The sequence below is a fragment of the Ciconia boyciana genome, chromosome 8, assembly GCF_034638445.1.
Source record: "Ciconia boyciana chromosome 8, ASM3463844v1, whole genome shotgun sequence".
NCBI lineage: Eukaryota > Metazoa > Chordata > Aves > Ciconiiformes > Ciconiidae > Ciconia > Ciconia boyciana.
The window spans coordinates 14,756,986-15,005,676 of NC_132941.1; the positions used below are offsets into that span (position 1 = coordinate 14,756,986).

A 248,691-nucleotide genomic window follows, 5' to 3' on the forward strand; every position below is an offset into this window, starting at 1 on the left:
TTCACAAAACATCTAAACACAGTAGCCAAGATGAAGGGATAATGTTTTATTAGCAGTTTCCCCCTTTTAACTGTTGAGACAATCCTGAGATAAAAAGGAAAGGTTATTACACTTGGACAACCTTAATTCTTCAGGGAAAGATGCACAGTTTAATAACAGTAGCCAGCCATCTGCTCTTCCTGAGGTTTGCATGCAGATGGAGCAGCCTTGCAATTGTATCACCCTCTGTGCCAGCTCAGAGGCAGAAGATATCCTTTCTAGGGCTGTGAAAAAACCCCGCCAGGACATAATCCCTTCTCACCAGCAGCACAGGCTCAAGAAGCAGTAGGACTCTGGGTACCACTGCTGTGAACCCCTAGTGTTCACTTCACTAGTGTGACTGCATCCAGGCTGTAATCTCACATTTTAAAAGACAGAATAAGTTGGATTTTCTTTTTGATGCCATGAGTTTAAAGATAAATTAACAGATTAAAGGTTCTTATTACATCCTTAAGTTTAGCAGGTAAGCGTCCATGTGGCATAGCACCTAGCATGACAGCTGAGAATGGAATGTTACAGGAGACACATGTACCTGTTTTCCTACAGTTTTATGGGTCGCTACAAGGAAAGGAGGTGGCAGGCTGGAAGCCCAAACATGCTGTACAGGCACTGGATCTTGGCCAAGGGTCCAGGAATCAACAAGTTAACACTGTGGAGAAACATGGACGTATTGGAGATAGTCCAACAAAGGGCCACAAAGATGACTGAGGGATTAGAGCATCTCTCCTATGAGGAAAGGCTGAGAGAGCTGGGATTGTTTAGCCTGGAGAAGAGAAGGCTTGGGGGGATCTTATCAATACCTGAAAGGATGGTAAAAACAGGAGTGAGCCAGGCTCTTTCCAGAGGTGCCCAGTGACAGGACAAGAGGCAGTGGGCACAAATGGAAACACAGGAGGTTCTGTCTGAACATCAGGAAACACTTTTTTACTGTGAGGGTGACTGAGCACTGGCACAGATTGCACAGGGAGGTTATGGAGTCTTCATTCTTGGACATATTCAAAAGCCGTCTGGACATTGTCCTGGGCAAGTGGCTCTAGGTGGCCCTGCTTGAGCAAGTAGGTTGGACCAGATGACCTCCAGCGGTCCCTTCCAACCTCAACCATTCTGTGATTCTAAGAGTAATATATCAAATTGTTAAGCAAGTTGAAGTTTATATTCATTAGGAATTCAGTTCTCAGGAACTGAATCTTACACACTGGATGCCAGATTCAGAAATTGTTTATCCAATGAGGCATTGAAAGTTTATGCATACAACCTCCTAGAGCTTTTTGATACCAACATTTCCAACCTGAGTAAACACAGCAAACAGATCACACACACTCTATAGGCTATAAGTAGAAAAAAGGTTTAATTGTGGTTTTCCTGAAAGCTCTCAGCTGGAGTCAGTATGTATTTCTAAGAACATAAGAGCTAACGGTCGCAGCCTTGCCCTATTTCCCCTTCCCATAGATTTCCCCCAGACATGCTGGAAACATTTTTTCGCCTGGTTTATATATAGTGTGAACTTTGCCAGTGCATCAGCTGAACTGACCAGTGCAGTGTGGGAAAGTAGAGCTAAGTCTACCACTTTGCTTATGGAGCTGTCACAGCAGCTGTTTTTTTCAACAGCAGCAACACTGTTGAGGATGGTAAGGGAGTAAGAAGAAATTTTCTGTTTTCTTACACTTTTACATCAGTATGTATTACCCTGTGTACTGTACCACTCAAAGGCTAAGAAACTCAGGAATGTCAAACTTCTGCAGACAACTCAAAGGAAAGGGGAGAATGTAAGTTATTCTCATCCTTAAGTTTTTTTGCTAGCTAACATCACAAAGATTACCATAACAATGCCAAATTTGGATCCTAATTGAGTGAGGTAATGATAAGAACCTGTGATACTTAAACTTGGGTTTTCCTGAGGTTTACTCTAACCCTTTCAGGTGTTTTGCAAAGAGAAGTTGGAACGTGCTACTGTATTCTCATTTGCCATTTGAAACAAAAAGGCATAAGTGAACCTCCCCTTTCAAAGTATGGATGCCAACATGAAATGTCACATTGCAACAGATTAAAAACCAACTGCTGCATACAACACCAAACAGACAGATTTATCTGTGAACATCGGGTCAGAAATTGTGAGCCTAACCACTTACAGAATAGCAAGCACAGGGGTCCACGGAGTAACAGAGGCTAGTGAAAAGTTGCAATTAAGTGCTTCCCTAAACCCATGACAAAGCACTGGAACAGCATCTTCCTGTAGATTTGGGAAAGCACTAAATAAAACCTCTCTTCATTTTGTGCTGCTATAAAGTGCTGCTGCCTCCTGTAGACTGGAGTGATATGAACTTCATCTGACATTCTGAGCTAGTTTTCTAACTCAATATTATCATTGAATGGGACCCATTGATCAACCAAGTGAAGCAGTAAAAAAATGGATTCCAGCTTGAGGAAAAATTCACTTGGGAAGCTGCAAGCCTGGCTTGACCTGGCTTGGCAAAGCTGAATTCTTTGGACTTTGACTGGGTTATAACTGCAGCCTGCACAGGCAAATAAACTCCAGGCAATTACAGCCTAGATTTAGCAGCGTGCTGCAGTTAAAATGCTCCCAGACCAAGATTTCACTTAGTGAGGTCAGTACATGAAGCTTGACCTGGCTTGAGTAGACTGAGCCAATGACATGGTTTGATATAGTTATGTGGTCAAACAAAACCCTACTTAATTACAGCCTTGCTAGGAGCTTGACTTTCTAATGAGAGGTTGGTTGTAGCATTACTGTTTCCCTAACCTCTCTTGCCTTTTGGTTTATCACACTTTAATGGAGAAGAGTAATAGATGAGAAGGAAGGAGGGGAAAGGGTGAGAAGCAAAGGATGGGACTACATCCCAGCTGGTCCAGCAGAGCTCACAGTGGTAGAAGTACCTTCTAAAACAAGAGCTGCTCTTTGTAATAACTGTCTAGATCTGCCTCGCAGACAACACTGTAAAGCTTTTTATCATGCCTTTATGGTACACAGATGGCTTGTTCCTTCAAGCAGCAGGGAAAAAGGTCTATAATAAATCATCACACAGGGCTCCTTTAAGGTGAGTATGTGATAAGTATGGTGAACTAAGGCTGAATTCTGGATAACGGTAGCAAGCCGGGCAACAGAAATAATAGTTACGTAGCTCAAATTATTGCATCCCTTTCTGTAACCGAAAGTGCACTATAATAATTCATTAGGAACATGGATATTTCTTTTTATTGTCTTCCTGCTGCAACTAACTTCGAAGATGACTACTAATAACCAAGAGCTGTTCTCAGGTGAAGCTGTTTATCCTTATCCCACTGAAAAGCATTGCAGGCCATTTATTATCAGTCAATCAAAGGAGCTTTTCTAAATCTCCTGTAATTTTATCCCTAACTAAAAAAAAACAAACCCAAAAGTGTTCTATTTTCAGCTTTCATTTGACTTCTCTATACAGCAGAGGGAGATTTCAAGCATTATGAATACTGTAGAGCCCTAGCTATAACAGATAACTACCACCAAACCCCTATTTTTATACAACAGACACTGGACTAGAGATGTTTTTTCCATTTTGTATAGGTTACTATATTGCCTTCATTACCATAGCATCTAGGCAGTCTTAATTAATATGTTAAGTGATACTACTGACTTGCCACACACAGTTGGCTCCTCTGAGCATCTCCTAGAAGAAAATTGTATATTCAACATGTGTATGCAATATGATTTTTTCTTTGTTCATTATTGTCTCTCTTTTCAAAGAGGGTAACAATTTTCTATTAGCCTGCAGTCTAAAATATTCATAATGAAGTGTTTTATCAAGATTACATCACATTAAAATCTTAGCTTTAGAAACACACAGAAAATTCAACCACATTTTCCAACCGTGCCCACTGTTTTAAAGAAATTCCCCAAAAATTTAACTGGCTCCTCAGAGTCAGCTGAGGTGTCCTAGATTCATCATTAGATGTTTCTTGTACTGCAATAATTGCATTAACAGAGAGGAGAGTCCGTTATTCACATCTACAGGCTATTTAAACATTGCCAACATTAGATAAATGACAGTGTGTGCTTGCTGCTGTACAAGAGCCCCAACCCTACATAAGGGGCCCAAGTCCCACTGTCTGATTCAGCTTTAAGTCAAAGCACTGCTGCACTGACTTCATCCAGAAAAATATTTAAAACACACATTTCAATTTTGGACACTTTATTTAAATCTGAAGGCAACTAGTGACAGAAACACCCTAGAAGATTGATACGGTTTGAAGCATGTTATGTATGGCTTTGCTGTTCAACTTGCAAGTAATTTGTAAAGCGGGTCTGTCCTGACTATGAAGCATTGTATCAGTGTGATTGGAATCAATAGTTCCTGCACTGTCATTTGTCACATATTTACAAGCCTGAAAAATAGTTCATTTTGTCCTGATCCTATAACTCAAAAGATTGAATCAGAACCCTGGAGGGATCTTCGAGTCCGACACATTCATTACTGGTCACTAGTCTTTGGTGACGCTACGATCACCGCTGCACCAAGAAGGGAACGCGACTTCAAGTTAAAACAGGGGTGCTTCCATATGTGTTTTCTGCTCAAATTTATTTAAACGTGTTGGTAAGTTGTATCTGTACTGATTTATTGTAGTTAACTTAAAAGAAAAAAACTTAGTTGTATTGTAATTTGCTTTTCAGTTTTAATTGCCCTTTTTAGAGGAGCTTTCAGAATTTTTGCTTCAGCTTTTTAACACATTCCAACTACCGCAACAGTTTTAAGGAACAAACCTGAGCCATGGAATAGTCAAACTCATTTACATTTTCTCTTTAAACCTCTCTTCCCCCCCTTCAAATCAACTTTTGTGGAAACAATGTCATTTAAAACCTTCTTTCTTGAAAGATTTTTACTGCAAACTCTATGTCTCCTCCTAATGCTGTACTCTGAAAGCATGGCCCAGCAGCTGAACTTTCCGTTACCTCTCCAAGACCGAAAATCATTTATAGCCTTAAAGCAGACTGTAGTCCAAGTTAGCAATTCATTGACATGAATTGAAGTAACACTCACTTTCTCACAGGAACAACCTTAGATTCACTTTCACAGACCATCTCCATGCTCTATGAACTGCCAGGATCTCTACATCATAACTCTGAACAGCAGGCAGAGAGATTCTGTACCAACCCTAGGTTAAAAAGTGAAGCCCAATACCCTCTGGGATATCTTGTCCTCTTCCTGCTGTTCAGCCTGGAAGCCACCCTCTGCCTTCCTCTAGCCTCCAGAACAGGAGGGATAGGTAAGTGGTGCCCCTTACAGGTGGGGACACAGCTTCCCACAAGCTCCCACATGTATCCAGCTAAACCAGCATCCAGCAAAGACAAAGCAGGACTCCATTTCCCCCAGTCCTCTCTCACACTGCATATTTGGCAAAAAAGCCCTTAGCATGGTCAATAATGCGAATACCAAGGTTATCAAAGCATGAAAGGCAATACTGAGATCCTGTGCTCCATCACTGGATACACATATGGTCTGCATATGCACATATGGCCTAGGGTGAAAACCCTTCACTGTTATGTAGTTTTCTGGTAAACCACAGTTTCTGATAAAGTGGTAGTTACTAAATCTCATTGAATGTTTTAAAAGTAACTTGAGTATAATGCAGCAAGCTAAAGTGTCACCTATACCTAGGCAAAATGCAGAGTATTAGCTCTCAGATCAGATCTAGAATAAGAGTCCAACTCTTTATATCAACAAAGAATTCAGTCACCATTTCAGCAAAAATCTCCCTTGAAACTATTATCCCTGCAAATTAACAAAAGCATCAGAGTCACTTTTCAGGATATGTAGCTTAAGACTGTATAAGAACCTCAGTAACAACAATTCTGTTCCTCAGCTAATGTGTCACACAGGCATGAGAAGAGGCAATACCTGAAGAGGCTGGATTAACAGAACCAAACCCACAATTTCAGTAGAAAAAGGAAAGATTTACCAAAAATATAATTTAAGGAGAAAAAAGGAAAGTGTTACTTCACTTCTGACTCATGACTGACAGTCTACAAAAATGAAGCAACATTTCCAATGGTGTCGCAGGAGAAAAAACCCTCTGATCAGCACTGTGAGCCAGGACTCCCTGACAGTCACTGCAGGGGCCCTGCTCAAGTTAGATTACACCAGGAGAGAAACCAGCCCTTTATTTTTCTGGCTATAACTGTTAGAATACATTGGTAACTGTAGTACTCTTTAAACATTGCCTTAAAAAGGCTTGTGAATTCAGTTGTAATAATCACCCTGGTTTTCAATTTTTATTTGTTGTAATCAAGGGGTATATAAGGCTGTATAACATTTTTACAGTATGCTATATCCCATAGTAGTATTTTGAGTGCAAAAAGGAAAAAGCAAGCAGAAGTTTCCACATGAGAGCTACAAGAGGACAACACCCTTGACTGCTCACACAAATTTCATTCACTTTGCATTTTCACAGAGACAAAAGGACTCTTCAGGGACTGGGGGTGGGGAGGGGGGGGAGCACTGAGCAAAAGTAAAGGAGTCAGAAGAAACAGGCTTATGACTAGAGAAAGGATGGAAAGAAGTCAGTGCAACCCTTGGGCCCTTATCAAGTAGGGCAGGCTATCCAGCCTTGGAAAGAACAAGAGGAAGAGAAAGCACCAGGAAAACCGGGTTTGCCATTTTACACTCCTTTCCCTCTCATGAGGATAGGGGAGGGTGACACCCCCGCCCCCCCCTTTCCTCCTGCTTCAGCATTTCACCCTGCCTTGGCATTGTTTATTCTCTCACCAAAATATCCCTCTCCATCATATCTCAATATGTTTCATACAATAGCCCAGAATTTACTGCAACCCCAGCCCTGCCATGGGGCTTCCCCCTTTCCCTCTTCTCAGCATCATTGCCAGACCAGTGCCAGTACTACACTGGCACCAACTCCTTCCCACTTTCCTCACAGTAGTTACCAGCTCACTACTTGCAGGTGCCTTCTTCTCTTACCTTCAGTCTTCATCTCAAGGCTTGGTGGGTAGTAGATGAAATACATCTTGCCACACACCTTATATCTTTCTCCTTTATTTCAGGCTTTTTATCTCCAAGCACATGTGTGTGCTGTTTTTGGCTGGGCTAGAGTTAATTTTCTTTATAGTAGCTAGTACGGGGCTACATTTTGGATTTGTGCTGAAGGCAGTGTTGATAATACAGACATGTTTTAGTTGTTGCTAAGTAGTGCTTTTACTAAATCAAGGACTTTTCAGCTTCAAGGACTGCTCTGCCAGGTGCACAAGAAGTTGGGGGCGACACAGCTGGGACAGCTGACCCCAACTGACCAAAGGGCTATTCCATACCATATGACATCATGCTTAGTATATAAAGCTGGGGAAGAAGAAGGAAAGGGGGGGACATTCAGAGTTATGGCATTTGTCTTACCAAGTAACCGTTACGTGTGATGGTGCCCTTTTTTCCTGGAGATGGCTGAACACCTGCCTGCCGATGGGAAGGACTGAAGGAATTCCTTGCTTTGCTTGCGTGGCTTTTGCTTTCCTTATTAAACTGTCTTTATCTCAACCCACGAGTTTTTTCACTTTTAACTCTTCCGATTCCCTCCCCCATCCCGGTGGGGTGGGTGGGGGGTGTGAGTGAGTGGCTGTGTGAGGCTTAGTTGCCAGCTGGGGTTAAACCACAACAATGTGCTTGCCCATCTCCCTCCCCAAAAACTTCAGAAACTCTTTTTTCTTACAGCCCCTATTTTTTGTCAAATTTCAAACAAGCTCCTCTTAGCATTCCCCCCACCTCCTGAGACCATCTGTGTGGTGAGCATTCTCCTTTTGCTTTCTCCAGAAGTGATAGAGCAGGTCCCAGAAAAAAGATGGGATAACTGTTACCAAATATTAGTTGTAAGAGTTCTCAGATGCTAAGATGCTTCTAGCTTAATAGGTAAAAGTGCCATTTTCAAACATAGAAATCCTTATGTTTCTGTTAGTTCCGTAAAAATTCTGCCATACTTTTGTATTTTACACTGACAGCAATGATTTATTCAAAAATCACATTATGTCCACATTATAAGTCCTTTTTATTGCAGCTGAAATAAGAATGGAGTGCCAGGACAGGGTCTATTTGTTATTTAGAAACCAGATGACCCAGGTTTCCCTTTCAAGTCTGACTTTATGCAGTCTTAGGCAACCAGGTAATACCCTGCAGGCCACAGAGTACTTCTCAATACTGTGCAACCAGCAGTAGACATATAATAAACAAATTCAGAGCTAATAGGTCACGGGAAGAGAAGAGGATAGATGAAGGGCATCTAGAGAGCTGGGAGTTTGTTAACTTTATCCTTGCAATGATGTTCAGGGCTCAAAATCAAACCAAGCAGTCCTTGCTCTGCCTGTTTCCATGCCCCTTCAAACCATATTTGTGCATATCTTTCTTGTATCACTTGTTATTTGTCAGAAACATTAATAGGGTTTAGAGCCTGTAAGCCTTCCTTAATCAACACTCATGTTAATCTGCACACTTACTAATTCTTCATCTGTTATCCTTAAACATCTGATGCAGTTTAAGTAAATCTCCACCATCTTCATTTGTAAAACCAGATGCAAAACAGTTAATATCTCTGCTGTTTAATATCTTAACTCTTAATCTGTACTATAGCATCAACCCCTAAGAAGATCAGGTTTTTTTAATATTTTTGTCTCCTGACTTTACAGCAAACAAGAACTCTAGCAACAGGTGAAATGCCTTACTTTAATTATACCCCACTGCTTCTGAATTTCCTAGCCTTTGCTTTTCATAAACAAACATCCAAGAAAGCAAAATGAAGAAACCAAAGCACAAGAATGGTACTGGAGCTAGAGATGTGGTAACAAAGTTCTGCTCCCTATATTTCCACTACATTCCCTGTTATCTTAAATATTTTCTGTCATCGGTTGCCTTGCTGCTTATAGCTTTTCATCACAGAGTTGCACACTCCTTCATTCCAGGTGGATTCGATTATATGAAGTGAAGCAGAGGCGAGCGCCCACAGCACCCAACAGGTCTCTTACCTGTGTCTCAACCGCTTTCCTCAGACAGCCCAGCAGGTACCGCACACCACTCCAGCTTTCAAGTGTCCTTATGCATTCTGCCATGGAAAGGCATATGATGCCTTTTATCTGTCCTCTTTTGTCAGTGCAGCTCCTTGAAGTATTCCTTTTTCTGTCCCAGAGTCATTATGGCCACTATTGCAAGCTCATAAGTTACATAGAGAGAGCTCTGTCTGTAGGACAGAGGAGACAAGAGGCTGCTGCTCACTTCAGTCACGATGGCCTCGCAGGGAGATGAATAGCCTGGGCCATCGTGGGGCCCCGCTGCCTGGCAGGAGCAAGCGGGAAAAGCTGGGTTTGCACAGCCCTCCAGAGCAAGCCCTTTAGCTTATTCACATAAGGGCACAACAGCCACCCCTTGCTCTGGGAAACCACCGAGGCAGGATCCATGCAGTTGCAGCAGCAGCCCTGCAGCACAAGACTGCTGCATGCTGTGGACACAAGTCATTTTTCCATGGCACAAACCAGCTCCCTGAGGCCACTGTCAGCCATCCTCTGACAGCACAGCAGCACCTCCACCCTCACAGGTTTTAGCAACCTCAGGGGCATACAGCTCTCCTCACCCCACTACCAGACCTATGCCTCAGCCTCCTGACAGGGCTCCTCCTTGTAGCCTCCCCCAGGAGCTCGGGGTGAGGGGGAGGCCTGACGAGGCCTATTAGCTTGTTTGCACTTCCTAGCAACTTTTGCAGAAGCAGGATATTACCCCAGTGCTACCTGAGGGAAAGAAGAGGTTCTGCCTCTGAGAATGTTTGGGGTTTTCTGTTGCAGTTCAGACAGGATTTGATGCTGTGCTTACATAATCTTTCTTAACATCAGCAGCTGGAGCAAGCCTGCCTGGCCCTGGCGTTTGGATTTTGAATACCTTTTCTTCCCCCCTCCACATCTGAGGTGGTTTGTGGCCTGCACAACACAGATGCCAGGCAGGCTCCAGATCTACACACTTTACTGCAGTGGGTTGAAAATGTTGTCCCCCTCAGGCAAGGTTGTGGTGACAAGGCGGCCTGAGGCTGAGGTGGGCAGGCAAGCCCGGGGTTGGCGGGCTGGGGCTGGGCAGGTGTCCCGCACGGCTGAGGCAGGGCCAGGCTCATGTGGAGCTGCAGGACCACCCTGCTCAGGGTGTGGGGAGGCCCTGGCTGGGGCTAGTTGGTGCCACTGAGGCCTGATAGTGCCCTGACCCTGCTGTGCCCAAACCCCAGTCCCTAGGTGTCCCGCAGGACCTCATGTCACGTTCTGGGGTGGACCTGGGCCTCGGGGTGAGCACCGGGTCTTGGTTGTGTCCCCCAGTAAGCTGTTGTAGCAGCATGTTTGTATCATGTACCGTATAACACATAAGCTCTGTCTTAGATGAAGTGGAGATTTCATCAAATTAACACAGTTCATTCATCAGGGAAACATTTTCATATTTGTAATAGTGACAACATATTTAGCTAACTTTAATAATTACCTTTTTTTTTTTTAATTTTGCTTTTAAGAAATGAGTCTGTGCAAAATATTTGACATGTAGAAGTGTGTTAATGGGGGGAGGTCTAGCTGCACCTACAGGTGACGCCGATCAGCATTTAGCAAGTGTGGGCTGCCTCGGCAAGGCATACTTTATCCCGTACATAGCTTTCATGATATAAAATTTTCTGTCCCACCTTCCTTGAGAGTGTGAATCTTTTTAAGGCAGCATTTGTCATCGTTATAGGACAATATGAGCAGCTGTTGCAAAACCATTATAAAAATTGCTGAAGATGGCTGCTAATATTCTCTTTGCACATTCAGAAATAATTTTGTTTTCCCTAGCCTCCTGTCTCTTATTTGGGATCACTCAATAGTAAACTAAGCAACTAGAAAAGAACATTAGATTTGTTAGAAATTGCCAAGAAACATGGAGGTTCTTGACGTTAGAAGTAGTCTAATAGAGATGCACACATACACATGGTCACACACATACACGCACACTCCCCATAGAAAAATGTTATCAATTCTTGACACAGGAAAGGAAATATTAACACTGTTGATTACAAATAGCTTCTCAGACTTATTACAGACATAGAAATCACCTACTACATTTTTTTTCCAATTGAAATGTGTTTTCACTAACGTCTGATCTGTTGTTTTGGACAGGAGATGCTTGCACTGGAGGAACAGCCTTGCAATGATCTCCCATGGCACTGATGTATCTGCATAAAACTTCATTTTATGGAGAAGTAGAGCACTCACATAATTCATCAAATCACAAATAGTTGACAGGTCTTAACAATGGCAATCATATAGCCAGACAGCCAGAAAGTTGACACCCCCAAGCAAGCTAACACCAACCTGTGAGTAAGATGTATTACTTATATCAGCGCTTTCTCTCAGTGTGAACCATTTTCTTTTACTAGCTCTAACCATGGCTTCCTGTTCTTCACATCTGTGGAAGATTTTACAGAATATTAAATGATATCAGCAGCAGTGGCATTGCTGTCCCCTCCCCACGTTCAGTCTGGGAGGAGAGGGAGGTTTTGACTAGGCTGGGATGATGGGTGGAGGTTGTGACCACTCCTTCATCAGTCCACTGCAGTCTTTCCTGACTTTAGATTCTGGTCACAAGCAGCCCCTCAAGGGTGCCAGCAAGGGGTATTTTGTTTGCACTTACTGAACCTCCATTATTTTCTTGTGACCACAGTGATAAAGCCATGATCACTGTCATCATGGTGTAATTACAAATGGCATGATACATGCTATGGGATGTCTAGTATTTGCAGAGGTAAAGAAAGGGTTTTCTTGAGATGACCAGATAGGCTAAAACCAGTCAGGTATTTTTTCTTTCTTTGCAACATCAATAAAACCAGAGCCAATACGCTAAATTTTGTAATGTCACCCAATTGAATGACATGTTTTAATGAGTAAAGGTCATTTTCAGTAACAAAGGCCAATGTGATTGAGTGGCCTGTGGCCACCTGGGTAGATAAGAAGCTGTGGCCAAGGGCCATTGCCACAGTGCTAAATGTTAAGGTAAACCTTGAGGTTTGGGAAAAGGAATGGGCAGCTTTAAGGCTGCATCCACCTAAGATCAGAATATGCTGTAAAGCTCTCCATTCAACCACTCTACAGGGGAGCAGTACCTGCTGAACTATGACAAGCATTTTTGACATTTATCTGCCTTCCAGAGAAGGCCAAGCATCATGGCAGAGCCTCACACTATATATTGCATTAGCATTTAACAAATTCCCAACCACTGCTTCCAAACTGTGGGTTTAGTTAAGAGAATACAAGAAGTCCAATGAAGGGGGCATTCTCTCTTGGGTTTTGGTAGCAGGAGAAGAGGTGACAGGGAGTATGAATTCCAGGACTCAGAAAGCAATTTTTCTTCATATGCAGTAAACCAGAGGGGAGAAAAAAAAGCAGAGAGCAAAGCAAGCAGCAGTGTACTCCACAGCAAGAACATATTTTATGAGGAGGAGCCCATAACACCTTGGAAAGCAAAACAAGTATGCCACCTCCTGATCATCACTCAGTCACACAAATACAATGTGTAGGACAGGTGACTTGAGCCAACAGGACGCTGACCACTGATAGAGAAAGGGAAAGATGAGCCTACCACAGAGAGGGCACAACAAAGAATTTCACAGGTTGTTTTTGAGACTGGCATGTATATAATCCCATTCAGCTTCCATTTACCTATTAGTAAAACAGAGGTTTCCAGAGCTTAAACAGCTAGTTCTCAGAAAGGTTTTTGATATGAAAAGCTCTCCAAAGGAAGTGAGCAGAAAATAGAAGATATGAAGAAAAAGGGTTTCATGCCAAGCTCCATTACAGGAGCTGAATGAAAGCTGGACAAAGCTTTGTCAGCTATAAGAATCATTCCTACTCTTGTGGCCATCTAAGCATTGCTACATTGCAACATGAAGCAGGAAAAAGTAACTCCCTGTGGTAGGTAGGTTTATTAACTCCAAGACCTCAGGAGTAAGTTGTGACAGAGCCAGTATTTGCATCAAGGCTTGCTTAGCTCCCAGGCAATGGCTTTTTCTTAAGATTATGTTTCTAATGCCAGTGAAGGAAGCAAACCTGATACTTATCTTCCTGTTTCCCTCTGCTTTGCAGCCTTCTTTGGGAGTTTGCATTCCCTTGCATATCACTTGCACAGTAGCTTGCATTTTGTACAGTGGGAAGAGATTCAAACTCTTTTTACAGTGCTGGCAGTCTGTTAGTCAAACTGCCTCTTTGAGTCAGAACTTTGGAAATGGTACGTCTGTTGCTGATGAGACACTCTACTCCTCACGACTAGGTCAATGATGAAGGTGAGAGAGATCCTTGGATTGTAAAGTTAGTAATGTGAAAGAAGCCTTAGATACAGGAGTTCATGGATTACTTTTCCTGTAGAGCTCATGCATCTGCAATACTGGGTTGTTCATTAATAACAAACATAAAGTTTCCCCTGAGTAAATAACATAGGGGAGAGGTGAGGTATATCTTCCCCTCCATGAGGTATATCTTCCCCCTACACTGCATTTAACATTCTCCAAACACATTCAAAGGGGCCTAGCACTCCTGTTTATACACAGTTACCCACTTTAATATTTGTCACTTGACTATTCACAGTGGGGATTTTGATACAAATAGTGATGCTAAACAACACACGTTTTAAATAGAGACATGTGCTCCCAACAGAGTTGCAGCTAGGAAACTGCAGAGAGCATGTTAACTGAATTTTTATAAGCACATATCTCAGCTGAACAAAAAATACAAGGTCAGTTATCTACTGTTTCTGAATGTCCTCAGTCTTCAAGTTAACCACTTACTGTTCGGATCACAAATGCAGTTTCAGCATCTGTATGCACCATAGCTATCTCTCTCGTCATGTGTATTGCTTCAGCACACTGATACTCAGCCAGCTACATCTTTCCACATGAAAGTGGACTAAACATTCTAATAAAAACATTCTTTCCCCCCAAAATGTGTGAAGCATTTCATGAATTTATAACAATTTTACCAAATTAGTTGGAAAGAAAAAAAATAGTTTTTGTAAAAATGAAAATGTTAAAAAACCTGAAAGCCAAATACTTCAGTTTAGATTAAAAAAGAAATCTTCAACATGCAGAAAAGTGGCAAAAGCCTGCAAATATCTTTAAAAAAGTGCTTCCACATTTTCACTGAAAAAAAATGTCTGAACCAGTATATCTTTTTCATCCCAATTCTTGTTTTGTTGTCTCCAATCTGAAATGATGTAACGCTTCAGTGTGCTAGCTCAGTCCCAGGCCTCTCCTAATAGGAACTGCCAAATATGCCAAATAGTGGCAATTACATGATGGCTTTGTGATGTGGACCATTGCCCATTAGGGACTCATCCTTGACAACCAAACTGATTTAACTTAGGACCTGAGGATGGATTATACAGAGCTTCCAAATACAAAGGCCTCTGCTGTTAACACAGTTTAATTGCTACTATAAACATAAATACAGGCTCAAAATTGGTTATATCTTCTTAGGGTTGATATATAGGATGCAAAATATCTTGAATATCATGACTACTGGCTTAAACTTGCAAAAAAACTTTTAATGTTAAAATTTTGTTTATATTTAGTACCAAATGGAAAATCAATTAAAAAATTATTAAATGGGCAAGATATTTACTACTTGCCCTCTTTACTCAACCTGTTATTAAAACTATAGACTTATATTTTCTTCTCACTTGCAAAACTCCTGGACATCCCAGAACTCAACCATGGACTGCTAGACCAATGTTCCTCACAGAATTCACCCTGGGTTTTCTAGTTGTCGCATATGTTTAATTTAATTACAATTAATGAGTTACAATTTACCCTAAGGGAAAACTAGCTTTTGTTGACAAAGAGGTATTTAGTGAATGGCATTCAAATTCATGACCTAGACCTCAAATTAACGGGCTGTCCATTAAGAATGCATGAGTAGCTTTAAAGACTGCATTTATCTGTCATGGTCCTTTAAGTCCTCTGTGATGTCTTAAAAAAGACAATCAAAACTGTGCAATACTATAAAAAAAGATTCAAACATTACTTTTGATGGTATTTTCTTCACTGCAAAATATTATTGAGTTCTATTGGATTATAGTCCAGAAAGAGACCACAATGAATTAAGGTCTTACTTTTAAACCCTGTTCTGCTTCTAATGCAGCACACCTAAATACTGGTGCCACTTTCCTTCATGCAAGAAATAAAATACTAGGACTCCAATGAAGTAAATTATCAGATACTCTCTTCCCTGTTACTTAAGCAGTAGGGAACTGCACTGATGTATTTGGAAGAGGAAGTGTGGGCTCAAGTGTGATAAAAAGGCGAGTCAAATTTCGCAGCGAAGTTAAGCAAACAATTAAAATAACATGTCCTTGGAAACTTTCATTCTAACTACTGTGCCACAAAACTATTTTCAGATCTATTTTTTTAAATGTTAACAGGGTATAAAAGTTAGGAATACCAATTCCAAATGAAATGGGAAAATGTTTTTTACGGTATTTCAGAAATCTATATGATCAATTAACAATGTCCAAGAGTCTTTATATGATGCAGTAAAAGATAAAGTCTAGTTTTGAGAGTTCAGCTTACATTTAGCTAACCAATGCTTGTGTCATTCGTGCATTGTTTTCTTATTTCAGGACTGGGTAAAACAACCTGTAGGATCACATTCAGCCTACGGAAAGCAAGCACAGCTGCAGGTACCCTAAGACTGTGTAGATAACTTCCCAAAAACTTTTGGATTAAACTGTTATAAACACTACATTAAGGTTATTAAAATGTAGATTTATATGGTTTAACAGTAACCGCAAAATCAGTGCAAAATGGCCAGCCATGTGCCATTGGTGTTTTTATTCCTCTAACCGATGTCTAGGGCTGGCATATACCATCAAGTTTCTCAGAAAGAGTTATGTGTTTCCAATTTTTTTTTTTAAATATTAGTTTATTAGCTTGTGCTATTCAGTGGTTTCTCAGAGCCACAATTTCTGAAAGATTTCTGCTTCATTCTGCATCTTATTTCTTAAATACAGTAGTAATATATAAAAATAAAAATAATCATTAACACAACCCAAACACCTACGTAGATTCAAGCTGCTAATGTACCATGGCAAATTAGTATTTCAAAGGGTTGTTGAATTTGTCCAAATTTGCCTGAATTTCCCTGAGAGAATATCCCAGACCCTGCTGGTAGGGTTCTCTGTTATTTGATCATTAGAAAACTAGAAAGTTAAATACTGTCGTGAGTAAAGGCTTGCAAGGAACAGCCATAGAGCATTATTACCACAAGTAGGAAGCACCCCTTTCCCATTGCATGCTTCAAAACCACCACAAAACCAGATCCTACCTGGCTGAACTGAGAATGGCTTTGCTTTTTGTTTTTACTCTTTCAAAGGACTCAAGTTTATCTGATGCTGAGTACTTGTGTGTGCATGCTGGCTAGGACAGGTGTGAGCAGAGGTGAGGGCAGTAGGCATTGCAAGGAGGTGGCATGCTGACATCTCTTCTCTCAGAGTGGTGTTCTGGATGGGCACTGCCCTTGCTACAGTTTATCATCTGGACAGAGATTATCACAGAGTCTTGTCATGCAAGTTATTTATTCAGTCTGGATCGGGGGTATTTCTGGAATTCAGTGACAGTAGTTATACAAGTGACACAACATGCTTGATTGTGCCAGGTATGAAGTTGATCCTATATTTTCAGAAAAGAAAAAACCACTTTGGGAAGCAGATGGATCTTTTCACTACTATTGAATTTCCTTTCAACTTGACTACTTTCAAACGGTTTTACAATTTAAAAAGTTAATCATGAAACTCGGATATATTCGAGTCACACTTTCAAAATAAGGAAATCTGAGATGCTTCTATATCAAGTGCTCAACATAAGGTATTTTTGCCCTGATATTTATCCATAAGTATCCATAATTTTCCTTTACTTTGAAATTACTGTAAGTTAACAGCATTAACTGCAAGTTAGTTTTTGGTGGTAAAAATCAGGTTAATGATGGATGAAAGTAAGAACCCAAAAAATGAGACACTTTTGAAAAATATGGGAAAGCATAAACCCTTAACAGTAGAATACAGATCTGTCAATATGTAGACTGACAAGTACTTTGTTAAGCCTCTGTGAATGGCAAGTAATAATAATTCAGGAAAATGGAATTATAATCACCCTGGCCTAACTGGAAAGAGCCAGGCAAGAAAACAGAGCAAATTGTGATGCACAGCATCCAGGAATTTATGTTCAGCAAACTCCTATACCTAAGATATGTCAAATCTTTCCCACTTTTGTTAACTGGAATTTACCTCAGTTTTAATTGGCTTGTTAAAATACATTATTTGATTTGGATATTGCAGAGTATTTGGTAAAACAGGTCTAGTAAAACAGGTGAGTTCACTCATGTTTCCTACATAATCTTGCTTAGAGTACTACAAATTAAAAAGGCAGTTCAGAAATTGTTCAGTATGAATTTAACAATCTGTAAGAGTGCATTTTGTTTTAAGCTTGCACACGTACAAAGCTGCTGTCTATACTGGGGAACCATTCCAAGAAAGCTCAGGTTAACTGTTCTCTCAAGATATCCACTAAGAATCTGTAAGTGTCTGAATGGGAGCCCTTTGCTATTTAGATAGCGAGAGATAAGATTTCTTCTTTAAATATTAGCTGTCAAACTGTGTTATGTCTTATTATGTTTCATCAGATTGGCATTCAGCATGATGAGGTTTAACAGCACATGCTGATAACGCACAAATAGTGTAACATAACTTAGGAATAAAATTAAAGGACAGTAGACTATTTTCAGCTCAGATACCCGCTTATCAATGTTTTGAGAGAGAACACAATTCAACCACAACAGGAAAGGTAATTCATGTTCACAAAACTGGCAAGTTCTTCTTTTTACCAGCTAGCTAAATTAGAACAGCAGCTGTGCGGACTGCAGTGGGGTTTGTGACTATTTTCAATCACCATAATATTTGCACAGTACTTTCAAGGTATGCATGTTTTGTAGTTCCCAGAAGAAAAAACTGCCATTTGAGAAGTATTCTTTAGGTTACATGTTTTGGATGAGTATATAAGGGACATGTGTTCTGTGTCCAGTACAAATAACATCAGCTTGAGAAGCAGCAAAGGGCAGTTTTACAGTTCAAGCAGCCTACAGAATCTCTCTCTTATTAAACATGCTGAGTTCATTCTATGCATCACAGATTATATACCTTTAAACCCCTTTCATCAAGAAGAAAGGTTAGCAGTCCACTGAGATAACTTTTGCAAGTGAGAAAGAGACTGACTGCTGATTTTAATAGGTTACTCAAGTCTGTAGTCAAATTCTCTCACCTAAACTTGGGTTCCAGAGTTGTAAGACCTAAGTTGGACTCAATTTTTAGTACACTTCTTCCATGCAAAGTTTTATTTTCTCCTAATTTTGACTGCTAATGTATTAATGTCAGATAATTTTTTACCTCCCTCCCTTTCTCCCCTAAAACTCAATTACAGGTTGCATTCCAAAAGATGAATATTTGTGCATGGTTGGGAATTAAAACACTGACCTTCGGTAGACTTTTTTTTCCTCAGTGTTTTTCCGACTATCTGCTCTGTACCTGACAAATGAGGCAGTGAGGTCCCTCCATATTCTGTTTGGGGTCTATTGGCTGAGGAACTCTTGGTCATCCTACCTGCCTGACGTCTAGGATCATGATGAATTGTCTCCAACTCTAGCCTCAGATTGTTTTTTAACATTTAATTTAGTTTCTTCCTGTGCTTGGATGAACATGGCCATGTTATGGATTTCTGCTCTAATGTACACCAGCAGGTTGGAAGAACAAGCCTCAGCAAGCTGTGGAAATAAGAGAGGCTGGATCAATAGTCAAGGTCACGACCCTGACTCTGATTTTGTACACTGTCCTGAGATTTTCTCCCCTTAAAAGCCTCCGACTGCTTCTAATGTGGATCCAAGTGCATATTGAGAGAGAAATTCTTAACAATCAACCCCCCAAAAGGGTAGGTGTAGCTGGATCCTCTTACCTTTTGCATCTTACATACAGAGCTGACAAGGAATGTGCCTCTCTGCATTTGGTCTAAAAAAATAACTTATTTTAAACATTGTCCAGGGCAACCTTTTTGATAAAAAGATAGGACACGGTAAATTTTGTCATCTGATGCTGTAAAAACATTCATTCATTCATTCAGAGAGTAATTCAGACACTACTAGGAACAATTTCAGATAGATATTAACCACAATATCCCATTTTAATGAAGATGCGTAATTGTTATATAAGCTAAAGAGCAAAAAATATTCATTTCACAAGTATACCTTGATTATAACAAGTAGAAAATGCTGCCATAAAGTGTTGTGATAAAGGAACAAAGATGCTAAGTCATTTGTTGAGCCTGCCTTTGTGCTGCAGATAGAGCTTTGAGTCTTCAAATATACGACTGTAATGCAACAAGGCACATTTCTGAATGGGTAGTAATTTTCCACTGCAGGATACAGTCATGCTGAGATTTACTGCTTAAAAAAAAGAAAGAAAGAAAAAAAATGATTGCAAAGGTATTTAATGTATCAAAACAGCCCCCCCAATCCTTGTTACAGATATCTGTTAAAACCCAGCCCACAATGATGTGCAGTCAATACAATAAACAATTCAGTCTCCAGTAGAGATGAGCAAAAGAATTTCTCACATAAAGAAGCAACCAGTTTGTTGTTTCTGCAAAAGAGTGAAAAAAATCACTTTTCACTTGGCCCCTGTTTCTGACTTTCACTTAGCAGAACAGAAAGCTGTATATCGCAACGGAGGGAGAGAGCTGAAGGTCAGTCAAGAAATTCAGCTTGTTGCATCACACTGTCTTGATCTGAATCTGATCCGCATGCTCAGCAGCGGGATGGCTGCAGAGAACTGCAACAAATATTAAAAGAAAAAGAAAGCATTGCTTCCAAAGGTTTCCCATCATAGCTGAAAGTTGTTTACATGTAAAATTGGCCTCCTAATCAAGGGAACAGGAATTTTTAGTGTTTCACATGGTAAAAATCAGGAGTGTGCACAATGTGAGAAAGAGGAAGATAACTGAGCTTTATAAATTGACACAGTAAGGTTGTCCAGAGGTATTTAGGTGTCTCATGGGATCTTCAGTCAATGTAAATTAGATGTGTAGTGGTTTTGAAAAATCTCACTCTATGCCTATTGCATGTTGAGGTACCAAATCACTTCTAATAATAGTCACTGAGCCCTGTTATCCATTAAAAAGGAAAGGTAGAGGACTTTGCTTTAGCTTTGGAGTTGTCCTTTTGGTTCCAACCTCCAGCTTTGAATTTAGGTATTTCTCTTCTATATGGCGACAACCAAGCCATCAGACTCCTCTCTTCTGTAAAAATTTGTACCTGCATACCTGATGGTAGGACCACCACTCTAAGCTCCCTAAGCAATAATTTCACATTTTACTTGCACCAAATACACTGTGTCTATCTGCAATCTGTAGGAAAAATATGCAATAATAGTTCACCAAATCTAATGCTACAGAATTATGAGATACGGCTGGATGAGATGACTGAGGAGAAACAGAGAGGAATCAGTTAAAAATAATGAAAGAAACAAAGCCTTATTCTTAAAAAAGGTACCAAATTCTGCACTGTTTAAAACAGATAAACAAGAAACAGTATGCAGTCTGTAGTACTATAGCAGGATATAAAGGCATAGGTATAACATTATTACTGCTATGGGGTTAAATTTTCTCTTCCATTATGTCCCATTTACACTGCTCCATCAGCAGAAAGGGCTTAGTAACCTAATAGATACGATTAGCTGAGATACAAAGGAAATCATTTATGTGGATGTGCAACGCAGTCTACTGCATTGGTCCACACTTACTATATAGCCCCATGATGTTCCACGACTTCCAACAGAAGGATGAGAGGGAGGGGACCTGTGTCACAGATGGAGTACTCTACTGCAGTAAAGTACATCCCTGCAAGAGATCTGGAAAAAGCTTTGCCCTAGTCTTTCGAATATTTGCTGATGCTTTTTGTTGATTCTTACCTTGGCTGTGCCAACCACTTCCCCACCGTTGTTCAGGGTAGCTGTTGTGTTGCCTGATGGTTTGTTTCTCATTTCCCAATGTATTTTGTTTCAGTGATTCACTTGGCTACTAAGAGAAATAATATTTTCTGGTAACATTATCCCATGCTGGCAAACTGCCCACCAAGAAATATATCTGGAAGAACTGAACATAAAACAGGGAACTAGGAAATTCTGTTCCTTGATTCTGGCTTGGATGATCTATGTTTTAGTCAGACCCAAACTTTCAGAAGGAACCCTGTTGGGTGGGACTTATTTTTGCATATGCTATGTTTGATTTTCAGGACTTAATTTCCAAAAGGAGAGAGTGCCTTGGCAACAGCCACAGTTACATGTCTGGAAATGATATACTGCTCTCTTTTTTCTAAATATATTATTTATCATTATATAAGTTTCATTTAGGGAAGTAAGTCTTGCAAATAAAAAGACTTTGGGAAAAAATTGTATCATACTAGCTGAAATTTTTATTGTAAATGTGTCCCTGAAAATCTGTGCTATTTGCAAAACAATGATCTAATACACAAAACTTTCATGTTATCAAATTTATATGATAAACGGGTGGTTTTTACTAATCTCTTTGTTTATGATTAACCCTCACTTATCATAACTTTCTGGGTAAAATCCACCTCTGTATGAACAACTGCAAGGGCCTAAGAATTACTTGCATCCCAAATAGAATTGTTTCTATTTGGGGTGCTGTCTAGCTAGGTTTTTAGTGAAAAGCAGTTAAGATCTGCCATTTTCTGCCATTCTTGAAAACTTGAAAATCTCTGCAGACATTAGTAAGGCAGTATCCACTGTGCCTGCTCATGGGATTCTCAAACTATCACCATGTAGGTGTGGATTTGATCCTTAATAAATAGCATTTTTTATTTTGATGATCGAAAAATGTCTGAGAGAGAAAGTGGGATCTACCAAATTCTAAATCTGTAGAGATCCAGGGATATATCTGTTAAAATGATCTGTTAAAGAGCCAGAGTCCAACTGGATCACAAACATGTTTATCGATTTCCATACACGAGCTGGTCCAGGTTCCATTACATGTGTGTGAGCTCACTGAAGTGAACAGAATTGCTCAGATGCAACTGATAGTAGAACCTGGCCTTCTCAGTACTGATAAGCATTTCACAATGCTATACACTATCGCAAAATGGTTTTGCATTTACACAACAAGAAAAGATGCTGCAGGAGTCTCCCTTAAAAAGTTTGGGCAATAGGAGGATAGGGAGTGCAGACTATGCATAACCATGTAACCCTAAGATTTCCAAGCATCCCTGGCTCCTGTGTACTCTTTTTTTCTGGCTGATTTCAGCATCCTAGCAAACACTGTCTGCTCCCTTTTGCCATCTCATTTTCCATCATCCACTCTCAGCTGTAATGGGTGATTTCTCCCAGTGTACCATAAACTCCAATTCACATTTCCAAACAGTTAACAACAGTGGCAAAATACAGTCCACGTAAAACACGTTTGTCAGTTCAAGATCAAATTAGGCTGCTGTTGGCTATCCAGGAACATTTCAGCGTGTTTGAGTCCTTCCTTTCTCTGAGGGAGGACAGCAAAATTCACCAATATTGTCACTGCTGGTATCAATGTCACCTCAGAGCCAAACTTTTTCCTTCTTGTACTATTTTCTGAAGTAATAGTTAAGAGGAGAGCTCAAGAGTGTTTCTATTCTAGGAAGAAAAGGAAAACCCTCATTCTAGCATCTGTTTCTGCCTCTCAAGTACCTTTTTTTATGCTACAGAGCTTGCTCTATCTGATGAGACATAATGTCATATTAAACCCATCTACCTCTCTTTCGCTCACTCCACCAGAAAGTGGTTCTTGCTTTTGATTGCACATACTCTTTCCATTTTTATTGGTCACTCTCTCCCAACACTTCTAAACACAGTACAGAATTCCTTTTGTCCTTAAGATGTACTTCCCTTGACTCTGTATATTCTCCACTAGTTCAGCATGTGAAAATCATGCACAGGGGAACCTGTGTGTTGTACCTCAATAAAGAAGCAAAAATCAGCAGCAACTCAGACAATTGGTCTCATCTATTCTCTCATATACCATGCAGTGAATACAAAATGCAAAAGTCCTCTTATAACTAAGCCCTCCCAACACTAGCTATGTAAAAGATATGGCCTTCTTTTTCAGTGCTTGCTGCAATCTAATCCACTGATGTTAAAGAAAATTATGAGAACTATGATTTTATTAACATGATATTAATCAAAAAGTACCTTCCAAGTCAAAAAGAAAGAATTACTTTTCTTGGCTCTGTGAAAATTACTGTCTCAAAAAAAGCTATTGTGAAATTTTTTTCAACATTACTTTTGTTTCATGACTTACTGCCTCCTGTTTATGGCTGTGGTGAAACAATCACAACCTACCCATCTGAACTGACGTCCATCTCTCTTCCCTCTGAGTACCTATGAAATAAGCAAAGAGATCACAAGACTAATTCTTCTGTCAAATACACATCTTCTGGATGTTGCGAATAATACATATATAACCTGCAAGGTCGGGCTAGACTTTCAAACTGCTATTCTCTTTAGACGTTAGCAGCACCTCAGCATCTTAATTAACCTTTGCACTCATGTGTTCCTTATATGCTGGATTCTTTGCATATATTGTCCCTATCTATAAGCAGAGGAAAGTCTGAAAAAAGTCTGATTTAAAGGATATCAACCACTTCACTTTCCACCAGCTTTTGAAAACATGGAGTATCATAAATTTATGAAGAAATGCAGCCAAGTAAAAACCATCAAGCCATCAAACTGAGGAAACTCTGTCTCACTTATATGAAAGCAAGAGAAAACTTCATATTTACTTGATACTGTGTTTCAGTCAAAATAATGGCTATTCTTTCTATCTGGCTCTAGGAACTAGACCTAGATCAGACTCATAGGGAAAGGATTGTTCACGCTTTGTCTCTTGTTCAAACACTCCTTCACTGTAAATTCTGGAAACACAACTTTGATTGGGCACAATTCCCTTGCCACTCCACAAACCAAACTGAGATGAGGCCAATTATGGGAATCTTTCATCTCGTAGAAGTGAGGTATCAAAGAGTGTAGTTTTATAGAGGCAAAAACTTCTAGTGAGACATTATCACATGCATTACACTCACACATGGGACTATGGACATAAAAGATCAATGTAGAAGAGTACCAAAAGGTCAGTTTTCAGGATTTCCTGAATATTCAAGGATTCAGCATATATTTTGTTCAGACTGCTGAACAAATCCAATTTAAATGAAAAAAACCCTGCCTTCGGACTGCCTGGTCAACTTCCCAGACCTTCTGTACTTGCCAATGTAGAGAGTCAAAGAAGAAACAAACATTTTTTAAGAATAATAATTAAAAAAATTAAAATTTATTAAAATTTATTAAATTAATAATAATTATTAATTATTATTAATCTAGTAAATTTATTAAATTAAATTAAATATTTAATATTATTTAAAAATAATACAAAAATAAAGAATTTTTTAAGAGAAAAATCAGCCTTAAGTAGCTTTTAGTCTCATCAGCCAATAGCTCCTGCATTTTCCCAGAAATTGTAATTTAATAAATATAGCTACAGGATTGTTTAAGGATAGAAGAGATCCTCCTTCAGGGAAAAAGAAAAAAAGTTTATTTAATTTTCTTTTTTATTGGTGTACTGTGATTACAGTCTCTTAAGAAATATATTCTTTTACAATTTTATTTATATAAAAAAATTCCAAAACTATTGTTTAAAACCATACCAGAAAGTTAGGCAGTCATATCTAAAAATAGGTGATTGAGAAGTATCTCTTTAACTAGAGTCACTTTTGAAGAGGAGAAGCTTGACTGAAAGCTACCAATGGAGTCCTAAATTTTCCCTGAGAAAACAAATGTTTGTGTCCAGGAAGAATTTGTAGATTTGCAGAACTTCGTAAAGCAACTTCAGTCTTTCCAAGAATGGTTTTTTGCTTCTTTTCTCTCCTTTTCTCACCCTCACGTACTCCCCAGAAACACACATACACAGAGAACAGACAGGAGAGATGTTTGTGAAAACTGCAGTTTCCGCAATCAAAAGTACAACATTTACTATGGCTTTTATCAAAGATTTCAATTCCCTCATCTTAAGGAAAATGACCCTTTTATTTTGTTGTGGACATAAAATTATGGCCCAGGGAAAATTGGAAGCATTTCTGTTGAGGGAAATCAATTTTCTCACTGCCATTTATGATCAACATGTCACAGCCATCACCTAGATAATAATAGTAAAGTACAAGTAAAATGGCTGGTAATACTGGCTTCAGGAAAAAAAAAAAAAAGAGCAAGATAACACCTTTTTTTTCCCAAACATGTTTGCAATAAAAAAAGAAAGAATGCAAAGGTTTCTCCTGTGATCATAGCCTTTCAGAACAAGAGTGTTTTATTTTGTATATTGATGGTCTGAAGTGTTGATGAAGCTGATGAGAAATTTGGTCTTCCTGGAAAATAGTCAGCGCTTTGTGTAAGCTGTGCTGGGTCCTTTTCAATCAGCTTGTTAATGGGTGGCTAATAATAAGGAGATGTGACCAGCCTGAGATTACCCAGGAGTATGTTTATGTAGAGGCAACACTCAGAACACAGAAGCATCTTCTTAATTTGGATACTATAAACAAAGGAAACATCAAATCTGACCTTGCTGGGGAAATGTTAATGGATTCTACTCATCCTCCTTCTGCCACTTAGCATCTCTTGTGCCCCACCTTGGGAAGCTTCCCGGCAGAAGTGTGCATTAGCAGAACTCTACCCTTACAAAACCCTGGCCCAGACAAGGAGAAAACATTACAAGTGATTAAATGGTCTTTTGATGTTCACTTCAACAGACATAATACGTCACCACAGTTAAGCACATCTCCAGTGATGCCATAGTAGTATATACAAGGTAAATCAGAACTCTGTTAAACAAAAGGAAACCTTTTAGTTTTTCAGGTTAAAATTTAAATGGTGCCAAGTAAAAATCAAGAAACTACAGTTGAAAAGGCTAAGGACTGCAACACTGGAAATGAGAACAGATACCAATGCCAATTTTAATTAATTAAAGAAACCTAAATGGGATAGAACCCTTCAAGCCCTGGTGGTAACTGATCGTAAATAGTTTCTAGGAAATAAAACTCATCTTCTCCAGCTCTTCTATCTCTGTTGTACTTTGAACTTTACAAAAATTTAAAGAGGAGATGGTGTCATTCATATCATGCTGCAAGAATGGCATGGGCTTACAGAACAAGCTGAGAAATTATTATAAGGTTTGTCTTAAGACAGAGAGGGGACAAAAAAGAAAATTAGGGCTGCTCAATCTCCCATAGTTTTTGCTGATGCTTTTGGACTTTGCTACTGTTCCTAACTCCTAAATCCTGACAGATCATTCTTATTAACCAGTTGCCATTACAGCCACACCTGGAAATAACTGGTTTTACCCTTGCAAATCTAGTAGGTTGTGCATTCCTACAAGAGCAAGATCCAAGAGCAAAATCAGTGGTATCAGATCATCAAATGAATTAGACTGTTTGAAGGAAGATGTCATCAAACTGGCCCCAGATTTTCAGGGCTAGGTTTTCAGAACCAGTTAGGCACTGTTTGGTATAGTACATGGATGAATAATAAGGAGATATTTTCCTTGGCTGTGCTTGACCCATACCCTCAAACTACCCCTTCCAAATATGTCCCAAGTGACATGATTATGTAAGGTGATGTAAACTGGCATGATTGTATAACAGGATATGAAAAAGAAATGGCAGCACCAGACTGTGGTCACTTAAAAGTATAGCTTTGCCTGACATGTCTGTGTCTATAATTTCTTTTGGAGAAGCCTCCATTGTTTCTGCAAATGGAATACTACTTTGGATCACTGTCGAAAACCAGTGATCTGCAGGCCTGGGGAATAATGCCATCAGTGTAACTCCAAGTACTACATTACCAAACAGCCATTCTTTTATATGCTTTATAATTTAAAAAAAACCCGCAACAAACCAAAAAACTTCCATAAAACTAACTCTATGAGGTGACAGGCATTTTATGTCTTTGAGCTTCTGTAATACAAGAGTATACTGGAGATTCCCTGAGGATCTGTAGTACAATTACCATAAATACAATTCAAACAGACATGGTGATTCTTGGCAAGTAAATTATAAATTCTACATTATGTTGTTAAAGGAAATAACCTTTTCTGAAAGTAAGGTTTCTGAATCAGCACATTTTTGGGACCAGAGCCCTAGTGTTATTGGATTGACATGCATTATAACAAATCATATCAAATATATCTTGGTCAAATCTAAAGGTAAGAACACTTATTTGAATATTAGTAGTTTAGAAAAACATAGGAGCTGAGCTCAGCCACCAATTATAGACACTGTGACTCTAATATTTGCTTGAAAAATAGGATGGAAGTTTATCAGTTCTTCAAAATACAGCTTGAGCAACAATGGTCAAGCATATTTCTCATCATATATTTAATTATGGAAATCAGCTAATCATGCCTGGAAATAAAATGCTTCCTTGGTAAGTTAAGCCATTTTCAGACAGCAGGATAAAATGGTAACAATTTGGTAGGACAATTAGCAATTACTGACATTTTTAATCATTGCTATTGCAGTATGAGGACTTTGAGCAAGAAGTCAGTACATTGCTGATGAGGATGACAGAAGACAGCCAGTATTAACAAATTCAATTAACAACAGAACTGTCACTTCCTTCTTGCTGTACTACTGAGGTTTCCCATAGTATAAGAAGTAGAAGCAGATAAACACTGCAAAACCTCATTATTTTTTTTTTAGCTGAAGAGTGATTATTTTTTTTAAAGCCTCAGAACTAGCCTCCCCCTGTATAAAACAACCCCATGTTCCATGTGCAGAGCACTTCATAGTAACAAGGCCCCATTCACAAACACTCAACACAAGTGAAACTTGTGCTTTGACTGTCAGATTCCCATGAGAATTCCTGTGAGAGATAGTGAGAGAAAGGATCTCATTTGTGTTCTTAGTAATGACGAAAGTGAGGAAGAGACTTTCTACTTAGGTTGTCAGGCAGCAAAAGCATCTAATTTAAACATTCATTACTAATCTGGTAGTCACATTCATTACTAATCTGCATAAACCAAAGAATATGTTTATATTTTTTGCAAGATTTATTGTGAATTTCATGGAAGTCCACTATGTCCTCATTTTGGCACAGTGTTTAAGAATAAAACTAGCGTGGCTACTGACATGCTTAAAAGCAAGCATCTGCTTTATTAGATGAGGAACTCTGTGTAATAATTGATGAAGGTTAAACATTAAATTTTCTAAGCCTATCTGATCATTCTAAGAATATGCAATGCCATGACATGCTTCAAATTTAAATACAGTCTGGAAGTGTGCTTCTAAGGAGTAAAAAGTATAACTGAAATGTGCAAAAAATACAGCGAAGACCTTTCAAATCCTTTTTTTAGCCTTTAATCCATTATTTAGCACTTCATTCTTTAAAAGAAACCTGCAGAGCTATATCCTCAGAAGCACAACCTTGAAACAAAGTGTTTTTAGACATGCACAGAAAGCATTAGCAGCTTTCATTGCAAAATGACACCTGTGCACCCATATGTCCTGATCCCTGAAGTCATACTTCAGAGTATAGACTTACTCATTCAAAAACACTTCATTTGATTTATATCAAAGTACCTGCTCCTGGCTACACAGACTAAGTAAATGTCCAGCTCAGACAGCAAACACTGTTGTCTTGAAATCTTTCATTCTGGTATATTATCATGCATTTATCATTATGGTGTTTCATACCCACATACCCATAAATATTTGGTTTTGGTTGTAGACAGACCTGAGTGTCAAGGAAAGCTGACCTGCAAGTAAGTAAGAGGAAAATCTTATCTGTGGCCTTGGAGAAAAGGAGATAAAAATGAAGGGAAAGTTTGAGTAGTGTGAGCAAAACTTTTTTTAAAGCTAAATTAAGTAAATGTCCTGTAGTCAGTTATTAACTTCACATGGTTAATGAGGCTGTTTGGTCTGGAAAGGTTATCTGCTGTAACATTTCTTAACATTTTCATAATGTTATCAAGAATTAAAAAGGTAACATTTATCAAACATTCACAGTGTCTGTGAGTCAGAACAAAGAGCAGCCACACAGTTGTGATAACGTCCAAGCTGTCAGTTAGAAGCAAGTCCAAATACCTTGGAGATATTTGCTTTTGGATGATGCATTCTTTGTCATGTAAAAATGTAACTTTTCAAAGTACACATGTTACTGATTAAGTTAACATCAGAAAATTTTATTTCCTTCTAATTATTCCTAAAGCCCTATGCAAAAGATGGAGAAGGATAATCAATGGGATGATCCAGATAAAAGAGAGCCTTAGCATGAAGAGAAATCAAAGGGCCCAATCCTCCAAATCCTTCTATGATTAGTCTTTAATCTGCAGTGAGATTGCTCATGTGAAACAGAATTTACAGGATCAGATCTTAAATCTCCCAACTGCATTTTTCCTAAGAAAAGAGGTGGATTAAAATCCAGACCTAATGTCTCATTGTGTCTGGCAATGTCAGAGAAACAATGGCAGCAACCACTGAGTCTAAAAGACTCATACCGTTCCAGTAGGATCCAATTTGATCAGCTAGGACTAATCCTCAGTGCAGTGAGTGGAAAATTTTTGATTTTTGGTTGTAGCACTTGATGTTAGATCCCTTGCTCATGAAGCAAGTGAATCCACACAAGTGACCATGCTAAAGGCAGCCAAGAAGCTAGGATTCCCAAACCTTTCCTCTACACCAAACAGCATAACCTCTGATTGAAAAGCTTACTATCATTTCAAAATAAGTACTCTTTCTAACATTTCCAGCAACGGCTATCATTACTGCCAGGGCCTGGGGCTAAGACATTGTCTTCTGATTTACATTTGAGCAATTATACTTATGTGGAGACTATTCCAAGAAACTGCAACGTGCAAGTTAGAAAATGGAGAGGCTTGGAAAACATGGAACTAATCAACCTCAACTACAACCCAGATCTGTTTTAGGTTCACCTCCAAACATTCCTTCCCCCATTCAGATCTAGGCAGTATCTGGCACATCTGTATTAACAGCTCTCATCCGGACCTCTTTCTGGTCAATAATAAATACCTTGGGAAGAGTAAATAGGTGAATAGAATTGCTAGTTACAATCTCTAACAAATTAAAAGGCATCAAATCAATATTATGTTTCAGTGGGACTCCACACTTTCCAATTCACTCAGTACTTCCTAAAATTATCATTTCACTAGTTAATCAGGGATTATTTAAATTATGTGTTAGCTATGGCTTTGCTGTCATTGTGTCTTCCATTAAGTCCAGTAAATCCTGCATCAGGAAGTGGGACTGGAAGGATGAGAGACACCTGCTCGCATTCCTCTGTGTTGTAGGTACATACAAAGGCCACAGACTGGATTCTGCACCTCTCTCCTTGGCTTGCAGCTCCACTTATGGGAGGAGTGGGCAGACAGGCTGGCTTTGCTTCTGCGTCAATGGGACAGGAGGCATGGACAAAGGGAGCAGCATAGGAGAGCTCCTCTTACTTCTAGCTGTGGAGCTCCCTAGGACTCACAAATGCCCCCATTTCTCAGGAAGGAGAATGTACTTGTGTTCTACATTTTTCTTCTTTCCCAGACTTGCTAATCTCTTAATGTAAAATAGATCAAAATGATAGATGGCTCATTGTCTTCATTCTGCTTTGGAGATCACGTTACTTTGCTTTCTGATGTCCTGACTCCTCTGTAGAATATAACAGGTCTTAGAATAAACCTGCTAATCAGATCTGTACCCATTACTGATTCTGCTTCCCTTCCTGATAAGCACTACACAAATCCCTTCTCAAAATATGTTGTGGGTTTTGTAGCAAAATGCAAAAGTAGCGAAACAGCATTGTTAACTCATTGGGGTTTTTTAATTATGCACTTGAAAATATTTGCTATTTTATGTAATATTTGATATTAATTACAACTATTGATGTTCTCCTTAGAGAGCTGTGATTAGAATTACCAAGGCTAGTCCAAGATGAATAACGAATTCCAGGCCACATTCTGATCCAGGTTATAACCAACAAGTATAGAACGATCTTTTGATTTCAGTGCCATTGCTCTAGATTTACTCTAGTCTAACCAAGATCATTATCAGGCTTTCTTCAGAGACATTGTTCTCACAGATGCCTTTCCAGATTAATTGGCACAATTACATCCTTCTTTCCCTCTTCCCCCTCAGGTCGATCTATATGTCAGAAGCTTACAAGCTCTGTTGATTCAGAGCTGAATGAGTGCTGTAGGGAAACGAGTTACAATGGTCCTCCTTTTCTCTAAAGGTCCAAACTCTTTTGGTTTTGATGTAGAAGTCACAAAAATACACTAACCTCTCATTCATTCAGACTTCCTCTTCTTCATTTGAAGAGTAAGAGACACTTCCAGAATGCAATGGGCTGTCTCCCTTCACCTGTGAAGCACTTCATGAAACACTTATATGCACTTATTACTTCTTCAGCTACCAGAGTAAAAAGACTATTGGCATTCACAGTCAGAAAGTAATCTTTCAACTGGAGAATTGCTAAGCCAGAGGGGATAGCTTAGTGATCTAAACATCTAGGATCAAATTAAGCCTTGGTGCAAAAGAAGGCAACTTGGCTGACTTCAATGGAACTGTGCTCATTTACATCAGAGGTGAATCTGTCCCACAAGACTGCATGGAAACACAGGTTCAAATCCAGCAGCCAGGGACGAGTTAAGAGTGGTTTGTCAACTCAGCACTATAAGACAAGGTTTCTTACGCATGCTAAGTTAGGAAGAGCTATTGTGAAGAAAAGTGGAATCCTTATTTTCCTGAAAGATACGGCACACCCAGAAATGAAGACGGCTTGGCTCAGAAATGTGTTTGCAAATATATGGCATTTCATACAGAAAAAAAAAAATCCCTCCCCCTTTCCTTTCAAAAATTCTCATTTCTCTGCTTATTTCCTCCAAATATTATTTGAAGACATCACTGGTTTTCAAAAATGCTCATCAGACATCTTACCGAAATATGCTCAAACAGTTGTTTTCTTTAACTAAAAAGTTATTTCATCTAGTAAAAAACCCGAACAACTAAACAACATGAAATAGAAAGAGAAGTTTACAGTTTGCCATGTGGTTACCTAAGATCTAAATAGTAGCAGCCAGCAAGATGCTTCTGTTAACTTTTTCCGGAATCTGTAATAATGTGCTGGTGATAATAGTGTTTTGTCCTGTTCTATTTTATCGTTCAAAATCATTTGCTCAAGTAGCTGACAAATTTTCATCAGAACAGAAAATGCTGCTAGATGCATTTCAGTTGGCTATCCCATATGCAGTATGAATAATTGTCACTTAAAAATCCATTAAATAAGAATTTGCAAATTTTCCCCACTTTTCTGCACTATTTCTATGTTCTTGTTTCCATTGTGTTAAAAAAAAAATCCTTCTTCTTTTAGACCATGGGGAAGCAATTAATACTGCATTTTCTTTTTTCCACTGCATTTTCACTATATATTTTCATTATTTCATCAAGCTAAGTAATCAATATTTTCATTTAAAAATAAAGACAAAAATATTATTATTAACAACAAAAAAAAGTCATTTGCAGACCTGCTGTATCGCACTTTCACAGGGGAAGTGGAAGGGGAAATCAACAGCAGCTCCTATTCTCTCCTCTCCTGTTTAGACTTCTAGGGAAAAAGGCTGTGGGTTAGTAGCGTGCAAAGACAATGTTCCAATATTAGAAATCTCCCAAGCAGAAAGTTGTATTTTGGGCTTGTGTTTCCCAGACCTTTGCAATAGCAAAGTCCCTAAGTGTTGTTAGATGGCAATTACACCTTAAGCAAAAAGATATTGCAGATCATTGATTCCTGCAAATCTCCTCTCCTTTGAAGTAGCAGCACTTGCTTATGAATGAAGATACACACACTTTCACCTTGAAATCACATGGACCTATTTTCTCTATTTAGTCCTGGAAGCACATGAATTAGATATTCCAAATTGGATACATCTCATCTTAAGAAAAGAGGTTTGATCCTGAGAGCTTCACTTTCAGCAGGCAACATACTTGTGTGAGTAGTCTCAGCAATATGACTGAGACTATTTGTGGGAGTGAGAATTAGGAATATGAAGTTTACAGAATGCAGTTTATGTTTGTCTTGGACCTCAACACTCGTAGCTCCACTCAGGTGAGTAAGATCCAAGTCATGCCGCTGCCTCCCGTCTGAATGGTTGTGCGCGCAAGGATTCCTTCAGGGAGGAAGGCTCGCAGAACTGCGCTGTGTGAAACTACACAGTTGATTGGCAGAGAAAAAAATAGTAGAATTAAGCTCTTCTTTGATTTTACGGAACATTGACTTCTGCAAATGTGACCTTAAATTCAAATTGATTTGATCTTAAATGCAGGAGATTTCATCTACCTTCCAGGCAAATATGCTCCATATGTTAAATACCAGTAAATATAGTTAGTTCTCCATTGTCTATGAATGGAATACAGAACAGCTTTTCTGTAAAGACCAGGTTCTCCCTTAGCAGCAGAGGATTTAAAAGGTCAGAACTAGTAATGATCAGCTGAAAACAAGGGCTTGCCTGAAAGCTGTTAGAGGGTTTGCATTTCTAGTAGGTCCTAAAGCCCATTGCTTGACAGTCATTACAGAAAAAATCAGGTGAAACAGCTCCTTGTGTTTTTTTCTGCTGGTGATGCTTCTTTCTTTCTTTACCTTCTGATGATGAACAATAAAACTGGAATGTTATTTTTAGAAAATATAATCACAAGTCAGATAATTCCTCAGAGTTATCCTAGGAAAACTGCCCCAGGTTCAGGATTTAAACTGACCAGTACTGGGTGGGGTAAGGAAATAACTTTTTCTTTTTATTAGTTATAATTGCTCATTGTAAGGTTTTGTATTTTTTCATAAGTATATTGTACTGCTCACCACCTAAAGAAGATTTCTTCAACAATTCTGGCTACTTATTTGTTACGCAGCCCTCTGATACTGTTCTGGATAGCCTCTGTTTTTAGTTCTTGCATTGTACATCCTGGGGAAAAAGAGCGATACTATTCTCTCTCCCAAAGATAGATTGCCCCTGAGTGCCAAAAGCTGGCAAAGGAAAAAACCAAAAACAACAGCAAAGTGCTCATGGCAGAAGGCTTGATGGAAGCTTTAGGGGACTAATTCTGATATGTTTACTTTATTTTCTTTTTAATGGGTTGTCAGCTGAGGAGAACAAACAGCTCTTCCTGCATCCAGAAGCATAAGCATTTATTGGTCCAGATAAAGCACAGAGAAGAAATATTATTCAGGGTATACTATAAGTCATCACCATGTCTCTTCAGGTAAAATGCCAAAGTATTTCTGTTGTACAGTTTTCACTGTGCTGCTCTGTGCAACACAGATTGGTAGCGGGATGTACTCATGGCCATTGGAACAGTGCAGAGTTTAATACTGAACGTATCCTCTTAATGTTACCCTGTAATAGCCTCTCAGGTAAAAGTATTTCTGATATCATTAACAGAAAAAGCAGTTCCCTTGGGAATGATATGTATGTACTTTTAGTAGAAGGGTACACACTCATATGCATGTTCTGAACCCTCCAGAAGCTAGGAAGGGTTTGGGAAGGTTTGAAGAGTCAAGGATTGCAGTATCCCAACTCTGATAAACATACACTGGGAATCCCTACTGTCTCTATGCTGCTTAACTAGTCCTCCTTCCTGGGCAAAAGGAGCTTGCTATATTTTCCTCTTCTCAATCCGTATCACAAGAAAAGCCTTATTTTTTTACATTGGCATTGGATTAAGCAAATGGTACACACAGAAATCACTTTCCTAGCTTTTCAGGATATGGACCTTAGCACAAACATGTGGGATTATTTTCAAAGTGTCTGGGAAAGGAAAACACACTGATACTGTTTAGATATGTTTCAGAATGTTGTCAGCGTAAAGTGCAAAAGTACATCTCCCCGTGCTCACACTGAAGTTGGCTGGTAAATGCACTACTGAGCTGACATTCAGTGTCCTTGTAATGAATCAAGTCTATGTCTTTACAGAAATTGGGGTTTACGGTGGTGTGCTCTGGGTTTATAGCAGAGAGTAGTCTCACAGATCCATGTTTCCTTTATGTATTTCAAATTGCTTTAAACCATAAGCCTTTCTTTGCAAAGAATTCTTTAGAAAGTAAACTTCCTAATTGCCTTGTGTGTTCTCGATCAGCTCCTCAGCTCTCACACTAGGTTTCATTATGACTGCATCTGTGTTGCTGTGTAAAACTGCCCAGAGGGAGACCAGAATGGCCAATAAATCTTATTTCCCAAAATGAATATCCTTCTGGCCAGCTTTGGTGTGACTCAGTTGAAGTGGCAAGGGAGAAAACTTGTGGGCACTGGTCCTTTTTATGACCTCCAGTATCTATCTCCTTGGCATGTCAATGAGTCAAACACTCTGAGCAGCCTTTGGCTATCTGATATGCCTTTGTGGTGACAATGACATTACCCCCAAAGGCAACCCTAGGACATTCCTAGATTGTCACTAGTTGAGCAAATAGGTTTTGATGGTAGCCTTAAACACATGCTGGTGCCAGGCTCTCAGAAGGAACAACAGAGATGCCAGGTGTCAGCTCTAGGAGGTGCTCTGGAATACAGGGAATTGCTGGAGCCCTGTCAGACACAGTGGGAATACAGCCAACAGGGATCAGCGAAACCAAAAACCAGCTGGGTAACTCTTGCATTCCACTGTTTTGTGGAAAACTTTCTCACTGTGATGTGAGAAAGCTAAAGTTGCCATTTTATCAACAGTGTCTTATTTATAAACTGGCAATTTACTCACTTTAAGCCAATTATTAATGACATCATTTATACTTTTGAAGAATCTGTGCTGGTACTGTACAAATAATTCCAATCCTAGATTCTGCTCAGGCATAATCATTCATATACATCAGTTAACGACAATTTAATTGCATATCCTTATAATCATAAATACTGAACTATTTGTATATAATAATATGTGCTAAAGAACACATTGAATTTCAGTTTGCCATTAATTTCAGTTTGCTATTTATATACAGCATATGGATTTCAACTTTTCCCTTGACACTGGCATTGTTGAAACAACCACTTGATCTATTAAATTTTTTGAGTAGCTCTTTAAATTATAAATAGTGCCCAGTTGTTTATTTCAAGTGCTTTCAGTACTCCAAATGTGGTTTAATTGTATTTGAAAACTGCCAAATATCAATGGAGATCAATCCTGTCCCATTGATCTGTTTATGCAGTTAAACATGTAGAATATCAGATTCAGGCTCTAACATATTTAAATACTCCTCTATTGATCAGCCGCTGCCATGATCCGGCACAGATGATGGCATAGATGATTACAGGAAACTGCCTGCTCTGGTCTGCTCAACTGATACCTCCATCTTTCAAAAGGCATCATGGAAAAACTGATCCACAGCTCAAAACCAGAGGGTGAGTCAGACGGGCACACAACCTTGCCATACAAAAATTTCAATCCATGGAAAGATTTTAGCATCTGATGTAGGAAACCACAAACACACATACTGAAAAGTATGGGTAAGTACATTAAAATCCTGCACCTTACTGCCTGAATGTGACAAGAGGTGAGTTAGGGAGCTCAGACAATCTTTGTTCCTTCACAAAAGCAACCAACTGCTCTCCAGGGCTGTTTGTCCAGCTAAAGGATAAAGGTCTAAACTTATGACACAGAACTGTTTTCTGTAGAAGATTATGGGACAAAAATGCAGAAATGCCAGATCTTGCAATGATGTTACTTCAGTATTTTGGATTAGTATGTGGTCCTGGTTAGAGCACTCTACAACCAAGTAGAAAATACTTTGCTTCAACCCCAAACACCTACGAACAGATTTTCTAGAGCTAAATAAATGTCCCTTTTATTTGTTAGATATTTTGACTATCCATGAAAAAGCTGACCAGGAAACATCAATCTTTTGTATTTGTAGTTCAGAACTAATTTGGCACAGAGAGAGTGCGTGGGGAAGGATGAAGTGTTTGTTCCCAATACCGTATACAGATCAGGGCCAGATATCAGAAGAAAATCACTCTCTTGCCAGCGATGAGGTTCTAAGGGAGCAATTCTGTGTTGGTACCTCTCAGAGAGCAGAAGGTAAAGCACGTCTCATATCCCTCGGACATCTGCAGCTAAGTGAATGCAGCAAAAGGCAGAAGGAGATGAGGGTTTAGATCTTGGGAAAAGAGGAGGAGTGGGATGGATTAAAGAGCAAAACCGCTCTAGAGGATTGGCTAAGCCTTTCCAGGTAGGGAGAAAAAAGAAATCCATGTATAGTTCCAGAAAGTGCCTGATGCATGTGACAATATTGCAGAGAGAGGAGTGATGCAAGAAGTGCCAGGAGTGTGTCTTCCCACTCCGAAGCACAGGGTCTCAGAAAAACTGAGCATTACTGTGGATGAGTAAGTATAGCTTCATGCAGTTCAGTAACTCCTTCTGAGAGCTGAATGCTTTATTTCTTGGGCTTCTTTGGAAATCCCACCTAGCTTTGTAATACCATGGTGAAAGCAAAGAACAAATACATATAAATTGCTCCGTGGTGTTTCAAGTGAGTGAAAGCTTGGAATGCAACCACCCATCATTATTATTATTGTGCTTTGTCAGCTAGTAAAGGTAAGTAAGAAATTGTCCTTGTCAAGCTTTCTTCAAAATTGAACCTTGCTTCAGGCCTTAAGTAAACAGCCTTCTCTGGGAACAGGTGCATGTGGTACTGTCATTATGTTATCAGATATGTACATTTTCCTGAACTGTACACAAGACAGTGTTTGAACAAAGTCTAAATGTTTTTAAACTTTTATTCATATGCTAAAGTAAAACTAAATGTATAGTTTAGGATAACCTACATACATGTTATGAGGTGATATTAACTGCTTCAGAAATTAGTTCATATGATACTAGATTAAAAGAAAAAGACTTTTTCAATATTAGTGATAATTATTGTAACTATTTTTACTTACAATAATTTTTGAGGAGAATACTGCATCTGCTTTAGACTCAGGACTCACTTTATAGTTGATGACTCTCTTTGGCAGGACTTGAAGATTTCAGCAGCTGCTGAAAATTAATTTTGACAGAGATATAATAACAACAATAGTATTTTGCACATTAAGAAATATGAAATAAGGAAAAGTAAGACTGTGTTGAGTGTAGACTTCCTTCTTAGCAGGAGTCAAGCATTGCAGGTAATACTCTGCTGGTAACAGCAACTTGAACTAGCACTCATCAATATTTCTAAATTACCAAGAAGAATCTAGCTAATCATTAGTTGCTTTACACCTTCTGGCAACCTTGTAAAGACTGCTATGAGTTAATATAAATCCCATAAAGTTAACAAAATGTCCTATGACTACTGGAACTTTGTGGGAAACACTAATTTAATAACCAACCAAGAAGTTACAATACAAAACGTTTGTTGAAGGTACCTTGGTATCTGATTGTGATTGACAGTGTGATGAATGATGATTGCCGGGCTAGCTTTGAACAAGTGTTCTTCCTCCAGCGAAGTCAAACAGACCACAGACCTTGCAGAGGAAGTTATGGAATTTGCTTTTTGTTAAGGCAACTCAGAGATCAAAATCCATATGCCAAATCTTTACAACTCTGAATCCAACCTCAGGAGCGGATGATTCTTCTCAAAAGAATCTCTCTGGAGCTCTCATGTCATTGCTACATATTGGCTAAAGACTCTGATACCCCTGTGCTCACAACAGCAGAGACTTCGCCAGCAAAGCCCAGTGTAGCATTCAGAGGATAGCATGCCACCCTGTCCTGTCTGCCAGGCAAAATATCTGTCCAGGATTGGTATAAAGAATATTTTATTGTGTGTACTCAGCAGATTCTTTGCAGAGTGCTTCAAAGCAGGCAGAGAGAGCAGTAAATGTTGTCTTTGTATGTGTGAATTTGAAAGTCTCTGTTAAACTTCACCATCTACGTTTAAAGGCTTAACATTCACATGATCCCTCTTCTTATCACAGACAATACACACCATAGCATTCATTCACAAATGCAAACCAGTCTCTCATATAAAGTGGTAAAAATAAGGATGGAAGGGAGTAAAATATGCGGGAAGCTATTCTATCCCCATATGGCCTGAAATTTGCTCAGGGTATTATACATGTGATTAGCAACTGTCTGTCAACTAAAGGGAAAAAAACTTGGAAAATTTAAGGAGGATATGGCTTTTACTGAAGATGCAGTAGTCAAACAATAATTAAATATAAAAAGCAGAACTATAAATTTCTGCCTCAAAGATGAAGTCTTTGAAGACGAGGAAAATAAGTGGTAAGATTCTCCTACTTTTTGTTTGTTGGCATGTTTGCTAAGACCTGCCTTGTAACGGGTTAACATTTCAAATGTGGAGCCAAATCTATCAATTTTATTGTTCTGGTCTGATTGTCAGGACCAAAATTAGACCTGTTTATCTTTAAAATATCTTTAAGAGTACTAAACATATGTGGATATAAAAGTATAGAAGAGTTTGATAAGGCAGTATTATTGATTATGAATGGACATGGGCATGGGCAATGGAATACACATAAAGATTGGTGTGTAATACATACGTGTAGTGGGAAGAGTTAAGCGTTGCCACATCCATTCTTTCTGCAGTCCTATAGCTGACATTTCATAATGTAACTGCAATCTTCACATTCACTTTTAAAATAGGGCTCAATATGGAATATCCAATAGCGGATATAAATAAATACATATACATACACATAAATATACACATACATACAAGACGACTCAAAATACTTTAGAATCAGTGAGCCTGTTTCAGTGGGGTCACAGCAAATAAATGTGATGTTTTCAATATAAATTTACAACCTTAAATTTTAATGCATTTTAAAACATATTAAACATTTTAATTTAGCATCTCTGTTAGGAGATATTTTACGTCCTAACATATATGTTTCAGAAACCAAACATTCATCATAAGCATATATAATTTTGTCTCTCTGGCAGTAGAATTTTTTGGATTTATGTGCAAGATAAATTCTGATAGTGTATTCACACTGTGCTTTCTTAAGACACCACTCAGAATATCTCATGGTGGATTCAGAGTTATTGCTGTTACTTTAGGCTTCGCTCTACAGTTCGTCTCTATTTTAAAAGTACAATGAAGCTTCTTGAGAGAAGAAAAATTACATTTAAGCACTTGATATGTTTCTCTTACTTTTACAGTAATAAGTGGTTGATAGCATCTAACTCCGATATTTTATTTATCTACATACTTACCTAGCCGCCCCCCTCCCCCCCCAGTATCTAACTGATTCACAAACCTTAATGAACTTACACTCACAAAACTCCCATGAAGCTAGAAATTATTCCTCAATTTATGTGGGAACAGAGACTTAAAGAGATTCACATGGCTTGCCCAAGAGCAGATGAGAAGTTTGAACTTAAATCAAACTCAAGTCTTCTAAATTTCAGTTCAGAAGAGCAGCATGTCTTTATAAACTGTTCTTATGGTCGGGTTACATTTAAAGTGACTTGCTACAGTATATTACATTCACTTCAGTTTTGTCCCTTTTATTGCTATATAGTACCAAGTAAAAGCTGTAATGAAACACAAATAACTTTCTCATCTGTTATTTACATAACAATATCAAGAATAAAAGCTACCTTTATCAAGTTATGCAGTGTGTCCTATCAAATACAGTACTTATATTTTGTCTACATTTATGTACAGAATGAGAACTTATATGAATTGGTTTATCTGCATTTGTTCTATTAAAGAAATATAACAGCTTGATTTAGAAAGGTCAGTAACTTCTGAAACAACACTTTTGATTCTCTTCCTCGTCTGTAGCTGTGGAAGAGCCGAGACCACCATACTCTCAGTGGTGAAATGGTTCTCTCTACTTAGCTAATTTCCCCCCACACTGTGTAGCTCAGTGGTGACATATGTCCAATGTTTCCCCAGGCTTAAAAGAAGGAACTCACATTCTGCCAAAGAACAGCCAAGACCATAGAGGAGATGAAATATAAGATAAAGTAGTAACACTGCAGTGGAATGAACCCATATGGGACCTTGATTTTTTAAAGTGACAGATTACAGACATAAACCTGAGTTGGAGGGATCAAATCTGTATCAGCAGCAAGAGCTAAGCTCTCCAAAATTCAGCAGGGTTCAGATCTCCTGCCTGGGCTTGCTCCCATCCTTCTACGAGATGAAAATGTAATAGGAAACTCTAGTAAGAACATGTATTTTCAGCTCCATGATTTGATTAATATTGGTAGAACACTTTCAAGATGACTCATACAGCATACCATGTGTTTCTCTTGAAAAGGATTCAATCCACTTTTATACTAACTTTTGTCACATCCAGGAATGCACAAATATTACACTTAACATACACTCTATTATTGTGTACATACCCTTTGTATATATATCTGTAAGAGCAAATTAAATGTGCCTAGCACTATTTTATGGCAATAAAGCCAACTGCTAGAGGAAGATGTGAAAGAAAGGTTGAGTGAAAAACTCTTTTACTCTACAGAAGAGCGTGGACATGTTCAAACACTTCCTAGCAGGTATGATCATCAGGAGTGTATTAGTTGTTGTAGATCAAGAACATGGAAATTGTTCCATCATTTTATCAATACATATGAGTACCCATACCCGAGAATGTTCCCTTACTCTAATTTACCAGTACAGATACAGCATCTGTTTCTACAGTCACCTTACAGTGAGGGCTCTGGCATACCTGCTCATCTAAATACACAGATATAGTACTAAGACTGTGAAAAAGAATATAAATACCTCATAAGCAAAAACAGATTAGTACTTAATTTCACAGAGTTGGGCTCAAACAGACCAAAGTTGTCAGAGAAGCATAATCGTGGATTAGTTATGCCCATTTTTTTCCTATAAACTTTTAAGCATTCTATTTTCATTATTACTTACTTTCTAAGGATAACTCCAGGCACCCAGGCTTACTAGTGTGATTTCATTAGTAGAACTTCATCCATTAGTAGTATTTCAACTGGTAAAAGGTAAGATAAGCAAAGTCAAACCCAGGCACTGTCAGTGTATTTGCAGCTGCTCTTCTCACCGTGAGCACAGTGCTCTGAGAAGAACAGAAAGAGAATAGGAGTGTGTTTGCTAAGAAAGAAGTGTATGAGGGCAGAGGAGAATGAAGTATCTGCTGGTTTTTGTTCTAGATGCCAAACCAAAGCTCTAACCACTGGCTGTCACTGAGGATCCTGTGATAGCTTTCACAAGAACAGTTCAATGCATTTCATTTAGTTGTCACTTTTTTCAAAAACACTGTTGTGCAATGGCATTGGTGTGGAATAGAAGTTGAATTTCACCATAGAGATAGCTACATTTCAGTGGTGGGAGAAGTGATCCCAGCAGACTTTGTAAAGCACTTTGGGATTCTTACAGATGAAAGGTGCTATATAAATGTCAGGTATTGTTATACACCACTTAGGAGAAATGTTTCCATTTATTCCTCTGGATTTACTGTTGAACATTTAGAGATAATGGTCATTGCTGATAATAACAGTAAGAATAGCAGCTTGAACACTGCACACTGTGTAGATTGTTCTGTATTCTGCTTGTCTGTAACAGGAGGTCGCATACTGATAAGTAGGAGGAATTTTTTGACAATGCAATTATGGAGAACTAGCTATTTTTCATATTATATGGTCAAAGGGCAACTGCCAGAGTTATTTACATGGCTGCATCATTTACAGCCAGGATTATTGAAAAGATTCAGCAAAAAGGTAAGCTGCTTTCATGATGATATTCAAAACAGCATAATACAACAGCTTCCTGTAATAGGGCCACTTGTTTTACTGTATTACCTCTCCGTATTTGTCTAAGTTCTACTCATTCATCTTACTAATAGATTTTGTTCAAATGCATGACGGATATTTCTAACAATGCTTACCCAAGCACTAGTTAGAATTTGTTAGATTCCACTGTTTATCCTAACATGAGTGCCTTTGGATTTTGGTGTTTTGTTTCGGGTTCGCAGAGGGGGGGGCACTTTTTTTTAGCGTAACAAAGTTCCAAATGTAGTCCAGCATTGATTTTAATAGGAGTGTAAAAGGCAGACTATTGTTGCCAGGTAGGTGAGTAATTTCAGCTATGCTCTAACAAATCAAATGGTCTTTATAATACTGGAAAACAATCCTGCCCCAGCAATTCTCTCAACTGAGTAACACCTGACTGTAAAGACCCTCATATTCCCCCTTCCTCTTCTGCTTCCCAAGTCTCTCCTCTCAGATTTCTGCCTTCCAGTTGGGGTATCTCATTAACCTGCAGGCTCTATCCCTGCCTCATTATCTTCTCCTGAACATCTGAGAGAGGCAGAAGCCAGGCTGTATTAACCCACTGATTGCTGCTGACCAAGTGGTGCCCCTGAGCCCTTCTGGAAGCAGCTTTGGCTGAATAAAAGCTGCTGGAAGATGTGGTCCAGGACTGAATACTGGATAAGAAAATAGGAGTAATCTACTGTGGGGATTCATTTGGCAAAACCTTGGCAAAACCTTTGTGTGCAAGGGAGCTGAATCTATCTCTAAGGAAGCCATGCAAGCTTCCCTCTTATTCCCAGTGTCTTTTAGTACAGAAGCTGTAAAAGCATTAAAATATACAGAACTACCTCCTCCCCTCCCTGCTAGCCAACAAGGGCACTTTCCTGGCTAATCCAGAAAGATTACCCCCAGGAAAAAGGGCTAAATGCTTAAGAAAATTTAATGTTGCTGACGTTCATTTTATAGTCCCATCCCCCTTTCAAGAATGCCACATGTGAGCTCAGTGCACTGGGTACTGTACTTAACACCTGCAGGATTGTGGCTATGGCTATATGTATCCTATGCAAATTCCCAGAAATTCCCAGTCTTCCTAGAGTATTGACATTTACATCTACCTTCAGCAGCTCTGTTCAGAATTACCACAAAAGATCAGAGTGCAGCTTGGAGGTCAGTGTGATCATAATTTGGCCATGCTAGTATATTTACTCTTGCTAATAGGGTTTACTTCTTTTTATTTTTCCTTATTGCTGCTTTTCCCTTGCTCTCTCCCTGTGGAATTTTAACCACTGCCTATCATGGGAGGAAGAAAAAACTCAAAATTCTGGGAAGAGTGTGATAGATATGTCCCACACACGAGGAAGAAAAGAAACAGCCAAATAGCAGAAACACAGACGAGCATCTATAGATTTAGGCATTGTAAAAAAGTGGAGTAACACAGGGTGCTACATATTTCGTGGGCTAAGCAAAAAGTTAACACCAATAATATCTGCTTAAAGGACTTAAGTAACAGAGAAGGCAACTTTTAATAAAAAATCTAGAATGAAACCGGTGAAGTACTCATGCAGTTAGTCAGAGATGTGACTTAAGACATGAGGAAAGACATTTCTGAAATCTACCAAAAAAAAAAAAAATTAAAGCTAAAGGTTTATCCCAACAGTATCATAAATTCTCCTCACGCACAGGGTTAGCACAGCAGAAACCAAAAGCATGAAATGTCTTTCAAATATCAGCTCTTCTCAAGTGATGTAATATTCTTAAGTATTTAGTTGAATAAACATGTAAACGTAACAAGACACGTGTTCATCATATGATAGATGGTGGATCCACCTAACTCTTCCCAGAGACTTTATGGAAACCACCAAAGAACCTCTAATTTAATCACTAGCCACTGCAACTGGCTGCCTGTCTGTTAATTGCTCGGACAATACCCAAATTGTCAGACCAAAAGACCACCCAGTGATTCATTGGGCTGTCACTCCATATAACTAAAGCAACAAATAAAAGATACAGTGCCTGGAATGAGTCTTTGCTTGTGATGTCTTCTCTGATGTTTTTCTCAGTATCCAATCCATTAAAATTGTTCATCAACTTCTTTAAAAGCTTGAAATCTTATTGCTGCAAATCTCAAGTTCCTAAGGAGCAGTTATAATCCAAGGTGATTCTGCAAAAATACCTCTAAGGAAAGCTGTGTTTGGTAGTTCTCAGAGTTTCTATATCATATTGCTCAGGTAGTTTTGTTGATTCAGCCTAACAAGTTTGGGCAGGGATAACAAAAATCTATCAAGCTTTTTATTACGTAATTTTGGTTGTGCATTTTACTTACAAAATGCTGTGACCACCCACACAGCCCTTACTATATCCTTACAAATCTTCTCCGAGGTAGGGCCTTGCAAGTATTTCCATTCCACAGACGAAATACTAACACACAGAAAGTTGTTTTAAGTTTCCAAGAGCTTTTTAAATATGTATTCTTTATAGGCCATGAACGATCAGCACTAATATGAACTCTGTTTGAATTTAAATGCATTTTTGGTTGCAAGGCACAGAACTCTCCCGTAACTACATTAAGTGTACTACCAGTGTGATAGAGGAAAGGTGAAAAGGTATTTTTATTACTTAAGCAGTAGCATCATTTTGAAAATATCAGAAAAAACCCCTTGTGGATTTGGGAGACCTTGAAGCAGCTTTCTGACAAATATCTGCTCACTGGAATAGAATCTAAGATTGATTTAATGGATGTTATGAAGTGGAGAGTAAAAGCCACCAAATCTCCAAAACATACCCTATAAGCAGTTAAAATATATTTGCTCTAGGCATGTATTTATCTGGAAGAGATTTAAGAAGGGAACTGCTCTTCCCATTAGCACTGTCCGATGTAGCAGCTGTAGCATCGTACTCAACGGTATGCAGGAGAGACAAAAGCTGGCTATCCCAGTGTTTTGATGGGATGCGTATCCTGTTGCCGCTATTTTCTCACCATTGTTAATTCTACTTTTACTGTTGTCACAAATTTTATCAGCCACAAATTCATACCTTCCCTTTGTTAGTCCTTTACCTGAAGCACTAGTTAAGCAGGAGGAATGCTATCACTCCAGGACATGTATCGCGACATCTGTAACAGCTTTTTGGTCACAGTCCCGTTAGGCATGAGGAGCCTGTTTGGTCACAGATCATCCACTGAGTGCAGCCTGAAGCTGTAATGGACCGTCCAGTGAGAAATTCTGTCCTCTGAAGACTGTCTGCCTGACTACAAATGGCTGGATGATATACTGGGCCAAGGGTTTCTACTTCATACCACATAACAAGGGCATCAGAGGGATCTTGGTTCCTGTTTCTCTCCCAGCTTCCGCACAAGGCTAGAACAGACCTGTCCAAATCTGCAGCTGTGGCAGTTGGGTGAGGATGGTTAAGTGCCACAGTCTGCCCACTTTCCCAGTTACCTTAGCTGATTCCATGCTCAGTGTGGATTAAACCTCCACCAAATGCATCCCCAGGCAGGATCCTATGGAATGAGAAATGCTGTCCATTGGATATTTAATCTCCCTGTTACTTCAGCTGCTACTGGTTAACAAGCATTGAGGGAGTTAGTGCTGATCTGCTTCGTACGACAGCTTACTAAAACACTACCATTTGCCTCCAGCATTTAAACAGTGTTTCCTACTTCAAGGAACTACCATCATTATGCTCTTTTGTGCTAGTTTTTTCCTCTGTGCACAGTCACGTGTGTAACACCTGCTTTTATCTCCCAGGGCCTGGAGATGATCCCACAAAGCCTCCCTGAGGTTTCAGCTGATGCTGCAGACACTGAGGCTGCCAGACAGCTTTGATTCTGGGTCTCAGTTTTGTGGCTTCTCTTTCAAAACCTCTCTCTATTTCTTAGCCAAAGTAAATGTCAGAGTGCCAACAATTCCATTCTATGCCAAGCTAAAGATATTAGGACCTTTAAAATGTTTTTTTTCCAGGATAATTCACGGTATTTTTTATAAAGCACTATGATTAGTAGAGCCCATAGCACAAAATCCTACACTGTGTATCCCACTACCTTTCTCTGTCCTTCCTCTTTGTATCGTCGACAAGGATGCCCACAGCCAAGAGCTTTCCTGCCCAAGCACCTGCTAGCTGCTTCTCATTCTGCAAGGAAATAAATGTGGGGATTATCCTAGTAAATGTTAACATTTTTTAACTTTCAGAAACACCCTCTGTGTCCTGAAACCTAGTGAAGTAGAAAAAATACTAGCAATTTAATTTACAGATAGAAAATATGTCATAATGTAAAAAAAAAAACCAAATAGTGGCATCTATATTCATACAGATATGACACATTGCCTTTTAAACACTGATATTACAAAGTTACAGGCTTCTTTAAAGGTATATATAACTAAGCTGAGATTCATCTTTAAAGTAATCATGCTTTCAGTTCATTCTCGACAATAATATTCTTAAACATGGTGTTTCGGAATAAACTCAAGAAAAAGCTGGAGTGAATTTCAAGGCTTGAGTGCTGCTGCCATCTACATGGCAGGAAGACTATAAACCAAAACAAACAACAAAAATATGTATGTTGCATTTACTGGGCAGAGCTGTAAGTCTGTGCCAGTGTGGTTATAGAAAATAAAGTTCTGAAACTGAACAGAATCTTGTATTCCCCTGAGTTTCTGTGTGGAAAATTCAAAATGGTTTGAAGTACAATTTCCCCAGGCCCTTATTATCAAGATGTTTACATGTTATTTAGCTAAAATTTGAGAATAAATAAGGAAAATATTATTATTTTTCTAGTGCTGGATATTGTTAATATTTTTCTGCTGAGTATTAAGCTTTCACATACTTTAAAAAAAAAAAAAAAAGAAAATCTCCCACATGCTGTAAAAACGGAGAGAGTAATGTACTTAATGAAACGACATATACTACTTACTCCAGCGATGCTATTTTTCACAGCTATCTTATTGAGAGTGTTGCCAGAGGACGAAAAACAGTCTTTATCCCTATGTTTGCAAGACACAATGTAAATTCAGGCTGCAAAACTCTGTCTTCTGAAGCTAAGGTTTCTAGAAATACATGAAAGAAAAAGATAAGTGCAATTCAATTGGTACTGTGTAACAATTTTATCAAATGCACAGTCCACTCTAAAAACCTCTGCAGATGTTTGTTAAGTTTCATAATGTTTAATATTGTTTAGCAACTTGCACTGCTTCACCTCGACAGCTACACTTGTACTTACCCATCACACTGTATCCAGGACACTCAGATTCACTGGAAGACGGGGAAGGTAGTCTTCATGTGACAGGCCTCTGTCCTGCAGCACAGCTCTCGGACACGCTTTAGACTTTCCAGCAGGTGTCATTCAAGAAACAAACTTCCCATGGTCCCCAATAAGACAATCCTGTGTTATTGTGCGAATTTTATGTTGCATCCAAGTTCAGTATTACTTCTTCAAATATAAGACTGCTGAATTTTCACTTTGGGGATCTATGAATTCAAAATTGTTACCCAACTCAAGCTCTAGCAATAATTCTAAGAGCTTTGCCTAGCAGTTCAGACTGCATATCCTATGAGGAAGGAAAAAGGGGAAAACCAGCTCTTGAAATTCCTCTGCATCCTTTTCTCATGCAAGAAGAATGGCCTGCAAAATTCAGCAGAAATATCCATTGCGAGAAGCAGGACTTTGTCTTCGCAGATCCCCCATCAAGAATGTGCATGCTTGCTAGCTAGTCAGCATTGGCACAACAACTCTGAGATTTGTGCTCCAGCTCACTGCCCTAGTCTGCCTTCAGAGAACATGCTCTTTCAAAAGGAGTAAAAATCTGGAGAGAGGTAATGCTGCTTATTGCACCTGTCCCATTCTTTTCCAAATCTTCAACACTTCAGCTCAGTCAGACTTGCAAAATCGTTTCCTTTGCTAGATTTCTGGTGTTGTCTGGAGCTTGTAGCCCTGTTATATAGTGGTTTTGTTAAAATGTCTCTTTTTTTAAAGAAACACCGAATCTCATATCTATGTTTCAAGTTCTATGCCAATTTGCTTTCAGAACATCTTTCACTGGATTGGGGAAGAGCATCGCTCAACAAAATACAACCCAGAAATGGAAGCAGTTGTTTTCAATGATCAAATTTAAAATATGTAAATAGCACAAGAGATTTCAAAATAGAATGTTTGGATTTGGAGCCATAAATGAACAGTTCAAAGTTCAGGGATGTTTCCAGGCAGGAATCTAGGTCAGTGACCATTTAGCAAGTATGAATCATTTGGAAAACTCAAAATCCCACAAATCAAAGAGACGTCAATGAGTTTTGGTCTGGGCTTACACTAAAGGACCAGTAACTTACTTTTAATTTTTTTTAATAATATAATGAATTATGCACATAATGTAAAAAAAATGCCTATAGGATTTGAAAGCTGCAAATCTATTTGCAGGAAAGACCCCTGCATATAGCACCCTAAACCTCCAGTTTCGTGTGGAGATAATGCTGATGTATGTGTGGGTTGTCCCACACTTACATGATATCTCTGCCTTCCTCCAGCCCTGGCTTGCTTGTTCCTCCTCTGCTCTTTGCACCGAGGCCAGTGCTTGACTTGACACGGCCTGGTCATACAAGCACTAGTGCAAACGTAAGTGAGGAGACATAGACGCACAGGGCTCGAGTGGGGAGAAATCGCCCTGTTTAGCAGCAGGCTGTCCCAATACTGCTTAAAACTGACTATGAAACCACAACTTGAGCCATACAGTTTATTGGCCCCTGTGACTTCTGGATTAAAAAGAAAAAAAAAGACCTTGCTCCTTAAGCAGTTTAAGTATTCACGAATTTTTTACCCCATATCTAAAATTTAGACAACTACTCTAAAATATTAGCATATTACTCCTTTTGACAGGATTCCTTAGTGTAACAGAAAAGAAAAATATATTCTTAATTACCTTGCAACTTCATTGTAAAATCAGTCTCCATAAGCATGAATACAGTGCTACATCAGACTGCATTAGTATAGAAATGTTTCTTCAGTTATGGCTTACAAGAAACAATTGCAGGAGGTTAATATGTATTTTTGTATATAGCTCTAAAATTGTCACTTTGATGCAAAAAGATTGTTCTAAGCAAGAGTTCATCTTGAGCATATACTGTAAAGTTGGTTGTTTGAAAGACATCCAGACCACATGGAAAATACATTTGCTTTACTGGGAAATAAATGTACCTAATAAAAAAAGTTCCTGCCTTACCTTACTGATACTGTAATTATAATTAGCACAAAGCACGCATAAGCATGTGCCAAACACCAATCATCACTGCACAAACCATTCCAAAGGGCTGTCTGTATTGGCAGTGTGCTGATGTGCACTGCTTTGCAGAATTAAAGACAAGCAATCAAATATTGTGTTGCACAAATGTAATTGCTACTACAGCAGTACTGGGTGTTACAGACAATGCCAATTCCTTGAGCTATGACACCTCTTTGAACACATCAGTTTTTAAAATATCTAGAAGAAATAGTTTTATGGAGATTTGTTACCCTGGCACGAAGAACAGAGCTGGCCCAAGTGAGCAGGTGCTGATGCAAAGCAGTAATGTTTGTTGTGAAGGGAAATGGACCTTTCAATGCCAATGGAAGACTACTGCAGCAAACTAGAGGTGACTGTTGACAAGGATGTGTGGCAAAGGAGATAGCAAGGTCCATCCTTTATTTTCCATTTGTTTTACTGTCTGCAAGGTTCCTGTAGTGTTACTAAGTTCCTGTAGCTATATCTGCAATTTTATTTTTACCTTCTTGATGTTTGCAACTCTGATTTAACCATAAAAGAGGATATATTTCAGCTGAAGACATGTTCTGCTCTCAGTTGTGTTGTACAAGTATAAATAAGTCAATGAAAATATTCCAGACATCCAGCACAATAAGTGAAAGAATGAAGCCATAACACTCAACATCCAGATTGTTTAGTCACCATAATTCAAATACAAGCTTATATAAACAAAAGATATGTTTTACATAGGAAAATGCCTTCTAAGAATATGGAAAGTTGTTTCTGAAAAATACCAAATGTGTAAAAACCGGTGACTTTTCTGTTAAAAGATGTCATTTTTTTTCTGCATGGTATGTACAGTTACAGAAAAACATTAAATACCTTTATCTTCTCTAGATTGCAGCCTGTTTTAATGACATGTTCTGTAGCTGCATAAAGACTGAAATACTGCTTCTCAGAAGGCACTTCCACTCAGTGTTTCTGAAGACCTCGCTGCCATACACTGCACTTAGAGATATGGACTCATGGGATATAAAAAAGCAGAAGAAAGGTTTCATGTCTGTTTCATGTTTAACCACATTCAAGCCATAGTATGGCAACAGAAACCTGGCTTTGTTACTCCTGCACCCACGACATTTCCCCACAAGTAAGAATCTCTTATTCATTGCCAGCAAATCTTTCCACACTGAAGAAATCTTCACTCTCCTAGTTAAGGCAGCTTACAGCTCATGTGACGATTAGGAAGGGTGACATCAGACCATGATTTCCGCCTTAAGATACAGATCCAGAAAAGCACATCCTCAGGTCCCTGTGACTTCATTAGCACTCCGACTATTGGCAATACATAAGGTGAGCTTCTGCTCTGAGTGGCCATTCTTTGTCAAACCAGCATAAATCCCCCAGAACGTTAGGTGATCAATGAGTCTAATAAGCTGCAAATATTCCCCAAACATAATGATATATTTTTCAAAAGACAAAATTGTATAGTTGCTTTTTCCAATGAGCACAAACAGAAATTCAATGAAGTGTATCATTTCAGAAGAGGACTCCAATGGACTTCTCCCACTTCATATTGGTACGACATTTCCACAGATGATGGTGATGGCAGTATTTATAGAAAAGGAAAATTTACATCCTAGACATGACCAGATTTATAATCAATTTCCCATGCTGTCCTGTGCACACAACATTATTTATATTTTAGTTGTTTCTAAATATTCTATGTTTAATTCAAGTGGTGCATTTTCCTTTAAATGCAAACAGATTTTCTAATTATTTCAAATGCATTTAGTTTTGCTCAGAGTTAAAATGTTATTGGTAATAAAAGTCAGAAGCAAGGAGAGAGAAAAATTTAAATCTGGTGTATGTAAAAGAATATTAAAATTGATGCAAATGTTTTATGGTCAATCAAAGTTGTAAGGTTTGGGATCACTACTTAAACTAGTGAAGAACATCTAAAAATAAAGAGTTGATATTTTCTATGTTAGAACTATCTAAATTTAATTGAATAAATGTAAATCTATTAGTGATGGAAGTGTGAATCAAAGTCAGTAAATCAGCAAAAAGAAGCTGATCTGATGGAAGGTATTTCTTCTGCAAATGTTAAGGGTATACAATAATAAAGACAACAAGCCATTTCATGCCCATGCCACATATGTCCTAGTTCTTGGCCGTTCTTGTGCATCTTCTAATTCTTTCTGCTAAGCAGGGTTTATTAACACACCTTACAGGAGCACACTTTAGATATCCAGGGATGTGGCTTCATGTCATCTGGAAAAGAAATGTATTCATCTGGCTTAGTGGTTTTACAGTTTGAGGTAATAGGCAAGATTTTGTTTTTAAAAAATAAGTTATTTTACAATCTTTTTATAGAGTAATAAACTCTGTAATTTTTGTAATGGAATGAAAACTTTCAGCACCAACATGCTAGTGTTAAAAAATAGCACAAATCTACCTCCAGAAGACTTTTTATGTTGTAATTGCTACACTACAAGAAGCAATATGGAACCCAAAACAGCTCAAGAGAAGGTATGGCATTCCTCAAAACTTTTCTCCTGAACAGCCTTCTCCTTCTTCTTCTTTCTTTGTTTTAAAGCAAAACATTCCAGTGGATCAGCAGAAAGATAATTTCTGTTTTAAATTAATCAATTGTTCATGTTTCCTCTGCAAATACAATTTTCAAATTATATATATTTCCTTTCAGCAGAACTAATCCTACAATAGCTGTAAACAGAAGTAATAGGAAGTTACACGAATAAGGCATTATATTTTAATTCTGTCATGGCTTATTAGAATTCCACAGAAAAGCACTCTCAATCATCAGTTTTTAGGTTCACGATTTCTTCTTATTTGATGGATGGTAATATTTGCAACCTGAATTTTAAATATTACTTGTATTAGAAACACTGCTTAAACAGATACAACACCTTTCGTGAGTACATGAACATCAAGAAAGAAGCACACACTATTTTTTCCCAGTCTAATGGATATCTTGTATATTTATCACATTATCTATCATCTTTCTGGGTCTATGACACAGACAGACAGAGAGATACACATTTTCTTGATGTCCACTATGTAGTCTTCTGGTTTTTATAGTTTGATTTACTATTTAAAAAAAAACCAAACCAAAACCTATGAGTCATGATACTAGTAACCCAGAATGCTGATAGGATGTGACACTACCTCTATGGCAGTGAAATTCTTATGGATTCATCTGTGCCTAATTGGAAATTCCAGAAAATCTTTCTGGAATAATTCCTAGGCACTACCACCTTACACACAGTCGCTGAGCAGTATGGGCTATCAGTGCCTGTGATCAGTGGGCTGCCCCTACATTGCATCCTCTTCCTGCTTCATGCATCATCACCATCAACAACCTACAGCACTCCATTCCTGAATCAGTCCTCATTTACTGCTACCTACTTTTCATGACGATGAGAATACAGAAAAAGAAAATCGTGCTTTTGTATGGTGCTTCATACTTGGAAATTTACTGAATATTTACTTCTACATTCTGCCTGCGTACTGATCAACAGCCATATAGGTGGCAATAGTCTATTGCCTAGTCCACTACAATATTTCTGTTGGGGGAAATAAGAGGCAAGGGGCATGCATGCCTACGTTGTTTCTCGTGACTTCAGCCCAAATCCATTCCTTTTTCTCATAAGAGAGCCTTTTTCTCATATACTTGCAGAACTCTCCTTAGTGGCATTGCACCACATATGAAAGCTAAGACACCTCAAGCTGTGCCAGGTCCTGCTACGTTCCTCTTAGATTTTGACTGACAAAATTCAGAGCATTTTCAATCCCCTTAAAACCCATCTCAAGGAACTCCCTTTGGACAAGATGATATGCCCTCTGGAGGTGTGAATTTTCCACCATTGTTTGTACAAGAAAACTTGGGTGAATAGCTCAGACCTAGAAGTCTAACTTATACATCCATGTTCACTCAGTTTCAGCCTTTTTCTCAGTTTCTCTAAATGTGGAAAATTTGTCTGATAAAATGGAAAACACGGCTGGGAATATTCATTTATATTAAAGAAGCTCTCTAAGGGAAGGTGAATTCTTTACAGGGGGTTGATATGACTAAAAGTCAAGTTCTACAAAAAGCTGTTGTAATTCTTATCTGATTATTATGTTCAAGGCCAGAGCAGAGACAAGTTTGAAAAGCCAAGGCTTTGCATGTCAAACAGAAGTAGTCCTCAGCATGTGGGGAAAAATGGCAGTGATAAACCTACTATTAGGCATCTGGGAGAGGAGCCCAGCATCTCCTCTGTGTGTGGGCTAAAACAGACATGAGCCACTATCACAGATAATGGCAGCTTGCAGGCACATGAAGGGAGCAACTAAAATCCATTTCACTTAGACAAGAAACTGTAGTCTGATATTTACCTGTGTCCATCACATGTGGAAAGTGTTTGCTGTGAATTATCCAAGAGAAAAGTGCAGGTTGAGGGGTTTCATTACCTATCTGAGAGTAGTTCAGATCACACACTGAACACAAGAAATCACAGGTAAATCTCAGATTGGTGTCTTGGGTAGTCAAATGGATTCCTGCTATTCATCTGAGTATATGCCTTTTTCTACAACTGCTGGAAGCCCACAAACAGGGCAGTGAGAACATGTGCAGACACACAGAAAATGTGGAAGTAAAATAAGCAGAATAAGATCTATGTGATTTTGGAAAATTAAGATCACTTTGAAAATAACTCTCAGTCTAATGTCAAGGTTAGAGACTGCACCTTTCACCATTAGAAAACACCATGCACAGGTATGTCTGTTAACGGCTGCTCTGTAGCCTTCCTGATTCTGGTAGAAGTTGTCATAAAGAACCCTTTCTAGGAATAGTTGGAATTCCTTGCAGGTATATTGTCATATTTTCACCTTCTCCTCATCAGAAGAGATAATACAATCAATATATTTCTCAACATCATTTTTGCACATATGACAACATATTGTAAGTGAAGCGCAAAAGACTCTGCAAAACACATACATAGACTTCTTAATAAAAACTTATAAATGAAGTTTGGAAGTTTGCCCAGACTTTGCATATGTGTGAGAGAGATTCTAAAGTCACAGGTTTCACCAAACCAAATGCTGACCTCCCAGGCACTCTCAAATTCCAAGATATGATTCAAAGTTAAAGCACCTGAGAAATACTAGAGAAAATCATAGCCAACTGAATGTCATATCATTGTTTCGATGTTTGCTACTAAAAGTAAGTGGTAAGTTTTAAGTAAATGTATTGTGTTACCAAATCTTTCCTTTCAAACAAGCACTTCTGTCAGAAGTGTCTTAATTTCTTATCACAGAATTTCATCCGCACAAGGAGCAATAAATAATTCATGTTCCTAGCTCTTTGTTGTGTGTCCCTGAACTGCACAGAGCTGGAAGGCTGACAGCTGTGTCAGGACAAGCACCAAAGATCTGACATGACAAGTAACTAACAAGTTTCTTTCAGTCTATAGTAAAAGAAGACAATGGCATAAAGTGCAAAAACGAAATCCTGAAACAAAATGAAACTGTTTCTTTCTCTTTACCTAAGTGTTTGCTATGAGCTTATTTCCGACCCATAACCTCTGGTCATTTTATAGTACTGCCCAACCCCCTTTACTCCTCACATTCGCCTGGCCATTTACGCCTGTCCACGGATCAATATGAGCAATTCTTGGAGAAATACGATGTCTCCATGACAACCAAGCCACAAATTCTCAGTGGAAAGCAGTGAGACCAGTAGTGAAATCTCCTGAGGTTTTCAGACCTATAAGACAAGATGTCTTAAAATGCAGGAATGGCCAGAAACAAAAGCCAGAGTAATTCATTGTTTATTACTAGTTTAATGATGTCAGATGGACCGAATGGAACTCAGTTTTTAAGTTTAGATGCTTTATCAACATGTATTTTTGCCGGTCAATATTCACCTCCTGACAGGCTTTTATTCTTTCCATTACTTCATATAGATATGCAGAGCACAGAATTGGATATTCAAGTTCCCATCCAAACATGTACTCTCTGCCGCACGGAATTAATTTAAGGTTAAAATTAACGTTACCTTTAAGGTACATTAATTCTCACCTGAACACTTTAGTGCCACCTTGTTTTAATTCCTTCTCACTTCAGAACAGATCAGAACTTGGACAATCTACATTTTTGCCCATAATCATTGTTGAAGGGACTATAGACAGTTTCTGAAGGAGGTGTCATGCACCGCAGATTGTAGGTGCAGTAAGGAATTAAACTTGGCTCCTTCCTGAGTAGATTATTTCTTTCTACATCTCATGCTGGTTTCTGCCATACAGCATTGAGTCCAAGCCTATGTGGCTTTAAAATGAATATGGATTTACAATTCATTGGTTTCAATTATTCTAACATATACTGGTGTTCATTTCTGTGGAAAAGATGAAAAGGGAATGTAGTTCAAATCAGGTATATGACAGCGGTTGAACTCCCAAGGAATCTTGGAGGAGTGGAGTGTGCTGAAATATAATCCCCCAGACATGGGTCCTATCTGGGTTCTGAGATGACTTAGGGGACCTGACATGGATTTCAGACTGCACCCTTTGACTGAAAATTAAATCTCAGCAGTGTTCCTTGGGGAAGGATCAGGGGACTGTTGGCAGCTGCCCCCTGTCAGCACAGGCTGCAAGATTTGGAAATCTCTTAACTAAGCTGACAGGCCGCAGAGACGATGAATCAAAAATATGATACACGGATCAGCACACAAAGATGCAAGAGGGTACACAGAAACCAGATAAAGCAGGGAAGGAAAATATCGAGTGAAGAAAGACATTTAACTCTTTCACTAATAAGGACTACGTGCAGGTTACGTATATGGTGTATGTGGGTCAAGCTCACAGTTTGCCTAAAAGATCTTAGTATTTAGTCACACAGAATGTTTTTAATCAGCTGTGACTCGATACACTTTATATTTAATTGTTTCCCTTTGGGATTCATTTAATAAATTTTGTAGATGTTCCATAACGAGAAAGATAATGAAACTACCTGAAGATAAATCTTTTAGTCACCAAAAAGAATGCACTTTATGGATGTTCCTGTATTTAGCTGAATCAATGTTAAGAGCCATTAAAATGAAATAATGATTGTGACCTGATTTAAAGAAAAGAATCAAGCTATTTAACACTACCAATTTGCTTTCCTCCAGAGATACCATGTTTGCATGTCCGCCACTACATTCAACCGCAGTATATACAGTCCTTCTAATTTTTCATAATCTCATGCTACCTTCAAAGGGTCAGACATTGTACATATATTAAGTAAGCAGTGTAGTCCAAAACTAATTATAATGAACTAGTAGTGTCAGCTTTCTTTTTGGTCATAAAGCCTTTATCCTTTCTAAGACCTGAATTCTTGATGAAAGAGGAAAGGATAACAGCTCCACACTGTGACCCCTGGAGGTGACCATTAATTTGACATTGCAGCTGCTAAAAAGGAAACAGCATTACAATGTGCTTTTTTTACAGACCCAAAAGCTGTGTCAGATTTATCACTTGATACTTGGTGGCTGTCTTTAAATGCCTCTCACCTGGACTCTCAGACTCTTCCAAGACACATCTGTCAGGCGTATCCTCCACATCTTGGAAGTTTGCCGAGTTTGAGCTCTTGTCATGCTTCAGTGGACTGACTGGAGCAAGAAAGAATAAAAACAGGGGGGGGAGAAATGTAATGTATTCAGAAACAAACACTTCCTGATTTTCTGCAGAGCTTTCAATGCTGAAGACATAATTTGTAAACACGAATAACAGACTGAAATAAAACAGAAACTCAAAGTACTTATATGCAACCATAGCACAGTTGAAAAATCTATAGACAGGAATTCATTCAGGGAGAAGTTTCAGGCATTGGCTTAAATGTGATCCCTTTGAAGTAAAAAAATAGTTTTTTTTATAGAATCCTAAAATAACAAAATAATTTAGAAGCCATAAAAGTGCTTGTCTGTTTCACCAAAGAAGCCAGTAAACAATAGAAAAGATCAATTAGGTGGTTTTGTAATTACTGGAGTCATTCACCAGGGAGAGAAATGGTGTTTGTTTTAAGATGAAAATATGTTGTATACAACAAGCTAGAATTTGTAATAAAATTAGTGATAATTCCAAAGCACAGTAAAAACCAGACTGAGTTGCAGTTTAGAGATTACCAAATTTCATTTCTTCTTTTACTTAATTGCTAAAAACATTTTCATTTCAGAGCAGGAAAATATTTTCATGGAAACAATTATTTGTCTGTATCTGACTTTTTAATTCACTTGGCTTTTGAACAAATCCCACATAAGTTTTCCTGAACAGAAGAGAGCTATTTCCCTTGTTAATGTCCATTTCCCTCTCTTCTGCTCCATGTGGAGCCACAAATATAGCTTGAAGATAAAGTACAATTATTAAACAATATACTATAGAGTAGCACAGTAAAGACTAGATCTCAATTTTTCAGTCCCATTACAACTGATCCCCTTAGCTGATCCCATTTCTTAGGAAAATAGTGGTGACTAGAAAATACTAATTTTTTTCTAATATCTAGAAAACTAAGCAAGGTTCCAAACTTCCATGTGGAATGGGGATACCATTGGCTATACACAATCTCAGTGTAGTTTTGTGCTGTTTTAAAAACAAGAAATTTGTTCCCTTATAACTTTTGATGGATTTTTTTTTTTTTTACGAAATGAATATTTGCTGAAGGATTCCTTAATTTAAACACTCATTTAAATTTTCCAAAATTATGAGTAACTCAACAAGGCCTCAGGGCATTATTCAGACAGGAAGAGCTCAAAAGACAAGTATTCCACTTCAATGCTGTGTGCTTTCCATCGGTTTGCAGATATTGATCCCACGTCGCCAACAGGTTCCATCATTCTCAACTCCTGCTTCTACACAGAGTCCATTTGAAGCAATCAGGGCTTCAATACAATTGTGGAATTAGATCCTTGAAAATTCAATATTAAAACATAATAAATAATGAAACCTATGATAGTGACACTGTGCATTTCACCTGAAAAAAAAAAAGCCAGTAAATTTGCTTAAAAAATCTGCCTTGGATGGCAGCTAACCAGTATATAAAACCCTGCCCAGGCAGAACAGGAACACTGGTTACATTTCTAAGCTTACAAAAAGCCAGTAGACTTGTATCAATGGTCAATTTATCCACATGAAGAGGAATTTTAGTTCTTGTCTCTGCCATGGAAGTGTTGACATGATAATCCACATGAGGTGCGTTGACACTGAAGAACAACTTACAATAAATAACAAATGTTCTTGTTCACACATGAGAATGCTATGATATGTGCAGGAAGAAATGTCTTCAAAGATATCTGTACTTTTCTCTGATTTTTACAACATTTAAATAATTTTCAAGTACACTAACTGAAGGCCAGGATTCCCACTTCAAAAAAGAAAAATTGGAAAATAAAAGTGTGCATATTATGTTTTCAAAAGCATTGTTCTGTGCCAAATTTATTAGAACATTCTTTCTAAAACAGTTCTTCCCATTAAGCAGTCAGCTCCACTGTGCTGAGTGATAGATTGGGTCATTACAGCTGCATGAATTTAAAAGTCAGAACTACTCTGAAGTAGAGCAATAGGAAAATTTCCAGCAGAGTATACTGTGATAAAAGGGAGAAAACAAAAAGTATGGCTATGCCTCTGCAGAGAAAGAGAAAAATCACAAGAGCTGTCCTCTCTAAAAGACACAGCAGTGACCAAAAATTCAGAATCAGCCTTTCAAAATGAATGGTGTATTTTCACCCAGTGAAGAACTCCCACCGTGAACCACGGAGGGGAGATGCATTCACAGCACCAAGCCTCAGTCCCAGTTAGGAGATGGCAGGTACTCCCCTTGCGGGAAGTCTGTGCTGGAATTGCTCTTGAATGGGACTAGGACAAGCCTGTTCAAGTGCTCTCCCTCTGTCCCAGACCGTGCCAGCATAAGTCGTATCATTTAAACTAACCTGCTCGATTTTACAACAAAGCAGAGCTGAGCACTGTTTCTAGGGAAGGTACCAGATTCAGCTGAGAACTGAATTAACTCAGAACATAATGAATAAAGGACAGCTAGAAGCAGGTCCATACATAGATGAGATACATCAGAAGGAAGGTGTGAAGAGAATAAGAAAGAAACCAAGACAGGCCGGCAAGATCCTTGGACAAAGCAGGAGGATCTCCAGCTGATATGCTTGAGTAGAGATTGCAGAGATTTGGGGAGATTCAGGAGAGGATGAATCATTGAAAGCCAAGAAAGACAAAAGTGAGAAAAAAGGGATCACAGGCAGAGCTGATATGGCTGACAAATGACAACAAACAATGATGAAACGCTCGCACTAATAGTTGGTGGCAAGGAGTCATTAGGAACAGTTTAAAGGGAGTGCAAAGCACAGATGGAAAGGGTTTTCACAGGGACAGAGCAGCAGACCTCTAGACAACTTGTGTAAAAAGAGCTGTCAGAGAATGAGGTTCAGCAGGAAAGAGTGAAGGGTTTCAGAAAACCAGGAGACAGGCTGGGACATGCTAGGATCGGGTCACTGGTGCGAGTGAGGGATGTGTATCTTAGCCTTGTCACTTAATCGGAAGTACGCATACCTCCCTAGACAAAAGTCAGGCCAATAAACCTCACAACACCCTAGGTTAAGAAGTTACATAATGTGTGTATGCAGTGAGCAAGAAAGGGACCTAGGCAGAGACCTTCAGATCTTTCTTTTTTAAAACATTACGTGTTATATGCTCAATTTGACGAGGAAGGTTCCTTAAAAATATCATAAAAGAACAAAGGGAATTGAAAAGTTAAAAATAAGGAAAGAACAGCCTGGCCCAAATAAAGAGTGAAAGTAAAAACTGGCATTATGTAATCTTGGAAAAAATATATAAAAAAAATCTTAACACTGACACTTACTTTACTGTATTTTCCCTTAGGGGAATAGGATCTTACGTTCAAATGTCAATATGGGAAATACTGTTCTGAATTGCTTATACCTAGGATGCTGATGGAATTTAAGTTAGTTAAACATAAACAGTGTGATCTTTATTCATTCTGAGGATACTCTGTCCTACTTTGGGTTTAAATGGACCTTAAAATTACTTTTGCTTCCGTTTGAAAGCTAACTTGTGTAGCCAAAGTGATGTAAATGTCTGGAGTATAAATGAGCCCCAAATCTACAAGTCAGAGAAAAAGTTAAGAAAAAAAAAATTCTGATATAACAACTCTAATGATATTTTCTCTCTATTCAGTGCAATGTAATTTCAGTTATTACATGAACAGTAGAAATTACCTTTGTTAGCATGGTAAAAGGACAGATTTCATTGAGGCAAATGACCTTGAACTTAGCATATAAAACCGACATAAATCTTCATTGTACAGGATCAATCATGAGAATTGTGGTAATTTTTTCTGATATATCTTAATAAGCTCTTAAGAGTTGTATACTGAACTTGATACCCATTCTTTTACATTATTGAAACAGAAAAAGACATTAAAAATAATAGGTATGGAATTTAGAATAGCAAAAGAATATCATAAGATCATAGTATTCAATGAAACATTTTTGTAAATAGGTTCAAAATATTTCAAATTCCATAAAATAAAAACAAATTATTTCCAAAAAGAGATCACAGACTGATCTGTGATCAGTCTATGAAAGAACAGTCTTTGTGTGAACGACCTGTTAAATGATAAGGTGTTCTTTGTGAATATATACTAATCACTAATTACAGCAACAACTCATCACTATCATTTATTTCTACACATTCTATTTAAACTCTGAAAAGCCTTGTTCCACTCTGGAAATACCACATACTAAAGTCTAAATAACCTGCTCTGCATACCAATTTTCAGAGGGCAGACGCACTGGAGAAAGGAGTTTGCATAACACAGGTGAATAAACCAGTTAGCATTTTCTGGTAAGATGCCTTTGTTATTGGTAAGGTAGATTAGTAACTTAAAGACAGTCTGTCTGTAGAGAAAACAAGAACTTATTTGTCATTCAAAACAAGCAGATAGGGCAACAAAAATGATTTTTCAATCAAAAATATTAGGCAAGATAGGCTACAGGTGATAAATATATTTAAGGTCCAATACAGAACACAAAGCAACCTGAATCTAAATAAAAAGCTGTATGAAAAAGCTGTAAAGGAAAACAAAATGCTGGTATGTTTTTATTTTTGTAAATGGATAAAACAATCATGCTGCAATGCCGCTTCTGGGATGTATGGGATCTACAGGCACTTACCGTATTATACCTAAGAAGCTTGATGGAGAGCTAGGCAATAAATGCTTTCTTTGAGTACTATTTTAAAAAGCATATTTCATAGATATCATAAACAGCATAAGAACAGCTGTACTTGCTGAGACCAGATATCATCAGTGTAAGAGTCCAACAACCGTACAGCAATACTCTACCAGAAATTTCTCCTAAACTCCAATTTGAAACTTGGAGAATTCCAAAACTTTTTTTTTTTTACATTTAATAACACACAGTAGATTTCTGTTCCACAAACTTCTCCAGTTTTCCCTTAAACATGTAGGATTTTTGCATCCTTAACATCCTACACCCCAACTTGCCTTAATATGGCAAGCTCCACAGTTTTACCACATAGGTAGACATCTCCTTTTGTTTGTTTGCACATGTCCCTATTAGCTTAATGTGAAACTTATTCTTGTATGAGAAAAGGCATGTGTACGAGCCCTGCACGCTCTCTCCTTGACGCTCGTGACTGAACGGTCCTTTGTTTTATCCTCTTTCAACCATCTCTTTGAGGATTGCTATCCTACTTAGCTGTTTCCACATATTTTGATGCTAACCTAAAAGGATACGATTAGTTCACTCATATTATGAGAAATGCAGAAAACATTCATGAAATAGCAAGTGAAATATTAGCAGCGCTCACCACAATCATCCAGAAACTGAAAAAGCAGCTAGCGAAGTTACAGCAGCCAGTATGAGCACCCACGCTGCCACGACGGTGACGGCACTCTCTGCTGAGCAGTGTGCCAGCAGGCAGGGCCTCAGAGAGGCTGGCGATGTGCCCTTGGTGGCACCAGTGCTGAGGACAGCACAAGGAGTACTTCACAGGGTTTACAGGTGATACTCCCATTTCCAGAGCCTGGGATGGTGTTTGCCTTTGTTGCCACCGCATGAACACTGTTGACTCACGCTCAGCTTGTGATCCAGATTCTTTCCTGAGAAACTGTTACCTTGCTATTTCTTCCCCATCCTGTCTCTTTGCAGAAGATTAATCCTACCTCAGTCTAGATCCTTGCTCTCGTCCTTATTGAATTCAACCCTATTTTTTTTCCAGACCATTTCTCAGGCCATATAAACCACTAATTCATCTCACTGACAGAAGACATCAGTTGCTAGTCATTTCATAATTTTTAGTGTCATTTAAAAAAACCTGCACTGATGTATGTAGTTGTCATTTAATTGAGAATGGCTGGTTGTTATCTTCCCATGATTAAATATCACACTGGCCCAGTTTTCATTACATTTTAATTTTAAAAAGAAGATTAAGAAACTAACCTGAAGAAAAACATTATTATTCTAAAGTGAATGCTGCAGCATATGGAAGTTGGAACTGTGCTTGAAATAAGCCAGTATGGAACAAGTCAAACTGGAAGCTACAGTAATTTAAATCCATTCCATTGAATACAGAAGTAGGACCTAATATTACATTGCAGAGCTCAGTTTGCAGCAATACTAACCCATACACCTGGGGAAGCCTGAGCTTGCTCTTGCACTCTGTGAAGTCACATGCAAACGAAGCTCATTCCACTTGCTAAGTGAATTGCAACTAAAGAACATTCTTCCTTCTGCAAGCGTGAAATTTCTTTTAAGGTTCTTATATATTTTAAATTAGAAACCTTCTGAAACTCCATTTTCCTACCTCCCCATATCTACGAGGACAGCATTACTCCAGACAGGAAAACTGAAATTTTCAGTGATTCTTTTCCCAATATACCTTGAAGTTTTATTCACCCAGAGGGACTTCCCTACTTCTCTCAACTAAAATATAATGGCATGTAACAAATTATGCTCTCAAAGGACATCCCATTTTTGTTTCATTAGTGCAATGAAACATTCACTCAATTTTAAAGCAGTTGTCTTGATCTTAGTTGTGATTTATACCAGAATCTGTCCATGTATTCTGTGTAGTATATATAATAAAACACCTAACTAGTTACATTTGTCTCAGTAGGTTCTGCCGCAAGAAATAAAATACTTTCCCATAACATCCCACACAATGGTTACTGCACAGCTCTGAAGCATATGCTTCTGTAAAACTTCGGCGGATTTTAAAAAGGAAAATGTAACCCCAAACTGTCTTTAATTAATTCTTCTATCATTACACACTGCTTTTTCTTCTCAATGTCCTTTCTGGCTAGAAAGCCCAAACTCCTTTTTTCCAATTTCCCTAAATGTGTGGTACTGCATATTTTAACCAAACATGGTGTAAGACTGAATTATTTGATCATATTTGATCAACATTATTTATCCCTATCTCATTTTTTTTTCAACGACTAACTGGGAGGCAACAGAAAAACAATTTTTACAGGAATTAGTAAAGAAGGCCAAATTTCAGTTCTGGTAGTTATTAGATAATTAGTTTCTTTTTTTAATTAAAGTATATAGCATCTCCTCGCCTGTTCAATTTTCTAAAAATATACAGCAAAATTCCCCCTGTTTCTGCACGTTAGATCAATGCTGTTGGGGAGTACATACTGCAGATATGACTGGCTATCAGTGTATCAGTAGCTTCTATAAAAACAACAAACAAATAAATACTTCTTATTTTTAATATTGCATTGTTGACAGTATTGACATTATTATTTTCATGACAGTAGATGGATTTGGCATTCAAATCTAAAATCATTAATCAGGGAATTTTCAGAGGATTCAGGTTCAGTCCTTTTCTACAGAGGAATTCCAGCTGTAGATTGCCTCAATTTGCTTTTAAAGCCAAAATGAAACAAAAGTGTGCAGCACAGTTATGACACTGACATATCCCTGTGCATAATGTCAATGTTATAGCTTGCATACTCTTCCCTTCTCTCGATCAAAGCTGTCCAAATAGCTTAATCCATGGGAAAAAAATATACACAGAGCCTCTTTATTAACCTTTTCTGGCCAGATTATTGTTATTATTTTGCATTACGGCCTTGAAGATGTATTACTGATAGGGAGGTAAAGCCAACTGCAGCACAGCATGACTCTGCTGAATGGCTGCTGTATGAAAGTGGCAGTACTTATTTCCAAGACATTTCTGTGATGCTCCCTACTGTTAAAATGTTATCTGACTTTAAAAGATTTTCAGTTCAATTTAAGCAATAAGTAAACTCAGGCAGTACAGTACTGTACACTGAAGAGCTTCACTAGCTGGTCAAACAGGCATTATTCCAAGAAACTAATGTTGTATAGGACTGCTTCCTGGTGGCTGAGACCTCTGATTGGCAAAAGACAGTGGACTTTTCAGTCAGCAAGCTAGTTACCCATGGATGTGGCTCAAGGCTGACACACAGATTGACTGGTTCACACTAATTTACTTCACACAGATTCCATTTATCTCCTAGAAGATCCCCTGGCAGCAGCTTATAATGGCATATCCTAGGATGCCTGCCTGCATGAGTTTTTAAAGCGGCAGAGCTTGATGAATCTAAGTCCAGAAAACAGTTCGCAGATTGAGGACTAGGTGCAATCAAAAAACATCAAGTAGCACAGCTGGGACTTGCTAGCTTGCTTGACTGGTTTGAGCAGCTGAGCATTAACTACGCTTGCTTTCCTGCTGGCAGCCCTGTGTCACTAGGACAAATCGGAGCACTACCCGACAGAGGAAAAGAGAAAAAAAAGAAAAGAAAAGAAAAGAAAAGAAAAGAAAAGAAAAGAAAAGAAAAGAAAAGAAAAGAAAAGAAAAGAAAAGAAAAGAAAAGAAAAGAAAAGAAAAGAAAAGAAAAGAAAAGAAAAGAAAAGAAAAGAAAAGAAAAGAAAAGAAAAGAAAAGAAAAGAAAAGAAAAGAAAAGAAAAGGAAAGGAAAGGAAAAGAAAAGAAAAGAGAAAAGAGGCTGAGGAGAGGAGGCTGAGGAATTATTGCATTGCATGGATACTATTAACAGACGCAGGAAAAACTCATTAGAACATTTAATCTTTATGCAACTCCAGGATTATCGAACTAAAAAATGCTCTGGTTAGCAAGTTTTGAGGCTAGGAATCTGGAAAATTTCTTTTGGTCATGCTAACAGTTCCTAGGAAAAAGACCTGAATAAATCTAAAGCTGTTGCTGTTTCTTTCCCATTGAAAATAAAACTATATTCAATCTAGTAATACATGTACAATGAAAAATAGTTACCAATATACTGGGTTTTACGTTATAACAAGGTGAGGTCAATGCAATTCCTCTCCTCCATAGAGAACAACAGACTTCAATAGGTGCAAGCTTATAAATTGTATTTTTAAAAGGATTGAAAATACAGGCTTACACCATAGCTCTCCAAATTCTGATAGACAGAGGCTATTCTTTAAAGTCCTTCTCAGAAAGAAAGCAAAAATTAATATTATTAGACAATAACATTTGACAGCAAATGTATCGTGAGAGATCCAAAGCACATTTAGTACTTAGGAGGTTAAAGACTCAGCTGTAGTGCTAGTTGATGAAAAAGTAGGATTAAGGCTTTAGTATGAGTCTTGACATGATCATGTTGTCTGCCTGCTGTCTTAAGCTTCGAAAAACAGCTGGGATCATCTTCTTATAAGCTCCAACTCAAAGATGTTTAAGCAGTTCCCAATCCAATTAAACAGAGGTAAATATAAGGAAGGGCCCTACTGAGCCCAATCATCTTATTTTTTTAATGAAAAACAGCATAATTGCAGGTTACACAACTCCTTAATCTCACTTTAAACCTAACAGACTGCTGCCTTATAGTGCACATGGCAGGCCCAGTTAACCCAAGCATTTTGTATTGGTGTGCTTAATTTTTGATCATTATCCTTTATTATGTTACTTGTAATCCTAAAAGCCCATGATTGTGTCCAGATATTTGGCAAGGATTGTACCTGGATATACAGGGATTCCTCTTCTAAGAGTAATGGATTAATTGGATAGTACTGTATGACTAGTAGATGGTTTGCAGTGAAACTGCTGTGCAGTTTTGAATTTGTGAAGTCCACTTACTTCTTCTTCTGTCCCTGTCCTTTAAACAAATTGCCTTTTTGAACATTAGCAGTGCTGATCTGGTAACCTATCTATTCTCACCGCTAACACAACAGCACTATAGAAACAACACTGCCCTACAGAGTGGGCTGCTTACTAAAATCCTCTTCATAAAAATTAATAGAAGATATGGAAATCCTATTTTTCAGATGAAATTTAAATTTAAATTTCAAAGTGGCTATCTCACGCACATGGCCCAATCATAGTATTATTACTTAAAGGCTTAGAGCATTAGGGCACTTATTTTCCATACAGTCAAAAGATTTTTGAGGTGTGCATATGTGATCACATTGTGCCAAGGTATGTATTTTTTAAATGATTACAGTTAATACCATAAAAGCAAAAATCCACGTATGTAATCCTTCTACTTTGTCCTATAAATATGCACAAGGACATTCTCCAAGGATGTAAAAGCAAAATCTCATCAGGGACTACTTCAAATACAGGCTCCTCATGTCTGTAAGAGCAAGAAGGAAATTTAAATGATTAGGAGTGAACTGTTTGCAGTAGCTGTGTTACATTATGCATGATTCTTGACTGCACAGGATTTAATTAATGATTTTCAGTTACATGGTTAAGATTTGTAGTGAACTGGTGTTTAGGGCAGCAAACTAGCATCTGACAAATTTATATAATTTTGTATTTTTTCCCAAACGCTAGCTACTAGGAGATGCTTTCCCTTTTTTGTGTAGCTGGAAATCTATGGACAATGATTCTGGGCTGTTACAGAAGCATAAATCTAGGTTAATTTTAAGGTAGCTACGCTCCTGATGTAATTGAGAACAAAAGCTGGACTTTGCTATTCTGTGAATTAATAAGCAATATTTGTTGATATGTGTAAGTATCAGAAAGGTGCACTGTGGAACTGATGGATGATACATAATTATATTGTAATGAATGTGGACCATCTGCTTCAGTTACCACGAAACAGACACAGGTTTGGGAAAGAGACCCTCCCCTTTAAGCACCACAGGATATATCTCCAGAAAACGAATGTGGCACTCCCTCAAATGAGTAGATAAGCAAGGAGCTGTGAATTACTTAATGGGTAAAAGATGACCCCTGTCTAATACTGCACCTTTGCTCCATTCACCTGTGCTCAACTTTATTCTTCAGGCCATCAGCAAGATGCATCTGTAAGTGGACAAAAGAGCCTGGATCCTCCACTTTGAGATAGGTAATAAACAGGTAAGAGAGACACTACAGGGACTTCCAAGAAGATGGGCATCTAAGGAGCTATCTGACAAGTATCTCTGTGGTTCAGAGGCTGTGTGAAACCACAGCCACACGTGTGAGGAACTAAAAAGCATGGTTCCAATAAATGCAGATGATCTGCTGTTGATAAGTGAAACACGGTACAAGACCATGGTACAAGAGTTAAGCACCACAGGGGGATGAAGAGCCAAGGAGTAACACAAATGTGAGCTCTTCCATGCTCTCTTTGGTGCATTCAAGTGCTACATAAGAGTGTGAGGCAGAAACAATCTGGATGAAGAAGTGGCAGGACTTTTTAAAATGTCAAATTCGTTGCATTTCGTTTAAATAACGTTGGTCAAATATAACAGGAGCATGCTGATCAATGAAGCCAAACTTAAAAAGTTTGCAATCAGTTTTGGTACTGCCCACTTTCAGCATAAGACTCAAGTCTTCAGAGGTATGAGGTTTAAAAAAAAAAGTTTTATTTAGGTTCTTTTTCACTTGTTTTTTTAGGTGTTGAGCCTTTATTCCTCAGGAAGATGTCATTTTCTCTGGGTTTCTTTTGCTTTTAGTAAAAGTTAATACTTTCAATATTATCACTTTGCTATAAGAACTGGGACTTTCAAAAAAGAAACACACAAGGTACCATAAGATTTGCCATAAAATTATGAAGGTTGGTGAAACAACATTACATTCACTGGCTGTATTATCGTGGTAGCCAAGTCACTGGTTAGAATTTGATTTTCCTTGATGTTTGATCATGGGTTTCTTGTTAATTCTGAAAGAAAAGATTTCTATTGCTTTTTGCAATATACCTAGTCAAAAGTATCTCGAATATCTTTATTTAGGTATTCTAAAATCTATCTGTTCCAGGGTGTTTATTTGTGCACATCTATATTCCAATTCACACGTAGAAAAGGTAGGCATACACTGACTATTTGGAAATGATCCAGTCCTCAACAAGGAATTCCATATGGAAGTGTCCTACCTGTCTCCTGCAGGTACTTCAAATTGTATTACTGGTATTCTTCTCTTTTACTGGTTGATTTGTTTCTGTTCCTATATGCTTTCAACTACCAGCTTGTCTGCACGATCAGAGGTGAATCTAGGGACAGTCATATATATCCCTCTACATATGGAAGGATAAGAACAAATTTAGTGTTTCAGGAAACAAAACTGCCAGTTCAAGAGATCACTAAAGGTTGCACTCCAGCTTGTAAGGTGAGTGAAGTGGAAATGCCAAAAGGGCTCCTGCACAAAAAAGGTACAAATGTGCAGCAGGACCTTGACTGCAGTTTCAAAAGCACAATGCAATGGCTGTAGCATAATTAACAGAGAACACAGCATTCTTGTAAAATAAATCACAGAATGCTCACTCCCTGCTCAGGGCGCTGAGTTCATCTCTGTGTTAACTAGGTGCACTTCTATAAAAAGAAATAGAGCTGCTCTTGATTTACCACAACCCGAGTTTGGCCAAGGTGGCTGAAGATGAAGCAAGCAATATAGAAATTCTAATGGGTATGTAAAAAAGATTAGAACAGATATTGCAGAAGTAAGACTACTTTCCATAACTACGTTCAAAAGAGCAGAAGACAAGTTCACTTTCACCACAATATAACTGGCACTCTGGAATCTGCCTAATCTTTTCCAAAATAACCCAAATAAGCTCTCAGCTTCAAAATAAAGCCTCAGCCTTCTTAGTCCAATGATTTGAGACTACACAGGTGTAGCACAGCAGTATACCCGATTTCAATGATTAATTAAATACACAAAGCCCACGGAAGCTCATAGGCACTCCAGTCTTTGCACATCCTTTACCACAGCCAAATGACAAATGCAGGTGAGCTTCTAGCTATAAACTGCTCGCATAGCCCAATGCTTTTTCCAGAGGGGAATAGCCTACCTGCACCAAGAGAGCTCCACTTGACATTTTTACATTGCTACAGAATTGCAGGAATTCTTGTGGCAGTGTATGAAAGAATATCTACAGTGCATGCGTTACTGGACTTGAAGAGTATGCAAACAGATTTGCTGTTTGTGTAAGGTGTTTAGTACCTAGGTTTGCTAATTCACTTAGAGACACTCCTTGTGCCTAGGAAAAATTGAAAGGCTGATGAACAGATTAAAATAATTCTATCAACGTGAAAAGTTAAATTCAGATTTAGAAAACTGGGATCACAGAAGCATTACTATATTGTATTATTATAAAACACATTATCTGTATCTATCTGACACTTTTATAGTTGCATTCACAGCTGCCACTTCAGGCTCCATTCCAAGGGAATCACTCAGTCATTCGGAGCTAAAGGAAAGTGAAAATGTGGTTTAGAAGAACCAACCACTTGGTTTGGTTTAGTTCATGAAGACAGCTATTGAACGCAAATGAATAGTCAGGGCTTACTTTCCTTGTTGTCTTATTTTTTATTCTTACATTGCCACCCACTAAAAAGCAGATTTTTATTTTTTTTTTATTAGTTTCTTTGGGACTGCACGCTCTTTGGGATGTATATTAATTTTCTTTCCTTTACTTTTCACTTCTTAAGAAGTTTCACTTAACACTCAATGTAAAGACAATAGAGGGATTGTCCTTTCTCTTTGTTCATTTAGTTCTAGCCCTTAACCCTACTTAACGACAGGACTAATGACGGATACATACAAAAACGTGGCAATCTCTGAGCAGTTAAATATTTGTTAAAAGAGAAAGATGAAACTTTTTTCACTAATCTACTCGCTACTGTTTTCTATACATTTTTCTTCTCATTTAAAATTTCTGCAGTATTATTGTACAATTGCTTTTAACTTCTAATTAACAGTCTTGGTTTCTTTCATCTACAGCAATAGCATGCCATTCTCCACATTTGTCCAATCTAAATTTTAGAACCTTTGAAACATATTTATGATACTATGAAATGTATCCTTGAAATCTTCTGTACACACACCTCCTACAAAGTATCTTTCATGGACATGGGACATTCATAATGTGCTGAAGAAGGAATGACGAATGCCTTTTTTCACTTCATGAAGTACACTGGGATATGTGCTACGGTGTTTTGCAAGTGTTAAGATAGAAGGTGTTTCTCAAACTGTCACATACGGTGAAATATTTATTGTACCACGATTATAACAGAGTTTGCGTAGTAATAATAAAGGCTAGAGTAGGACCTGGGGTTAACTCACATGTAACAGTACATGGAGATGTCTCTAAAAGATTCAGAAAGAATACCGAGAAATCTCAACACAGCTCGTCTATACTACAAATAGATTACTTGTTTGGGAACATGGTGCATAGTTAAAAGCAAACAAAAATTATGTATGAAATTACAGAATACCTGCAAGATACAGATATTACTTATGAACAAGAGAAACGCTGTACTTCAAATTCTGCACAGGGCTAAGTACTATCCTATAATGTTAGCCTGCATTTCATTACTATCCAATAGCTTTGTTTAATTTTCAGTTAAAAAAAACAAAACACAAAAAACCTTAATGTGCCATCAAGACAGCTATAAAGAGTACAAGACTGTTTGTTCTTAAAGCTAAGGAATTTATTAAAAGGACTCAGTAAGTTTGCAGATGACGACTTACCCTCAGTAAGTTTGCAGACGACACCAAGTTGTGTGGGAGCACTGATCTGCTTGAGGGTAGGAAGGCTCTACAGAGGGACCTGGACAGGCTGGACCAATGGGCCGAGGTCAATTGTATGAGGTTCAACAAGGCTGAGTGCAAGGTCCTGCACTTGGGCCACAGCAACCCCATGCAACGCTACAGGCTTGGGGAAGAGTGGCTGGAAAGCTGCCTGGCAGAAAAGGACCTGGGGGTGTTGGTTGACAGCCAGCTGAACATGAGCCAGCAGTGTGCCCAGGTGGCCAAGAAAGCCAATGGCATCCTGGCTTGTATCAAAAATAGTGTGGCCAGCAGGACTAGGGAAGTGATTGTGCCCCTGGACTCGGCACTGGTGAGGTCGCACCTCGAATACTGTGCTCAGTTTTGGGGCCCCCGCTACAAGAGAGACATTGAGGGGCTGGAGCGTGTCCAGAGAAGGGCAATGAAGCTGGTGAAGGGTCTGGAGCACAAGTCTGATGAGGAGCAGCTGAGGGAACTGGGGTTGTTTAGCCTGGAGAAAAGGAGGCTGAGGGGAGACCTTCTTGCTCTCTACAGCTACCTGAAAGGAGGTTGTAGAGAGGTGGGGGTCGGTCTCTTCTCCCAAGTAACAAGTGATAGGACGAGAGGAAATGGCCTCAAGTTGCGCCAGGGGAGGTTTAGGCTGGATATTAGGAAATGTTACTTCACTGAAAGGATTGTCAAGCATTGGAACAGGCTGCCCAGGGAAGTGGTTGAGTTGCCATCCCTGGGGGTATTTAAAAGCCGTTTGGATGAGGTGCTTCGGGACATGGTATAGTGGTGGTCTTGGTAGCGTTAGGTTTACGGTTGGACTTGATGATATTAAAGGTCTTTTCCAACCTATACGATTCTGTGACTACTACACCATGTTATAACTCTCCTCACAACAACTGGACTCCCAGCTTCCCATACTCATTCCAACCAAATGTTATGTAAACCTTAACATCTTACCAGTACACAATTATTTTTCTCTTCTACTGGGAATACCAAAAGAGAAGAGCAGATAACCTTACTGAATACTTATTTATGATAGAGCTGCACTTACAAAGACAATTGACTACAGGTATTTGAAACACTAAAAATCAACTATTCCCAACAATTTGAGTATCTCAGTGAATACAGATGTTCACATTTTTTGCATAATTTTAATTCAGTGCCTGCTTGTTTAAAGTACTTCTCTTAGTTTATATATATATATGGTTGGCCATATTTCAGATATGTATACATTCAGTAACTTAAAGAATATGTATTTTACAGCAATATTTAACAAACCATAAATTTACTACAGTATTATTAGAGGAAATCCATTTCTATGAAAACTGTATATTCACAATACGCTGTTGAAGTATATATTGCATTAATACTTCACTGTGCTTATAAACATTAATATAGGTTATTTGTTTATTACTATGTCAAGGTTATTCATCATATGCAGTGTCAGAAAGCACAAGCTGACATCTCATATTGTCTGCTTCAAGGGCAAGACCAATGTGACCTTTGGCTCCTTCTTTTAGAAAGGATGAAATCATTCCAGAGGAATAATGCTGGACTGCACAGCTCCCTTTAAGAATTAATCTGCCATTTATGGTTTCCAATTTTCCATACTGTAGTATGGCTTGTTAAGATCTGGTGGCTAATTTTGTCTTCAAAGTTTAGTGTGTTAAAATTCCAAAAACATTTTTCTTATTATAATACCATTTATGCTTCCTATTTGTTCACCATAGAATGAAAATTTCAAATCATCAGTTCTTCGTTAATTTTGCCACGGTCCTTCTTGATTCTGTTTGGGACTCAAATCATGCTGGCCAGTGATATCCTAGAACTAGAACGCATCTGTAATGAGAAAATATTTTAAAAATATTTTGAACTCTCAGTGGTCTTTCTTTCCAGAATCTGTTATAATCTCAAAGAAAACTGTCGTCATATTTATTGGCTTTTCTTGCTTTACAGTTCTTCTAAGTTCTCCTATATTCAACTGATACATGCGTGCAGCTGAAGGGGGAGGTATAGTTACTACTGAAAATATATTGAATATGTATATTGAATACATAAATAGTGAGAGGGAATCTATTCAAAAGAATAGGAGCAGTAAAAATAAGTCTCAGTAGCACAACAGTGGAAAGTAGATGCACAATTTGAAGCGTGAATTAGGTGTGAAGCTACATGTGTTATTTCACAAGGATGACAAGGTATACACGTGGTCTTGAAGCATATGTGCATTTGTATAGGCAACTCTTTGAACTTCATCAACCTCAAAGTGAGTACATTTTTGGAGAGAGAGGGATGAGATTCACATGAATTGGTAATTATATTATCTGTGCATGATACTGATTTCAGTATAAAATTCGACCAAGGAGAATGCAGCATTCTTTGACCTAGCTGATAAAAGGTCAGAAAGCAATTTTGAATAATAAATGAGACCTGCTGACCTCATGACCCAAGTCTGGCAGGGTCAGCAGCAGCCCTCTCACCAGATGCTGATGGCAGATATACAGACGCAGACAGCTCAACTAATGAGCTTCCTGGATGAGGATTTTAGATCCAGTGACATTTAAGTGCTATGCAGTATATAAAACAAACTTACGAATAATCTGTGCCATAAAAAATTAAAGTGATATTTACAGGGAGATGTAATATGACAAACTTTGTAATCCTCACTACAGCAATTATTTTACTGTTTCTCCTAGATGGCCTTTAACCACAAAATATAATACCTGACTAATATTTCCTTTAAGGTCTTTTCTCTTCATGTTTATATGGTTCCCATTCAGTGGATGTACTTTGAAGAGACATACTTTGATAGTACATTTGTTTGGCACCTCATTTAATACAAGTCAACAAAAACTACTTTTAAGATAAGTTTAAATTTATTTTACTTAAATTCAAGCTAATGTATTTGTTCCTCAGTGAGTAAAAGACAAGCCTAGAGCATGCAAGGCCAAGAATGATTTTCTCCTGATCACTTCATCAACAGTTCTGCTCAGAAAGAGTTTACAAAGTAGATGGTTCATGAAGAAGAGAGGGCAGTATACTAGAATTCATTCTCTCACCCACTGTTAGATTTCACTGTGCAAATGGTCTAGGGTCACTACTCCATTCCAGACCTTGGAAACCCTGAGTTTTTACTTCACCCTGGGTGCTGGGTCTGAGCTCCACAAACTGCCATCTCATTCCTCAGGTATGTTACAGCTGCTTGTATGAATTTGCAGGAATACATCTACATGTTTGCTTATGTTCTGCATGAATTAGCAATACGTTAGGCCAAATTTCTAAATACCATTGTTGGAGGTTTTTTGAGATCTGATTTGTAAGAAAGATAACTGCTTGGGTTCTCCTGGTGTCTAAATACTTCACCATGAATACAATTAGCTACAGGAACTACAAAAGCTATAGGAGCTTTCCTATGTCTTTTTAAAGTCAACCATAATTACTTTTATGGAGGATGTCCTTTAGACACTGAAGTCTAGAGACTACATTAAAAACTCCACAGAAAAGATATTGTGCTCTATTCAATTCTGTATTACTTTGCATAAGCTAATTTTAACTTACATAGCAACTGGTGTTTAAGAACTCTGAGACTTTCAACATTTGGTGGAGATGGAGAAAAAATGCTGCCCCATTTCACAGAAGGGTGGTAGGTATCATGAAGAAACATTTTCTTTTAAGCTTTTTAAAGCTTCAACCTTTCAGTTTGACTGCATGTCTGCATGTTCTTGAATTATGAGAAAGGATAAAGAAGAACAAGTAGTTGATTTACTTTTGCCACACAATTTGTAATTTTGTATACTTATACAACATTCTTTCCTATTTATCACCTCTTTAAACTAATCAGCTTTTAAAATTACACTTATGCAGAAGCCTGTTAATTTTTCTTGCCTATCTTTAAGCTCACCTCTACTTACGCCATATCTTTTCAGAGAGTCAACAGAAGAGAACATGACCTCCCCAAAAGGCCCCACAATCAATGTACATAATAACTTTCTAATATTTGCAGTGTTATTTACATTCTTCTTATACCGTCACAGTGTATCAGCTCTTCTGAGTGCCACTGTACAACTTTTGACTGAAATGTTACCCCTGACATTTATAGATGGAATTTACCTTCACAGTGGTGACTGGCATACCACTAGGGAGAGAGCATCTGTATCCTTCTGATCCAGAGGCTGCCAGGAGCCATTTAGATCTTTTTAATCAGTACTGATTAAGGCAAGTCAGATGACTACCCTCAAATTTATCACTGCCTCTAAAGACCTTGTAGCAGCCAATAGCTAGGGTAGCTAGCGCAAGGGATTGTCTTGACCACATGTCCTCCCTCTGCACTTGTGAGGACTTTGCGAGGGGAATTACACACTGTCTCTACATAATCTATCCCAATTTTTCACTGAGTCAAGTGTGTGCCCAGAATACAATTTTGGGACTTCAGTACTGTGTGTAGATACCAATTAAACTCATTGTTAGTGAACCCAGCTTCTAAATCTTAGTGCATTCATTTAGGGAACCAGTAACAGTAACCAGGTCCTCTGCTCCCAGCCTGCATGCAATTGAAATAAAATTTGATTAGAAATAGATTAGATTATAAAAGTTGCTCAAAAATCTGCCTGTAGCTTTGCTTCATTTATTTAAGATAGCAGTAGCCTCCACAAGGGAAAGAATTTCTTATTGCATCCAGTGCATCAGTAAAATGTACTTAGTCTTGCTTTGATTTCTTTCCTGCCACTAGATAATATGTGTATTTTTGTGAGTCTGCTAGATTTCCTTAAAAACATTACATTCGCTCTGGTTTACGATCGGCATGAGCTCTATAGTGGGCAACCAGTGTCTAATATACAGTTGTGCTCCTAATTTAACCCCTTCCCTGCTCCCCCCTCCTGAACAGTGCCTTGGTATTCCAAAGGCACATCTCTCTCTAGAAAGGAATATATCTGGGAACTTTGGAAAATATAAAAGGAAAAAAAAACCAGCCAGATCATTTTATGGCTGCTCTATTTTATAGCTACGAGAGTACAAGTAATTTTGTAAGTCAACAAAGAGTTGTTCACAATAGCTTCATACCCGTTTTCCCCGACAATACCCTACAAGGCTGTGCACCAGCAGAAGCTTCTGCCTAGCAGAGTAAATCTTCCATTACATAAATCAGCTGGGCTTATGTTAATTGTTTACTGGTAAAACAGTGTGAAGCAGAACAGTGCAGTCTGGAATTAGATTCACAGTTTTGAGATACACCTCTTAACCAACATCTGAAAATGCTTTAATCAGAGAGAGAGGAGGAGCTCAAGAGATTCACCTAGTGGGATCACCTATAAGCAGGAATTCTATTTGGCTTTGCTCAGCAGGAGCAAAAAAATGCATACTACAGAGTGGATCTCACTATGGGCTTGCAAGGATATGGAAGTACGCGAAGAAGTAGTCAGAAAGGTTACTGCACCCAATTGGCACTGCAATAACAGGAAACAATTCTCTTATAGAAAATCATTCTGGATATGTCCTACACACTAAATTTGTTAAACAAATCCCCTAGCTGTGCTCTGATGTACCCTCTGCCCCTGTGCCACTGTAGTGACGGCTAATGCATAGTGGGCTGCTGCTTTCCACCATTTGTCCTGCTTTTCATGCAGTACAACAATGCCATTCCATTTTATTTTTTATTCTGCACATTTATGCAGTGACATGGACAATGAGAATTGTCCCACTATATGTATTTTTTTACTACACCCACCAAAGGATCCATTTTTAGTATTACCTCTGTGCTCTAAATGAGGAATGTGTAAATTAGTACTGTCCACTAAAAATCAACATGCTTTCCAGAGTGTACAATATTTATTCTTCTTAACCTGGAATAGTGTATTCCCAAAAGCAATTAACATGCCTTATGCTCTTTCTTCTTCTTCTCCTAAAACCTCTACAGAGAAAAGTAGAAAACTAGTTCTTCATTTTGGTATGTTTTATCTAACTTTGGGCCAAATTGAAGTCCTAGTTGCCAGTTTTTAGTGCAATTATGCTTGATAGGAGCCACATTCACATCTCCCAGAAGAGACCCTGCCATCTGTGGCTTTTATTTTCTATTAAGAAGTTATTTCATATGCCATTTTTCCCCTGAAAAGATTATGTTTTACTTTGATGCTGAATGTGTACTACAGTTTTGCAAGTTGTATGAACTAATCAGCTGAGCATTTTCTAAGTAGAACTTGCACATTATCACAGTGATAAACTTTTTTTTTAATTTCAAAGGAACAGTTTCTCTGCACATAAGCTCCAAGATGTCTAACAACCCAAAACATAAGGTGTTTACTTGCATTCCTTATTAGGACCCTAATTTACTACAACACATGCTTTACTACAACACATTTTACATGCTTTTTTGTCAAAAATCATCATACTTTCTCAACCATTAAACTGCACTTAATTTCACTCTTTCAGATTTTTTAAGACCGTAAGTTATAAGTGCTAAAAATGTATGAGCTATGCAATTGCCTGTGGAGTTTGTGTCCAACTATGAAAACTCTTCTGCCTCCCTATATTTTACATATTTGTCCCGCTATCCAATTTTTAACCTTTACCAACCTTGAAGTCCTTTTTATATTGTATCAGGAATGAAGCTCATTTGCAGACAGCTGCAATATGAGTTTCCTCACCCTGCCCTGCCATTGACCTACAACCTGATCTAAAAGAACCACCTTCTTCCAGAGTGAGAAGTTATTCATTTGCTGTAATAGCTCTATTTTGGATCTCCTCAGCAAAAACAGACAATTGTGCCCAAATAGCATGAGGTTTTGTGATACTAGCCCTATTTTATATATACTGAAAAAACCCCACAAGAATGTTTCACTTAGGACTAGCTCACAAATCAGAAGCAAGAAAATTTAGATTTAAAAATGGGCTTAATATGTACTTTGCTAAAAACAGTATTAGAAATTTATACTTCTTGTTCATACAGGTTCACTTTAATTTTATTCTTTTTACTATGCAGCTTATCCGCTGAGTAAAATCTAGTTTTCTAGCAGTTCATTGTATGCAGGGCAGCCTTCAAATGTTAGCACTGCCAGAGAATAAATGAAAAAAAGATAATCAGGGAGTATGGAATAAGAATTGGAAATAAAGAAAATGTTTGATAAAAACAATTAGTCACAAGCATTACAAGTGGAAATTCAGTTCAGTGTTAAAGAGACAGTTTAGAAGCACATGGTACATTTATCACAGCTCCACAGACAAGTTATTGAGCTGTCTGTGAAGAACAGAGCCAAACAGGAAAGCTTTCAGCAGAAAGCAGTGTTTGAGGTCCTTGATTGATAGAGTTAGATGATGCAAAGCTGTCTGATGGCCTTTCTGCAAAATAAAGTGAAGGAACTCAAGGTCTTTCATGACGATCTCTGACCACAGATGAACAGCTACTTTATTACAGCACAGATTGAGGTTGCACCTTAGTCCATATTCTGCCACTTTTGGATGCACACGGTTAACTTTACCAACAGTCCACTGTGTTTAACATAAGTGTCTGCCATCTTTACAGGATTTTAAAAGGGACAGCAGATTGCAGTAGTTAAAAGCTTCGCCTCCTTCCTTTCTGTTTAACTGCAGTGACTGCAAAAAATATGATCAGTTTTATCACAGGCTTCTTATTGCAATGATAGGGCTGATTGTTCAGGGAGAAGTGCTTCATTTAAGAGATACAGAAAAAACCCATTGTGCTTAACAGCCAAAATCTACCTGCTGTGCTGCTTCCCTCAGAAATGAAGTTATTTACTTTTCCCAAAATGTAATCTCTATCTCCCTAATGACTTAGGTGTGGTTCCATTCTTCACTAGCATGGTGCTACTGATTTCATAGAATACATACTTGCAAAACCTGAGGATTACTACACACCATTTGCTTTTAGCAGAAATTGAATGCTTATCTCCATGCTTGTGATGTCTAGGAAACATTCCTTTCAAGCAGAAGAGCCAACACTGCCTGACCAATATAAAGCATTTACAGTCATCTAAACTCTCCTGACTTGTGGGGCACTATTAAATTCAGGTGAGAGTAGTGACTTCTCTTTACATTAGGAATTGAAGATATTTTGTTCAGATTTTAAAAGGTATTTAGCTGCCTGTGATTCACACTGGCAGAGGCTGTACTGCCTTTTTAGTTTGAAAGTCTCAACTTAGAGCCAAATGCTATGACCAGACTTCGTACGTGCAGGGCATGGGTTCTCCCGCTCCAGCTCATCCTTGTCACTATGTGAAGCAAGCATAGACCACAACGTTTAAGATCAAAGCATGGGCTTGAGCCCCATGTTATTCTCCGATATTAACACAAGTATAGGAGGCTAATGAGATTTTCTTCACTGCTTAAATACCTAAACCCTGTTTGCAGGATTCTGGCCCTCTCTCTCCACAAACTTCACTCTGGATACCTCAATGCAGTTTTAGGTGCTGATTTTAACTTCTACAGGGCACTTCCAAATGAAGATGACCAGTATGTTTTCACTGTTATCCAAGTCAGAATAGTTGGAAAGAAGAAAAGATGCTGGGGGGACAACTGTTTATCCTGTAGACATTTTCACATTGACTGACACTTCTGATTTTAGAAACACACAGAATTCCACAAAGAATTTTTCAGTTTGACTCTGATGGTGCCCTATTTTAGTTAAAGTTCCTATTGCATACCTGGCTCATGGGGTTGCTAGTCACTCTCATTAACTCTCCTTTGAAGAAAAACGTGTTTTCAGACAATTAAAGTTCTTTTTCTTTAACTACAGGTTGGTCTCTCATTGACAAGGCCAAAGTAGTGGCCTGGACTAGACAATCGTTGTAGGTCCCTTCCAACTGAGCTATTCTAGTCTAGTGCATTTTATATTTGAAATGCTTTAATTCATCCTTGCATTTGTATACTTTAATTTGTGTTACTCTCTCAGCTCTAGTGCTCTAGTGTGAGTGCAAGGGTTTAAGTGGTAGCATCCTCATATCGGAACAAGTTACAGTAAAGCCCAGTAAACTTATCTCTCCCCAGGAGGTATCTCAGTAAGCAAAGTGTCAGAGACTGCAAAAAGCACAGTTCTAACATGGACAGGTTAATGTATTCAGGCAACGTCTAAAGGAATTATTCTTACTCAGCTTTCTAACAATTCCTCTCTGCAGTTAAGTGATGAGCCTTACTAATATCAACACATTTCCTCTCCACCACTTCGATGGCATTGGTTTTAAAGTCAGTGTTAATCACTGCTCCCAAAACTCTCTTCCTCAGAATAGCTTTTTCTTTCCATTACCTTAGTTTAATATTTACTTTAGAGGTTGCTGCCTAAATTGTCTCTGGTTATGGAATTCAGTGTCTCAGCTATCAAAGGACTGACAAGAAGCAGCCTGCCTTGAAATTCTGACTTTGGAGTGGCTAGTTTTCAAATGCTTTTTAAACTATTTTTACTAGCACTTCTCACTAACTGCGCACTTCAAATATGAAAAATGTATTTATTTTGGTGTTAGGCCACAGTCACCTAACCAGGTCAATATAATAACTGTGAAACTGGTAACTGGTCAAGGCAAAGAAGTTGAGACAAAATTTAAAAATAACAGCAGAATAACTGCCAGAATTTAGTGTTCACAATAAACAGTGTATGTTACATCAGGAAAACATTCTGTAATTCTATGAGCCATTTAATCAAAGTATGATTGATTAAATATGTTCATTAATGACAAGCTATATGAGCATTTTACAGAGTTTGAATTCACAGAACTGCCTAGCTCCTTTTTCATGGTTGATGATATAGATACTTTGGCCTATGCACTCAGCTTTCAACTCATTTGTTTTACAACAACAAAAAAATACTCATTTATACAATAACATACACCAGTAGCAGTTTTAAATTATAACATTTTAAACACCTCACTTATTATTTAGTTGGATCTATTCTGACTGATGGCATACACACTTGCAGAGTTTTTATGCAAAATGAGATTTAGAGTATCATGTAGGATTTTCCACCTGTATCATATAAGAGACTCCTCACTACAGTACAACCTGACAGAAAGGAAGATGCTCTCGATTGCCTGGGTTAGATACTGGTCCAATGGAGTTGGGGAAAATGAAAATAACATTGACTGCCATTAGTAGAGACAGGCATTAGGAAATAAAGATTTCTGTCTTAAACCTTAAACTGATGTTGTGTGTTTCTAACCACAAAATTTTTAACAAACTTCTATAGCATTTAAAATTATTTCAAAGTAGCATTTCTCTCTGATTAATATTGGAAACACTATGTTTTGACATCCTAAAGGCTGAACTATGAGAAGGATTGCATTATTACATCTTTCTGTTGCATAGGTTAAATCTTGGAATAAAAACCCTTTAAAAACAAAACACTATGTCTGGTTCATATAAACAAAGGTGTTTTAAAAACCTGTATTGACTTTTCCATGTTATTAAGCTTTTTAGATGAATCCAGTTGTTAAATGGTTGTTCTAGTAACTGGCCTGTCATCTGGAAATGTTCTTAGATTGTTTTTTTGACACAATGTCCCTGCAGAAAGTTGGGCAGTGTGACATAAAGAGCACAGGTTTGCCTATCACGCTGATTACTTGATGTAATAGTAAGCAAGCTTAAGTGAACTGTGTGTCTTCAATCTTTCCAATCACTTAGGGATGGGCACCAGAGGATACCATCCATCATCCATGGCCTGAAACATATGGTGCATCAGCAATCTTAGGCTGACCTAAATGATAGTAAAAGCTGCTACGCTGTTCACAATAAGAAATTGTTGTCCACTGAATTACAGGTTTGTGATTAGATTGCTAACATGGCCAACTTGATGTATAAGTGAAGTGTCCAGGAAAGATATTCCCTAGGATCCTTTGAAGATTAATTTATACCCTTGAAATGTGCACCAATCACAAAATGAAAAAATATGTCAAGATATTTTTCTTGTGAACAAAAAAAGCACTGCAGTGGTAACAGCTATTAATTTATTTTTGGCAGTTTTAGCCAACAGAATTCAATAAACAAGGTTTTTAAAGGTTTTTGTTTTGTTGCAAGGCTTTTACTGCTTGACTCCTAAAAGCACTGAGCACTACAACAATATCTTTTTATAAGAGGGACAGCTCCCCCTCACATTCTACTCTAAAATATCATATATAATTGCAAATATCACACCAAGACAGCTGGAAAAGTACTGAAAATTCTTCATTTTGTATTATTATATTCCTATCTAATCATCTATACATATAATACAATATTAAGTATCTATTTTTAAGATAGAAAATATACTGTCATATGTCTGACCACTGACCCCAAAATTATCAATCTTGCTTCTCCATAAAGCAGATTATGCTCATCATGTTATTCATTCATCAATTCAGGAAAAATGCATCCACATCACACAGTTAAGGTTCAAACTGCAGTATCAACTTCGGTGGGACTTGGCGGGGGGGAGGGCAGTGAGGGAAGCAGGGGGTTATCATTCCAGAGTAGCCCTACCCCTTAAATCCTTTTTAGGTAGTAGAACACAAATGGTGAAAGGCACATTTTAAGAGGCACAGTCAAAGAGTGAAAAAGAACACTGACTTATAATATCTATGTGCTATATTAGAGCATAACTAAAAACCAGCATACACTTGTGCTGACCATTCAAGACCCTTCACAAAAAACAGCTTACTCCAGGCTGAGGGAAATTACTCCCTTATAAGGTATAGAACATTAGAGAAATTGTTTTGCAAGTATGGCTGCTACATACAATTATCATGAGAAGATTGGAAGCAACGGTTCTCTGCCCTATCTGTCAGTCTATCCGTTTTTGTGACATGCCTTGCTGTCCCCGTACACGTGAGGTAGATCTGCTTGCTATGCCTGTTAGATTAGACCTTCTACTGATGCTTTAGCTTTATTTCTAGTGTGCTTGTCACTGATGTAAGTCCTTAACCACATACAAGTCATATTTTAAAACATTCCTAACCATGCAACTAAAGCATTAAATTTCATTACAGAAAAGCACAGGTTTACACTCACAATCTTTTTTTACTATTCCTTAACATAGTCTATTGCCAGCAGTGTAATTCATATAATATACCATATATATCATACCTTGGCATGATGACATGGTGACATGGATAACAATGGTCACTAGTGAAGGCTCACTCCTTTTGAACCTTCCAAGAGGCACATGCTAATTAAATAACAAATTCTTTCCTGTGGGTTGAGGATGGCCTTAATCTGCTAAGATTATCTGGGGCACACCTATTTGAAAGATCTTCCTAATTTACACGAAAATGCTACTCTCTCCTGAAAACACAAATTAAAACCAGTGCCTGCTTAACTTACAGAATAAAAAAAAATAGATTGTCTTTTCAGTCAAGACAAAGATTTATGTTCATTATCAGCATTAAACTCTCCAGTGTGGTGAGATGCAAAACCTTGACAGCACTCTGCTTCCAAGGGAAACAGAGAATTTAGCAAGAGAACGTGATCAGTACATAAAACTGAGCAAGCGTGCTTTACTTATGTCAGATACATTGTTTCTTTCTTTTTAAATTTACTTCTGGACCTTAAGGAAAAAAGGAAAGGAAAAAGGAAATCCAAAACCTATCCTGCTATAAGGGTGGTACAGAAGAAAAGAATACACAGACCAGCTATTAATTATTCTACAGAAAATACCTCCTAGCTTCAGGTTCCTACTTCACCCTCTTCACTAGGCTATCTGAGCATCTTCTAGTAGTGCAGCAGGTGATGTGACTAACATCCATCATATGAGAACAATACAGGCTCCTGGTCTTTAGGGAATTAGTGATAGTGTGATACAAGCTGAATTTTTCCAAGAGTAGGGGAGGGGGGGGGAATCTTCTGTTGATACACTTTGAATTTGAGAAAAAAATTTCATCAGATGTACTGGAAAGGTTTCTGTATTCATTAACATTTGAATTGCTATCTTTATTAGTAAGTACAACTGAAGAACTAAAATATAGTGCTGAAGCAAGAGATACTTGGTGGATCTAACTTTGGGCCTTAAAATAAAGCATATGCTGAAACACTAAATATGAACCAGGCATGGGAGTAGAAAATACTGAACAGTATACTTATGAAATTTCAGAATTTGGAAGTCATCTTGTGCTGATTAGTTCTATGTACCATCCAAACATGAAATATTATTTCTATTAATAATGTTTATCTGCTTTGAAATAACAGTGAGCTCATCTTTATATAAAAAGTGAAATAAATTCTGGATTACATAAGAGACATGAAATACAAATGGATATACTAAGACTTCTAAAAATGTGTGAAGGTGCAGAAGTGCACACAGATGAACACATTCTCCAACCTGAAATTTAACAGTTCTGTTGATATATGTTCTACACAGTGATGGATATATACATACCTCCCCAACTGGTTCAATATTTTCTTGATAAGCTTGATAAAAGAAGCCTTTCTTGCCTGAGTTATTTCCATTTTTTGTTTGCTGAGGCGGATGTCGTGCTCTTATTAGGGACAAGCACTGTTCAGTTGTGTGCTCTGCTGGGTGAGTGTTAGCTAGACTCTCAACTTCCATACTAGTAATGAAGACTTGTATAAAGTAGTTCCACCTTTCAGTGTATTTTTCACAAAAAGCATAATGGAAAATTTCCATCTTACTGAAAACTATTAGCAGTAGTTTGAAGTAATTTCTCTCTTTCTGCAAGGATTTGTTTTTAAACAAACAATACTATTAAGCATTTAACTTGTCTTACTGCCAGATAATTATTGTACAACCATTTAGTTCAATATTTGAGCTGATTTAATTTTATAATTTCCTTTCATATAAGTTAGGAGAGTCAGATATTCTGAAATTCAAGGACAGGAACATTTAAAATACAGTTATACACTAGGCTCAGGAACCAATTTTGTATCTTCTAAAAGATTCAAAAATACAAGATTCAAAATTGGGAAGTATGTAGTCACTTGCTTCACATATCATAAAGAAGTTTTAAATAAATGCTATTCCAATCACATAAGAGAAGACTAACCAAAGCATGGGAAAAATTGTTAACTGCACACTGCAGATTGGTCTGGCTTTCCAACAACCCAAGACAGTACAAGCCATAGCTAACTGCAAGCAAAACCTCTCAGCAAGATTTTATTACCCACAATAAGCAAAAGCCAGGCAACAGAGCCCAAAGGAAAAAAAAATACCGCCAAGTTCTTGCAAACCTTTTTCAAGCAGGGCAGCAGCGTAATCACATAATATGGAGATCAACACTCTTCCACCTGGGGATCTTATCCATCCTTTTCTGAACCACTCCTTTCTCAGTAAGGCATCCAGCTCTCCAATCCTTCTAGGGTAGGACCTATTTAAGTCTTTCCTGACCTTTATGTACCTGTAACACTGTACATGAACGTCAAACAGCAAAGCAATTTTACAGGAAGAAATTAATAAAAATAGTATCATGAGGCTGGAGATTACAGAACATCAATACAGCCCAGAAAAATTCTAGATGGAGTGTTATAAATACAAACAAGGTGTTCTGATATCGTGTTGTTCTGCTCTATGGCTATTAGCACAGGGCTAAGTTTCAGTACTAATAATGGACTATAACATAGAAGTACTTTCCCCCTGCCCGCTCGTAACAGACCCATAGTAGAAAATCTCCAGCTTTGCAAGAATTATTAGCACAACAAATTCTACAGGAAGCGTTATGCTTAGAACTAAAGTATTCTTTTTTTGCTGTTTTATTCACGAGCTTTTACAGAAGCTTGGTGAGTGGAAGAAGGACAAATAAAGAGTGAAGCAGGGAAACACCATTAGGGCCTGTGAGTTACTTAACAGCATGGACAACGGACAGGAGAAAATCTGAGCAGTTAAAGATTCTGAGTATTGCCAACTTAAAATAGTAGGACAAACTTCAAAACATAACCTAACCAGGGTGAAAAACAATAGGTTTTGTTCTCTCTGCCTTCTTGGATGAAATTAAGACTCATGTTATACAGACACAGCTTGATGAAAAGAAAGTATAACACAAGAAATTAAAACAGTACATTGTAACTTACACACTTATTTTCCATGGTATGTTTACATCTCTTCCAGCTCTAAGGGAAGATCAGAAGGCTTATTTGACCCCTGGTTCTGTATAGTAAATTAGTCATTAAAAAGCAGGGTTCCAACTAAACTATAAGGATTAGAAGTTATATGCTATTAGCAAGTCTGGACACTGATTGACTAAGAACAACAATAATGGCAAGGAGACGTTCAGAATAAGCAAGCAAGATGTGACAAGGAGTGGCTCTTCAAAAAAACAGTAGAAGACAGAGGAGACGAGGCTTGCTCCGAAAAAGCTGGGGACACTGCTTTAAACGTGGAGTACTTGCAGTTCCTTCACTTGTTATTTTGAAGCCCCAACTCAGAACCAGCTTTCAAATCTTTGAAAGACTTCTGTTGTACTTTGCCTGTACCAAATGAACTTCTAAAAAAAGAGCAGGGACTAAAAATGAACCAATGATAATTTTACATGTCTGTATTAACAGCCCAAAAAAAGTGTTTGCTTTTAAAGATCTAAATAGAAAGTATATTAGAGATTCTTCCCATTCAGTAAACACTGAAAAAAGCACATAGAAAACAAAATTGTCCAAGCTATATTGTGCATTTGAATTTAGAATACATGTCATCCTTACTGCCTCCTTGACCAGTGAATCCTATCCTTCCTAATGTTTTGGAGGAGTCTGAGATGGCGCCTGTACAATTTGATTTTGTGTAAAAATACACACCAAATCTGATTTCTGGTACATTAAGGAGTTCTCTGGTAAAATATGACGCATGGAATGAAATAACCTGTAGTTCTAGAACGAGTCTTTAAGCTTACTTCCTTTAGTACTTGACCACTAATATTAAAGACTACTGGATCAAAATACAGTTTTAATTGGATATATAGGACATGATACAGTGGTATAGTTAAACCGCAGGTTAGATGCTAAAATATAACATTGATTTGTATTCTTTTACTGGAAATATTTGTAATATGAAACTAGGATATAATACACTCATTTTTAATGCATATTCAGTACAGAGGAAAGCTACTGCTGTCACCAGCTTATACTCGAAGTCCATTCATCAAACAAATGCTAGATTAACTGGTTAGCTGTTTCACAGACTAAAAGGAGATTACAGGTGAATCTAATTCTCATTAATAGTGATTAAATGTTGATTATACAATCATTTCTTACACTGCTTATTGCTAATGCATGCACATACACAAAATTGGCCTGCCAGAGAATTTTTTAAAACAGCCTGCAGTAAGTCTAATAGTTTAATGACTTGTTATGTGCATGAACTTGTCCAAGAGCACAAAACTTCAGTTCCATCTAAAAAACTTTGTTCTTATTGGCTGAAATGTTTGCACTAATAAGAACGGAGTGGACAGTGAAAGGAAATTTCACTTTGCAGATAATTTTTAACATTCTTGTTCCTCAGGAAAAAGAGGAAGTGGAAGACGGGAATGTAAAGGAGTAAGACAGCCTGGAAGAATCCAGGTGGAAGATGTAACATGCAACAGGAGAAGAGGGTTAAACTGGAAAAATCTGAAGCCAAGTCAAACCAGTTGAAAAGTAACAGCTGCAAAAAAATACAATCATAGTGTTTTGTTCAGGTGCTGCTCTAAAACTAAAGCTTGGAAATACTTCAAAGCACAAAGAGACTACATAGGAAGAGGAACAGTTTTGATCAATTTAATTTGAAAAACTACATGTTTTAATTACAGATACTGTGAGGCTCAGAAAGACATTTCAGTTTATGCATTTTGGAGGATCCATGTATGAAAAGAATTCCTGAAGTGTAAAGATTTCTTCATGACAACATTCTCACTCATTTTTACCAAAACCTATGCTTACCTCATGACAACAGTGGCCTGATTCAGATTTCAACTTGTATGAACAGGACTCTACTTTGACCTAACCAGATCAGCTCTCACTATATTTTGTAAACAGAATTTTGATATAATGTAGAAATGTTGTTCTTGAAAAGAATTTAGGGTGATTTCATGCAAATGTAATTTCATCACTACTAAGTGCAATCTATTAGTCCTGTTGCACTTACTTTTTTGCCAGTGGAAACATAAGCTTCGGAGACATATTCTAGATCTTCATATGCCAAACTGAAGATACTTAATCTCAATACCCTTGAAAAATTGAACTAGTCTGAGAAAGCAGCAGGAAGTACTATTGGTTCCTCTAAAGCAATAAAATCTTTAAACAGCCTAAATAGGGTAAATCACCTTAGGTTCCTTCAAATATCTGCATATATAAAAAAAAATCAGTAAAATTCGTGAGTTTAACAAATAGGTTGTAAGAACTAACACAAACCCTTCACTTGCTTTCCTTTAGGATATCTGTGATAATGAAAGATGCTTCTTATTGTCTTTGGTTTTCTTCCAAACAACTAATTGTTTTTTTTCTTTCATGTGATTTGAATGTGCTAGAAAATGAGCATTTTCTCTTATGCTCTTCAAAACTCATGCTGCTGGGATACATGGATTCTTAACTGCTTGTGCATTTAATGATCTCTTTTCTCAATTTCTTTCAATCCAAAATCATGCACACTGTCAAGATTTCCTCATTTCCTAGTTCCAACTTTATCAAAACGTTTATCATACCAGAAATGGGATCAAATTCTATTCTTGAATTTTTTTAAATCAGCAATCAGTTTCCTGGTTGTAATTTCCATTGGAAAACTGGTAACCTTTTGTACATGTTCACATTGCCATGCTTCTATTATAATTTTTTTCTTCTCCATTTTCCTGGACTTTTTTCTTGTTACCTCCAGGTCCTTTGTATCCCATTCTCCCTTTTTGCTTTAGCCTTTTGTTTATCAGAAATCCTCCCATCAGTTCCACATCCCTGCCCTCCCCCCCCGACTTAATCCCTGATTGTACAAGTAGTCAATCCACAAGAGAAGAGAGATTTCCCAAGAGCTGCACCGATAGCTTTCATTTTCTGGTTATGTGCATTTCTAGGACTCCACCACACCTTTGTCTGGACACCTTTTTCCAGATTTTGCTTGATTACTTGATTCACGTTGGATATGGAACCCAGCCACAGCAAGGCAAGCAGTTTCAAAGACTGAATACATTACAGACCTCACAAGCCCAAATCCAAACTTGAAACTAACACAGTAAGGGATATGTAAGGATATGAGGACAGATGTATGTTTATCTGAATGTAAAACATTAAGCCAGAAATTGATTCTTCAGATGTCGTTCAAGTTTTCTGGGCACGTACTATTTCACCAGAACACAAACAATACAAATTACATTAACATGGTTACAGTAAATAAGAGTTATCAATGCATTTTGCACCCCTAAAAGTTATTTCCCCAGCAATCAGCCAAAGACAAGTTTTCATTGAAATCCTGTGTAATCTTTGTGATATCAATGGTCCAAAGACTAACACTCAGATTCAGTGTTGTCTTTTGGGTCTTTTTTGTTTGTTTAAATACAGAGTCAGAAAATATATTTGGACTAATATGAAAAGGCAGTAGGTTGTAACAAGATGACAATAAGAAAGAAAATATCAGAGACAGAACAACCCTTCTCCTTATCTGCACTTCCTTGACAAAACCTTAAGACCTTGCAGGCAGGCAAGGAGATTCATTTGCTATACAGAAAGACACAGTCACAGAATGACTTCCTAAGAGTTGACATAAAAAAGTTGTCTGCAACTGTACAGATTTCTGAAAGCCAGACAATAGAAGTGCTTGAAACCCTCTGCTGCAGGTCACTACACTTTTCTAGAGAACAAAATCTGTTCTATCCCTCCTTTCATTGATTTACCATTACTGAATGGATTCCTCATTTTAACAAAACATATTGTTATATTCCAGATAAGTCTTTGACAATTCTTTACACTAACCCATGGAATTCAATTGCCACCATTAATTTCACTCTGGTATTTATCAGCAGAAGCTTTTTTCCTGCAATAACCAATTTATTTAATTGAATAGTTTAAAGAGCTCCAAAACCACATACAAAAGATGAGGTTATAGCTAATAGCTTTCAAATATACTTAAAAGCTTGAATCATTAGCAGTTTCTTAAACTAGGAATTTGTAAGTGCAAACTAGAATTTATTGCAAGCTAGTCTTAGTGGTGTGATTTTTCACATTTAAGTTTTTCACAAATCTAAGAGGTAGTTAAAAGAATATTCTGTATTTAGGAATAAAGCCTGTACTTTATGCTTTCCTTTCACTTTTACAGTTTTTGGCATTCCTGGAATATCACAGACATCAGTTCCTCAATTTGATATCTGGGCATGAACATCTTAAAACACATTTATCCTCACAATTTTCTTAAAAGGTAAATAAATCTAGTTCTTCACATTTTAAAAAAAATTGAGGCACACAATTCCAGAAGAACTTTTATGCTATAACGCTGTTTCAGGTAAGATAGTTTTGGCTCCCTATGCATTAGAAGAAATAGGCATCCAAGGATGGCATATAGGAAATTGCTTCAGTGCAGTAGCTAAAAGGAGATCCCAGTCCGACACACAGCACACACCTGGAGGTGAGGGAATCTCATTTCTAACTCTTACCCTTGCAAAGATTTTGAGATTTCCATGAAATCTGCAGAATGCCTTGAGGATAAGCTCTGAATTACTGTTGAGAAAGACATGGGTTCAAATCAACTAGAGGAGGGACTATCCAATTTCTTTGTATCCAATCACTGGGCTATTGAATTGGAACAGTAGTATTTACCACCATTTTTCCTCCGATCAAAGAAGTTTTGCACATGGCTGGGTATGGACTAGGTATGTATGTCATAAGATCAAATACTACAAATGAAAAATGAATGAAGAATGCCAGCAAACTTAGTTCCTCTTAGTTTATGCAAATAAAAGTGGATAAATAGATTCTTAAGATTTTAAAATCACTGGCTCTGACTTCACGTGGCAGTGGAAAACAATACCACACTGACAACCTGTTATATAGTACCATTAAGCTGAGATTATCAGTGTTTAGGAAAAAGGCAAGAAGGGATAAAGTGCAATGTACTTTTTCAGAATTATGACAAGTGTCAAAAAAATTAGGGAAAACCTCAGCTTCTTTGAAGAACTGCAGCAAAGCTTGCAGAAATCAATGGTAAGATTGCTATCAATATGTTTGGAACAGGTCCAAAATTATCATCTCTGACATTAACATAAAGAAATTGCAGCTATTTGCATTTATATTTCCTTTTAGCAACAATGGGAGAATGTACTAGGACAGAACACAGTTAACCATTTGTCTGGCATGCTTTACATGAATAGCTTTTTTAATTCCTCATCTTTGTTTCTGGAAAAATATATTATGGTTTTGTTTTGTTTGGTTTTGTTGTTTGTTTGGGGGTTGTTTTTTCTTTTTTTATTATTCAATTAACAAACAATTCTGTCTGTATGGAACCACAGAAAAAAATATGGCATTTTAAATTATTCAGCAAGTGAAGCTGTTGTCTAAATGCTATCACCCTTAACCATGAAGTAAGGATGCAGGAGCTTCCTAAGGAGTAAGGAGCTTTCTGAAACAACAACTATATAATACATTATAAACTTTAAAGATAATAAAAACTGAAGGTCAAATCCTGAAAGGTCTGTTTGTCTTTTAAAAGAAAACTTCTATTGGCTTCAGTGGAAATTTGTTGAGTTAAACAAGGTTAAACATCTCCAGATCAAATCTATTAATTCCAATTAAACAAAAATGCAATACACTACAATGATGATGGCAGCCAAGATTCAGATACTTTCACTTTGGGTCAGAGTGCATGATCCCAGTCTTGAATTATGACTTAAAAACCTGAAACAATATTTAACCTTTACCTTGATATTGCACAAGATGGCAGCTAGTATACAACCCATAAATACAGAGTATTTAATAAGATATAAGACGACATACCTATCAGATGAATAACTAAAACCAGACATAATTACTTGTCTTAGTAATTACACTGGTTGTGGACTTACTCCTGGATGAGATTTTAATAATTTCTGCATATCATTACATGGCACAAATAGTTTTACTCTTTAACATATTAGAAATACGCCCCCAAAAATTTGTTCAATTCTGAATAAACCCATAAAGTTTTGCAGTGCCTATTAGAAAACCATACAAACCAAACCAAGAATATTTGCACTATTTACATACTGTGATAAATAATGCAACAAGCTAAAACATGAATGGAAATGAGAATAAAAAGTAAGCTAATATGATATTAAATACTCATAGTGTAACATCTCTTTCCCAGTCTTCTGTATGTTTTCTGTCTATTCCAGAATACATTAAATCGTTGAACAATGATATATCAAAAAAATCCACTCTGCTTTACAGGGTATATTTATGTAGTTCAGACATGAAGTATGAAAAAAAAAAAAGTCCTAGCCAGTATAAATGCGTATGAATACTCCACTCATTCTAGCAAAGCAATTTTCTAGTTGTTTGTTGAATAACCTTCAAATAATGGGGTTAAGAACTAAATTACAGTAAAAATCTTTTACCAGACATACAAACAACCAAATCCCCCTTTCAGAGAGTGGAAAGCTGAAGTAACTCCTCTGAATTCATAACTTGTGTGAGCCTTAATACTTAATTGGAATTAAACAACAATTGATTACAAGACTCTTGTAATCATTCCAGCACTCTTTACATAACAGAAATGGTTTTTTAGCTAGTATAGAAGGTTTTGAAACAAACCCAAAGATCTAAACACATCTGGATTTTGCAGATATCTGCATATGCAACTTTCAGTTAGTCCCATTTTTGCTGTAACCCATGTCAAAACACCACATTGAAATACACCCAGAAAATTCAGGAAATGTGAAATCAAATCCATATATGAACTTTACAGCTGGGGATGTTTTAGTTACAATGCATCTTGTCCCAAACCACATAAAAATAAAATGATTCAAAGCAATCTTCAGTGTAAGCGAAGTATGAACTCATATATGACAATTATTCAGAGTGTTTTGAGGTTCACTATATTCCAACAGTCCAAATTATAGAGACACCGTTTTGTTTCATGGCCTGAAGCAAGTATCACTGATCATTTTTAGTATCCTGGAACAAGCAGATTGGTAACAAATTTTCATGACAGACACACACACTCAATGAGATTATAAATTAGTTTCCCCAAGAGAAGGCTCACTAATAAGATTGGATCTAAAATTTAGGTCACTTAATTTTAAGACTCAGCTAATGGGCTAAAAAAAAAAAATGATATAACTTCATAACATAAATTCAGGTTCAATCTTTTTTACCATAAACATTAGCACCATTGTAAAGTTGCAAAGAGTAAGCTTCCTGTAAAATGAAATGATCTAATTGTAAAATGCATTTGATATCTCCTTGCATGGAGGTTACTTCTAAAAGAAAAATAAAATATTCTGTATTACATTATGAAGTTATAAAATTTAAGCAATTAATTTTTAGTGCCATATAAGTTCTGATGTCATTGAAAAGATAAATTTGTAGAACTTCTTTTCAATATGATTTACTGATTCTATTTCAAACACATTGCTTCCTTTTTTTGCAAAGGTATTTACAATACCAGAACTATAATACAATCAGAGAAACTTTACCTTTTCTTCTTTAATGTTCAGAGATGATGAGAGAGTGTGAAAGTCCTTTAACTCCTTGACAATCACATGAGAAAACTCATAGCCTGATAAGGTCAGAAATAGGCCATTTGGCTTGTCTTACACAGAAATAATGTATTATGAACTCATACTCCTAACTTGTTCTAAGCACTAGAGAAAGTTCTTCTAAAAGAATATACCAATAAATTTTCCACCTGCATGGCAAAGAAACATTTTTAATATATTGAAAATCCCTCTCCTCAGTCTTTGGCAGTGTCTGCAACTTACCATTTCCATTCTCTACTATGGCCAATGGCTCTCTGCATATTGCCGTCTTTCTCAAGGTATTTGTAGTCCTTTGAACTTCTGCCAGCAGCACCGCCTGCATTGCCTCAGTAATCTGCCATAAATGCAAATTATTATTGGATTATATCAGTACTTCAATTATTTATCTAAGCATTTGACAATTTTAAATAACTACTACAAAATTTTAAAACTGTTCCAGTGAATGTCATTAGAAAGTCACTTATCAGTCTTTCAGACAGTAATAATCATGTGTCTCTACATACATATTGAAAAAATAAATGTTAACTGGATAGCAATAAAATGGTGCAAGTTGTTAATCATGACTGCTTCCCACTAATTAAACATTCATTTTCTTTAATCTCAAAACTAGAATCAGTCGTCTACTGCCTCCTTGATTTTAAGGGGTCACGACAATATATGTTAAAGCACATGGTAATAACAGCTAATAAGAAATATCTTCTTTTTTTTTCTATGATGTGTGCAAAAATGCTTCATAGACTGAATAAAGACCTTGTATTTTGACTTTTTTAGAATTTTTGGTTTCTAGTGTCTCTCTGAAAAGCTTAAAGAATGTTTTGTTATTAGTGGTGATCCTCTATTCCTCTAGCTCAAACATGATAATATTGTATTTTTTGTCTAACACAAAGAGAAATACCATTCCTCAAACTCCTTTTATTCAAATGGAACTGGAATTATGGAAGCTGGAATTATGAACAGCCTATAAATGGCACTTGCAATAGCTGATGCACCACACATGGGTGTTAAGACAATGCAGTGTGGAGACTGTATGATAGAGTTATTACTTTCCTTCTCTTTACTTTAGCAGAGAAGCCCCAGGAGAACCGAGAAAGTTTAAAGACCTAAGACATTTATAAAGCACATGGAGACCTCGCACAATGGACTCAAATTTTTACAATCCTTACTCAGTCTAAATTTCAGCATGGTGCAGAATGGCAGCATGCGTACCTTCTCTTGTTATTTCCTTCAGAAAAGAAATACAATTTTTCCCCCTCAGGAAGGTATTCATTCTCAAGTACAAGAAATTTCCTGAAAGACAGAGAGAATCTAAAGTTTCCAGGACAGTGTACTCCACCTCCACTTAAATATGAATTTAAACTGACTATGAAAATTTTAAGTTAAATTTTTATATTATAAACATTTTATGTTTATATGATATTTATATTATAAACAATCTATTAAAAATTATTTAAGTTTAATATGAATTGAAGTTGATATGCAGGCTCCCTTAAACTGTCTGGAAGAGAGAGAGTTTCATCTCACTAATCAAGTACAGTGAATTTGTGGGCTGTCCTCAATCACATTTCTAGCTGCCCTTGTAGATTCAAATCATTAAGCAGAACAAAGGCTGTAGGTGTCCTTTGTGACAAAATCCTTTATTGTAGCCAAGTATACCATAGTCAGGTCCACAGCATGAAAGTTCACAGCAAGTGAACCCAGCCTTGTGTGTTTTAACATAGCACAAACCTTCATCTTGTTATAATAGCACTTTATTTTACAGGGGAAACTAAAGGCAGTTTCCAATTGCTCACATCCATACAACCGTGAGCTTTGGGGATTAGAGATCCTGACTTTACAGCAGACTCTTACAATATATCTACAATAATTAAGAAAGAGAAGGAAATACAGACATGTTGTTGTTGTCCTGGGAAAATTTTTTACAAAAAAAAATTCTTAGAGGTAGACAGAAGAATTGCACACCTTACGTTTTTCATGGTGTTCTGATCTGCTAAGAACCTGTCACTAATCTGGATCAGATATTCATGACCTGTACCATTGCTGTGTATGCCAGCCAGGCAGCATTTGTAACTCGTAATTTCCTCTAACATCTTAAAGTGAAATAAAAAACTGTAGCAAATGGCACAACATGATATTGTAGAGGCACACATATCTCTGCACGCTACTGGTCTATCACTTTGTTGAATCTGCATTTCCACAGTGCTCAGTGTGGTTTCACATGCTTAGTTTTGTCCTCTCGCTGCATCTTCCCCAAGAATTCACATACCTCATCTATCATTACCACCAAATTTAAAAATCTCCAGAAGCCTTGCCCATTTAACTAAAAACAAATCTACATGAGCACCTTTCATTTTCTCTGATAGTTTCCACTTTATCTTTAGCGTCCTTCTGGATTACATATACATTGTCTATCTTGTTGGCCGCTAATATATGTGTTCATTTTTTTTTCCCCATAATTGTAACCACTCTTGTAAATACTAGCTGCTTTTTACTTGGGGTTGTGAAATATGACAGAACTTATGCTTCTTCTATGCCTGAGAAAGTATAAACAGTGTATGTCCAGCTATAAATACAGATATTAAGGAGTGAAAGGTAATTGTTTGACTCTGCAGCAGCAATACTAGAGAACAATTCAAGACGACAAGTAAACAAAAGTTGAGGCAAGCTGCAGTATTACATCCATACTAAGTTATACTGGCTTTCCTTTCTACACTTTATCAATTACTTCCAAGGATTACTATTCTCTTTATAATGAGTGGGTCTAAGGAGAGAAGTCAATAGACATCACTCCTGGTTATTGCTCAGGCCATAACCTCTACAGGGCTGAGCCTTGCAGAAAGTGCCTCCCAGATGCCTCCATAACACAGTCACATCAGGGAACAAAAATACAGATCAAAACATCAGACTTGTATTATCCAGTCTACTTTCCTCTAATTCTGGATAGTAACTGTCAGGAGAGTTGTCTAGACACTTAGACTGAAATCAGTTGGCTTCAGGTAGAGTCAAACACTGTAAAAAAATGCATTCAGAGCATGTTAGAGAAGTTACTGTAAACTTGGGCACTGGTAAAGAATGTACTAGCTTATCAGTACTACTCTCTGCAATGGCCTTAACATGAAATGGTTTATTCTTTGAAAGTAAAGTCCTTTGTAATATATATCAGATTCATTCCACCTTACTTTAGATATTAATGGAAATGAAGTAACTGAAGTGAAAAAAAATACAGGTGCACTGCAGGAATCAATAGAAAGAGATGATAAAGTCCTGAGATGTTTCATTCTTCCTAAAATCTCAGCAGTCCCTCTCCACAGTGTCTACCTTTTTCCACTGGTGAAAGAGGGAGGCTAAAGCAACTACATTCCTCATGCAGGTGATTATGTCAGAGATCTAAATATGGCATGTACAGTTTCCCTAAGGGGAGACTGTGCTAAGTAGCTAGCTGATAATAGAGGATACAAATTTTCTTGTACAGAAAAGGAATACTGCAACATCAGGATGGCAGTAGAGGACTTCTAAACCAGGACATAAACGTTGTACGCTGAAGCTGTATAAACTGTATTTCTCATGATGCTCCTGAATTAATACATCCAAGTTCTAACAAGGTCTTATTACTTGGGCCTATACAACAGGACCATTTCAAGGTTAGAGCTGACTCATGTCCAGGTAGCTCAGAACTAGGAGAAACAGATGTATGACTCCTACTGATCACAAAGGCATTAGTAATGAGTATGATAAAGCTCAGTTATTTCTATACAGGTATGTCACACCACAGAGCCCTGATACTGCTGTACGTAACAAAGGCAAACTGCTGAAGCCCCATAAACTGATGAGTCTGTATGACACACTGCCCACATGTTGTCACGTAACTAAAATCCTTGGCCATAGATGTGAAGACTGTACACTTAACATTTTGTTAGTGGAACTATGACCTATTAAAGTTTCATGCAAAACTCACTGCCATGTTCAGTATTGAATTTCTTTGCTGAGATTAGCACTGAAAAGGGGAGGGTGGCTATGGAGACAGGGTCGTTTACTCTGTTTTACAAATGGTTGTCCAGCTCAGGGAGTAAGACATATCGTAGAAGGAAGCTTACTTGCTCTATAATCATTTTGTGAAGAGATAAAGACTTCAGTCTTCAGAAAAGTCAACCTAACAAGAACTAACTTCACTCAACGAGACTTAAAGAGATCTTAGAGCAGGAAAAAAGGAAGTAAATTTCCTACTGTATTCTTCCTCTTGATATGCCTGAATAAAGGTACAGGGAGAAGGCATTTCAGCATCTTACCATTTGAAGACTAAGGAGCTAGGAAGAGGAAGGATATTAAAGAAATCCTTCTGGTGGAAAAAAATATCCTTATATCTCCTAGAGTCAACAACAGGCAAAATGTTTTGACTGCACTGCAGTTTGACTATTCTGATAACTTTTATTTTTAAGTTTTATTTTAATGTTCACCTTTTCAGCCAAAAAGGTTCCATAAAGCTGCAGTAACATAGTAGTAGTATTAAAAAAAATTAAAATATAACCAAATACCTATCACAAATATAACTGAAGAACAGGCTATTTTAAATACAGAGTAAGGACAATTAAGGGCAGAAATGCAACCACTGTTTCCTCATATTAAATGTTTCAGGGCAAGCTTTTTTTTTAATCTGTCTGAAAAGACGAGCACACTTAAGTAATTTCTGGGCAAGATGGGAGTGTGGCAACAAGCTATATTTTATCTGAAAGAACAGCAAAATGCATGAAAATGACCTTTCCTTTAAAATCGCCTGGGGAAAAAAATCCTAGAAAAATATTTTTTAAATATACACATTTTTAAAATTTAAGATAGAAAAAGACCTCCCTCAGCCCTTCAACTTCAACAAGTCAGCAGACCCCTGATCAATCATTTGCAGCAGGTTTTTTTCAGTTTCGTTGTTTGCACAGAATCTGTTACAGTACTGTAAGGAGATGAGGAATCAATAAATGGCAAGTCCTTTGGGTCATGTCTGAGAGTCAGTATCCTCCACTGAAGATAACAATAAAAAAAGTTTTTAAAAGCAGGGTAACTAGTGATGTTTTGGGTAAGTGTACATGAGCACTTAATCAGGCTGCTCAGGATTAATAAGTTGGCCATAAATCTGTGTCTGTATAAAGAAAGGTTTAACAGAGCCACCCTACTATCCACAAAACCTGTAATTTTGTATAAATCATTAGTTGCTGAATACCCACACCTATTGCCAACATCACAAATTATTTTGAATGTTAAAACGTTTATGGAAGTTTGGCTGCAAACAACACAAAATCTGCACTACAAAGCAGGTTAACAAAGCTTATTGCAACTACAAAGCTGTGTCTGAATAATGTTAAAATTTGAGAAGCATTGATAGCATCGTAGTTGCAGTATTTGACAATTTCAGTGTCTTAAATTTAGTCTTTTCAGATGAAAAAAGTGTGAGGCAGCTTATTCCATGCCTTATCTTCCTCCACACTAACCTGCTGTGGTAGATAAGACCATTATCATTGTATAAACTGATCATTCACTAAATTAATTGAAAATATAAATACATAGATCTCACATAATCAGCTATGCTACAAATACAAGTTTCATGGCTATAAAACTCTACTCTTTATAGAGTTTCAGTGGCTGACCAGGTCAGCAAGAGATTATATGGATTTCACATGACAATTACAGCTGTTGAAACTGAGGTCCTGTATTCAATTTTTTTATTAAAAGGATTCAAAAAAGAAAAAATCTTATTGTAAGAGAAAGGGGGAAAGTTTGTGAGGGAAGAATAATGCTGAAATAATATGGAAGATGTGCAGACAGTGAGGATATAACAACTGATAAGCTCAAAATAAAATGTTAAATTCAATTGAATGTGAGTATTTGCAGAAATCATTACAGTCTGTCTAATAGAACATGGGACTATCACTGCAGTACCCCTGCACACCTCAGCTCTAGAAGATATTCTTTGCACTTGAAACAGCACAGAGTTCTATTGAATTTTAAAAGGAACATCATAAAATAAACTTGTAACAGGTATTTCCCTTTTCTGGAGTAAAACCCCTTGTGGTCATAGTATACTGTCTTGAGTTTTGTACTCCTGAACATTAACTCACTCAAGTAACCACACAACTTTATTTAAATATACATATTTCCAATATAAAAAATGGTCTCTAGATTTCACTGTTCAGATTATTTCAGTTACCTGTCATCTCTCAAGAAACAGCAATTTATCTCTCAAAACATCAGATTCTTCACTAACAATAGGCATGAGCTTCCTCTGACCTGGAAACCCATAATTTACTTTTCTAAGTCATTCTTGAAGAGTGTTCTAATAAGTAAGGACCTAGGATTAATTATTTATCCCTTTAAGGCGGCATTTTATGTTTCTTCTATAATAATAGATTGGTATATGTCACTGCCCTTGTTTTGGCCTTTATTTTCCTGGAGCATAAAATGGCATTTGTAATGTAAGTTACATCTGGTTGTTAGAGAACAGATAACTCATTTTTTGAACACATGCTATGAATAAGACCACCTAGATTAAAGATTAGCAGGACAGTTACTTTCCCATATCTAAACACGTACTTTAAGGCAAAATAGTTTCATGAGTAGCATACTTCATACTGAAATAATAATCTGCTTTCCATAGATCCAAATGGCATGATTTATGTAATAATTTCCACCATAAATTGATAACTACTACGTCACATTACAGATTCCAAATACTAAATTACAGCCAATGTTACTTAAGGATTATTACTTAAGGATTACATTGCAGCAGCTGACACGGGCTATCTCCTACCTTTACAGATTGGTCCCTCCAACAACAAATGAGTTTCAGCAATGAAACACTCCCAAAGTCCGGGGAATGATATCTACTTTTACCTGAAAAAACAGGTACATAACTTATGAACTGACAACATAGATAGAACAACACAAATAGGAAGATTTAACATTTTTATTTTTTCTCTTCAGCAACATACCTGAAAAGATGTGAAAAAGCATTATTTCTTAGAATATGCTTTCATCTGATGCAATAAGCAGAAAGTGTTCAGACAAGATATTGTTTGAACATTTTTTCTTATCCTAAATCAGATTAGGTTTGGGTTTGTGTTGTTGTGGTTTGGTTTGTTTTTTTTTTTTTAAAATGGAGGTCTGATACCCCACAGAGTATGTTTTCATCAATTTTCTAAAGATATTGAGAATACTTTCCAATTTGGACTACATAACTATGGATTTTACTATGTAAATTCTAAGACTACTTGAATATGTGTTTCTTTACCTTTAAAACAGTAGTACAGTTTATGCAAAAATACATTCAACAACATTTTGTATAGTTACAGTTCTGCCTGATTTACTTTTCTGCTACAGGGCAAGGATACTGGTGTGTGGTCAAGATGTCACATAGCCAGTGGCTCACCAGTTATGCTTGCAGTTAAGAAAGATGTTATGTTTACGGATTTGCATGTGAGTTTTATTACTACCCATCCCGATTTTTCAGATTATTTTCAAAGCAAGCCACAGTTTGAACTGGCAGCTGTGCTGGTTTAGTCCACTTCTTTCTCATTTGGACTTCAATAGACAAATGTGACATCTCAGTATTTTGCTACAATGTTTGTTGCCAGACATGTAAGTTGGGTAAATTGGTTGTACAATCCTTTGAATCTGCACAAGAATCTCCAATTGCCAGTACCATATAATGTCTTGAGAAGAGGAAACTGAACTGTAAGTAGCAACTGTGTTGCAGTAACACCAAAGTTCACAAGTATCCTGATCACACAATGCATAGTCATTCACCTAAATGCTGGATTCCTGCAGCAAAGACCGAAGTTTGAAAAAATCATTTAAGTACCTGCATATTGCAATGTGAATAGGGTACACTAGTGTAGTCTCAATGCAAGCAGTATGCTATTCAGTACATGACCATATAATGTAAATATGTCAATATCTAATATAATATATAAACATATGTACAAACATACATGCAGGTACGATCAAAAGAAAAATGAAAAAGGAAAGATGAAAAAAGAAAACTAGTGCATTTAATATAATTTTACAGAAAGACGGGGTAAGAGCAAATATTTTATCCTCTATCTGATAGCTGACATGGCATGTACCATAATACAAAATGTAAAGGCTAACATGAAAACATAAAAAAGTATGACAAAATGAGAGGCAGAGCCGATCATACAAAGGTAAACCTCTCCTCCTCATGTTTTAATTTGAATTTTATGTGATTTCTTTTTATATCAGGATGAATTTTGAATTTTTCTTTTTTTTTTCTGCCATTTTGGAAACGTTGCTGTGTCAAAGCTCAATGTTATTATTTCAAGCCCTTCCCCCCAGTTTACAACTAACTTCTTTAGTACGAACCTAATGAGTCTGCAGTTGAGTTCCCCCTGTGGGGAAATCCTGTGGGATAGAACCCAGCTCTCCAGAATCTTGGATGTGAGGAAAGACTCAAGCAATGCCGATTTGAGTTAATAGCTTTTATAGTTCTTACTGACTCAAGAGCTAACCTGAGGCTACTCTGGTCTAAACACAAAACAGTCTTTCAGCAAGTGTCCCCACTGATCAAGAATAGTACAGCCAACATGGTACCTATCATCCAGCCTTGTTCTATGTTGCAGTACTTCAGTTTCATATCCATTTATGCAAAGAAGCATTAAAGACTCCTGCTTTAATTTGGTTTTGTTCCTATCTGTTTGCACACATGTAAATGTATACAGAAAGTCCAGAAATGTCAGCAGAATCAAGACTTAACATTGCCCATTCTGCTGTCCAGTGTGTCCTTGATGCTAAAGAACTGGTCATTCCTAAAATGTCTGAGATCTGCAAGTCTCAGATAAGATTTTAATTTGCAAATCCAAACAATTGTGTGAACTAGGAGAGATGGGATACGAGTTAGATTACCTTTGAAGTTTTAGGTCACTCTGTAAAACTATTTTTATGTCCATGAACATTTTACTCATTTCTACACCATTTCCATGCCTTTCATCTACTTATTTACTATTGTCACTTCATTTTATGTTCTGTCTCTTTCTTCCAACAGGCATTTCTGCTGTCATCACAAGTTCTACAGTTATGACACATATAAGAGTCAGAGAAGGGAAGGTACACTAAAAACTGATTTTAGGTGGGGATATTAAGGCTTATTTACATAGCAGAGGGTCAAGATTTGACTTGAAAGCATTTGTGTTATCAGTCTAGACAGGACTTAGTCTCTAACAGGAACGCTATATTTGTTAGGTAGTGTATACTGGCAAATATCCAGATTCTGTTTAGAGTTTTATTTAAACATTCTTTGGTTAGTTGCATACTGTAAAAATAAACTTAGACTGGCTTGCAAAGCCAAGATTAGTGAACAACTGCCTGTGGGACATTAACATGAAGAGATTACTTTATTCCGCCCTAAGCCAAAAGTCTAAGGGCATTATCGAACAGTCAAGATGACTCTTGTATTACTAAGGCAACAGTTTGCTTGAAGGGCTGTATATATTATCGGGCACGTAATGGTGATGAGGGAGATGGGGGAGGGGGGAGACGACAGTGTTTGTCTTATTACATTTCTGTTTTTCAGATTGCTAGAAAATGTCTTTAGAAACTCAGCTGAATGTTTTGCCATCACAAAAAATATCCTTGATTCCAGTATTACTTAACAGTCAACATTTTGTTTACATGCTTTTGTGATATTCACAGAAGAAAACAACAGAATAATCCCATTTCTGTATTTGCAAACTGGACCTGCTTGAAGCTAAACAATATAATTTTTTTTCATTATTGAAGTTAAATGATGTATTTTAGCAACAAAAAGTATGCAAAAAATAACACTTAGAAGCTAATATTGCCACCCCTCCGTATACTTACTACTTGGTAACTCTCCATAAGAACCGGGGAATGAAGGTGTTACTGCTTCTATATTTCGCCATTTGTCATGTACAGATTCTGATTTCTGTGGACTAAAAGAATATGAAACTATTAAACAAAACCTGAACACACTTACAAAAATCTTATGTCTTAAGGTAGCTTTTTTTTTTTAAGGTAGGTGCTCTGCTATCAGTTACTATCAACCACAATTTAGTTTCTCCTCAGAAGTCACTTGCATTCTTTTGCCCACAACTTGGTATTGAAACATTCACATGTACACAAATACTAAAGAGTACCATCCATATGCAGGAACTTTACATTTGGCTCAAAACTTATTATAGGTAACTTTTATGTTGTATTAAAGAAACAAAGTCATATGTGAAGAACTGAATCAAAATATCATTTTCACAAAGGATTTGTGCTGTTTTTTCTATTATATAGGAAAAAAGTTCAAGGGAAACTAGCAGCTTTATTTTCTAGGTTTCCATTTTTTCACTGTGTTAAATAATTTAGAATATTATTGCAATACTTGGGATTTCAGTAGATGGCTAAATTTTGGAGACTAGTGTGTATACCTAACTGCTCTTCAGTACTTTATCACTGACTAACTCAGCAACTTAACCCTCGAAAACAAAGGACGAAGGGGAAAGGAAGTGAAAAACCTCTCCAAACCCTTGCACTATTTTAAACTATTTCTTTTAAGTATGTTGCTGTAGTGACCCTGCACAAACTATATTTAGGCGTTGTTTAAAAATAATATATTTCACCTTCAAATTCACTACAATCAACAGTAAGTCATAGTATTTCAAAAGCTTTGCAATACTAAACAACTCTGAAAGCTTCCACCTTGAGAGCTTTGTTACAGATACAAATCTCAAAAGGCAGGAGAAAAATTCTTTGAAGATCTTTTCTTACTAGCTTCTTCCTCTCTCTGTCCCACTTTTATAATCTGACACATTTTACTGCAGGTTCCTTTATTTTCACAGGCTGGGTCAAGTTGCAAAAAACTAAACACATTTATGAACAACAGTTTATAGACTCAGGTCCAAGTTTTTCCAAAGCCACATTTTTCATACTTCATTCTTTCTTGTATCATGAACTTTTTTTTGTGAAACATTCAAGTTATGGTAAAAAAATACTGATTTTTTTTCTTTTCTTTTTTTTTTTTTTAAAAAAAAGAACCAAACAGATTAGTACTGGTCTGATAACACGTGCTTAAAGCATGTCATTCACTGTTCACTATTTTCACATTCCACAAATTTCATTTATCCAATCAAACAGCTAATAGTTCACAGAAATACTATAACCTGAAACTGACTGATCCAAAGCACAAGCTGAAAACTTATGATAGCAACTAGTCAAGAGTTTTTCAACCAAATGTTTTTCATTGGGGAATGATGATCTGTCAAGCCCAGGGTTTAAGCAGAAACATATATATACACACACATGATAGCAAAGACAGAATTTCTACTCAAAATGAGAATACCAGACTCATCCAAGAATACCCAATAGTCTATGAATTGACCAAATGCGTTTTTCCAGTACTGACTCTACAGATTAAATGTATATATGTGTGTGTATTTTATTTAACAAAAAAGAAATTCCTTTCACTCTCCCATAACAGCAAAATCAGATATGCCAAAGAACAGGGATTTAAACTCTATTATCGCATTCCCCAGATCAAGACCATAGTTGACTGACACTAAAATAATTCTCTTTACAGCCCAATGAATTTTTCATTGCTATATGCAAAGTGGGCCAGCATTAGCAGAAGAAAGCTGGAATCCCAAAATTATTACTAAACCAGTAGTTAGACACTGTGCTGCATTGCAAGGAATGGACTGCATACAAGTCCATTCTTCAGCATCAAAGTAGGCAGAACTAAGAATATCAGCTGAATACACATTAAGCAAGTGTCCTACTCACTGGATAATCTGTTCAGATATTCTTTCTCTTGTTTTTAATTTAAAGTTTAAAAGCTTTGGAGTTTGTACAAGTGTGCTAATAGAAAGGAAACTTTCACAGGATGGAGAAACATTCATGGCTCTGCTGACAGATAAGCCACTGAAAGGAGATCAGAGTGCATTTTCTCTTTCATATTAGTAACTGAATTAGAGTTGTTTGTACTGCAGTAATACTTAGGAGACCAGGACCCTTACAAGCTGTGAAAGCTGTCCTACTAACTCCTTCTGCAAATAGTGTGGTGAAGTAGATTTCAATACATAGTTTTTTCCCTTGAGCATGCCGTAGTTTTAGCTAAACCAACTGCCCAAACAGGTGTGGCTACATACTGTACTTTTAGAAGGCAAACTGGACAAAATAGCATTTGCTTGGTTTCTTTCAAACTTTTAATTACGCAAAAGTACATTATTTTAACAGCTCATCATAACAAACAAAACTCATTCCAACCCTGAATACAGAGTAAATGATGAATAAGGATAAATCATATAAGAAGATTTATTGAATGAATAAACACAGATTATAATAGTTCATTCAGACCCCAATTATTTGCAAGAGGAAGAGGTGAAATGAAGGCTGAATCCTAAGATGATGGCAAATAGTCCAAGTCCTACTCATGCTATGCTTATTACTGGGGAGGGGGGAGGAGGGAAGAGGGAATGGGAACTTCACAAGAAAGGGGCTTTTTCCCTAGGTGGAGAGAGGGAGATAACTTTGCATACATGTAACTGGTTTTGAAGCAATACAGAAAGTATAGATACATTCAGATAGCAGTTTCAGATAGCAAAACTATGCCTTTAATACTCAGACACAAAGATAACTATCTCATGGAAGTACATAATGTATGGAATAAGGTTGGTTTGTTTGTCTGTTTTTTAAAAGAAGTGCCTGAAGTATGAGGTTCTTTCCCATGGCTTTAATCCACTTCTCCCACTAATGCTGACGCAGTAACAATCGCATTGGTTCTACTCACACAACTTTGATTCTATGTGAAAATGATGGGTTTTGACTGCAGTGGGACATCATTTGCAGTTTTATGGAGAGTAGGAAACAGTACAAAATCCTTTACATATGTCAACTGTTCTTATCTTTATTTATTGGGGGAAAAAATAAAAGTGAATTATGACTGACATGTCTAAATTTCTGAAACAGTTCTTGGAAGGTAGGGGAAAAGATAAACTCTGTGCTCTTATGGGACAGAGCCATGATGAGAAAAAAAATTTCCTGTCACCAGCAGTAAAGAGGAAAATGTCCGGGTGACTAAAACCTCTGAGGTCTGTGTTGATAAAAATGCAGCAAATACAGTCTAGTTCAGATCAAGCTCCCTAAGAGAGAACAGTTTATCCTTTGATAACACAGAAAAATTGTGGCTACCTGTCTGTTTATTTTCTGAATGTGTAAGAGATGAAGAACAAAGAAAGCACAGCCTCAAAAGTAGGCAAGAGTGTGCAAGTGCAGCCAGGAAAAAGAATTGTGTGTTGTCTCTGTACAGACCCATAGCACTTGCAGTTGCTACTTAGGAACTCAAGAGGAAAACATGGAGCTCAGGGGGAAAAAAAAAACAACAACCACCAACACACAAAAACAACACCCCCCCAAAAAAACCCCACCAAAACCCACAATCCCCCCCCCCCCAATCCAAGAAAAGAATTGCATATATACAATTCAAGTGCTCATATCCAGATGAGGCCATTGGGAGGCAACAGCCCATGTTAGAGCATCACAAATGGCACCAAACTAAAACTTAGCTACAAGACAGCTATAAATAGATACACTATTCAGCTCTGGAAAAAGAGGTAATACAAACCAAACCATGTTGAAATCCCAAATAAAACATTTCAGAGTCTGAATAAAATTCATAACTTTTGTAACCAAAATTTATGGCAATTTTTTCTTCCTCTGTTTTGCACAAAAATTCACCTATTTCTGCAAGAGATGCTAGCTTTTACGGCTTTACATTTCCCAGAGAAAACTTTAAATTATACAGTACAGTTTTCACTAAAAAAATAATTGTGCATTTTTTCTTGCAATTTTATGGGAGATATATTCCAAAGCCAGGATGTGTACGTCTCAGAAAAACATCTGATCCTGGTATGATGACTAACTTCAATTACACAACGTCTTTCCAACAGAGTACTGTAAGACACAATGCAAGCATAAAGTCCTTTCTTGCATGGAAAGGAATTCATCTTCAAGCTGAAATCCTGGAAACAACCTTTCATATAAGAGCTCGTGTTGAATACGGGCCAGTAGGCAATGTGATGAGCAGTAAAAGTAACTGAGAACTGTATGTTTGTCCTGCAGGGCGGTGCATATCTCTTGAGATATGCTGAATGCCTAGAGCTTTGTGGAAGATGCACAGATATTTGCAGCATCAGGATCAATAATTTTTGTCCTCCTTCTTGCCTCTGGGCCGTAGCATCACCAACACTGAAGTTAATTGTCCCTAAAACACTTAATACAGACCAACCTAGGTTTGCTGAACAACAAAAGTCTGTGGACAATATCCATTGCCTGATTAGTATGCTCTATTTGGCTTAGTCAAATAATGTTGAGCATGCTATTTTTCCTTTAATGCTGAAAAAGCATTTAGTCAATACATTTGTTTTGAGTAACATAAATGTTATTTGGGATGGTTCTCACAACATAAGGGCTGATGAGGCATTCATTCCCAGTAGCTGCCATTATTACTGGGGGGGTTGTATTTCAGATAGTGTAACTAGGACAGACTGTTCTTGTCTCTCATGTTTTATTTATCTGTGGAGCCAAGGGTTTCACAGTAAAGGAAGTATATTGCTCACAGAGAGTGGAAGTTAAAGCAGCACAAATGTGCTAATGCACATCTCAAAGTGTGCCTGAAGAGACCTCATTATTCTACTTAGTTTAAACTGCGAGGAAGAGAGACATCTCTAGAAAAACAGGGTGTGAAGCTGGATAATTCAAGTTCTTGTTCTGTTGAAAAAAGTTTCTTGCATCAGTTTTCTCATCTGCTAAATAGAATATAAAGATACTTAACTTTAATCCAATGTCCTTTTGTTTAAAGAATGTCCTATAAAAAAGCTCTAGAGAAAGAATGTAAACGTTATTGCAAAAGTCCTTATTTAAGTGTTTCATATTTTTCACTTTTTAACTGCTATAAAGGAAGAATAGACTCATAATAAAAAGGTTCTTACCTTTCAATTTCACCTGTAACTGCTGAAGGGATGTTAATTATCCTGTTGATTAAAGCTATTCTGCTAAATAAGAAGAATACTGTTTCCAATCCCTTTGTTCCATAAACATTATTCTCAGGTCCATCCTTCTTTCCAGTTTGTCCTTCAGTTGCAGCAAGGTACTTGTTTGATAAATCAAGCACTCTTTCTGAAAAGAAGTTGACTACTGCATGTTCTTCTAGCACACCACAATCAGTACATTTCCTTCCTGGCAACATTAGTGATAGGTGGTTTTCATTTGACAGAAGTCCAAAAGAAACAGGACACTGAAGCCTCAAGATATCTAACTGTCTAACACAAAGATTGTCTACTTCTTTATCTACGCCCCACGGTAAGAGACATGACAAAAGCAGTTTAGCTGCATCAGTGGTGACATTCACATCAACGTTTCCTGATGGCTGCATTCTGATCTTTCGTGAACTCTTCATTTTTTTCTGTCTTTTCATGCCACCACTTTCTTCTAAAGGCCTAGCTGCATTGTTATCCCTACAGACCTGGTTTGAACAAACAGTATCTACTTGCCCATCCACTGGAGATACAGACCCAGCAGTTTTATTTCTTTTTAATGTCAGTGGCCTTTTCTCAGTAGTACTTTTGGCTCTTTCTAGAGTGTCACAGGCATGAAATGAATTCGATGACTTTAATCCATTGAGTTGAGAGGACAGCAGAAGTTCTTCAAGTTTTTCCAGATCAAATAAGAGAATATGAAAGTTTGCATTGTTCCATTTTGTCTTAACTGGTAACATAGTAAATGGCTGTTGGATGCAGCTGGTATCAGTTAACTGAAAGAAAAATATTGAGTGTCCAAACACAAATCCATAGTATTTTGCAATTTTCAAGATATCATCATAGAATTACATATGGAATAGAACAAATCTATTAACTCCATTAAGCTCAACTTAATTATATTTATTCATTTCTTACTAAGCAAAAAGGATTTTCTTCTAAATAGCTTAAGGTACACAGAGACATATGCATGTAAATACTATAATACAGGCTCCCTAACATCTTCAATTACACAGCCATGCTGTAGATTGCATACGCCTTTGCCAAAACTCTAGGCTGGTGTTTCTTCTACTAGGTCCCATTTCAAGCTGAAAAGCCTTTAGGAAAGTGTTAAATACAGGCAGTTTTCTGTTTTTTGTGTGGTGGGTTGTTTTTTTTTTTTTCCAAAAAATTAAGCCAGGGAAACACAAATCATAGAATCATGGAATCATTAAGGTTGGAAAAGACCTCTAAGATCATCTAGTCTAACCGTCAACCCAACACCTCCATGCCTACTAAACCATGTCCTGAAGTGCCACGTCTACATGTTTTTTGAACTCCTCCAGGGATGGTGACTCCACCACCTCTCTGGGCAGCCTGTTCCAATGCTTGACCACCCTTTCAGTAAAGAAATTTCTCCTAATATCCAATCTAAACCTCTCCTGACTCAACTTGAGGCCATTTCCTCTTGTTCTATCACTAGTTACTTGGGAGAAGAGCCTGACACCCATCTCCCAGTGACAGTTAATGACAAATATTCACATTTTAAAAGGATGCTCTTAATGTTTCAATAAAACCTATTTTCCTCCTTAATTTTAGTTTTTCGCTGCATTTAAAAAACATAAAGTCTGAAACAATAATTCCTTTTAAGCAAAAAAATGAAATAATTTTTAAATATTGACTCTGGGTATCATTAATTTTTCAAAATATATTTTTTCATAGGAAATACAATATTACATAGAATCACAGAACTCACAGAAATGTTTAATGGAAGGAATGTCTGTAGGTCATCTCAACCCTCCTGCTCTACAGACTTTCATGTCACTGATTTTTACGAAACTGCTGGTATTTCAGAATTCATTTTCTGAGGAAAAAACCCATGACAAATATCCAATTGTAATTTGCAACAAAAATCCTATTAGTTCTGCATGCAACTAAAAACCATCAGAAACTGAACTAAATGATAGAGTTGAATCTTTAAGAATACTCCAATAAATTTCCATTAGAAAGACAAAACTCTAAACTTTTGTCTGAGATACTTCAGATGAGTTTGTAGAAGAGCAACTACTTTCTTTGGCAGGAATCATTATGCTGCACTACCAACCAGCATTCCAAGAACATACTGGAAGGATCATCCAATGGTAAAGTTAAGTTATGAGATTGTGACACATCATCTCAAATCAGAATCCTGCTGTATCTATTCAAGAGATATCTTTTACCTTTGGAGGAACAGCAGACATGAGGGAGTATAAATTCCTCATTGATGCTTTTCCACTTTTCTTTAAGCTCTTTGACTTGTATGCTTTTATTGTCCTGCCCAAGACTATGCTCTCAGCACTGTGTTCAGTCTATTTCACTACAAGCAAGCACGTGCAAGCAGAAAGATAGCATCAAGAAGCAACTTTTCAGCCCAGTGATACTTTTGCAAACAATCATGCCAGCTTCCGTATCACAAGTGATATAGACTTTTGTAGATCACTGTTAGTTTTAATTTTCTTGTGATAATTAGAAATATCCCAGTAATGCAGAGAACAGTTTCTGTTGAAAATAGCTGAATCTTAAAAGAAACCATCAAGTGTTAGTAAACAGGGCAACAGCTGGCCTTATCTTGAATGCAGTGTTGACTAACTCATCTTTCTCAAGACCACTCCTTACCTAATTCCTTTTACATTACAAACTATGATTTTATAGGATTAGCTATTTTTAAACTGTTAATATTGTTCTTACAAATAAGACAAGGAAAAAATTTGACTCTATAACCTATAAGTTATTTGACTATTTAGTTTTGGGTAACAATATAATTTGGCTTTCTGTTATTTAGAGAATGATGCTCCCACCAGATGAGGATGCACTCTAAATACATAATCTTATTTAAAGATCTCCATAGGGAGTCATAAGTAAGAGATTATAACTGCTTGTTCAGGTTTTCTTCTTATCCCTTTCCTTTTTCCTTTTTAAAAAATAATACATTGCAGTTAAGCACTAGGATTATTTTAATCTTTAATTATGCTGTTTCCTAACACATAGAGAGAACTGTTTCCTAACACATAGAGAGAACTGTTTCCTAACACATAGTAGAGAGAACCCCATGGAATGCAAACACTGGAATTCACAAGCTAGCTTGGACATTTATAGAAGCTATTATTTGGCCCATCATTTTCATTTTCTCTGTTCTACACATTCATATTTGGTTGATTAACATTTAGAAACCTTTAGGAAGATCACCATCCAAAGGAAAATACTGTGACCACGTCTATCTATTGAGGCATCTGGTGATGCTACTGTGTGTGAAGTCACAATAAATGTTTATTGGCAATATGAAAGCTTATTGATATTGATCCTAAAAGCATCTACCAAGTCATGTTAGCTCTCTGCCATAGGCATTTCATTCCAATGAAAGGAGGTGGACATTTAAAGCTTTATACATAAAACACTATTTAGGAAATATGGACAAGCTATTCTCTGTACCAGAAGATGACAGAAAATGGAAGGAAACCCATAAAACTAACTATGAACTAGAAAGCTGGGAATAGCATTTGATGATGGATATTGAAAATCAGATTAACATATATTTACATTTTGTACTGCGCCTTTCCTGAAGTTCCAAAAGTATTTCGCAAAAATAAATCCTACTACATTCAGATAAATATTGCCATTATCTTTAATTTTTTTTTTTAAATGTACACATTAAGAGTTTAGTAACTTTGTGTCAAAAAATAGGCTAACAACAAAGCATGACTTGTCTCTGAACCATACAGTCCAACTTTGAGGCCTCCCTGTTGCCAACACACAGGCTTCAGTAAAGAAAAGATCCCTTTTTCTTTCCTTTCTGACTACTTTTGCTCAACTCAGACTCAATTATCACAGGACCGTCTTTCAAACCCAAACTGCTTAAGCAGATAGTATTGCATATATCCAAATATCAAGCTATTCAAGTCTTACTATTCTCCCAGTGAATTTCAAATGATCATGTCAAGAAAGAGTTAATTTAGTAATACAGAGGCTTCCTTCAATTCTGCAAGTTAAATGACCACCACACTATGATGTACTGAACAGAACCTACAGATTTTGATAATCATAATTTTGAAAGACAGTACAGAGGCATCTTTTCTAGTCTACCATTGCTAGTTTTAAATTTTATTTTTGACATGGCCAACTTTCTGATTCCCTATTTACAGGTCTCTCATGACCATCAATGGTCCATCTACTTTTATTATTTAGCTGAAAAATTGGGAAGATTTTTTCTAATTATTTATTTTAAAAATCTTCTGGAAGCTATTACAGAGAGGGCAAACTGTATGACTTTTCATAGCTTCAGTAATTTTATCCAGATTTTGAAAGCTGATCTTTGTCCTCTTTGTTGTTGTCCAAGTGTATGAATCTAAAATAACTATAAATGTTAAGGTCCTCTGCTGTAGTTCAGTTGTGGAAATCAGCAGAATGTGCTACTTCTTTTTTGTGCATCACTAGCGGTAAGTCTAACAAGGAGTTACTCCAAAGGAGGTGTATGTTAGTCAAAGAAAACTTCAGTAATAAGAAAAGTCATGTTTTCATAAAGTGTAAAAATTGTCATGCTCAGGGCTAAAACCAGGTGTTTATCATCATGATACAGCTTTACCACTTATTTTTGTTGGAAACTGAGAAGTAGGAAGCACTTTATTTTATTTTGTGTGTGCATGCATTATCTCAAAATTAATCTAATAGTACCATCAGCCATTTAACTTAAAATGTTGGCTAGTCCCTAACAAAAACTGGTGAATAAGTAGCTCATGAAGCTTCTATAATTAACTATTAGATCTTAATTTAAACATTTCCAAATCCCAAACTAAAATAGCCTACTTTTTTTTTTTTAGAATTAACAAGTCACTGAACCTGAATACTTTAGTAATAAGGCTAGGCCTCCTTTGTTGAAAATAAAGCCATTTATGTGCTGATAACATTCCTGCTTAACAACTGGAACTTGGAACATTTTTACTGCTTGAAGAGATCTGCATTGCTTGATAAGGCTCCCTATGAGGCCTTCACCTGTAAGCTTTAAAGAAGCAAGAAGCCTGGCTACAGATCAAAACTATATCCTGAGACTCATGAACCTCTTCTGCATCATCTCTGACTGACCCACAGCAGAACAAGGTTTCAACATCCAGGAAAGAGACAGATTCAGGGAGGCTCTGAAATGGCAAGCTATATTCCACACATGGCAACTATCACCTCTGTAATAGCTTCCTAGTTTGCCACTGAAGATGTCTGAGCCAGGACAAGGGAGCGAATAAACTATTTCAGTTGGAAGGGACCTACAACCATCATCTAGCCCAACTGGCTGACCAATTCAGGACTGACCAAAAGTTAAAGCACGTTGTTAAGGCCATTGTCCAAATGCCTCATAAACACTGACAGGCTTGGGGCATTGACCACCTCTCTAGGAAGCCCGTTCCACTGTTTGACACCCTCTCGGTAAAGAAGTGCTTCCTAATGTCCAGTCTAAACCTCCCCTGACACAGCTTTGAACCATTCCCACACGTCCTATCAGTGGATACCAGGCAGAAGAGCTCAGCACCTCCCTCTCCACTTCCCCTCCCGAGGAAGCTGTAGAGAGTAATGAGGACACCCCTCAGCCTCCTTTTCTCCAAACTAGACAAGCCCAAAGCCCTTATCCACTCCTCATAGGACATGCCTTCCAGCCCTTTCACCAGCTTTGTTGCTCTCTGGATGCATTCAAGGACCTTCACGTCCCTCTTAAAGGATGGCACAACAAACTTTGAAGACTGACTTCAATTTATTTCTTCTGGCATGGAAACCATTCCTGCTCCACAACCTACAAGCCTGTTCTACCTCTTTTCTTCTCCCTCTACACATCTTTACCAAACCACCTTAGCACCCAAAGAAAAATTTGCCCATGTCTATGAGAAGGGTGGAGGCAGGGGGCTATCCTTACTGTGGCCCCCAAATAAAAAAATACATGCCATTATCTTTAACAGGTTTAAGACAGATATACCACATAAAAATTTCATGGGAAGTACAATCCAAGTGTTATTTTACCTAGCTGCTTTCTCTTCTCTAAAGGCCTTTTTCCACTGGGATCCAACTTGTTCTAGGAACACTATTCCACTTAAAATACACACTTCCATTAGCTGGCAGGGATTCCTATACTGTTTCAGCTCCTCATATACACATACTTTCTCTACACACCAGCTTTCTTTACCAGATGCATTCTATTGTGGGTTTTGTGCTAAAATCAGATTTGACAAAAAATGGCCTTGACATTCATTCTACATAAATGAAATAATGTGGCAAAATCACATGGTAGATTTTTAGAAGGCAAACCAGACTCAAAATCTACTTAGACATCGCACTGATATCACTGAAAAGAAATTTCTCAGTTCTCACAGCATGGGTAGTATCAACTTCTACGTAAAACAAATCCTGAAGTATTAAACATGATTTTTTTCTTACAGACTTTTGACTTTCTTTCTCCTTTGTGCTCTCACTTTATCCCAAACATAACAGGATAAAAGTGACAGAAAATTGGTCCCAAAGTTCCCAGTGCCTGCAGGATGAATCATGCTCTATAAAGCACAAATGTGAGTTATTCTGTTGATTCTAATCAGGTTTTTTTTAATGATGTAGTATTCAAGGGGTTTAATTGTGTTCCTTTGAGCTTTCTCTTGAGAAAGAGTATATTTTGATCCATTAACATTAAACAAGTCAGAAGAAAGAGATCAGTTCCCTCCTTTATCCACTACTTGCCACCTGCAAAGGCTCAAGAAAATATCAGACAAAAATTGAACAGCTTAGTTTTGGGTGAAATTTTAGTTAGATTTGGGGTAGTGGGGATGAGCTTAATGGAAGTATTGTCAAAGGAGACTGGAAGATTCTTTTATTAACAGAAGCTGCACTGCTTATAATTTTTTGGGGGTGGGGGATTTTCTCTCTCTTATGTCTGAGATTTTTTGGCAAATTTATACTTTTCTATTTTGACAGTCATTAGACTATTGGAATTAGACTATAGACTAATTCGTCCGTTCACAGCACGAAAACAACAGCACACTTATGTACATGATAAAAGTCTGTCAGATAAGCAAGACTTCCTCTTTAAAAGAGTAATTAGTTCATTATTAAATATATTTACTATAAAGAAATCTGCTAATTTAATCAGTAAAATACCACCATCCTACTGTCTGCTCTTGTGTATTCAATTAAGACATCATGTGAACAAAGTACATGTAGTTCACCCTTTCAAACAAGTATTTTTAAGCAAAACCCAATATGGAATCATTAAAACCACTGCATCTTACAGTCTTTAAGAAGTTTCTCGACACAATAATTTCCGAAATATCACAATGAAGCTTGAGAATACAGTAACAATATGCTTATTTCAATGAAATTAACACTTTCTCATCTGTCTTTGCTGTAATCTGACCTTTAATTATACTACAAAGACAATAGAAATTTTAAAGAGCATTTACATGTTTGAATCACTTACTGTTCATTACTTCTATGGCAATCAATAACATTGACAATAAATAGGATTATTTTTTAAAAAACCCCTAAAATGTGAAGAACCTCAATTACAGAAATGAAAGAGGAGGGTGGGGCAGTAGAATTTTCCAACCAAAACGTATTGAAGGCTAAGAATTTCTGTATCTTGATCATGCCAGTCACTGGAATGTCAACAGAAGTTCAGAGCTCCTAACTTTTCTCAGAATCACATCTCATCATTGGTCTGGCTCTAGGCTTACAAAAAATAAGCATGTCACAGCTGCTCGTAAAGTTATTTAGCTACTCCTACCCTCTTACATTTGTACTTCATGGAGCTGGGAGAACTGTTTTAACTGAAGCATGGCTACCACACCTAGGGGTCTTAAACATTAACTTATATTGCCAGTGACAGCTCTATTCTATTCTCCATCTTTGATTGTAGGAAGCAATAAGTGTGTTTGGTTTGGGCTTGCTTTTTTTTTTAAATACAGAATAGCTTAGTAAATGTCTTTACCTGCACAGACATTTTTTCTCTTTAACCTTTTTAAAGAAAATAGTAGCATTAATATATGTAAGAGACAGAGTTATGTTTTGGGGACATGTTTGCAGGTGCTATCTCACACAGTTTTGCAAAACAGGAAACCTGTAATTGTCTCAGAAAACAAATACATAAACAATGCACAAAATGGCTGGCATAGTGTAAATTAAAGCATTAAATTAATTTCTAAATCCTCTGAGCCCTCCGTTGCTAGAGATGGTAGTCGATAGTAGTAAAAAAATTGCCTCCTTGAAATGTGCTTGGTGGACAGCAGCTTGATGATTGGCAGCACAAATAGAAGACAAACGAGAAAGCCTTCAATCTGCAGCTGATGCACAGGAAGAACATGGGGAGCTGAGTTTACAATAGAGAAAACATTACCAAGCTAATGGCACAGGCAATCATTTGACCACCATGCATCTCTGATAGCAGCAGGGCATCCATTTTCAGTTAAGTGTTAGAGTACCTTTTTGCTTTCTCTGACCACTGCAGGGGTAAAACAACCTAGTGCGTGAAACCCACTGACTGGTAATAAATTACTATATTGGATACTTTTTGTTTTCTTTCAGCAATGACTTTACTGTGTATTCCTGCTATCATTACCAATTAAAGTGGAGATCGCGTTAGCAAGCTATATCTAACTGTATATCAGTCCCTATGCTCCAATTGCTTTGGCAAGTATCACAGGGTCAAGAGGCTCCTTTGACCTTTATCAGCTAAGTCTCTCTGACCACTCACTATTTGAGGCAATCTCAGCTGAACAGATGGACACTTTTGCAGACTCTATAAAGCTTAGAATATAAAGATAAATGAAATTGTGTTTGGGGCTTCAAACTGGTTTATGAGCATAAAATATTGTTAGCAAGTTCCACAAAAATCGCAGATTTCAAATAGCACATCTTAAACCTATACCATAAACACAACACCTTTATTTACTAGGAAACTGTATTTTTTTGTTGGAGCTTCTACAGATAAAACTAAAAACTTGATATAACCTACATGTCTAGTTAGTACAAAGTCACTTCTGAATTTAGAAAGCCTAATTTAATTACTTTAATCATTAAAAGACAAGCAATAAGAGAATTTAATATAGCCTTTCACCATGACAGTCAGTTAGAGCAGCACACAGCACATGATAAATCAGATCATTCAGTGGAAGAATACTAACACAGTTGGATACTACACAGCATTCAGAGAAGGCTTGAACCTTCATTTCAAATTTCCCTATCTTAAGTTTCTTAAAAGCCCTTACTCTTTAAATTACTGCACCAAAATTTTAGTAATACAGCACAAGATAAATGGTGATGCCTAGGTGATGCTTGAAGAACTGGTAATATTTAGACATAAATGTGGTCTTGCAATCATATTTATGTATTTGTAACAGAAAAATAATCTATTGTTCAACAATAACATTGAATAGTCTTTTGTTTGAGCTAAATCACATCAGCAAACCTGCCTTGTTAAGTTCATAACCTTAAGTAACAAAGGTTATACAGGCTTAACTTGATTTAGTGTTGAAAATTTCTTAAATTGGATAAAACCATGGGATTTTTTTTTTAAGCCTGGCTTGGTTTCAGAAGAGTAAATTCCCAAGAGATAAAATTCTGATCTGCATCTTTCTGCAGGATGTTGTGGATGTTTCATAGGGATACTGCCCCAAAACATTTTTTTAGTCCTTCATTCTAATATTGTCCCAGTTCAACCAACAATTCAAACCAGTCTTACTAACAATGAACCCACTGTCATTTGCAAATACACAGCTGTCTTATTTTCTGGCTCAGTTGAAAGCATGAGCAATCCAAGATATGTGCAACGACGCATTTAGTTAAAAATAGTTACAAACAGCAGGTATATAATTGAAATAGCTCTTAAACATACACCATCTCTAAAAGAACCTGCATAGGAAGAAAGGATGCAAATTACCAGCCACACTTTTATCTCCACATAAAGAACATATGCACCTTCTAATCCAATATAGCTCCTATTGGCAATCCAGACATGCACACTCTCCTATGTCTAACCCTGCCTACCTCCTGGAGCTTCAAATTTAGGGAGCACGTGAACAATTTCTGTCACTAAAATTATCCATAGCCTCCCAAAGTGGGAAGACAGGTCAGGCCTACCCTCTCCAAAGCAATGATGGCCTTATGCATAGGGTGAGGATCATACAGAGTAAAGGTATTACTATACCAAGGTCATTCATCTTCCTTACCTTCAGACACTTCACTTAGCCATAGAACAGAGGATCCTCTTGAGGGGGGCATTCACAACTTTTTTCTTATTCATTTACTCTTTTTAAACCTCAGTACTCACATAATAAAGAACCAAGTGTAAAAAGCCTGGAGTCAATAGTGGTGCCTCAGTTTGCTTTCATATGTAATCTATGCTTGACCTGAAGCTTCATCATTTGGACAATGCTGTCCCAAACAAAGGTGTCAATTCGTGATGAATTTTCCCATATGAACTAGTTTAAAGAAACTGCTTTGAACTTGCCTTACATTACTTTTATTGTATTATTACAACAGCTCTGGTCATATTACTGAGGATAACCAGATCGTCCCTAAGAATCCATCTCCCACTCAGAAAAGGCTACCATATTTTTTTGAGCTTACATCACCAATGTTTATCAATTTAACTGCAACATAAGCAGAGTCAACCTCTTTCCTTCTAACACCATAATCTTTCTCTTTTTTTTTTTAAATCCCAGTGGAGAATGTTACTATCTTCGCAGCACTTTGAACAGTAATTCTGGCATCACTCCTGATGAGTCTGTGGCACAATGTAAGTAATTAAGCCAAGGAGTCTTCAAGCGCAAGCTGTGTGATGAATAGACTAAGCAACTGGATAAATCCCCCTTTTTATCATGTATGGAAGACCATCAGACAGATTGTTGGCCAGATGGATCTACTGGGCACAAGAAATTTTTAATTGCTCATGAAGAATTGCTAACACATCTATTGATCAATGTAGAGACTTGGTATGAAGAATAAACATTTCTTACTTTATTTTCATGTCTACACTGTCTGTCTCTCCATCACAAATACTGAACTTAAATTTTTCATTGGTTTTAATGCAAGTGTATATATAAAAGTGATCCTGGAGACAAATCATAACATGATATCAAAGAATAACTGGTAAGTAAAGCTAATATACAGAATATTCTTCACATTAGTTTTCAACAGCAGGAAAAAAAGTCTACATTTTGTTTTTCAGGAAAATATTTGAAGAAATATATATGATATATAGACAACTTTATACAGGCAACTTTTGCTTTGCTCTAGAATTCATATCACTACCTGTCTGGGCACACTCTATCAGAAAGGCAATTCTAAACACAATACCTTTGAAAAAGTCTCTTCTAACATTTTTATTATAGAAAGAATATAAAAATGAACTGGAGATCCACTCATCTCAAAACAACATCCGTCTTTGACATGGACAGTCTCTACAACATGAAAAGTTTAGATGGAAAGGAATGATAAGGTGTTTTTAAATGAAGTCTTATTAATTTATATATTCAATATTGAAATACTCCATCTATATCTTAATATATTAACTTATCTTGAATGTAGAAGTAAATTCCCTAACCATATCTTTAGAAACATATAGGGCTCAGCAATGGGTGGTAGCCAAAACATTTTCAGCCTTACTCAGCACTTAGGAAAAGCCATAAGATGGAACATGTCCCATGTTTCCTAGATCACCAACTGGACAAACAATGCTACAGCAATCCACAAAACACAGACTATGGACTTATGGATCTAGGAATTATTATACTGAACAATTTACTGGATGAACGAACATCCAAATATCTGTGAGAATAACGCTGAACACAGAGATACTGCCAACATGACCTCAGAAGGAGGGTAAAAGCATGAAAATATTGTTTTGTCCTAAGAAGGACTGATTTATATATATAAAAATAAAGTTACCAACCCATGGCTGGCTGCTGACTCCGACTGAAATAACATATTTGCCCTGGGCTGCTCTGATAGTGCATTTCCCATATTGGATTGTAAGAGTCCCACCCATAACATTTATCTACATAAAAAGTACTAGATGAAATCCTAAGCAAGTGACTTTCTACCAAAGAACAAAAAAAATTGTGGGATTAAATTCTTAAATATTAAAATCCTATCTATCCTAGAAAATGCCATTCTTGAAAACTCAGGAATAGGCAAGCTGGGCTTTCTTCAGATCCTGTATCATTCTAGGATGTATCAGGACAGCAGCTAAGTCTCTGTTCCCATAGATTTCATACTGTTCTTTCCTTGAGAGCTGTTCAATCTTACTGAAGGCAGTGGAACCGCACAGGCTTCCAAGAGGACAATATTTGCAAACATTCTCAGACATATCTGGTTGGCTGATTCATCCTTTCCCATAAGTATTGCAAGAACCTAATCTGACCACCATAACAAATTAAGGTTTGAGTATTAATATGTAGAAAAACATGTCAAGAGAATGGAAGTGTAACCACTGCTGTTGCTTTGTTTGTTTTAAATTGAACCACAGTTTATCTTAGTATTTTATTTCTGCTGTTTAACTGAGACAAGAGATTCAATTAGTTATCAGAAGGAAGCTAGCAGATAGCAAGTCTTTCTTTTGCAGAGTAACATTTGGTGTTGCAAGTCCTAGTTCTAGATTTGCATTGAAGGTGCCAATATATTTCTGAAAAAGTCACTGCTCTTTTTTTAATAGGTGAGGTGGAAACCTAGGAAAATCTCACAGATCTGAATTCCTGTTGATACTTTTCTTCACTAAAATACTACTAATTAAACTATAAGAGACCAGGAACTTAATGTTTAGAATAGAAAAGATGATTAGCACAAGTGTAAGGGTTCCGCCATCCTCCTGTCATGAATGGTGAAGAATTCTCAAAAACATCACTGGACGACATGAAAATGTAAAGTTTATAAACAAAGATGATGTAATTTATTTTAGAATTATTAGAATTAGGTAGAGCATTTACAAGGAAAATCAGGTAGGCTGATCTACAGAAGAAATCGCATCTTAGGGACTAGAAAGTAGTAAAGGTAAAATGTAAGATTGGAAAATTCAAACTGTATGTGACTCCACACCCAGAACTAAAAGAAACAATCATAAGTGGAGAATAAGATATCCTGAGCAGCACTTCAGTAGGACAGAAACATACAGTTTCTATCCATAAAGATATGTCCCTAAAAAAAAATACAAACTTTGCTAGAGTTTCCAAGGGACCAAGAAGGGAACTGCAGCATGACAGCTGAGGTACGGGAGAAGATGAAGAAGAGGAAGACAGCAACAGCTACATTAGCTTCAATAAATGGTCCTTCAATGTGAAATACTTCAGAAGGACTATTGATATTGACCTTAGAATTATTTCTAGTAGAACACTGTAGCACCGTCTCTAGCTTTAGCACAGGGTCCAATTAGTTGTCCAGGCAGGGAAAACAAAAATTTTAAGTCAGTCACCTTGAGTATAATAGAGAAAGAAGTTTGTAGAAGTATATAGAAACAGTGTGTGAAGTGTTGAAATAAATAGTTAAGGCTTATCTCTCAGATTTCTGTCAGCCTGTGTTACTTACTATCCACATCTGCAAGAGTAAAGCATGCTACAATATCACAATGGCAGCTTTTTGCTTTCATTTTGCTTTGAGGTAATCAATGAAGAAAACACTGAAATCAACAAATTCTTGAGTTGGTAGACCAATTCCAAAAACCGCAGTAACTTTCAGCAAAGCTGACATGCGGTGCAAGCTATCGATATCTCTCAGGATCATGATGCCATTTAACTGGTACCAATTTAATCTCATAACTCTAAAGTTATTACTTCACTGTAGTTACGTTGCTACCTTGGTTCCTTTGATAAAATACTTAGATGTGAAATTCCGCATGGAATGTAGTACTGAAATGCTTTGCATATGAGTTACAGGAAATTTATATATACACCCACCCCCCTTTGTTTCTTCACTCATTTTCCTATTACGGTTAATATACTACTAAACACAGCTTCTGAACACCAGTCCCAGTAAAAAAAAAATAGAAATACCCTGGCAGCAACAACATAAAGGTTACCAACTTTCAGAAGAAATGTTCTACTACTTTCTGATTTGCTTTGTTCTTAATAATCCACTTGATACAAATGATCAAGATCTGTAATTCCTCATAATAATACTCTAAGTATTACAAAAGGAAAGAAATAAAAGTAATTCATGTCTAACATACCATTGTTTATGGTACCAGTCCTGATTTTGTATTTGATAGGTATTATTTGGTATTTGTGCTTGTAACTTATTTCCATTTTTCTATCAGTAAGATTTAGCTAGTAGTTATTTTCCAGGCTTCCAATAACAATTTTATTTTCAAATTGCCTCCTTTACTATACCAAAACAAATAACTGCTGTTGTCCTACAGCCTTCATTTGTCTTTTACTTAGTCTGTGCAGCAACATAACAAAGTAGATATTTCTTCTATTATTTATAATTTCTGTACATTCTTGTTTGTTTTAAGCAACTATAAAAACATAAACTTTGGCTTTCCTACTAAGAAAATACCTGTTTCAGAAGCATTTTGCCTTTACATATTTTGTTTATAATAGAATAAGTATGTTATTACATAAATTAATAATGAGTTCTTTAAAACAACTAATAGTAGGTATGTCCATTTAAAATGTTTAAAATGCACTTACAAGTGTTATAGTAACTGGTATTTAACTACTCTGGTCATAGTTATTTCTAATAACTGCATAAATCAAAAAGAATTTTTACAGATTTGTGTAAACCCTTATTTAGATATTTTGACTCTACTTTCTGCACCATACGTTACTGCTCAAAGAACAGCATTTTAAGAAATTGTCAAATGAATATATCAAGCAATAAATACACCTAACATCCCTATAAAAGTTCATATGTAAATAAATACATTTTTTCCCCCTCAGCTGTCTTGTCTTATACACACAGTAAAAATTTCCCTTTTCTGGTCTAGCTCTTCAGTAGTATAATTCAGCAGTCCAAGGTTTAGCAATTATTGCACAAATTTTAGAAGCTGCTCTTCCTGCAACATTTTTACCCAGAAGCAGCTTTTAGTTACATTATTGAAATCACTGGAAATATCAGTGCATGATAAACCCAGATTTATATCCAAATTATTTAAGCTGAAAAGCTAGGAAACTTTCTAACATGAAAGGTTTCTGGAACATCAGGAAAACAATTCCCAGACATATCCAGCTTTTTATGTGCATCAATAAAATCTTCATATGATGCACTGAAGCATTTTAATTTTTTTTTTAAACCAGCTTTTCACACAGCTCCAATTTTCAAATATAACTATCACTTCAAGGTATAATGAGAGCTAGTTCCATATAAACACCATGAGCACACAATCTAGTGTGTAGTCTATTGTAATTAAGACCAGTGATTCAATACCTATTGCTACTGGCCAGGTATCATAGCAACCTTCTGTCACTGAATACTGCTGGAAAACTGTTCAGCACCAGCAAGACTATGTTTCAGGAAAATCTACAATGGCACTACAGATTGTCAACATCTGGCAGGGGTGTTACAGGGAGCACAACAAAAATCTGCCTTAAAATCCCCATGCTTAGAAAATTGACAGGGATACTATGGTAGCACTAGAAAAAGGAAAAAATACAGAGAGGAAGGAAAGATCATTTTTTGTCATCAGTTGCATGACTTACGCACCCACATCCTAATATCCACCCATACAAGCTGAAAGTTGAAATAATGCTGCATTACCACGTTGTTTATGTATATTCACAAAGTACTGTCTGTTTTTATTTTTAAACACAAGCATCATTCATCACCAACATTAATCTGAAAATAACACAGACCCACTTTTAAAATAATATTTAAACTTCCACAAATGAACTCTAGATAGTCTTGTATAAATCTGCAAAAAAAGAAAAAACAGGTTACTATGAACAAGAACCCAATATTGATTTTTCTGTGGTGCAGTAAAGCATCTCCATTCTATTTGGCTGCTGTCAAAGCCACTCTTTAACAGCTGGAGTCAAATTGCACTATTTACAGCAAGAGCCCTTGTCAAGTGGACCATAAGTATTCTAACAATACACTATTCAAATGGCACTTTGCCACACAAATTGCTGACTTGATGAATACCCTATGTCAATGACTAAGGCCAATATAAAAGTTTCATTTTTATGAGAGGTTTTACATTCACATATTAAGTAAAGCTTTCTTGAAGAACTATTAAGCTATATATTTTGGGTCTTTCGACATTGAAAATAATTAAAATCTGTTTAAATATATCAAGGGGATTTGACAACATTAATATGAATCTTGTGTTAACCGCATTTGTCACACTCATCTGTTATTGGTACTCCCACTGGCACGTGCAGCACAATAAAAGAATTAAAATGGTCAAAACACCATGAAATCAAAGCATTCTGCTTTTGTATCTATGATTTACATGATGACAAATGTTTTGAAAGAAAGCCTTTGAAGCTGGACTGCTATGTGAGAATATTTTTCTTCTTAGGATAGAGTAAAGAGGCCATTACTTTGCAAACATTATTTTTGTCTTAAATATAATATTAGTGATAAAACAATGTAATAACATATATTAAGAAAAAATGCTGAATCTTACTTGCAATCTTCATGTGGATCATCTTAGTGTCCAAAATAAGGATCACTCACAAGTCTAATACCCACAGGACAGAATAGCTACCCCTCATTTTTTCTGTTACATAAATCTTCTGAAATTAAATTCTTAAAAAAGAGGCTAAAATTGGCCATGTTGGTTTTTTTTAAATAGAAATGTTATTAACAATTTAATGTGTTGTTAAATTTTAATACATAATTTGCCAAAGAAGCAAATTGATAATGAAATACTCATTGTATACATGCATACTAAAACCTTTTGATAATCTGAAAGTTTCACCATAGTTTTATCTGTGTGGTCATTATACACATATTAATAGGGTATGAAATATTGAACTCTCCAATATCCACAGAACTCTCACTAATTTAATCGGATCTGTATTTCAGGAGACTATTTCAAGATGCTAAAACACGACGACTCGAGTCAATACAGCACTTTTCAAAAAGCCTAAAAAAGTTTCCTGCTTAAGAATGAAGAAAAACAGGGGACTTCATAACAAGCCTTCATTTCAGCAATAACAAAACAGTGTTAAAGCCACAGAGCTCCACACTCCTTTTGTGTAATCCACATTGGGATTCTGGAATAGCATTAAGGGGACCTCCATTGTTATATTCTTCCCAGGTTCAGCTACACCCTATGCATTTAGCCTCCAGCATCTCCCACATCAATCTACAGAACCTGCTCTAATGGGGATGGAGGTGGAAAGAAGCACTGAATGTAATGGATGACAGATTTTTGATGAATGAAAAGTGGCTTCCCCAAGTATAGAACTTCATTTGTTTGGAAATTAGACTAAAATAACATGACTATAATGACAAAAATAAGGTGAAATAAAAAAGACATTTTGACAGTCATAGGGAAGTCTGAGACACATCAATAATATTCTCTCAATAAAAAGTCTTCATTGGGACAAGATAATTCATGAACAAAGTTTAAACAAGAAAATTGAATATTTTGTTGAGAAATCAGAGCAGCCAAGATGTATCTCTGATCAAGAAAAGCACTAGAAATTATTACAACTCTACTGCTGCCTATTATTATATTACTTCCAATTTAAAATCATGATAATCCCCAAAGCATGTTGAACTCCACACTTTAAATTTCCCAAAACCAATTTTCCCACAGCACATTTTCTTCCCAGCCACTTAGTTAAATCCATGCAATTTTCTATTTAATAGGTATGACCAAAACTACACTCCAAACGCAATTACTATAACTTTTTCTGTTGTTCCTCTTTAAAAAGGCAAGAAGAAACTACTCCTTTTAATAAACTAACAGTGAGATCAGATTCTGTGTCAATGGCCAACTAGTGCACCATCTGCCCCACAACATGCTCAGCAGGATTATGCTCTAACAAGACTTTTCAGAAAATGGGATCAAGAACTTCTTGAGAAGTCAGACAAAGGTTAGTAAAAGGTCAAAGATAAATATTAAGAGTTAAACAACAATCACTATAAACTCAAAGTTAAATGTAAATTTGTAGGTACAATAAAGAAAAAGACCAAAAAAGAAAATTCAAGAAGAATGAGGACTTGGATTAAGCTGTACTTCATCAGACATAATTTTGGAATATCCAGTATTTCATTTACCATAATTAATCAAGCCAGAAAAAGGCCAGAGACCATTCTGAAGGCTGTTTCCACATGTGAGTGGAAAATTAAAGCATTTTTCATCTTCCCATACTTGTGGGAAGATATTTTTTATCTACATTCAGGCTTGAGGAATAGCAGACATGACTTCCTCTATTTATTGCAGAGAATGGAATTCCCAAAACCCATTAATTAAAAAGTGGTAAACATGAACAAAGAACATTGAGGCCCTATTCTCAAGATACACTCGTATGTATCAAGAGCTCAGTGAATATATTCACTCCTGATGGACAAACAGGGTTTTCAGAAGAATGTATGTACCATTACGTTCCAACCTGAATAAGGTAATACCTACCTCACTGAATTTAAGATTGACAGTTTTAATAATTGGTTTTACATTTAAGAAAGAAAGGCTTTTTAAAGATCTACAAGTAACTGATAAAAACATATGTATATCTAGGCCACAAGCAAATAGAACGACTATTGCATTTTCAACCTTACTTCTCATTTTATGGTGCCTCTGTACTCATTTTCTCAGCTTTAACAGCACATTAACACTAGTTTCAGTATGGTATTTCCTTCTATTATTTTTTTAAAACAAAAAGAAAGAGCACATCTTATCCATCAGTCACAATTATTTGGTTTAACGACTTCTGTAAACAAATTGTTAGATAAAGCTAAGTACAGTGCCTGGCCAAATCTCTCCTGAAGACTGTCATACCTATTTGCAGCCCAGTATCTCACAAGAAACATTGCCATCCTCTTTTTGACCAATAAGGTGACAAATTTATTTGGACTAATGTAAATATAAGGCACTTGCACTCTCTTCTGCAATGATGTTAACAGAAAACAAACACCCAATAAAAACTAGTGTTGAATGACAACAGGAACCTGTGGTTTCATAGAAAAGTAATAACGGCAAGGCCAGTAGCACTGTGCCATGACATGCTTTTTCTCAAGACATACATCCGAACTGGTGGGTTCAATTGTTCTGAGGGTACTGCTAATAGGTGCAGTCATGAGCCAGAGCCATAAGGTAATAGGGTCTAACTACAGGTGCAAAGTCTCTGAGAAAATCCTTCTGAGAGGATCTACTGGTGACCTTGCATAAGGCACTCCCCCCATCTTCCCCATTTGTTCTATGAAATGAGGTTGAAGGCATAAAAACTGAGCCAGTTGGAACAAGGCTTTATAAACTTAAAAACCAAGCCTCCACGCCACTTATACAAGCCTACACATCAGTGAAGTTGAAAGGATAAAGAATTTGGATCACAACTCATTGCTCTTGAGAAACGCTCTATTCCTCATTCTTACCTTGTCTGAAGGTTTTTCTGTACAACTAATATTGTAAGAGACCATGCCATACTTATAAGAGCTAGAGGGTTTGTATCCAGCATTTTTATTTCTTTTTGACTCTTGAGATACAGGAAGTAGAGCATCTGCCACTAAGTATTCTGAGTCTTCAATGGAAGTAAGAATTGCTTTTGCTGTTTCACCTGTTTCATGTCGTTCCAGCGTGCCTAGAGAAACACAACAGAAGCTGTGATTTTTTCAAGGAACTACACTATTTCATATTTCAGCATAAGTATCATAGTATTAACATAGTACATTTCACACTAGCAGATAAATCACGAAACATTTACAGATGATCCAACTAATTCCTCATTTCTGGACCTTAAAATTGTAATTTTTCACAAGAATCTATTCTACAGCATTGCTATGTTAAAAAAAGTTTAATTTCTGAAGAAATCACTGCAGCAAATACCTTAGATTCAGGCTGCAAGAAACTTAAGGTATTTTGTATATTATGTGAAGTCAGATGCAGTTCTCAAAAGGAGTAAAGGAAATTCAGAAGAATACCATTTACCCTAACTCTGTTCAAAACAGTGTAATTTGTTTTCTTCTCACAAAGCCCTCACAGAGCATCTACATCATTAACAGTGTAAACAATAACACATTTATGTAATATTTTAGTGCTGTCCTCTAGTGTTCCAGATTACAAATAGCAAGGGAAAGCTCAAATTTTTCCTTCCATTCCTAAAAACCACCTTTACCTGTGACACTTTTTAAACAACTGAATATACTACATGTAGCTTAGTAGTGAGGAATACGAATACACTGTTTCAGAGACTATTTGATCACCTGTGTGGCTCTAGGCAACCAGATTCCTTAACTGTTATACCCAGTTATATTATTTTAGTAATTTTATTTAGTAATAATTTTAGTAATAGTACTTAATGTATAACTAACATCAAAGATATCTAAACTGAGCTTAAATGTATTTAAGATGAGCTCCTATTATATTCCACACATTTCCTGTAGGAATTAAATTCTTAAGAAATTGCTGAAATGGCCTGTTTCCTATAAATATCAGAGGTAAAAGACATGTGAAGGATTTTAAAAGTATTAAATATCTGCTATAACACGAAATGTTTTTTTCCCTTAAGTTTGTATTCTTTGTAGCCTCAAGTAATACAACATGAATTTTCCCTTTCACTACTACCAGAAAAAATGTGTAACATTGAAGTTCTATCTGTAACACTTGCTAAAAATATTGGACTGGGATTGAGGGATCTCACACGATAAGTGTTTGTGTGTATGTGTGTATAAAATCTCTTTATCTGAAATTATTTCTCTGAAACTCATCCATTTCTGTTCACTGTAGTATCACCTCTGTTCCTTATACGGCCAAGAGTCTTTGAATTCAGAGCAGAAGAAAGTAATGCAACCGATTATTTGTCCCCTACAAAACCAATTGAATACCATAGATTATTATAATATTGCACTGGAAAAACAAGGATCAGCCCCAGTTGTTTTTAATATGTCATTTTCTTCATCCCTCCCCAGGACTTGGAGTGTCAGGTATCATTACAGAACTGAATATTTACTGGAAAGAAAGTACATTGCCCAAAGATCTTTACAGTTGGACTGGCTACAAACACTTCAAAACAATACTGGCTACAAAGCTTGCAACATTTCCATATTTCAGGAACATAAAACTATATTAATAGATACCTACAAGGAAGGATTATACAATTCATACTAGACATGTAAGTAAACACACATTCTTAAAAGTATTACAGTGTTTGCAAAGTTAAGAAGTTTGGAAATAATGCAGTCACTTAGCTAATATTTTAGTCTCTTTATATATGCAATGCAGTCTTTCAAGCTATAACCATGCCCTATTTCCCTACAGAACTCCCTGCATCATTCAGAGCAAAAGATGAACAAAAGTCACCAAGGAAGTAGTTGTTCTTCCTTATTCTTAAGTGTGAAGGACTAAGCTTTCTCTACTAACTTCTGTGGCAAGTCCACTATGCAGGGAATATTTATATGTATGTACACACACATATGTATCCACCCTTGTTTTCTGTATCACTTTTGACTGTGCAATTCACTACTAGAGCATTCAAGTGCTTCAGAAAGACTATTACTATTATAATATCCCTGTGAAATTACAGGGTATCATGTTATTTTTATGGACAAGGAACTAAGGCAGACATTAGAATAAATTTTTAATAAATCCAGGAATTTTGGGGTCATGGTATTGAAATTTCAAAGAGCTGATTATATTTACTCTTTAGCATTAGACAGAACTTCAAAAATTCAAAACAGGTTTTGTTAGCTCCAGATGCATCTACGAGTGCCTTACCACCAGTCATCCCTCAGAGCCAGACTATTCTGTGGAATAATCTTGTGGATATATAATAGAACACAATCATTTAATTAAGGCTATGATACTACAAAAGAGGATAAAACCAGGTTTCCAACAAAAACCAAGATCTGAGTTGCCTGACTTCTTATCCTCCTATATATGCATGTACACTCAGGACTAAAAACGAAAATATATTTAAGACTTGCATTATTTTCCATATATCAGAGCTTCTTCCCCGGCAACAGCTTCAGAGTCAAGTTTTCAACTTCTGATTAAAGGACAAATTTTTAGTTGAAAGAAAAAGAAACAGACCAGAAGAAGTGGTAAAAGTTACAGAAGATGGGGACAGCAGCATTTCACCTTTGAAGACCATGGCTTGAATGGAATAAACAGGTAGCCTTGATGTACATGAAAGCAAATTGGTATTTTGTATATTTTATATACACATACACACATATCTGTCTTATTTTCAACTGCTGACAGATGTGCTTCTACATATTATAGACTTATGGATGCAAACTGAGAAACAACGGAACTGGTTGCTGGGTTACTGAACCCTTCTGCTACCTACCAAACTCTTTTCTAAGCGTCAGTGTCAGGATCACGCCATAGCAAGTATACCATTTTGTTATGTGTAGTTTGGAGAAGAGAAAATTAACTTCTCATCAACCAAAAAAATCCCTTCTGGATTCGTACTAGGCAAGAAATATGACTTGGCCTCTCACATAGAAGAGTTACTTTTTTTTTTTTTTTAAAGCACACATAGATAGGAACATTGAATAGAAAACAATGCCCTGGACAACCAGCTTAGTTTCTTACTGACAGAAGGCTATGATATCATAAAATCAATTTCAAAAACTTGAGAGTTCCATCTTTAAATAATTTATATATCATTCATAACAGCTATCTCAAATCCCTTGTAAGTAGCACCTTCTAGAAGATGGTTCCTTTCTTAAAAACATGCTTGCTTCCATATACTTCTTAATCATGGATCTCTGTGTGCATGTGTATATATGTGGCCAGATTTGTGTGTCCATCTGGGAGCTGCAATATAAGGGCACAAAGTGGGTGGATGATCATGAAAGTATTACAAAGTATTTATTTTATCCAGTGTACTTTACACTTGTGAAGAGCCCAAAACACTCATTTGCAGAGTGAGTAGGTAGCAGAAACAAAATAGAGAGATCTGTATTCTGTGATTCCTGAATACATCTTTAAGAGAAACAAACAGGGGGGAGGGAGGGGGAGGACAGAGAAACCTCTATATGTGACGAAGACACTCCGACCACTGCAAACAGTGAAAAGAATACTGGGGCAGGGTGGTTATTGTTCCAGAAACAGTTATTTGTAAGGAATATGTTGTCTCTGATTTCAAAGGAAAATAAAAATAGTAAGAAAAGACACTGCCTGTACATGGGAGTACAGGAAAGAGAACAGAAATAAAGACAACTCTCAAATCTGAAGTATTTTAAACACAAACGAGCCCAAAAGCTTTGGATTGGGGAGCATAAAATAACAATGGATGAAAGGGAAGAGATAGGGTTTTCTATGTAGCAGCAAACACCACTACTATGACCCCCTACTATACATACAAAATACGGGAAAAGAAAGTCTTTATCTCTCTAAAGCTGTGACCATGGCAACCAAGTCTTAGGAACAGAGAAGAGTGGAGTATTTCACTCTCCTGGGCAGCTTTGGACCACCAGATGTGACTGGCTAGAGACTGTTACAACATCTTATTCTTCTTCTGGACCGAGTACTACAAATTGTGTCTCTTGGTGTTAGCGCTGTCCACACAGTTCTCCAGGTTCTGCTCTTACTGAATGATGTAATTTTACTGGGGAGGTCACACATATTATCCTGCCTCAAGACAAGGTATTCACTGACATCACATGACCTGTCATATCACCAGGCTCCAGTGCTTTCTGTTTGCTGTCACAGCTAAAATATTGAAAATCCTCAATATTGCAGTGCTGCTGTGACCTAGTAGCTCAGCTGAATCTTACAGCATAACAGTGATCTGTGAATGAAAAATGGTTTCAGAATTGATTTTATTTAAAAAGAGCACGTGGTCAAGGAACAAATCCTTTTCTTTACTAGTAACCAAAACAAAAAACTCACTTTGCAGAACAAGCATCATCTGTAATATTAGCTGTTTTATTTTCTGCCAAGATCTGTTTTATTTTCTGTCAAGATCTTCCTTCCTGTAAATACCTATTATCATCTGAAAAGAAACTCCCACCCACTTTCTTCTATGCTGCTAGAGTCAGGCAAACAGAAATTTTATGTTCCTCACTAGAAAACACTTCAATTTTACAAGTTTATTGTCCTGCTCCAAGACAGTGATCAAGCACTTTGCTTGAAAAATTTCTCCTAACTGCTAGTGCTACCACTCTAATATCAAATGGCCCAAAACAGATGGAACAAACATTGCATTAAGTAAGCATGTATATTTCCAACCAATATCAAGACAAAAGTAAATGCAATCTAACAAATAGAAATGGGATAGACCAAAGAAAACCCAGCCTATTAATAATCTAATAATCTTTAAAAGGATATTTTACATATAGGAATAGATCAACAGCGGAGATGCCCTCTGACTACAGCACTGTATACAGGAGCATGTAGGGTGTCTTGGCAGATACTCCGTAATGATTTTTGCATTTAGAAGATTTGTCATGTAGTCCAACTACTGTACATTACTGACATTCTTCAGAATACACATTTCCAGAATAGCATTAGCAAACTATTGTCAGAATATCCTTCAGCTAAAGAAAGCAATGAAGAACAGAGAAAACTACTGAAATATCATATATAATGCAGGTTTACATATATAGGTAAAAAGAGCAGTTCTCCAATGCAGCCAGTCCTCACCTCAGGATTTCTGCTGCAGGCACAACACCCAAAAGAAGGGACACTAAAACTCCCCTGTTCTCTCCCTGACTCCATCTACACTATTCTAAACAGCAAAGGACAATGATCCTGTAACAGGAAGTGTTGAGATACAGTAAATGGGCTAAACTGGGCTGAACGGAAGAAGTGACCAGCTCTGGACTTGGAAGAGATGTGAGCAGTTTCTGTCTATTTCTTTATTACCATCTGAAACATGGAATGAGGATGAGAATCTGTCCCTTAATGTCTGGAATGAAAACCCTCCCTGATATGAACTCTTCTGCCTAACTGCACTGACCATATCAATCAGTTCTCGTTTCCACTGTTGTGGGTTTTTTTAAAATATATAACCTTACTTCATTATTAATAATAAAATAAGAATGAAGATCAACTATCAACTGTAGGAAATGCATCCTTTTAAACACAGACACATACAGCTAAACTCCATACATGTTCCGCCTAGTATACATAAAGTACATAAAAGTATGCCTGTGAGTATACATGCGAATATAAAGTTACCTGACTATTCTTAGTATGAAGGAGTGTGTCCTTAGCTTCTGCCGACTGGGCAAAAGATGACGTTGCTTTTTTGTTTGAGATGCTTTTCCAAGCTCCACAACCTTTTATTATTCTACACCACTAAGTGGTTACTGAACAATGACTCAAATTTAGATAACTATGTAATATTCAAGTGCAAGCTACAGAGTGACCTGAAGCTTACACATATAATTATAAGAGGTCATACAGAAAGGCAAAATATTAGTTAAAACTTAACTTAAGGCTGACAAATTAAAACAAACACCACACCACCCCCCCCAAACTTCCACATAGCATATATATTCACGCTTAGGACTTATTTTGAACCATTCACATTTTCAAAATGCTAACCAATGTTTCCTCATCCTTTATGTCTTTTAGAAAGGGATTTAAGTGACAGCATAAGATGTACAGAGAAACTACAGTAAAATGGCAACCTTCCATCTTATTGCATGTTATCATTTGCATCATATATGTTACCTTTAACATACCTTGAATTTCTTCAGAGCTGCTTTCTTAGAGAAAGATTGTCTAAACCAGAAATTGTTTAATGTTACAGTACTCTTGGCCCAAGAAGTTATCTTCTCTCAGTTCAATAGTGCACAGCTGGGTTAACTCACTCCCTGCAGGTTCTTGCTTTCTCTAAGGATGGCTCTTAAGCATGAAGGTGGAGGGGGGAGAGAAATCAAGAAGATCTCAACCCACATGGTGTCTGCCCTGACTATTAATGTTGAAGGTCAGACCATGATCTAAGAACAGAAGAGCTAAATCACTAGAGCCTTCTTCCAAATACAAAAAGCCTCCTTCAGGGGAGGTATGAGCCTTTCAGTCTTCAATTAACTCCTAGTAATGCAACAGGGTACTTAATATTTGAGCCATAGTTTTGTAAGGGCTATTTTTTAGTTTCACAAGGGATGATGAAATTAGGTGCAATATAACTGTTTGAGAGATCACTGTTAGGAATATCAAGTGAGACCTATTTGTCCTAATATCAGAAAGAGTCTGCACAAAAGTGTTTTTTTGTATAGCCAAGCAGACTTCAGGGCCCATATTCTGGGTGAGTTCACAGATGTACCTGACTTAAGATAAATCTGTTATTTAAACAAATTGCTTACCAATATTATATTGTGTAATTCTAAGATGAAGGAAAGCAAAGATACTGTGTGGGTGTGAATTGAGTATGCGTAGAATTTGTGAGTGTGTGTACAAGACTGACTGAATGACAGGACTGTTTTTAGAGCACAGGGTTAGACTGAAACAAGAGAAATTTTATTCAAACTTCAGAGAGTCTTGGAAAAAACACACAAAAATTAATGAAGCAATTGGTCATATACCATCACTTCCTGAAAAACTTGCATCTCTCCAAAAGCCTTGAATGTTTTCATTCATACAAATTATGGCAATTTATCAAAAGTTTGATTTTACTATCCAAGTGTCTAACAACAGTTCACTAAAACAACTTCATAGGCATTTCTATCAAGTAACACTTATCACAATTTGACCATTTGGGACTTTTGAAGATTTATGGTTTATCATCATTTAAAGATGAAGTTCATTGCCCTACTCAGATAAACTGCATAGAGATCGACCTGGTACCCCTTCCCAAGAAAACCATTTCACAGTTACTGCATCTTACTCCTGCAAATATATAAGTGACTTGGATTTCTGACCAGTGCCATAGGACCCTACAGGCAAACTTTGATAGCCAGGCTTTTTTGCTCCCAAGCATGTAAAAAAATACACATGTAGTATGCATATAGCGTGTTTCACAGAAGACTTACCCGATGTAGTTACCAAGGCCTCAAACTGAGTTTTGCATCAGCCCAGATCTTTAGGCTATACAAAGTTCATTAAAAAAAAAAAACCACCCAAAAAGGTAGCGACTGCTATGACTTTGACCCTAACTACACCACAGCCTCCAGCATATGAAACACAACCACAGGATTTATCAGCTAGGCCACACTCACCCACTCAAATCTAATTCTGACCAATGACCTGAAGAGAAAAGGAAAGAGAGAGAGATGGAGAGACAGAAGGAGAGAAAGGGAAAATGAAAGATATATCAAAAGAGACTGTAAATAACTACATTTTGCAAGGACAAAAGGGGTACAGAAGTATAATTATTGTTGCTTCTACAATTATCAAGGCATTAACATATAGTAAATTAATGACCAAGTTTATTTTGATATAGTTCTAAGAGTTTCATTAAAACTGTAAATCTTATTTCCTCACAGCCACCTGATGAAACTGAAACCTTAGTCTTCTAAACAGTTTAATCACTGATTTCTTTCTGAGATGAGAAAAGCTGTCAGACATACTAAATGAGCGTCTACTTAGAAAAACCCAAAACAAAACAAAACCCCACATATTCTGCATCTCATGTGATACTTATACAGCTTACCAGAGATTTAGAAGACTTATTATTGCTGGCACCAATTATAAAAATATTGGAGCATATATAACTACATACAAATTACCTTTAAACAGTGTTTGAAAATGTGCCAGCACGTTTGACCATCAATATGATCAAAGGTTTGATCTATAACACCACTATACAGAGTAATTTCATTTTCTCCACAGCAAGGATGCTTCTGAAATAGAAGAGGTTTTATGTAACAGCTTAAATTACTCAGTGTAACATTAACATTGCAAGAAATATTTTCAGAGTATTTCTGAACTCTTGTCTGTTCTTTATAAAGATTTTTTTTGCAATAGAAGTGATAATACAGATGGATTTGACTAATGTTAGACACTGCGTATTTTATGGGGGCTGCCAATCTCATTAAAAGCTTGTTTTCATTTACTGATACCTGTGTAGTTTTTAAATGCTTGAACTAAGTTTTCTATGCTTGACAGCTACCTTAAGGTGGTGGGATTTTTTTTGTTTCTCAGCAAAAGTGTTTCAAACCATTTATCATTCCTGTTAAAGTCATGAAACACATGGGTGTCTTCCTGCTTGACCAACCTGATCTCCTTCTACAACAAGGTGACCCGCCTAATGGATGAGGGAAAGGCTGTGGATGTTGTCTATCTAGACTTCAGTAAAGCCTTTGACACTGTCTCCCACAGCATTCTCCTGGAGAAACTGGCTGCTCATGGCTCGGACGGGTGTACTCTTTGCTGGGTAAAGAACTGGCTGGATGGCCGGGCCCAAAGAGTGGTGGTGAATGGAGTTTACTCCAGTTGGCGGCCGGTCACAAGCGGTGTTCCCCAGGGCTCTGTGCTGGGGCCAGCCTTGTTTAATATCTTTATCAGTGATCTGGACGAAGGGATCGAGTGCACCCTCAGTCAGTTTGCAGGTGACACCAAGTTGTGCAGGAGTGTTGATCTGCTGGAGGGGAGGAAGGCTCTGCAGAGGGACCTGGACAGGCTGGATTGATGGGCCGAGGTCAATTGTATGAGGTTCAACAAGGCTGAGTGCAAGGTCCTGCACTTGGGCCACAGCAACCCCATGCAACTCTACAGGCTTGGGGAAGAGTGGCTGGAAAGCTGCCTGGCAGAAAAGGACCTGGGCGGGTTGGCTGACAGCCAGCTGAACATGAGCCAGCAGTGTGCCCAGGTGGCCAAGAAAGCCAATGGCATCCTGGCTTGTATCAAAAATAGCGTGGCCAGCAGGACTAGGGAAGTGATCATGCCCCTGTACTCGGCACTGGTGAGGTTGCACCTCATATACTGTGTTCAGTTTTGGGCCCCTCACTACAAGAGAGACATTGAGGGGCTGGAGCGTGTCCAGAGAAGGGCAATGAAGCTGGTGAAGGGTCTGGAGAACAAGTCTGATGAGGAGCGGCTGAGGGACCTGGGGTTGTTTAGCCTGGAGAAAAGGAGGCTCAGGGGAGACCTTATTGCTCTCTACACCTACCTGAAGGGAGGTTATAGAGAGGTGGGGATCAGTCTCTTCTCCCAGGTAAGAAGTGATAGGATGAGAGGAAATGGCCTCAAGTTGCACCAGGGGAGGTTTAGACTGGATATTAGGAAATTTTACTTCCCTGAAAGGGTGGTCAAGCATTGGAACAGGCTGCCCAGGGAAGCGGTTGAGTAACCATCCCTGCAAGTATTTAAAAGACGTTTGGATGAGGTGCTTAGGTATAGTGGTTGTCTGACCACTATTGTCCAAGACATGGTATAGTGGTTGTCTTGGTAGTGTTAGGTTTACAGTTGGACTTGATGATATTAAAGGTCTTTTCCAACCTATACGATTCTGTGATTCTGGGTGTTTCATAAAATCTTCATGCCTTAAAGTATGGACTCAAAGCTGAACATTACACTTCTGTGAAATACACTGTCAATGCTGGTGTCTTGTTCCCACCACAATGACAATTTTAATTGAAGCACCATTACCTTTTCTGCTTGCTCAAGCAAGAGAGGTCTATACAGAATCCATCCCACATGATGACCGAGAGTCAATCTTATTACAGTGAATGGAAGTGATAGCCTTTCACTTACCTCTATTGAAAAACCAAGCTATACACAAATAGAAAATTATGTATAACTCTCAACATAATGCTAAGTTTGCAAAGACAGGTAGTAATAGCAAAGAAAGTCTGAATTGAGGTAGCAGGCACTTTTATGCAAGTCTCTGGTGCATTGTATACATTAAAACATGTTTTTTAAAATTATGTAACACCTAGAGTGTTCTAAGAATAATTCTCTAGAAAGCACTGTCATTTTTAGGATTCTTGCTTTGCTTAGATGCAGAAGTTAGAAGCCAAGACAATCGTAATGCTTCTGCACTTGACAGGAAAATGGCAGAAATATTGTTACTAAGCCCTGAGATACTGTGACAACCAATATGGCAAAATACAAGAAAGTATTATATTCAGAAAAGGATTCAAATAGGGCACAAATAGGGAAAGCAACACACATTAAACAGTATGGATAGAACAAAATATGATATTTAGTAATTGTCCTCAAGTTCAGAAGTACATGAAAAGAAAACTAAAGGCAGAATTGCACAAATTAGATTTGTGCAGTTAGATTTGCACAAATGGTCTTAACCTTAACAGCACTGAGCTTTTCAAAGCTTAACTTCATAAACTTTTCCTTTAAACATATATTTTAAGTGTAGAGTTATATAACTGTACTTCAATAATCTCTATGTTTTTATCCTTATTTTGTCATAATCACAGCAATTCAATTTTAAGTAGAAAACTTTAGTTATGTCCTTTATTTTTAATTAATTTGTCCTCTCTGTAATTAAATGGTACAGAATATTAACAAGTAAAAGATAAGGATCCATAAACAATTCAGATGTGAGGATAGTCATGAAAAAAAGAAGAGTCAAGAAGGTATTTAACTTCATAAAAAGCTTATTATAACATTGCAATCAAATATCATCTTATGAATTATATTTCCCAGCAGTGCACATTTCAAGCAGATACAGTGAAGTCACCACTGCCATTAACAGAAACACAGATTACATACTAAAAATCACCATGATCATCACAGCTCTTGTACAGATAGCAAGCACAATGTGAAAAAAAACTGTATTGAATTTGAAATTGATATATGAATAATTTATCTAAAGCATTTTGTAAAAATGTGTTAGACATTTTCAATCAGAAAAATTAATGGAGTTTCTTGTTCCTGAAGGACTGGATCATCCTTCTGATTATTCAGTGCTTTTGTAAAATTAAGAAATTAGGTTTTGTGTATAAAAAAAAAATTGTCCCTTTGTATGTAGAAAGCAAGATCCCCCAGGCTAGGGGCTTAGAATATGATACAAAGTTTTTTGAACTTTGGTTTTAGAGCTCACAAACCATTTTTAAAAAACAGCTTCTAAACAAGTAGTGAAAAATTATAATGGCACTACTACAATAACATGTGAAAGCATCCTTAGTGGTCCTCTGAAGAAGACCGGAGGAGGAGGTTTTCTGCATTTTGGACAGATTTCCCTCGTCACATGGGGTACTCTTTACACTGATACTATGAATGCAAGTGAGTTGTATCTGTACTTGAATTTATTATAGCATATTAGCGATAACAGTAGCGACAGTGTCACACACAACAATGCAAGACAATCCCCAGTGTATTCAGATAAGAAGCCTCTAAGATGACTAAGCCACCACATCTTCTCAAACTGAAGTGCAGTTAATGCCCCAACACATCTCATTACTTCTTTGCCTTAATATCTTACATACTCTATTCAAACTATTTCATCTGCCATCTGAACAACTTAACTGGACACAATCTTCCAAAAACATGGTTAACTACACAAATCCAAACTATTATTTATAGATGATTTTGACCTTTTCTAGTAGCAATTGTAAGCATACACTTAATTTTGACTATACAGGAGATCTGACCTCAGCAGAAATACTCTTTAGGCATATGTTTCAAATTTTTTCTGCGTTGGGGCTAGCATCATGCAAGAAAATTCTCAACATTTGCACTCCCTGGGCGAGTATGAAAAATATAATGTAGCCAGTGTAAAGTTAACTACATATTATTATGATAATTGAACAAGAAGTTTTATTAAGTGATGTTATTCTACTTTTAAAATCACACTAAGCACGTTGTAAAACAATAAAACAGAACAAGACTTGCAAGGCAGAAAAAATAACAGGAAATTAGTAGATGATTCATTCTGCAAGCATGATGAACTTCAAGGAATAAATTCATATAAAACTAGTACTAATTGAAAGACTAAATCTACGTCTGATAAATGAAGATTGCTACCTCTGAGCAAGGAAGATTGCTCTTTAAAGTCCACTCTCTCTTTCCTCACTCTCAACACATATTAGATAGAAATGTGGCTTGGTAGACGTGCTGCCATATGCTGTATACAGCAAGAAAAAAACCTGATCCTTTTATTACTACGTCCTATCATACTGATATTTGCCCTTTTTAAAAAAAAGCAAAGATATCAATTGCTTAGGAAAATGTAAAAGCAATATAGATAACAGCTAATTTCCTTATTGAAGTGGATTTCAAGTGGTGGCTATTGGAAGAAATATTCTGCACTTTAATTAGAATAAAATTTGATATTGATTTTCATATTTGTCTTCTAGCACACATAAGTTTGGAACATATCCTGTACACATGCTATATTAATATTCCAAATGTATTATTAGATCAATATTTATTGTCATGGAAAGATATTCCACTGTAATGGAAAGTTGCCATATCCATATATTAAAATTTAGGCAAAATACATTAAACTACACAGATATTAGTTCATGGCTTCTGTATTGTTTTCTATATCACTACCCACATGCATGTGCAATAACAACATTTAAACTTAGAATAATTTTACTTTGTTCTGTAAACCAAAAGGACTAAAAGGATGGGATTCAATTTATCTTATTCTAGGCCTGTAATAGCAACAGGCAATTAGCTTTGCTTCCCCCCCCTCCTTTAGACTCCCCTTGTAGTCAACGGGGAAAAAATACAGACTTTTACTTATTCCTACTTCCTCCTGCTAATTACAAAAACATCAACTACTAGCTCATAGGTAGAGGTCTTAAGTATAGATAGGAGTCTCAAGTTAGATAAGGTAAATTCCACTTGAAGTCAACTATACTCTTGGTATTTAACACATTTCAGCACAAACTATGCTGAAATGCCTATTTATTTGGAATAAAGGCAGCCCATTGTACTCGGGCAACTTCCTATTGACCACATAAAATAAGGTATCTTTGGCAATCTCATGAAGAGAGGGTGTAAAGTTGTACATGAAGTAGTACCGGCTTAGATTTTAATCCGTGTGACAAGGTTTCTCCCACCCCATAAAGTGTAAAAAACCTATTGTGAAAGCCTGCTAAAAGGCAACTTAAATATTTTTAAAACTTCAGAATGCTTTTTGAAAAAGTGTGTCAGCCTCTGTCATAGGAAATTGGATGATGAACTGTTATGCATAATGAAGTCTTTCATCTGCTTAAGGGGTCATCCTCTTAATTACCTGGTGGAAGGACAGTTTTGGAGCTAAATTGGTATAACTGACAGTCATAGGTACTAGATGTCCCTAAACTTTTGTATGGTCATCTGTCAAATTCAACAGAATTATTGCTGACTCTACAACAGCGTAAATATTGAAATATTCATGGAAATTCCTTAATCCACAGCCTGAAATTATAAACAGACTGGCTGTTTTCCCAGTTATCCATTAACTCTACTACAGTAACACTGTTCAGATTTTTTTAAACTGCAAACAGTGATATATGAGTGACACAAAATCAGGTCCTCAACTGACTTTCACTTAAAGAGGCAAAGCCTCAGTCATGAAGCTAACTGCATAGCTGGAGGAAAAATTAAAGGAACACTTTTTGACTATAGAAACAACAAAAACTTTATCTTATGTCCATTTCCATAATGGAATCCAAGCGCAAAGCTACCACTTAAACTTTTTCCTATTTAACTGAGTCAGGGAACATGCTCATAGGTAGCTGTGTAGGCAAGTGGTGCTATGTATGGCTGCCTGTTCATTTGCCAACAGATGAAAATCATAACGAAAGGCTGCTGTGTTTCTGCAGAGGTTTGTCTGTGATGCTGTATACATCTTTCCCATATATCTGAACAATGCTTTGTCAGCCTGAGTGGCACTGAGGTACCTACATAGCTCTTGATCTAGGTCAGGCCAATTTCAAGGATCAACGCCATGACCTCTTGTGTTCTCCTGCAATACAGATAACTCACATTAAACCAACTACAGTATATCCTAGTAGGCTTTCCCAGGTATTCACCCTAGATGGTATGTTTTAATTACCAATGCATAACAGGAACAAAAAAATAAATTTGTTAATTGCTAATGTAGCTAATAACTACATCCCTTCTTGTGTTCCAGCTATTCCATAAGAGGTGCTGATTGTAGCTTTCATTCTTGCTTGATACTAGTAACAAAATATACAGAAACAGCAATTAAAAACCACACTTTTAACTATCTGCACCCTTTCATGAGCAGTGGCATCAATTTTACTTCAATTTTTAATTTTGAAATAGGCAGCATTTTTACAGCTAAATAAGACACAGTTAAAAGCATACTCCAATTTTTGTCTCTATGGTACCATTACAGTCCTGCACTATTAAATCTCACGTATTTACAAAGAATTCACTATATTTTAGTGTGAAGTTATCTAGCTGTATTAAATAAAGTTGGATCTGAGACGTAATTCTATCTCCAGACCCTTAACTTCTTTGGGCTGCCTTGGGCATTGTATGGTGATAGAAACTATTTGTTCTTATATTGTTGAGCACAGCAATTTGCATTTTGGCCTAGGATCTCTATAGAATTAATGAGTCAAAGTAATTTTCCATGTTTAGCACACACAGCATCAGCACTGAATTCACTGCACAATATTTACTGTCCAGAATTCTAGGAAAGAAGTGATTGTTGGTTTTGTGGGTTTTTTTGGTTTTTCTTTGTTTTTACACGAAGGAAGAACCTCATTGCACCACACTGTGGGGATAAAAGTATCCCCACTGTCAGGAGTTAATTCAAAGGCATACACTGCCTAAGTACCACTCAATCCTGCAAGATACCTTTCTGAGCAGTGCAGACCTGGCCTTCTCTAACACCACACATGGAATTGCCTTTTCTCAGGCCTACACAGATGACTTCTTTAAATCAACAGCCAAAAGTTTAAATTTAAAAATGACAGAGTGAATTATTTAGCAATTATTTACTTTGCCCCAGAAGTTTCGAATACCTATGCCCTGTCAGCACTATTTCTAGTTAACAGTATACGTTCCATGAAGTAATAAGAATACTGAAAGGCTAAAAAAGTAAAAAGCTGGGAACTTGCACAACTTTTTTTTTTTTTACATGTGGGATATACTTATATCTTCAAAATTTTTACCAGAATACACTCTTTCCATGAAAAACCTAAACCAAAGAAAATAAAGATGTTATGTTTATCTTAAAAGTGTGAAAGTACAAACATAACCCCCCTTAGTGCACTACACAAGAACTCTGTTGTACACTATCCTCCTGCAGACACTAGTGTGCGACACAAGTCCTACTAAAGATATGCCTTGATATGAACTAGTGTATTTCTTCATAATGCCTCTACAGCTCTAGAAATAAGCTTTGTTAATAATTAAACTTTTAAGTTAAATTTTTGTGCTATGACATTAAATTGTACTTTCTCATGTCATTAGCATAGTTATTTCAGCTTAAAGTTTTGGCGTTTTTTTGGTTGGTTGTCTTGAGTGGGTTTTTTTTGTTTGGGTTTTGGTTTTTGTTTGTTTCTTTTTTAAGAAGGGAATTAAGTGTTGCAATGATATACTATGGGGTCTGAGTCCCCTTAGAATCCAATGTCTTTATATAATCATAGAATCATTAAGGTTGGAAAAGACCTCTAAGATCATCTAGTCCAACCGTCAACCCAACACCTCCATGCCTATTAAACCATGTCCTGAAGTGCCACATCTACACGTTCTTTTAACTCCTCCAGGGATGGTGACTCCACCACCTCTCTGGGCAGCCTGGTCCAATGCTTGACCACCCTTTCAGTAAAGAAATTTCTCCTAATATCCAATCTAAACCTCTCCTGACTCAACTTGAGGCCATTTCCTCTCATCCTATCACTTCTTACCTGGGAGAAGAGACCGACCCCCACCTCGCTACAACCTCCTTTCAGGTAGCTGTAGAGAGCAATAAGGTCTCCCCTCAGCCTCCTTTTCTCCAGGCTACACAACCCCAGTTCCCTCAGCCGCTCCTCATAAGACTTGTTCTCCAGACCCTTCATCAGCTTCATTGCCCTTCTCTGGACATGCTCCAGCACCTCCATGTCTCTTGTAGTGAGGGGCCCAAAACTGAACACAGTATTCGAGGTGCAACCTCACCAGTGCCAAGTACAGGGGCACAATCACTCCCTATGCCTGCTGGCCATGCTATTCCTGATACAAGCCAGGATGCCATTGGCTTTCTTGACCACCTGGGCACACTGCTGGCTCATGTTCAGCTGGCTGTCAACCAACACCCCCAGGTCCTTCTCTGCCGGGCAGCTTTCCAGCCACTCTTCCCCAAGCCTGTAGCGTTGCATGGGGTTGTTGTGGCCCAAGTGCAGGACCTTGCACTCAGCCTTGTTAAACCTCATACAATTGACCTCAGCCCATCGGTCCAGCCTGTCCAGATCCCTCTGCAGAGCCTTCCTCCCCTCCAGCAGATCAACGCTCCTGCACAACTTGGTGTCACCTGCAAACTTACTGAGGGCGCACTCGATCCCCTCATCCAGATCATTAATAAAGACATTAAACAAGACTGACTCCAAGACTGAGCCCTGGGGAATACCACTTGTGACCGGCCGACAACTGGAGTAAACTCCATTCACCGCAACTCTGGCTGGATGGCCGAGTCCAGAGTTTTTTACCCAGCAAAGAGTACACCCGCCTAAGCCTTGTCAAGCCTAAGTCTTGTCAAGAGGCACATTAAGACCTGCCACCTTGTGAGCCTTAACCCTAATTCACATCATAGGAGCACCTGAGGAGCTGTTACACTGTATCCTACAAATATAACAGCACAGACTATGATGGATCCATAACAAATGCATCGTAAAAGTAGGTATGAAAAATAATCATTACATGCTCAACATCAGTGTTTTAGAGCTTAATATCTTACCTATTTCTTTTTTTAAACAAAGTGATTAAGTTCTGATAGAAAATAACTGATGCAAATCTATGACAACAGATTTGTAAGGAAACAAAACGTTCTGTGGTCCTTTATTACATTTATTTGCACAATTTTATTGCAGAGTTTCAAATGCACACTAATCCTTTAGTTAAAAGATGACTGAACAAGAAATGCTAATAAACAATTAGGCATAATGACCTTCAAGGATGTCTCTCAAGTTGGTATGTACTTAGGAAACAGCCTACCTACAGTTACATGTTTTTGAGAAATGTCCTTTTTAGCTGTGAAATAAAAGAAAACATTCTATATCAACATTTCCAACACCTAAATTTCTTGACTGTTTTCAATGTTAGTTTTAAAAGAGCAATGAAGATGCAGATAGAACAGCTGGAGACTAGTAGTATTTTTACAAACTTCTCCATAAAAACGTGTGTATTTATTAATGATTGCTGAACATTTAGATGCCTGTTCTAGTTTCCCTTAATTACAACAGGGATCTAGTACAATATCTTTCCATTCTAACTTTAATACTTTACCACTATTAAAGGTGACTTTCGGGCAATTGCTACAAAACAAGCAGTTAGGCAATGATAAGAATCAAATTAATTTCCCTTTTTTTTTTTACTGTTTTATTTACTTTAGCCCCATTTACTAAAGTATGGGGCAAATATAGTTTACAGCTTTTACTGTTTACAGAAATACTATTTGCATAGACAAACTGCATGCTGCCATTACACGGGGGAAATAATCATGAGATCTAGTAATACCTTTAGGAACAGAAGACATTGGAGAGGAAACAGAATCATAGAATCATTTAGGTTGGAAAAGACCTTTAAGATCAAGTCCAACCATTAAACTAGCACTGCGAAATCCACCACTAAACCATGTCCCTAAGCACCACATCTACACATCTTTTAAATACTTGCAGGGATGGTTACTCAACCACTTCCCTGGGCAGCCTGTTCCAATGCTTGACCACCCTTTCAGGGAAGTAAAATTTCCTAATATCCAGTCTAAACCTCCCCTGGTGCAAATTGAGGCCATTTCCTCTTGTCCTATCACTTGTTACCTGGGAGAAGAGACCGACCCCCACCTCTCTACAACCTCCTTTCAGGTAGCTGTAGAGAGCAATAAGGTCTCCCCTCAGCCTCCTTTTCTCCAGGCTAAACGACCCCAGTTCCCTCAGCCGCTCCTCATCAGACTTGTGCTCCAGACCCTTCACCAGCTTCACTGCCCTTCTCTGGACACGCTCCAGCACCTCAGTGTCTCTCTTGTAGTGAGGGGCCCAAAACTGCACACAGTATTCGAGGTGCGGCCTCACCAGTGCCGAGTACAGGGGCACGATCACTTCCCTAGTCCTGCTGGCCACACTATTTTTGATACAAGCCAGGATGCTGTTAGCCATCTTTGCCACCTGAGCACACTGATGGCTTTTTTTTTTTTTCCTTCCTTTTACAGGGCAGACAAAAGAGGAGAGGGAAGTAACAATTTGCAGTATTGCAGATGTGCTGACAGACACTAGTAAAATGAAGGGATTAGAGGAGTGAGAAGACAGGAAGAAGGATCCCAAGACAGTACTGTTCCACAAACCTTCCAGAAAGAATTGAGCAGGAGGGTAGAACCCATGCCCCCTCCTGACTGGAGAAAATGCACTGAAAACTGTAATATCATGCATCTACATAAATAGCAGAACACACATAAGAAGAATCTTAGATATTTACCACAAAACAGAATTTAAAGTTATGCAGGAAACAACAACAAATAAAAGCAGGATAACAAATTTAGAGTATCCTAAGTCAGAGTCCAATATTTACTTTCGAAAATTTGACCTTGTATTCTTTTTCCCAGCAGTGCAACGAAAGTTAGAATTCTAAGCAAAACCATCATATAGTCACTCAGCAACAATAAGACACCAAAGAAAAGTACAACATTATATATAGTCTAATGGTCTAAGGTCACACCTTCTCTTCTTAATTTTTTATTGATATTTTGGAACAAAAATATTTAAAATAATTTTTAAATCTCAAAATACAGTGCAAAAATATGAGAACTTCATAAGAGAACTTCATATTTTTGAGCAGCTGTAGGAAAAACACACCAGTGTAAAACCAGGGGTTTTAACTGACTATAATTGTTAGTTCAATTTAATTTTATTCTAAACCTTTCTAAAGCAGCAACTCGGTACATTTGGGAAAAGAATAAGTACTAGAAGGCATTTCCTATGCCAGGAGCTTAATGATATTAAATAGCTTACTAACACAATGGGCTTGTAATTTATGCTGTACTCATTTTGCCAAGTCCTTCATTAAACACCAATATTTTGTACTTTAAAACAAGGGACTTTTTTGTCCAAAGCAGACAGCCTAGACAGTGTGTTGTAATAATTTGTAAAGCAAATTGTGATCTCAGTGTTACATCAGTAAAACTATGTTTTCATACAGTATTAATATGCAGTGCATTTCAGTGGTTCTAGACTCATTGTGCACTTCCCCCTTCCCAGGACACATAGCTCTGAATCATATGGAAACACTGTATTGTAATGTCTAGTACCATTACAGCTTCTAATAGTTCTGTCAAAGTTCAAATAACTACATTTATTAGCCTTGTGAATCAGCATTACACTCTCAAATCACCTGGGAATCTACAGTTTAACCTGAAACACCCAGCTTTAGTTTTCCGACTACACAGATGTGAGCCTTGCAATTGTCTTCCACTATTAACTGATTATCAGTTAACTCAAAAGGTTTCTCAGATTATGATTTTGCTGAAGAAAGCAGAACTTCGTGCTCTAACTTGGGATTGTTAGGACTGAAAATTTCATTCTTTTTAATAACTAAAGAGAATAACTACATTTTTATTTATAGCTTCCAGAAATATTCTGCTCAATTCACTGCAATGTCAGCTAATCATCTGATTGTCAGGATCTGACTTAAGCTATTGTATTTTATTAGCGACATACCTTGAACCATATGGAAATTTTATTTCTTGCTTGTTTTATATAAATGTTTAAACTTTCTAATGAATATATTCAATGTGTTAGTAATTTCTGCTTTGGTCTTCTATCAGTTAGGTTTGTATAACACCACATGACAGACAAACAAAACTTAAGGAAAGTGAACAAAAAGCCCCTCTCTTATTACCTGTTTCAATTTCCCAAATATAAACCGAATCGTCTTCACATCCAACAATTAGCAGATTTTCAACAGGGTCAAATTTTATCTTCTTCACAGGAAACAGATGCTTTCTGGCATGTAAGAGACATACTCTCTTCTGAAGGTGTAGAATTGCTACTGAGTGATCACTGCACACACAGCACACTATGTTGTGATCTTTTAACTGCAAAACAGGAAGAACTTCAGTTTCAACTCTCTAACCACAGTCATAACCACATCATTTTAAGAAGCCCGGTAAAAGTTGTCCAGTGATTTCTTTCCCAGAACATCCTCATTTTAGAAAATGATGTTTTATTTCAGCCTACATCGCCAACTTTTTAACAGGCTAGCTGTACAACTGATCTCCTGGCAGGAAAACATATAATCTCCTCTCATTTTTCAATTTTTTAAAAAATAATATAAATACCATTTATTCACAATAGCCTATCAAAGCAGAGATTATATAACCAAATATACAGTAGCAGTTGTCCTAGAAGAGAAAGTAGTAAAAAATTACCTTAAAACAAACTGCTGTTCATGCAATATAAAATTATGTCAGGTCTTATGACACAAAAGCCAAGGGCAATGTATTTCTAACGAAAAATTGGCTATGTTACAATTTCATTTCACACTGTATGGATCTGATTCTGCAAAGCCTTCCCTTCCTGCAAGTAATTTTTGGTGACGCACGAAGGAATTCACCCTATGGAAAAAATTCAGCCCTGTAAAGAAATGAAACACCATCTAGGCAGGCATTAAATCCTACCTAGTTTCCAGAAAAAGGGCTAAAGAGCGCCTTACAAGCATTGAGAACTTATGCCACTGCAAAACATCTTTTGGACTAAATGTTGGCACATAAGTGAACTCTGAGTCAGCCATAAGTATTCAAATATGTCTTCACAGGCTTTTTAAGAGGAAAAAGATAAAATCCCAGCCCCACGGAATACAATAGGGACAGAATTTGCTCAAAGTTTCATAGAGCATTCAGTGTAGTAAGTCTTCTAAATTTTTACTTCAAAATTCACTTAAAGAAAAACATATGAAATTATTCTAAAGCTCATAAAACACAAAAGCATACATGCAAAGGACCACAAGGATGTGTCAGGAACCAAAATCAAGCATACACTTTTAGATTAAAATATTATTGGTCCAAATCTTTTCTTACTATGTTCAAACCCCTAGCCTTACTGACTACACTTTTTAACTTCAGAAGTTAGGAGATAATCAGATTAACATATAGATTGACAATCATGATATTAAAAATGCTGATTAGAACGTTAAGAGCTTGAGTTTAATATGTCACTGGTTTAGGATAATTTTTTCCTGAATCACTGAAATTATAAACTAACAAGAAATCAACCTCCTGAAATTAAAAGCAACTTTCGAACAAGACGATTAAATGAATGTAAATAAAGGATAAAGTGCTGCAGGATGAAAGTACTGCCAGATAGTTTTTTCCTCTCATGTATATATACACGCACACATACATACATGTATATAGAGATTTTTTTTTTTTTTTGAGACATTATTTATTATGCTTTTACTTACTTTGTAGTTTTCTGGAGATCGCAAGAGCTCTGTCACTGGACCAGATTGCAGACTAAATCGGTGCAAGATGCCTCCAGTAAATATATCCCAGCAGATCACGATAGAATCCTGGCCCCCTGATAACAGCCAGCTTGGATTAAATCTTACTGATTTATCATGTGGATAAAGTAAACAAGTGACTCTGCTACTATGACCATTCAGAACCTTATAAGGTAGATTATCTGAAACAAGAGGGTACATAAATTATTTCTGTTCTTTAAGAACAGATGTTCCATATTTTACAGGAGATTTGCTAAAAGTCAGGAGATTCAAAAGACTAAATACAACAATCATTTACATGGGATCAAAGAATTCTGGACATGTTCCTAAAAGGGAGGACAAAGGTCTGCACTCTGAGCTTCATCTGCTGAGATGTACCCTTTTTGTTCCTTGAGCAGAACGATCTTTTAGAGGGAAAATGACAAAGATGACTACTGCCCATATCATGACATGCCACATATCTCACTTCCAGGTGACTCCAACCCCACAGCCATTCCAGGACTCCTAACAGTGCAAAGCACCTTGGTAGCACTAAGCTGTCATCTGATAGATCAGCTAACAGAGGGAGAAAGAAGATAATAATCTTCCATTTTCCTCATTCAATCCCTGACCATCACCCCTACTTTTCAGAGAATTTTGACAGGGATCACTGGAGGGGATCCCTGTCAGAAGTACGCAGTCTTCTGTGCTTGACTGAGATGAATTTGGACAAAATTGTTAAAACTTACCTTTCAGCAAAGATATGTTTTCTAGAAGTCTTGCTCTTGCAGTTTTTAAACCTAGTGTTACAAATATTTTCCCATTTTCACATCCACACACGAGCTTATCGAGACTGGGTATGTATACAGAGGAACTGACAACTGCACTTTCGATACCATCTTTAGATGCACAAAGATGATCAATAATGCCCTCTGACATTGAATGGTGTTTATCAAAATTATCCTGAAGAGTCCATGTTGCTGTAATTGGGATCTCTAGAGGGTGGAGGGGGGAAAAGCCAGGAATTTTAAATTTTTTTTAATTCAAAACAAAATAAAAATCCAAACAAAGCAAAAGATACATTTTCACCTCTTCATCACTTCCCCTAACTTATCCTTTCTGCAGCCTAGCAATGGAAAGTCAGCAGTTGCTATTCCAACACTAGATCACATCTCACTAAATCCTTTATTTTATACCTCCCTATGAACAACCGTAAGCAGGACCAGCTAAGTAAATTTTAATAACATTTGGTAGAGAAGCATTCATGGGCAGATGGTAAGGAAATAGGAACATTCATTTGTTCAGTTCCATGAAGAATTTCTAGATATTCATCTTTGCTAGTGTCTTGCTCCTTCTAACTACAGGCAATCATCATACAATGAATGAAGGAGCATCACTTTCTAGTGTGAAAGTATACTGACGAGAATTTAAGCTTTCATGAAAATTGACTTAAAGACATAATTAAAAAGACGCTATCAAGAGCACAGAATTGCCAAACCTTTTGGCGAACCATCGAATGTTGACACAGGGACATCAGGAACATGCCACAAAGTGATCCTTCCTGAAGCTTCACCAGAAAAAAGAACCTTATAGAAAGGCTCCTTTCTTTCATTCATGAAGCCCATGACAAAAGGAAAACTCTGCCAAAAATAACAGTAAATCAATATTCTGATACAAAAGAGCTGCTAAAATAATGTAATAATTGCAAATTCAGAGGATTTTTTTACATCAAAAGCTGTAGAAATATAAAACAAATAACGGTTGAACCCTCACCTGTCACAGACCAGGTCTACTCTGCCTGGTGCAAGCCCCTTGAAGATCACCTCTGTTTTGCCAGTATCCTTGGCTAAGCCTACATCTCAAATGGAAAAGTGTAATGGGAGGGCTCCCTAGGTTTACTGTCTCTAAATGGAGAATCTATTAATAGTACCACCGGCATATAAAAAAATGGCAGCATAAGCACCAAGATCAGGCTGAAAAAAGAATGCAATAAAACATTGATAATCTTCACATCAAAACAAATCCAGTAAAGCTTCTGTCATGATAGCTTAAATTACTACAAATAATGAAAGGTAAGAAGTAGGCTTTTACATAGATAGGTAATAGTCTATAACACCATCATTCAGTCATCTGGAAAAAGTTAGATACTACAGAGGTATAATATCATTGATAAACAGACTTACTGACATCTACCTAGTTTCATTTAGTCAACACTAAAACTTATTGCAGTATATTTATCTCAAACACCATGTTTTTATTCTCTCATGAAGACTAGAAGTCTGTAGGTTTTCTTTGCCTGTAGGTATAACATCACAGATAATTCTATATCACCACATCAGTTAACACCCAAGCTACATGATAATCTACTGGTGACTTGCCAAGAACACCCTGTTTTGTTGTTACATAAGCTTCATTCTCAAGTATCAAACTATTAAAAACAGGTGAGGTGTCTAAGGGGAAGCTTCTAGTTCCTCAAAACCTTCACAAAAGTCAAGAAAAGTAGGAATCTCCAGGTATGTCTACATTAGTATGTTTGAGTTTACACCAGGCATGTACTTTAGAAGTGAATGCTTAGGTTTGTGTTGTGGAGCTGTCCTGGAATACCAAAATCAGTATTCTTTTTGCATGGAAGTGAACTGGGAGTTGTGTGCAGGAGCACACAAAAAACCCACACCAAAAAACCCCAAAAGCACACCCTATACTGTAGATAGTGTGGATGAAAGGTCATCAGCTCAAACTGTTTTCTTCCACCTTTCACATTTAGATAGTGTAGACACAGTTTGACTCTGCTCTTTCAAGACATTTTAATAACATCCTCATATGTTGGATATATTTTATTTACAACATTGAAGTTTGGGAGTAAATTCCACAATAAGCAACTGTACTGTAATGTGGTTCAGTTTATAATCTAAGAATGGAGATCAAAACAGATCACACAGGCAGTTTTGTCATCTCACAAATCTGCTATAAAAGTTATGTGGGTAGTAAGGTAAATATTAAAGCAGAAATATTAGAAAAGGGCAGGGCATTATTTAAAAAATGCATACATTTTGGCGGAAACATATATGAGCTTCCTACCACCACTGTAACCCTATTAGCTGCTAAGCCATGTATTTTGGCTGTTTCTTTTCCCTCACGATAGCTGACCTTTTGGCATCCTTCAGCAGTTATCCTATCTGATTTTAGATCACAGCGTTTGGGGGAAAAGCTGAATGGCTTGTGTTATTGCCCTTCAACTGAAAATTAAATCTGTCAGGCTTCACAAGAGTATGCAACAAAAATGCTTTCTAAGAGCCTATAGCTGTCAACAGAAAGAAAAAAGAACACTAGAAAACTTCACATAGGTATATATTTGACAGTGTTTCTACTTGGGTACAAATAAAAATGTGTCTCCCTTGCATATCTTCAGAAACCGTTTAAAGACCTGCTTGAGTTCTCATGCAAATACACATCAAACTAACACAACTGCAGGCAGGAATTAAATCCTCATCTTCCAACAATTGCTATTTCATAAACAGTATTAGCAATAAGACAGCAACAAAACCAGAACCAAAGCTGCACAGAAGAATCCGTTACATTTGTTTTTGTTCAATTTTTGCCAAATAAGAACCCCTGCCACAGATTTTTTTTTTCCCTCCCTACTTCCTAATTCTAATAAATTTTCTACTTTTTAGATCAACTGTTTTTCCTTACCTATTTCTTTGTGGTCACACAAAGCACTACTCAAAAAGTGAGTCAAGATGCAGGTTTTCCAACATAGCTGAGTCCACTTAAGCAAGTTTGTCTAAGCACTAACTTCTAAATTTGAAATTGGTGTGACACGCTCTGCTAAACATGAATTCTCAATCAGAAGTATAAAGATCACCTACTTTTTTTAGCTTCCTCTTTTCTTAACCATAGAGGCTTCTTCAAGCAGAGACAATGGTTCTGAAGAGAGCCACATGTGCCTAATTTTATGCATTGTGGGTACTGTCAGTCTGCTCACAGTGTAAGAAAGTTAGGCATGTGATTATGCCTCTGAAGGCTCAAGGTAACAGTATTCTGGATAAAGTGTCACAAGTTCAAACCCTTCAATTTAGGATGGATACACATGGGAAGCAACCTATTTATGTAGTTACACTGAAACACGCATACATTTCTTAATAAAACAAGAACTAAGCAACCTGCTTACATTTTGCTTGTGGGTTGTGTTTTGGGTTTTTTTTGTTTTGGTTTGGTTTTTTTACAGATTTGAAATGAAAAGCTTCTAAAGCTATTTCAGACCACCTTTAACTTAAAAAAGTTCCCCCTTTTTTGCCAAAATTAGGAAAAAAAAAATCACTTCAACAATTAGCCTATCTATAGCTGAAAATACAGGATTTTTTCCCCCCTGTGAAAAAAATATTGCCAAAATTTAAGACAAAAATATGCTATGAGCATTTCCAAGTTTGTAAGTAAAAATTTTAAAATGAAAGAATAAGTCTTACTCATTGTTTTCATTTAATTCTGTTGATGAATTCAACAATTTTTTTAGGGATCATTCAGGTAATTGTAAACAAACAATGAATGAACTACAAATAATGAATGAACTTTTGAAGCTCACTGTAAACCTTTATGAATTTACCTTATTTTCCTTCACACCAGTAAGGCAGAGTAAATGAGGATAAACAGTTTCTTTCAGCACCTTCCCATCAGCAGGATATATACTTTTAGAAAGCCCGCTGCATAATTAAAAAAAAATTAAAAGCTTTAGAAAGTTATATTTTTTTAGAAAGTAGAACAGTAACATCCAAGATTCACAAGTTCAATTAAAAGTTACCGAATAAGTAATTGCAAGCGACTTTTTGAAATCACAGCACCAGCTGCCCAAGTTCTACATGGCTAATCTTATTTCTGTGTCTCCTGCTGTGTCAAACAAAGACCGAGGGCTGTCCAACTCAGGGTAAATCTTTGAGTGCCAAAGTGTTTTTGTTCTGGTTTTTGATCATTTGCAACATGCAGAGATTTTCCATAATAAACCTCACAAAGTTCATGTTGTACCTGAACTTTTTGTGTGAATTTCCCATCTGAGCCCACCTGTTTAGCAGCTGGTAGATGTAACTGTGGCCATCTTCTGTCCAGATGATAAGTCTGTAAGCTGCTAGTACTTCTCCACCAGCAAAGCACTGACCACTTGTACAGAACTCAGTACAAAGCAAGGAGAAATCACAATAATCATAGACCTAAGCTCAGAAAAACAATAACATATAAACAAACAGTATCAGCACATTCATTTTAATTCAAGGTGGTTTTGGGCAATGGATCAAATTAAGTAGAACATTATCTTGACTCTTCATAGTTTGACTACCTCTTTTAAAGCCAAAGCAGTTTGCATACTATCAAACTACTGCAAAGTCAGAATCAAACTATATATTTCAAAGATGAAGAAATTGACAATACAAAAAGCTACATTAGAGCCTTCTGTTATATTAAGGGGTTTTGGATGGGTTTTACTATGTTTTGCCTTGCATTCATTATTAATATTTACTGGACTATTAATTTCTTATAAAGAGGTAGGTAATGAATTTAGCACATAAGTATAACATTGAGGACTTGGATAGAAGCTATAAATGCTTCTGTCTGTATTCTTTAAAAGACGATCTGCTGGTGTAATCACAGCACATATCTTAAAGCAATTTTTTTTTCTTTTCTTTGGGAAGCAATAGAGTTTTTTCTTTTTCACAAATTAATTGAAAGCAAAGAACATATAATCCCCTTTGCTTGCAAGAGTTCTTCTCTCTTCCATTTCTAAAGCTGGTAAAAAATTATGACTTGTTTGCTTCCTCTGACCTTCCCATTTTAAGCTGAAACAGGATATGACTAGGGAAACCTAGGATATTGTCTGCTTGTTCACATTCCTAGTGGCCACATGGAGAAATTATTCATAGCCACATTTTTATAATTTATTCCAGCAGTGTGAGGAAATAGATTTCGGAATGAGAATTTCTATGAATTATTTATAGCTAATTTCTATTCATTAGCTAATTTGCTCTATTTTTTTCATTACTATAGAAGTGGGTTAAGGAGCCACTCCAAACACACATGTGAATCTCTCATGCTACATATCACATGCCTTTCTAATTAAGCAGCAAGATCATCACCACCATCTTTTATTTTAAAGCTTTATATTCACTGAAACATAAAAGTTGAAAATCCAACATGACATATATTTTACTGCTTAAAGTAGTGTTATAGATATAAGTGTTCAAATGCATAATGGAGATATTACAAGAAACATGCACCTCTTGCTGAAAAACCATTATAGAAACTAACAGAAAACAATGCAAGTTACACAGATTTTTCCATTAAAAGTCTATCCATTCTATACATGGAATTTCTTTATAAATGCTTTTCTACAGACTTTTTTAAATAGCCCAAGAGAAATCTCAAGGATACCCTACAACTGTATTATTCAAAGTTGACTCAGGTGCATGTGAAATTCCCACCCCCCAACAGCAGTGGTATTTGGATCAGGTACATATGTTGCACTAATAATTCAGGATTATTTTAAGAGGAATGTGATAACACTGAGAAGAAGAAACACAGAATTTTTACAATAAGGTTCAGTTTAACTAAAATTTAAAATAAACTAGTAACAGTTTCAGTAACTACATGATGCATTTATTTTCTTACAGCTACAAGTTATATAGTTTGGGGTCTTCAGTTTTGCTGGCTTCTACTAGTGGAACCCAGGCTATTGGCCCTGATGGAACAAAGGCCCCTGATTACCGAGGATTTGCCAACTGTGATTACTTCTGTCATACTTAAACAGGTTTTGTACATCTTTGTCTCCTTTTGAAATGCACTATGGAGGGGACCATAATGCACCCAGTGCTCTAAAACTGACTAATACTTAAAGTAATCCCCTTTCTACCCCACCAATTTCATGTTAAACTTTTAAAGCAGAAATACATTAGTAAAAAATAAACACTTGATCTCAGTCAGGCAGTTAAGATAAGCAGAGAAGGGATACAGCGCACTATTATACCTGACAATTAGTGAACTCTTTTTTTCCTTAAGCTGAGGAGAAAAACAAGTATCTGCACGTAAAAATCACATTAGCTTTTCAAAATTATTAACAAAATAAAAAAGAAAGTATAATGCTCAATAATGTACCTGCCAGCATGTGGAGGACACAACTAGAAGGAGCCTTTCTGTGTAAGTACAAAACCGTACTGCTTGACAATTTATACAGTCCAGAGATTTCGATTCCTTCTCCCACACACTTTGTCTCTCCTTTACAGCACAGAGGAAAAAAAAACCCATAAAATTTATTCTAGATATCTTAGCTTTTACTTTTAGGATAGAAACAAACCACTGAAAATAATTTTGTTAACATACACTTTGAAAATGCAAAGTAACATATAATTCTTATTTAAAAGTGAGATAGGAAGACAACAGGGTTCACAAGTACCATGTAAACAGAAGATATTCAGCATGGCTCAGACCTTGATCTCACTTAAAGTAGTGATAATGAATATGGAGGAGGACTAAAGGCAGGTCATAGATAGCATCTGCTGTAATGAATATCTCCTAAGTATTCTTCAGTCAAAAAAATAGCTACAACAACCTATAAACTGACAGTATCAGATTCAGAATGGCTGATGAATATTCTGCTTTCCCACTCATCCTTGTTGCAACCAGGACAGTCTAAGACATATGGTGTTGTCATATGTCTTGTTTGAACTTAACACCTCTAAAAAGTAGTGGAAAACCAATTCATTTTCTTAGCTTTGTATTACTGAATGTATGGATGGTTTAAAAAAAAAAAAAGTATTTTCACCCCTTTTGTGTGAATATCAGACTTAGAGGCCAACAGGCTCAAAATTATTGTATTGGAATTATTTTTATTAACGATTAAATCACCGAAAACTAATGTTTTCTGTTTTGAAAGATACCACTAGTATCAAAACCTCTCAAAGAATGGGTATGCTGGTCATGGAATCAGGGCTATCAAACTGCAAACCATTCTCTCATTACACCTTGCAGCTCCAATTAATTCCAATTACATCCAACAATATTTATTAAAATACTGCTCTTTAACATATGAAGTAGCTGGATTGTTACCAACTCTGCACTCCTCCCTTCACAAAAGACCCCGGGCAGTAAAAGGATGGCACCATACCATACATGCTTCTCTGATGTCTGTAATCAGTTGTTACAGTCCCCAGAATTTCTAGAGCATGGAAGTATTTTTTGCCCTAGGAATGTGGAAAAGACCCCCTCTAAAACATTGCAGATAAACCAAAAACACATCACAAAAACATTGGTATGGCATCAAATGTGACAGACCCTCCTGAGGGGCCTGATTCTACCCATTAATAAGTAGTGCTGTGGCATGCTCTGCAGTTTGTGAAGGCAGTAATGTATTAGGGGTGTTCAGAGAAGACTTGACATTTTGCCATTTATGTTGCTGATTCATAGTACTTAGCTGTAATACTGAAGTCCCTTTGTGAATCTAGCTCTCAGAGTTTAGTTCAAACACAAAACATTGTATTCCAGTTCTAACACTTGTGCATGTCAAGCGACAGCTGCTGAGAATATTAACACAGAAAAGTTGCACAGAATAAGTGAGTTTGAAGATGGAGAAATAGGGCACTTGACACAGTGAGAGTGAGTCTTTTCCAAGTGAAGACATTGATACAGTAAGAGTCTTTTCTGAGTGAAGACAGCATTGTGGGAGGCAAACAGAGGAAAACAAAGTCTAAAGGACCATTTTGAAGAAAGTAACAAGGGTGAAGAGGGAGTACAAAAGCCAATTTTGAAGAGCTTTGAGTTTAAAAGAAGGAGTGAAGGGGTTCAAAGAATGGAGTGACATTATCAGGACAAAAGGAAAGCATTACAACTTCAGCATCATGGAATATGGAAAGACATGAAGCCTAGGCAAAAGACATGGCAGTTGTCAAGGCAAGAGCTGTGTAATGGCCCAACTAATTTTAAATAGTGATACGAGGGTGTGTTTTCAGAATTTTGTGACAAAAAAATCAATCAACTCCATTTAATACACATCCAGAAGATTCTAAATTTTTATTCATATTCTGCTTCAATGTATCCTTTACTTGAGAATATTACTACTTTCATGTTATCATTCAAATTGCTGTTTCACACTTCATACAAACTGACCTGTATGTTATTCAAAGACGAAGATAGATCCCACACTTTAAGAACTCCAGTTACAGACACTGCAACCAACGAGTCTTCTGTGAAAAGTTAACAGTGCGACAGTCAACTTGAAACCAAGTTCAAACAGTGCCTAACACCAAAAGAGATCCTTGGCATAGACATTGGTGTTCTATACAGCACTAAAACAAGGATTCTGCAGGACACTGTTTAGATGAAATATTAATTTTACACAAAAATAACTAATTGGTATACAGAAATACAAAACATGCAAGCAAATAGCAAATAAATATTTTGTCCAAATCAGATCTATGCCTTCTATTGAAATACAATAGTGGCTTTGCACCCTTAATTTACCTGACATTACAAAATTAATTTATACTTATATCCAAGAAATGAGCTGCTTACCACCAGTGTAGAGGCTGCTTGTTTTTCTCTAAGAAACATATTAAATGAAACATGACCAACATTAGGAGTATTAATAACACCTTCTTAGGTGCTGCCAATGAAACGTTAACATCTTGTACATAACAGCTCTAAGACGTGATTAGATATTAGATCTAGTAGGATTGTACTATCTATACAGAAATATTTTATCATGATTTAATTGGCCTACATAAATACACCTACAATGTATACCTTGAATTCTTGCAGAGTGTACAATACACATACAATTTATCCAATCAGAAGAATGAGATGATGATAAAGTGTGAAGAACACCCAAAGTCTTAGCATCAATAATAAGAACATCTTGATATTCTCCACAACAAAGAAGCCAGCCTTCACCTGTCATTCGGAATGAGCAATGGTAATACTGTACAAGTGAAAAGAAGAGAGTCAGCATACAGAACTACACAAATGTGCACGCCTGTTTTTCACATTCAGCATGTTATACTTGGAATTGTAATCAACACTTGTAGCATTACTAATAATGTACTGCATATGTGAGACCATACACAATTTTGCTAGTGACACAAGCATTTCAGATACATATGACAATTTAATATAGGCATACAGCTTAGTAAGAGGTGTTTTATACTGAAAGCAGTATCTGCCCTGCCTAAATATCAGGATTTTTGGAAGCAATCAAGGTGTTAATTTTCATTATAAATTGCTAAACAGTCTGGGACTTGTTTCTCTGAGAGGCCTCATCTCTCTCCAAACATTTGATAAGGCTCCAGTTATCAAGAGGCAGACAAAGATGAAAAAATCAGGTGAAAATGCAGAAGATTCATAACGAATTTTCCATTATTTTCCAGGAAGAATTTCTACTCCATGAGATATTCTTCATTATGACACTAAATACTCTATAGTTCAGAAGATCCATTCTTTCTCAACAATCGTGTAAAGAAAAGAACACGGACACATAGCAAAGTACTAAGGAACAGAGGTGACAAGTGCAGAGTGACTATGAAGATTTCTTTTTTGCTAGGTGTTTTATATGTGCAAGGGCATTTGCATTTTGTGTCATATATATCCATAATTGTACACATAATTGCTATAAAGGCGTAAGCAGCCACCTCAAATGGAATTTACAAGTAAATAGTAACCTTAAAGTAAAGGGAACAATCATGTAGTCAGAGGAAAACATCAGACAGACCCACAAAATTGTGCCTCATTTACTACAAGTTTTCTGTACATTCAGTTTTGCTTAGATAATAATTCTTGGTCTATCAGTTAACTAACTGAAGTCTGAAAACAAAAGGTAAGTAACTGGGAACAGGATAAGTATTACCACAGATATTATGAATGATCAGAGGCAGAAATGCTTAGCAGTAGGAACCATTTGTAATTCCTGTTACTCTTAAATTAGGCTTGAGCTGGAAGATTTGTATAGTCAGTCAATCCTCTGAGAAAATCCCACACTGGTTAAGATCCACAAATGGTTAAGAGTTGACCCTGGCGTTAAACTTCATTTCAAACGGCAAATATTCAGTTTGCACTGCTTAACACCTGCCACTTATAGCTGAATCATCTACACTGAACAAAAGGAACCTACTAGACTGGATAGGTTAGTAGTTTAATTAAAACCTACTAAAACATTAACTAAAAATAAAGCAACTAAAAATAAAGCAACAATTTTAAATGGTGATGCTATCAAAATCAGTGTGCACTAAACCTCCCAGACAATAACATTCTGTAGGAAATTATCCTCCCTCAGGTACTATTATGCCACAAGCAATCATTCCCCATGGAATACCACCACCACCTACAACAACAACAAAAATCACCAAAACAAAAAACCCAAACCCCCAAAAAACCCTCACCCCCCCCCCCCCCATTTTATATATCTGAAGGTTGCGTTTTATGAATAGTTTCCCCTCCTAGTGACATCTATTCTTTTTCCTAAGGAAGTTTTCTGTTAGATGTTCCCATTTTCCTTTAGCCATCTTGCCCAAGTTATAGGACAAAAATCATCTAGCCAAAATTACACTTAGCTCACTTCTAATAGAGAAGTAACAATTTATAAAAGTATTTGCTTCTCCTACTTGAAGGATAAGAATGAAGATTCTGCCTCTGACCTCCACAATGCAGATCTGCCGATTCTCTGCAGAACTCCTCCATAGTTTGAACCATTAAAATCTAATTAATTAGATTTTGAGCAATACCACAAAGCAGATCATATCGCACCTCATTACATTACAATTGAGGCATTGTATTGTGTGTGTATATACATACATATGTAAAAATATATATGCTTTAAACATATACATAAATAAAAATTACAGAAGAATAACTTCTTAATCTATGCTTTTTTATATACACATACACACACACATATGTAAAAGCATATATTATTAAGAAGTTATTCTGCTATAATTTTTATTTGGTAATTTACCCAAGCTTTTTATCTTCCCATTATCATTAACAACAGTGTTTGAATTCATCACGTCAACGAAAACAGTGTAATGATAAACAGTGTTTCTTCTGGAAGCTTTAAAACATTTGGATTCTGAATTTGGCCATAGTTTGAGTCACATGAGGTCTCAGACTTCCATCATTTGGAGGTTTAGTTCCACCCTAGACTTCCTCACTGAAGAAAAACAGCATTTTAATTAACCTAGGAGCCCTGAGCTGCTCTTCTACTAACATATCCAGAAATAAGCCATCTCTCTGAATCAAATGCATACCTGCTGGGCTCCTCAATCATATACACACATGTATTTCAAACACACCCTCACATTTCAACATCTAAATACTTAGTGCACCTGGATAGAGTTCAAAGCAAGACACTTGAAATTATCTGAAGTAATATTTAAAGCAATTTGACCTCTGAAAAATAAGTGATCTGTCCCAAGTTCTGCAATGAATGAAAGTGTATTTTTGGAAGTGGGGCAGAGTAGACTTTGGGAGGTCAGCAGTTAGGCATCAAAACCTTTTAAATGTTTAAAAACAAGATCTTCAGCAGACTGACTGACAAAGTTTGCCTAGATTGCTTGTACTTCTAAAATATATCAAAAAGCCAACACTAAACTTGAAGTTTCCATGCAATTTTCACACAGGACAAGAGTAAAGATTAATACAGTTTCACTTTGCTACCTGGTGCCCAAACTTTACAATAAGTTAATTGATACTGCATTCCAGACATTTGCAGCTTAAAAAGAATCAGTTTGATTTGATTAAGGAGTTCAGAGGAACATAAGTCTCAGTTCTTTTCTTAGAAGGAAGTCAAAAAAGGAAAAATAACATATAAAACCACTTATATTGCAATAGGTTTATCTCCTATTAAGTATGTTATGAGCTATACATTTAAAATTGTATATTTCTGAAAAATATGTTAATAAAGCAAAACTCCCCCTGTAATGAGCAGAGATATTCCATGAAAAGTTGCTATACTTACATAGATTGCTGTATGCCTATAAGGAAGCTTTGCGTTCTCAATGCATTGTCCACTAGTGACATTCCAAACACACATCTCCCTGCCAAAGATAACTTTATATTATTCTCTGTCATTTCCACTCAATTGGCTGGAATAATTTTGTGCCACCAAGTTTTTCTTTAGTGCTGTACTTAAGTGCAGTCTGGTCGTTTATGTGGCTTTTTGTTACAGATTACTAGGTAAGAAAGTGTTGTGGTCATTAGCAGGGGATGACATACAGTATCTATTTCTTTTTGTTTTGGTAATTACACCCTGCTGCCTTGCAGCAAACCTGACTTTAAGGCCAACTCCGGTCTACAACAAATTGTAGGTATACTGCCATTACAGCTCGTCAACGCGTCACTGTAACTATCTGTCGCTGGAACGACATCCTCCTGAAAATGATTCATTTCACTGAACTTAAACCACACGTTTTGAAAAACACTATCCATCTTCTGCCGCATCCGACTTCGGTTCTTGAGAGGAACCGCAACTTCTGTTAAGAAGAAACAGTGCCACCATGAGGCTATCCCTGGAATCTGCTGTTGATACAGCACTCGCCTCCCGACAACCTGAATCTCTGCACAACAGTCTAGCTACACCTAATTACAGTTGAAGTTAACGTTTGAGAAAGACGCATCAGCCAGTGTTCCTCATCTAGACATTAGTCAACATGCTATGGGACTAGAGTACAACAGAAACACAATCAAATTAAATGCTGTAAATGAGGTTGTACGAGGTATGTTGTCACAGCTCAGCAACTGAATGTTAAACTTCGATGCTTTTAGATTTTATTTAAAGAGCAAGCATTATTTCCACAGTTGAAAATCTTTTTATGATTTCTGAAGTTACATTCCAAGACATTTTCTGTACAAGACCTTAAAGAACACACTGCGAAAAAATATTTTATTATATCAGAAATACTACTTAGTGATCTACATTTTAATCTACACACTTTCACATTTTATGATAATCTAATATTACTTAATTTCTATTTTTCAGCCGAGCAAAAGCCATGAAATCTATACATCTGTAGTGTAGCATCAGAGTTGGTAGCCCAGAAGTGATAGCTTACAGAATGTTTATGCTGTTTGTTAAACATTAAGGCAGTGAATTTCTCCTTGTTCATATCAGAATGACAGTTACAGGAATGTAGCTAAAAGAGTAAAGTTGATACATACATGCAAACATGCACAAATGAGACCAGAATGTAACTTCAGCTTCTGCATGTTGCACTTAATTTACTGTGTGTACTAACAAGGAGTGAGTGCTGATAACCCTGTCCTACAGCATATGCTATATGCACACACAGGACAGGTATCAGTGAGAACTTCTGAATCATTATGGATTAATTTATAGATTTCCATATAAAAGTACAAAAATACTGTTCAATACTCATCCTTCTGGTAGAAGTCAGTTATACAAACACTTAAGAGATTCTGAAGTGGAATGCGGGGAAAGTATCATCTTCCATGCAATTTCCTCCACGCTCAATACAAGGAGATGGAAGCTTGAAAATGGCAGAAATGAATGATTCACAAGCCAAAAAATGCAGTTCGACAAACCCTGCATCTTCTGAAGATGAGGCTTCCTATTTGTAATTATCTCAACTTCATGTTGCAGCCTTCCAGGGATCAGTGATGGATGCTTTGCCCTTATGTAATACAGATGAGAAGTCAACAGTAATTTGGTAAAAGTGAACATTTAAAGGGGCCAGAAGATTATTCAGTCCTACCTATACACATTCCAAGCAAGCCTGATGATCCCTTCAGAGGCAGAACCTTTAGCACATGAACATCTCTCTGTATGGTATACCTATAGTAAAAACCTCATTTGTTTCTTAACGCTTTTCACTCCAGCTTTTTGGAAATACAGTGCATCTTTTTCTCCGGTATGATCTGGAAACAGTACTGCACCAACAGAACTTCCAAATTAAGATGAAAAATAGTTTCACTTCTGAATCCTTGAGTAGAATTGTAGGAGGCCAATACAAAACTAGTTCTGTAGACCTCTCACCCTCCTTTCCGCACATAACCAGAACTGTTTTACCACTATCTGTCCAGTGCGGCAGTCTAACCTTTGAAGATTAAGAAGCCTGGACCAGTTTGCTCAAGTTATCCCTTTGTCCACTCATGATTGAGTGAGAGAATCAGACAGAGATCCTAGCAGCTGGAAATGATAAACAAGCTCCTCAGTGAGGAAGTAGTAGCCTTAACGTGCTGCAAGGTGTAGCATGAAGAAGGGCAATTGACAGGAACTCTTAATGGGGAGAGCTTTTAACAGAGCTGTCCTGTTAATTGGAAAAGATGAACCCAAAATGAGAGGGGAATATCATTAGGCAGCAAGAAAAAATGGTTTAAGGAGCCCTTAAGGAAGTAAGAAGCTAGCCCTAACTACTTTCAACAGCTGAAATCCTGAACAGACGGGCTTCAGACCCCAGCTGAAAAGATTATCAAATATTTGGAGAGAAAAGAAAAAATTCTTGGATGCTAATCTAGCAGAACTGCAGAAATTAGTTTTACTCAAGTGATGGGCCAAGTCACAACAAACACAGGAGAAAAGCTGCAAGGTCATGAGCCTCTAAAAGGATGTACTCCAAAATAGCAAGTCAGATTTAAACAAAGACAAGGAACATATATGCCTTTTATTCAAGGGCAGTCTTTTCTGTGCTTCCATACCCACTCACTGAGCAAGCATAACCTGGATGAGAGTGCATTAGCCTCTTGTACTGATTCATTTCTCAAGACTGAGCTCAGGAAGGAACAGAAAAAAGCACCATGATATTAAAATGCTTCTGAACCTGCTGATTCCCTCCAATAACCTGTTGTTCTCCCTTTGAATGGGGCCTAGCTGACCCTCTGAACAATTAATTCTCCTGACTACTAACTGGATATCTGAATCTGCCAAACCCTTCTGTTGTCCAAGAGATGAGCTCTTAGTTAGACTATTGTATATACGCAATACAGTCATTATCCTAAGTAGCTGTTATCCTTTTCATACCATGGAAGAAGTGGATTAAAAACCTTCTGCCAAATGCAGAATTGGACCTACACCTGCCATACATTTCATGATTTAAGAAATGAATAATTGAATATTCAGTTACCTACCCATTTTCAGTAGCACTTACTACATATGGCTGTTTCTCAAACTCTCTTGCTTTTGCCAAACAAGTAACAGAAGCAGTATGGCCAAAGATAATTTCTTTAGATGAAATCTAGGAGAATAATACAATGGTTTAACTTAAACATAATATTTTCTGTATAAACTAAGGAGATCTAAAAGCTAGAGAATACTACTTGTAGATATTAATGCGTAATTGTCAATCTGCTTTATATTCTTATTAGTCATGTTTCTGGAATGTACAAGGATGTGGATGGATTATGCAGTTCACAGCATAAAGTACAGTCTTTTTATTCACTGTAGTTTAAAAATTGCACCTTCTGAAGAATTTATGGGCTATCAAATGTTATAAAACAGGCAATGTGCAGAATATCTCTGGCCTTCACCCTACAGCATGCAGCAAAAGTGGCAGAGTGAAATAGGGAATTGATATAGCAAAGTTCTTAAAAACATGCTGTATGAAACACATGCTTAAGTAATCCCCTTGATTAGCTTCACTGCATGCAAAGATCTTAATGGAAAAAGGTAGCCCATAAGTGCAAACTAAAGTTTCAAGCTGTATTTGAGCACAAATGGGGCAGCCAAATCCAAAAAGAACAGAACCATAGTTCTAGGAACACAGAATTTAAAAAATGGAACTCCTTTGACTCTGTTCCATTCTCAGGAAAATAAATATTAAATAGTCAAAGCAATAGCAATAATATGCCAGGAGGTTTGCAGCTTAATTATACCAAAAAAATATATTTTGTCTTCCTTCTTCCATCTTTCCACAAATTTTTCCATTGTTACCCTGGTAGAGAGCTCTAGTTTTATAAATAGATATTTTTTCCTTAAATGACAGGCCATGCTCAGCAATTGATTTAAAAAAAGGAAAAAAAGACTTTATAAGATAGGAATTATGGTAATTGTGTATGTTTACTTGCTGTCATTACTCACAGCACACAATCTCAAATTATAATCCACAGGTCACAATAATCTAGGAAAAAAGTTTTCCAAAGTCTGCAAATAACTGGTTGCTCATATAGGCATTTCAACTCTTTTTCTTCATGAGCTTCCTAGAACAAATATCACACTGTCTTTAAAACTTAATCTAAGTAAGTGCGAGTCTGGATAACCCATTGTTAATAATATAAGATAAAACTCCAATCTGTCTATTTGGCAGACTGTAGCACAGTGGACACAAACCTTTAATTCTGATGAAAGATCCCAGAGACATATTTGTCCTTCTTGACTTCCCGTAACTATAGTCTGCTGGTCATCTGTAATCATAATAGCAGTGATGCTGTGAGAGGGAGCTACTTTCCCCCACACTGCCACAGCCTGTACTGATACCTTCATAGTCAGCACCTGAAAACAGAAACAAGTCATGATGATTCTAAGTAACATGAAATGTAAGAAAAAACAACTTAAAGGCAATTTAATCAACATCTGAAAAAGGGAGCTAAAAAATACTGCTGCAAGAATGTTGATGAGGCTTTGAAACATTTTCTAGCTGTTCCCAACATCACACTAACACTTTTATTAAGACAGCTATCCACTAATAGCTTAAATATACAGCAGGACAGTGATATGCCACTATTTTAAATCTAGGCAGTACCAAACAGGACCAGAGTTACCAGGGATCAGTACTATCATAATACTGAAATATCAGCAACAGGAGTCATGTGCTGCCCCACACAAGCTGGCTTAGCTCTGATGGGCCCATGTCACTGTCTTCTTCCTAATTTTGGTTGGAGGAGTATACCATGCTTCCCTTATTCCCTCCAACCAGCAGGGCTGCTCATTCTCAGTACCTAACTGCTGGAGCACGGAGATGGCACAGCAGCAGGGTGTCAATAAAGAGTCTGTGGTTCCTAGGACGGTAAGGCAAGAGAAAGAGATAATAGGGCTGGAAGGAAAGAACAGGTAGTGGGTTAGGGATGAAGAGAAAAACGAGGCCCAGGACAGCAAAGCACTATACCCTCAACCATTCAGTGGCACTTCCTAGAGGTAAGACCCAAAAGAAAGGTGGAGGCGGAGTTGCAAGCTGGGAAACAGGGAGAACAAACAGACTCTTTCTGCGGCTCAAGTCATGAGTCCCGTGTCTGAAAAAGTCATCATACAATAGATTTTAGTCACTACTGCAAAAAACTGATTTAATGGAATTATCCAAAATGATTACTGGTCATTAGTTAATTCAGTATAGACTCTTATGAATTGCATTTCCAGGAAACTATTTCAGTGTCTGTTCAAACACCAGTACTTACAAGATATCCTAAAATCCTCCTTATTAAAAAAGTTCTACTTTGCTTGTTTTTAAATTTGATGCCTGTTCCTTTTAAAGCCACCTCTGCTTGCTAGCTGAATTCTGTACTTGTTTTCCTTTAAACAAAAGCTTTGAGAAAGCTGCTCTCAGTCACCTCACAAGCCTTCTGTCACATTGTTTGCTGTTCGAATTCCCATGTTCATAAGTCTCTACCATTTCTAGAGTATTCCCAATGATACCTTTAAAATTCAAAAACAGTAAGTATCTGACTGTAAATAATTTGGCACTTAACTAGTCAACTCACCTAAAAAAATTCATATATGTCCTGTTGTTAAGACTTTTAAGGGAACCTAGTAACACACCCAACAAGTATGTCTCCTTTGGGTCAACTTATGTGAAACACTTGATTGCTAAAAATAGACACAGATGAGCAACATCTTTAACATCAGTGTCTTTACATGAAAAAGCCCTACACTAAGCTGCTAGTGTCTACTGTAGCCCAAATGCAAACAATTCCCATATATAAGTCAGCTGTATCAAAATTCCCAAATTATTAACTTGCGTATACAACAGTCTCCAGCACTCCTTCCCTGTAGCCTATGAAGGTTCTTCTCTCCATCATTTTTCTAGAAAGCCTGTACAGATGCTTCTGAAGCATCTGTTTACCTCCCTTTTCAGCTTTCTGGAGAAAATGCCAGAAAATTGTTGTCACCTGCTTCTAACTGTTGTCAGGGATGGAGAAGGGTATGAAGTTGACTTGTGCCTGTGAAGTGACTCCTCTGAAAACTGAAGTTCTCAAACTTTACTGAGATGCCCATTGTCTAGGGTCACTTAAATAAACAAATACTTTAATTATTCTTTTCAAAATATTGTATGTCACCTACTTTTTATCCTAACAGCAATAATACCGTTGAAGAGATACTTCAGAGCAGCCGCTTTGCGGCCACTAAGCAAAACTCACCTTTCAGAGGTGTTCTCCTATTTGTCCTGGAGAAAGGGGAGACAACAGAGCCCTTAGCACATCCTTAGCAAATATATTTAAAATTAAATAGGTACCATGCTAGAACATTGCAGTTGGGAGAGGTCAGCCAAAAGACATTATATCAAAGCTGAAATCTTGGGAGAAGAGACAGGAACTGGGTAGAACAAAATGCATGGCAGCAGATAACAGCCAGCCAAAGGAAGTAATACAGGAATGATGCAAAGTAACATGAAGATCAGTTCCTGTGATAATTCAGAAGAGACCACAGGACAGAAAGAGAGCACAGAAGCAGCCTTTTAAGCTATGTTTAAAGAAACTGTAGTACAAATCATCACTAAATCCAGCACAGTAGCAGCTGAAAAGCAGGAACACAAACAAGAGGTATCTTTGTTACTACTAACAAAAGCCTTAAGTGACATAGACCTAGAGAAATGGTCTTGATTCCTGACAAGAACATGAGATGAAGGGCTCAGCTACTGAGAAAAAAGGCTGAAAAGACTGGTATGGCAGACTATCAAGGTCCTGCCATACAACCTCAGCCAGAACATCAAAGGCCAAGGAAGAGGAATCTAAGAGAAAATTAATTGAGGTCAAGAGTTTATTAGGCTAAATCACATTTAGTTTCATTTTAAAGGCCTTTGTGGGCATATCACAAAATACTGAGAGATGTTATTGAGCTCAACTTTAGAATTTGACTTTTCTAAAACTTATTTTTTAAATCTGTAGTCATATGAAGTATTATGCTTACGGGTGAACACTGAAGTCCTCTTCTCTTCCAGTTTATACCCTGAAATGAAAATTGTTCTAGCCAAACTCTAATGATACATTTTTAGGTCTCAGCTAAGCAAAGAAAATTCACTGTTTTCATAGGGCTTACAAAATCATGGCTGCCAAGTTCGCAGTTTGATAAGACAAATCTGGAGTCTTTAAAATGCTTTTTCTTGCATATCATTCATGTAGTCTTTTATACTTTTGCCATGGGAGTGTTCAATTAGTGTAAGACACCATAAGGCAGCAGAATTCAGGTTTGTACTGCATTGAATATGAAGTCATAAATTACATTTTCTTGTAAAAGAAGCATAGAATCAAGATCAATATTCTCAGCAGAAGACCTACTGCTGAGCAAGTGATGAGTAACAGAACTCAAAGAAGATCACCAGAAGTTAAAAACTAAACAAACTGCTAGAATTTGCTCATATATAGATGATCTCTTTGCACTCATTTGTTTTAGATCTCCATGAGTGTCATGAATTAATAAATAGCTACTACCATGGACAAAACATTGGTTATATAAGAGAATTAATTTAGACTGAAATGTAACAAGAACATTTTGTACTTCTTCCTTTATATTACAACTGAAGCATAAGAGAAATAGAAAACAGAAGGTATATGACCTTCCGTGTTAATAAACAGTCCTTAACTTTTTTCCTCTTGGTTAACTTTTCTTTTGGATTAAGATATTTTGACGCACAAGGTAAGTATTTTGCATGAAAGCTTTGCTTCTAAGAACACCATGACTTCCCTAGAAATACTGCATACTCACATGCACATATCCACATTTTGTCTGACAATATTTAGCTTTATCAAAGCTATTTAGTGATGCTGATGGCACCTAGAGCAAACTTTTTTTAATAAAATCAACAGATATTTATCAGACTGTTCCTTTAAAAAGGTAAAAACTGTTTCCACAAAGTCAAATATTGCCCAAGGCATATCTGAGCTGCATGTAGCTTATCAGCACGTGTCAAATTCCTCCAGCTCTGCCCATTCAAGCATGTCTGATTCGCAGTATTAACCCGTAATTCAACTTTAAATCAAGTTCCTCAGTCCTACTCCCCATTTCTCCCTGCTTACAACCTAAAAAACGTCTTTGCTTGTCCTGCCTTTATGATCACATTGTCAAAAAGAACTCCCTCATGACTGTAAAAATATTCCCTGTTCAAAACCATACCAGTTCATCCCACCACTAAGTTGTCACATGTCTACCATCCTGTCTCTAGTTCTATGAACACTTTTCACACTGAAACCACACCACAAACCTCTGTTACCTTGGAAAATTATCCCAATTTGCACAGCTTCAAGGATTTTGGCTGTACTACTTTAGCAACTTTGGACCATTTGTACAGAATTAAAGTTTCATTTGAAAAGCTGAGTACCACCTTTTATTCTACAGAAGTCATGAGGTATTTAAGTCTAGTCAAAAGCTTTAAGGGGACAGAGAGCAGGGGGTCTGACTTTGAATGCCTTTCTAAGCACATATTAATGCAAAGGCTTTTCCTCATCACTCCACTTTTTTGACTGGGACTGGTCATGAACTGAGTAGAATGAAAAAGGTCAGATTATACCATAAAGAAACAGTGCCATCATAACTCAACATATGCTTTCCCCATAGCGTCCTAATTCCAACACAGTAAGCATGTATTGACTCTGCCTCCTCTACTGACCTTAAAAAAAAAATTTGTTAGCCTCTCTATTAGGCTCATCTCAGACCTTCCAATCACTGCCACATAATTACTGCTTAACCTCAGGCACACATCCCTGTGCTGCATTTTCTCAAGATAAAAATTATAATCCTAAAGCAGGTAGTTTGGGAAGAGTTGCTTAAGCTTAGGAGCATGCATGCACATGTGCTCACAGTGATTTGAAGTGAAAAATCTGGGTTCTGTTTTGCCCCCACCGAAGTCTGCAGCTCACATTCCCTATTGGTCCTTGCGTTTACATGCAGAGTTTGCTCAAAAGCATAAAGGAAGCTTTCCAGTATGAAACATCCTGAACAATATTAAACTATTAACTACAGTTATAAGAATCACATTTCTTGATAAAGAAAATACATACCCTGATTTTTAAATTAATTCCAAATTTATCAGTTCTCACATACATCAAGGTCCTTAAAACTAGGAACTGAACTTCCCAGAGGCCTAATCTCAAACAGTTCACATAATAAAAGGTTGTGACAGAAACCTCATAACTCAGCTACAGCCCATAACAAAAGCTACCAAATAGGATTTTATAACTTACTTATAGAAGGAGAGAAGACTTCATGCAACAAAAAGTTCACTATACAGGTAACAGTCAACCTCCCAAAAAACCTTTTCTGAATTTATATTCATACTTATTTAATGTTTTCTATGCATCCTAAACTATCAATACAAGATCAGTTGCTTCAAAGTCCACTTAAAAGTGTGGCAATCAGTGCAGCCACAAAAAAATGCAGAAATTGGCTTACAGTCCTGAAAATATTAATATATTGGCAGCATTTAACTATTTGTATTGGATTAAAAAATACAAATCTTTGGAAAAAAACCAAAACAGGATAGATGGGCCAAAATGATTAAAAACAACTATTGACAATTTTATAAGAACAGCACATGTCTTCTCAGTTTAGCAAAATTCTATTTGCCCAGGCTTCAATATCCTTGATGGTTAAGTAAAATATAAATTCCCCACGCACAGCCCTTTAGATTCATCACTGCAGTAAACTGTTAGGAAGTACATTTTAGGCAGAGCCTGGTAGGTCTTCATGACAAATTCCTAAGGTTTGTGTGTTCCTAACCTTTCTCATTCTCCTATTGCTGTCCATTCTTTGGCTTTATCTGACACATTCTCTCTCACTGTCTATATAAGAAAATAAGCTAATTATTTTCCTTAAAAATAGCTTTGACTTGCAGTCTACTGATCCATTCTATATTGCTTTCACAACCTTCTCAATTTACTTCACGATGTAAATGTTGCACTCTCCTTAAGGATGTTGTAGGTTATCTCTGGTAATCAGCAAAGATGTAACATTTCCTGAACTAAAAAAAATTATATTCATCCACTGTCCACAATATATAGCAAGTCCACCTAAGAGGCATAAATAATAAAATATATTGCATTTACAAAATCCTCAATAGAAGTATCTAAAGTACAAAATGTAAAGATGCAGAAGTGACACAGTGCTGTCTTTGTAAGTCTGCAGACATACCACATTGATGCTGATGATGCTGCTCACAGATATGCTATTTATATAAGTTGCTATTCAGAAGCCCATTGTGTCCATGGATCTGCAAATACAGGTCAACAATACTTTGCAATTTGTGAAGCTGCAGGGTACGCGCACATTTGTATAGGTGTGAGCAATGGAATAAATTAGAAAAGAGAAATATAATGCTGAGAAAGATGCTTAACAGAGAAATGGAAATAGAACAGAGATACAGAAGCTACAGGGGAGAAGGCAGGGTGTGTAATGAAGGAAAAGGAAAAAGAAGATATATGAGGTTAGGTAACTGAAAAGGGAATGACAACCAAAGCAATGACACTAACATAGCAAGACAAGACAAAGGTAACAAAAAGACATTTGAAGCAGTTAATAGCAAAAAGAAAAAAAAGATCAAGAGCTTTTTAAAAAGATAATTAAAAACTAGTTCATATTTAGCACATCATACAATAGAACTAATAACTGGCTCCTTTAAGATGCAGAGTCTGCTCTCTGTGGGTACAGCAGCAAAAATATAGAAATATTTCAAATATTTCAGTTTAGATATCTAATCAGCAAGCAACAAGTAAAATACTCCAGTAATCAACATTTCTATCCTATGACGCACTTCCTCGTGTTTTAATATATTCTGCCAGACCCTCAGTATTCCACTCCTTTTCCTCTACTTTGCTTTTTGCGGCTCCATCCTGGAGACCCTGCCTGCATGCCACTGCACTTCCAGTTTAAGATTTAATGGGACTTCCCTCGAGACCTGTCAGGGCTACACCCTAATCGGCCGGAGGAGCCACTGTTGAGTGACACCCAGATCTCCCCTGGGGTGTGAACATACTGCTTTTGCAGTCCAAGGGAGCAAGTGACTGGGACCAGGAATCAATACAACCCATTTTAACTAGCAAGAACCACCTAGTAATACCTTGTTTGTATTTCTTGAACGAGTGACACATGAAACACTTATTTCATTCCACACAATAATTCACCACAATCAGAAGGAGCACAGTAAGGGCAACACCATCTCGCAGCTGCTGATTACATCAAAGGTTTGCAGCACAAATTCAATTTTATGATGTTAATCTCAGCCTGCCACTCAGAAATTTTCTCTGAGGGATATGATTTTTCTCTGGATTTCATTTTAAGAATGATTTTCTTCTTCTACAATCAATAAAGATATGTTTTCATCAAAAGACTCTATCTTGGCAGAATTCAATTGGCCATCTCAAAACCTTTTGATGACACAATATTAATTAAAATAGTTTATGTTGCACCTAAGCTGGAAAATGGGGCAGTGAAAACATCAACAACTCAGAACACTTGTGCTTTACACACTGTCATAGGGTACAGTAGAATAATCTTCACCTCCTTGAAGTTACTGTTTTACCCCATCAGCTGTTACATTATTATAAGCTTGCTAGAAAAGTGGCACGAGATGCTCTTTTGCCAAGTAGAAAAATTAAAAATGCCTGAAAAAATATAAATTCCCACTTTCTTTCACAGTAATTAAACACTTCAACAGCCACCATCAATGATATAACAGCTGTTTAAACATGTTAGACAACAATTAACACATGTGAGCTAGCTAACTTGGTTTTAAATCACATATATACAGGATCAGTATATAATATATAATATATATATTATATATTATCAGTATATATACAGGATCATATATAATATATAATCAGTATATATACAAAGTTTATTTGAAAAAGAAATACATTATACAAGTGTGTTTGGAGCCATAAAAGACATCTTTAAAGAAAAAACAACCACATTTTATTTTACCATCTGAAATATAGTGTCTGAATGTCCTATCATCTACAAGAATAGTTATCCACAGGAAATGAAATGTTGCTTAACTATACAGAACTACATATACATTAATTATTTGCCACTTCCAAAGCCTTAAGCAGTAGTATCACTTAAGTCACCTTCAGTGGAGTTACTCATATTCAGATGGTGAAATGCTTTGCTGAAGCAGAGCAATAATCAGGTCTTAGGACATTCACTCATCAATTCTTACAGGAAAGTACACATGACAGAAAAGGGCCATCAGTTTTGCAGAATGTAAGCTTTTATTTCTACAAAATTGCATCTTACTGACTTAAAGACAGGTTTTAACCTTAATTTTATATACATTAAGTTATGCCTAACATAACAGTTTTCCATGTGAGAAAGTGCTGCTTCCTCATGATATTGAAGAGACAGCTCCTTACATTTTCTTAATTATAAATTGTCTTATGAGCAGAAAGACATTTATGTCCTTTAAAAAGTCAATGATCCCAACATAATCCCACATGAATCTAAGGGTCTACTAAGGTGGTGTCAACTCCAAGTTTATGGCCTACATAACTTGGAAAGTGTCGAGAGTAATAAACTTTAAGTCTGTGTCAAGACTTCCCATAGATGCAAGCAAAAGTCACATGTAATCTACAAGAGCTTTGATCGACTTTCATTTTTATGAAATATCACAAATCCTGTAATGAACTAGCCACAATTCAGCCTACAGAATTCATTCTTATTTACACTGCTTTAACACAAAGGATATAAAATCTGGTAAGGTCAAGACACATGAAACATAAAAAAACTTACAAAAATCTCAAACTGAGAGGCAGTGAATATGCATCAAAGCTTTACGTCACTCATTTTGTCTTCCTTAAGTGACCTTGAACTTATTTAAGGTAAAAAAACCCTGTTGATCAGAGAGGTGATGTTTTTGGTTCAGCTACACTGTACTCTGGAAAGTTTAAATAACAAACAAAATTGGAATCAGATGCTGGAAATAAAACAACTAAAACATTTCATCAGCCTTTAGTTTTTGCATAGTGATGTAATAATCACTAATCAGTGGTGTAATCAATTGCATCATAATGAGGATTTCCAAACTCTGACAAAAAGAGCTCATTTTTCCATTTTGCCCTTTGAATACTCTTAATCACCAAACAGGCCTCTACACAGTGTTCTTTGCTATGGGGCATGCAGCTGTTTAGTGTAAACAACTCGGAAGGATTTATTATATAAACACAGTCAAATCTGCTTAAGTAAAAAGACACTGTTTATTATGAAGCAGAATCAAAGTCCAAAACTGATCCAATGCATTGCAATACATGGATTGCAGTTTTCATTACAGTAAACTTCTAGTTTTAACACTGAAAAAATTTAAGGAGAAAAACCTGCTCTTATATAATCAGTCCTACCAACTGACACAAACCTTTTGAGCAGAACTGGCTCACCCTGACAGACATTTTTGCAATGAGTATTCCCAAAAGATGATAGTTCTGTACCAGTAGCATTACTGATATGCTAAAATTTCACGATAGTTTAAGAAGACACAATTGCTGTTCTAGCAGTGTCTAGAAAAGTAATCTTGACAGAAGCACCACAAGGCTCCAAGTGAGCCACCCTGACTAATCTTGTAATTGAGCAAGTCTCAAAAAATCTCTAACCAGAACTATTTTCAAGAGAAAACAGAACTGCTGTAAAACAGACACAAATGCATTTCTACTCTAAGGTGTTGCATCTACTCGATAAGGCATCACTAAAATAACACAAAAGCGTTTTCCCATTTCAATGAGCTAGTATTTTGTACTCTGATGTGTCCTCACGTTACTGCTTTTCTCCAAGAAGCCCCGTGAATAAGTATACTCTAAGACAATTGATGGAATATATATAATTCACTAGATCACCGTGGAATCAGAAGTTTCAGACATCTAACATCAGATATCAAAGTTGAAATATAACGAAGTTATGTAGTTGATGCTAAACGTACAAGGGGACCAAACAAGACTCCCAGAAACTTGGATGAAATTTGCCCAAGAAAGAAAAAGCAACCGCCGCACCAGTCAAAAAGGTTGAGAACCCACCAGAAGAGCTCTGTGGTACCAGCTATTACCGCTCTTCTTGGCCGCGGCAAATCCCAACGCAGCCTCAGTCGCTTTCCCGAGGCACCCGAGGGAGCAGAGCCTCCCGGCCGCAGCCCCGCTGCCCGGACGCGCAGGGACACCCCCGGCAAACGACCCCACCGCGGAGAGAGCCGGGCCACCTCCGGGGTGCCCCCGCCGCCCCCAGCCCGGCCCGGCCCTGCTGGCGGGACGGGGAGGCCAGCACCGGGCTGGAAGCCTATGGGGAGAAGGACCGGCGGGGAAGGTGGCTGAGAGGAGCCGTGCCTGGAGCCCAGCCGAGCAGGCGAGGCCGCGGCACGGCCCCTTACCTCCAGCGGCTCCCAGGCACCGCGAGCGGGGGAGGACCGGCCGGCAGCAGCGGGAGCGCGGAGGGGAAAGGGAGGGAGCTGGGACGGGTTTTATCCCAGCCGGGAGCGGCTACACCCAGCCCTGCTCTTGCTCCCGCCCCGGCGGCCGCGGCAAGGCCGCCCGCAGCCACCCCCAGTCCTGCGAGCGCCCGGCGGGAGAAGCGCTTTACGCGGTAGCTTTCTGCCCTGACAGCTCAGGGCGAAACAGCGAGCAGAGCAGGGGCCAGAGGAAAAGCACGTGGGGTGAAGCCCGGGCTGCCGCCACCCTACTCACCCGCCCGCCCCGCCCCTCGCGGCTCTGCAGGCTCGGGACGCAGAGCTGAGGGCCCGGCCTGCCCCTCAGAGGTTACCCCCTGCTCGGCGACGAGAGGCAGGAAACTTTTCCCGTCTCACCCTGCTTTAAGTACGGTGGAAAGGACAGTTCGCTTGCGGGAGCCGGGCGGAGGTGCCGCTGGAGGCGGAGCTGGCTCTCCTCGCGAGCGGTGGGCCCGGTGCAGGCCGGTGCTTGCCAGCCTCCGGGCAGGTGCTCCGAGGGGGAGCCTGGCTTCGCACAGGGGCGGGCATCGGCAGCAGCTGCCGTGCCAGTCTTTGAGGGCAGTAAGCGGCTGAGCTGGGTGCTCTGTGGTGTGAAGGGTAGGTATCATTGAGAACGCGGGGTTCTTAGCTTCAAGTATTTCTGTCTGAAAGCAATGAACAAACTACGGTGAATGAATACAGTAAGAAAAAAATGTGATGTTTGTTTGTTCAATAGTCTGTCTCTTCTTTGTTCAAAGGTCAGTCACAGAAAAGCTATGGTCTGCAAAAGATTCTTGTGAGGAGCCAAGCTGAACTGGTTGTACAGTATAGGCGTGAGTTCATTTTAACTGCCGGAATACTTAGTCAGAGCCGCTTATAGGGTTACGAACAAAATTATGATACTCATCACTATAAAAAAGTTCTTTTCTCTGAAATCGTTACTTCCTAAATTTGTTTGCCTGATATTTTTTTTGAAATGACATTAAAATGCACAGGGAGTTGGAAGGATGTTAAGAGATTTAAGTGTATTTTTAGTGCCCATGGTTTTCCTATTTTAATATAAAAAGTATGGTAGCTAAAGTACGTGGTGTTTTTATTTTAGTATATTGAATTCACATTTACACTACTTCCCTGAGGCATCTGCCTTGAGATAAATAGTAATATTCTAAAATGTGTTAATGTAATTATAGTCTGCATCTATGGGCTACATTTTAGAGGTAAGTGAATGCAATGAAAAAAAAAACCAAACCATGTAAAGTTTGTAACGCTTTGAAACTCACTTCTCCCAAACTTTTGTTTTTATTTGGTTTAGCAGTTCTGTAGTTCAGATTTCAGGAGATTTTTAATGCAATAAAATAAAAACCTTGAAAGATGAGACTTCTTAAACCACTTCACCTTATGAATGATTTTATGTAGGCAAGTTATAAACCCTGAAAACAGAACTTTAATGGAAAGGGTGATGTTTGATTAGATTGTATCAGGCCAAGTGAAGAACACTGAAATATGGTACCTTAGGTGAAAACTTACAAAGGTACCTCTTTTCTGGGCTTGCTTCTGGGGATTTTAGTAGTAACCATATTGAAAGCAAAACGAGATGATACAAGTCAACTTACTTTAAAAACCATAATATTATTTTTCTCAGAAAAGATGAACACTGGCCCTTTAAAGTCAATAGCGATAACTGGAACCTCAGCTAAAGTTTTTGTAGTCAAAAGATGCTTATCAACAAAGTGAAATAATTGTATGAGACCAAGTAACCTAACGGATAAACTAGCTACTGCTTGTGCTTTTTGGCACTTCATATGAATTGTGAATTCTGCCTGTGAACCTAAATAAATAATTTTGACAGCCTCTCCTTAATCATCGATATATGGAGGTTTCCATAAGAAAAACTGTCACATACATTTTAGCACAACTTGACACAAAGGGAAGGTCACTCCAAAGGCCTTAATTGCATCTTATGCTCCGAGAGGGTCATGAAACTGTGTGATTTCTATTTTGTCTTTCAACACCGGATTTGTTACCTTGGTAAAATAAATAATTCCATAAAAGTAGTACACATATTAATACCACACCATTTAAATATATTTACAGATGCACATTAAAAATACTGGTTATGAAAGCTGTATGTATCATATATACTACTTATACTTCCAGATATTAAGAACTATCCCCAAAAAACAAGTGGTTTTGTTTCATTCTCAGTCTCTACAATATGAAGCATTGTGTTTAAAAATACATAGCTTTTCATCTGTTGTAAACGATAAAAGTTTTAATATAAGGTGGATGTGGTAGCATCACAAATTATACATTTTTTTTTAAAGCACTGGCCCTACCTAGAAATAAAACTTCCCATATCTTGTATAATGTTTGTGTAACATTTTCATTTTAATAACTCATTTTGGACAGAGCAATTGAACTGCTACAGAGCTAAAACAGGTAAATCATTAACATTAAATAGTGGCTTAACACAAAGTATGTTTTCCTGCACTAGTTTAATAGGGGTGATGTTGAACAGATTTCCCAACCTACTGCAGTTTTGTGTATATGATTTAACTTTGCTTAAAAATAATTTAACTTGTACCAAACTGCTAGAAACCAGATGTATCCCAGTATAAAATGCCCACATACAAACGTGTACCATTATAGCCAAATTGATTTACCACTGTATCTCAAACTAAACTGATGTAGCTTATGTCAAAAGTACTCAGGTAAGACAGATTTCAAATCACAGCGTAGGCAATAAAAGTCTTTTGCTGAAAATTGTACTATTCACATACCACTATTCTTTTAAAAATAATGATTTGGTTCTAAAAATAAATTGCATGATTTATAGATATCACAAGATTTTTAAGATAACGTCGTTCAAGGTTTGGGAACTCTTTGTTGTAATTTATTTTCTTTAAGAAATTAGAAAGTGAGATTTTGATGCATGTTTCAAGAACAGAATCTAGGATTTTAAGAATAATGCCGAAAAATGGACTTGCCTTAAGTATGAGACTGAACCAGTTGTTGGAATTGTTATCATAACTTTTGCATGTTATTTCTGAAAGTGTTGATATGATGATCAGGTTCACAGAACTCTGATTTATCTCTCTTCTTTTCCTGTGAAATGCTCCCTCGCTGTGTCCCTTTCTCACTATCCCTGGTTTAGCCATCTCATCACTTTCTTGAGCAAAGAGAATCACTGGATGCTGCTGTTGTGCTGCTGTCAAATCCCATATGGGCCATAGCAGTAGCATGAAAAGTAATTAGATGAGGTTAAAGATTTGATCCTTTAATTATTTTTATGATGTTCAATGATTTTTTTTATGTAAAAACTTTAATATTTTTTATATAAGTAAAAATAAATATATACATTAAGTTGAAAATGTTGTGGCAAAGACAACATGCATACAGGAAGATAAAATTACAAAGAGTAAGTATTTGTATATATTTCCCTGTTTTGTGGCATGGGTTCTTGGCAAGAACCTGCGTTATGGGAAAAACAGAATGAGCACAGACTTACCAACCTACCTGCTGTGATATCAGCTGGGTTTGCATATGAAAACAAACTATAAGAATTACCTTGGCTCAAAATACTTTTTATGAATAACTTGTCATGTTTACAGAATACTCTTGAATTGAAATCCATAATGAATCGTAGTCTGGTTAAATGTATTACAAGTTGAAATATCACACCTGACAACTGGTAAGGAAAGGGAGAATATACAGAAAGAAAAGCAATTAAAACTAGTCACACTCTTGAGCTCAACAGAGATAGCTTCTTTCTGTTGGAGGAAAAGATCTGTCCTGGACTGTTGGATCTCCACAAGGCAGGCGAGGGCAGTTCACAGATGAATACACACACAAAAGAAAAGGGTGTAGACAGTGAATGATGTAGGCATGGGAAGAATATCTTCTGAAGAAAATAAGACTTAGTTTCAAAAGGGAACTTTCTGCATCAAAGCTACAGTCATCAGTTCCTAGTTTTATTCTTTGAGCATTACTTTCACATGCTGTTACAGAAGGTTTGCATTTTAATTCTAGTTCTTTTCCTAATTTTTGTTTTGACATGCAGACCACTTAATCTCATTTTATCCCAACATAATTGTTTGTAACAGAGGGGTAAAATGAGGTTTTGTGAAATATTTTTCAGATTCTTTTGTTGAAGAGGATTTATTTTGGCTTGGTGAGCTACTGCTAGATTCAGAAATGCCACGTTGCATTGCAGAGTTTGGTACCGGTCTACTTGGAGACATTGTGCGGCTAATTTCCCCTGTCAGTGTTTTATTTTCCTCATCTGTAATTTAATAAAAGTGATATTTATTTCCATTATGAAAAGCCTTGAAATCTATTAATGGAAAGCACTTCAAAAAAACTTTTATAAATGTGAAAAGTTGGGCCTGTTTCTTATGATCTGGGGTTGTGCAAGTACCTGTATATTCCTATTTCTCACTAAAAATAATGTCAGCCAACTAATTTATTAACCATTCAGACCATATAATAATTTCAGTCTCTGTTGTGATTATTGTCATCCAATAATTAACTTCTCCAGCCTTCTCTTCAGCTCCTTTTAAGGATTTTCCTCTTTATCTGAATGGGCAGCAAAGTAGCTTCAATAAACTAAAATATTTATCTGGCCTCAATTAGCAATCAAGGCATGTTTTTGAGATGAATAAGAGCAATTAGTGGTTAACGACATTGTTGACAGACATCACATACTGAAATATGAAACAGCATTAGCTTAGATTACATTAGGGGATAGTTGTCAAGTACTGAGAATTTATTGTATTATCTTATGTATAATGTGATGAAATATTGATAAAAAATGTCACATTTCATGTCAATGGAGCTATTGTTTTGCAAAGATAAGCTATGGGTATGATCAGCATTGGATATACTTCTGGAGACTTAAGAATGCTGTTGATTAAATCAGTGCTTTTATGAGAATAAATGCAATTTCACAAATTGCTATCGGATAAAAGAGTGAGATAAGTCTATACTTGTTACATTCTGGAATTAAAGTAAGGCAGTGTTTGTTAATACAGAATTCAATCTTTTAATGTCTTTCTTACTGGATTTACAAACTGTACTTTATTGGGGTTTTTTCCAGAAAATAATAATGCTGTAGCCTCTAGGTCCAACAATAGGGTATTTTCACAATATTATTAATTTTAAAATAGGAGTAACAAGTACGTTTTTGCTTATTTATTTTAATGATAAAGGAGTGTAATATACCCTTTGAGACGCTAGAGGGAGCAAAGTGAATACAGGAAGGAAAGTTAAAAGCACTTAACTGCTTTATTTTGTGCAGAATGCGAAAACGTGATTTGTTATTGTTGAATTGCAGTTTAACTACATTTTAAGCTTGTAAAAGTAACTTTCTTGTTTTGTCCTTCTCGTAAGTATTTTTAAAGGCTTTTTCCTTGCTATAATTACTCACTTCACACTTTTGCCTTGCAAGATTATCTGCATAAAATGGTTTTAGTTTTTGTTCTTTGTGTTTTTCTGAGGAAAAGCATGGAATACTAAATTGGGGGGGGGGTTAATTTTATTTTTAAAAAAATTTAATTAAAAAAAATTAATTTTAAGGGAAAAAGATAAGGGAATTTTTGTAACAATTTTTCCCAATTTTAAAATTCCTCATAATAAGCATCATGACCACACCTTTTCTAGTATTCTTGGTCCTGTAAGACAATATAATGTAGGCAATTATGGCAGCTATATTTATTTCTAGGAGTTCCTCACTTCTTACTTTTGTGGGACATGAGAATCCAGGAGAAAGAAATTACCTATTCTGTCTTTCTACAGAAGCAGGATAGGAAATATTTGGGTTTCTGGTAGATATATATTTAATGTGGCTTTAGGGTATAAAGTGATTTTTCTTAAAAGAAAAGGCTGAAAGTGCTGAGCTATTACAGATATTTTAGAAATATTCATTTAAGCACTTCCTATATGTTCATTAAACAGAGATACAGGAAATAAAGATATCTCGTACTTCTTGATTTCCACTGTGGTTCCATGGCTTTTCTTGAATACAAATATTTTCAAGTGAGCTGAAGAGAGGACTACAATTTTAAAAATATGGGTACAGAGCTCATACAGATTAAATGCAATCATTGAGTGTCCCAGGAATGGAGAATTTTTGAAAATATTAAGAAAAGGCACACTAAATTTGCAGCATAGGTAACTAATTGTAGACTCATAAGATTACCAGAGCTGACTGGGTTAGAAAACATTCTGCTAAATCACAGAGTAGTCAAACTAAGACTGTTAGTCTGTTTGCTTAGAAACATTTTTTTCATTTAAGAGTGGAGATGAAAGAATTACTGAGCCTTACCTAATTTCTTGATAGGAGCTTTATTCTGCCACCTTTTTTGCATGTAGAGCCATTCCACTGACACCAAGAAAGCCAGCTAGGTCCAAGCACTCTGCTAAATCACAAATTCAGAGGTATGCGTACAAACATACATGAAACGATGAAAAATGGCATCTGTTTGAGATTTATGTTTAGGAAGAGATACAGAGGCCAAAGTAACAAATCTGGTGCATAAGACGAATAAAATTGCATGTTCTGAAGAAAAAAATCAAGATACATTTTTATGGTAATTTAAAAAAAATGTACTGGATATGTGTACTCTTCAGGTGTGTATTTAAATCAAGAAAAAAAGGATGAAACATTTTTTGTCATCTCAAACTTTTCATGTGTACTATGAAATGCAATTCTGTATTTTAGCACTTTTTTTTTCCGGTAAAGTCAAATGTTTACTGTGCTGTGTTTTAAGAGATAAATAAGATCTGAAAACATCCAAAGTTCATTCAGAAATGATAAATCATTGCTGTTTTCCAGAGCAAATTAGACTCGAGCCACTAGGTGTCTCTAAATGTAAAATAAAAGTAGTCAAGAAGGCAGCTAAGACTACGTAAGAACATGTGGAACAGAGATGCAAGAGACTGGAAAACGTTTCCTTTCATAGGGAACAAACCTGCGCTTTTAACAATCAGTTACTGAGTAGAAATGTTTGATTTGGCCTCTGATGAGCTAAGTTTCTTTTGAAACTTATTCTTCCTTAATTATAATGAGCACAGTTTAATTTTTGTGTGACAGCAAGCAGTTTTACAGAAATCGTACCAATGAGCAGAGCTACTAACAACAAAATAAAAACTTCAGAAAATCTTGGTTAACTTAACATAGATTCTAAAAAGAAGATACATTTTTCTTTACGAGATTTATATTTCTTTGTGTTGTTTAAGGTAACTTTTTCTGATCTGTCTTGCTATACAAAGGGGGCATGCTTTCTGGGGCATGTGACTTCAGTGGTCCAAATGACTCCATCATTGAAGAGACAGAGGTCACAGTGGGGGCAGAATAATACCCAAACTTAAGGACCATAATCAGAAGTATGTGATCCTCTTCCCAGTTAGTGTAGTGGTACTATGACTGGTTTGTACATATACAGTTTCTATTTATGTAAAATAGTAAAAATATTTCTCTTTCTTTTCATAGCGTTCTTAATGAGAAGATCCCAAAGCACTCTACAGATGTTAATTCCAACACTATTTTCATAAGACAAGTAAGTGATAGTTTTTTCGGTCTTTATGAAATTAGAGTTCAAGGATGGAGAGATGTGAAGTGACATGCAAAATTTGTACACAAAAACCTTAAGGTTAATCTGGACTGAATAATCTATTTTTTCTAACGCTTAGGACCAAATTAAAAATGATACAGTTTTCTCATTAACTCCAGGTATTCAATTATTCAAACTTAGACATTCGTGGCACTTATTTATAGTTGAAATACCACTTTTCTGTAATAGAATAAGAAAAAAGCCTGTGAGACAAGTCTATCTTTAGTCTAATAATCTCCTAGCTCCTGTGACTATCACAAATACAACAGGTGGAATATGAATCTATGTCAAGTTATTGTATTTTTGTTTGTGTTAAAACTTCAGGATTTCTTTATTGCTGTGGCTTGACTTTTTGTTATTAATCTCCAAAACTGTAGTGAATAGGTATTTCAATAAAATTTGTATCTATGTACTTGGTTAATAACACATAACATTTTGAAGGAGGGCCCTTCCTTTATTTCCTGTTGGAAAAGGGTAAATGGAGTGCATTGAACTCATTTATCAAGGTGATTCTTGTGAAGCCCAGAACACATCACGTGTTATCCCTAGCCATAGTTGTGCCTGGCTTTTGGAGGCAAGGACAAAACTGATCTAATTTGTAGTTCCTATCTTCAATATTGCTCATAGTTTCTCAGGGTCAGAAATCAGCTGATTGATTTTCTGCTTATCTTGTTGCTTTGATGATGTATCTCTTGATAGCATATTTTGTTACAGAGTTCATTATTTCTATCTTTTATCACTTATGGAGTCTACTGAAAATTATAGTATACACCTGGGGATGGAGAATCTATATTTCTGAAAGGTAGAAATGAACTGGCTGGAAAAACTGATTTTTTTTTCTTGCTTTCCTGGTTGAGTTCCTTCTCATTGGTTTCAGCTTTCTGTGTTATTATGATCACATAATATAGCTGTTGATGATAATATAATAATAATATAGCTGTTTATATTTGGATTTGATCTGAAGAGTGCGTAATTTTTTCCCATAATAGACAAAAATCTTCTTCTCCCACTAGTTCTTATTTTAAGCCAATGATCGACTTCAAGGGGAAGGCAAAAAAAGTTTATCTCCTAGTCTTCTGAGGTGACTGGCATATTTCTTCATATGCTAGTGTAAGGAGATACTGATGAATGTTGATCAGCTGAAAATTTAACTCATATTAATTTGCAAAGGAGCAAATTCTCTTTCTTCTCAAGGGGAGAATTTCAGAAGAAAGGTAGTTAAAATGTTGGTGTTCCAAGGTCAAAATTTCTTTAAAAATACACATGGGTCAGCATAAAAGTAGCCAGGTAAAGATGGCTTCATAATGTCCACAGTTAGAAATGTAGGGGATGCAAGAAAACTGCTCCTACACTCTGTATTTGTAATATCAATTGAAATTTGGCTATTTTTTTTCCCCACCAAGTTTATTCTTTAATATTCTCTTCTATAACTAAGATATATTAAAACAGCAATAGGCTGTGTTTTAATTTTCCTGTGAAAGTTGAGAGGTTATCTTCCACATGTTTTTGCAATCAGTATTCAAATGTGCTCTGTTCCTTGTTTTCCTTATGCAACATATTACATTAAAATCTGTGGGTTCATGACCATAGTTGTTGCATTACAAGTATCCTGTAGAGGAGGAACTTCCTGAGAAGAACAATATGTAGTTTTAATGCCAAGTAGGTAAATCATCAGACTGAAATCTCCTTGCTTTTGATGAATTAACCGCAAGATGCTGGCAGGTTTCAATTTGCTAATATATGCTATATAAATTCATATAAAGAAAGACAAGTAAAAAAAAAAAAAAGTAAGCTCACAAATGAAAGGAATCATATCCTTCTTATATCAGTTGAGAGTTTGGACTGAAAAATAATAACATACATCTTTTGGAAACAGATCATTCAACAGTGTTGGGTATCAGGTGACACATCCTTAATAACAGCATTGTACCTAATTACTCTCTTCTATTTAATAGAGTGGAGTGAAAGTATAGAGAGTTTCGATATAGCTTAGATAAAAATGCAATGTAAACAATTCCTTTTGTTTCTTTTTTCAATGTCTTTCTAAATTCTTGATTCTGCATATAGATCTGCAAAGTTGGGACCTTTTAATTGAAGTCAACTTATAGGACTGAAATGTAATATCAGGCATTAAATAAGAAACTGTAATATGGAAAAGGGAAAACATTGGGGAAGGCATGACTAAGTAATAGGGTAATTACTTGAGGTACTGAAACTTACCAGTTTGTGAAACATGCATGTTGCACTGCAGCTTCTACTCTTATGCCCTTTAGCAAAACACCATCTTGACAGCTTGTTCCAGCTCAGTGCTTCTCATTATACTTTTGTTAAATATAATAAATGCTTTTTCCAAATGAAAGAGCATTTGCACATGCCCTGTTCTCAGTCCACAGTGACCTTCTGCCTACGTTCAAGTATTCTCTGCATATTTCCTACCATAAAGTTGTAACATCTTTCCCAGTTGCATATGTAAGAAACAGTCATGGCATCACAGTAAAGTAAATGAACCACAATGACTGCTGTTGCTGCTGGAACCCAAGGATTCAAGGAGAAAATCAGTATTCCACATGAAGGGCCCTGATATCTGAGAAGGTGAGTGGAAGAAAGGAAGAAGAGGCAAGTTTGCACAATTTCAGAAGGATACAGAGATGCAGCTGTGTAACTTTGACTCATGCTAAGGTTTACTGTGGACTCTATTTACTGAACCTTAAGTCAGCAGTGATTAGATTTTTGTTCCAAGTAAATATTTTTTCATTTGACCCAAATGCATACTTGGGATCAGATTCCTAGCCAGTATGTACCAGACTAGCTCTGTTAACTTCAGTGGAGCTCCATTGCTTGCATAAGGTGGAAACCTGGCTCTAAGACTATCAGACTGCTGTGGGAGACTTATTCAGATTTAATAGAATTCAGAAGAGAGATATGCAAATATATTAATCTAAAACACAAGACCAAAAAGTAATATGTTAACAACTTCACATTATGACATAGTAGCATGATCCTAAAACAACCTAAGTACTAGACACTTCAGGGAGAGGGGAATCAAGACTACACATATTATGCAGAGTGACTGTAGATGTTCATGAAATCCTGCACTGATTTTTCTTCAATGTCACACTTAACAGATTTTTGACCTTGTGGGCTATCACAGAATCACAACGAAGGAACGTCTCAAGATTATCTAGTCCAATATCCCTGCTTAAAAACAGGGTCAGCAAGAGCAGGTTGCCTGGGATTGTGTCCAGTCAGGTTTTGATTATCTCCAAGGACAAAGACTCCACATCCTCTCTGGACAACCTATTTCAGTGTTAAACTACCCTCACAGTAAAAACAAGTTTTCTTATGTTCAGGTGAAACTTTGAGTTTCAATTCGTGCCCATTGTGTCTTCACCTGTTATTAGGCAACAATGAGAAGAGTCAGTCTTGTTTACACCCTCCCATCAGGTATTTATAAACATTGATAAACCCACCCCACCTCCCCAAACTTCCTCTTATCCAGGCTAAGCAGTCTCAGCTCTCACCTCTCTTGAGGTGTGGCCATCATCCAGACCCAGTTTCTTGGAACTGCAGAGAGCCGCTCCTGAACTCAGAAGACATATGCACTCCCCTCTACTCCAAGGACACTCCCCTGCTTGAATTTGAGACCTAAGACCAAAGGCTACAATTATAATATGATGGAGACTGAAAAATTTAAAAAGTAAAATATTACGTGTCTGCGGAAATAGATATACTATTAACCACAATTAAAATTAAAAAAAATATACTCCAGTATTAATCTGAACAAGTAGTCACAAACACCCCATTTTTTATGATTTCAGTGTTTTGAGTATTGTAAAATATTTTAGCATTGCCTGTGAATATTTACTATCTAACGAAGTGCTGCAATAGAATTAGAAATTTGTTAAGTATATTAAAATACAGCTTGTCTTTTTGTGCAATATTTATTCACACTTTATTTTAGAAAATTAAGCCTACTTATGCTTAGCTATAGCTAATACAGTACAATAAGCTCTGTGAATCTGTGTTAAAAAAAAAAAAGAAAGAAAATGAAACCTTCTGTATTCCACTTCAGATGTTTTGCAAGTACTAAAATCAAAGTTTAAGAACTCCCGAAGTATGTTCTCCATAAAATAGCTGCCCTGAGTTTGTTATTGCTGGCAAAGGTGGCATTCAGAAATGTGTTTAGACTAGAGACAGCTGCATACAGCAGATACAAGTTGAGGAAATGAGGGTGAGGAAACAGTTGTAATATTTCTCCTTTCCTCTTCCATCTCAGAGTGTGTATAGAGGGAGAAAGAATTTGTCGTCGATCTTTCACTGCTCCATCAATTGGCTGGCTTTCCTCCATGTGAAACATGGGAGGAGCATCCAGGAAAAGTGAAACACACTTGCGGTGAGGAAACAGGAGGAAAAGAGTAATTTAGTCTTCAAGCCAAACTAATTTTTCCCATTTGTAAAATAACCTTAGTTTCAGTTTATGTCCTTTAAAAATTTTTTCTACTGGAATGGAACTTCTGTCTGTAAAAGGTAGGTTTCTCTTATCATGCAAGCTTCTTCACCCATGTGACAAATGTTTAGTAGGTGGCTATAAAAAGCAACTTCATAGACTGCAGATGTGCATTGCTCATTTAAGTTGATGAGAATATTTTTTTAAGTACTTCCTTCAAGGGAATTCAGGTAAGTGCAGGGTGTAAATTCTGCACTCTTGCAGTGCAGTTGAACTGCTGCAGTGGCTGAGCGACTGTTTGGACTCTGCTTGTGGCTGAGTGACAGTTTGGTCTCTCCCCATTTGTGCTGAAAGTGAAAGCTTCTCAGTGTGAGACGTGATGGAATTATTCAGGCTGTCAGACATTCTGCAAATAGATGCAAATGCATAGAATACTTAGGGATGTTTAGGGATAGACGAAAGGAAGAATAAGGAAAAGGAAGGTAGGTGAAGTTAGGCAAGTGGGAAGGGAATCGGACAACAATGTTAAGCTTTTGGGAACCCTTGCGGTGTAAAGTTGTGGACTCAGCTTTTTGTTCTATTGGCAATTACTGGGTCCTAAGTATAGTAGTGAAATATATGATATACATAAGTATATTCTTAGAGCAGGTTTAATTTTTGTAGGACTGCAGTGATGTTTCATTCCAATTGAACTGAACTGTCTTACATGTGTTGATGTGGCGGGAAAATTTAAAGAATATTTAATTATATTGTTTAAAAGTCTAAATTCAATGAACTTCAGTAGTCAGACACTTGATACAAAATGATGACCAGGTTAGATTTTCATAATTATGACTATCTGAGTCACAATCCTATTAGCTTCAGGGCATTTTTCATTAATGGAAGTGATACCATAGTGTGGAACTTAAGGCTGTTGAACAAAGTCAGGATTTGAAATGTTCACTTTTTAATTGGTAAGGTGTTTACTGCAGTATGTCTTTTCTAATAGGCAAAGTAAATACAATGTAATAAAGGATTTCTTATAAGATGATAGAAGCTACTTTAGATTATATGAAGTCTGTGAGCCTTCTGTGAGTATTATTGAGAAGAACTTTGAGCTAGCATTATGAGGTGATGGATAGTATACTACCCTCCCTGGTCACCTGGTCTCCATTCTGCCCTTTGTGTTGTATCCATGTATTTACTAAGTTTCTGTAAGCCACAAAGACTTTCCACTTGTTTTCTTTCCCAAAGAATTCTGAGTAATCATATTATATTACCACAATGGTGCTTACATTTTTTTAAGAGTACTTGTTTTCATTTTTGATTGAGTTTTTTTATACCACAGAAATCCCTTAGATTTTTTCTTTTCATAAAATTTATTGGCAAGCGTTGTTAAGGTGTTATCTGAATATAATCTTTTTTTTTATTTTCTAGTGAAAAAAGGAAGGTTGGATAAAGCAGCTGGTAAGTCTGACTTCCCTTTTAATTTCTGCTTTGCATTTTTATTTCTTGGGCTGCATGTGTGTATCACAGTAAAGAATCATTTAAGCCTGGGACTACTTGCATGCATTTCATCAACAGTTCAGTACGAAACAAATGAAGAAAGAATTAAAAAATATACATATATTTTAAAGATCACAAACAAGGCTGTGGCCTCAGACAATCTGTAATTTTCAGTTATTAACAATTATTGTATCTCAAACTAGTGGTATTTAAAGGATATTTCCACTAAAAAGAATTTTTACATAATTTGATGACCTAATGGGTCATCAGTCAAGAGAAACTATTTTTTACATAAAGAGGGTGCAGGATTTTAGCTTCACTGGGGCAGGGAGGAGATGGTGTCTGAATTCTCCCGGTCAGGAAATACAGATGGGAGATACTGATGGACAGTTTAGAGATCAGGTATAGGCCCTAGGCAATAAACATGAGCAAAACCAAGCTGCCCAGGACTCTCTAAGTCTGCCTCCAGGACCAAGATTTAGCCAGAGTGGAAAAGAAAGTCTCCTATGTGTGAGATTTCTCATAATATTTCTCACTGAGATTTCTCACACATAGGTAGAATATAAACTTAAGGCCTTCAACATCTTTGTAATTATGAGTTCTCAGGAGAAGCTGGTATACAGTCTAATCAATGCAGCAAAATTTGCCAGTAGATGTCTGGCAGATTTAAGCAACCTCTGCAAATCATTTAAAGTTATCTAGATTAAAGAAAGGTAACCTGAACTAGCACAGGTTAAGCTGGTTTCTGGGCACATGATTCTTCTAACTCTGTGAAGCAGTCATTCTTCACAGTAGGCTGTGAAATTTATGTATGAAGTATAGACTGAAGAATCATCTTTCATTGAAATCCTAATGCAATCAGAAAAATGTTCTGCAGGGTCCAGCAAATTTTGTATTTTGTTGGTACTCAAAAGAGGTAATAATTTACAAAAGATGATTATCAAACAGAATTATTTGATAGAAGTTAAGTAATTCTAATTTTCCTTTGAATGCTGTTGAGGACTTGTTAATGCCATAAGTAATGGCAATAAAGTTTGAATGGTGTATTCTGTGATAATTGGCCATGTTTTCTTGGGCAGAAAAATTATGTAGGTGGTGACTGAGAGCAGTATTGAGATACCTGCATGTTTCTCAAAACTCTGGGATTCTCCTGTGGTTAATCTACTACTTTGTGTAAGCTGCCATGAAGCTGCTGTGCTCTGTTTTGGGTTGAAAGCTGAATATATGAGCAAGGGGATAGCCTGCCTGTTTTCTTTTCACAAAAAGTTGCACTAGGTACCTCCATTTTTGAACAGCCAAAGGCTTGGGAGTTGCAATAATGGCTTTGTGGAAACAAAGCTTCTTATCATTACACAAAATTTACAGCTCCTTTCCACTGCCAGGGTATTGTAATAATATTCAGTCTTGACACTGTTATTCTTCAAGGAGGTTACATATTTGCAGTTATTTAGAAGATAGAGTTTCTACATTTTCTTACTTGACATAACTCATGAAATCTGAAGAAGGTGAATTAGTGGTAAAGTGCTGAAGGGTAATATTTAGATCCAGAGAAGAGCCAAAGAGGTCAAGGAACTACTGGAGAAACAGCTATTTTAAAAGGCAGATGACAAGGTTCCAGGCAAGATGATGATAATGCAGGCAGTCTGAAATTTCTTCAGTTTTTTGTACTAGAAAAGGAGCTGGGGAAAGATAGAAGGTGATTAGGTTTGATCACCTGGCATGATACATAGGCACATAAAATTTTCAAATGGGAAAGAAATTATAGAGTTGAATATGAAGACAATAGAACAATGAAACAGACTACCACTAAAAATGTGTCTTAAAAAGTCTCTATCTTGTCAGTTACGGCTTCGTTTAAAGGAGATAAGTTTTAATTTTGGGGGAGGTTGGTGGTTGTATTTTTGATTTAAACATAGATACAGATGTGGGTGCTCAAAATGGCTGGAGTTAAACATTGTAGGTTGCTATTTTTCAGCCAAGTGATTTAATGGAGCGTTCTTTTGAAAATTTCTCAAACCTTGAGTTGCAAGCCTCCAAACTGCAAACAAATTTTGCAACTACAAAACATTTTGCAAATTTTGTCTTTTGTTTGCTTCAGTTACATGGAATGAGCAATAGGATAGTATGTGAATCATGCATTGTTGACACCATTTCTCACAAATAAGTCACTAAACTTCTAAATCTATATTGACTTTGTCAAGTTTTTCAGTGTAAGAACAAAGACATATTTGAGAAGACCTGTGTGCTGAACTATAGAAAATAAATAGATAACATTGATCACTGTTGATTTTTTTTTTAATTGAAAAAAATAGTTCCCATTACATAACATACTGTAGTCCTTTTGTCAAACATTAGCATCAGTCCTAATCGATAAGATCTACATACAGGATGTACACTGCTACCTCTTCTCCTTCACACTTTTTGTTAACTGCAGTGTAATTTGATACAACCTATTCAATAGCCTATTGTACACAGTCACAGCTTCCCTCCCACTCAGACTGGTTGATTGACCTGTGGTAATACAGACAGCTCAAAAATGACTTCTGTTCTTGGCTACATTTCATATGTATATTTTGGCAGTAGTTCTGGTGGTTTTTTAAGTCTTTTTTTAACCATATGTCAATGTTGATCCTTATGTAGGATGCTGGAGGCTAATGAAGGATGTGTTACATGCATGAAAGCTGAGAAGCTTTTCTGAACAGCCACATTCATTGAGATGATATAATATGCCCTTTGCTGCTTTAGATTACTGTGTGAGGCCCTAAAGGGTAGAGCTTTTCCTTAGTTCTTTTGCTTCTTTCTGTCAGTGATATTTTCAAGCACTTCGAAATTGTTAAAGTTTTATTCTTTTTGCTGACTAGGTCCAATTTTATGAATACTTATACTGTGCATTTACAAAGACATTTACAAAAATGTTTGAGTTCATTTGGGACTGTGTCTGAAACCCATTTTGCTGCTGCAGAACTAGATTCACACACAAAGACAAGACCGAATTACATGTTACAAGTCCACTGTGGCCTTACCTCAATTGGACATAAAAGCCCATTAGCCAGTCACCAATATTATCATACAATTGAAAAGCAAATAAAATCCTTATTTGCAGAAAGGGAGTGCATACTGGTTTCATGCAAGATCTGTCTGGGAGATTGATAAATAATCTGAGAAGCCATGTTTGGAAGCTGATCCTTAAAATGCTTGCTCGCATTAAGGATTATGTTCTCTCTCACCTGTGATGGGCAGGGATTTTCCTGTCACAATCCCATTAGAATTAACAAGAATTTTCTTGTTCAAATCCATGTATTTGAACCACACCTCTGAATGTTTTGCATGAAGTAAGAGTTAAACCCCTACTACCATGGGGTTGAATGTTTCTAGTTTCTAGGAAGAAATAAATTGGGTTTAACGTCCTGGTTATTTCTTTTTCAGATGCATTCAAAACCTATGTTGTTTTAAAAGTCCAAAATTTAAAAAGCACTACAATAGACAGAAGGGGAAGTGAACCTTGCTGGGAACAGGACTTCATGTTGTAAGTAACAGGGAATTCTTATCAATTGGTTTTGTTGTATTGTTGCCATATTTGGATAGTTTAGAGCAATTAATAACATCTGAGACCATGTACAGACCGCAAAAGCAAGGAAAAAGTATCCAACTCAGAGAAAAGGTGCCAGGCTAGTTCTAGGGAACAGAACAAAAGTTAATTTTGCAAGCCACATTGCAGATCAAGGGCAGCAGTCAACAAGGGGAAGAAAATATTTGTCTCCAGTATCTTTAATTTCATGTAATGTTTTAGGAATACAGGAATGAGAAGAAAGAAAACTCAAATTGATCTTCACGCAACTCAATTTTTGTTTTACTCAGTTTCCTTTCTGTATGACTCATATTTTATACATTCATTTATCTACTTAACTGCCAATTTAGGTAGTTCCTTTATTATTGACCCGTACTGTTTCTCACTTCTGTCTGCAGATCTTTGTCCGCTTACTCAGCTCTTCATCTTGTTATTCAGTCTTTGTTCTCCTCTTTTCTCTAGAGCCTTATATACACCTCACTGTTCAAGAGGGTCCAAACACTTATATGTTATTCCTGAGGTCTAGAGTTGGTTGAAATATTTTTACAGAATTAAACATTTAATTGGCTTTAGTTATTTTTATGCAAAAATGTCGTTTTTACAATTTTGGGGTTTTTCCTAAATCCAAATATTTTCATATTTTGTCAGAAGAATGAGTTGTTTTGAATCATTTTTCCATACTTTCTGGCTATCAAAACCTATAAATATCTTTTGACAGGCTCTACGTATGCTGAAACTGACATGTTGATTGAAATAACTCCCCCAATTTAATTTTATTCTATATTAAAAGCAGCATTTCTAAAATCTTCTCCATTTATTCTTCACAGATATTTCACATAAATTAATTTTATTTCATAGTGCTCTAATCTCACTTAAGGGCTTCATCTTCATCACAATTTTTTCTTAAAGTTATTAATTGAATTTGGATTTTTTTTTTGTGTGTTGTGCAATTGATTTCTTAGACAACTGTAGCAGACTACTAGCTTGCTTAACTGAAGACTCTGAGTGACTGAAGGGCCTGTTATGTTAAGCCAATGTATATACCTTCTTTAGACATCATTTTATGGCTAGATGTAATGACATACCAAAGAAGTCGTCAAAAATTCTGACTTCTGACCATATAAAACTAATCTTAATCTGGGGCTAATTCCTCCTCCACTCCCCAGTTGCCAGGCTTCTCTAGCAGACATACTAAGGAAAATTAATATCAATAGCTAGCCTTTATAAATACCATTCTTATACTGCAGCTTTGACTTGCAGAAAAGATTGTCATGTTGCAGTGTAGAGGAATCATTGCTGTATAATAATACTGCATTAACATGATTTTTTTTGGCACTTTACTGATCCAGACATAACAGTTCTATAAAACATTGGATGTGGATTGGATGACAATGTAATAGTGTATCAGGAAGTAGATCAATTAAATTTCAGCATTTGCCCTGTCTGTTACCTTTAGTGCAGGAGGCAATTAAAAAATATTTTAAAGTGGGTGTTTAACCTATCCTCTAAATTTTCCTAAATTTTTCACAGAACAAAGAGGAATGTGTTAAAATATTATTTAATACATTTGCTTTTCTGTTGTATAAATGCTTTACTTTTAATCATATTGTATGTAAATGAGAGAGTTCTATGACATCAATGAGAATGAGCAATTTATTAGGATTATTTTCTTAATCCTAATAATCTTAAGAAAATAAAGATTATTTTCTTAAAGCAATTTAAATGTTACCAAAGAATACTAAACTACTTTTCTAACAAATATGTTATGAGGTTGCTGTAGCTCTACCTACTGCCTACTCAACTATACAACACAGCAGACTTTTAAAAGGCATTATAAATAGGCATTTACAAATTTACAAATACATTTATACAGACTTTGTAAAATCATACTGTAGTTCATTTTCTTAAGGGCTGTCTATCTCTGTCTGTAAAAAAACCTGTTCCGTTACACGCAGATATTACCAGCTTGCATTTTAAAAATTACATATTGTTTAAGCTTTCAATATGCAGTTTCACTGTTCAGTTATCAGTGCAACAGTTTTAAAGTTGGGGTCCAAAAATACCAGAAGGTAAGAATTTACAATCTGTCTTCCATAACACATTTGTAAAGGGAGAAGCTGGACAAAACAAAAATACACTATATTTATTCAACTGCTTGATTACAGTGGAAAACTAGACACTGAGGCAGCCAACACAATGTTTTTTGAGAGCAGTGTGACTAGATCAGTACCGTCTCAGGGGTGGCACTCTGCCCTTCTCAGGTTTCACTCATCCTTTTCCTGCTAACTTTAAGTACACAGCAACTCACTGTGGTACACCACACAAATCAGGTGAAGATTAGTTTTAGTACTTAAAATTAATTCAGTCAAATGGAGATTTCATACAATCAGTCACAGCAGAGACACAAATGCCTACTTTATTATATTGTTCATATTTACAGAACTGGTCTGTGACTGCTTATAGTAATATACAGAGGAGTGCCAGACATTCCATGAGGAAACAACTTCTCTCTTTTAATTTTAGTTCAATGTCATGGGTCAGTCATATGGCCTCACAAAATTTTATTTTAAATGCTTGCAAAATAAGGTTGTGGTATGGTATTTTTTTTATCAAAACCAGCTAGTAATAAAATGCATGCATCCTATAAGTACAACTAAAAGAGACCCTAGATCTGCAACTCTTGAAGTTGAGAGCTGTTTTCCCATTGTATTTTTGTTGTGTAGTGCAACTTCTCAATTTTAACGAAGGGAACAAGCTCCAAACGTCTTTTATAGCTGGTCTCCTTTACAGTGAAAAGAAGAAACTGGTTCAGTTTCCTGTAGGAAATGGTCTGGCACTTCCTTCTAGATTTTTGTGAGGGAAGATGGAAATTTTCCCATACCATTATAAATCATTCTTAGCTGATGGTCCGTGTTGATTGATAGCGTGTGCCATCATAGCTGACGTTACCAGCTCTTACTGTTTCATTGAAAATGTTCCTCTGAGTTTTATGTTTAAAAGACTGATCATTTTTGTGGATTCCAGTTTTACCTAAAAGAACACACGTTACAAAGGCTAGCTATATTATACTATTCCTGCACCTAACAAGTTAGCTACAGTGGAACCTGAGAATGCAGGTTCTTCAGGGCTGTCCTGAGGAGACCAGTGTCCTGAGGAGACAACTGAGGAATTCCATATGCAGAAGCTGCTTAGAAGAAGCTAAAGCTGAACTAAAGGCATTTCCTGGTCCTGGTTTCTTCTTGGGTTATATCCAATAGGGCCAAGTCTTGTAGCAAAACAAAGCTACTGACAACTGGGACTTCTCTGCCACATTTCCAGCAGAATTGTCCTCATCAGTTTGTAAGAGCAATCCTGAACAATAAGACTTGAGACTTGGCTTGCCCAGTCTAACCTTTGTATCATGCCTGCTATCTTGCATTTTATGCGTATACTGAAAGGAAAACACCTCTGTATCTGCTATAAGTCACTAACAAGTTATTATGGTAGATTACTGAGCAGTTGAGACTGCGTTTTCAGTTTAATGGTTTGTGCATTCATTGTTTTTAGCGAAATCTCTGCTGATGGAAAGGGCTTCATTATAGAGCTGTGGAAGAAAGGCTTGCTCTGGGATAGCATTTTAGGAGTTTTATGGATTCCCCTTGCATCTGTGGAACATGCAACAGACGTAAGTTGACTTCCTGTGGAAATATAAAACACTGAATAAAATCCAATGAATTTCTCATTCTTAGCCTCCCCAAATATTGTAATGACATTTATGATTGATGTATATTTCTATCTCATTTGTTTCAGTTTGTAATATTGAGGCATAATGCACATGTGACTCTCAAAGTGACAACTGATATGCATTAGCCATATACCCTGGAGAAATGGCTCACATACGGAGTCAGGTATAATTCAGTGAGTGGGTTAGAATTCATCTACAGTCATGAATTATTAGGGAGGCAGGAACAGTTTGGTTTATGTGATTAGAGTGAGGGAATGTCAAATTGAGGTTCCTGGCCTGGGTCTTCATTGTGTGACCTTGGGTAAATCTCTATTAAAATGGGCAAAATACTGTTGTTCTGTCTCTCAAGGGAATTGGCCATTGTCTCAAAGAGGAAAACAGAAATTGCCCTGTGGTACTATGGAAGAAATTAATAGTACAATAAGCGCATAGAGAAGGATGAGTGGAGAAAATGGGTCAATCCCAAGAGTTATCATGTATTCAGCATAGTCATAGTTAGCCACGAGAATGAGCATGCTTGCTCTCAGTAGGCTAGAAAATAAAGAAAAAAGATTTCTGAGAGTGTGGAAATACTGAAGCAATCTGCAAGTGCTGCAAAATTGTCTGAAATCAGAAAAAGTAAGAGGTGCCTTATTCTAATACTCCACAATTCTCCCATTCATAAATATGCTTTCCTACACATAGTGTCCATGCAGTCTATTTTTTAAAAAGTAACTCTGAATTAGAGAAGATGAATTTAATCTTTGCAAATAAAATTAAGTTTGTGTTCTTTAAATTTTCTAAAAAATAAAAAAGGTAATTGATGATGAGGTAAAGGAGAGAGAATCAGAAAACTTCTTCCTACAGCATCTCCCATCAGTCTCTATAGCCATTTCTTTATAGGAACTAATACATATTCCTATATATATTGAACTGACATTTCAATATTCTACTCAGAGAATGGAAGCAGGGGAAGAAAGTAATTCCTGCTTAAATTAGAACTTGCTCTATATCACAGCTACCAAGTGTCATTTCAGGCCCCAAGGCAAGTTGTTTTGCTCTGCTACCCTAGCTGTTGTTGAGTTACCACTTGCTGACACAGAGGTTGTGGCTTAACAGTAAATACTGAAATTTAAACAAACAAAGATGCAAGAGTAGAGATTGTTTCTTAATTTCTTCAGACTCTCTAATCCTTCATTTATAATTAGGCCACTGTGGAACTTTCCTAGTTATTTATCCTGCTCTTCTTAACCCTGCAGCTCTGCTCTGGGCTTTATAACTCAGAAATAACCTATAAGGGAGCATTACTTCAGAAGCTCTTTTTTGGCTTTGTTATTAGTATATATTGATTGCTTCAGTCATGCTAGAATGTACTTGTTTGGCACCACTTCAAAGGGGAACTGGAAAATCTCAGTTCATAAGAGTAATTTTCAATATTCGTATTTCTTGCGTCTTAATCATCTGACCATCTTAATGTGTATTTGTCTATATCATAGAGCAAATATTTTATTCTTTCGAATTCCATGCCTGTGAGAAAACTTGATGAAGTCTTAACTCTTACTTACATAAACAAAAGTTGGAAGAGTCTAGAATGGGTCCTAAGCCTATCGGTGTCATAAAGAAACTCCTATTGACCTGGGGGAACCTTCATTCAGGAAAAAGTGGATAATGCTATAAATCCTACCCAGGTAACTTTCAGAATGTTTTTTCCTAGGAAGGTCCAGGTTCCTGGTGGACATTGCATTCTGAAGTAATAAAAAACGGGAGTGAGATTCAAGGCACAAAAACACCAACTTCATATGAGATCTTACTGGATGTCTACTTTGCATTACCATTTGGTGAGTTACAGATTGAGGTCTTGCTCCAGCTTTCCAACCATTCTATTCCACTTTAAGTTCCTGAAATACAGTGGAAAATAGTAATTTTTCTGTAGAATCTTAAATGCTTATTAATCACTGGAGCATTTGTATAATTGATACCGGTAAGTAATGGAATCACTGAGAGCTACTTCCCATGAGGAGCTGCATGAACCATTTCACTGGTTAATGTTCCTCCACATGTGGCTTGTAGAGCTAGAGAAAGAAGTACTTCCTTAAGGCTCAGGCTACTGGAGCCTGTGTGTTATAGCTCTGTATCACGTCAGCTTTGACCAGCTGTTTGTAGAATGTAAGTTTTAGTAAAATCTAGGGCTTCACAGCATTATCATCTTATTAGCAAAGGTTGTCTGCCTTAATGAATAGTGCATATGAAGATGAAAACTGCATATATGTGTATGAGAATAGTGTATATGAAGGTAGAAGTGGGAACTGAACATCAAGTAATGCATCACCTCACATTATTTCCAGATATAATACAAAGAGATTGACTTTATCAAGATTATCAGTCCATCTATATGACATGGTCCAATATGCCAAATAAGTTCACAAAGATAAATTAGCTTAATATTTTACTCTTTAAACAGTCTAATGAACTATGGCTAAAAAGATTAATCCTAAAATTTATACAAGAATAAAAGTAAAAAACATGAAGAAATGTAAATGAGAAACATTATTTATCTTTTGAAAGGGAGGAATACAAGTATACCAAAAATATGCTCTTCAGCTGTTTAATGTTCTTTTTGAAATGCATTGTCTGAAACTGAACTTGGCAATACAGCTAATGCTGATTAGAGCAGACTAGTTATTTTTGATGTTTCTGGGTGCAGTCTGTGTGGCTACAGTCTTGTTAATACATGTGGTAGAATGTATACCTTTTCAGAGAGTAACTGTGGACTGTTGTGGATTCTTGTGAGTCACAACAGGGCCTACATCCTTTTTTATTTTTACAAAAATTACTCTTTGCTTAGTACTTCTTAGCCAATAAAACTTTTTAAAAGATAACCTAAGCCCTCGTCACATTCTGGGTTTTGTTTGTGTTTTGTTTGTTTGGTATTTTTTCCCCAGCAGCCACAAGCAATTTTCAGTTGTCCAAGTAAAAATTCATATGGAAGAACTTTTTTCTTGCTATTCACATGTGCTTCCATCTAGATTATTCTCACTTATGAGATAACTTTATTTCCTTTAAGCATGATGGAAAGTGTACATATGTCAAATGGCCTGAGTCCTTAAGTATAAAAAGACAATAGTAGCCCAAAGAAGGAGCAGTTTATAAAGAAGATGACAGAAGAGGACAACAGTTTGTGCAGTAACAGTGGAATACCCATTATAAAAGGAGAAAAATTGGTACAAACTGTATTTATTCTATGTACCATAAATTCTTCTTGAAACCTTCTTTGAATCAGCAGAATGTTTTAAGTGTGTAGTCACATAGTTTTCATATCTAGAAACCTGGCGCAAGTCTATTGTAAACACACAATTAGAGTTTCTATAAACTGTAAATTCAGGTTGTTACCGATTTCAGGCTGCTGCTGGGAGGGAGCGTCCGTTTGTAGGCTGATGCCTGTACTCTGTTTCCAGATGAATACATGTGAGTGTTTTAAACAGTCCCTGGGACTGCAGCCATGGGGCACTGTGGCAATCCTGCAGAGGTCACTCCTACACTATAGTTTCCTGTGCAGAGGGAAGAATTCAAAAGCGTTACGTGTCGGGTATTGAGAAAGCCACATGTTTATCTTTACCGTCTACCAGGAGTTTGACTAAGGCATTACGTTTTGATTGCTTATTCTGTTGAATGACTCTCAGGTCAGCTGTGACCAGCTGATAATCTGGCCTTGACTATTGGAATCGGTATAGCCTCTTTGTTATGACAAATCACATTGGAAAGGTAGAAGACTGCAGTTACTTTTCACATTTCCTGAAATGAGAATGCCAGATGCTTGGTAGAAATATGAGCCTTCCATGCTGCTTTAACAATATGGCTTTATTTGGACTTGAAGCACTGCATGCAGTAACAGGGAGATGTTTTAACATCATTAGTTCATTCACGAGTGCTTTTTTCTAGAAGTATCATCTAATGTTAGTTGTGGTAGCAACGAAGTTGTCATTTTGCCATTGCTATCTAGACTGAACTCCATTAAAAGGCTGCTAAGTAAAATGAGGATCTCATATTTAAAATTCTGCAAGAAAATTCACAGTAATAAAATATGGGCTCTAGATAAATATTACGGCTGAATTGCAAACATTTTTAATGTTTCTAAAACTCAAGTTTTTTAAAGGATAATCAGGTTTTGTTAGGAAATACTATAATTTTGCTTCAAATTTATCAGGTCATTCTTGTAAGAGAAGACAGAAGAAAATTTAAAGGACATCACTTATTTTTTCTTAAATCCAGCATTAGAGACATATATCATGCTCCTTAACATTCAATTATACCTTACATAGAGAGTATAAGCTAAAGAAATTGAAGATAATTTTACTTAAGTGGAATGTATTTGGTAATAGTTATAATTTTGAAACTCATTCATGTGACTTGGGAACTAAGATCTCATTTTGCCAAGTAGCCTACTGAAAATCAACAGGACTTTATCTTCATGAGTAATTTTGGAAAATGCCATGCAGGTATTTGCCTCTTAGGCTTGGCTGAAATTCAACTCATTATCACTTTCTGCCGTATACATTAATTAGCAAATAAGGATATGAGGTAACAAGAACAAAGTAACAATGATGAGATTAATACCTGTTTCTGCATTAGTAACCATACTCATTCACTGATACACCAAGGGATTAGCAAATGAGAAAATTAATTGTTCTGGTACAATTTTGATCAGCCTAAAACAAGGTCCTGAAAAATCATAGCAGAGTGATGGGGAAAACTCATGCATCACAGTATAAAATTCTAAGAACACCTTAGTTAGTGTAATAATTCACGTATACTTAAAACCTAAAAGTTGGCGTTAACTTGTCCAGTAGGAAAACCACAAGATCCTGTTGTTTTCCAAAGTATTATCTTTATGTTCTCTTTGTTTCACAACAGTGTTGGTTTTATTTTGAGCAAAAGATATGACATAAATTTCACTTTTTTTGGCAGCTAACTGGGTGTGAGTAAACAGTGTGAGAGGAAATAAATAAAAAGATAGTTCCTAATATGTAACCAAAACATCAAAAATGGAAGAAAAGAGATGGGCACACAAATTCTTCTAATCAGTATGAAGAAAATTTCCTCACACTCAGGGCCAGATCATGAGCCCTTTCCTCTCACTAAAGCTAATAGGATGATTTATAGAGTAAAATGTCCTGCAGGAAATCAGTTTGTACCTCCGATTGCAGCTGAGACTTGCCAGGTTTCTCCAAAGAGATAAGAACTTTGAAAAAGGTCAGTTCTAGGCCAATAGCACATGGAATTAAAGTAAAACCAGATTCCTCACTTAAAACACAAAAACCAACAACAAAACAAAAAAACCCAAACAAACAAAAAACCCAAAACAAAAAACCCCCACATCTTGGAATGCTGTGCATGGACACATAAGAAATACATGGCCAGTTAAGAACTGAAGTTGGACTGGAAAATTAAGAGATCTGTTTTCTTCCCAATCCAGCAATAGCTCATTTTTCAATTGTAAAATGAACTCTTTCCAAGTTTGTGTAACAAAAAGGTACACAACAAAAGGTTGTGTAAACAAAAGGTTTAGGCCTCTTGAAGTTTTCAGAGCAACAATCAGAAGGTGATCTTGGAACTCTGTTTCTGGTGTTCTTGTAAAAAGTGATTTAATTATAATAATGTTTTGAAATTGACTTGATTAATTCCCTATTACTTTGAATTTAATGAATTAATGTCATTAATTTAATGTGTACTTCCTCTTTTAGAAGTTCCTTCTGTAAAATGGACTGAAAGATTTCTAGCAGCTTTTTCTTTCTCTACAGATACCCACAAAGATTTAGATTGCAGAGGCTGGCACAGAGGGACACCCCTCCAAGGTACAAGAAATTCACATCAAGATACATACGATAGTCTGTCATCCATGGAAAGTGTTCTCAGCATACAAGAAAGCAAACTAAGGTACTTTAATTTGTCATATCACACCGGTATCATAACATTTATTGATTTTTTAAAAATTTTTTTACAAATTTCTGAATGACATTGTGATACATATACAATTATTTTAAGCAAGAATGTGACTGGAAGTTTTATAAACATAGAAAACAGTAAAGTGTATGTTTCCATTATTTTATGGTGGGACAGAGCATGATAAATCTTCATATTCCATTGAAAGAAAAAACATGAAGAATACTGTATCCTGCCAAACCAGTTTGCAAATATGCCTTCTCAATGAATCATTGGTGGTCAGAAAAGAGGATTTTAGCCTACAAAAAGTGTAGATATTAAAGACAACCAGAAATATCTTTGGCAAATTCCTAAAAAACAAGAATAAAAACCTATTAATGATGCAAAAGGGGTAAATAACATTCTAGAATCTTTTGCAGCAGATTGTTATGTATATACAGATGGCTTCAGAAGTGCAAACATGTTAGCTGATTGGCCTTCATTCAAGGTGATGTTTTGAAGGATAATATTTTAAAGACAGTGCAGGTATTTATTAGCTTTTCTGTGCTCTTCAATGGCAGATACATGGTCAAGCAAGTTTCTTTCAAAGAAAAGGAACATCTCACCAGAACTGAAAGTCACTCTTTCTATCTATCGTTGTCTCTAACCCTTCCTACTCTTTCATCTCCAGTCCCCTGTTGTAGCCATGGGGTTGCTCCCATCTCCTCTTTTCCATCTCTTCTGGAACTGTACTTTGTTGGAACAGGCTGTCTTGAACCCTGTGTTGAATTGAGAAACAAGAAGCCCCACTCTTTGGCTGATTAGTTTTCTGCGTGTTTAGTTAATTGAATAGGTTCAGGGATGAATGGAGGACACTGAAAGAAGCAGTGCTCCTCCCACTCTCAGCTGATCGCTGCTGTCCCTGTGTTGTCCACCTCCCTGCGTCATAACAGTTTTTCTCGCCATTCAGTGAACCAGACTGGGAACTGATCTGGATTGAAACCTGAGACATTTTGCCAGGTTAGCCCAGCTTTGTGGTCCATTTAACTTAGCAGATGCTCAAATATTTTGTCAGCATAAAGGAAGAGCAGAAATGAGCAGGGGCAGTTCTAGCTTAATCCAGTTTAAAGTGTTAGTGGATCAACAGCCTAAATAATGAGACGCATACTGAAGCATGGAACAGGTAAAGTTTTTGACGGAGCCCTGAACAACAGAACTCCATCTTGCAACAGCAGGCATTAGAAAGTCTGATGTTACTGCTATTTGCATTACCTTTAACAATGACTTTCCAGGTTGTGGTTCACAAGCAGTGTGCTTCCTGCATGATACTTTAATGTCCACAAGACATTAAAGAAATTAGAACTGAGACCAATAGGGAGAACAAATAACATTTCTTAGAGTGCTTAGTGGGTCAGCAAAATTGAGACGAGTGGTCTATAAGATTTCTTGTTACTGTCTTTCTGAAAACACATGAAGTTCTATGTGGCTAAGCATTGAGAACACTTCAGTGGTATTAAAAATGCAAAGAATTGCAGTGTTCACTATATGCAACTGTGGCTGTGGGGGTCTAGATTGTTTTACTTTTTAAACAACCATCTCTGGAAAATCTACACAGCTGAGACACATAAGAGAGTCACCTCAGCAGCTCATTGGGAGCCCTGCTTTTCCCTGATGGTCAGCCTTTAACCATGTCTCACAAGATGGAGCAGGAAGGCTCCTTCTTCCCTGCCCAGATCATGTGCCCTGGATGCAACCAAAGTTCACCCAAAGTTAAAATAAAGGCTATACAAAATGTGAAGAACTGCTTACAACCAAAAATAAGGTAAAGAATTCAAGGAGCCTGCCAAACTGAAAACTATATGCCAACCCATCAAAGGAAAATTCTCGATAGGAGCAGTGAGATGTGCAAATGTTTGTTGCACAGCTATATGTGGTGTAAACGCTGTGCTGTATGTGACAGCAGTTTATATTAGGAGTACTAATGACACTAAATTTAATACCCAGAGCAGCATAAAATTGAAAAGCACAAATGGAACAGTGATGGATTTATGTTCCTACATATTTTCAGAAATTAAGGATCCTGCTTGATCTAGAAGTAGCAAAAAAGAGCAGAAGAGCAGAAGACAAATTTGTCCTAACCTGTTTCTTCAGACTACAGTTGATCTTGGGGGTTTGCATAATGAAATGATGCTTGATGCAGACTTGTAGTGATGTTATTGTTTAGATAATATCTATTAATTTCCAGCTACTTTTTACAAATCCTGAAGTCTTAGATACCTTTGCAGTATGTACTGCTGTTTAAGTGTCGCAAAGATTTTCTGTGTGCCTTGTTTGTGTCGAGACACTAAAATGCCTTCCTGGTTCAGATATGTGAATTGGGTGTATAAGGAGGGAAGTGATGGGATAATGGAATTTAACTGTTACATTCAGTTCCTTGGACTCCTTGGTATGCTGCAAGTTCCATAAGTGGTTTTGGTTTCTGAATGGATCCTACACCAGTGGATAGTTGCTTCTGTGGAGACAGGTTTCACTCTATGCTCTCTTCTCCCTGAATGTTCTTAGGCCATGATTTTACAATGCAGTGTGTTCAAAAGCAGAATGGGCTTAATTTCTATTGCTTGACCCTGATCTCAGCTTACTGTCCTCTTGTGGTACAAATCTTTGCCTTCATCTTCTTTAAAAAAAAAAAGAAAAATTTTGTGAGGTTGGTTATTTAAAGGGAAATCTTTGATCTGAATCATTTTACAGATTTGGCAGTGGCTAGTGCAAATAGTTGTTCTAGTATGTCATTGAATAGGTACAGATACAAGGGGCAGGTGATGGGAAGAAAAGGTTAGAATTGTTGCTCACAGCTTTGTATTGTCAACTGCAGATTTAGAGAAGACAGAAGAGTGCTTGTGAGTGCTTGCCTCTCATCTAAGTGGAATAACTGAGCTTTCACCTGTATTTAGAAGCTAACCACATGAATTGTTTGTTGTTTTTCTAAAACACTGGAGCAATGAAATGTTTAGCTATTGCTTTTTTGAGGTAGAGAGTAAACTGTGGAACTAGAGATACTGGTAAGTGAAAGATGACAGCCAACAGACTATCATCTTCTGTTAGAGCACTCTCTGGTCATTCAATATTTCTCATCTCTGATAGCCTGCCATGAAAAACAATAGATTCATAAATTCTCATGGAATTGAATGTTTTGCCTAGTGTGATTACAGTTAGCTCTGCTTCCTCTGTGTGGGAGGGGAGATTGAGAGAGGCTCCACAGAGCACTTCAGTGTAGCTGCTGCTCTTAATCACCAGTCTCGATACCCCAACCTAAGGCTTTGGTGAGATGATCGGCTTAATCTGATCCAAGACTGTGCCAGGAAAGCTGGACTGGACGAACATCAGCTATTGGTTAGAGTAAGAAAATGAAAAGAATGTCTGAACAAAAAGGTAGTGTATAATGAAATAAATGGCCCCTTTTGGGGAAAAAAAAAAAGGCTTAAAAGCTTCTATCCAACAGGTCTTAGGTGATATGGGGTTTTGTGTCTAACTCTAACAATAGATGGTTAAAGGTAGTGTGTTTCACAACTCAATATATACTTCTTTTAAATTAAGTTGGACCTATTGACAGTGTTGACCGGTAAGGCTTTGTGTGTCTGTCCTGTTCTCACCCTTGGGCATGTGTCTACATAGGGTTCAGCTATTGGATAGTGACTTTCTGAAAGCTTAAGAAAGGAAGAGAAGCAAGTCCTGACATGATTTGGGTCTTGTAACTAATCGATTGCATCTGGAGAGCAGGAAAGTTTTTTGGTTCCATTTTTGAAGCTAATGTATTTACCTGTGCAGGCTACCACACTTTCTGGAAGTTTTCCAGAAGGGAATTAATTTTTTTATCTATTTGCTTTGAACGAGCCACAGTGCTGTGGGGAAAAAAGATAAGGGAAAGATAATTGCTGTCTTTCTGCTTCCCTGAGTGTGGAAGATGATGATGCATAATGGGTGGAAGGGGCAAGGAATGAAGTGGCAACAATTGTATTACTTCCCTGCCATCACCTTCTGTTGAGTGTAGCTGAATGCTCAGGAGGGAGTCCAGTCAGCCTCTAAGAACATCACTCAGCAGTGGTCTCCGAGCAGAGAGAGCTTTCTATGTGTTGGTATAATCACTTCTCTTCCCTTCTGCTTGCAAAGGCAAACTGGGGGGAAAAAAGCTATCTCTCTTTACTGTTAATTTTGGCTTTCATATCAGCTGTCACAGACTGTATTACTCTTCATACATGATCTCCTCTATCTATAGTAACTCAGGAAAGACACAGTCTGTGAGCAGCTGACGCTCAAAAAGGTGTGTTGTCCTGATGAGGGGTAGAACAGGCTCTTGGGAAATGCAGCAAGAATATATGGAGCGTCAGGCACTTGACTCATGTTTAAGCCATGTGTAACAGCAGTGGTACCAGAAAAATAGCTCAAACACAAGAGGAAAAATGATAAAAGCTATTACATTATTAAGTTCTCTGCTCTCTGAGGGGATAACATGTTGTGTATGCACTTAAATGACCTTTTCATGCACAGTAAAAAAGCAGACTCCTAGTGCATGTAGCTTCAACACAAAATTACTAGGAAATAAATGAGTCTGCAGAAAGATCATCAAGCTCATGGGTGCAGTTAGCCAGTAAACTGTATATATACAAGGTGCTACGTCTTTTTGGCTGTTGTGGTCCTTAGCCGGTTTACATTCACTAGCAAGTTCTTGCAGGGTATTTACAGAGAAGTACAAGTGCTTCCTTAGGGTGAGAGCTGTCAGTAATGGCAGTATTCAAGAGCTATTTCTCTATATTTTTCTAAGCACATGTCCAGTCATTAGCATATCATCTGGGCTGACATGTCTTTTTCAACAGAGATCTGAGCCTCTGAGCCAGTTAGGCTAAACCGAAATAAATTAACCTAACCTGACTATGGAATTCTTTCCTTTGCCTCTTTGTCCCAGATAATTTTATTGAATTTAAATGAACTTTTGTATTACTAAATTGAGGGTCATCACTGAATTACAATATAATATTTTTAAATGGAAAGTTTTTACATCAAGTAATAGGTATTTTCAAAGATTATGAGCAGAAACATGATGATAATTTTAAAGCTTAATTAAAGATAGTGATGTGTATTTATTCAAGATAACTGTATTTGTACTATAAAAAGACATAAGAAAAATCTGAGAAGTTAGGGAAGTAGATTAGACTATTTGTTTTGAATGGCTGTATTAAACACCAAATTTAACTATCCTGTAAATATTTAAGTATTACAAAATTTCTTCATTAATTTGTTCTTTACGCTGATATTTATTTGTCAATTCTTTGGTTATATTCAAAAATGGTGTTTATGGCAGTTGACTCTAGATGCAGACTGATAGCTAATTAAGTGTAACTGATTAACTTTTTCCGTAAATCATAAATTAACTAGATCAGAATTTGAAGGATGTGGTAAATGATTAAGTAACTTATTAGAGCAATATATTTTTCCCCAGAGTCTTTAAAAAAAAAAATGAGAGAAAGAGAAGGGGAAAGTACTATTAAAAAAAAAAAAAAATCTGAGTTTTGCTCCAATGAATGTAATTAATGAGTGAATGACTGTAATTTTTTAAAAATCAGCAATCAAGTGTTTAGTATATACTTCATTCTGGGTGTGTATAGTAACCATATGATAAATCAATTGGTTCATTCTGTATGCATTATTAGTATCCAGTGCTGAATGCTACTACTTGCAAGAATAAGGATTTCATGGTTAATCTCTTTGGTACCATTCAGGTACAAATATGGTGCTGTATATCCAGAATAGCCAGAAATTTACACATTTTACACCAGAATGACTGAAAACAAAGTGCCTTATAATGTATAAATGATGGAGAAGGACACAATGAATGAATACTTCATACAATTATATGCTGCTTCTTCGGGAAAAATATGCATATAAGTACTTGAATTATACTCTTCAGTAAAATCATACCTTTCATGTGTGCTTCTTGTGTGTTGTCATACTCAGGAAGTAACGTATACATCTATCGTATTAGCAGTATGGTATGACATAATTGCCTTAAGCTACAATAACTTGAATTAGAACTGCAGATAAGTGAGTAAAGTACATACAATATTTCATGAAATGTTAAAGTTGATAAAAAGCTTTAAAGAAAACTATATGCTCTATTTACAGTCAAGCTACATTAGCATAAAAATGAATTAATCTATGCAATTCATTTACTTGCAACTTGAAACACATCAATACTAAAATAGTACAATCAATGCTTGTATTCTCCATAAGTTTATAGCGTTTCTTCTGGAGACATTTCACTTAATTGGAAAATTCAAATGGAAAATACTCTTCACAACTGAAACCAATCCATTAATCTAGATCTCAGAATAACCAGAATAAAAAAGAGTGTTTTGTAAAATTACTGTTTTGAACAACTGCTCTTTGAAACAAAAGAAGGATTATGCTGAAAAAGTACACTAAAGAAAAAAATCACGCATCAAAAAGGTAAGCTCTTATGTTCCATTTTCAAAGGAACTTAGTCACTCAGCTTTTGAAAATGTTACCCTCAAAGTCTTGTATTAAAAATGTTTGCTGTATTTTAAAAACAGCAAACACATTGACAATATTAATGACAATAATTAGCAAATATTAATGCTGCGATCCACAGTCAATCACCTAAACAAAGAAAGTACCATGCAAGGGCTTGTCAATCAGAAACTAAACTGAATGGCATAAAATTGATTAGGGCTATTTCCAAACCAAGCAAAATTAAACAAAAGATTTCTTTTAAAACCAGCCACCCCCCAAAACCCCCAAAACCCAAGGAAGTACAGTAACACAGATAAGGATCTTTCTTTTAAAAACAATATTGATATGTCCTGTGATACTTGTCTTCTCTGCAGAGCTCTAAATCAATCATTGGACAAGGAGAAAAAAAGCCTCGATTACATAAAAAAGAAAATCCATTCTTCAGGTTTATTTCTACCTACATAGGCCATATGAGTAGATGTCATCATACATCCTTTTATTCACGCAGGAAATGAAGGAGGGATATGCTGTCTACAAAACCATGCTAGACCTATATAGATTTTATGGACAAAGTTGGTTTTGAGTATTTGGTTCTGAAGTGTTTGGCTTTGACAGTGTTTCCTCCAATCTAATGTTTTGGGTGATGGTAACTGCTGAGTGTTAAAAGGAGACTAAAATTACTAAAATTGGACTTCATGATCTGCAACTGCTAGCAATGCTGATTTTAATCTAATAGTCATTAAACTCATATTAATTAAATTACTGTGGTATGACAGCAACATACAGATTTTTTCAAACAGATGAAAACTGAAAAGAAAGCTTAAATGTGATAGTCTTAGAAGTTTCTTAATGCTTGAAACATCCTGAGAGTTAAATGGCCTCTTAAAAATGTAATTAATCTTCCCTGTTTTTAAATACAGAGAAGCAAATGCTGGCTAAGGTCTACATTCATTTGAAGTGATCACTTTACAGACATTTGTCCAGTAATCTGTTTAATTATTCATGCCCAGATAACAGAAAAATTGACAGACAGGCATAAAATTATTTCTAAACCATGAAAATTTCCACCTCCACCTCTTGGGTACAGGTCAGGAACTCCTGAAACTAAAACCATATTTTCAATACATCGCCATAGCTGTTTAAGCAGATAATGTTTGTCCATATATGTTCGTTTTCTGTTGTGATCATTCAATGACAGATTGTTCCTCAAAGTTATATTACAGAATAGCTAAGCGTAACCAATCTTCCATGATGTATTATTGTTTCCTTTCATGTTTACTGCCAAAAAGTAAGATCCGAAAGAAAGAAAAGGAGAAGGCAGGCTAACAAAAAATGTAGGTCACACATTTTAAGCCTTTTGGCTATGGCCGTCCACCAGTTCCCAACCTTTCAGAACTGGCGTATTACTTTTAAAATATAAAAAGCAGTTGACATTGTAATTAGCAGCTTTTTGCATTTAATTATTATTCTGAGGCTGTTCTCTAAAACGAAGCCAGATGTTACATGATTGCAGTCCCTGTGCTGTTGTTTTAGAGTGCTCCAGTTGTATCACTGTGCTTTACCTTCTCATAACTAATACTATGCATTTCCACACGTTTGAAGAAGGGAAGTACTACTGCCCAGGGCAGCACCTTCATTTGTTCTGGAAAGGTGTGAGGAACATCTCGTAGTGTGATGTTTCATACAAGTGCATATTCTTTCTAAGTGGTTAAGCTGCTCCAGTCAACACAGCACTGCACTTTCAGACATATTGTACTGACGGGGGTCTGTGGTGTTTTGTTTTTGTGTTTTCTTTTTTGGTGGGGTGGGGGTGTGTGCCTCCAAGGAATACTTTTCAGGCAGGGTCTTGGGTAGAATCAGTTTGGCTAAACACACGTGTCCAGTGCCATTTGAAATGTCCCTGTAATTGCTTCAGGATAGAACTACCAGATTAAAAAAAAATATTAAATAATTAGTCTCCTATTCCTTCTCAAACCCTCTATTGATGAGGAAAAATAGTCTAGATAAAACAATTATAACTAATTGAGCTATATCAAATCTATTTTCAAGATAATGACTGAACCTGGATGCAGAAATTGTATATATGTGCATGATATATACATCTGATATATGTGCATCTTCACAGTACATAAAAAGAGAAAATGAGTTTCTCATGTTATATTCTAGTTTGCATAAATAGCACAATACACAGGTCCTTAAGATGGAAACCAACATTATTTTCTCATTTGTATAGTATCTAGTGTGATAGAATCTCTATCTGGGATCTGTGTACTGCTTAATGAGTAATGCTTTTACAATATGTGGTTATTTCCTACAGCAGAAATTACTAGTTTCTAGTCTTTGTTTTAAAAGCAAATAAAAAATATTGTGTAAACATTATTTATTTATTTATTTTAATGGGAAGGCAGATAAAGTAACCTGACTTTTCCTTAGCTATAGAAAACGTATATAAAGGACAAGTAGCAGAATTTTTTAACTAAATGGCCATGTAAGACCTAATATTAGCAAAAGCTGTTGTACATCTCAGCTGAAACTCATCTACTTTCAACTTGCATTCTTTCTCTAAGCTAATATTGTAGTATTAGACACTCATTGGTGCATTTTCTGAAAGCACCATCTATATGAAAGTACCCTCAGAGTAGAAAAACATAAGAAGAAACATCTGATGTCCAGAATAGTTCAAAAGAAGAGAATGTCAATCTTGGTAAGTGGCTGCTGCAACTATTTCTTCTTTGATTTGCTGTTCTAAAAGAGCTGTTTCATTTTTTTCTCTAGATAACAGTTTAACTCATGTAATACTTCTGTGTTCCAAAGGCAAGGTAAAATGGCTGTTCACATCAAACACCCACCAACTGAGTGACTTCCCTGAATATGAACTATTTTAACGTATTAAAGAGCATTCCTCTAAGCTCTTTGGCTGCTTGGGCAGCTGTTTCCTACTTGATGTATAGAAAGCAGGGTGAGTAGGAAGGTATTCTGCTTTAGGTGATGTTTGGTTTAGTTTTATAGATCAGTCATTTAAAACTGCAAATAAATGATGTTATTAATTTATTTTATTACAGTAAGGCAGATCTTTTCAATAAGAGAAAGTTGTTGTAATAGTGGCTTACAGTCTTATGTAAAATTAAGCCCTTTTGAATAACACTGTAGTGCTGAGAGTTCATTCCATTGTTCCCCAGGCTTAATTCTCATCTGTCACTCAAGCTAACATGCTCATTGATGATCCTTCCTGCTTTGCTGCCCTTTCCGAGTTCCGTTCCACCCTCTTGCTCTTCTCAAATGTGTTTCTCCTTCAGATCTTCTGTGGCCTAGAACTATTGCTCTTGACTGGAGTAAAAGTAGTTCTTTCAAAATCTACTTAAAAAAATAATGCTTTGAAGAATTTTCAAGAATGCTGCAGTAGCTCTCCACAGCAGGGAAAGTATAGACAAAGTTTACAATTAGAGGTGGAGAATACCAAGTCTCATAAATATAGTGAATTTGAAGTTTAAGAGATTTCTATCCATTTTGTTATATGCCTCTACTTTATGTTTATAACTATGTCAACTTTACAATTGTTTTATTCTTATACAGTTTTATTCTTCTATGTTAAAAAATTTTGAGTGAAAAACATGGAAAAGAAGATAGATTAGCAGTTAGCAGTAGGTAGAGAAAACATTGTACTTGAAGGAGATTGAGAAAAAGGACATTGAGAGAATTGAGAAAACGAACATTTAGGGAATTGACAATTCTGTCAGAAAAAACAATGAATTATGTATAAAACTGTTAAGAGTAGTAGGGAACAAAACAGATTTACTTTGGCAAGGCAAATTGCAGTTTAGAACAAATGATGGTCCACTGATATGACATGTTGATGTACATTTTCTGTCCTAGAATTATCCCAAATAGATTTTGGTAGGTTATTTTTGTATGCTTGTAAAGTTAAATGCTTTAATTCACATCATGAAGTTCGCAGTAGGATCTATTTAAAAGTTTGCTGTGGAATTATGTAGTGTGCAGCTATGAATCTGATCTTTGTGGCACTTCTGAAAGCAAAAGTCTTCATACCCAGCTGAGTTTTTACAAAGATGGAATGCAGAATTAAGGCCTTAGGTGACTGAAGATGAGCCAGTTGCAGCCAGCTGCTCTCCAAGGGATGGGCAGTCAGGCATGATAATACAGCAAGCAGGGCAGGGGCCTCACCAGCCAGTGCCCCAACCCACTGCCCCTAGGCAAGCCTGGGAACAGCAGCAAGGGTCAAACAATAGTGCAGATGACCAGACAAGTTTGTGGTGATGAAACAGGTCCTGGGTCAAACTGGTAAGTCAACTCTTCCAGGTCAGGATCAGGTCTAGTGATGGCAAGCAGGGTCAGACACAGCACAATGATCATCAGGCAGGTTCATAACCATGAAGCAGGGTCAAGCTCAAGCCAGGACATCAGTCCAAGAGTGAGGGTCTAGATCGATGGGTACATAGGCAGAGCGGTACTGGAGCTAGAGACTGTTATTCCTGTAACATAACCTCAGGCAGGGACTGGAGGCCCAGGGCTGAACTTGAATGGAGCTGTGGGGCTCATGGATCCCCTGGGGAGGCCCCAGGTGAGGCTGGTCTGATGAAGTCTATTGGTACACTCAGGGCCCTGAGAGAGAGAGACACAAAATATGGATTGAAAATTACTGCTGTGGATTTTTTTTTAATTATTGCATTAGTGATGATAAATGGAATTGATAAAACTGTATTTTTATTTTAATAGTCTTGTCCAGATTATTTCTCATTAAAAAAATAATATAGAGCTTTATATATCCACGTTATGTCTCCGTAAAGACAGGCATTCTTTTGCAGAATTAAAAGGAGTTAATCTGACAAACTGTTCAGCAGCTCTGCTTGGGATGCTCTGACTAACTTGTGGAAATTAGGTTTTGTATTTTGGATAATTGGTTTAACACAGCACAATTTTAAAATATACACAGTTTTCAGGTCATTCCTTGTTTTTGAACATGACCTTGTATTCCAATCTAGGAATGAGATAATCATGGAGAAAATTCCAGTAAGAGAAGAGGTATAGTGTCTAGTTCTGGCACAAAAGACACAGCCAAGTTTGATATCCTGCGGTATATATAAAATAACCTACAAAACCTAATTATAAAATAGGTTATGTATTAAAATAAAATGTAAATATCTTTGTCACATGGCAGAGATTATTATTTGTTTCTTCCAATATCTATCCCTATCAGTCCATACTCTTTCACTCCTCCCAGTAATCAGATGTTATAACTTTATTTTCTTTAAATCTTTTCACAAGTGTCTGTTTTGCTTGTCATTAGTGGAAGTGTCCTGGTGATTGTTTGCATCCTATTATGACCTGGTATTGAGCTTTAATTGACTTCATTATCAATATTCATGGATTTGTATTGTTTGTTATGGTGACAACATTTCATAATAAATGACAAATCATTCTGACTTCCCCTGAGATTCTGTGTAATAACATTATTCATGATGAATTCTTTAGGTGTGAATGGAATAGGAAAGGCTTTTGGAATTCTTTTTGTCCTAGATGAATTAAAGGTCTATGCCTTCTTAGATGTTTCTGTTCTCATGTAACTGTATTAACACTTTACTGTTATGCTGTTATTTCATCTTTCATTCCCAAAAGGTTTATATGCTGTACAGGTTAACACACTTTACTTAGATCTTACTTACATAAGTAGTAATTTATTTAAGTGAATAGCCTTGTCAGCTTCTGGGAACTAGTTTATCTAATTAATAATTACAGCTGTGTGTAAAAGATGTGTATTCAATCTCTGTGCAAGTATTCCCTTGAAACTACTAGAAAAGCTGTTCATTTATAGAAAAGCTAAAATAGACAAATCAGGTATCAGTTCTTGTGCAGGGAAATTCCCTTTGTCTGTATGACTTGATCTCAAAAAACCAAAATGCAGCCATTTCATTTAGAGGCACAAGAACTCTACAGAGAGAGCTACACAACAGAGGAGAAGAGAGCTCCCATGGGAAGAGGCGCAAACGTTTACGAAAAGTTTCATTAGGCTCCTAGTGTTGTCCCAGATTTCATCTTTAAGCTTCTTCCCTGAAAGATACCAACACATTCACATGCAGGGTAAACTTCACTGGAATTAATTTACTACATTTGCATAGCAATTGCTTGGTTGCAAACTCATAGCTTGAATTTTGATTGGTTTACAATGAAAGCAGTAAGTTACTTATTATAAATTCATATTACTCTTTTTTTCCTCATTTCATTGATTGATTACCTATTTATATGGATTTTTCAAATGGAATTTCAAGTATTGATGTGGATTATCTGTGCAGACTTTTCTAGCATATTGTCCATGGACTAGTAACCATTGATATATGACTAAACAAATTCACTGAACAAATTGTCCTCTTGAACTCATAGTTACTATGAGTTAACTATGCAGTAGACTCAAATGTAGTCCCAAACAGTTAAATCATCTCCCTTGGAAAGGGAGATGGTTCCTGACTTGGATATCAAGATTGAAGGTTAGAAAAGCCATATAAGCCTATAATGTGGAGAGATGGCAGGCAGCTTTTTTGCTTCATGGTGCAGCAATTGCTGAAGGTCAGGGAAAACACCGATCACGTAAGTGCAGGCACTACAGGTACAGATTAAGTTTGGACTAAAACCCAGCCATTTTTTGCATTGCAAGAGTCTGTTTAAAGCTGACTTAAATATGGGCAGATTAGATCTAATTTACAGCAGATACATGCTTTCATATAAAATTTCGCAGTACTTTAAGCTAAAGAACTCTATGTAAAGCACTAGAGCTTCCTCTGTTACTCCTACTCTTTACCTGTTGCAAATCAAGCTGGATAGAAGGAGCAAATAGGAACAGCATTAGATCCCTAAAGCAAATCCTGTTCTGTTTATTGCTACAGCAGGTAAGGGTTATGGTAAGACACTAGATAAGCATTCAGCATTCTGGTGCAGGAGGAGGGCAAGGACATATCATGTTCTTAAACCATTTGAGAATTTCTGAAGAAGAACAGATTCCTCCAAATATTGTTCTTATTTTTCTTAACTATTAAATGGTTATTATTATATCCTACTGTTATTATATCCTTTCATTAGCTAAAACCATAAGCCCAAAATCTTACAACTATTCAACATGATGGAATTAGCAGTAGTTATGTATTCCTAAGCTTCACTTAGTTTAGAAGTAGAGACAGATTGAATCCATGTAAGGATCTATTTGAGGTATGAGATAAGTTTATAATACTCAGATACAGTTTCATGCATGACGCCAAGTTCAGGCAATAGTCACAGTACAGCTTCTTCTGTAAAACTTCTCTTACAAATAGTGAGAGTTTCACACAGTCTTTGACATGAAAGTAAGCTTGTTGGATATTTTTTCTAAGATTGATTTAGAAATGGAGGGAGAGATCTAGATGTGGAAGTGTGATGTAACACACTCTATAGGCCCATCCTACTTCTAAAGGTCACATATTTATTTTGTTTGTTTATTGCATGCATATACAATCAAAGACTTTTATAATACTGCTTTTGAATTTTTTTTAAAAATTGAAAGATTAGGCATTGGTTGTGAATACAGAGACTTGATAATGTACAAGAAAGATTGAGTTCAGTTGACTAAAGAAAAATATCTTTCCAGTATAATTTGAAAAACACTACCCACATTATTATTTTTTGAGTTGGACATATTAGAAGAAAAGAATGGTTTTAATGATACAGCGTTGAAACAGGTGAGAAACAGGTGACTAACAAATAGCTGCATAGTAGCAAACTGAGGCAAAATCTGGAGTAATTCATAAGATTTCTATAACTGTTAGTTAGACATTGTTTTCTTTCTGGGAACAGTCCAGGATGACACTTTGACAGATTCAAGATTGATTAGAAGCTCGCACTTCACTGGGCAGCAGAACAGTGTCTTGCTAGTGTCTTATTCACACCAACATGTGTTTCTTTGTGTCACCTGTCTTCTGTGATAGCCTTTGGTCTTTTCAATCAGTTTCTGTCCTAATTGCATGTTCTTTTGTTCTGATAAATATCTTGCACTTGGGAAACAATGAATGTAGCTAATGCAGCACTGAAGAGATAATGTATCTTGAGAGGATTTCTCAGGTAGCAAGACTGCCTTGTACTATCCTTGTAACCATCAGAAAAGCTTGGAGGTTACTTTGTAAGATGTTGATTTACTGTCTTGGCATGCTTTAAAAAAATAGAATCTGTCTTCAAAGCTACTGTTCTATAACAATGTAGGGAAAAATACGGGATATTACTTACTGGCATGATACTAAGTATACTAAGATCAAAAATCAAAAATTACAAGCTGTGGTTTTGACTGATCTGAATGCCAGCTTTCAGTCCAGTTCACAGCTTTGAGTGGTAAGAACTGGAATTTAAATATTTCAGGCATGCATTACTGTACATCTCTGTTTTCACACACTTTAGCACCAGGCCTTTGGTTGCAATGGTTCTTCAGAATAAGGTTTAATGTAATTGAGTAAGTTCCTCCAGCATAATGAAAACAAGATGCCACCCAGTCTTGCAAACCGAACCTTTTGAGAAAGGTGCGCATTAATGTTTGAGAAAAATAGTTCATCAAATAACAAGAAAATCCCACAATGTTTAATCCAAAATGCATCTATATCTTTTGGCGTCTAAACATTTGAAGTGACCTAAAAGAAGTAGGAATATACGCACTTGATAAGTTTGTTCCTAAATAATTTTGTGAAGTATAGTAAGTAGTATAATAAAATATAATAAAGTATATACTTTATTAGTATATACTATTTTTATAATTATAGTATATATATTATAGTATATACTATAATATTAATTATAAATTATAGTATATACTATTAGTATATACTATAATTTATTATTATACAGAAGTATAATAAAATGTATAATAAAATGTTAAGTATAATAAAATGAAGTATAATAAAATGTCATTTGGCTGTCACTGTAAACCCTGTCCAAGTATTTGTTCTCAGTAGGAATTCAAGTTTCTATATAAAACATCTTGCCTTTTTGTGTACGTGTGTATGTTAGCTTCTGCACTGATGGAATTCTACCTATTGAAGATTCACAAAAAGAAGATCTTTCAGCATTTTACTGTCAGAGTGGAATAGAATTCCTCTATCATACTGTAGAGTTGTGCCCTGGAGAGTGTTTAGGTTGTCACAACATGTAAATGGTAGTATAAATGAAGCTATTTCACAGAGGATCTAACAGTAGGTCTTGAATGACAACTTGCTTTATGCCTCTTTGCTTATTGCTGCATTAGAAAAAAAAAAAGTACCCAAAGATGACAAAACAAACTTCATAATCCAGGATCCCTCAGTTCTAGAACATTTTTCAAAATTTGTTCTTCCCTATTCCTCTATTGGTTCCAATTTAAGCCTTCTAAATTGCCATTTCCCAGTAAACAAAACGTATGATTTTACCTCTCTGCTTCCTCTGTCAGTGCAGCTTAATTTTTCAGATTATGATCATAAAGAGAATTTATCTTATTTCATTTTAGTTTGACCCTTTATTCTGGCTGCTGTCCTGTTCATATATGGAAACTATCTTTAATCTTGAGCTCGTGTGATTTGTCCAGCTCCATTAATTAAAGCTCCAATAACTAGAGTGAGATTTTTGCCTCCTTTCACGTCAATGACAAAACTTGGATTTCACCTAGAGATCAGTCAGTCCTTTGAAATGCTTAGAGCACTAAATTCAGGTTTAGTGTCTATAGGTACATCACAGGATGCCTCAAAGCCTGCGCAAGAGGTTTGAATGCTACTATTATGGGTCTTACCCAAAAGAAGGCAGTGAAACATATATATAATTAATTATAATTGTTATTAATTAAATTATGTTAGTAAAATTCAGGACAAGCACAACTTATGCACTAAATTTATAGTGTATCAAATTAGTGACTTTGTCAAATACAGAAGTTTAAGTAGTTGTTATCTCCCTTTCCCGGTACCCGTTCTCAGCTACACAGAATAGCTTACTATCTCTCTGTCTGTGATGATACAAAAGTTTGTTGGGTCATGTTGTTAAATTGGAACACGAAAATAACCTAACTGGAAAATAATTGTTAAAGTAAGCTGTGACTTCCTGAATTGGCTTTAATGGAGACAGCAACAACCCATAAATGTATAGTCTAAGCGTGAAAACACACTAGGGAGAGGAAAGTACTTCCCTTGCAACAAACAGTTAATTATGCCCAGGAAGAGGAAGGGTAATCAGGCTGCAGTTATTGATGGGTTATCTTTAACAGCTGTGCAGATAAGGGACTTGGCTCAGGGGTATTTCTAAAAGCAAGCAGGAGTGGGCATCTTCTTTCAGGAAAATATGAAGATCAATATCAGTGTGAATTATGCCTATGAAAATTTTGGGGAAAAAGTGGAGGAAATACTTGAATTTGAAAAAAATATGAGTTCTGCTATGAGGATAAATGTATACCTTGAAGCTTCATTCACTTTCTCTAGAGGTGAGTCAAAAGATGTAGGTCTTATATAAAACTTCAGTTCTTAATGATTAGGTAAGTAACCTGAAAAAGAGTGGGGGAAGAAGAAATTAACAAAAGCATATATGTAAGCATATTTTAGTTTCTGTTCCTGTGTTACTAAACAATTATATCTGAATGGTTAGAAGATGGATGTTATTGCTGTGCTATGTGTTTTAGGGAGGTACACAAGGTGATATCAAAGAAATGAGAAGAAGTTATTTCATTACTGTAGATAATGTTGCTCTCAAAATGCAAGCTGATAAGATAAAATGTAGTACCTTCTCCCAAAGAAACTAAGTCCTCACAATTTTAGTGTTAAAACAAACAGACAAAAACCACTAAGAACTCAGAACTGTAAACTATTCGAAGTGAAAAACAGCAGTAATGTAACTGATGTAAACATATGCTTGAAGAAGATAATATAGCTGCTGAAACGTATGATTGTAGACAATAAGAAAGCAAATGCAAAAGAAAAAATGTATGGTCAAATTTAAAACTGAAATTTTACTACAGAGATGAGTAACTGGTTACTGACCTATAAGCAAGTTTTGTTCTCTGCTCTAGTTGTTTGGAAACAGAATTTTTAAGTGCAACTTGAGCATCTGTAAATAGGAACCTGTGTACAGGTATAGATTTAATGCTACAAAAAAAGTATCTTGGAGTAAAGTCTGCCTTTTGTTGTCATTGAGACACACAAAAATATCTCTGAGGTAGTTGGGTAATGCTAAATTATATGAATCTGTGTGAGGCTTAAAAAAGTAAGTCTTACTGTGACATAGCTAACTGTGGAAAGCCTAGCTCACTTAATTCTCCTTTGCAATTTTATCAAGTCATTCACTTCCCGTTAACGTGATTATGGACACGTACTGCCTACAGTTCTTCCTAGTGTTTTACTAAACTGCTACTTATTGCACAGCTTTTTAGTGTTATACTGATTCTTTTATCTGTACTGTATAATTGAGGCCTATGAAATTAGTTAAAATTGAATTACAGCTTTATAGTACAATAATCCTTAATGGGATACCACTTTTATAATTCCACATCCCAGATATACTTTCCAATAAGAATAGTGTTCCCTTCTACTAAGTGCATGAGTTGACCTGAAAGCTAGTGGTGCAAAGCACCTTCTTTTCAGCTGGAAACTATTTCAGTGCAGTCAGCTTCAGATAATCTCCTGGCAGATGCTATAAGGAGGACAAGTTTATTGTAGCCCAGGTGTATGTAATATGACTAAAGTCACTTTGGCCTGATATGCAAGGCTGTGGTAACAACTTCTGCATCTAGTGCTTCACTGCACCAACAGTTGGAGATATTCCCAAAGAACTTGTGCTGCTGCAGTCTAAATGAGTAACAGATGTGTAAATCCTCCCCCAAAAGTTTCAAGTATCTTATGAACTTATCATATACTTCCAATGCACATTAAATTGTGCATGTTTCAGAAGTTACAGCATTAGAAGCGTAGTACTTGAAAGTACTCTTTTTAGTATTCTAAAGAACACAGAAGCTGTTCTTCATCTTTACGTATTCTTTGTATCCTCCTTCTGAACTATAAAAGAATGCAGAATAAAACTAGAAATTTCCATCAGCATCCTTATCCCATATTCTTACAAGAATGACCATTATCAGATGCTTTTCAGGAAGTTATTTAAAGGAAGAAAAACAAACAAACAAATGACAGTTTTGTGGTAATATACTACCCAAGTAGAACTCTGCTTGAGCATTAGAGATTGATTTAAGCACAAGATGTTAGTTCCAGCATGACTGTTGCTATTGGGGAGTGGAAATTGCCAATTAAGAAATGTCATAATATGTCATAATACAGTGTAATTATTTCAAATTTTCTTCCATCATGTATTTCCAGTTACATTCAAAGCTGACAAAATCGACATTAATGATGAATGGTTAGAAATCAATGCAGATGTTCAGGACTGCCTATTGCAAACAAATAAGCATTCAGAGGATGTCATTATTTGTCTGTATGTGGCCACACTGTGATTGCTATATAATTAACTGCTTTACAACCAAGTCTGTAGTGAGATTTAATTTTACACAAGTGCCATGAAAATGCAAATTGTCACTGAAATACTAGACCAATTTTAATGTATTTGGGCAACATAACTGAGAGGGAAAACATCTATTAAATAGAAGTGTCAGTGTAACTTTTGTTTTCTATTAAAAATCAGCTTTTGATAAAACAGACTGAACATCCCTCGTTTATCTAGCCTGTGCATTCCTTTGCACGTAACTGTCTTCTGTTGGCAAATTGACTGCAACAGATTGGTTATTTTGATCTTTATGGCTAGGAGACGTGGAGGCCAGCTAAGTTTACTGCACGGTGCATCAGAACTTTGACTTAGGCTGCTTGCTGAACTTGTCATATCTGAATATTGCTGGAATTCTCATTATGAGGCTTCTCTTCTCGTTTTCCCCTTCTCATTGTTCTTGTGAACTGCACTGGTTCAGAGACCACAGTTAGGCATTATGTTGTAGGAACAGTGAATCAGTATGATTTTCAGGTACTCTCAAGGCATCTGTCTTGTTTGTTTTCAAGCTTTTTGGTTGTCTACCATGGGGAATTAATGCTCTTCTAATTGTCAGCTATGATTCCCTTATTTTCTGACTTGATGCTTGTGTGAAGTTCTCCTAATCTGCTGTTACTGCTTATGTTCTTTGTTTCAAAAAATTATAGCAATGTATTTGCCTGGAACAAAATATTTCCTTGTATGTAGTTCAGTTAGCAGTACAGATCATTCCCAGCAGTATCTGGTGGTCTTTGCTACTCAGAGTTCCTGTAAACTGCATGTCATCTGGAGGCTTTATTCAATATTGAGAAACTGTGTTCTGCCAGGTAACTAATTATTTTTAATAGATCTGAATAGAAATTTAACAATCATTTGTTGTCTAAACTGGACTAATCACTCTGTCAGCAGGAAGAGGACAAGTAAAAAGTTGCTCCTACTGTGTCTGTCTATGCTGAGTTTTCATGTGGCATAAGAAGTGTATCCTAATAAGGAGAAGTGTATTGAACTACTTTACCTGTCTGCACTGCTCAGCAGTCTGATCGCAGACTAATGACTTTCTAAAAGTGTTCCAAACCAGTTAAATATTTTTGTCTGCCTGTGTACGTTATGCCTCAAAACTTAAGAATACTCTTGACCCTACTTACGTTAAGGCAGAAAAAGCTGTTTTTTCTCTGTTCCTTCTGAATCAACATTGACAACCACCTCTCCATCTGACCTTGAGGTAAATTACCCTAATAATTCCTAAGGTTAATTATTACCTAGTATTTCCAGTCAAGTTAACAGCTGCGGGATGGGGTGAACTAATTACTAGTATCATTTGGCTGATTTACCTTACAATAAAAAAAAGTGAATAGATGTGAAAAGGAAAAAGGCTGAACCTGCAAACATGCAGCCTCAGAGATGAGGGCAAGGGAAGACAAGCCTCTTCATACTTAGTTTGCATCACGTGCACTCATCTGTGCATATCGGAGAACATTTCTCCTCAAATAAGAGCACTACTCTAAAAGTCCAAGATAATTTAGTAGTAATGTGTGGACCTAGGGATATCACTGAAGGCTAATATAAATATGCTGCAACTTTATTTAGTAGACAGGCCGCTATTGTCTTCTGTAGCTTGTACCTATAGAATTTTACTGTGTACTTCTATTTTGCTACTTAACTCTTATTGTACAAGGCAGTATCTTTTGAGTTACTTAGATTCTTGCAAGAGTGGTAGAGTCTATACTAATTATTTTAACCTGTGCTTAACAGCCATGAAATGAATTAGCATTTTTCAGCTTGAACCAACATTCTTCACAGGTGTGGTGAAATAGCTGAATAATGAAACCTCATTATAATTGGCCTGTGTAACTGTACAACTTCTGTGTGTGGGAAACCAATTGCATAACAGATTCTTATTTCAAAGATTTATTAGAGTTGTCTTAATGATGCTTATCTGATCAAATATAAGTTTTTGTTGTGGTGGCTTTTTCATGGGGGGGTGTTGTTTTGGGGTGTCTTTTTTTCCTTCCCTTGTAGAGCTTTATTCCAGACCTTGACAGAGGTATAAATGGTTCCAGGATGTCTTCTCAGTAACTCCTTTAGTGCAGTTGGCAAAGCCTTGGTGATGGTGCTAGCTCTGTGTCTCACAAGGATATGCCTTTACTGAGAAAATTCAAAGGTTTCCTTTTTTTTTTTCCTCTCTTGGTGGTTTGGGGGTTTTTTTGTTGTTTTTTTGTTCTTGGTTTTTTCTTCTCTCCTCCTGCCATTTGATGTCAAAGACCTTGTAATCCTGACTTATTAACCACTATAATCGGGAAATATATGCCTTTACCAATGTTCTTTTATACTCTGTTAATGAGAGGTGGGGGTCAGTCTCTTCTCCCAGGTAACGAGTGATAGGACGAGAGGAAATGGCCTCAAGTTGCGCCAGGGGAGGTTTAGACTGGATATTAGGAAATTTTACTTCCCTGAAAGGGTTATCAAGCATTGGAACAGGCTGCCCAGGGAAGTGGTTGAGTCACCATCCCTGGAGGTATTTAAAAGACGTTTGGATGAGGTGCTTAGGGACATAGTATGGTGGTGGTCTTGGTAGTGTTAGGTTTACAGTTGGACTTTGATGATCTTAAAGGTCTCTTCCAACCTATAAGATTCTGTGATTCTGTGAATGATATAAGGGGCAGGGATCATGTCTTTTCAAGCCAGTATACTCTTAGAACTAATGGAACCCCCTGTAATCCAAAGCAGATACTGTGAGCCAGTCTTCTCTGCTTGAGCATATCTTAATTGCTTCAGAATGCCTGGATAGATGGGAATTGTTTCAGAATTGCAGTTTAATCTTTCATTACAGCAGAGAAAATCAGTAAATGGACATACTGCCATGTGTTTTGCTGTAGTTACTGTCTAGTGTCTGCTTATTTTTCACTTATTTTTCCCTGTATACTGAATCAACTATACGTATGCTGTGTTCTGACTTTACAGTCAAATCACCATCAGGTCTGGGGACTCTTCACTGTAAACATTGTTTTATTTTATCAACCCAAGTAGAGAGCGGCAGGGTAGCTGGAAATGAATGGAGAAAAGATGGGAGAGAAATGTGTTTCTCTACCCTTATCTTCAATTGTAATGAAAATAAGACAAAATATTAATTATCAAAACTTTAAAAAAAAAAATTTCAACTTGTTATATTTGATTTTAACATTCAAATCCTAGGAGAGAAACAAAGCTGTCTGAAATAGGAATATCAGGCTTTCTTAGATTGTTACTTTTAGTTGCCTTTTGGAAAAAGTGGGCTGGAGTTGAAAATAGATATAAATAATGGAAAAACACATTAGATGATTGTCATTAACCTGGTCATCCCCTGCAACAAATATTGATCTAGCTCATGGTGTCATGTCATTCATCAGATATGAATAAAATAAATCTTCCATGTTGAGGGCTAAATAGATCATAATGAAGTGTTTTCCTCCATTGTTTTCCATAGCTTGTTTGGATTTAATATTGACAAAGCAAAGCCACTTGTGAATCTACTCACTGAAACAGTACTTACTGAACAGCTTGTCATGTTGAGTAGGAGGATGAGAGTGTAACTTTGGATCAGCTCTTTTCCTGCTAAGTGTAAAGTTACCCTTATGCTAATTACCAGGATAAGTTTTCATGACTTTATATTAAGAATAACTTCCACAGAGCTAGTATTTTCTAGTATATAGAGGATACTATATACAGAGGAAATGGATGATGGTTCTAGCTGACTTTGATACGCTTGTCCATAGACTTATCAGAGCTCTCTTAATTTTTTTTTTTCCCATACTTTGCTGTTCTGAGCACTTCCCCCCCTCCCTCCTTTCTACAGGAGAAATAAAGATCAAGCTGATGGAAGTAATTTTGCAAAAGCAAGATGGGCCAGGGCTATTCAGAAGGTAAGAGCTGCTCTTAAAACTACTGATGTGTTACTGTAATTTAAAGAACTTTCTCAGATGGAGGGAGAATTTAGCATAAGGTTTCTAGTACGTGTAAACTGCTATTCAGTTACAGCAGGATGTGAAGATGTGACTGCTGAGTTTCTGATAGTAGAGACAACTCCTTCTGTTGGTTCTTAAATCTGTGTGGTTCCCTTGCCTCAGGATTTATTTCTGCTGAAACAGAAAGAGAATGAGATTCTGAAACTTTCTTTAGATGCATGAGAAATTATTGTAGTTTGGCCGTTTTATCTGTGTTGCATACTAATCCAGAAACCATAACTGCACACCTCTATTTCTGCATAATTTTTGATACTGAGAAACCTAAGTGCTTCAATAATATTTAACAAAAAATGGTTTTAAGAACATACTTTTAATATTTTTTCCTAGAAAAATCTTTTAAGTTATACTGATGATACCACTGCCTAAACAGGTATTTTCTTTATTAGATGCGATAATTAAAGGAAATTATTATGATCACTTGCTCTGTTTATGTGGTCAATAATGGTACCAAGTATTTTCTTTCTTACTGTTGCTCCTAAACTGTACAAACCATTGCCTCACATGAACAGTTGGGAAGTCAGACATCATCGTTTTTTTGCCCAGGTTGCTCAGTAGTACTAGCTGTCTTGTCAGTTGTGTGCCACTTCTGGATAAAGGAAAGGAACTAATAATCCAACTCTTAAAATCCAATTTTTTGCATTAAACTGTTCAACTTTGGTAATGTTTGGTGCGCGCAGGCGCGCACAGCTGTGCAGTCCCTCCACGTGGCTCTTTCTTGAAGTGCATGTATAACTCTCCATAGAATGAAGTTGTTCTCTCCACCCTCGCAGCCTCAATCTCTCTGAAAGGGCTGTATGTGGCAGGGAGGTCGTACACCTAGTAGGAGTTGAATCTAATTGCTGTAAGTTTGGCATCACTGCCTTAAGTGTTTTTTCTTTCCCATGAAAAGGAAAAGAGACTAGTGAATATCACTTGTCAGAGCAGGAAGAAGTCATGTGTCTAAGCTGCGGTAACCAGTCATCCAAGACAATGTACACTAGAGAAGCACAGACAGGGCTCTTCATGAGGCAATGCCTGTATTTAAAAAAAATAAATTTAAAAAAATTCTATGTTTTGGGGAAAAAAAGTGTTAAAAGCAACAATGTATCATTACGTGTTGTCATTGAATGGACTTTTTTAGGTGTGGTGTTGGGTGGGTTTTTTGTGTTTTCTTGGGTTTTTTTGCTTTTCTGTAATTCCTTTTCAATACCTCAATTCTTTTAAAGCAACCAAGCTCTTTCGAAGCATTGCTTCAAAAGCAGCTGTCTATACTATACAGTGTTTGAGTGGAAATTATTTCACACAGCTCTTTCAGATTGGTGTTTTGAAAGAAGCTTGAGGTAAGTTGTGTGAGACCTTGGATCTTAACACCCAATGTCTAGTAAATATTTTGTGCATTAAAAACTGCTCCTGCTCACTACTCGCACAATGTGTTATACAGGAGAAAACTAGCTTATAGAGGGGAGCTGTGTCTTTAAATAGTATTCTGTTTCTGTATTTTTACTTTCTATCAGTTGCTTTCCAGCCTTGACTGTAGTGCAAAACTACTGCTGATAACTTCTGAGAAACACAGCGGTTATGTCTTTAGTGTGTACGGTGACCTACTGTCCCGTCCCATTTGGTGGGTTGCGAGATGGGTGAATCTTTTTGATTCCCCGAGCGTTTGTGTACCGACGAAGGCCGATCTTTGCTCGGCAGAGCCGTGGGGCTGAGAGAGTCACAGCAGTGACTCAGAAGAACAGTCTGACTATCAGCCTTATTAACTGGCGAACTCAACAAACGGACAGACTTAACGAACTAGCAAGCCCAATGAACGAACAGAGGCAATTTGGCAATGGAGCTATTTTCCTGGCAACCTGTCACAGTTTATCTAAAACTCATATACCCGAATATATGGTGGAAGAGTGGAGGAAGAGAGAAGCAAGAAAAGGAAAGGAGAAGAGAGGAGGATAGAGAAAGGAAAGGTATCGCCACCCCTGGATCCTGCGATGATGATGACAGGTGTGGCAATCCTCCGGTGATGGGTGCGCGTGTGGTTCCGTGGGGGGCGTCTTTTATACTCTAGTCCCACCTCCGGTTATGCCCCTTGAGGACTTATATGGTTCTTGTTCTAGAAAGTTCTCAATCTTCTGCGCAGGCAGAGGGGAAAAGGGGTGGTCGCGAGGGGTGTCTCGGGTGGTCGCAAGCCCCTTCCTTAGGTCAACTCTGTGAGACCTCTGGCCATGTATGGTAAGGTCTGTTGGAACCCAGAACTGTGCATCCTCCGCTGTGCTAGCCAACCCCTGCAAATTGCGTGTCGCCTCGCCACAATGTTTGAGACATTAACTCTTTCAGTCTCTCGCGCCTACCAAAAACCTGAAAAGTCATGGACTTATCTTCCTGTCTCGTTTGTGTGTAGGCCTTTTGGAAATACCGCTTATTCCCAGGTAGCGTGCTATACAATGCCGCTTCTATGCTTTTATGGCAAAGCCAAACCTCTGTAGTGGTAAATACTAGTTGAACCCCATCCAAGTTGCACCTTCATCAGTTTCTTTTGAGCTATATTTTTCCTGCTTTTTCTGGGGACCAATTCTTATTTCTTTTTTACTGAATTCTGTTGGCTTTGTGATAATTCATAGACTAAGCCTCTGTGAAAATAGTGGGGAAAAAATATCTGTTTATACTGGGGTCTCATGAGAAGAGTGCTTTTCTGATTCAAATGATCTCAGTTTCTGCATCCTACTCTGTCACTGGTTTGATTTTTTTTTTTTTTTTTTAATGCCAAATGTTAGCTCACTAGAGGAGGTGGGCAGGACAAATCCTGGTCTATCTGACATCAAACACAATACTCGGGTATGCCAAAGAATCCAGTTTTGCTTTGTAGACAGAGATTACGATAGTCTTAAGATGCTTTTTCAGATTTTTTTCTGTGAACAGTCACCTTTTAGTGCTTGTCTAATTGCCTACTTGGTGGGATACATTTATTTCTGAGTTTAAAACCAAATAACTAATGTCACGTGGTCAGTAACTTTATGATTTGATGAATCATCTGCATCTCATTCAGATGTTAAAAGAAGTGTTTGAATAAAGGAATGTTAATATTGCGCTTCTTCCCACTACCCTTCTTCAAAGTAATTTTGAGGTCGGTGGTTAGACAATAGTAAAGTAAACAAGTTAATATGCATGAGCTGGTATCTTGGGTTTTCACTATGCCATTGAATTGTTTTCTGTAGCAAAGTAGTCAAAATATCTCACCGCACTGAAATGAGGACAGATTGCTCAGCAGTTAATCTAGGATCAGGTTGGGACTGAAAGATGGTGACAAAGTTATTGTAAGTCTTTAAAGAATTTGAATATCAGGTGGATGGGAGATGTAAGCAAATACCTCATGTGGAACTCTTTTTGAAAAGTGAAAAATTTCTATAAATATTTAAAGGATCATTTAAATCTTGAGTTACTGTTTCATTGTAAGCTGTGTGTTAAACTTTGGTCTTCATATGCTTCTAATTCTACATTTAGTAGAAATCTGGGACATCAAAGATTATGAAAACACGGCTCTTGAAGGGCTGAGTTCTCTTGCAGAGAGAGATGTAGATATCAAAGGGGAGGAAACCTTAATCTTAAAAGTATTTAAAGCATTCTAATGCTATATAACGGAACATTATATTAGGATTTTTTCCATGGAAATGGTAATAAGGGGAAATGGACACCTTTTGTATTCTCAGTTGGGTAGCTTGTGTTCTTATCATGATGCCCACACCAAGCATGTGCCTAATGCTGAAGATTAGTCAGAACTCTGTTCTAAACCTATTCTTAATAAACGGCCTTTTTTAGTAAAAAGTGGATCTGTATATAATGCAAAGTTACACGCTAGCATTTTATTCAGCGAAGCTTTTGATTTTCCTGGGCCTATGCACACATTAAGAGATCTTGCACAAAGCAAAATTAAATGTATGATCTTATCACTTGTTACATCAGATTTGTAGTTTGCTTAAATGTAAATAATTTCTTTTCCTTCTTTTTTACCTACAAATTAATTTGAATAAGATTTTTCTCCTGATAAAGTTATTTTGCCTGAAATATGCTTATGTCTTTAGTCCTTTATGCTTCAGTGGGTTAGGTTGTGGGTTGCCTTGGTCTTTTGGCTTTGTCTTTTCTTCAGGAAGAAAACTGGTTTTCAGAAACAGCACACTGGTATCATCCCATCATTGGTTTAGTACAATTGATGTGACATTAAGTGCCATTCTTTGCTCAAAAAGTCTGAGAGGCATGAAGGATGAATCTCTGCCAATGCCTAATCAAAATAAGCTTTACACTTGCAAGTATTCTTGTGGCTAAAAAAGGGTCATCAACAAAAAGAACAGGCAGCACAAGAAGATCAGAAAACTAAACAATCCTGATGCATTTTACAGAAGATATAATATTCACAGAGCCTCATAATGGAGGCAAGGAAACAGATACAGTAAAATAAGTAATATTCCACAGAAAGTAATCTCTGCATGTAGGTATTTATACTGTAAGATCCTGCTTCCCCAAGAAGGGAATTGTCCCTATCCATAAGGAACTGGAAGAAGAAGTAACGACCTTTAGTAACCACAAGGAAGGTTTTTAGGCATTGGAGCAGGCTGTAGGTAGGGTATCCATCACTGGAGGCCTTTAAGAACAGAGGAGCAACAATATTTTTTTGGTTTTGTGTTTGTTGGGTTTTTGTTTTTTAATGTTCTTAGAGTTTTAGGGAAGTGGGTTTAGCTTGGAACAGAGATAAGTGTGGGTGGAAATTTCTCAGGTGTACGGTCTTTAAAACAAACTACTACAAAACACCTGCCCATAAAGGAGAATTGGAATGCTATTGCTTCAGGTATTTCCTCACAGGTGAAACAAACATGGATTCTTACTGCACTAGAAAATATATAGGTGGCTTAAGTTCCAGTAAGAATATTTGGAATGTATGCTTTTAATGCTAACCTATGGAAATAAGAAATCAAATTAGGCAGTTCTGACCAAATATGAGATGACATCCAGTGGTTCACCAGAGGCATTGTAGCTAATGAATATTTACTCAAACATTGGCCAGAGAGGAAAAGTGCCACACTGTTATTTTGGAGAATGTATCTTTTTATACAATAAATTGCCTCAGTGTCTGTTTGAAATAGCAATAGTTAGGCCTTCTTGCAATCATATAGGATATAGCAATGCTAAAATAAAAGTATTAGGGAAATCCTTCCCATATGTGGGAGGGGAGAATAGTTAAGCATTTGAGGGAAAACTGCATATCGGCTTTTAAAAAGACAATGCAGGGCTATATAGGGTCCTTTAATTGCTGCTCTGCTTATTGTTTAAAAACAAAAATCCAAACCAGAATTCTTTTACAATAATCCAGTCCTAGTATCTGTTTTTCAGTTTCACGTTCACTGTACTGCTAAGAACAGTGGACAGGTGGGGTTTTGTTTGTTTGCCTTAGTTCTCTAACAGATTTGAAATGAGTGCTATGAAGTACTGGCAATAATTATGAAAAGATGCATTTAGAGGTTTTTTTTTTCTTTAACTCAGTGTCAGCCTTGAGTACAATCAAATGGATTTTCCCCTTTCCTCCCTTCCACCCCAGTTCTGTATGTCACTTTGATTATATCTTTAGCTAGTCCTATGTGTAGGACTTTAGCTAATCCTATGTGTAGTGGAGACTGTTTTGCTGCTGAAATATAATCACTGGAATAAATGTCACCTCTCTGAGATGGATATGCATTTTATAAAATACAGACCATAGTAATTCATTCCTAAGGCTAACATTAAGCAGGAGACTACTCATGAGAATTACCCCTTGTATCATTCCACAATTGTGTTTAGTGATAATAGCAAGTATTGGAAACAAAAGATGGTGAAATAGTGGCACTATATTGACTGGTCTTATAAGTAATAGTGACACAAATTTATCTAGGCAAATCTTCCCTACATGCCTTATTTCTCGGTTTGCAAAATGAGCATAGCACATCCTTATGTCACAGTCTATGCCATTAAATCAAAAAATACTGGTGTGTGTTCCAATATTAAAAAAAGATGATATAGAATTAAGTACTCACTGTGGATTGTTCTTATGCTCTTCTTTGTGATTCATCGTTAACTGTATGATGGATGCAGTGGTGATGCTCAGTATGAAAATGCTCACTAACAGAAGTTATCAATAGCTTAGTTCTGTCAGCACTATTGATTTACTGTCTTATTCAGAAACAAAATGTGATAAACTAATACTAAAGCAGATATTACACAGTGACAGCAATGGGAATTTAGGAATGGGTAAGCAGAAATCATTCTTTGTTTAGGAGCCATGGGGTTATGAGATTAATGCAAAGCTTCCCTTTAAAAGATTTCAATAGGCACAAAGAAATTGCAAATTTTTTAAAATCAATCTTTCAGTTGAACAATTTTTTAACCCTGCGTTCCAAGTAATATTTTGTATGCAAGTGTGTCTTGAAGTGGGAATAAACAGGTATTTCCTTTCCATGAAGTGTTAATAATAGATATTTTGTATCCTGATGCAATTCAAAAATAATCATAGTGTTCAAGTGGCAATCAGCATATTGATTGGGCTAAATGACTGTCAGCAAACAAGCTGCATTTCTTAGTCTTGTTAATTATTTCAAAGATGAAATATTTAAACAAAAAGTGGCAAACTGACAATTTGGAAACAAATGTTGAAATGCGCTCTTTTCAATTAAGTGAATATAGTATCAGTGCAAGTTTATCAACTTTAAGACATTTTGACAATGGTTTAGAATGTTAATTGATGTTATGAGGAAGCTCAAAATATCTGAGGCGTTAAAGGACTTTCTGGGATGTTTTTTCTTTATGAATCGCTTTTGTTAATTATGTGAAGAAAATTATTGATTGGTTATATCAAGCAGTTCTACTTCTGTGGTACAAATGATCTTGACTATCTTGTGTCTGAACTGTTTGAGTTTACATGAAGAAGGTAAAAAGGTCAATGTGGGGAGATTGGACTAACAGTTCTAAGATCACTTCCTAGTTGCCCTTGAGGCTTTCAAAAAGTGGTGTTTTGAAAGTTTACTTTGACAAAAGGTGATTCATTGATAAAGGCAGAAGTTCAAGAATGCATCTCACTTGTGTTGTGGCCACTGAACACACAAGGAGTACAATGCTTGCAAATAGCATCAATTATTTCCTCAAAGAGATGATGTGAGATTGATTCATCTTCATTCATGGCTTCAAAAACCATGCATGACTTCATCCTGATTGCAGCCTGGAATACATGGTTCTAAGTAGAGATAATGGATTAGAAATTGAGCTAATAGGTCAGGATAACAACTCGCATATCAGAGGCATGAAGGAAAGTCATAAAAAGCAATAAATATAGCTAGTTGTATTTTGCAAGCAGTTGCAAGTTTTATGCTGCTCTGTTGGTAAATTATCTAGCACAGATTAATTATAGTTGATTATGTTTTAAGTTAAAATTTATTCCACCACCTTGTCTTCCATTTCTCATGGCTTTTGTGAAGGATATATACTATGTAAAAAGATAAAATCACACTTACCTCAACTTTTACCAAAGACTGCTTTTGTTTCTTTTATTTTCTTTCTTTCTAAGTAAACTCACTAGCATATTTGTGTTTTTTCTGGGATGAGTTCCTCTGAAAGTTTCTTGGGGGGAAAACGTATCAAAAAGTCAATAAAATTTTGAAGAAAATGGAAATGTCTTTTATCTGAATAAAGCTACAGTTAACTTATTTCAGGCTTATTTTAACTTAAATCTTCCTATGATATTGTGAGTTTAGGTATTTCATGATTTATCCCCCCCGCCTTTAAATCGATGTGAAAGTTAGAAAGTGCTTTCTTCAGTTAATTGAAGTTATTAAGAACAGTAGACCCTAGGAGAAACCTTTATAAGCTGCTGCACCATTATGTGAGGATTCTGTTAGGCAAGGTCTGAAAAAGAATTTTCACTTTGCTTTCCTCTTCAAAAAGTGAGATATCATGATTCACAATAGAGGGTAAGAAACCTAAGCTTTCTCTCTTCACTGTCATAAAAGAAAATCAACAAACAGAAATGTAACATACTCTCTTCCACAATTAAACTTCAAATTTCTCCTTTGCTTCAGAGTTCAAAAAGGGACCATTGTAACATTCTTTCCCTTCCTCCTGTTTCAATACCTATTTCGAGTAACCAAGTTATAGCATTTTGCAGGTTGTCTTTGGACTCATGTTAAATGATTTATTAATGGTTTTATTGGTAGCCTGTGGCTAAGTCAATGTGCTATAGAATTATACAGCTCCTGGAGCATATTTGTAGTTGAATTACAGAGCGTTTTGTGAACATTTGAGGTAATGCATGTAAGGCTGTGAAACTCAACAGGGTTCTTATCAGAGAAAGTTTACAAGCGAGAATGTGTGTTTCACATAAAACAGGAAAAATAAGCCAGTTAGTATGAATCAACTGGGCCGTCCTTTAAGGCCACCATTCTGTGGAGGCAAAAGCTGGCTTTGGAAAGCAGAGAAGGTACTGAGGATGAATAGTTAGGATTGTGAAGGCAGGAATCCATTAAGTTAGAGAGAATTGGGGTTGTTAATTATAAGGATTGGCAGAGTACCTCTCATGATGGCAAGAAATGGAAAGAAGTCCCAGGGTGAGGAGAGAGAAATACTGGGATGACAAGCAATCATATTAGTGGGAGATCTAGGACAGGAAAGACAGCTGAGAGCAGCCAAGAATGGAGCCCTGATGAACTCAAAATCCTGGCAAAGAGAATGACAGGTCATACACTGAAAAGCTAATGAGTGATATTGATGGGATCTAAGCTAGAGAGAGAGGGTCAGGGAAAAAAGAGATCCAGGAGAGCAAATTACCTTGCTTCCAGGTTCATGATAAATGGTGTAACCCTTTGCTCTGGCAATCCTACCACTGCGAGCAGGATTGTTGCAAGCATGCAGCTTCTAGAATCCTTGCAGCATCTGCCTTAAAGTTTCTACTTCATCATTATGGATCTTTCTTGTGATCTACCCTCCTTACTCATTTTCAAGTTAGTGGGGTTGGTTGTTTTAATTCATTACCAAAGAAATTTTTATTTTCCAGTTTGATGGTGTGCTCTTTATTGCTGAATCTTTCCATGCTCTTGCCACTCATGGCAAGTCTCAAGATGTTTTGTAAATAATGCTGTTAGTAGTGCTGTTAAGTATATACTGAATTTAAGTATGACTGAGGGTTGTGTGGAATGGAGATGCTGTAAGTCTCCCAGTCTAGGTCAATTTTGTTCCAATGTGCTTTATCATATGCAAAGAGACTCTGCAAGCAGGATAAACGTGACTTAAGAGTCCCGAGCAACTATTTGTTTCTTAATATAAACAAGAGAAAGTTAGGATTAGGAAGTTACTAGGGTAATCATTGGTATGCGCATCACCCTGATAAGACCGACTGTTTCTGTTTTATTTTCATGTTCCACTGGTCTGGGAAAGCAGAGAAAGGCGTCCCTCTGCCACTCCTTGAAATGGGCTGATCCTTGCTGATATTGAATTGCCATGCTCGGATCCTCTTTCCTCTCCCCTTTTATAGCTTTTCATATCAGTATGTTACCTCTGAAATCCTTGAGCTGCGAACTTTTACCCCCCCCCTTTTTTTTTTTCTTTTCGGTCTCCCTGTCCCCCCTGCCCTTCTTGTCTTGCTCACATCATAATTACAGCTTTCTCAGTAAAGCTCAGCCAAGGTCATACACCTGTATTGTATTTGAGGAGACCTTGGATCAAAGAAACTTGAACCCCCAGGCTGAAGGTAACCATCAGTTCCTCAGCTGGGACTAGAATGCATGCACTGATAGACCTGAGACAGGAAAGGCCCAGGAAAGTCTAATGCATATAGTCAGATCTGAGGCAGCATTTGCATATTGTAAGGGTTATTTTATCTGGAACCAAGGATAAAGAATCAATAGAAATAAATTACTTTTAAGAGGAAATAATAAAAATTGACTTGTATAATAGGGCAAATGTGAAAAAACAGGTAAATTATGTTACTCTGAGTTTATTATACTCTCCTGTCAATAGCACCAGTAATAATTTTATATGTAACTTCAAGAGAGTAAAAATAAGTATTTGCATAATGCAGCTGATAACTGACAATTTTAGGATAAAAGAAAAAAAAGTAAGAATATTCCTGAAATATAATGCTTATGTGAGTCCTTGACCATTTTACATTAATTTCTGCAAAGACCAGCATATTCTTCTGCATAAAGTACAAAGCTGCACAATGAGTTAGTTATATTGCAGTTGTGGAAGAATAATGAAGATTAATATTCTGCTGAATCTTCTGGTGTTTTCTTCCAGAATCAGACACAGTTTAGTAGAACAATAGTCTGATTTAATATTTAGAAACAGACATACTGTCTTTTCTGGGATTAATGAAGAGTTTAATGGTTTAATAGTTTAATGCATAATTTTAAGTTGCATAGTTTAAGAGTTTAATGCATAATTTAATAATCTGTAAGAGATCAGTTAGTGCAGAAAATGTTGTAATTATGGCAAAACATAAAGGGACACAATAAAAGAAAGCAAAGGATCAAACTAAAAACAGCTCCTTACATGAAAAGTGGCAACTGAGTCAGATTCTTGATTTTTAAAAATTCTTTAGCAATAATTTTTCTTTCTTTACTTTCCTAGACAAGGAAATTGAATAGTCTCTAGAACGAACACATTCCTAGAGGGCAACAATGAACAAAAATAGTTATACGGAAAGAACACAATGGGAGGATTAAATTTCGGGAGTAACGTATGTTGTTCTTAAGTTACCACTTCAGTGCATAACATTATGACTTTGGGTGCTTCATATATCCGGATGGGGAGAAAGCTCCCTTTTTCCTCCTGAGAAAATAACCAATGCTTGGTTATTGGCCTTTCTTGATTTTTTTCTTTTTTTTCCTTTTAGTTGTTGTTGGGCTTCTCCCCATCTGCCCCCCCCCCCCCATTTGCTTTTCACTGTGATCCCATCTTGTGATTCTTTCTGAAATCAGGGGCAACTTTTGTTTTAACTGCAGCTGCCAACAAGCTGTTATCAGATTTTTAAATTGTTTGCCTGTTCCCTGTTAATTGCTATTAAAAAAACCTCAAAAGTGGTTTTATTTCACTTAAAATTATGGAGTCTGAATTCTGTTATAAACCTAGCAATTGGTTTAAGGAAACAGTGGAAAAGGTTTAGTGCAGAATAAGAAATGGCCTTAGCCTTCATAACTTCAGAAACTCCAAAACACTCATCACAATCATCTGAAGTAAAAGTCTAAAACAGCTCATGGGTGGATTCTATGCACTTATGAAGTACCAAGATTTGTATCTCATGAATAGTTATTTTCTCTTTTCCCCTCTTATTATAAGGTCTTCTTTTTAGAAGAACACACTGAGCTTTAAAGAAAGTAATCATTGTATAGAAAAAAATGTTGGAGAAGAATATCTTTGAAACTCTGTGTGTTCTTCCAAAAAAAGGGGAGTGGGGATGCTGCATTCTATACATTTCTTTGTATTTTTAATAGACTAGGAATTCTATTAAGAGCTGTAGAGGTGAGAGCTTTCATAGAATCATTAAGGTTGGAAAAGACCTCTAAGATCATCTAGTCCAACCATCAACCCAACACCTCCATGCCTATTAAACCATGTCCTGAAGTGCCACATCTACATGTTTTTTGAACTCCTCCAGGGATGGTGACTCCACCACCTCTCTGGGCAGCCTGGTCCAATGCTTGACCACCCTTTCAGTAAAGAAATTTCTCCTAATATCCAGTCTAAACCTCCCCTGATGCAACTTGAGGCCATTTCCTCTCGTCCTATCGCTAGTTACTTGTGAGAAGAGACCGACCCCCACCTCACTACAACCTCCTTTCAGGTAGCTGTAGAGAGCAAGAAGGTCTCCCCTCAGCCTCCTTTTCTCCAGGCTACACAACCCCAGTTCCCTCAGCTGCTCCTCAATAAGACTTGTGCTCCAGACCCTTCACCGGCTTCATTGCCCTTCTCTGGACACGCTCCAGCACCTTGATGTCCTTCTTGTAGTGAGGGGCCCAAACTGAACACAGTATATGAGGTGCGGCCTCACCAGTGCCGAGTACAGGGGGACAATCACTTCCCTAGTCCTGCTGGCCACACTATTTTTGATACAAGCCAGGATGCCATTGGCTTTCTTGGCCACCTGGGCACACTGCTGGCTCATCTTCAGGCAGCTGTCAACCAACACCCCCAGGTCCTTTTCTGCCGGGCAGCTTTCCAGCCACTCTTCCCCAAGCCTGTAGCGTTGCATGGGGTTGCTGTGGCCCAAGGGCAGGACCTTGCACTTGGCCTTGTTAAACCTCATACAATTGACCTCAGCCCATCAATCCAGCCTGTCCAGGTCCCTCTGCAGAGCCTTCCTCCCCTCCAGCAGATCAACGCTCCTGCACAACTTGGTGTCATCTACAAACTTACTGAGGGCGCACTCAATGCCCTCATCCAGATCATTGATGAAGATATTAAACAAGACTGGCTTGTGACCGGCCGCCAACTGGGTTTAACTCCATTCACCACCGCTCTCTGGGCCCGGCCATCCAGCCAGTTCTTTACCCAGCGAAGAGTACACCTGTCCAAGCCATGAGCAGCCAGTTTCTCCAGGAGAATGCTGTGGGAGACAGTGTCAAAGGCTTTACTGAAGTCTAGATAGACAACATCCACAGCCTTTCCCTCATCCATTAGGCGGGTCACCTGGTCGTAGAAGGAGATCAGGTTGGTCGAGCAGGACCTGCCTTTCATGAACCCGTGCTGGCTGGGCCTGATCCCCTGGTTGGCCTGCACGTGCCTTTCCATAGGTTAAAACAAAATTCAGTAAAAGCAATGTCATCACCTCCTGTAACTCAGTGTCGCTGTCTCGCATCACATACCTGCCGTATTTGAAAGCGATACCACCGCAGAACTTGCGTGCAGCGACGTTCCCGGCCGGGCCGGGCCCGGGGCGATGCCGCAGAGCCGCCAGCAGGGGGCGCGCTGGGAGCGGCATGGCCGCGCTCCGCTGTGCCCGCAGCCGGTGGCGGCAGCGAGGGCCGGGGAGCGGGGGGCGGTGCGCAGCTCTGCGCTGAAAGCAGCCAGCGTGGTTTCCGTGGGATTGGCTGGAGAAACCTCCTTTCTACTCTTCCCAGTTTCACACACACACACACACACACCCCCCCCCAGTCTGAGCATCTCTGATTAGGTCAGAGGATTACGATTTAGGAACTGATTGATCAGATTTCAGAATTGACACAGTTACTGCCTTTCTTTAATGAAAGGGAAGACGTATCCATGCCTTAAGCAGACCCGGGAGGTGAGGGGCGGGAGAAAGATAGCGTAATTCTGTGACGGCTTTTTCCAACTTTCAGGCTGAAATCCATAATGAAATATAAATTACTTCTAAGTTGTTCCATCAGTTTATAATTGTCACCATTTCAATATAACTATTAAACAATAGAAATAGTCAAATTATATCTATAATAGTTATATGTTATTTAACACTGGTCTTATTACTTAAAAATAGTGATGGAAATTATTAAAATATTTTCACTGGACAGACTTTTATTCCTAAGAATTCCAAGAATCATCTCTTGAAAGTCATGGTCACATAATCCTGGAAATAGGCACACAGAATAGCTGTTCTCTCCACGAAGGCTTATAGCTGCCCATTGGGGTTTGGGTTTTTTGTTTGGGGTGTGGTTTGGTTGGGGGGGGGCAGGTGGTGGTGGTGTTTGGGTTTGGTGGGATTTTGATGTTTTTCTCCAATAAGGTACAGAGATTGGCTAGAATTGCGTAACAAATTGCAGCATCTCTGTATGTAGTCTGTATTTCTCCTGTTGCTTCTACAGGTGGGAGTTATATCTTTAACACTGTGTTTATGAAGTACAATCAGTGTGAACCCTTAAAGGTGTGGTTCTTTAAGGTCAGCTTCATCAACATGTGAGGTTACTGGCAAGTAACCACAAAAATGCAGATGGCCCACACGCGCAAACTGCTCCTTTGTGTGAGTTTATTGAAGGCTGACATGGATGCCTTTTCAAGATGCATAGCAGTTTCATTCCAGTCCTTGGCTTACGAGTATCTGGGCTACCAGAACTATGAGAATCTTAGCTACCATACAGAATGAAAACCTCTGCTCATATATTTACTACAGAAAGTTCTTAACATCATATCTATGTGAGGATCATGGGAACAGAGGTACAGCATAACTTTGTTGTGAAGATGAATTTGGGTAACTCCAGTTGTAAGTAATTAGTACGTATTTATGCATGAAATTAGATTCTTGATTTGTCAGTATCGTTACAAGCAAGGTCAGCATTTTGCTGGCTTGGGCAAGTTCTACATGGAATCTTAATTCCAGGGTAGATAAGTCATAATTAGTTCTGAAGGTCTTTGGATTGGTTTTTGTTTGGTTTTGTTTTCCTTCTTAAATATCAATTGAATGATACATTTGGCAGAGCACTATTCCCTGCTTATGCTGGGCTACCAAATAAGTGGCTTCAAACTGAAACATTCATAATCTGATAACATAACAGATTAGTATAAAAAGGGTCAATACTTAGGAACTTCCTTGAACATGACAACATTAATCTAAGTGTATGAGTTAACATTATTTGCAAACAGTTTTTTATTAAATGACAAACCCTTATATTTTTGCAGAACAGTCCTAATATTTACTGCTTTTACTGTCTGTAGTCTCAAGACTTAATCTTGAGATAAACCTGCTTAATCTTGATAAAAACCCAATTTATTTTAGTTGTAAGTGTGTATCTACTGTGGGTGGCCATGCTTGATTAGGCTGCCTGATTTTTCTGTCTTTTTTTTTTAATCCTTACATGAGCAGTCCTGTTGATTTTGAGAGGCGTTATTCTTACATCTCATGTAATTAGGACTATATCACTGAGTACTGATATCAGTGCAATATTTCCTATTGTGCACTTATATAAAAGTTTTATTGTACTCTTGTTGGCATGCAACGTGGCAGATTTGAAGCATCAGTTTGTTTAAGTTTAGACAGAATATTAAGTAACTGCTACAGGCTAATAACTACAATAAGATTTGAATAATGAAGCATTCGTTCATCTGGTTCTTAACTATAAATCTAATTAATGGAGTATTTATAGGTTGTATTCATTTCAGCAGGACATAATAAATATAATGTTCCATAATAATTTTTACAATGATATACAAAAAAATCCAAAATATTAATTTTACCACTGTATGTAAGAGATTTTATTCTAGAACTGTTCCATTTATAAATTGTACTTAAAAAGCATTGTATCCCAAGATCTCATTACTAACAATAATACAAGGATTGCAGAAAGTGAAAGCTACAACCAATAAGCTTTAAATAAGCATTACTAGAAATTTTTAAATCTTTGTAAGTGCTGCCTTTTATTCAAGGTATTCTTAATATATTTTTGAAGTAAATAACTGAATTACAAGCTTCTGTGTTACAAATGTGTCAGCTATTACCAGAAAGTCCAAAGTTTTGTTTATTTTTATACAGGAAACATATATAATATTTTTGTACAGGAAACATACATAATTTACTAGCTGAAAACTTAGCATTTTATATGGCACTTCAGTGCTGCTATCTCCTGAGAGTAAAAGGGATAATAGTATACTGTAGTTTTATGCATGTACGTGTTTTGTGAAACTTTTACACTTAGATTATGTGTATACTTTGTATGTAGAATGGTTTTATATGGGATCATTCTGGATGTATTTTTGTAGTTCTTCATGTGTCAGAGTTTTAAATATATTTTCAGTATATGTAAGGCTGAATGTGGCCTCATACACACTGTTAAATCAGTTAACATTTGAGAAAACACCCATTGTATTCTGTACAGGATAATTTACTCACTGCATGCACAATAATAATCCATTCTGCTGTTTGAATCCTAGTAAACAAATGACTGAGCCCTACTGTCTAGGTATTAATTGGGAACATACAAAATACTTTTCATGGAAAACAGAGTGTTGTGCTGCTTATTATCTGGAGCATCCTTAAATAATCATGGAATGATAATAGTTATGAATCTATTTAGCAGATTCATTACCAGAAATGATCAGCTGTTGATGAAAGCACTGCTGAAAGAAATAGCTATACAATTGTTTCTCTGGGTCATGTCAGACTGATAAATAAAATGTTAGGTGAAACATGGTCCTACCAAGCGAGAGATACTATCTCACACCGTTATCCTTGCGGCCACTGATGCACCTGCTAGCTCTCACGATGCACTGCATGCGTTGTTTCTGTGAGCAAGGGTTCTCAATAAGCCTATTTTACTCGATCTGTGAAGCAGAGGGGCTGCCTTCCACGCAGGAGGGCTGTGGCTATTGCAGCGAATACTGCATTCAGAAGCAGTGGCAGGAGAAAACAGCAACAGGTGAAGTTACCAGCACATAAAACACCAGGGTGATTACTATTCTCTCATGTTGATGTTGTATTTGAGCAGGAGTAGGACGCTGACTCCCGTTTTGCTATTATAGAGGAGAAATAAAGCTGAGCTGCAGAATGAATTAGTAGCTAACCCCATGATTACTCTTAGCTGTTAGCACAAGTTGTAGGAGGCTTAAAAAAAATGGGAGAGGGAGTAAAAAAACCCCATTTAATGCTGCCTAGGGAATACAGTGGAATTTAGAACAGATACCGTTGCGGACTAACAGCATGCCTGACTGCACTTGAGTTGAATCACTGAGAAGGAGCCTCATGTTGTATTGTACCGTTTTTAAGGCTGAAGGAAGAATGGCAATATAGTAATGGAGCTGTGTACAGTATTTCTGCGTAAATGGAAAATAATATAACGATGGTGGTATGTAATTTGTATTTTATTTTTAAGAAGAATTTAATCCAGGTATGTATCCTCTTTGTATTTTTGTATCTAGTCTACATACATTTTTCTGTTTCCTTTGTTTCCTTTCCTTATTTTCATTCTGAATGTACCTCCTGCTGTTCTAGCTAATGCAATGCATTGATTTGTAACTGATTTGCTTTCTAATGCTATAATGTTGATGAAACTGTCTGGGCTTGTGCACTTAAGAATCGACACTTCATTAAAAAGTGGGGGGGTTATTTTGTAATGTTGGTAAGTTCACAATGTAAGTTGAGTAAGACAGTATAGTATTTGATTTCACAATGAGTTGGAACATTTTAATTGGTATAAAAAGATAAATAAAATAATTTTTATATATGAATACATGGTGAAAATATAGTATGTTTTGCTTATATCTGCCAGTACTTTTTTCGTAGTTAATGATAGGCTGAGTAATAAATTGAGCTTTACAGATGCTTATGTATTTCTGGGTCTTGATTAATCTCCAAGATGAACACCCTGCATCTTCTTTTGAAGAGGCAGCTTGCTTAGAATACATGCTTGATTCTGTTCCACAGCTAAACCTGTGTGTTAGAATACCCTCTCTCATGTACCTCCCCCAATCCACAACCTAAAAATACCCTATAGCTATTTAATACTTTTTTGTCCCTCCTTTTAGGGTCAAGAAGATAACATTAGTATTTTGCTTTTTGCAATTCCAGAGACCAAGTAATAGTAGCTGAAACTAATTTCTTACTATGAGATTGATGGTTCATTTTGCTTTAAGAGGAAGAATTATGCAGATATAAAAATCTGACTGTATTCATTAACCCCCAATTTTCTTCAGTCACCTGGGTCCTATTGCATTTTTTGTCTTACTAATAATATTTTCTTTCAACAGACTACTGATTGTATGTAATAAGTGAAATAGAACATAAAGCTATGTGTCCTTAAACTAAGGACACTAATAGTTGTCTTCTAATGGGCATGTCTTATAAAAATGTATTAAAAACATTTAAGACATTAAAAATAATGCTTATCTGATTGTTCAGTAGTCCTGAAATCTCTTAAAACATTCTGTTGCATTTGTAATTTGAATGCAGCCCAGTTTTAAGTAAGATTTTGTTTTTAATAACATGTTGATACAAAAAGGGTTAATATCAGTTCCAGCATCTTAATACTGGTGTTAACCCTTGGCTGACAGGAATTCTTGTGCCTTAAAAGCATTCATTAGTGTAACATTATTTAATTGCTTTCTGATGTGAAAATAAACTCTGATTATAAAGTTGGAGTTATTTTTCACAGAGGACGTGATACAATGCTTGTTTCCTGAATGAAACATCCATGATTATATAAAGTAGATGCCTTTATTTAGTGTAATACACAACTATGATTTGGCAATTGAAAATGTAAGGTTACTTGACACATTTGAGTGTTCTAAAAATCAGTGCTAATTCTTACCATATAAATCAATATACTGAGAAAAGTGTTGAGAGAATGCTGTTGAGTCTAAAAGCATTAAGAAGAGTGAAAAGTAGTACTTAAGGTTAAAACATCTTTTGTTCATCATAAATTACTTTTGTAAAGGATATTATGATAGAAATTACAGTTAGCTGTCATTTCAAAGACCTTTCATATAGAAAGAAGTCATGATGCAAGATAAATGAGTTTTTTTCAGTGGAATTCACACAACCTGAAGAGAGTTGCATAAAGGTTTTCTGTCACTATACCATTTGCTTGATCCTGCAGTGATGTCAGCACATTATCATAATGGCTATATATTGCTGTGGAAACACTTAGGAAATCACAGGTGAAGTACTGGGATTCCAGAGTATTATCAAGGAGGAGAAGACTGATAGCTCAGAATATCTCTCAATTCATTAAAGTATCGAGGAGGACTGAAAATTCCAATTTTTCTTTTAACTGTAGTGTTGTGGAAATCTAGGAAAAATGAATTAGTATATTAGAGTCTGCCTTGTGAGCCCATTTCAGTAAAACAGAAGCTCTGAAGCATAAAAATTCTTTGGCACCTAAGAAGGTTCTTGTACAGGTTTTGTTTTTCTCATCTGTGTCATTCAATTAGGTTGATAGCTTTAAAGCAGAGGTTCTTACTTTCAGGTGAAATCTAAGTATCACTCCATAGTTGTCAGTATATTGAAGCAAAGAAAGCAGAGAATTTTTTCTTATAAAATTTTTTCAGCAAATTTAAAATAATGTGTAATATCTACCATTCTTATCAATGAATGTCATTTTGGGTGTTTAGCAAGCATGGCTCCTATCTGTGTGTGCCTACTCATCCTAGTGTATGTTGCTGTCAACAGTAGTTGTAGTGGTTTGTGCTTGTGGCATTTTTCAAATATAAATGTCACAGATGGTTGCTACCATTTATTGAATGAAAGATCTCTTTATCAAAAAGTGTCCATTTCATACTTTCGTGTTCTAAAAATTTAATGGAATTATTAGTTAACTACATTTTAGAAAATATTTAAAACCCTTTTGTGGGGAAAGGATGGAATCCAGAGGGCTTACAAGTAACATTTTGCCCATTATAAGTTGTTCCCTTAAACTAAACATTTCACAAAGAATTTTTGTAAGTAGTTTAAAAAAAAAAATCTCTCCAAAAAACAAACAAACAAACAAATCACAGCTCTCTGAAATAATCTGTGTTATACAGAGTGATGTAGCGCACACATGGTCACAGACTCCATGGCAGTCTCTGTCCAAAAGAGATCTAATTCAGGGCAGAGAATTGCTCATCCCAAAGCTCAGGCCAGTACAATTAGAGGATTAAAATTCTATACCTGGAAGAAAATTGAGGGATTTTTTTTTTTTTTAAATATTTTCTGGTGGAATGATTATAGAGATTGTTTAAAGTTGCTAAAAAGTTTGAAATGTTAGTATTATATGAGACTTTGAATGTACAGCCAGTATACTGTAAATGTATCCTCTGCATACGTGTTATGCTTCAGTGTAAATTAAATCACTTGGGCTCTCAGGGTATAATCCTCTAGAGAAAACTCCTAATTAAAAACACAGACAAAATTAAGGACAGAGCTGAGCTTTGGTCAAATGCATGTTGATGTTTCTGTTTTTTAAAAGCGTTAAATAAGTTCTCATTATTCTGCACTCTATACAGTGAATCTTTTGTATATTTGTGGTAATCTGACATAATAGCATGCATGTAATTGTCTAACTCATATTTAGAAGCTAATATGCCTGGTACTGACTTAATAATACA

General features: G+C 36.9%; 2 protein-coding genes and 1 long non-coding RNA gene across 11 annotated transcripts; 1 reads left to right on the top strand and 2 right to left on the bottom strand.

The window, feature by feature from the left end:
* Positions 1-23,506: 23,506 nt before the first annotated feature.
* On the bottom strand, positions 23,507-38,623 carry LOC140656126 (uncharacterized). Its single transcript, XR_012043983.1, has 3 exons — positions 38,569-38,623; positions 38,104-38,200; positions 23,507-23,528 (listed from the first exon to the last, which is right to left on the bottom strand). It is a non-coding gene; the product is annotated as an uncharacterized lncRNA (long non-coding RNA).
* An 11,993-nt stretch (positions 38,624-50,616) lies between these two features.
* WDR72 (WD repeat domain 72) lies at positions 50,617-179,004 on the bottom strand. Of its 9 annotated transcripts, XM_072871238.1 has the most exons (21): positions 178,519-179,003; positions 174,650-174,728; positions 168,644-168,805; positions 167,446-167,552; positions 164,321-164,399; positions 161,119-161,293; positions 160,483-160,559; positions 158,476-158,595; positions 156,397-156,542; positions 155,945-156,041; positions 152,840-152,981; positions 152,091-152,336; positions 151,324-151,544; positions 149,764-149,959; positions 129,288-129,493; positions 109,728-110,548; positions 104,596-104,687; positions 101,531-101,613; positions 94,963-95,074; positions 57,683-57,781; positions 50,617-52,407 (listed from the first exon to the last, which is right to left on the bottom strand). In XM_072871238.1, exons 3-21 carry the CDS (start codon positions 168,794-168,796, stop codon positions 52,352-52,354), a joined length of 3,228 nt encoding a protein of 1,075 aa, XP_072727339.1. In that variant the 5' UTR covers positions 168,797-168,805; positions 174,650-174,728; positions 178,519-179,003; the 3' UTR covers positions 50,617-52,351. The 9 variants fall into 9 exon arrangements, with proteins under 9 accessions (XP_072727339.1, XP_072727342.1, XP_072727340.1 ...); XM_072871241.1 differs by lacking the exon at positions 174,650-174,728 and having other exon boundaries at positions 151,324-151,439; positions 178,519-179,004; XM_072871239.1 differs by lacking the exon at positions 174,650-174,728 and having other exon boundaries at positions 178,866-179,003.
* Positions 179,005-191,034: 12,030 nt separating this feature from the next.
* On the top strand, positions 191,035-241,724 carry LOC140655580 (uncharacterized). The gene is made up of 8 exons (XM_072870292.1): positions 191,035-191,056; positions 192,393-192,422; positions 195,888-195,987; positions 199,576-199,693; positions 201,447-201,570; positions 205,531-205,666; positions 228,513-228,579; positions 241,458-241,724. The coding sequence occupies exons 1-8, from the start codon at positions 191,035-191,037 to the stop codon at positions 241,722-241,724; spliced, it is 864 nt and encodes a 287-aa protein (XP_072726393.1).
* Positions 241,725-248,691: the final 6,967 nt, after the last annotated feature.

What these genes read in the sequence shown, in the direction of transcription:
- LOC140655580 (XM_072870292.1), top strand. Translation starts at nt 191,035, where the DNA reads ATGGAACTTCTGTCTGTAAAAG. An exon ending in ATACAAGAAAGCAAACTAAG is followed by an intron (nt 205,667 to 228,512) that starts GTACTTTAATTT and finishes TCCTTTCTACAG; the next exon opens with GAGAAATAAAGATCAAGCTG. An exon ending in GGGCCAGGGCTATTCAGAAG is followed by an intron (nt 228,580 to 241,457) that starts GTAAGAGCTGCT and finishes GCCTTTCCATAG; the next exon opens with GTTAAAACAAAATTCAGTAA.
- WDR72 (XM_072871239.1), bottom strand. Translation starts at nt 168,796, where the DNA reads ATGAAGGTATCAGTACAGGCTGTGGCAGTGTGGGGGAAAGTAGCTCCC. An exon ending in ATCTTTCATCAGAATTAAAG is followed by an intron (nt 167,553 to 168,643) that starts GTTTGTGTCCAC and finishes TTATTCTCCTAG; the next exon opens with ATTTCATCTAAAGAAATTAT. An exon ending in ACACTCTGCAAGAATTCAAG is followed by an intron (nt 160,560 to 161,118) that starts GTATACATTGTA and finishes AACTTTTCACAG; the next exon opens with AAGACTCGTTGGTTGCAGTG.